General features: G+C 43.7%; 3 protein-coding genes across 8 annotated transcripts; 1 reads left to right on the top strand and 2 right to left on the bottom strand.

Moving 5' to 3' along the window:
- Positions 1-46,424: 46,424 nt before the first annotated feature.
- Positions 46,425-99,573, top strand: WDCP (WD repeat and coiled coil containing). 5 transcript variants are annotated; one of them, XM_077488865.1, is made up of 5 exons: positions 46,425-46,542; positions 62,808-62,868; positions 68,114-70,028; positions 85,712-85,826; positions 94,374-99,573. In XM_077488865.1, the coding sequence occupies exons 3-5, from the start codon at positions 68,133-68,135 to the stop codon at positions 94,532-94,534; spliced, it is 2,172 nt and encodes a 723-aa protein (XP_077344991.1). In that variant the 5' UTR covers positions 46,425-46,542; positions 62,808-62,868; positions 68,114-68,132; the 3' UTR covers positions 94,535-99,573. The 5 variants fall into 5 exon arrangements, with proteins under 5 accessions (XP_077344991.1, XP_077344992.1, XP_077344994.1 ...); XM_077488866.1 differs by lacking the exon at positions 46,425-46,542 and adding an exon at positions 47,848-47,971; XM_077488868.1 differs by lacking the exon at positions 46,425-46,542 and adding an exon at positions 47,852-47,949.
- A 20,602-nt stretch (positions 99,574-120,175) lies between these two features.
- Positions 120,176-211,059, bottom strand: MFSD2B (MFSD2 lysolipid transporter B, sphingolipid). Its single transcript, XM_077488863.1, has 14 exons — positions 210,929-211,059; positions 188,302-188,424; positions 176,750-176,874; positions 162,745-162,868; positions 158,734-158,812; positions 153,826-154,013; positions 152,261-152,351; positions 152,038-152,159; positions 150,334-150,420; positions 147,047-147,127; positions 130,163-130,272; positions 125,476-125,619; positions 122,060-122,236; positions 120,176-120,526 (listed from the first exon to the last, which is right to left on the bottom strand). The coding sequence occupies exons 1-14, from the start codon at positions 211,010-211,012 to the stop codon at positions 120,490-120,492; spliced, it is 1,572 nt and encodes a 523-aa protein (XP_077344989.1). The 5' UTR covers positions 211,013-211,059; the 3' UTR covers positions 120,176-120,489.
- Positions 211,060-236,153: 25,094 nt separating this feature from the next.
- On the bottom strand, positions 236,154-276,010 carry UBXN2A (UBX domain protein 2A). 2 transcript variants are annotated; one of them, XM_077488861.1, is made up of 7 exons: positions 275,909-276,010; positions 264,829-264,889; positions 260,647-260,755; positions 251,629-251,738; positions 249,707-249,844; positions 246,856-247,014; positions 236,154-239,254 (listed from the first exon to the last, which is right to left on the bottom strand). In XM_077488861.1, exons 2-7 carry the CDS (start codon positions 264,870-264,872, stop codon positions 239,065-239,067), a joined length of 750 nt encoding a protein of 249 aa, XP_077344987.1. In that variant the 5' UTR covers positions 264,873-264,889; positions 275,909-276,010; the 3' UTR covers positions 236,154-239,064. The 2 variants fall into 2 exon arrangements, with proteins under 2 accessions (XP_077344987.1, XP_077344988.1); XM_077488862.1 differs by lacking the exon at positions 275,909-276,010 and adding an exon at positions 272,037-272,060.
- Between the last annotated feature and the right edge of the window lie 12,348 nt (positions 276,011-288,358).

Here is a 288,358-nt window from a genome sequence, read left to right as displayed (position 1 = left end):
TAGGTCCCCTTTAAAGTTCAGCCTTGGCACTATTTATTCCACAGGAGCTCAGTTTAACTTTATATTGTTGCTTTGACAATGAAAGGAGCTCTATGGGAAAAAAAAAAGAAGTTGCAGAATACGACATTTGATGAGGCACCATCTGTAAGCCAGTTTTAGCCAAGTACACCCACAAAAGATGTACCAGGACATGTAACACATGGGTGCCCAGATAGTACCATGTAAGGAGCCACATTTCATAGGCTGGAGAAAAAAAGCTGAAAACATCTCTGGCACAGACTAAAAGACGATTTACCATCAAGGGGAAAAAGTAGTTTTGCTGCCTGTGTCTGATCATTTTTATGTGGCCGCCTCAGTTGCTATAGTGAAGATACATCTCTGCTTAAATTCCTTATTTGAAAGCAGAACTAATGCAAAAAATTATACAAAGAAGTAGCTGCTTCACCCCAAAAAATGATTAGCAAATATTTAACCACTTTGTGTTTGGGGCAATGTTTAAAAAATTTCATACACATGTTAAAATCAGCATTTCTTGCTAGAAACACTACTTATGACCCCCAAAAATTATCTGAAAGCAGAGGCCCTGGAGAATAAAATGGTGGCAGTTGCAATTTTTTTATGTCACACAATATTTGCACAGCTATTTATCAAACGCATAATTGCTGAATAAAATACACTCAAATTTTAGTGCACAAAAACACAATATAAAACCCATTTTATTTTGGTAAAATATAAAAGATAAGGTTGTATTACATAAACAGATACCAAACATGTCAATAATCAAAATGAGTGTGCCTGTAAAGCCCCATACATACTATCAGTTTTTCTGCTGAGTTTTCCTTCAGATTTACCAAAACCATATAATATGAGGTCAAACCTTAGGAGTTTCAATTTGTGTGCAATGAGGCAGGCCCTTATACTACATGGTTTTGGTAAACCTGAAGGAAAAACTTAGCAGAAAAACTCATAGTGTGTATGGGGCTTTACATGGTAATAAACGATGGTACCTAAAATGTATACAGTTTATCAGTATAGAGTTATAGTTTAAAAAAGGTATGCAAACTCCAATGTTACTATACCAACCGTTACAAATTATGATAGCTCATCGCCTATTTACTGTATATATGTGAAAAACATATTGCTTGACAAGAAACCAATGTGAAATTCCACCTTAAAAATAAATAAACTACACAGGTTGGCCAAAAATATATCAACAAAAAAATAAAATAAAAGTGAAAAGTAAAAAAAAAAAAATTAACATAAAAAGTCCACTCCAACTTATGTGAATTTATTTATGAATTTTTGGCCAACCCATGCAGTTTATTTATTTTCAACATGAAATTTCACATTGGTTTCTTGTCAAACAATATGTTTTCACATTTATAAATAGGTGATGATATATTACAATTTGTAACTGTTGTTATAGTAACATAGGTGTTTGTGCACTATTTAAAAAATATTATTTTAACTAATTGTATCCAGAGTATTGAGCACAGCGTTTTCCTATTGCGCCTAGTGCATAAAAATATTGGTGCCTCATTTTAGAGTAAACCGTGAATTATGGCTGTAGAATTATTGCTCTCATTCACTTTTTTTTTTCATTTAACTAACAAGCCCTCTATGTGATAGCATGGGCAGGTGACAGGCACTCTTTATGGAGAAATCAGGGGTCTATTAGACCACCAATGTCTCTCCTACCCTCCACTGCAGCTAATCATTCATAGATTGTGCTGGATTAGCTCGCAGCTTGCCTGCCTACAGTAACCAGTAACTCACAACTGAAAATGGATGCACTTGCACCTTCTGGGTTCATTAATCACAGAGGAGATAGGGGAACAGATGTTCCTCGATCTCCTCCTTCTCTCACTGCCTAGAAAGTTTGCCTCTCCCTGGGAGAGCCATGAGCTTGTTTTTCTTTTTTTTGTATAATTTTTATTTTCATTTTCAAGTCAACAGATTAACATCACAATAAGCTAACATTAATGGGTTAATGGGGAATATAGGGGAAGGGAAAGGGAGGGTAGTTGGGGAGGGGGACAAAGGGAGAGGTGTACATTCAACATGGTCCGAGTGCAGACGGGCAACCGTGTCAACCGGGAGGCATTTCTACTCATTGTGCCCAGACGGACACCCCTCCTGTCCCAGACATTCGGTCTATATGGGCAGGCCTCCCCTCTGAACTGGAAGGGGGTGGGGTGTTCTTCAACCATGAGTTCAGAGTCTTTGTATAAATGTCTCCCTCATTTCAAACAGCATAGGTGAACTCGGAGTACCTGGGTTGGTCTAAAACCTGTTGACCAACCAGGTGGCTCAAAAAGGCGGATACTGGGTATCCTGAAGTTATACTATAGTAAAGAACCAAATAAAACAAAAAAACAAAAAACAAAACAAAACAAAAAAGAATGGTGAAAAGGGAATAGTAGGAGGAAAAGGCTAGGGGAGGAAGAAAGAGGCATATGCAATGGGTCTCACCGAATTCGCCGATGTCTACTCTTAAGTAGAGCCTGCAGTTGTTGACGGAAGGTTCGTCTGGACAAGTCTCCCCAAGGATGGATCTGCTAGAGCAAGAAGTGCAACGTCTAGACTAGATGAGGCCACAATTGTGTCATGTACGTGGGTTCTCCATGCTGCCCATGTAAGCTCAAATTTTTCACGGGTGTCTCGACAGGTGGCTAACCAACTCTCTGCCTCCATGATCTCCCCCACCTTCCTCAACCAGTCCTGCTCGCTTGGGATCTGCAAGCTTTTCCAGTGTATTGGTTTTAGACATTTTGCTGTATTGAGGAGGTGGGGGAGAGCACTGCTTTTATATCGAGATAGGGGCATGGGAGGGATGTGGAGCAGAAAGTGTTTCGGTAGGGCCGGGATATCTATACCCAGGCTGTCTGAGATGTGTTTTCGAACCATAGTCCAAAATGGTGTTAACACAGGGCACTCCCACCAGATGTGAAGGAATGTACCTTTCATTCCACACCCCCTCCAGCACCTGTCGGAAGTGGTGGGGAAAATTCTAGCCAGGGTGGTGGGCACCCTGTACCATCTCGATAGGATTTTGTAATTGTTTTCTTGGGTCTTAGAGTCTATTGAGCTTGAGTGAGTCCGGTGGTACAGGTGATGGAGCTGGTCCTCTGTGAATTTGTGTTGGAGGTCTTTTTCCCACTCTTTAACATAGAGGGGTTTGGGGCTGGGTGTAGCTGTCTCTAGCAATCCGTATAGTGCCGAGATCATGTGGGGCAATGGGTCTGTGGTTGCCCACATACTTTCAAATTCTGTCAATGTGGTTCTGATTTGTGTTTGCCTGTGGCATTTGGTTATGAAGGACTCTAGTTGGCGGTGTCTCCAGAAGTCAAAGGGGAAGCTACCATATCGTTCCTGCAGGATGGAGAGCGACGTCGCCGAGCCCCTCTCTACAAATCTCCCCAGGCTAACAATCCCATCTCTTGTCCAAGTTCCGAGCGAGGCTATCTGTTCCCCAGGAGGAAACCAAGGGTATCTGCTCAATAGTGCCAGTAGGGATGTTTGTGGTGCCAGAGCTAGGCGTGTGTTCACTCTGTCCCATATTTTCAGGGAGTGAACTGTCAATGGGGAGACTCAGTCGGAGAGCCCCCTGTCTCCAGCGGGGACCCAGGGTGCATAGGATAGGTCTCTGCCTGCCATCGTTTTCTCCAGGGGAACCCACAGCTTAAAGGGCATATGAAACTTCCAGTTTAAAATGCGCTGTAGGGCAATCACTTGGTAATATTGGAGTATGTTGGGTATGCCTAGGCCCCCCTTTAGCTTGGTTCTTTGGAGCGTTGCCATAGTGAGACGTGGCTTCTTGCCACTCCACACAAACATAATAAAGAGGCTACGTAGATTTGCAGGAGAAAAAGGATGCGGAGCAGTATAGTCATTTTTAGGATGTTCGTTCGTCCAACCCAGGTAAAAAGTGTCTTGTCCCATATCAGTATGTCATGAGAGATCCTCTTAAGTAGGGGTATGTAGTTGTGTGCATACAGGGAGTCTGGTCGGTCTGTAAGCTGGATGCCTAAATATTTCATGGAGGGCGTGGCCCATGTGAACAGGAATGATCCTCTCAGAATGTCCGTCATGGTTGGTGGGATGGTTATTGGCAATATTTTAGATTTGGTATAGTTTATCCGAAAATTGGATACCTCTCCATATGGACATGGGGGTCCATTACAAGAAATAGTATGTCATCTGCTCAAGCAGAGAGTTTGTGCTCAAGGGAGCCCGCTCGTACCCCCTTGATGTTTTGATTATCCCTGACCTTCTGCAGTAATGGTTCTAAGACCATCTCAAACAGAAGGGGCGAGAGCGGGCATCCCTGTCTCAGATAGGGAATGGTGAGGAGAGGCCACCATTCACCTTAACCTGGGCAGTGGGGGACACATAAAGGGCGGAAATCCATCGCAGAATGTGTGGGCCCAGACCGGTGCCCTGAAGCAAAGCGCTCAGGAAATCCCAGTCCACACGATCGAATGCCTTCTCCGCATCTGTAGACAGAATTAGGTATGGAGGCATCCGATCGCTTGTACACACCCAGTGGATAAGCTGGAGAGCTCTGTTGGAGTTGTCTCTAGCCTCCCTTCCCATTATAAAGCCTGTCTGATCAGCGTGAATCAATTTAGGTAACAAATGTTTCAGGCGGTTGGCGATAATTTTAGAGAAGATGTTAAGGTCTGTGTTCAGGAGGGATATTGTACGATAACTTTGCGGTTGGGTGGGGTCTTTCCCTTCTTTTGGGAGTACTGTAATGTGTGCCAGCGATGTCTCCTGTGGTAGAGATTCATTGGTGGCCAGGTATCGTATTTTTCAGTTTATTTTACGTTCCAGCAGCTTAGAAAAAAAGCTGTCTTAGCTTAGTCAGGCGTCGGAATTCTTCAGGAGCCGACGTTCTTTTATGTCCAAGCTCCACGCGTTGTAACGCCTGCAGTACCCTCTGGATGTCCCCCCCCCCCTCCTTATTAAGTTTTGCTCCCAGGGCAATAAAGGCATTCCAGACTACTGCTTTGTGGCCTTCCCAGAGACCTCCCCATTGGTGTTTTCTGCGAAATAGTGTGTCAAAGTCTCCTGTACTCCTGTCAACACTCTCAGGTCATCCAACAGGTTCTCGTTCAGTTTCCAGGTCTTCGCTTTGGTCATGGCCTGGGCCAGTGAGAGTGTGAGTGTCACTGGGGCATGGTCTGAAATCGTTATCTGGTCTATGATTGCTCCCAATATTAAGTCAAGGGTGCCTTGGTCCACTAGTAATAGATCAATTCTAGTGTACACCTTGTGCACACTAGAGTAGTAGCTATAGTCCCTTTCAGAAGCATGTAATGCTCTCCAGCAGTCCACCAAGGTATATCTCTGGAGGGACTTCCGGAAGTGTCGCAGAAAAGCGTGGGAGTGTGACGACCTATTCACTGAAGTGTCTAGTGTGGGGTCAGGGCTGACGTTAAAGTCCCCACCCAGAATTAGTCTGCCCTCCCGAAAGTCTGCCAGTTTAGAGAGGACTTGGTCTATCAATGTGAGTTATTGGGTATTAGGGGCGCATACTCTGTCTGTCCCATTATAGTGCCTTTCAGGAACACGTAACGACCTTGGGGGTCTATTTTGTGGTCTAAGGGTTGGAATTGGCAGTTTTTGTGTATAGCTATGGCCGTACCCCTGGATTTAGGTTTTGGAGAATTGCACACGTACCATTGCGAGAATAAGTGGTTGGGCAATTTGGGGAGAGAAGTGTCTGTAAAATGGGTCTCCTGCAAGAAAAACACCTGCGCCCCCAATCTTTTCAATTCTAACCATAGCCTATTTTGTTTGTTAGGGGAGCATATACATTGTATGTTACACTAACTTAATTGTCGCCATGTTGCATCAGAGGGGTTTGTCCAGGCGCCTTTCTCGGTTCTGTAGAGTCCGGTGAGGATAACTTTTGGTTCCTTCTTCCTGGTGAAAGAGATCTAAGTAGATTGGAAGGTACCCGGTGAGGGTGATAGCAGATAAGAACCACCTACAGGCCAAATCAGCAAACAAACAAAAAGATGAGAGAAAATAAAGTGAAAACAGTGAATTGAAATAGAAAACAAAAGTAAAACACAGACCAGACCTAGACAGATAGGTCTGGCCTACTGTATTAAACACACCTACAGGGCGGGCCCCGGGCAAATCCAGAGACCAAAGTCCCTCGGGTACCGGCCTGGTGTCCCACTAGGGACTGTAACCTAATTAGGTGAGGCCTAAATGGGGTACGTGGGCAACCACAAAAGGGACGTGGGACCCGGTGCCCCATCCAGTCCATTAGATCATATATCAGGGTAATGAGAGCGATAACAGATGCCCATTAAGGGAGCAAAACAGCACACCCAAAAGTGTAACAAGTGTTCCATACTAGCGGGTAGAAAAGGGATGAACCAAACACAGGCCAGTTCTGCAAGGGCTGCAATTTCCAGCATCTTCCATGGTGTGAGACAATGATCATGGTGATGTAGTCAGGAGGGTACGCGACCAGTCTCCGAGGTCATAATAAGGAAGGAGGAAGTTAAAGTTAAAGCCCCTCTCAGGAACATCAGGAAGGAATCCCAGTGATGTGGTCAGTCTCCAGATATGGAAGGATCAGGGGAAGAAACTCCGGTTTGCCGCTTGCGGCCACGGTATCTTCACTTGCCAGATGCAGGGATCCATGGTTGAGGCATTTGGGGAATCGAAATGTTCAGGAGATTGCGCCAGTCTGGAAAGTCCACCAGTTCGAGCTCCAGGGTGTGCAGGAAATGGGGAAGATCATCTTTAGGGCGTAGTACAGCCCATTGGCCATTTTTGGATGCCTGGAGGCTGAACGGAAAGCCACAGCGGTATGTAAGACCAGCTGCCTGAATCACCGGCAGTAGAGGACGCAGGGCCCTGCACTGCATAAGATTTCCTCTGGAGAGGTCTTGGTAGAAAGACAGGTGGGCTCCATAAAAATCAAAGATCGGTCTGTTGCGCATTTTTTGCATAATGCGTTCTTTGAGTGAGTACTTGTGGAGCTTGCAAATAACATCTCTGGGCCTCTCAGGGTCATACAATGGGGGTCTAATTCGCCCTGTGAGCCCAGTCTATTTCAATAAGGGCTGAGGTTGGGAGGTTTAGGATGTCCTGAAACACCCCCTGCAGCATGAGGATAATGTCTTTAGGCCCAGTGGCTTCTGGTAGGCTGCAAATACGGATGTTCTCCCACCTGCTGTGATTCTCCATGTTGTCCAATTGGCAAAGAAGAGCCTCTATTTGCTGGTCATGGGCAAAGAACTGGTCTCTGAGCATGTAAATAGCAGGCACAGATTCATCAAATTTCTGCTCCAGAGTCTCAAGTATATGGCCCAGCCTGGTTGTGTCTGTTTTCAGCTGCTCTATGTCTTGTTTAAAGGCCCTTTCTATCCAGCTAGTAAAGCGCTCTAAATCCTCTTTAGTGGGGAGAGGCCACAGGTGTTGTCTAATGTCCCTGTCCTCTGCCTGGTCAGCTATCTCAGAGCCCCGGCGCTATCTTGGATTTCCCCTTCTCTTTCTGCTGGTGAGGGGTGTCCAGAAGGAATGATTCCAGCAATCCCTGGTGGGTTTGGTATGGTCTTTTAGGTTGCGAGGGTGTCCGCCGACGCTGTGACATACCCTGGGCAAAAAGCGGGGGACAATCGCCCCTGTAGCTGCTGATTAGGCTGCGGCCCGGACGGAGCTAAGGCACGGCACGGCCTTACTCCTCCATAGCCAGACCATGCCCCCCCATGAGCTTGTTTTAACCACTTCCACTCCGGGACATTTTAGCATGCCTAAGGATGTGAAATGGTTTAAGAGACACTGGGGGAAATTGACTAAAACTGGTGCACACATAGTCTGGTACAGCTGTACATAGTAACCAATCAGCTTCCAATTTTAGCTTGTTCAATTAGGCTTTGACAATAAAACCTGGTAGCCGATGGTTACGATGCACAGCTGCACCAGATTCTGTGTGCACCAGTTTTACATTTCTTGTACAGTAACTTGAGTTTAGGAGCTTTTGGCATTTTTATTTTGGCCAAAGCTCCTAAACTCAAAGCCATAAAAGCCTATAGACTGTGCACTATGCAAGTGCAGTTGCTCCAGAGCTTAGTAAATGAGGAAAAGCTTCACTTTGCAAAGAATACCCAGTCACGTTCAAGGAAAATGTTAAAAAACAGCATTTTTGCTAACACGTGATGGAAGTGAACAGCGCGTCTGCTTATTTACTAAGCTGTGAAGCAACTGCAGTCTATTTGCCTTTAGTAAATCAAACCCTATGCCACAATGTGCACATAGGGGGCGATTTACTAAAACTGGGGCACTCAGAATCTGGTGCAGTTGTGCATTGTAGCCAATCAGCTTCTAACTTCAGCTTGTTCAATTAAGCTTTCACAATAAAACCTGGAAGCTGATTGGTATATATGCAGGGCTACACCAGATTTTGCACCATGCAGTTTTATTAAATAACCCGCATAGGGTTATAAAAATGCAACTTGTCCTACTTTTTTTCAGTGCACGTCAATGCAGAATTCGTTTCACAGGGCTTCTAACTATTCCCTTTTCTACCTAAAATTAAAAAAAGTTTGGCCATACATTAGGTTACATTATTATATTGTGAAGCTTAAAGAGGAAGTAAACCCTGATGTGTTTTACTTCCTCTTTGTTCCATGCAAAGTAAAAGCATAATGAGCTAGTATGCATCGCATACTAGCCCATTATCGGTCAAGACACTATAGAAACACCACGATCTTGAACTTTCTTCTGTGTGCATCAGCCGATGACGTTGACTCAAGCGTATATGGTAAATATCTCCTAAACTGTACAGGTTTAGGAGATGTTTCCAGTACCTACACTACAGGTAAGCCTTAGTATAGGCTTACCTGTAGGTAAAAGTGGTGTATAAGGGTTTACAACCACTTTACTTTTCCAGGATTTCTCTCGCATATTTTATGCTATTAAGTATTCCCAGATAGGCACGTCTTACAATGTAACATTTCAAGGTTCTACTTATAAAAAGGCAACATTTTAATGCTCTAATTCACACTTCAAAGAGCAAATTAAGCTCACCGGGGTGCACGGTACAGAAGGCAGAACTGGAACGAATAATTTCGTAGAATGGCACAGCTTGTAAGAACACGGAACCGTTGTCCTCTTTCTTCTACGAGAAAAATTATCGCCTTTTTTGCAAACGTTGATAATTAAATGCATTAAAGCATGAGCAGAGTTACCATGACACTGTTCTATGAGAAATCAGCCTAGAAGAAAGTATACTTTTATTGAAGCATTCAAATTAAATTATAGTTGTACAATTTCCATCTGCATAACCCTCTTTTCAGCTTATTGTCCTCTCGGTCATTATCATATTCCAGGCAATGTCCTACTTCCATGATCTGGAGCTTCTATTATAGCAGGAAATAATATTTCCCAAGAGTCCCTTTTTAAACAATACCTATCACTTTAAGGAGGACCCCCTTGTAACCTTAGTGTGCATGACTACATCCATGACATCTCACAATATATACAGCAATGGTATATATACAAAAATAAAAATAAAATCTTTCTCTGATCATTAACCACTACAATACCAGGCACTTTCGCCCCCTTCCTACCCAGACCAATTTTCAGCTTTTAGAGCTCTTGCACTTTTAATGACAATTGCGCGTTCATGCTGCACTTTACCCAAATTAAATTATTATCATTTTGTTCGCACAAATAGAGCTTTCATTTGGTGGTATTTATTTACGACTCCGTTTTTTTATTTTTTGCGATATAAGCAGGCCCGGACTGGGACAAAAAATAGGCCCGGGCATTTTGGATTGAGCAGCCCATGACATTGTAACCGGCCCCTTCCCCACTCTCCACTCTGACAAATCCCCTGAGAGAGGGGAGGGGGGAACCCAGCAAAGGTGTGGGGGGGGCCGGGGGGGGGGGTGAGGTGGGACCAGGAAAGAGCATGGGGGTATGGAGAGCACAGGGAAGAATCTTGAGAACATGGGGTGGGGCAAGAGCACAGGGAGGAAGAGAAGAGCACAAGGGGCAGCAGAGAGCATGGGGGGAGGTGGAGAGCACAGCAAGGGTGGTGGAGAGCACGGGGGGCGGTGGAGAGCATGGGGAGAGGTGGAGAGTGCAGGGAGGGCGGCGGAGAGCATGGGGGGAGGTGGAGAGCGCAGGGGGGGGGGGCGGTGGAGAGCATGGGGGGAGGTGGAGAGTGCAGGGAGGGCGGTGGAGAGCATGGGGGGAGGTGGAGAGCGCAGGGAGGCAGCAAAGAGCATAGGGGGAGATGGAGGGCACAGGGAGGGTGGTGGAGAGCATGGGGGGATGTGGCGAGCAGAGGGAGGGTGGCAGAGGGCATTGGGTAGGTGGAGAGCACAGGAAGGGTGGTGGAGAACATAGGGAGGGGGCGGTGGAGCGCACTGGGGGGGTGGCAGAGGGCATGGGGGAGGTGGATTGCACTGGGGTGGTGGCTGAGGGCATGGTCGAGGTGGATTGCCACGGGGGGGGGGGGGGGGTGGCAGAGAGTATGGGGGAGGTAGAGCAAACTGGGGGGTGGCAGATGGCATGGGGGAGGTGGATTGCACTGGGTGGGTGGCAGAGGGCATGGGGAGGTGGAGCACATTGGGGGGGTGGCAGAGAGCATGGGTGAGGTGGATTGCACGGGGGGTGGCAGAGGGCATGGGTGAGGTGGATTGCACTGGGGCGGTGGCCGAGAGCATGGGGGAGGTGGAGCGCACTGAGGGGGGTGGCAGAGGGCATGGGGAGGTGGATCGCACTGGGGGGGTGGCAGAGGGCATGGGTGAAGTGGATTGCACTGGGGGGGTGGCAGAGAGCATGGGGGAGGTGGAGCGCACTGGGGTGGTGGCAGAGGGCATGGCGGTTGTGGAGCGCACTTGAGGGGTGGCAGAGCGCATGGGTAAGGTGGATTGCACTGGGGGGGTGTGGCAGAGGGCATGGGGGAGGTGGATCGCACTGGGGGGGTGGCAACGGGCATGGTTGAGGTGGATTGCACTGGGGGGGGGGGGGTGGCAGAGAGCACGAGAAGGCAAAGAGTATGGGTGGTGTAGAGAGCCCGGGGGGGCAGCAGTAATAAGCAGGAAAGGAGGAGGGGTGGGGGCGGCTGCGTATAGAACAATCATTCTCTTCATCTTCCTCCTGAAGTCTCCTGCTTCTCCTCTACCTCTCACAGGCATTCTGATACTGCAGGAGGAAGATGGAGAGAATCATTGTTCTATATGCAGCCGCCCCCCACCGCTCCTCCTATCCAGGTTATAAGGGGGTGAGCGTAGAGCACGGCGCGGAACTCACGTTTTCTGTTATCCGGTGTTCTGCCAGGACTCAGCAGCAGGTATCTGCTTTGGCTCCTCCCCCTTCACAGTCATCATATACAAGAGATGACCAGAGACTGCGGATCTAATACAGGAGATGACCAGAGACTGCGGATCTAATACAGGAGATGACCAGAGACTGCGGATCTAATACAGGAGATGACCAGAGACTGTGGATATAATACAGGAGATGACCAGAGACTGCGGATCTAATACAGGAGATGACCAGAGACTGCGGATCTAATACAGGAGATGACCAGAGACTGCGGATCTAATACAGGAGATGACCAGAGACTGCAGATCTAATACAGGAGATGACCAGAGACTGCGGATCTAATACAGGAGATGACCAGAGACTGCGGATCTAATACAGGAGATGACCAGAGACTGCGGATCTAATACAGGAGATGACCAGAGACTGTGGATCTAATACAGGAGATGACCAGAGACTGCGGATCTAATACAGGAGATTACCAGAGACTGCGGATCTAATACAGGAGATGACCAGAGACTGCGGATTTAATACAGGAGATGACCAAAGACTGCGGATCTAATACAGGAGATGACCAGAGACTGCGGATCTAATACAGGAGATGACCAGAGACTGCGGATCTAATACAGGAGATGACCAGAGACTGCGGATCTAATACAGGAGATGACCAGAGACTGCGGATCTAATACAGGAGATGACCAGAGACTGCGGATCTAATACAGGAGATGACCAGAGACTGCAGATCTAATACAGGAGATGACCAGAGACTGCGGATCTAATACAGGGGATGACCAGAGACTGCAAATCTAATACAAGAGATGACCAGAGACTGCGGATCTATTACAGGAGATGACAAGAGACTGCAGATTTAATACAGGAGATGACCAGAGACTGCGGATCTATTACAGGAGATGACCAGAGACTGCGGATTTAATACAGGAGATGACCAGAGACTGCGGATTTAATACAGGAGATGACCAGAGACTGCGGATTTAATACAAGAGATGACCAGAGAGTGCGGATCTATTACAGGAGATGACCAGAGACTGCGGATCTAATACAGGAGATGACCGGAGACTGCGGATCTAATACAAGAGATGACCGGAGACTGCGGATCTAATACAGGAGATGACCAGAGACTGCGGATCTAATACAGGAGATGACTAGAGACTGCGGATCTAATACAGGAGATGACCAGAGACTGTGGATCTAATACAGGAGATGACCAGAGACTGCGGATCTAATACAGGGGATGACCAGAGACTGCGGATCTAATACAGGAGATGACCAGAGACTGCGGATCTAATACAGGAGATGACCAGAGACTGCGGATCTAATACAGGAGATGACCAGAGACTGCGGATCTAATACAGGAGATGACCAGAGACTGCGGATCTATTACAGGAGATGACCAGAGACTGCGGATCTAATACAGGAGATGACCAGAGACTGCGGATCTAATACAGGAGATGACCAGAGACTGCGGATCTATTACAGGAGATGACCAGAGACTACGGATCTAATACAGGAGATGACCAGAGACTGCGGATCTAATACAGGAGATGACCAGAGACTGCGGATCTAATACAGGGGATGACCAGAGACTGCGGATCTAATACAGGAGATGACCAGAGACTGCGGATCTAATACAGGAAATGACCAGAGACTGCGGATCTAATACAGGAGATGACCAGAGACTGCGGATCTATTACAGGAGATGACCAGAGACTGCGGATCTAATACAGAAGATGACCAGAGACTGCGGATATAATACAAGAGATGACCAGAGACTGCGGATCTATTACAAGAGATGACCAGAGACTGCGGATCTATTACAGGAGATGACCAGAGACTGCGGATCTATTACAGGAGATGACCAGAGACTGCGGATCTAATACAGGGGATGACCAGAGAGTGCGGATCTAAAACAGGGGATGACCAGAGACTGCAAATCTAATACAAGAGATGACCAGAGACTGCGGATCTATTACAGGAGATGACCAGAGACTGCAGATTTAATACAGGAGATGACCAGAGACTGCGGATCTATTACAGGAGATGACCAGAGACTGCGGATTTAATACAGGAGATGACCAGAGACTGCGGATTTAATACAGGAGATGACCAGAGACTGCGGATCTAATACAAGAGATGACCGGAGACTGCGGATCTAATACAAGAGATGACCGGAGACTGCGGATCTAATACAGGAGAGGACCAGTGTGAAAGGGATCTCTAAGAGAGACTGACCACTTTTATTTTTTATTAAGATCAGTTTTAGGCTGGGTTCGCACTGCTGCGGCTACGAGAACCGGATGTGATTCGCACCGCACTGCAGTACAAATCACATGCGATCTCTGTGCGATGCGAGTTCAGCCATACAGATAGTATGGCTGAATTCGCATCGCACCCGCCCCAAACTCGCACAGGACCCTTTTTTTGGTCCGCAGCAGAATCGGATCGCATGGGTGTTCACACCATGCGATCCGATTCCTGTCCGAGTTTGCGGATCGCACTGCGATATGCGAACTGATCTGTGGGTGTCATTAACGTTTCACTGACACTCCCAGCAGTTCGCATAGGGCAGTGTGAACTGCCGCTGGGAGGCATGCGATGCGGGAACCCGCCGCGGATTTGCGGCGTTCCCGCATCACTGCAGTGTGAACCCAGCCTAAAGCATTGCCAGGCATGGAAAAAAAACACGATCAGCCAAGATACAAAAAACACATTGGCAGGCATGATAAAAAAAAAAAAAAAAAAACATTGGCAGGCATGAAAAAAAAAAACACATTGGCACAGGCATGATAAAAAAAAAACACATTGGCACAGGCATGATAAAAAAAAAAAAAAAACACATTATGAGCAAAGATGCATAAAAAAATATACATATGAGGCAGGCAATAGTGTCACTTACCTTTCTAGTTGCAGGTCCTTTTACGACACAGTTGAGGTTTCCTTTGAGTTTAAGCAGATGAGGTCTCCTCCAACTCCTCCCCCTTCGGTCACATGACCTCTTCTTCATTTCCTCCTAAGGTGAAAGGCTGGCCGGATGGCCGCGGAGGTGGCAGAGGAGATGGCTGTGGTGAGCGGCGCTGGCACAAGGAGCAGTCCAGCCCGCAGCCCAGCCCAGCCCGCGACTCAGTCTCTCTCTGGCAGAAATAAATGCGGCCGTCTCCGCGGAGTCGGCCGCGGAGCCGGCCGCGGAGCTTATGGCAGATTGGCAGGACCAGCTTCGGAGTGACATGCGGCCCGGCGGTCCGCGGCCCACCGGGCAAATGCCCGGTCTGCCCTATGGCCAGTCCAGGCCTGGATATAAGCGAAAAAAGAGCAGAAATTTGGAAAAAACTTTTTTTTCTTCTTTCTATTTTAAAAGAAATCCAATAAAATCAAATTGTGTCATAAATTTAAGCCAAAATGTATTCTGCTGCATGTTTTTGGTAAAAAAAAATTCAGTTGAGTCTATAATAATTGGATCATGTAATCACGGACAGATGTATGCAAATGATCAGGTACAGATGTGCACAGGTGATCACGGACATATGTGTGCAGATAATAATAGAGTTTAACCATTTCAGCCCCAGAAGGATTTACCCCCTTCCTGACCAGAGAACTTTTTGCAATATGGCACTGCCTCACTTTAACTGACAATTGTGCGGTCGTGCAATTTTGCACCCAAACTAAATTGGAGCTTTCTTTTGGTGGTATTTGATCACCTCTGTGGTTTTTATTTTTTGCGCTATAAACAAAAAAAGGAGTGACAATTTTGAGAAAAAAAGCAATATTTTTTACTTTTTGCTATAATAAATATCTCCCAAAAATATATAAAAAAACTAATTTCTTTCTCAGTTTAGGCCAATATGTATTCTTCTACATATTTTTGGTAAAATAAAATCACGATAAGCATATATTGATTGGTTTGCGCAAAAGTTATAGCGTCTTCAAAATAGGGCATAGTTTTTTGCCATTTTTGTTATAAATGTTTTTTTTATTAGGAATGGCTGCAATCTGCGATTTTTATCGTGACTGTTATATTATGGTGGACACATTGGACACTTTTGACACTATTTTGGGAAGGTTGTCATTTATACAGCGATCTGTGCTATAAAAATGCACTGATTACTGTGTAAATGTTACTGGCAGGGAAGGGGTTAAACACTAGGGGTGATCAAGGGGTTAAGTGTGTCCTAGGAAGTGATTCTAACTGTTGGGGTGATGGGCTAAAACTCACATGACAGAGATCACTGCTTCCAATGACAGGGAGCAGTGATCTCTGTCATGTCACAAGGCAGAATGGGGAAATGCCTTGTTTACATAGGCACTTCCCCGTTCTGCGGCTCCGTGACACGATCGCCAGGAGACCGACGGACATCTTTTACTATAAACTCGGCACAACATACCGTATATAACATGCAATAACTAAACCTAACTGTGGCTACCCCATATTAGCTGCACAGGTGAAGCCTCTTTGGGAAAAGTCCATACTTAGAAATGCTTGAATGGAGAGATTCATGTTCCTGGGGTATTCCGGTAAATCGGTCTTCCACAGGTCCCAGCAAGTCTCAGCACGTATCTCTAGTTTGGTGTGCCCCCTGAGTCCCAGACCTTTTCCCTTTTTATAGAAAGCCTGCGGGCACATCAGGAAAGGTGGCAAAACATTAAACCCTTTCCCCTGACCTGGGCAGCTGCGTGCTAACTAAATATGCAGTAGGCTACATGCCTACAAACTTTCATAAATCATACAATATACAACAACCAGTTAGAATGGGGTTTTCTCTATTAGCAAGGCTGGCAGTGATATATTAACTGGAATGGTAAAATCGTTAATTCAGTCTAATTACCATTAAATGCTAAGGCTTGCTTGTGTTTTGTGGGTGTAAATAATGATCAGCATGTTCAGAATGTCTTTTAATTCAGCTTGATGTAGCAATGATTCGCAAGACTCATACTGCCCTCTATCATCACAATCGGTTATTTATTGTAGAAATTCATAAACTAAACACGAGGCTTCATGGTTACGGCTGTACAGCGCGCCTAGCCGCCGACTCCATGACATTCCCAGGAAGCGCTGCATACAGCTGCCCAATGAGATGTTTTATAAGAGTTGGCTGCACACTATCAGCGTTAGGAGCAGTGGCAGCTCGTGGTGTTTTTTTTTTTGGGGGTGGCAAACAACCCCCTGGGCCACTGGTGGAGCAGCACTAGCACAACTGACCTAAACCCCACCCTCACCCCCCCACGGCATGGCACTAACACCCCCAACAAAGCCCTCCACCCACTATGCAGCATGGTACTAACACCCCCCAGCAAACCCCACCCCTCCGCCATGCAGCATGGTACTAACACCCCCAGCAAACCCCACCACCCGGCATGCAGCACGGTACTGAAATGGATATTTTGATGATAGGCAACTCCTATCCTCATATTGATTAGTGGTTCCAAATTAATAACTACTGCAGTAGGGAACAGACACAAAAGATACGCTCAGCATCTTTCCAAATAACCGTTCTCCTTTATTATGACGCATGTGAAGGTTTTTATACACATGATTATGTAGGTATCACATTAATATTACAATTGTACATTTATGGTAACAAGGGGCGTTACATAGGCAGGCTTATTCTAATCAGAACTCGAAAGAATGCAAAACATGTACTGAAAACATTGTTAGTGCCGTGTGCACAGTGAGTGCATTGTGCAATACATATGAAATGGAATACAATTATATACAGAACCTACAAATTTCCATTACAGTCTCCTCTCTTTTGATCAATATTTTGATCACTAACCATACCTGCTATCACCTTTAACCTGGAACCTCCACACGCTTAGGTGGAGGTAGTCCTGGCCAAAGAGGCAAAAACTCCATTGTGGAGAAAATAATAGCTGAGCAGCTTTTTTCATTACAAAATTACTTTTCACTGTGAAAAACAAATGATTGATAAGACATATTTACAGAGTACTGGCTGTACAGTCCTGTGGCCAGAATGGCCTTCTAGCTTAATTGCTGGTATGCTGACTTATCAGCATATGTAAACACAGACAATTCTACATAAAATGGAAGAGGTACAAAAGACAAATATGACTTCAACATGGCTAAACTACTTTTCAAATATATGTATCCCTTACAATTAAAGTAATTGAATCAAAAAATACCCTAGACTGTTATCGCAAGAGGGAAACAAATCAAACACAGAGATTTCTTTAATTTAGACATTTTTTTACTGTCTGGTGTGGATCCAGGTGACTTTCCCTTCAAGTTTTGCAAAACTGTACATGAAATAGACACTGTACTGAGTCTCCAAACATTTCCTTATATATAAATGTCTCTTAACAATCCACATGTCACCTGGCTTTAGTTTTAGATCCTTCCAAACTTTTAGGATCTGGAATTGGGGAGAAAACACATAAATGAGTTTGTCAAAAACCTTAAAAGATCAGCAACATTCTCTGTGAGATCCGAATGGAGGACTTCAGCTGGTGAGACAAAATATAAGCAAGTGAGTAACACACTCCCAAACCAAATCCCATAGGGAGAGAGTCCAATATCCCCCGACGGGCTTGATAAAATATAATAAAACATTCAGGCAAAAGTTTTCTAGTTTCTTACTCTTCTTTGTCCGCTACATTGTAGACAGCAGGGGGTGTAAAAATAAAACTTCTAGTAAGGACTCTCCTATAAAAATGATTTCCTCTGTTACTCTCTGTAGATTCTGCACTCTGTACTTACAAACTACTTCTAATAACACTTTTTTTACTGTGGCGTTTGCAGTAGCATTTGCCACTGGACATCCAGAAAACATGTCCATACAAACAAAATACATACTCGTAAGATCCTGACTTGGGCATCTGGATATATCTTTTTGTTATCTCTGGAAGGGATGTTCAGCTTTTGGTAACACCTTTGGTAACAGGTAAAACAAGAAGTGGTATGTTATAAAAACAACTGTGGAGAACCCTGCCTCTATCCCACGCTCATTTACTAAGGCAGCCATAACTACTTGTGACTGATGACACGGTCCATGTGTCAAGCTGAAGGGAAAAGAGTGTCTGGCAGACATAAATGATCACCTTTTCCAAAGCCCTGTTTCGTAAGAAGTTGCCTGCTGTGGACCACTTGTGCTTCTCGTTCTGGGGTCCTTAAAGTTGAATTATTAATCCCAGCTATACTGGGCCAGAACTCGGGTGGAATCTGTGAGTTGCACAGACCCAGCAAGTGTCCGGGGCTGTAAATGTAGCATCCTTAGAGTCGCCTGGTCTGCTTCCATATGTGAGTTTTAATGTTAGTATGGCTACCTCAGCAAGAACCTGGAAGGCTGAAAACAGCCGATCAAATTAACTTGGCATGCTTGATTGGTTTACCTGCCGAAGTAAAAACAAACTTCTGGCCCTTCAAATGGAACCAAAAGCTCTCTATATCTTGACTATCTATATAAATATATACTCTTTTTATAGCTCACAGGCTTTTCTAAAACATGGAGCTCTGCTTCTTGAGCTGGGGAAAAAGGATCCAATGACTCTGAATACAGGGAATCCTTCTGGGTGATAAACTTCATCCTTGGTATAAAACCGGGAATAACACTACAAAAAAGTAAATACTCGGGTCTTCAGGGAGTGTGTCCTGCACTGGGCTCACAGCACCTGATTCCCATGCCATCAATTTTAACGCATATGCTTTTTCTTTGTCTCCAGCCTCCTCCAATAGAGGCAATAAGGTGGCTGGATTCAAATGTACTCATTTTTCATTGTTAGATTTGTACATAAACACACAAAACAAATTCATATTTTGAACCTTTCATTAGACAAACACTTAGCTATTAGGGATGAGCCGAACACCCCCCGGTTCGGTTCGCACCAGAACTTGCGAACGACCCCCGCGTTCGGTACGAACGTTAGAACCCCATTGAAGTCTATGGGACTCGAACGTTCGAATTGGAAAGTGCTAATTTTAACGGCTAATATGCAAGATAGTGTCCTAAAAAGGGTTTGGGGACCTGCCTCCTGCCTCAGGGGACATGGGTCACTGCAAAAAAAAAGTTTTAAAAACTGCCGTTTTGGCGGGAGCACTGATTTTAATGACGATTAAAGTGAAAAAAAAAGTGAAATATTCATTTAAATATGGTGCCTGGGGGGTGTCTGTAGTATGCCTGTGAAGTGCCACGTGTTTCCCGTGTTTAGAACAGTCCCTGCACAAAATGACATTAAACGGAAATAACACCATTTAAAACTGCTTGCGGTTTTAATGTTATATCTGGTTCCTGCAATATGGTTGAAAATCATTCAGAAACATGGCATGGGTAGCCCTCCCTGCCCATTACCAGCCTATTTGGGTCTTGTATGCATATTAAGGGGAACCCCGTACCCATATTAAAAAAAGGAAATGCGTGTGGCCCCCAGGCCCTATATACTCAGAACAGCAGTATACAGGCGGTGCAAACAAGACAGGGACTGTGTAGGTTTGTTGTGTTAAGTTGAATCTGTTTGTCATTTTCAACCGGTACATTTTTAAAGTGTAGCTCCAGTCAAAAAAACTATCTTTAAGCTTTTTGGAAAACATAGGGAAGGGTTATCACCCCTGTATAATTAGTTTTGTCGTCCATCTTTTTTCATCTCACTTGCTGCTGTCTCCTTGCGTTTGCAAGTAGGAGATGTTTGTAAGTTGGATGTTTGAAAGTAGGGGCCTGCCCTATATTATAGCGGTATGTACTGGGTACAGAGCACGCAGACAGCACGCACTATCTCCTAACACTACTGACTGCAAGCTCTATTATTAACCACTTGTTAGCCCAATGTTTGCATAAAGTGAAAGATGAAGTTATGCTGAGTAAATAGATATCAAACATGTCACTCTTCAAAATTGCACATGCCCGTGGAATGGCGCCAAACGTCGCTACTTAAAAAATCCCCATAGGCGACGCTTTAATTTTTTTTTTACTGGTTACATGTTTTGAGTTGCAGAGGAGGTCTAGGACTAGAATTATTGCTCTCGCTCTAACATTCTCGGCGATACCTCACATGTGTGGCACATGCGAGCACATGGGGACATGGGCGCTTTAATTTTTATTTTATTTTTTTATTGTTCATTTTACTTTATTTATTTTAGTTTGACATTTTTTTCCCCAAAAATATATTTTTGATCACTTTTATTCCTATTACAAGAAATGTAAACATCCCTTGTAATAGGAATATGGGGTGACAGGTCCTCTTTACAGTGAAATCTGGGGGGTCAATATGACTCCACATCTCACCTCTAGGCTGGGAAGCCTGAAATAAAAAATAAAAAAAAGATTCTGGCTTTGATCGTACTGGCGAGTTGGTAGAAGCACCGGAGGGCGGTGAGGGGTGGGGGGCGTCTATGGCTGGGTATTTCAGGGTATCACCGAGTATGGCTGGGTATCTCTGAGTATGGCTGGGTATGGCAATTTATGGCAGGGTATTACAGAGTATTGGCGGGGTATTGGCGGGGTACTACAGAGTAATAGCAGGGTACTGCAGAGTATTGGGGGGTACTACAGAGTAATGGCAGGGTACTGCAGAGTATTGGGGGTACTGCAGAGTAATGGCGGGTACTGCAGAGTAATGGCGGGTACTGCAGAGTATTGGGGGGTACTGCAGAGTAATGGGGGTTACTGCAGAGTAATGGGGGGTACTGCAGAGTAATGGCAGGGTACTGCACTGCAGAGTAATGGCAGGGTACTGCAGAGTATTGGGGGTACTGCAGAGTAATGGCGGGTACTGCAGAGTAATGGCAGGGTACTGCAGAGTATGCACTGGTATTGCAGAGTATTGGCAGGGAATTGAGGGGTTAAATTCGGTGAGCAGCGATGTGGGCACTGCAGATGCAGCCCACATCGCTGCTGACACCGATCTCTTTCCCCTCCGCTGTACCGATCGGTACAGAGAGGGGAGGGAGGAACAGGCGTCATAACATGACGCCGGTTTGTTTCCAAGTGATCACTCCGTCATTTGACGGAGCAATCACGTGGTAAACGGCCGCTATGAGCGGCCGTTTACCGTGATCCGTGATGCGACCCGGCGGTCACGGATGCTCTCGAGTGCGCACACCTCGGGGCACGCGAGAGCAGAATTCTGGGAGGCCGTTAATTAACGGCCTCTCAGAGTTAAACAACCCCCCTGAAGCCGTTAATCGGCAATGGGCAGTTGTTAAGTGGTTAAAGCTAGATCACTAGCTATATAGGTGAGGTGAATATAGTGGTGTATACTGCAGTCAGGGCACAGACAACAACCACTACACAGCAGCAAGATAGGAAATCAGCCAAAAACGATTGGTGTGTACTGTGTTGAAGGTACACAGAACACCCACTGCTTCAGATGCTAAGTAACACACTACACGAGGCCGCCTCAAAGGCGGCCTTATATAGTGTGGGGCGTGCACTACACAGCCTGAGCTATGATTGGCCACAGGCAGGATGCCTGTGGCCAATCATGGCTCTCCCCACTGCCGGCGCTGCGATTGGCCAAGCATGCGGGGTCACAGTGCATGCTTGGCCAATCATGGGGCAGCAATGCACTGCGCCACCGCAGTGCATTGTGGTCCGCGCGCGCGTCACTCGAATTTTGACGCGAACGGCCCAAACGTTCGGAATTCGCCGAACGGCCGAACAGCCAACCACTCGAACACGAAGCTCATCCCTATTAGCTATATATTTGCTGTGCAGAATGTCGGACTATTAAAAATTAAATATTCAACCAAAATAATATCTGTAACTTTGTCCAATAGCAACTTTCCATAAAGTTACAGCTCTGATATATCGTGGTGAACCCTTCATTACTGGGTCCAGCTTGCATAAATATAACAATGGCTTGTTTTCTATCATGCTGTTTGTGTAAGAACTCCAGTTTCATGTTTCAAAAAGACAACTTTTTCCTGGCAATATAATAAATAAGAATACCCTGCGGTCATGCAGAGATGTCCATAAATCCAAAATATTCTTCTACTTATACCCACTGCACTTACAAGGAAAAGGGGCACATCATTTCACAATCCACACATTCTTCTTTGGATTTCAAAAATAAAAATACATAAAAACAAAAGGACCAACAATATGTATGACGGACCAGAAAGCACTTGGCCATCAAAAACTATAAACCAACTGGCTGCAGGCAGCAGCTATCCTAACAGGGTGTGTGGACTTGATGTGATGGGTCTGTTATATTTACCGTATATACTCGAGTATAAGCCGAGATTTTCAGCCTCTTTTTTGAGGCTGAAAGTGCCCCCCTCGGCTTATACTCGAGTCATCGCTGTCTGCCCGCTCGATCAGCGTGTCGAGCAGACAGACAGCGGCCATTCTATTCAAAAGCCGCGCCTCCGGCTCCGCCTTCGCCTGTGATAGGCGGAACACTGAATTTCCCAGCAGCCTGTGTTCCGCCTATCACGGACATCGTATCATCCTCGTACTACGGACGAGGATGATACGACGTCTGTGATAGGCGGAACACAGGCTGCTGGGAAATTCAGTGTTCCGCCTATCACAGGCGAAGGCGGCGGCGCAGCTTTTGAACTTTACAATGGCCGCCGACGAAGAGGGCACGGGACGGAGGCAAGGCAAGGCACGGCACGGCACGGGACGGGACGGGGGCAAGGCAAGGCACGACACGGGACGGATGCAAGGAGGCAAGGCACGGCACGGGACGGAGGCAAGGAGGCAAGGCACGGGACGGAGGCTCGGGACAAAGGTAGGCTGGACACACACACACACACACACACACACACACACACACACACACACACACACACACATGGATGGAGACACACACAGGGATGGATGGATGGATGGATGGAGACACACACACACAGGGATGGATGGATGGATGGATGGAGACACACACACACAGGGATGGATGGATGGATGGATGGAGACACACACACACAGGGATGGATGGATGGATGGACACACACACACACAGGGATGGATGGACGGACACACAGGGATGGACGGACACACAGGGATGGACGGACACACAGGGATGGACGGACACACAGGGATGGACGGACACACACACAGGGATGGACAGGCATGTCTCACCCTCGGCTTATACACGAGTCAATAAGTTTGCCAGTTTTTTTGGGGGTAAATTGGGGGCCTCGGCTTATATTCGGGTCGGCCTATACTCGAGTATATACGGTAAATGTTATTATTATGCCGCGTACACACGAGCGGACTTTTCAACATCCAAAGTCCGAAGGACCGAGTCCGTCAGACTATCCGATCGTGTGTGGGCTGCAACGGACTTTTGATTCACCAAAGTCTGACGGACTTTAGAATATGGAACATGCTTCAAATTTTCCCGAAGGAACTCCGCCGGACCCGGTCCCCTTCGAAAACTCCGCTCGTGTGTATGCTACTCCGACGAACTAAAACCGACGCTAGGGCAGCTATTGGCTACTGGCTATGAACTTCCTTATTCGAGTCGGGTCGTACGTCATCACGTTCGAATCCGTCGGAGTTTAGTGTGATTGTGTGTGGCCAAGTCCGTTCGGCCGAAAAGTCTGTCAGAACTCCGTCGGAATTCCAGCAGAACTCTGACGGAACTCCTTTGGAAGTCTGTCGGACTTAAGTCCGCTCGTGTGTACGGGGCATTACTCTCACATCATGGACCGCACATTAAGTTATTATCAGACTTTAAGATTTCATTTCTGTAGAAAAACTTCCTTATGTATCCCATCCATCTTGGCTTTGTTAAACATTATTGCAGCTGTATTCAAATTAACAACCTCATCTTAATCTTTTTTTTTTCTTTCCACTCAATAAATGTAAAATTACAAAATTGTTATCTTAATCTAAACTAATTCCATTTTTACCAATTTCCCCATTAACCTGGATTTCTTTTCCAACCAAAGGTTGTCTAAACCAGTTTCAATATATCTATATGTATTAATAAAATTGTTAAACTCATATTAGAAATTAATACTCATATGATAATTTCAATATCACACACTAATATATATGCACAGATAAATGTCCTTAAAGGGGGACATATTACTTAATTTTACTCAATTTCTCTCTCTTTTTTTTTTAAATGCACTGTTTCCACTATCAAAAGATATTCAATTAGTGTAAGACATGGTTAAATGTAACCTCGATTTTACCATGTTTGGAAAACAGATTCAAAAATAATTGTGATCACATTGTTTATCATTAGATTCGTTAACCCGGCACATTTTGTTATAAATGTTTTGTCTAAAAAACTGAAATTGGCATGGTGTCCTTGCAGCTTATCACCAACTCTCATCCCAGCTACATTCTTTGAGGAGAGCACAAAGGGGGGGCCACATCTGCATACATGACACAAGCGAGCGAACTAAAGGTTCCAGCATTCACAAACATACTCAAATATATCTCTAAAATTGCTTACATTATTCCCATTTGTACACAACACATGCACATCATTCTCTCACTTTCTTTTAACGCTTTTTTAATACTTCCTTGCTTAAACTTCTGCTTTCTTTATTTTGTTCTGATATCCTTTGCATCCAATGTATTGTAATTCCATACTTCACATACTGTACCTTCTATGATCAGACGGGTAGCTATAGTGCTCATCCCATCTTCCCTCTCTGACAACATATAAAGGATTCTGTTTTAACTCTCATTACTGTTTCTTGACTTTACTAGTTGTAGTGCCTGACCCCAAATTCATCCCACAACTTAACATACAAAAAGTCCCTTTCTGTCTAATGTTAATGTCACTCTTGATCCATCCTGCTCACATAAATAGCCGTTTCTCTAGCTGTATACTCTGCATGATTCTTTGTCCCTGTGGACTTTGGTGGTAACCCAGTTACCCTTTGTGGATCCCTGTCCACTTTAACCATTAATCTAGGGGCTCAGTATAGGCGGAACCGCACCTTCGGTTCATATATAGCGCTTCTCTTGCGCTGGGCATTTTTGAGGGTCTCTTACCCGTCATTCCCTTACTTAATTTAATGCCCATAATGACTGGCCAGTCTTCTCTACGTGTGCCTATACCCTCTTGCCTCTAAACTACTTTATCTAGCAGATGTACTACATTATACATGTAAACAGCACTATTCTTCCCTTTCTCTATAACACTCTGATGGACAGTAGACAGTGACAACATAACATATAACCACTAATCAATACAGTTCGATTAAGGGGAGTAAAATAGGTACCCTTTGTCCCGAAAATGCCTTACCGATCAAGGAAGTCTGATAACTCAAAATGTAAGCAAAAGGCTTACCTCAGCCGGCTGATTATCAGAAATTCCCGGATCGTCTCAAGCTCCTCGTTTCGGATACTCAGGGTCACCTGATAACCCCTGCTGGGCTGGCTTCGCCACCTGAAATGGATATTTTGATGATAGGCAACTCCTATCCTCATATTGATTAGTGGTTCCAAATTAATAACTACTGCAGTAGGGAACAGACACAAAAGATACGCTTAGCATCTTTCCAAATAACCGTTCTCCTTTATTATGACGCATGTGAAGGTTTTTATACACATGATTACGTAGGTATCACATTAATATTACAATTGTACATTTATGGTAACAAGGGGCGTTACATAGGCAGGCTAATTCTAATTAGGACTTGAAAGAATGCAAAACATGTACTGAAAACATTATTAGTGCCGTGTGCACAGTGAGTGCATTGTGCAATACATATGAAATAGAATACAATTATATACAGAACCTACAAATTTCCATTACAGTACTAACATCCCCAGCAAAGCCCCCCACCCGCCATGCAGCATGGTACTAACACCCCCAGCAAAGACCCCCACCCACCACACAGCATTGTACTAACACCCCCAACAAAGCCCCCACCCGCTACGCAGCATGGTACTAACACCCCCAGCAAACTTCACACCCGACACGCAGCATGGTACTAACACCCAGGGCCGTTTTTAAGGCAGGGCAAAAGGGGCAGCTGCCCTGGGCCCTGTCATTGTTGTGGGGCCCAAAGCAGCTGCCTCATACTTGCCAACTATCCCAGTTTAAATTCCCTTGCCCCTTGAAGTTTTAGTCCCGTTCTGTGTCCTGATGTCTCAGTATAAAGTGCTGCTACTAATGCTGCCCAGCTCTGCCCTATTGTTTTGTACAAATTACTCACCTACAGACACTGTGTTTACATGTTAATAACCGGCAATCATATGTAAATAGCGGCGACACTCATATGTAAATAGCTGCATCCGGTGGCATAGATATGTGAATAAAGGCGGCATTCATATGTATATCATGCCCCCTACAGTGAGGAGATGATGTGCTGTAACCTTTAGCAACCAATCAGTGAGCAGTATTACTGTACAGTAATCTCTAGCAACCAAGAAAAAAGCAGAAATCATGTGCTGTAACCTCTAGCAACTAATCAGCAAGCCTTTATGTGTGCTGTAACCTCTAGGAACCAGTCAGTGAGCGGTAATGATATGTAACCTCTGGCAACCAAACGCAGTCGCTGCCTGATCTGATACAGTAAACAGATTTTAAGTCTAGCTGCTATTTATTGTATGTCTCAGAGCAGGTGGAGAGCGAAATTGTTTGGGGGGGCCCCAAGAAAACGTTTGCCCAGGGTCCAATCAATATTAAAGACGGCCCTGCTAACACCCCCAGCAAACCCCACCCCCCACCACACAGCACGGTACTAACACCCCCAACAAACCTCATACCTGACACGCAGCACAGCACTAACACCCCAACCAAAGCCCACCCCCCGCCATGCAGCACGGTACTAACACCCCCAGCAAACCCCACCCCTGCCATGAAGCCTGGCACTAACACCCCCAGCAAAGACCCCCCCCCCCACCCACTATGCAGCACGATACTAATACCCATAGCAAACCCCACACTCCGCCATGCAGCACGGTACTAACACCGCCAGCAAAGCCCCCCCCACCCACTATGCAGCACGGTACTAACATCCACAGCAAACCCCACCCCCCACCACACAGCATGGTACTAACACCCCCAACAAATCTCATACCCGACACGCAGCACAGCACTAACACCCCAAGCAAAGCCCACCACGCAGCACGGTATTAACACCCCCAACAAACCCCACCCCCGCCATGAAGCCTGGCACTAACACCCCCAGCAAAGACCCCGCACTCACTATGCAGCACAGTACTAACACCCCCAGCAAACCCCACCCCTGCCATGAAGCCTGGCACTAACACCCCCAGCAACGACCCCCACCCACTATGCAGCACGGTACTAACACCCCCAGTAAACCCCACACTCCGCCATGCAGCACGGTACTAACAGCCCCAGCAAAGCCTACCCCCCTCCACACATTACGGTACTAACACCCCCAGCAAACCCCACCCCCCCGCCATGCAGCACGACACCCCCAGCAAAGCCCCCCCCCACCCACTACGCAGCACAGTACTAACACCCCCAGCAAAGTCCCCCCACCCACTACGCAGCACGGTAATGACACCCCCAGCAAAGCCCCCCACCCACTATGCAGCACGGTACTAATACCCCCAACAAACCCCACTCTCCGCTATGCAGCATGACACTAACACTCCCAGCAAACCCCACTCCCCGACCATGCAGCACGGTACTAACACCCCCAGCAAAGCCCCCCACCCGCTACGCAGCATGGTACTAACACCCCCAGCAAACCCCACCCCTCGATACACAGCACGGTACTAACACCCCCAGGAAAATCCCACCTCCGCTACGCAGCACGGTACTAACACCCCCAGCAAACCCCACCCCAGCCACGCAGCACGGTACTAACTCCCCCAGCAACCCCCACCCCCGCCACGCAGCACAGTACTAACACCCCCAGCAAAGCCCCCCCACCCACTAGACAGCACGGTACTAACACCCCCAGCAAACCCCATCCCCCGCCATGCAGCATGGCACTATCACCCCCAACAAAGCCCCCCCAACCACTACGCAGCACGGTACTAATACCCCCAGCAAACCCCACTCTCCGCCATGCAGCACAGTACTAACACCCCCAGCTAACCCCCCCCCCCGCCATGCAGCACGGTACTAACACCCCCACCAAAGCCCCCACTCGCTACGCAGCACGGTACTAACACCCCCCAGCAAAACCCACCCGCTGTCTGAAAGCTGCTCTGGTGTCCTCTCCTGGAGCAGCTTCCGTGGTGTGTGTCTCCTCTCTGCTCCTCCCGGCTCTAGACGTCCAATAGGATCACCTAATGTTCTGACCAGTCAAGAAACAGGTTTCATATCTGCTTCCCGATTGGCCGGGAGGAGGATCAGCATTGCAACAGCGAATATTCATTCGCTGTTGCAACACACCTGGGTGGGATGGAAGCACATCCTCTGCGACCCGAGTCCACCCTATTGTGAAGCCTATTAGAAACTCTGGCTCTAATCTGGTGCTTAAGAAAAAAAAAAACTCTTCCGCTGCAATTCATGCAGTCGGTGCCCTGAAAGGGGCCAGATGCATGAATAGAAGGCAGTGTTAATTTCGTAGACTAAAATGACTAAAACATTTTAGTCGACTAAATGAATATTATTTTAGTCGACTATAATACGACTAAAACAACTGAGATGACTAAAATACGTCTAAAACTAAAATACCATTTTAGTCAAAAGACTAAGACTAAAACTAAATTGAAATTTGACTTCAAAATGAACACTGGTCTGTAGTGCATGTTCATACCTCAATGCAATAATAAATAACATATGACATTTTTCACCCAGCATATAATTCACTCCGGTATATAATGAGTTTGGAAATTGTAGAGAAATGTTAACTAATGCATTACAATTTAATTACACTTATTAGATTTTAGATGACTAAAATTTTACAGGAGATTTAGTTGACTAAAAAAGACTAAAACTAAAACAATTGCAGAAGACTAAAATGGTACTAAAACTAAAATGCCATTTTAGTCCTAAGCCCTTGTACACACGGTCGGACATTCCGACAACAAAATCCATCAGATTTTGTCAGACGGATTTTGTCCGAAACTTGTGTTGCATACACACGGTTGGACAAAGTTGTCGGAAAATTCAATCGTACGTAACGTGACGGCGTTATTTCGTTACGACGGGACTACGTTCAGGCTAGTAGCCAATAGCTTTGGTCTAGGAATTTTATCTGAGCATGCGTGGCACTTTGTCCGATCGGAATTCTCTACAAACAATCGGACAAAGTCGGATGGAATTTCTACACACAAACGGAAACAGTCCGATGGAGCCCACACACAGTCGGATTAACCGACAACACAGTCCGATCGGACATTTTCCGTCGGAATGTCCGACCGTGTGTACAAGGGCTAAGTCTAAAACTAAATCGAAATTTGCTGCCAAAATGAACACTGATAGGAGGTGGCCATGGCGGCTGGTTTCCATTTCTGCTCCTAACATTTGTGTTTGTTGCGTATATATCCCCATGTTCATGTTGCTATATACTATCAATGTATAATAAATTTTGAATATTTTTTTTAACATCAAACTGTTTGTGGCCCGGTCTCAAGTCCCAATCTGAGAAATTCATGTTTTGACTCTCTGGGAGGCTGTGCATGGCGGCAGGTCCTGGGAATGCCATTATGTAGGCTCCACACACTGTGCAGCCCCTGTATGGCCATGTGCATGAAGACATACAATAATGTATATTGTATACCCATCACTGCTTGCAAATGCAAATCTGTGTATGGCTGCTCATAACTGATATTTAAAGTGGAAGTTCAACCTAAACTTTCTTCTCAGTCTTGTGGAGAAGGGTTAGAACTTCTGTAAGGTTTTTATTGCAAATATTTCCTCCTAGTCTAAATACACAAGATAGACATGTGCAGAACTAAAAATGTAAGAATTCTATTAGTTTATTTGAATATTCTATTATATGCTATTCTTTTCTATTCTATTCAAATTCAAATTTATTCTATTCAAAATACGAATTTCAGAAAATTGTTATAATGTTATATTGTTTTTTTTTTCTATTCTATTCTGTTCTATTATTTTATATTCTATTCTTTTCTATTCTAATTCAAATTTATTCTATTTGAAATGCGAATCCCAAAAGATGGTTATATTCTGTTGTATTCTATTCTATTGTTTTGTTTTTATTCTATTCTATTATTTTATTTTCTATTCTAATTTATTTTTTTCTATTCTAATTTAAATTTATTCTATTCAAATTTCAAGGGAAGGTTATATTATTTATATTCTATTCTATTATTTTATTTTTTCTATTCTATTTGAATTCAAATTTATTCTATTTGAAAATTAAATTTCAGAAGATGATTATGTTCTTTTTATTTTATCCCTTTATTTTCTATTCTGTTCTGTTTTCCTCTATTATATTATATTCTTTTATTTTCTATTCTTTTATCTTCTATTCTTTTATTTTCTATTCTTTTCTATTCTATTTTATTATTTTATTTTCTATTCCTTTATTTCCTATTCTATCCCTTTATTTTCAAATCCATTCCTTTATTTTCTATTCTATTATTTTATTTTCTATTCTAATTTATTTTTTTCTATTATATTCTAATTTAAATTTATTCTATTAAAATTTCAAAAGAAGGATATATTCTTTATATTCTATTCTATACTTTATTTTATTATTTTCTATTCTATTTGAATTCAAATTTATTCTATTTGAAAATTTCATTTCAGAAGATGGTTATGTTCTCTTTATTTTATTCTATTCTTTTATTTTCTATTCTATTATTTTCTATACTATTATTTTATGTTCTATTGTATTCTTTTCTATTCTATTATTTTCTATTCTAATCCTGTATTTTCTATTCTATCCCTTTATTTTGTATTCTGTTCTGTTTTCTCTATTATATTATATTCTTTTGTTTTTCTATTATATTCTTTTCTATGTTATTATATTTTTTTCTGCTATATTCCTTTATTTTCTATTCTGCTCTGTTGTTCTCTATTATAGTCTATTCTTTTATTTTCTGTTCTTTTATTTTATTTTCTTCTCTTTTATTTTCTATTCTATTCTTTTCTATTCTGTTATTTTTCTATTCTATTCCTTTATTTTATATTCTATCCCTTTATTTTATATTCTGTTCTGTTTTTCTCTATTATGTTATATTCTATTATTTTCTATTCCTTTCTTTTCTATTCTATTCTATTCTTTTATTTTCTATTCCGTTATTTCCTATTCTATCCCTTTATTTTCTATTCTGTTTTGCTCTATTATATTTTATTCTTTTATTTTATATTCTATTATATGTTTTTCTATTCTATTCTATCTATCTTTATTTTATATTATATTTTATTTTCTTCTGAAATTCAAATTCAATTCGAAAACTATTTGAATGTTGTCCGAAATTTTCTTTTTGTTATTTAGGATTCGTTTAAATTTGTTACTATTGTAATTTGGAAATTTAGATACATCCAAATTTCTGAATAACAAAAAATTAACTCGACTTTCAATTTGGAACGAAATGAACCACACATGTCTAACACAGGACAAAGGTAATAGGAATCACCACAAAGTGAACGGGAATTCTACTTTTAAGAGGTGTCAACAGAAAATTTTTCCAGTGATATAAGTCTTCTTTGGTGGAGCTCCACCGTCAGTTTGATTGCCGTTCCTCTGTAGCTGTAGCTGTGTATCAGGAGCCATTGTTGGCACTCCTTATACAGCCCCAGCCAACACAGTGGCAGTGGAGCCCTCTTGATTACACTGGGAGAGCCACTCTGTATCACTGGGCTTTCCGTTTGACAGCCCAAAGTGTAGAAGACGTTAAATTCAATGCAGAGTCAAGAGAGGAGCCAGGTAGCCGTAGGGAACAATGTATAAATTACACTGGCGGGGAAGGGGTTAACACTAGAGGCAGCCAAGGGGTTAACTTTGTTCCCTGGGTGTGTTCTTACTGTGTGGGGGATGGGCTTACTAGGACAACACAGAGATCACTGTTCCTGATCACTAGGAACAGCAGATCTCAATCCCCTGTCCCCTGTCAGAACGGGGATCTGTCTTGTTTACATAGGCAGATCCCCATTCTGCCTCTGTGTACTATGATCGCGCACGCCCACTGTATCTCATGCACAGGTACGTCCGAATGCTCAACTGAGACACCTTGACGCAGTATATATATGCGGAAGGCGGTCGGCAAGTGGTTAAAGTATATGTAAACCCTTACAGTGCCTTGAAAAAGTATTCATACCCCTTGAGATTTTCCACATTTTGTCACATTACAACCAAAAATGTAAATGTATTTTATTGGGATTTTATGTGATAGACCAACACAAAGTGGCACATAACTGTGAAGTGGAAGGAAAATGATAAATGGTTTTCAAAATTGTTTACACATAAATATGTGAAAAGTGCGGAGTGCATTTGTATTCAGACCCCTTTACTCTGATACCCCTAACTAAAATCTAGTGGAACCAATTGCCTTCAGAAGTCACCTAATTAGTAAATAGAGTCCATCTGTGTGTAATTTAATCTCAGTCTTCTGCTCTGCACCTTTACAACAGGTGCCCCCATCAGCATCCCCCTATACATCAGGTGTCCCAATCAGAGTCCCCCTTTACATCAGATGTCCCAATCAGATTCCCCGTTTACATCAGGTGTCTCCATCAGAGTCCTCCTTTACATCAGACATCAGTACATCTGATGTAAAGGAGACGCCTGATGTCAACGGGGACTCTGATGGGGACATCTGATGTAGGGGGGGATGCTGATGGGGGAACCTGTTGTAAATGGGAACTCTGGTTGGGACACCTGATGTAAAGGGGGCAGGGCACCTGCTGTAAAGGGGGACTCTGATTGAGATACATGATGTAAAGGTGGACTCTGATTGGGACACCTGATTTATAGGGGGATGCTGATGGGGGCACCTGTTGTAAAGGGGTCTCTGATTTGAACACCTGATGTAAAGGGGCACTTGCTGTAAAGGGGGACTCTGATTGGAATACATGATGTAAAGGGGGACTCTGATGAGGCCACCTGATGTATAGGGGGATGCTGATGGGGACACATGTTGTAAAGGGGGACTCTGATTGGAACACCTGAATTAAAAGGGGGCACCTGCTGTAAAGGGGGACTCTCGTTAGGACATCTGATGTAAAATGGGGCTCTGATAAGCTTATGTTTAGTGTTTTTTTTATTTTACTTGAAATGTAGATGTGATTGGCCTACTGTGACGGGCACAGTGAGGCTGCATATAATGGGCACAGTGAGGCTGCATATGATGGGCACAGTGAGGCTGCATATAATGGGCACAGTTTTACCCAGCAGTAACGATATATAATCACCTGATAAATGGCTATTTACAGTCCTGCATTACTGACAGTTTAATTTTTTAGTTTGTTTTCAGTGGAGGTGGGACCAGTGGCAGACCGCTTTGTCCTTTCAGAGGACGCTATGGGGCTGATTTACTAAAACTGGAGAGTTCAAAATCTGGTGCTGCTCTTCATTAAATTCGATCAGCTTCCATTTTTTCCAAAGCTTAACTGAAAAAGCTGAAGTTAGAAGCTGATTGGCTACCATGCACAGCTGCACCAGATTTTGTACTCTCCAGTTTTGGTAAATCAACCCCTTTGCATTCATTGAGAAAATGTAAAGCATTTTCTAAATGGCACCTGTCCAAACGGCCAACCTCCTGTGTTCAGAAAACAGCAGGGCAGCTGCTCAGCATGGAATCCAGATCAAGTGGAGATCCCTGGCATAGCATTGTTTCCTTCAGTGATTTACATTTTCCTGTGGCATCAGCCAGGTATGGTAGTATATATACAGTGTTGTGGAAATTTTTATTGAATTATGTTGTCAGATGTTCCCCAGTGTCAGTTTTGCCCTAATATGCTCATGTGAGGGTATTCGCACATATAGCCGTTGGTAGAAGACCATCGACTGCGGAAACCTTCTTGTGGACACGGCAGATCTATTTGCTCTTTTAAGGATGTTTGTTTATGCCTCACCAAGGGACTGGCCACTCCATGGCGACTGCATCTAAACTCCTAAGTACGCAGATCTGCGTACATGGGAACCATAGCATAACCATACAAAATCATGGCCCACTGAGCCATGATAGAGTATGGCTCGCGTCACTGGTAACAGTGGAAGTGTGCACACGATCGTGTTCAGAGCCATGTAAGTAATGAGCAAATTGTGAGTCCTTTGTGTCTCACAGGGGACTTGCTGCATGGCCCTGAACACAAGCGTCTGTACACGTCACTACTCTATTTCTATCTTAATATATACATGTGTGTGATTGGTTCTTTTGAAACAAGTGTCTGATTTTCTTGGCCCGCCATAAATGAAGCCAACAGATCTTCCTAATTCAGCGGACCTCGAGGGGGAATGATGATCTAGGACCAGACCAGCAAAGGCCGGCCTATGGTAAGACAACCATACTTCAAGTTTTTTTGAACATTTTTGCTGTTCTGTGTTTGAGATCTTGATTCTCTGTCCGCTGTATGAGGTAAGATCTGCCAGGCAAAGAACCTTATGTTTTTTTTGTCGCTTTCTGCATAATGACGGGACTTTTATTGTAGGTTATATTTTTGTCATTGTAAGTAGGTTTATTAATTGGGTAAGCACTTATATTTAAATCCTCTATCGGTCCCATTTAATACAAACCTAAAGTGAATGCTGTGTGTGACTGAGCAGGCTGTGTAACTGTATGCTGTGTAATATGTATATGAGAGATATGGATAAATTATGATTTTTACCTTTGTATGGGACCAAGACACATGTCCCCATAAGTGTAAAAATATGTTTGAGTAAAGGGTTTGTTTTTAAGTCGCTCTTGAAAATGCCTGTCGCATATTCAAGCAGCCATACATTGTTGGGACATCACTTACAATAGGAGCTGGTTCTTGAATGGGCTACACCCTGTGGATGGTCTCAGGTTTCTGGTGGAAGCTGATGCCAGTGTTAAGTATATGATTTTTCTTTGGGAACAAGAGTGTATATTTGAGCCGTGTTATTTTGGGTTTTATGTAATGTTCTTGGTTGTAGGGATGGCCTTGCGGTTCGCCCCGTGGTCGGTTTGTGGCGAATTTTGCGTGTTCGCGATTCACCAAACCGGCGGACTTCTGGCGCTGTTCGCGCGGGGACATATGCATTTACATTGTCAAAGAACTTTGACCCATGATGACACATCCATCATGGGGTACAGGACAGCCAATTGAGATATTTCAGCACATGGACAATTGGACATTCCCCCTACCTTATAAATAGACCTGATCTGGCGGGCATTTTACATTCTGTCTTTTGTCAGTGTAGGGAGAGGTTGCAATGTGGAGCAGGGACAGACTGTAGTGACACAAATCACTAGCTATTAGGTCCACAAAAGTCCTTTTAAGGACTGGTATAGGTGTACAGTATATAGGGTTCTGGTGCACTGCTGCTTACTGCTGTGCTGCTGATTGCTGAGTGCACTGCTGACCAATTCTGCAGCTGTCTTTTGTCAGTGTAGGGACAGGACGCTGTGTGGAGCAGGGACAGTCAGTTTAATCACTACTACTAGCTATTACTCTTAGGTCCACAAAGGCAAAGGACTGGTATAGGTGTACAGTATATAGGGTTGTACACGTATAATATACTTTCTTTCAAATATAGAAAGCCTATTATACTTGACTGCTGAGCTGAGTACTGACCAATTCTGCAGCTGTCTTTAATCTGTGTAGGGACTGAGGGACAGTCTGCAAATCACTAGCTACTAGGTCCACAAAGGTCCTTTTAAGGACTGGTATAGGTGTACAGTATATAGGGTTGTAGACGTATAATATACTTTCTTTCAAATATAGAAAGCCCATTATTCTTGACTGCTGAGCTGAGTGCTGACCGATTCTGCAGCTGTCTTTTATCAGTGTAGGGACTGAGGGACAGTCTGCAAATCACTAGCTACTAGGTCCACAAAGGTCCTTTTAAGGACTGGTATGGGTGTACTATTTGGTGTGCAGTATATAGGGGTGTAATACAGGTATAAAATACTTGCACATATAGAAAGCATAGTATAGTGCATTTCCACTGTGCAGCATTGTGACTGCTGAGCGGTTCTGCAGCGATACTAGAAAGAGTGACAAACGCAATTTAAAAAAAAGTATTATAATTGGTGTGATAGACCAGTGGCCCCCAAAAACGACAGATTGAAGCAGGGTGTTATATACCTTCTTCCACATACATACTGCACTTCTCTAGAGACTTTTGTCACAGGGTAATTTAAGAAATGACAGGCAGAGGAAGAGGCAGGCCCTTCCGCAGGGGTGGTAGGGGTAGGGCAGGATCAAAGACTTGAGCCAAAGTGGCAATTTGCAGAAGGTGCGTGCGATTATGTCAAAGGACGCACCAGACTTGGTTGAGTGGATCACTCAGCCTTACTCTTCTGTACCCTCCTCATCCTCTCGATCTGCACCCTCTTCACTCTCTGCTGTGTACACCCCCAACGACACTACCACCAACACCACCACCACCATATACCTTCCGCTTGAGTCACAGGAATTATTTTCCGATCCATCAAGACATTTCCGATTCGCAGCCATTCTTGGCATTGGATCAGGAAGAGGAGGTAGCAACAACCGCCACTCAGAGAAGTGAGAAGGAGAAGCAGGCGGAACTTACATTGCACAGGAGGGACAAAGCAGACTGCTAATGTATCAGGAGCGAGGCATCAACCATGTACGGTCACATCTGGTGCGCCAAAGATGCTGGCACATGGCTCCGCAGTGTGGGCTTTTTTTAACGTGTCTGCTGCAGACATTAGTGTTGCCATCTGCTATCTTTGCAGTCAATGCATAAGTCGCAGTAAGCCCAACACTCACCTAGGGACGACCGCCTTAAGAAGGCACATGAGCTGCCATCACCGAGCCCAGTGGGAGCAACGGAACCCACAAAGCCACAATCCAGGCTCTCACCGTCCAGCCTCGTCTTCTACTTCTCCTTCTCCTCACAATTGTCCTCCACTCCACCTTCCATCATGCCGTCCTCACGTTTTTATGCAAAAAGGCAGGCTTCCATGGGCCAAATGTTCGAGCGTAAAAAAATGATGACACCGGATAACCCTCTTGCCCAATGGTTGACGGCAGGCTTGTCAGAACTGATAGCCCGCCAACTACTGCCATATAAACTGGTGGACTCGGAGGCCTTTTGAAAATTTGTGGCCATTGGAACACCACAATGGAAGGTCCCAGGAAGGAAGTATTTCTCACAGAAGGGCATCCCAGAGCTATATGGCCATGTTCAGCAGCAAGTGAATGTATCTCTGGCACACAGTGTCGGTGCCAAGATACATCTGACCACAGACACGTGGTCTAACAAACACGGGCAGGAAGGGTATATAACTTTTATTGCCCACTGGGTGAACCTTCTGACGGACGTCAAGCTTGTAACCTGTGGCACCCATGTAGATTTGGTTTTACCGCCACAGATTGCATGCAGGCCTGCCTCTTCTTTTCCTCCTCCTACTGCATCCTCCTCCCTCTCCTCCTCGGCTGACTCCTCCTTTTCCACTGCTAGCATCTCTTCCGCTGCGCCGCCCAAGATCCCCAGAACCTATTCGACATGCCAGGTGAGACGTTGCCATGCTGTGCTGCGTCTGTTGTGCCTAGAAGCCAAGAGCCACACTGGCCCTGCACTCCTTTTGTTCACAGGCAGATCAGTAGCTAACACCGCTCAATTTGATAGTTGGTAAAGTGGTGTGTGACAACGGTGCCAATCTGCTTAGCGCATTGAAACAGGGCAAAATTACACACGTGCCATGCATGGCACACTTCTTAAACTTGGTCGTGCAACAATTCGTTGTCCAATACCCTGGGGTCCAGGACATCTTGCGGCAGGCAAGGAAAATCTCGGCCCATTTCAGAAGATCTTACATGGTCATGGCTCGCCTTGCTGACATTCAGCGGCGACACAATCTACCGGTCAGACGTCTTATTTTCGATTGCCCGACGTGATGGAACTCAACCTTCTATATGCTTGATAGGCTGCTCCAGCAGAAACGTGCAGTTAACGACTACCGGTACGAACTCTGTGGCAGAACAGGTTCTGGGAGCTTGTTTTTTTCTCACCACGGCAGTGGCTGCTAATGCGCGACGCATGCAGACTTCTGCGGCCATTTGATGAGATCACCAAACTGGTCAGTCGCAGCCATGGCTCCATCAGTGACATCATACCTCATGCCTTCTTTATGGAGCGTGCATTGTGTCGTGTCATTGATCAAGCCATGGAGGAGCAGGAGCAGGAAGATGAGGAAGTCGCAATGCTGGATGAATTCCCAGGGGGAGCTACTCTGAGACAAGTCAACAACAGGAGTCTGAAGAGGATGGTGCCGGGGCGGATGAGGAGAAGCAAGAAGAGCATGCTTTAAACCTTTCTGGGATCCCTGTTGTTGTGTGTGGATGGGGAGAGGAGAACGAGGAGGATGACATTATCCTTGATGATGAGCAGAAGCCAGGCCACCACACTGCTTCCAGTTTAGTGCAAATGGGGGCCTTCATGCTCCAGTGTTTTAACAGGGGTGCCCGTATAAAAAGCATAAAGGTCAAGGACCAGTACTGGGAGGCAACGTACTTAGACCCCCGGTACAAACACAAAATGGCGGAAATGTTACCACTGTCACAGAGGGCTGTCAGAATGGAGCACTTCCAGGCCTTGCTTCGAGAAATGCTGCATTCTGCTTTTGTGTGCGCTGGCAGAGGAGGAATTCCCACTCCCAGAGAAAGAGTTGCGGTTACCAATCCAACAGCACCTGCAAGAAGAGGGCGGTTTGAAGATGTGTTGGTGACTTCTGATATGAGGTCATTCTTTCAGCCGACCCATCGACAGGTCTCATCCGGATCCAGCATCAGGGAACGCCTAGACCGACAGGTGTCCGGCTACATCGGGTTAAGGGCCGATGTGGATGCTCTGAGGAGTGATGAACCCCTGGACTACTGCGTGGGCAGGCTTGACCTCTGGCCAGAGCTTGCCCAATTTGCAATGGAACTGTTGGCTTGCCCCTCGTCCAGTGTCCTGTCCGAAAGGACGTTCAGCACAGCAGGGGGGATCGTGACCGATAAACGCACTTGCCTAGCTCACGACAGTGTTGACTACCTCACATTTATAAAAATGAATGAGGCATGGATCTCGGAGGAATTCAACACATGTGACCAATAGACCATGTATATGCATAACTCTATAAACGATTTATTTAATCGAGCACACAGACTTTTTTTCTACCTTTGGCTCACTTCCTTGTATGAAAAAAGGACACCGTACACCCATACCCTCCTGTTTGAAGAGGTTGAGCGGTGTCATATTTTTGGGTCCCGCAGCGAGTTGCTGGTATCAGTGCTGCTGTCAGTGCTCTCTATTTCGGTGCTGGTGTCAGTGCTCTCTCTCTATCTCGGTGCTGGTGTGGTCTCAGTGCTCTCTATCTCTCTGCTGTTGTCAGTGCTCTCTATCTCTCTGCTGTTGTCAGTGCTCTCTATCTCGGTGCTGGTGTCAGTGCTCTCTATCTCAGTGCTGGTGTCAGTGCTCTCTCTCTATCTCAGTGCTGGTGTGGTGTTAGTGCTCTCTATCTTAGTGCTGGTGTGATGACAGTGTTCTCTATCACGGTGCTGATGTGGTGTCAGTGCTCTCTATCACGGTGCTGGTGTGGGGTCAGTGCTCTCTATCACGGTGCTGGTGTGGGGTCAGTGCTCTCTATCACGGTGCTGGTGTGGTGTCAGTGCTCTCTATCACGGTGCTGGTGTGGTGTCAGTGCTCTCTATCACGGGGCTGGTGTGGTGTCAGTGCTCTCTATCATGGTGCTGGTGTGGTGTCAGTGCTCTCTATCTCGGTGCTGGTGTCAGTGCTCTCTATCTTGTTCTGGTGTCAGTGCTCTCTATCTCGGTGCTGGTGTCAGTGCTCTCTATCACGGTGCTGGTGTCAGTGCTCTCTATCGCGGTGTTGGTGTCAGTGCTCAGTCTCTATCGCGGTGCTGGTTTCAGACAGTGAGGGAGATAGCAGCGGAGAAGCCAATCAGCAGGCAGTGCCAGCACCATTGCTGAGGATCAGCACTGGACTGGCACCTCCAGACCACCTCAGTGGAGCCCTGCATAGGTGGGGGTAAGGGCTGGGCAGAGGGAGGGGCTCAAGCACAGGTTGGCACACTGGGACACTGGCACAGGACTGCGCTGCCCTGACCGTGGCACTGATCATCTCCTGCATCCCCTTCATAGCCTGGCCTGACCTTGCCTTTCCTCCATGGCCTTAATGCGCTCCTGAATTGTTAAAAATTTCACAGATAAAAAAAGAAGGCTTGTCGTTGGCGATCCCAGATTCACTTAATACTTTTGTTATGTCAGTGTCCATGTTGTGGGACTATGTGTGCACAGCTAGTAGTATTTTTTGGCTGAAAATATGACCTGTAGGTTTTTAAGGTTCGCCTGCCATTAAAGTCAATGGGGTCCGCCGCAAACTGTGTGGTTCGCAAACTTTTGGCCGCGTTCCCGGTTCGCGTTACGTCCCGTCGGAAGTTCATCCATCACTAGTTGGTTGGCCAAGGCCCTGGGGGGCTGCTGATTTTTTTCATTACCTTTTGCCAGATTGTTATGCTCCCAATCCCCCATGCAATTACATAACACTAAACAGTCAAGATTCCGGATTTTATAATTCTTTATTCGAGGTATAAATCAGTGGGCTGTTCAATAGGGTATATGAGATGCCCCACCTGACCCCATTTTCAGGTCAAAAGGGTATTAATCAGTAGCTGTGGCTTTGTTAACTTAGTCCCTTATAGCGATCCTTTCCTGGTTCTAATTCTCTCTTAGGTAGCACTCCCAATATAGACAGATAAACATTACTCCGAATAATGCTGTGGGTATTGACCTCACAGGCCACACTGCCTATTTCCATGGCTTGTGTTGTCAAACTTCCCTCAATCCTGGAAAGTGCCTGATACTGTGGTCATTGGATACACAGTATGAAGTTCCTGAAGTTCCTACTGGGTTTGCACTCCCGTTGCTCTCTCCCAATCAACAGTCCATGTTCTACTCGCAGAATGTCGATTCCCCAGTCTCCTTCCTCCACTTAGCTCCTACTTCCTCCACCTCCTCCTCCCACGCTGTCCGGCACATCCCCGCATGAGACATCTGGTATTCCTCCAGCGCTACATGCTGACCTCTCCTCCAGGGGCCAGATTTTCGTTTGTTGCAACTTCCATTTCCCTACCTCAAAGAAGAGTGGTCTGACTTCTTTACAAAGACAGATCGCCATTTTGTCTCTCCTCTGAACAATTGCTGGTGGCCAGCAGCCATCGTGGCCGCCGGACCCACTGATTGGCTCCCGCTGTGTCCAATCATAGCGGGAGCGTGGCTCCGGCAGCAAGCACACGTGCCTCAGAGCCGACAACATCGATGACATACAGGTACGTGATTTTGCGCTTAAGGGCCGCCCTGTCACAGTAAATGTATGTGGGGTGGTCCTTAATTGGTTAAGAAAGAAAAGAACTGGGGTGGCAGGATCACCAGGTATTAAACAGCTAACAAACAAAGACAACTAGCTTAATTTACCAGAGAGTGCCTATAAACACAGACAAAAATCTGAAATATCATATTTTAGGACAAACAAGAATTTTAATTCTACAGTAGGTAGTTGCATTAAAGGCTGCATTACTTACCTGACTCCTTATTCCAGGAGACTCTGACACTCTCCATCTCTCTCGAAATTCTGTTCTATGGGCAGAGCTATGGCATCATCATGTACAGTGCAGGGCTATTAACACTGTACTATATGAGGTGGAGGCAAGAGTGCAACTACACTCATAAGCAAATTACAAGGGTAGCAGTGGCAGGCTAGTTGCACGAATCAAGAGAGCCTGCTGGAGGGGAGAGTCAGGTAAGCTTTCCAGTGAAAGGGCCACATAGTATATTTCACAAATATTCGCCAGCCAAAAAAAATCTTTTTTTTTTTTAATAAATGACCCTCCTTTACATCTGGGTCACTATTATTGTCCCAACAGGGTCCCTCTTAAACCCCATACACACTATCAGATTTTCTGCTGATTTTTGTCTTCAGATTTTCCAAAACCATATAATATGAGGTCAAACCTTAGGAGTTTCAATGTGTATGCAATCAGGCAGGCCCTTCTACTACATGGTTTTGGCAAATCTGAGGACAAAAAGCAGCAGAAAATCTGATAGTGTGTATGGGGCTTTACACAAAAGCCCCCCCCCCCCCTTACATCAGGGTCCCCATCAGAGCCCCCTTTATGTAGCACCCTTTTAGTGTTGAGCAGGCTGATAGGTAAATTTAGCTCCACTGTATTCAGAGGAGCGAACGGTTGATTAATTAGGGCTGCTCTGTGTTTCACAGGCTGCTGATCTGTTGTTTCTCCCTGTCTTCTAGAGCAGTGTTTCTCAACTGATGGGGTAAACAGTTCAATCTCTGTATTTGTGGACAATACTAACCTAATCAGGGCAATAACTTCTCCGCAGGATGTGGAAACCTTGCAAAAAGATCTGAACAAATTAATGGGGTGGTCAACTACATGGCAAATGAGGTTCAATGTAGAGAAATGTAAAATACATTTGGGTGGCAAAAAATATGAATGCAATTTATACACTAGGGGGAGAACCTCTGCGGGAATCTAAGATGGAAAGGGACCTGGGGGTCCTAGTAGATGATAGGATCAGCAATGGCATGCAATGCCAAGCTGCTGCTAACAAATCAAACAGAATACTGGCATGCATTAAAAAGGGGATCAACTCCAGAGATAAAACGATAATTATCCCCCTCTACAAGACTCTGAATTCTCCCACTCTACAAGACTCTGGTCCGGCCGCACCTGGAGTATGCTGTCCAGTTCTGGGCAGCAGTCTTCAGGAAGGATGTACTGGAAATGGAGTGAGTACAAAGAAATGCAACAAAGCTAATAAAGGGTCTGGAAGATATTAGTTATGAGGAAAAGTTGTGAGCACTGAACTTATAATCTCTGGAGAAGAGACACTTGAGAGGGAATATGATTTCAATATACAAATACCGTACTGGTGACCCCACAATAGGGAAAAAAAAATTTGCAGAGAGGAGTTCAACAAGACTCGTGTAATAAAATAAAAGAGGTTTAACCTTAAACAACGTAGAGGGTTCTTTACTGTAAGAGCGGCAAGGATGTGGAATTCCCTTCCACAGGCGGTGATCTCAATGGTGAGCATCGATAGTTTCAAGAAACTATTAGATAAGCACCTGAATGACCGCAACATACAGGGATATACAATGTAATACTGACATATAATCACACACATAGGTTGGACTTGATGGACTTGTGTCTTTGTTCAACCTCACCTACTATGTAACTCCAGCCCTCAAGGCGCCTCAACAGGTCATGTTTTCAGGATTTCCCTCGGATAAAACTGCTGTGGTGATTACTAAAGGCAGTGAAACTGATCAAACGACCTGTGCAAAATAATGGAAATCCTGAAAACATGACCTGTTGGTGCGCCTTGAGGACTGGAGTTGAGAAATACTGTTCTAGAGGATTCTAGAACCGTAGTGGGAGGAAGAAATTGGCATGCAGCTTGAATATTTATGATACTCCAGTCAATATCTGGGGAGGTGTGCCCAATAGGAGGTGAGGAAGCCTATAAATAGTCTGATCCTGCTCACACACGACCGTTTTTTTTCATCAGAATAAACTTTAACGTTTTTTCCTGCTGAAATGGACTTTCCTACACATGATTACAACAAATTCTGATCGTTTAGAACACGGTAATGTACAACACGTATGACGGGTCTAGAAAAAGGAAGTTCAATAGCCAGTAGCCAATAGCTGCCCTTGCATCATTTTTGGTCTGTCGGAACAACTTACAGACGAATAGTTCTCCCGATAGGAATTGATTCAGTCGGAAAGATTTAAAACATGTTCCATTTCTAGGTCCGTCAGAATTTAAAAAAAAAAAAGTCTGCGGAAGCCCACACACGATCGAAATATCCAATAAAATTATTCCGTCAGACTTTTTTCAGGCCATGGGGCCTGAGCAGCAAGGAGCAGTGTTCCAGGGTCCAGCCCTGCAGGAGGAGTCCCCTGTGCAAGGACTCTGACCCTGGTGCAGGACCTTATAAAAGGCCTTTCAGAAGACACAGAGGTCACAGCCAGGCTTAGCTTGGGGACCTATTCACAAGTTCAAATCCAGGCATCAAGCTGGGTCTGGAGAATCTCACTGGAGAGAGAGAAAGGATGAGGTTGATGGAAAAGAGTCCAGATGTCCTATGGTGCTGTGAATCCACACCTCCCTCACTAAAAAGAGGCTGGAGGATATTGGCTGGAGGCAACCAATGATCCTGTGGCTATGTGAGTAGAAGACTCTAATACTAAAGAGTAGTGACAGTGTGTAACTTTTGGACTCTGGAAGGAGTACAGGTCACCATCATCATAGAGATTCTGTGAGACGTTCCGTGTTTTGTACAGTGCAGCCAGAAAGGAGGAGTCCTCAAGTTGTTCAGTTATCCAGCTTTCTGGGGTATCCCATATTCCCTCTCCCTATCCAAGTTCATTGTTCCCAATAAAACCGCAAAAAGAAACCCCTAGGCTGTACTTTGGAGCAAGTGGAAGAGTGCAGGAAATGCTGTGTGCTCTAAGGTGGAAATAGGACCAAAATGAACCAGCAGCTCTTTAGGAAGTGTGCTATACTTGCATCAGGGTCCCCCATCAGAGTCCCCCCTTACATCAGGGTCCCCATCAGAGTCCCCCCTTAGTTCAGAGTCCCCATTCCATCAGGGTCTCCATCAGAGTTCCTCTTACAATAGGGTCCCCATCAGAGTCCCCCCTTACATCGGGAACCCTTTAGAGTCTCCCCTTACATCAGGGTCCCCATCAGAGTCTCCCCTTACATCAGGATCCACATCAGAGTCTCCCCTTACATCGGGAACCCTTTAGAGTCTCCCCTTACATCAGGAACCCATCAGAGTCTCCCCTTACACCAGGGTACACATCAGAGTCTCCCCCTTACACCAGGGTACACATCAGAGTCTCCCCCTTACACCAGGGTACACATCAGAGTCTCCCCTTACACCAGGGTACACATCAGAGTCCCCCTTACACCAGGGTACACATCAGAGTCCTCCCTACACCAGGGTACACATCAGAATCTCCCTATACATCAGAGTTCCCCCTTATATCAGGGTTTCCATTAGAGACCCACTTATATTAGATCAAAGAAGAGACTCTGCTGACCTAACATCTCGGTCTGTGCACATTGAGGGTATGTCACTGGCCCTATCCATTGGCCTGATAAAATCTTGTAAACGAGCCAGATTTGGCCCATGACTCTGAGCCATAGTTTGGACCAGGGCTTTTTTTCAGCGGGAACGTGGGGGAACTCCAGCACTGAATGTATGTAATGGCAAGGAGTGCTGGGTTGTGCTACAGTGTCTATTGATGCTGGTGGATCTATTGTTGCTGGAGGGGATCTATTTCTGCAGAAGGGTTGATTGCTGCTGGGGAGGTCCATTGTTGCTGGTGGGGGATCTATTGTTGCTGTGGTGGGTCTTATGTTGCTGTGGGGGGTCAGTTATCGCTGGGAGGGATCTACTGTTATGGGAGCAGTCTATTATAGCTAGCTTCATAGAGGGTCTATTGTTGCTGGGGGTATTTTGTTGTAGATGGTCCATTGTTGCTGGGGGGATGGGGGATCTATTGTTGCTGTTGGGTCTATTGCGGTTGGCTGTGGGGGGTCTATTTTACTACTTTTCTTGTTATCAATAACAAATTTCATACAAATTACATAGTACTACAAATATTACTTGGTTCTGTATTCTCTAAAAGGGGCAGTGCTGGGAGGTGGGAACTCCTCCAAAAGGGGGAGTTCCCGCACCCCTGGTTTGGACATTTGATTTAACAAGCTTTTAGCCCTTGCTGCACCCAGGGTTGGGCTTTCAGGCAATCTTTCTCAACCAGGGTTCTGTGGTTTTATTGCAATTCCAATTCATAATTATCTTATTTATTTTAACAGGGTACTAATTTCAATCATAATCGTTATCTCATTACATCTGCTCTACAATTGCATTGCTTCATATTGTAACATATAATGATGGAAACAATATTAATAAACAAATACTACAGCAGATAAAAAAAAAACATTGTAGACTATTATAAAATTGTAACATTTATTACAAAATAGCACCCCAAGCACTCTTATGCGATACTGTTCACTTGTTCGCTGTGCTCCCGTGTCATTAAAGCTGATTGAAGACAGCCCCTGTTGCTAAGAGGCAGACAGGAGGACGCTGCTGTACGGAAAATGAGTGGGCGAGGAAATGGGTAGCCAATCGGGAGGCAGTGTGCGGCCAGTGACGTCGGCGCCCGGGAAGGAATTGTACGGACGGTGGAGGTGTACACAGTGGTAGGTGAGATGGGGTTATGGTGGGGCCTGGTGTGTAGCGGTGGGAGTCCGCGTGACCGTGTGCTGTTTCCGGGAGCTGTAGACGTTTTTCAGAGAACAGCGGGCTCGTTCCGTCTGTGTCTGTTCTGTACTGAGAGGGTAGAAACCTGGCTATACATTCACCGTCCAATCTCCAACTATTAAACGCTTATTGATGGCATAGCACTGTTATAGTATATAGCCTAGCTGTATCATTTATATTATATTTTATATACAGGCAGGTGTTACTGTATATAGGCTACTATTATGATTTTATATATACACTGTATAAAGGTCAGTAGTATAATATGACCGGGGGTGACGTTGGAGAGGGTCAGAGAGCGTGACTCTTGTATTATATCTGTAGTCTCTGGCCATATCTTGCATTGTATAAACAGAAAAGTCAGTGCTACACCACATACACCATATAGATAGCAGAGCTCCTAGGTGCTCGATCCACAGTTACTGGCTGAGTAAAGTAATGTACAAAAAATGATCCGCACTCCGGTTGTTCTTAAAATTTCTTAATTTTATTGAATAGCCACAGTGAACAAACGCAGATAAAGTCAATTGACGTGTTTCAGCCTATAAGGCCTTAGTCATAACCATGAACAGGCCTCGCCTTGGTCAGCCAAAGAAGCTGAGTGCACGTGCTCAGCATCATATCCAGAAGTTGTTTTTGGGAAATAGATGTATGAGTGCTGCCAGCATTGCTGCAGAGGTTGAAGGGGGGGGGGGGGGGGGGGGGGGGGGTTCAGCCTGTCAGTGCTCTGCTTTAGTATGTCAAAGTACATGTTGGCATTTATGGTTCGCTCAATGAACTGTAGCTCCCCAGTGTCATTCATGCAGCCCCAGACCATGACACTCCCACCATCATGCTTGACTGTAGGACAGACACCCTTGTCTTTGTACTCCCCACCTGGTTGCCATCACACACACACACTCTTGACACCATCTGAACCAAATAAGCTTATCTTGGTCTCGTCGGACCACAGGGCATGGTTCCAGTAATCCATGTCCTTAGTCTGCTTGTCTTCAGCAAACTGTTTGCGAGCTTTCTTGTGCATCGTCTTTAGAAGAGGCTTCCTTCTGGGACGACAGCCATGCAGACCAATTTGATGCAGTGTATGGTCTGAGCACTGACAAGCTGACCATCCACCCCTTCAACCTCTGCAGCAATGCTGGCAGCACTCATACATCTATTTCCCAAAGCAGGGTGGATTTGATTTAAATCGAGTCAATTTAAAACACTATTAAAAAGGCTCATAATTTTTAAAGACCAATTGTCATTTCTGTCCTGCAACAGATCCTCTTCTGACCCGCTGTTAACTCACAACAGTCCCATTCACTTTAATAGGATGGTTGGTGATGCGACAGGGAAACAACAAGGTGAGGGATGTTGCAGCAGCATGTGAGTGGATGCCCACTAACAGGCACTGCCATGATGGATCTGAAATGACAGGTGCTCTTTTAATGTAAGGACTTATTCTTGTTGGTAGTTGGAATCTTTTTAATATTTGCAAACAAAATGAAGGCCTCCTATTTAGAATAATAGGCTGTCAGGTTAGTAAAATAGCCATATCAGAACTGATTCAATCATACAGTTTGTAGTGTACATAGATTTGCAAAACAATAGGATAAAAGAATACTTCTGAATTTTGTTTTATCTTGTGTAAAAGAAGGGGGTACTAATGCGCAAACCACAAGGGGAAAAAATATTAAGCCTAACAGAGTAGCTGCCAACGTAAGATGTTCTCACACTAGACAGAAAAGATAGTAATAGCAGGTAATGTGGCGCTTACGAAAAAAACAAATAATTGTGGTGCTTCATAAATATAATCTTAAATTCACCAAAAGCACCTAGTAAAGAAAATTATTTGGAAATTCCATAGCGATAGATCCAAATAATTAATGTCATTGGAAATAAAAAAATAAAAAAAAAAAATTATATATATATATATATATATATATATATATATATATATATATATATATATATATATATATAATATAAAATCTCAAATGATTATCAAACCAATGCTATAACAATAAATGAAAAAAAATGTGCAAAACAGCACTCAGCAATCTAATCGATGTTCAATGGTGTCTTTACAAGGTATAATGACTAAGTTCACATATGCAAATAGATTCAATCCTGTAATAAGTCCAAACCGTGGAGATAGGATCAACAATATGTGAATAACCAACATGCATCAGTGGCATAAACGTGTGTAAAAATAGAAAAAGGGAAAGGTCTGGTGTCCCCAGTAACCCACCTCCATCCCTGTATATAATAAAACGCGAAGGGTTTGCTCCGGGACTTTAAATGAATTGGGTACCGTTTCCGTCAGTAAACAAAACAGTAGTAAATGCAGTATATGATTTATTCAAGTAACATTGTTTACATGTATAGATAGCACCAACAATTGTCAATTTAAAAAAAAAAGATGCATAAACAAGGAATTTTGATATATTGATGTAATGGCAGTCATAGTACACGGGCATCATACTACCCGACGCGTTTTGCGAGATCCAGCTCGTTCTTCAATGGTGAATGTGTGTAACAATGTGCCTTGAATGGAAAAGTATATATTTGGCAATATGGTACAGTATTAATTATAAAGGCACGGGGTAGGAGGGGCTAAGTGTCCCCATACTGAGCTTGGCCATGGCTACAGGTGTGCGGCTCCAAGATGGCGGCAGCAGGTGCCTCAACAGGGAGCTGAGGGGCGGAGTCAGATGAGACCCCGTCAGGGGCCAAACGGAGAGCTGCCATGGATATAGTGATGTGAACACTAAATCACTATAGCCATGCCATGCCTGCTCTCCATTTGGCCCCTGGCGAGGTCCCATCTGCTGCCGCCATCTTGGAGCTGCACACCTGTAGCCATGGCCAAGCTCAGTTGTGAGTATGGGGACCCTTAACCCCTCCTACCCTGTGCCTTTATAATTAATACTGTGCCATATTGCCAAATCTATACTTTTTCAATTTAGGCACATTGTTGTTACACACATCCACCCCTGAAGAGCGAGCTGGATCTCGCAAAATGCATTGAGTAGTATGATGCCCGTGTACTATGACTGCCATTACATCAATGTATCAATATTCCTTGTTTATGTATCCTTCTTTTATTTTTTTTATTTTTTTTTTAATTGGCAATTGTTGGCATCTATACATGTAAACAATGTTACTTTTTAATCCATTTATTGCATTTACTACTGTTTTGTTTACTGACGGAAACGTTACCCACTTAATTTAAAGTCCCAGGGCAAACGCTTCGTTTTATTACATGTAAAAAGTAATGTGCAAACAATAGTAAATATGAAGCACCACAATTTTTGTTTTTTAGTAAGCACCACATTACCTGCTTTTAGTATTTGTTTTATCTCATGGTTACTGTGAAATTGTGTTAATGCATCAATGCAGTGCATGTTATCTCAGCTTGCATTCATTGAATGAGTTTACCAAAATTGAAAATATTACAGAATATACAGCCTCATGCTACATAACTAAGCTCCATTGCATGCTAAATAAACTAAATGAATAATGTATCTTAAATAGAAAACTATCTTTTGATAGATTTTTACCCCAAAAGCATTTTATTAACCACTTAACAACCGCCCATTGCCGATTAACGGCTTCAGGGCGGTTGTTTAACTCTGAGAGGCCGTTAATTAACGGCCTCCCAGAATTCTGCTCTCGCGCGCCCCCTGAGGCGCGCACACGAGAGCATCCGTGACCGCTGGGTCCAGTGGACCCGGCGCATCACGAATCACGGTAAACGCCCGCTCATCGCGGCCGTTTACCACGTGATCGCTCCGTCAAATGACGGAGTGATCACTTGTAAACAAACCGGCGTCATGTTATGACGCCGGTTCCTCCCTCCCCCTCTCTGTACCGATCGGTACAGCGGAGGGGGAAGAGATCGGTGTCAGCAGCGATGTGGGCTGCATCTGCAGTGCCCACATCGCTGCTCACCGAAAATTAACCCCTCAATACCCTGCCAACACTCTGCAATGCCCTGCCAACACTCTGCAATGCCCTGCCAACACTCTGCAATGCCCTGCCAACACTCTGCAATGCTCTGCAACGCCATACTCTGAGATACCCAGCCATACTCTGAGATACCCAGCCATAGTCGGTGATACCCTGCAATACCCAGCCATAGACATTTACCCCCCCCCCTCCCGCCGCCCTCCGGTGCTTCTACCGAATCGCTAATACGATCAAAGCCAGAATCTTTTTTTTTTTTTTTTTTTTTTCAGGCTTCCCAGCTTAGAGGTGAGATGCGGGGTCTTATTGACCCCACATCTCACTGTAAAGAGGACCTGTCATGCCATATTCCTATTACAAGGGATGTTTACATTCCTTGTAATAGGAATAAAAGTGATCAAAAAAATTATTTTTGGGGAAAAAAATGTCAAACTAAAATAAATAAAGTAAAATGAACAATAAAAAAATATGTTTTTTTTTAAAGCGCCCATGTCCCCATGTGCTCGCATGCAGAAGCGAACGCATACGTAAGTCCCGCCCACATATGAAAACGGTGTTCAAACCACACATGTGAGGTATCGCTGCGAACGTTAGAGCGAGAGCAATAATTCTAGCCCTAGACCTCCTCTGTAACTCAAAACATTTAACCACTAAAAAAAAATTTAATCGTCGCCTATGGGGATTTTTAAGTAGCGACGTTTGGCGCCATTCCACGAGCGTGTGCAATTTTGAAGAGTGACATATTAGGTATCTATTTACTCAGCGTAACTTCATCTTTCACAGTATGCAAAAATTGGGCTAACTTTACTGTGTGTTTTTTTTTTTTTTAAGCACAAAACAGTTTTTTTTCCAAAAAAAAGCATTCGAAAAATTACTGCGCAAATACCGTGCGAGATAAAAAGTTGCAAAGACCACCATTGTATTCTCCAGGGTGTTTGCTAAAAAAACATATATAATGTTTTGGAGTTCTATGTAATTTTCTAGCAAATAAATGATGATTTTTACATGTAGGAGAGAAATGTCAGAATTGTCCTGGGTGCTCCAGAACACCTGATGGCCCTCCCTGCATGTTGGACCTCTGTATGTGGCCACACTGTGTAAAAGTCTCACACATGTGGTATCGCCATACTCGGGAGTAATAGCAGAATGTGTTTTGGGGTGTAATTTGTGGTATGCATATGCTGTGTGAGAAATAAACTGATAATATGACAATTTTGTGAAAAAAAAAAAAAAAAGTAAAAAAAATCTTGATTTTGCAAAGAATTGTGGGAAAAAATGACAACTTCAAAAAACTCATCATGCCTCTTACTAAATACCTTGGAATGTCTTCTTTCCAAAAAGGGGTCATTTGGGGGGTATTTGTACTTTTCTGGCATGTTAGGGTCTCAAGAATTGAAATAGGCCGTCAGTACTTCAGGTGTGATCAATTTTCAGATATTGGCACCATAGCTTGTGGACTCTATAATTTTCACAAAGACCAAATAATATCCACCAATTTGTACTTATTTTTACCAAAGATATGTAGTAGTATAAATTTTGTCCTGCTAAATTTTCTAACAGAAACAAAGAAAAATTCATTTTTTTACAGAATTTTCGGTATTTTTTCTTTTATAGCACAAAAAATAAAAAACCGAGCGGTGATTAAATACCACCAAAAGAAAGCTCTATTTGTGTGAAAAAAAGGACAAAAATTTCATATAGGTCCAGTGTTGCATGACTGAGTAATTGTCATTCAAAATGCGAGAGCACCGAAAGCTGAAAATTGGTCTGGTTATTAAGGGTGTTTAAGTGCCCAGTGGTCAAGTGGTTAAAATAAATTTTGATAATAAAAAAAAAAATACAACTTAAAAAAATAAATCAGTGATTTTATATCCATCTTGTCCCACAGACAACATCTGAATATGACGCTGAGCACGTGCCCTCAACTTCTTTGGTCGACCATGACGAGGCCTGTTCTGAGTGGAACCTGTCCTGTTAATCCGCTGTATGGTCTTGGCCACCATGCTGCAGCTCAGTTTCAGGGTCTTGGTGATCTTATAGCCTAGGCCAGGGATATGCAATTAGTGGACCTCCAGCTGTTGCAAAACTACAAGTCCCATCATGCCTCTGGGTCTCATGCTTGTGGCTGTCAGAGTCTCGCTATGCCTCATGGGACTTGTAGTTCTGCAACAGCTGGAGGTCCGCTAATTGCATATCCCTCGCCTAGGCCATTTTTATGTAGAGCAACAATTCTTTTTTTCAGATCCTCAGTTATTTGCCATGAGGTGCCATGTTAAACTTCCACTGACCAATATGAGAGAGTGAGAGCGATAACACCAAATTTAACACACCTGCTCCCCATTCACACCTGAGACCTTGTAACACTGTCACATGACACCAGGGAGGGAGAATGGCTAATTGGGCCCAATTTGGAATTTTTTTCACTTAGGGGTGTACTCACTTTTGTTGCCAGCGGTTTAGACATGAATGGCTGTGTGTTGAGTAATTTTGAGGGGACAGCAAATTTGCACTGTTATACAAGCTGTACACTCACTACTTTACATTGTAGCAAAGTGTCATTTCTTCAGTGTTGTCACATGAAAAAATATAATAAAATCTTTATAAAAATGTGAGGGGTGTACTCTAGAGCTGAAACAACTAATTGCTTACTATTTCCATAATAGATTAATCGGCCAGTAACTTTAATGAGTTTAAAAAAATTGGTGCTTCTTTTTTTGGTTCAATATACTTCAATGGAGAAGCTGCAGAAACGCATGTAATGCGTTTTTGCAGCAAAATCACGTGCGCAAAAATCAAAACGCACAGCAAAAAGCACTGCAGAAACAGATTAAAGGAAATCTGCATAGGTGTGTACTGAGCCCTATGCTGGCCACATGGATCAATTTTCAGACAAAAAAATCTTTACATTCGCTGAATGAAAGAATGTTTGAAATTTTCACTTGTTTTTAATATTCTGTTAAATTAGCAGCACCTTCTTAAATCGACAGGACTAATCTGTGTATCGCATACTGTAGCCAGTCTGTGGGAGCCAGAATTTATTGTTGGTTGGTAGGGGATCAGATACTTATTTTACTCACTGAACTGCACCTTCATTTATAATATTTGTATTGTGTTTTTTTTTTTCGGGATTTTTGATTAACATTCTGTCATTTTAAAATACACCTATGATAACAATTATAGACCCTTCATTTCTTTGTAAGTGGGCAAACTTGCAAAATCTGCAGGGGATCAAATAATTGTGAATGAACGAAGAGGCTGCTCATCAGCCCCCTTGTAATCCATTCAGGACTACAAACCATCAGCCACAATGGCTGATGGTAGTTTTAGTTAGTGCATTCACAGGAAGCTGTGAATGATTGACACAGTTGTGTGGGCAGAGCGCCACGCAGCCATGTTATTTTCAAAAAGGCACAGCGGACGCAGGGACAAGATCCCCTGCTCGCTGAGAGGGGGGAGAGGCTGCAGCTACTGGAACATGTTGCCTTTTCCACCATAAATACGGGTGGAACACGTAATCTGTTCCAAAAGGTGAACATATCTTTTAACCAGTTGCCGACCGCCGCACGCCGATGTACGTCGGTGCAATGGCACGGGCAGGCATAAGGGCTTACATGTACGTCCCTTGCCTCCCGCGGGTCGGGGGCCCGATCGGGCCCCCGCCCGGTGCCTGCGGCGGTCGGTATTCGTTCGGGAGCGATCCCGGACGAGGGGACGGCCATTCATTCATGGCCACCCCCTCGCGATCGCTCCCGACGAATGAAAATGCTCGGTGACATCACTTCCTCTCCTGTAATGTAAACACAGGAGAGGAAATGATGTAATCTCTCCTCGTGTCGGTCTTTTTCGTTCCGGCACGGAGGAGAGAGGATCGGTAAGTTGCACCCAACACTACACTTACAGTAGAACACGCCAGGCACACTTTTCACCCCCCTGATCACCCCCAATCACCCCCCAATCACCCCTGCCCCCCCCAGTCACAGTGACACCAAGTGCATTTTTTTTTTTTTTTCTTTTTTTTTTTTTTTTTTTTGCATTGGTGTCATTTGTGACTGTAATAACTGTTAGGGCAGTTAGGGCTAGCCCCCTTTAGCTCTAGGGTGCCCCCCTAACCCCCCCCAATAAAGGTTTAACCCCGTGATCACCCCCCGTCACCAGTGTCACTAATAAGCGATTTTTTTCTGATCGCTGTATTAGTGTCACAGGTGACCCTAGATAGGCAGGTAAGTATTTGGGTTCGCCGCAGCTTTTTATAGCGTCAGGGACCCCCATATACTACCGCATAGCCCCCTGATTGCCCCCCAGTTAACCCTTTCACCAGTGATCACCATATAACTGTTACAGGTGACGCTGGTTGGTTAGTTATTTTTTTTTTGTTTCAGGGCACCCGCCATTTATTACCTAATAAAGGTTTAACCCCCTGATCACCCGGCGGGTGATATAAGTTTTTTAGGGTCAGATAAGGCCTGCGTCGCCCCAGCGTCAGGTTAGTGCCAGTACCGCTAACACCCACGCGCAAAGCATACACCTCCCTTAGTAATATAGTATCTGATCAGATATATATTATCGTTGCCAGCATTTTAGGTTTCCCAAAACGCATTGTTAGCGGGATCAGCCCAGATACCCGCTAGCACCTGCGTTTAGCCCCTACGCCAAGCCCAGCCCAGCCCACCCAAGTGCAGTATCGATCGATCACTGTCACTTACAAAACACAACACACATAACTGCAGCGTTCGCAGAGTCAGGCTTGATCCCTGCGATCGCTAACAGTTTTTTTTGTAGCGTTTTGAAACAGTCGCTGACAGGCTAGGTGCTTTTTTACCTGTGAGTCTCACTAGTGTACCCCTAAATTTAGAGCCCAAAATGGCAAAGCGAAGGTACACTAGTGATGAGGCCTACACGTTTCTGAGCATGACAGATAGTGAAGAGGACGTCACTCATCTGTCAGATTCAGGCTCAGAATACAAACCTGTAGAGGACAGCGGCTCCATGACAGATGGCTCTGACGACGGAGATGAGGCCGCTGCTAAGAACAGGTGTGCCCAATCCCGTATGTATTCTGTTGCTGAGGTGCAGGAACCGCAGGTCACTCGTATGGAGCAGAGACGTACTAGAGCCGCTCAGCCTTCTGGTGAACTGGCAAGCACCAGCGGCCTAGTACACCCTGGACCTACATCCAGCACTGCAGTAACACGTGGTGACGTGGCGAGTCCCATAAGTGCAGTTCAAGCTGGCGAGGTGGCAAGCACAAGTAGTGTCCCGCTGCCACCAAGAAAACAAAGACAGGCCCGTCGTACCCATAGTGCCCTTCCTGCAGAATTCGCCAATCCTATTTGGGTGCCCACCACTTCTGCAGAACCCGTACTTCCCCCATTCACTGGCCAACCTGGCATTAACGTGGAAACAGTTGATTTTACGACACTTGACTTTTACTCACTGTTTTTCACCGAAGATCTCTATAGATCTATTGTGGACCAAACCAATTTGTACGCTGCTCAACACATCGCCACTATTCCCCAGTCCGCCCTTGCCAGACAATGGAAACCAGTTACGGTTTCCGAATTTAAAATCTTTCTGGGCCTCTCCCTCAACATGGGCATAACCAAAAAGAGTGAGTTGCGGTCATATTGGTCCATTGACCCAATTCACCATATGCGCGTGTTCTCTGCTTCCATGTCCAGGGCACGATACGAGATGATTTTGCGGTTCATGCACTTCAGCGACAATGAACTCTGTCGTCCTCGTGGAGACCCTGAGTACGATCGGCTCTACAAAATTCGGCCCCTCATAAACCACTTCAACCAACGTTTTGCAGCCTTGTTTACTCCCGATCAAGTTGTCTGCGTTGATGAGTCCCTGATTAAATTTTCTGGTCGCTTGTCATTCAAGCAATACGTCCCCAACAAGCGTTCCAGATACGGGGTCAAGATGTATAAGCTCTGTGACAGGGCCACAGGCTATACACGTAGTTTCATGGTTTATGAGGGAAGAGATAGTCACGTAGAGCCGGAGAACTGCCCTGACTACATAGGAAGCGCTGGCAAGATAGTGTGGGACTTGGTGTCACCCTTATTCGGAAAGGGGTACCACTTGTACGTGGACAATTATTACACAAGCGTGCCACTGTTTAGTCACTTGTTTGATCATCAGATTGGAGCATGTGGCACCGTGCGACCTAATCGCCGGGGCTTTCCCCAGCGGCTTGTAGAGTCCCGTCTTAGGCTGGGGGAGAGAGCCTGCTTGCGCAGTAATAATTTGCTCGCTATGAAGTGGAGGGATAATAAGAATGTTTTCGTTCTTACCTCCCTTCATGCAGACACGACGGTCCAAATTCCTACGGCGACTGGTATTGTGGAGAAACCCCTCTGTGTCCACAAATATAACCTTAACATGGGAGGGGTGGACCTCAATGACCAGTTGTTGGCGCCGTATCTAGTTGCCCGTAAGTCCAGACGCTGGTACAAAAAAGTGTCTGTTTATTTATTCCAATTGGCTATACTGAATGCTTATGTACTACACAAAGCTTCAGGACGGACTGGATCCTTCCTCAAATTCCAGGAGGATATCGTCAGAGCCCTTCTGTATCCAGGCGGTGCTCCACCTCACCTTCCCCTACCAGATGCAGTAAGCCGGCTGCATGAGAGGCATTATTCTTATGTCCTCCCGAGTACCCCTACCCAACGAGCCCCCCAAAGAAAATGTCGTGTCTGCAGAAAGCGCGGATTTAGGCGTGACACCCGTTCTTATTGTCCCCGCTGTCCTGGCCAGCCTGGTCTTTGTCAGGGTGAGTGTTTTGAACGCTACCATGAACTAGTTGAGTATTAGCGTAGGGTACAGCATTGCACAAGCTAGGCACACGTTCACAGGGTCTCCCAAGATGCCATCACATTTTGAGAGACCCAAACCGCTGGAACCGTTACAACAGAAGTGTTAAAGTTACATAAAAAAGTGTTAAAAAAAAAAAAAAAAAAGTAAAAAAACCAAAAAAACCAAAAAAAATATAAAATAAAAAAACCAAAAATAGTTGTCGTTTTATTGTTCTCTCTCTCTCTATTCTCTCTCTATTGTTCTGCTCCTTTGTACTGTATTCTATTCTGCAATGTTTTATTGTTAACCATTTTTTGTTTTCAGGTATGCCATTCAGCTGTAGCGTGGATTTATTTATCTTGACAGCAACAGCGTTTGCTCCCACGATACGTAAAGCCACGACTCCAGCGCTGTCGGAGGTGATTTCACCACCACAGTTAAAAAAGAGCATATATGCCGAAGCATGGGGGCATAAGGGGTGGAGGAGCGATTTTGTTCCTAATGCCACGTACATACAGTCAAAATTCCGACGGAGGGCTTGCCCGTGGAAAAGTTTGAATGTATGTACGCGGCATAACTTTTTTGCGGGAGGATGCCCCCATGCTTCGGCATATATATATTTTAGGCACAGATTGTGTTAAATGTGTTATTTTTTGCGATTTTTTTTTTTGTATTTGCTTTGCAGGTATGGTAAGTCCTACTGTTATACTGTAATGTTACTTTGTTTTATTGTTAACCATCATTTGCTTAGCAGGTACGCCATTCTGCTGCAGAGCGGATTTATTTATCTTGACAGCAACAGCGTTTGCTCCCATGATACATAAAGCCGCGACTCTAGCACTGTCGGGGGTGATTTCACCACCACAGTTAAAAAAGAGCATATATGCCGAAGCATGGGGGCATAAGGGGTGGAGGAGCGATCTGCTCCTACCTTTTGCGGGAGGATGCCCCCATGCTTCGGCATATATAAATGGTGCATGTATGCCCACCATTAGAAAGTGGGTGGATGAAGGGTGGTATCTAATGGTGGGCATACCCACCGATCAATATTTTTTTTTCGTTCAGCCCACAGGCTGCATGAAAAAAAAAATACAATATATGCCCAACCAGTTCCAGCAACATACTGGTATGTTGCGGGACTTTGAGTGCTTATACCAGAATGATGCCTGCAGGTTTAGGTATCATCTTGGTATCATTCTTTTCAGCCAGCGGTCGGCTTTTATGTAAAAGCAATCCTAGCGGCTAATTAGCCTCTAGACTACTTTTACAAGCAGTGGGAGGGAATGTCCCCCCCCCCCCCCGCACCATCTTCCATGGTTTTCTCAGGCTCTCCTGTCCCAACAGGGAACCTGAGAATGCAGCCGGTGGTTCCGCCAGCTGACCATAGAGCTGATCAGAGACCAGAATGGCTCCAATCATCTCTATGGCCTAAGACACCGGAAGCTACGAGCATTTCATGACTTAGATTTTGCGGGATGTAAACAGCGCCATTGGGAAATTGGGAAAGCATTTTATCACACCGATCTTGGTGTGGTCAGATGCTTTGAGGACAGAGGAGAGATCTAGGGTCTGATAGACCCTAATTTTTTTTAAAAAGAGTACCTGTCACTACCTATTGCAATCATAGGGGATATTTACATTCCCTGAGATAACAATAAAAATCATAAAAAAATATATATAAATGAAAGGAACAGTTTAAAAAAAAAAAAAAAAAGCAAAAAAAAAAAAAAAAAAAAAAAAAAAACACCCCTGTCCCCCCCTGCTAAGGCGCAACGCGGAACACAAGCGTTGGTCTGGTGGCATATGTAAACGGCAATTGCACCATGCATGTGAGGTATCACCACGAAGGTCAGATCGAGGGTACTAATTTTAGCAGTAGACCTCCTCCGTAAATCTAAAGTGGTCACCTGTAAAGGCATTTAAAGGCTTTTAAAAATGTACGTAGTTTGTCGCCGCTGCACGTTTCTGCGCAATTTTAAAGCATGTCGTGTTTGGTATCCATGTACTCGGCCTAAGATCATATTTTTTATTTCATCAAACATTTGGGCAATATAGTGATTTTTAGTGCATTAAAATAAAAAAAAGTGTGTTTTTTCCCCAAAAAATGCGTTTGAAAAATCGCTGCGCAAATACCGTGTGAAAAAAAAAAATGAAACACCCACCATTTTAATCGGTAGGGCTTTTGCTTTAAAAAAACACTTCATGTTTGGGGGTTCAAAGTAATTTTCTTGCAAAAAAAATATTTTTTCATGTAAACAAAAAGTGTCAGAAAGGGCTTTTTCTTCAAGTGGTTAGAAGAGTGGGTGATGTGTGACATAAGCTTCTAAATGTTGTGCATAAAATGCCAGGACAGTTCAAAACCCCCCCAAATGACCCCATTTTAGAAAGTAGACACCCCAAGCTATTTGCTGAGAGGCAGGTTGAGTCCATGGAATATTTTATATTTTGACAAAAGTTGTGGAAAAAATACATTATTATTATTTTTTTTTTTTTTTTTGCACAAAGTTGTCATTAAATGATATATTGCTCAAACATGCCATGGTTATATGTAAAATTACACCCCAAAATACATTCTGTTGCTTCTCCTGAGTACGGGGATACCACAAGTGTGAGACCTTTTGGGAGCCTAACCGCGTACGGTACCCCAAAATCCAAGCACCACCTTCAGGATTTCTAAGGGTGTAAATTTTAGATTTCATTCCTCACTGCCTATCACAGTTTCGGAGGCCATGGAATGCCCAGATAGCACAAAATCCCCCCAAGTGACCCCATTTTGGAAAGGAGACACCCCAAGCTATTTGCCGAGAGGTATGGTTAGTATTTTGCAGACCTTCATTTTTGTCACAAAGTTTTGAAAATTGAAAAAAAGAAAAAAAATATACATTATTTTTTTTTTTCTTCATTTTCAAAAACAAATGAGAGCTGCAAAATACTCACCATGCCTCTCGGCAAATAGCTTGGGGTGTCTACTTTCCAAAATGGGGTCATTTTGGGGGGTTTTGTGCTATTTTGGCATTTTATGGCCTTCAGAACTGTGATAGGTAGTGAGGTGTAAAATCAAAAATTTACACCCTTAGAAATCCTGAAGGCGGTTCTTGGTTTTCGGGGCCCCGTACGCGACTAGGCTCCCAAAAAGTCCCACACATGTGGTATCCCCGTACTCAGGAGAAGCAGCAGAATTTATTTTGGGGTGTCATTTCACATATGTCCCTGGCATGTGTGAGCAATATATCATTTAGTGACAACTTTGTGAAAAAAAAATAAAAAAAAATAAAAGTTTGTAATTTTCCCGCAACTTGTGGCAAAATATAAAATATTCCATGGACTCAACATGCCTCTCAGCAAATAGCTTGGGGTGTCTACTTTCTAAAATGGGGTCATTTGTGGGGGTTTTGTGCCATCTTGGCATTTTATGGCCTTCAAAACTGTAATAGGTAGTGAGGCGTGAAATCAAAGATTTACGCCCTTAGAAAGCCTGAAGGCGGTTCTTGGCTTTCGGGGCCCCGTACGCACCTAGGCTCCCAAAAAATCCCACACATGTGGTATCCCTGTGCTCAGGAGAAGCAGCAGAATTTATTTTGGGGTGTCATTTTACATATGCCCATGGCATGCGTGAGCAATATATCATTTAGTGACAACTTTGTGAAAAAAAAAAAAAAAAAAAAAAAAGTTTGTAATTTTCCCGCAACTTGCGGCAAAATATAAAATATTCCATGGACTCAACATGCCTCTCAGCAAATAGCTTGGGGTGTCTACTTTCTAAAATGGGGTCATTTGTGGGGGTTTTGTGCCATCTTGGCATTTTATGGCCTTCAAAACTGTAATAGGTAGTGAGGCGTGAAATCAAAGATTTACGCCCTTAGAAAGCCTGAAGGCGGTTCTTGGCTTTTGGGGCCCCGTACGCAGCTAGGCTCCCAAAAAGTCCCACATATGTGGTATCCCCGTACTCAGGAGAAGCAGCAGAATTTATTTTGGGGTGTCATTTCACATATGCCCATGGCATGCGTGAGCAATATATCATTTAGTGACAACTTTGTGAAAAATTTATAAAGTTTGTCATTTTCCCGCAACTTGTGGCAAAATATAAAATATTCCATGGACTCAACATGCCTCTCAGCAAATAGCTTGGGGTGTCTACTTTCTAAAATGGGGTCATTTGTGGGGGTTTTGTGCCATCTTGGCATTTTATGGCCTTCAAAACTGTGATAGGTAGTGAGGAGTAAAATTACATATGTATGCCCTTAGAAATCCTGAAGGTGGTGCTTGGCTTTCGGGGCCCCGTACGCGGCTAGGCTTCCAAAAAGTCGACCACATGTGGTATCCCCGTACTCAGGAGAAGCAGCAGAATGTATTTTGGGGTACAATTCCACATATAACCATGGCATGTGTGAGCAATATATCATTTAGTGACAACTTTGTGTAAAAAAAAAAAAAAATTTTTTTTTTTGTCATTATTCAATCGCTTGCGGCAAAAAAATAAAATATTCAATGGGCTCAACATGCCTCTTATCAATTTCCTTAGGGTGTCTACTTTCCAAAATGGGGTCATTTGGGGGGGTTTTGTACTGCCCTGCCATTTTAGCACCTCAAGAAATGAGATAGGCAGTCATAAAATAAAAGCTGCGTAAATTCCAGAAAATGTACCTTAGTTTGTAGATGTGACAACTTTTGCGCAAACCAATAAATATACAATTATTGACTTTTTTTTTACCAAAGACATGTGGCTGAATACATTTTGGCCTAAATGTATGACTAAAATTGAGTTTATTGGATTTTTCTAATAACAAAAAGTAGAAAATATCATTTTTTTTCAAAATTTGCGGTCTTTTTACGTTTATATCGCAAAAAATAAAAATCGCAGAATCAGTCAAATACCTTTAAAAGAAAGCTCTATTTGTGGGAAGAAAAGGACGCAAATTTCGTTTGGGTACAACATTGCATGACCGCGCAATTACCAGTTAAAGCAGCGCAGTGCCAAAGTGTAAAAAGACCTCTGGTCATTTACCAGCAAAATGGTCCGGTCTGAAAGTGGTTAAACCCTCCCCTCAGTTACTAGCTTTTTCATACCACTCACCATTCCCTTTTAGCTCTCACAAGCAAGACCTCCTAACCCTCTTTTCTTGAATTGCGTTGTAACTGAATTATATTGTAAAGGGCTTAGCAAACCGTTGGTGCTATAAAAACCCTGTATTATAATAATAATACTAATAATTTGTTGCCACTAATCGTTACAAGGGCATACGTGTTTTCTTATTTTATGTTTATTTTGTGTTTGTTTGTTTTTTCATGGATTGTACAGTATATACTGTGGTGTTCACATCCCCTCCCTTTCATGATAGGAAAATCCCCAGATGGCTTAATAGGCTTAGTGCATCCTCCTTGTGAAGTGATGCTAATGCAGACGGACTTATCTCCTGCCATGATAACAGGCCTGCCTCTCTCTCCACAGGTGGCAACGTGCACAGAGGAGGGTTTACCTGAAGGTATCACCAGTCTGCGCCCTGTATTAGGCAAGTCAATGAATTCTTTCATTTCCATTTATGTCATTTTCTTTTGCTGAGCTAGTTCACCAACATCTTTATAGCAAGTGGAGAAGCTACACAGGGCACAAGGCTAGTCTTGCTTTGTTAGTTACGTTGCATCCTCTCGTTACTGTGTGACATGATGTGCTGCTTCATAACTTTATTTTAGGCCCCTTCACCTGCATTCTGACTTTCTTTTTAGAAGCTGTTATATTGACGATGTTTATAACTATTTAAAGTGATGCCCCATATTTTGTTTAAAGGAATAAAATAAAAAAAGTCCAATTCCAGGTTAACTATATTTGCTGCAAGGATTTAAAACATTATGATGGGTAATTGCCACTTTCTGTCCTTGAAATATTGATTTAAGGCCTTGCCAACACTCTTATCAAATTGACTAAGTTTACTTGACTAACTTAATTATTGGCTTATTTAAAAATCAAATAAATGGTGTTGCGCTACCTGAACTAAATAAAATTAAAGTGCCTTATGCTTTATGTAAATAGTGACAGTGTTATTAAGTGATAATAGATAATGGTAGATGGTGTTGCACTACCTGAAACCGTTAGGCTAAACTATACTAAATTAAAATTAAAGTGCCTTGTGCTTATGTGAAAGATAGTAGTGTTAATGAGTAACCCACTCCCAAGAGCAGTGTCTCCTTCTATTGAGTGATAATTGTTCCTTTTGGGTAAATATATATGATAGAAAAAATATAAGAACTCCAATGTTGTACAATTAAATATTATGCACAATTAAAAATATGAGAATAATCCAAAACTGTGAAGTATCTCCAACAGATTAATCCTTGAATAATCAATGAAATAGAATATCCAATCTGTTACAAATCATAAACCAAAAGTGTCATGTGCTTTAAATATTCAAATGAATATCTCCAAGATAAAAACTCATAAAATATTTTTCCTTATATTAAAACGTGCAACACACAATGCATGCTTAAACAAGAAAGCTATGTAATAAAGTCTTTGGTGAAATAAAATAAAATACAGTGACCAGTGGCTATTTTTCAGTGATCTTCTTAATAAGAAAAATGCAATAATAGAGTCTATATGTGAACTGAAATGGATAAAGTGACCAGTGGCTTATTCAGTGCTTCTCAAAAACAGCAACCGTGTTTTGTGATTCCTGTATCTCCAGTGTTCACGACACACTAGGTAGAGTGGCCCCTTACCTTACTGCTGTAAGGTAAACAGCAAACCAAACAAACGACAGGGTCCAGGGGTTATGCCCTAATTCCTGGTAGATGGGTACTGGCCCCCTCGGCTGGGATTTTTTCACCTCAGATAATTTCCATATGGATCTTAAGCCTCAATATCATCCACAAGGGTCTTCCCTCATGTCTTCAGACTAAACTCTAAATCGTTTAGGAAATTATCTGAGGTGAAAAAATCCCAGCCGAGGGGGCCAGTACCCATCTACCAGGAATTAGGGCATAACCCCTGGACCCTGTCGTTTGTTTGGTTTGCTGTTTACCTTACAGCAGTAAGGTAAGGGGCCACTCTACCTGGTGTGCCGTGAACACTGGAGATACAGGAATCACAAAACACGGTTGCTGTTTTTGAGAAGCACTGAATAAGCCACTGGTCACTTTATCCATTTCAGTTCACATATAGACTCTATTATTGTATTTTTCTTATTAAGAAGATCACTGAAAAATAGCCACTGGTCACCGTATGTTATTTAATTTCACCAAAGACTTTATTACATAGCTTTCTTGTTTAAGCATGCATTGTGTGTTGCACGTTTTAATATAAGGAAAAATATTTTATGAGTTTTTATCTTGAAGATATTCATTTGAATATTTAAAGCACATGACACTTTTGGTTTATGATTTGTAACAGATTGGATATTCTATTTCATTGATTATTCAAGGATTAATCTGTTGGAGATACTTCACAGTTTTGGATTATTCTCATATTTTTAATTGTGCATAATATTTAATTGTACAACATTGGAGTTCTTATATTTTTTCTATCACATATATTTACCCAAAAGGAACAATTATCACTCAATAGAAGGAGACACTGCTCTTGGGAGTGGGTTACTCATTAACACTACTATCTTTCACATAAGCACAAGGCACTTTAATTTAGTATAGTTTAGCCTAACGGTTTCAGGTAGTGCAACACCATCTACCATTATCTATTATCACTTAATAACACTGTCACTATTTACATAAGCATAAGGCACTTTAATTGTATTTAGTTCAGGTAGCGCAACACCATTTATTTGATTTTTAAATATACTATCTGGGGGTTAGGGTTTATACCTCTGCCGGTGGTTTGCTGCAACCTACCCTTACAAATAGCTTAGGCCCTTGGTGATAGCGTGGGGATACTCTAATCTACTAATTATTGGCTTAGTTCAGCTTTTTTAATATAATTAACACTGCAGTAAATGGGCCCACTAGGTTGAAAATACACTATGCAGTTTGGCCATAGTAATACTGTGCCTATCTATTTAAAGAAGTTGTAAAGGCAGAAGGTTTTTTTTTTTATTTTTTATTTTTTTGTATCTTAATGCATTAAGATAAAAAAAAAAAAAAAAAAAAACCTTTTTGTGTGTAGCAGCCACCCCAGCACCCCCTTAATTACTTACCTGAGCCCCATCTCTCTCCAAATATGTCCATGAATATCTAAGCTTTCCGGGACACTTCTTCTGATTGGCTCAGCCACAGCAGCAACATCATTGGCTCCCGTGGCTGTCAATCAAAGTCTGTCAGCCATTCAGGGAAGAGAGGGGCGGGGCCGGGTTAGGGCTCCATGTCTGAATGGATACAGAGCTGTGACTCAGCTCCAGGCCCCCATAGGAAGCTGCTGACTGTGGGGGCACTCAATGGGAGGGAGTGACCAGGAGCAGCAAAGAGGGACCCGAGAAGAGGAGGATCTGGGCTGCTTAGTGAAAAACGAACTGCATAGAGCAGGTAAGTATAACATGTTTGTAAAAGTTTTGTTTAAAAAAAATAAAATAACAATCACTTTAAACTGTCCGAAAAGCACTATCTATATTGCACTAACCAAATCCAATGTGCGTTTTCATAGTTGTATGGAAGGTTTCTTATTTGCTACTATGAGCACCATGGAAGTTGTTGCTTCAGATGCTTTGTTAAATCTGTAGTGGGAGCGATGGTAACGATGAGGAACGAGATCGCTTTTTAATAAAACCAGTTGGGCTTATGCAAGAATCTGAATATTCAATCTTTAGCCTGGGTTCACACATATGCGATGCAGTAGCCAGCCCGATTCCAGTGCCAATTTCGACATGGCAAGGAAGGTTCCTGCACCTTTTTCATGCAAATCCAATGCGAGTCCAGCCATACAACTGCATTATGTATCTGCATAGGCATTGCATACGATCGGCACAGCAATGTGGTGTGATGTCTGTGTTCGTAATAGTGTGAACCCAGGCTTAATTATAATAAATGTGGAAGCCCACCTTTTTTAAAGCCCCACTCTAGGCTGTCTTTAAATTTTGTTAATTTAAGTAGTTGGGTACTCCTTAACTCCCCACACTGTTAGAATGTGTGTGCAGGTCCTCCGTCATCCTCTTACAACAGAAGACTGTTGGCATGGAATAAAGTAAGTATTTGTACCTAACTCAGTGTTTCTCAATTCCCGTAATTCAAGGTGCACCAACAGGTAATGTTTTTAGCCTTCCATTATTTTGCACAGGTGATTTGATCAGTTTCACTGTCTTAGTAATTACCACAGCCATTTCATCTGAGGGAAGTCCTAAAAACATGACCTGTTGGGGACTGGAATTGAGAAACGCTGCCTTAACCCCTAGCCATACAAGCATTTAACCCCTCTCACTGAGGAATGCCCACTGCATAGGCAAATGTAACAGCCTAGAGTGGGGTGTTTTAAAGGTTTACACTTGCATACGCCTCCATGCAGTTCGGTTTACTTGGTCTGAGAATTAATTTCCACCCTAGAAGTTTGAAGTAAGGTGACATCTAGAGTATGATGTTTGCTACTGTGCCAACTACCTGAACTTATGATGATGACAAACTAGGGTTGAGTTGCTAATACTGCAGAGTGCAATATAAGAACGTCGGCTTGTTCCATAAAGCTTAAAAAGGAAGCTTCTATGCAGAGCTGCACCAGTTTTTGCACTCTCCAGCCTTTAGATAATCAACCCCACTGTGCTTCCTGAATGTGTGAAACAGCATAATATAACAGAGCCCTGTAGTTGAGAACAATGCATGCAAAAATGCGGCTCTAGGTTTCATTCTTAAAGCTTTTGTTAACCTTAAAAAACAAAAAAATCCTGTTCCCTTTAAAGCATGTTATACAGCACAGCGCTTGTTTAATTTGGCCCCCTGTAACATGCCTGGCTATGCCCTCCCCTCTTTATACTAACCCCGTTGTATAATGGCTGCTGAGCCCTGACACCGTGGTCGGTTTACATGCCTCCATCGTACACAGCCCTGCTCTTTCTCTTGTGTCCTCTCCCCCTTCCCTCTCTGCCTGTCTGCTTGTGTCAGTGCCCGCCCCCTCCGCTCCTGCTGCTTTCATATTTTGATATTTAAAAGCTCCCATCCACTCTATATTATAACAATAAGTGCCCCTATGTCTGTGTTCTATAATAAATATGCTTATCTGTACTGATAACACAGCTGATCACATGACTCTTCGGCTCGCTCTCCCTGACTGATGTCATTGGCAGTGCTCGGCCCTGTCCACTGGATCTGTCAGCCGGGCAGAGGAGAGAGGAGGCACCTGAGCGCAGGAAGGCACTGGGTTATTGGTACAGACGAGCATATTTATTATACAACACAAGCAAATTTATTAACACAGGCACAGGGGAACTTATTGTTTATAATACAGAGGGGATGGGAGCATTTTATAGAAGTGGCTTAACAACCACTTTAAGGTTACGTATGAGCAGTGTGTATTATCCAAATGGTCTAGGCAGCTTGCAGTCCTCATGGGGTCATCTCGCCTTTGACTTTTTTAGGGTTGTCTGGTGCAGCTCTGTATAGAAACCAGTCAGCTTCTAGGTTTTATTGTCAAAGCTTAACTGAACAAGCTGAAGTTAAAAGCCGATTGTCTACCATGCATAGTTGCACTAGATTTTGCACTCTTCACTTTCAATAAATTAACCCCTTTAAAGAGTAATCAATTAAAGACATGCTGGCTAAACAGTTTGTTTAAAAGTTGAAAATTCTATAAAGTATACTCATCCATTGATATTTTGTTTACATCCACAGATGTCCTATGTAAAGAAGTATGGAGTTAGGAAAGGGTAAGCTTCTGAGAAGTGGCCTCAATGCACTGTACCAAGCCATCCACCCAGTACATGGCTTGGCTTGGACAGATGGCAAGCAAGTCATCCTAACAGCCTTACATCTACAAAATGAGGACCCAAAGTTTGGAAGTTCTGTTGTCATTGGCCAGTTTGAGCATGTGCATGGCCTGTACTGGGGTCCAGCTCACACTACTGACATTCCAGCTCTGTTAGCCGTCCAGCACAAGAAACACGTCACTGTTTGGCAGCTGTATTATAACAATACGGAAAAGAACAAGCTGGTGGTTTCCCAGACCTGTGAAGTTGGGGATCCCCTCCCTGTGCTTCCACAAGGCTGTATATGGCATCCAAGTAAAGACATTTTGGTTATATTAACCAAGAGAGATGTCTCGGTCTTATATTCTGTACGCACTGACAATACAAGTGTTAAAGCTGACATCAAGAGCACTGGAGTTGTGCACTGTGCATGCTGGACTAAAGATGGAAGCCGTTTAGTTGTTGCCGTTAGCAGCGCTCTTCATTCCTACATATGGGACAGCAAACACAAATTGCTTAACCCTTGTACTTTTTGCCCCATCTTCGATGTTGGTGGGTACATTTGTGCTATTGAATCAACTGTCGATTCCCAGGTTGCAGTAGCCACGGAGCTTCCTCTAGATAGGATATGTGCGTTAAATGCTGGTATTGCATTTGATGTACCAGCTGCTGCTGAAATTTCCTTTTCTGCTCAGCCTGGCCTTCTGCTCATGGATGAAGAGTTTTCTCTAGATGTTGGACGGAAGTCAACAGACTCTGGGACCTCTCTGTCCTTAGATTCCCCAGTCACTTCTCCAGGAACTGTTGATCTAACTCATATATTGGTCAACCATTCGAAATCTGAACTGAGTCCACTTCTTAACCTCAAACACAAGGACTACATAACGGGCAGTGGGCAGGACTCCTCTCACCTTATCCTTGTGAACTTTGAGAAGAAAGTGACTTCCACACGGAAAGTAAGCATCCCAGGAATTCTGGTTCCAGACATCTTGGCCTTTGATCCTGGAGCTCATATCGTAGCTGTTGCGTCCAACACATGTAGCCATGTCCTTGTGTATTCATTAACTTCAACAAATATGCCTAACATACAGCAGATTCAGTTGGAGAAGAACGAGCGCCCAAAGGGCTTGTATTTCCTAACGGATAAAATGTTGCTGGTGTTAGTAGGAAGGCAGAAAACTTGTGACCCGGCTTTTCTGCCCTCTTCAAGTTCTGACAAGTACATCATCCGCTTAATGGTGAAGGAGGTAATGTTTGAAGAAGATTCATCCACATCATCAGCAGCAGATATAGCAAGTGCCCATTCTAGCTACAACTCTTCTGTACTCTTACATGGCAAGAAGAAGTATGGGAATAGCTTTTATAAGGAGGAGCAGCCTCCAGCATGCCGGGAGCTGTTGATTCCAGGAGGTACTACTGGGCGCCAAGGCTTTAGTAAAAAGCAACTGATAGAGGAGATTCGCAGTTATAATTATGACCAAAGTCCAACTTCAAGCGCTAGTGACTTTGAGGATAAAAAGAACTCTTTGACTGTGCACAACTTGGACACAGAGCCGAAAAATCGGTCTGTGATCCTGGGCTTGGAAGCGCATCGGAAACCTTCAAGCCAACCAACTTCACCAAAAATGGAGCGCAGGACAAACCATCATCCACCCAACACCACCCCATTGTCCGATCAAGACATTCTGTACATGTCCCGTAATCTAGAACGCTTGTGCAGCAATGTTTCCAACCTACAGCAGCGCCTGTCAGATCTTACAGAGTTTGCGCAGAATGGAAAAAAATCCTTTTTCTCATATCCATCCTCTAAAGACGCTCCATTTGTCACCATAATATGCCAGGTAATTCTATAATGTGATCACTGTTCAGTATGTGAAACAGATTGCTTGAATGTGTGAGTTACTTTTATCCAATGAATGGATTAGTTGTTGGTGGAAAGTGAGGAAGCAGGATTAAAAGGTCAAGGATTGTAACAACTAGACTCCAGTAGGGAACCACATAAATCCTAAATAGTGTAAGGTGTTTTACAGACTCTACAGTTGAAAGAGAATAGAATTGAAAAGCACACTTTAGTCAGACATATACATTTGGCTACCTTTACATACAGTAGTACATGGTACTATTTTGGTTTCAGGAATTTGGTCTTATTTTATTAAAGATGAATTCCTGAATTCCAGGTATGGTCTATTTGCTCAGAATGCAGCAGGCCAGCTGCTCCGCACAGGACACGGAAACAAGTGGAGATCACTGGAGTAGTGTGTCTATTTAAGTCAGGGCTTGACAAATCCCTGTGGCCAGGTCACCATGGCGACTAGAAATTGGATCCTGGCGCCTAAGCTTTGTGTTAGTCTATTCATTGTTGCAAGTCCAGGCAGGTAGCTTTTTTTTTATTTTTTATTTTTTTCTGCCGCACAGTTTCTTCCACACATGGGTAACGTGCCCCAGCACCCTCCCCTCCCTGCATGTCTCATTGAAGAGAACCTTAGTCCCCTATTTGTGATGTAAAAAAAAAAAAAAAAACTTTTTTTAATTGTAAAAAATCTAAATTTACACCCAAGCCCAAAAAATCCCCAAAAATATTTTGAGACCCCCCACTCCCACAAGTACGCATCTGTGGTGTACCTACACATGAAAACATCTATTATGATGCACATGCTACATATAGCCATGCACGCACAATTTTTTTTTAGCTGGCCCCTGGAGTCAAAGCAAATTTCTCAAGCCCTGATTTAAGTGATAACCAGCTCCCATGGGCATCAGATAGATATAGTATAAACATAGTTACATTGGTCCAAGCTGGACATAAGCTGTGGGCATCCGACTGTGAAGTCGCAAGCTGTCCCTGCCAGTTGCCCACAGTTGAGGTGGCGGGGACTGAAGATGGAGGGAAGGGATGGCTTGGGTGAGCACATCGCTGGATCCTGGAACAGGAGAGTGTGTGTTTATTATAAGTCAGCAGCTACACTGACTTAAATAAACACAGAAATGACTGGAGCTCCACTTTAACCTGACTGAGCTGTGTGGTAGGCAGTACTTTCAATGTGAAGAGGAGATTAAGAACTGACTTCAAACTATCAAGAATAGAATTCAGAATGAATCCTAGAAAGTCATATTTCCAGAAAAAGTAATGGATGCCTAGAACAGACTTCCAGCAGAGGGAGTGAGTCACTGAACAGTGAATTTTAAAGGATAAGTTCACCTTTTGGAACATGTTACACCCATGTTAAGGGTGGAAAGTGTCAATTTCCAGCTTCTGCTCCCTTTCAAACCCGATTGCCCCCTCCCTGCACAGACTTTCACTTTTTAAAAACAGCGTGGGCCCCACCCACACATCTGTGTCATTCATTTACCGATTCCTGTGCATGAATAAACTACAAGAACTGTTTGTCACCCCCGGCAGACAGCCTGTAGTTCTCAATTGGCTGCAGGAGCGCTGATGAGCACTCTCATAGTCCACTGACATGCCCTCAGTCTTTCAAATAGAAAGTCCATACAGAGGTACAGCCTGAAAGCCAGAGGACATGTCTGCAGGAGCTTCCATATTACACCCGTGACCTACTGATCCCAGGTGCCATGCTTTCCAGGATCCTGCAGGGAAAAAAAAAATGCATGCACTTTTTTTCTGCAAAAATCTGTGCATTTATTATTTTATTCTGTGAAGGTGAACTTGGCCTTTAATACCAGTCGTACACGCATGTGGCAGTACGATAGCTGGCTGTAATGCATACAGCTATTGCCACTGGTGTATGCTGAGACCACACTCGCTGGATGCCCCAGCACTGTGACTGTGCTGTCACAAGGGCTTCCAGTCACTGTTTTATAAACAGGAGCCATCTGCGGTAGGAACTTTTATAGGGCCGGCTCATAGATCTATATTTGGAAATAAAGGATTACAAAGGGTGGGCTTGATGGACTACCTGGTCTTTTGTTGCTGTCGATCTTCTATGTTTCTAGCGATGTTTAGGTTTCAGGATTGGATAAAAAGGAATGGAAATCCCTTTGGCAGATTAAACAGACACCTTATTTGAATTTCATCTGTGTATTGGTTTGCCTGAAGTTCAACTTTAGGCCTCATTCATGTGGGTGTAACTATTTCACAATGTAAAACTTGGAATCCTGCTGGGAGCGAGATCCTGTGTTTTGTAGCTGTCTGTACACATGTAACATTTACATGTGTTCAGTGGTAGCGCTTACATCGGCCCTATTGGCCACCAGCAGCAAACAGTATCAGCAATGTATAGTCAACACCTTCACCGCTGCTTACAGACATTGTAAAGGCCCCTGCTGCCTAGCATTCTTGGTTGCTAGCATGCAGGCCGTCTGTCATCTAGCATTCTAGTTTACTAGGACACAGGTGGCCAACAAGGCCTAGCATTCCTGGTTGGTAGGATGCAGGCAGCCTTTGCCATCTAGCATGCTTGGTTGTTCGAACACAGACCCCGTCACCTAGTTTTCTTGGTTGCTAAGGCACCGTCATCCCTTGTTGCTTAAATAGGAAGTAAACTCTCCCACTCTGATGCTTCTTTTCATTTAGTCCATTATAAGTAATTATCTGACTATAGCCACTGTAATCCAGCCCAAATCACATATTACTTACTGTTTAAAGAAACTTTAAAAAACTTGTTTCCAGGGGTTAGGCAGCACCATCTTAAGTATTGTTTTCTGAGTCCACAGTGGAGTTTATTTCCGCCCTTACATTGAGCACTTCCTGTACTGTCAACCAAGCCTCCTTCTCAATCCAATGTTTCTATGGCAACCCTGCTTCCCTGTTCATAGATTACTTGTTTATTTCATAGTATTTACTTGTGCCAATACTTACTTGTTTCTTGTGTCTAATGTTTGCCTTTGTCAGACTTATCAGCTTCAGCTGAAAAGACTGCAGTAATGGCCAAGTTTAGACTGTATGTGAGGTCACATGGTGTGTAGGAGGAAGCTCTGAATGATTCTGAAGTCTAGGAAGTCCTGATAACAGATAAGCACATAGTGTGCCGTAAATCATGGGAGATCTGGGCATGCTCAGTGACTTCATTCTACAGAACAACAAGGATTACAACAATACTAAGCAAGTAAGGAGATATCTACAAGCAGTGTTCATTAGGGGTTTTTTATGCTGATTTACATGGGCCAAAGTTGTGGGGGAGGGTTTACAACCACTTTAAAGTGTTACTAAACTCAAACCAGTAAAATCAGTCTGTATATGCAGTAAAACATGCTTGTTATACTTGCTGTGGAGCCTAAGGGGTTAATTCTGCACTTTGTGTAAAAAGGCTGTTTGAGCCTGTCTTCTCTGATCCTCCCCTTCTTCTACAGTCCCCAAACCATCTCCTGATAGTACAGAGGTTAGGGGACAAGCTGCACATGCTCAGTTTGGTGTGTATTGCTAGAGAGTTTTTTTTTTTTTTTTTTATTGGGAGGGTGCATGTGATTAGCACAGCGCCAATCCACACTGTCCAGACAGAGGGTCAGGGGTCCTGCATTCTCATAGGACAGTCATAAGAGAATGAAAACTCCTCCTACGAGCTTTAACTAGACACTAATAGAAGTCATAAGATATAGTGCTAATGGGAAAGGTGTTTTGCAGTTTGTATTTTCTAAAATACTTGTATTCCCATGTTCTGTGTACTGTGGGAGACCAGATAGTGAATGCAGGGTTCTGGATTTAGTAACCCTTCAGTCTACTGGATTTCTACTGCCTGCATTCTAGGGTACTATGATGCCGATGATCCCCCCCCCCCCCAACTTCCTAGGTGGTAGTTGACCATTATTGCAACCAGTAGGCTGCATTAATGCTGTACGCTTGTATGCATGTAAACATTACACAAATGTTTACATGCGCACAGCATAAATAAAGCTAACGATTATGGCCTCATACACAGCTGTGTTCTAACTGTTATTTGTTTTTCCATTAGTCACATCGTACAAAAGTTTAAAAGAAGCACATATAATGTTTAACTGGGCACTTAAACCTCCTTCATATCCAGACTAATGTACCCAAATGAAATTTTTAGAATTTTTTTTCCCCCAAATAGAGATTTATTTTGGTGGTATTTGATCACCTGTGTGATTTATATTTATATATATATATATATATATATAATATATATATTTGTTTTAAAATTTTATAACGGGTAATTTTTGTCTGTCATTGATGTACGCTGATGAGGCAGCACTGATGGGTGGCAGTGGTGGGCACTGATCGGTTACACTGATAGGCAGCACTTCTAGGTGGCACTGATTGACATCACTTGTGGGCATCGATAGGTGGCACTTGTAGGCACTGTTGGACTCTATAAATGAGGCCCCTTACTCGGATCGGTGATCACCCAAGTCTCATTGACTTGGTGATCGCAGAGCGCTACGCACTCGCCCTGTAGGGCGCGCACAGGGGAGGCCGTCATATGACGGCCTCCCGGGAATTCACATCCGCGCGGTGGCCGTCATTCGGTCATAGCGCGGATGTCAGGTGGTTAATATAGTGTTTGTTTCTTTTTTTTGACCAACTACGAAGACAACTTATATTTTTGCCAATGGATTGCAGCTGCTGATCATTGTATTCTGACAGCAGAGAGTCCTTGCTGCTAGACTACAATTGGGTTGATTTAGCAAAACTGGAGAGTGCAAAATCTGGTGCAGCTCTCTATAGAAACCAATCGGCTTTTATCAAAGCGTAGTTGAACAAGCTGAAGTTAGAAGCTGATTGGCTACCATGTACAGCTGCACCAAATCAGTTTTAGTAAATCAACCTCAGTCTCAGTGGGATGGATTTCTCTATACACCTCGCTTGTGTGGATGGAGAAATCCATCCTGTTTTTTTTTTTTTCATTCAAGGTTGTGATTAAGACCTTTTTCATAGATGGTTCCCCTTCATCAGGACCAGCAGAGAAAGGGTTTCAAGACATCCATGCAACTCCATTGATCTCAATATAGTTGGTCAGTAATAAAACAAATACAAAAAATTAACAAAATGAAAAAATATATGCATACCCCGTCCACATATCACATACAGTGCCTTGAAAAAGTATTCATATCCCTTTAAAGTTTCCACATTTTGTCATGTTACAACAAAAAATGTAAATGTATTTATTGTGATTTTATAGACCAACACAAAGTGGCACATAATTGTGAAGTGGAAGGAAAATGATAAATGGTTTTCAACATTTTGTTTACCAATAAATATGTGAAAAGTGTGGGGTGCATTTGTATTCGGGCCCCCCTGAGTCAATACTTTGTAGAACCACCTTTCACTGCAATTACAGCAACAAGTCTTTTGGGGATGTCTCTGGATGACCAGTTTTGCATATCTAAAGTGACATTTTTGCCCTTTTTTCTTTGGAAAATAGCTCAAGCTCTGTCAGGTCTGGACTTTGACTGGGCCATTCTAACACATGAATATTCTTTGATCTACACCATTCCATTGTAGCTCTGGCTGTATGTTCAGGGTCGTTGTCCTGCTGCATCCATCGCCCCATCAACTCTGACCAGCTTCCCTGTCCCTGCTGAAGAAAAGAATCCCGTCAACATGATGCTGCCACCACCATGTTTCACGGTGGGGATGGTGTGTTCAGGGTGATGTGCAGTGTTAGTTTTCCACCACACATAGCGTTTTGCTTTTAGGCCAAAAAGTTCAATTCTGGTTTCATCTGACCAGAGCACCTTCTTCCACGTTTTTTTGTGTCCTCCACAGGGCTTTTCCCAAACTACAAACAGGACTTCTTATGGCTTTCTTCTTGTCACTCTTCCATAAAGGCCAGATTTGTGGAGTGCACGACTAATATTTGTCCTGTGGACAGATTCTCCCACCTGAGCTGTGCAGCTCCTCCAGAGTTACCATGGGCCTCTTGGCTCCTTCTCTGACGAATGCTCTCCTTGCCCACCCTGATGATGGATTGAACAGTGCTCCGTGAGATGTTCAAAGCTTGGGATATTTTTTTTTACAACCTAACCCTGCTTTAAACCTCTCCACAACTTTATCCCTGACTTGTCGGGTGTGTTCCTTGTTTGTTCACTAAGGTTCTTTTAATAAATCTCGGGGGCTACACAGAACAGCTGTATTTATACTGAGATTAATTTACACACAGATGGACTCTATTTAATAATTAGGTGACTTCTGAAGGCAATTGGTTCCACTAGATTTTAGTTAGGGGTATCAAAATAAAGGGGGGCTGAATACAAATGCACGCCACACTTTTCAGATATTTATTTGTAAAAAATTATTGAAAACCATCTATCATTTTCCTTCCACTTCCCAATTATGTGCCACTTTGTGTTGGTCTATCACGTAAAATACATTTAAGTTTTTGGTTGTAACATGACAAAATGTGGAAAATTTCAAGGGGTATGAATACTTTTTCAAGGCACTGTAACAGGTCATCTGTACTCCACTACTAACAAACACTCTGCAAGTACTTATGGCATCATATGATTACATTAATTTAAAGCTACACTCCTCTCCACAGGTGAATAGCTAGTGGGTCCTGATGAAGTGAAGCTATCAACGAACAGTGTTGACTGTGATCTGTGAAATGGGACAGTCAGAATAATGCAAATATAGAAGTGGTGCTTGTAGTTGGTCACAAACAAGAAACGCTGTATTGAGCATTATATGTGATGTGTTTAGTTTAGTTTTTATTTTGTTTTTTTGTTTTTGTATAATGTAACTAATGCCCCATACACACAGTCAAATTTTCCGATGGAAAATGTGCGATCGGATCATTTTTTATCGGAAAATCCGACTGTGTGTGGGCTCCATCTGACTTTTTCCGTCTGATTTTCCGACGCACAAAGTTTGAGAGCAGGATCTAAAATTATCCAATCGCATAAATTCCAATCGTGTGTAGACAATTCCGACGGACAAAGTGCCAAGCATGCTCAGAGAGACGATTGGCTACTGGCCCGTTTATAGTTCAGACGTATGTGTTTGACGTCCCCTCGTTCAGAACGATCAGATTTTCTGACAACTTTGTGCGAACCTGTGTATGCAACACAAGTTTCGGCCCAAAATCCGTCGGGAAAAACCTGACAGATTTTTTTGGTTGGAATGTCCGACCGTGTGTATGGGGCATAATACATTTGTAAGTTGTGTATGTATGTTGTAAGTTGTATGTACCTTTTTAGATTTGGTTCTATATTCCTGGATGCCTTTCTAGAAAGTTCAATTTTTTGTTGTGTTTTTTTTTTTTGTAGTCATTTGTTGGTTTGGGATGAAGGTACTCTTCCTCCTTCATTCCTCTCTCTTTTGAATGCCTTCATATTCGTTGCAAGAGTTAGCCCAGGTTCAAACTGAGCTGTGGCAATGAAGCCTTGTGAGTTCAGCTAAATTTGCATGATTTCACTCCCGCATGTCACGATTTCGGCCGCGATTTCAGAGACATCTGTACAGGTTTCAAAGCCCGAAATCACAAAAAGTAGTACAGAAACTACTTTTTGAAATCGGCGCAGCACCGCAGATGTGGCGTTGCACCAATTAGGACAGTGCCATTGACGTCAATTGCTGCCAATTTGACATGTCAAAATGCTCCAGTGCGAACCAGGGCTTAAGGGCTATTTGTTTGTAATAGGGCCGTTGTTCAAAGATCCAAGTCTAACAGTCCATGTTCTCTTTGGGACAAATAGAATCCTAGACATAAATGCTGATGACATACATTTTATACCCATATATGATCCCACCAGAGCCTGACTTCTTGGGAAACCATTAGATTAGAGACTTGCATGACCAACTTTCACCTGAACGTGAACATATGGCCAGGGATGGCTTTTAGCTTATAAAAAAAAAAATCCATACCAATCACGATTGTGGCCAAGCAAATAAAATCAGCTGTACTAGATGATGATGTTTTGTCTCTAAATAACGTTTGTTACCTGATCTGGGAGGTGCAGACATGGTTCAAAAGAGGTTACAGCTGATTCAGGAGGAGATGCTCCAAGATTAAAACCTAACAAGATTAGCTGAGGCTGCTGTGTTACTACCATTGCATGTTCACTGGAAAACACACAGGTTCAAAATTGCTTTAGTAGAGGACCTGTGATGAATTTTACCTACATGATACCCTGCAATACAAAACATATTTCATCCCTGGGATGTATCAAAATGACCCTGGATATGGAAGGGGTGAGGCTTGCCAAGCAATCAGCATGGTTAGATAAATGACAACTTAAGCTGTAAGCACATAACATCTACCTTCATTTGTCCCTTCAGCTTCACTCAAAGCAAAAGAGCATCATTCTGATAGTGCCTCTGGGTAGATTAGATTGCATGTGGGTTGGAGACAGGGGTCATTCTTGTCTTTCACTACCAAAAAGTGGAGAAACAGTGGACAGCCTTCCAAATGGGAGTGGAGAGACAAATGTGAAGGTAAGTGATATGTCCTAATAGCTTATGGCTAGGCAAATATCAGCCACCAAGGTTACTATGGCAGACATTCTGCTTCCAAAGTCCTCAATTTCCCATCGGCCCCTATCCTCTGCATCATGTGACTTGTTTTAAAATTTCTGTAACAGAATGCAGGAGAAGATGAGGCCAAGCAGTGCAGACTACTGCTAAGGCTACTGTCAGGAATGGGGTGATAAGAACGTTGTATGTGGAAGATTGGGGGGGGGGTCAGAACTATATATACTGTATGTGTAGTTCTGAGAACTTCGTATATGTCAGATTAAACCCAGATTGTGTCTCACTTCAGTATTTGAGTTTCTAACCAGGAACAAGCATGCAGCAAATAATCATAAATTCTTTTTATTATATTCAGTGCCTTAGAATCTATTGACTAGAAAGCATCAGAGTAACAGGCAACTAGCACTTTAATGCGGTTTTATAGTGGTGTGTTTTTTTTTTTTTTTTTTTTTTTTTTTTTTTACTTTTACCTACAGGTAAGCCTATAATAAGGCTTACCTGTAGGTAAAAAAAATATCTCCTAAACCTGTATGGCCTGTGGAACATTACCATAACAAACCGTTTCGCCCAGTTACATCACCTTGGGCGCATTGTTTCCATATTGACCTATGATAATGGTTATCCCAAGTGACATTTCTGTGTAACATTGAGGGTCCTAAGCGCTTTTAGTGATACGTTCTTTTTGTGTTGTTTGTTCTACCTTCCAAGTGGTTTATCTCTAGCAGCTGTGGATCATTTTTGGGTTTAACTGTTTACTTTATTTCATCTGCATTTCTGTTGGCGAAAGATTTCTTTAGAGGTTTTATTATCTTTTCTTTATCGTACATCACGGGACAAAGAGCAACCATAATATTGATTATATGGGTTATACGCCACCTGCTGGTCGATGGACACTGGCAGATAGTCAAACAGGAAGTCTACCCCTATATAACCCCTCCTACACAGGAAGGACCTCCATATTTATTTATTTTTTGCCAGTGTCTGTAAGGTGGAATGGTCACTGATGTGATACATGTGCTCTTGGAGCATACTTGGAGGTCTGAACGGTTCAATTTAGAATCTTGGCCTTCATTTGGATCCATTCAAAAAAGCGGTCGGCTAAAATGGATGGTACCTGATCCTCATTGGAAGTAGAGAAGATTCTTTGAGGTTTGCCTCTAATGCGGCCTTATGGCGCTGGACCCTGCGTAATTGAATCCTGTGCAGTGTTTGTTCTGATCAAGGTGCTTTCCTGCAGGGTGCTATATGGGTCCGGGGGAGGGGACACAGTCCTTGAAGGTCTTCTATGACAAAGCTCATCGTGATGGGTGAAGATTGGACTCCTGTTGTGTTCAGAGTCCTGCAGAAGGAATGGTACGTCTGAATTTTTTCAGTTTGTCCTTTCTAAAAAAATAAAAAGAGAGATCTGGCTACAGTTCATGCTCTGTTTGAGAGTATCTCAGACCATAAGATTTTAGAGCAGGTGGTTCGCTACTTCCTTAGTCTGGTCAGTCTTCTCCTTGCATTGGGTCTTGGTGCAAAATTTATGGGCTCATTATTGTAAAACAATTAAATGGTAGCAGCTTCAAAACTGAATAGGGACATGAGGTCTATCTTAAGATCTCAATCCACTGGGCGTCCTTTTCATTTAGGCTTGGTCTGTTCATTGATGACCTCTCTGCAAGAGGTGGCCCATAATCGCCAGGAAACGCACAGCTTCATGAGCCGGGTTGTTTCCAGCCTCATCAAAGATATCTGTAATTGCAGGGGAAAGTCATCTGTTTTTTCTTTTTTGTGACCATCCTTCGGGCTGGCCACAGCTTCTGAGGTTCACAAAGCTCCTAGCTCTGGTGCTAGACTTGCTAAAGATGTGTCAATCTCAGTATACCTCAATAACCTTTGATCAGGAAACAGTTGCTCCAGATTTTCCTTCGATACATTTTGCAGTATCTAGGTCAAAGCACATTCCTTATGTACGGTCCTACTACAGTTCTTGGTAGAGTATCATTTTCTTTGTCTGGAACTTGAAGATCAAGGCATTGGATTGCTGAAGGGCTCTGGTCCCGGGGTGTTGCACAGATAAAGATTGGTGGTTGATGGTTCAAATTCTTCCTTTCAGGCATTGGAAGATAATAACCACTGATGCCAGTTTCTCCATTTGGTTTGTGGGTGGCTACAGTTCAGTAGACTATACAGGAGAGTATACTGCCCATAAATATCTTGGAGCTTTTGGCCAGTACTCCTTGCTCAGGATTATGGTACAAACCAGTTTTAGGTTCTATCTGGAAAAGCCTCTGCAGGGGCATATATAGCAACCACCAGGGCGGCACCAGGAGTCATGCAGCTCAGGAAGGTGAACCACATTCTGTCTGGGACAGCACAAGTGCTGTCTCTATTTTCAGTGCATATTCCAGGTTATAGGATAGTGGCAGGGGGAACTCTGCGGGTGAATCTACTAGATTCCAAGTTCTACAACAAGTTGTGTCTGGGATGAGGATCCCACTGGCAATAGGGCTAGATGCCCTGGTAACACCTTAGGGACCAGTTCTCCCTTATTTGACGCTTTCCCTCTGTTTCGACTTCTGCCACATCTTTTGCAAAGAATCCAGAAGGGGATAACACTGATAATGTTAGCCGAATTACCCCAGGAGGGCTTGGTACACTGATATAACGAGGGTCGCTCCTGGGAAACTCCCAGTCCAATAGGACCTAATGGTCTTGAGTCCTGTATCTCAACACTGTTGAGCCCCTGGAAGCCAGCTTCGGGGAACTTCAATTACAACACTTGGAATTTATTTTTTTTCTCCTGGGGTGAAGCCAGGAAGTGGCACCCGCATAAATATGTGAGTGGGAGATTTTCTTTCTTTATCCAGTCGGAAGGGGAAAGGAGATTGGCCTTAAGTAGTGTAAACGGTCAGGGTTTGTCCCTATACCAGTGATGGCGAACCTTGGCACCCCAGATGTTTTGGAACTACATTTCCCATGATGCTCAAGTACCCTTTAGAGTGCATGAGCATCATGGGAAATGTAGTTCCTAAACATCTGGGGTGCCAAGGTTCGCCATCACTGCCCTATACCTTCTTTCTTCTTCTTTCTTCATTCATACATGTAACGTAGACAGTCTCGCCTGTTAGGCCATTCTTGTTTATCGTGGAAGGTGACTTCTTTAGATGCTGTCACTTCACTAAGTCGAGTGTTGGTGGCTCTTTCATGCAAGGAGCTGTTTTTGGTATTGTATCATATTAAGCTGATGTGCCCTCATACATTTTTTGCCTAGTATGAGCCAAGAGAATGTCTTGCCTTCTTTTCGGATACTCAGTTGGCAGGAGTTGCATCACTGCATACTCTGGAGATAGTTCTGGTGGTCAGAATTACTTGATTTGTCGGTACAGTTCAGGAATCCTGGTTTGTGCTGCCAGTAGAGCCCAGGATGGGCAGGAGGCATCCAAGTTAACTATTTTCATTGGATTTGCCAGTTAATTATTCGAGCCTATGGCTTGAAAGGGGCAAGGTCCTGCACCTTTTTTTTTGGTAAAAGCGCTCGCGACCAGGTGTGTGGGGGCATCTTGGGCCATCAGGTGTCAGTGGCTCAGGATTTAAGGCCATTAAATTAGGTCTTTTGGTCATACATTCACAGAATTTTACCAGATGGATGTCAAAGCCACGGAGGATACTGCTTGGCCACAGTATGTTTGTGCAGCAGAAGGAGTCCTCCTCGGGTGGCAGTTTCTGTGATTTTGTTTTGCAGCAGTCTCAAATGAAACTCTGCATAGGGAACTGCTTCAAATGAAGCCACCATCTTCCCCAGCAGCCTCATACAAAGGCGAATAGAAGGACCCTTCTTTGCCCTGACTACCTGAATCAGTTCTTTTATGGCACTGATTTTTGCCTGGGGTCTAATTCTTGAGCCTGACGGAGGAGACCGTCATGACTGCCTGGAGGCACTGGGGAAAGAGCCCACTTAAAAGAGGGATGTTTGCCCCTTTTCTTAACTGGCAAAAGGGTGCTTTTCCCCACTAGAGATCTTTTGGATATAACTGTCCAAATCCTCCCCGAACAGCCTAGCACCACGAAAGGGAAACCTAGCCAGGAGCTTCTTGCATGGGGATTCGGCTGACCAATTTTTCCAACCATAAGATTCTATGCATATGCACCAACCCAAGCGTAAGGCGAGAGGTCTGGATGATAGACACCTAGGACACTGGCGAAAAAACGGCTTACCTGTAAAATCTTTTTTTCTTTTGAGGTACATCACGGGACACAAAGGTCCCTCCACTCTTCTAATACACTTATATTGCTTTGCTACAAAACTGAGGTACTTCCAGTAAGGGGAGGGGTTGTATAGGGGGTTGAACTTCCTGTCTAAGGTGTGCCAGTGTCCAGTTACCTAGCTATACCCTATATAACCCATCAGTGATTACTGAGACTCTGTGTCCCATGATTTACCTCCAAAAGAAAAGGATTTTACAGGTAAGCTGTTATAAAAATCCTATTTTTTTTTTTTTTTTTTAAGTAGCAGATGTATTTGATTTCTTTTTTGGAAAATAAAGATATAATTTAGGCCCCTTTCACACTGGGGCGTTTTTCAGGAGCTACAGCGCTAAAAATAGCGCCTGAAAAAATCTGGCCCCTTTCACTCCAGTGTGAAAGCCGGAGGCTACATTGTAATATATAATGAAATAGTTCACCTTACTATAGTGCAGAATCAATGGGAGCCCTGAACTTGTCACTTGCCACCATCGTCTGCATCCAGATGCAGCGTCACTTGCCACCAGATGCAGGGTGTCACTTGCCGCCGTCGCCAGCCATCAGATGCAACATGTCAATTGCTTCTGTCACCTGCCACCAGCTGTAGCTTGCCATCCATAACCTGCCATCAGATGCAGCGTGCCACTTGCCACCAGTAGCACACCACCAGATGCTCGTATAGAGACCTGGCTGTGTGTGGGCAGTCAGGCGCCTATGCCTCCTTCCAGTTCCCCCTTCAATCTGTGCTCAAGGAGACTTCTATTGTGCCTTTGTTTACAGCAGCACCAGAGCAGGCCGGCCTTGTGGTGCCTTTCCTCAACGCGATCCGACACACCAGAGCCCCGGGATAGTGAACGCCCCAGCCGCTGGCTGCCTCGTGGCTACTCAATATCCCCCTTCGGCCACCAAATGGCTCATTGCCAAGCAGTCGCCATGATGCCCACCTCCCTGTTGCATTGCGGTCCGGTTTCTGACAGGCCACAAACTGGTACTGGCCCGCATCCCAGGGTTTGGGGACCCCTGTACTAAAAGGTCTGCATTAATAATATGCAGTGCTGTGATGTTTTGCTGACTGTAGTGCCTTGTGGCAAGCAGTCATGTTCACTAGTGTAAATTGGATGTGGCTGATTGGTGGGAAAAAACTACGATGAGTTCAGCCACTCCTGGGCTTGTTCTAATGAATGAGAACCAAATTGTTTGAACTACAGTTTGCCACATATTATTTCACTACTTGCAGAAGTTAAAAGGATCTTTTCCATGCAAAGGAAAATATGTGGAGGTACCTGTAACTATCTGGGCCTGGTAAACTAGAGGTACTTTTCTGTACTGTACCAGTAATGACAACAGAACCCAGGATAGGATAGCATCCAGGTTTTCCACCTATCTGAGAAAGAAGGATGCAGAAATCAGAAGTTCACTGATGCGTTTCATATTGTATGCCGTTCTGTAGTCATAGCAACTGCTAGTTAACCTGCAGCCTAGCATTATAGGGACTGATGTTAAGAAATATGATGCAAGATTACAGCTGTCATTCTGCTTTTGGAACAATAACATCTGCAATGTGTGAAGACAAAAAATGTACCGCTAAAAAGTGAATGTACTCAAAAACCAAAAAACGAATTCTTAGTGAGTATAAACAACCCGTGCTAAAGAAAGAAGGGAAGTTTTTTGCACTTATTAGAAGATAAGTGTAAACAACATAATAGGCACAGTGTGATAACTAGTGCAGTGTAAATACAACAGTGCATGAATAATATAATGACAGTGGGGTCACATAACGTAAATCCTGAAAGATAGACTATTATCAGTTCATCATTCTATGCGCGAGTCCCCATATATAGAACAACAGTGGCCAATCTTCTCATATAAACCTTAGACCAAGGCAGCAAGGACCCCAACGACCGCAATCTGTTTGTCTGTAGTAATATCTGCAAAACTCTATAGATGGTAGGTACTCTTACCAGAAATGTTGAACCCGTATGCCCTACGACAGTGGGTCTAAAGTGCTTGTAATCCCGAAGGATTATATTCCAACTTCTAATGGAATGAATCATGGTGTAAAATCCTCCTATGGGCATCCTTGGTCCCGGATAGAGATGAGTGAAGGCTTTTTTTTTTTTTTTTCATTTTGGATAGATAAAAAGAGGGTTCTAACACCTGTCAGGGATTTGTTTGCCATCTGTATCCCACTGGGGAGATTTCCCTTCACTTCCTGTCCCATAGCCAAAACAGGAAGTGAGAGGAAATCCCTTGGGGACCCCCAGGTCTCCAGATCTAGTGTCCCCCATTGGAAGATTTCCCCGCTATTACTTTTCTGGGACAACCTGCAATTTGGTATTTACTCATTTGCAATGAGGATGGTAAATGGGACCCATTGAGAGGGTGAATATCCCTAACGGGTACAGACAGCAATACATAAACTGACGGGTGTTCAGATCCCTAGTTCTAATCTAGTTTTCCCTTTTTAGTTAATCTTTAAAGTGGCACTTCACTCAAAATGTTTTTCCTTTTTTGTAGAGTGTGGAACAGTTAAAACTTTTATTGTCTGTGGCCCTGTTTGCAGATGATCACCTTCCGTCCTGGTTTCTCTTGTTATCCAAACTTTTATTTATGTCACCAGAACAGAAGTAGAGGAGACCTCTTAAAATTGGGACACTTGTTACCATGTCAGCTGTCAAAGTTGGTATTTTCCCTGACTTTGGGAAGATTTTCTCCTATGTTGTGTATTTTTCTAAATGGCCTCTAAAGTGTACCTGTCTATGTATGTATAATATATTCTAGGCCAGAGTTGCAGGGAAACATCATTCAGACATGAAGCAAAATGACTTTGAAAATGCATGATTATCAGTATATTAGCAGTGATGTCATTAAAATGTACATTTGTTTGTTTTACTTTTATCATGGCTGCAGAGGTACCACATGGACAGCTCACCGGTGAAGAAATGTGTTCTGTTGTGTGACAACAAACTGCGTCTGCACGTTATCCAGGAGCTCTTCTGCCTCCCACTTATAGAGATGCAGATGGGTAAGTTGTGTAATGTTTCTTTACAAGTGTTTGTTTCTCCATTACATGCACATTCCTGTCCTTTAGGCTGGGTTCACACTTAGGTGAATTTGGATGTGCGATTCATTCGCATGACAGGAGACTGTGACTGGCTCTCAATGGATCCAGTTCACACATCTTCAGGGTAGCTGCGGAGTGGATTGTACAAGGGTCCTGTGCATCTTTGGCTCCGTTTTCAGGTCTGGATTTGGGCTAGATTCGTCCCTAAAATGGAGAACAGGGATGCACCAGACCCCTGCTGTGAGCCACATCCAAATTAAGTGTGAACGCAGCCTTAAAGATTGCAAGGCCATTTCGTGGGTGAATAGGCACTGTTAGTTATTATATAGCACATTGTACTAAATACATTAATGAGATAAACCATCATATTTCCATGAAAAGAGATGAGTGACACTCTATTAAAATTAGCTGTACTAAGGTCTCAATTTCTGGCTTGGCCATCATGGCTACTTCAGGAGGAAAACATATATGATAGCTAACCGCAGACTCCAAAGGACTGTAGAACCTGTATTATGTCATATCTGTTGCCACCTTAAAGTTGACATCCAGGAAATCGGCAACTTTGTAAAAATGGAAGGGATGCTGATTTAAGTCCAAGGAGGTGCCTGCCACCTCCTGGGCTTATCCCTATTATTTATATCTGACAGGTTTATTGTTCTACAGCATCATAGCTCCTGGACCTCCGATGCTGGTCTCAGCCCATTCTAATGTGGAGTTAGTGCAGCTGCTTTACTCCCCTCCTCTTCCCCTCACCCTCTTGCCCAATTGCAGGAGCCTTTGCATTGTGTGAACACATTCACAAAATCCAAAGGCTTCTGTGAGTGAGCAGCAGAAGGGAGGAGCTGTGCCGCTCTCCTCTCTCGCAGACTTGAGTGTGGACCTGTGGAGTATAAATAATAAAAGGTAAGCCCACAATGTGGCTGACAGCTATAAGGACTTAACTCATGATGTACCTGCACTTTTGTCAAACTTGCTGAATTTTGTCTTTAAAGGCCAAATCCACCTTTTTATACTATGTTGTTACAGCCATATTTAAAATGTTACATGGTGCGGTGGCAAGGCAGGTGGGCCTTAAAGCCCACAGGTCACACATATGCATCCATGTTGGATGAAGTTTCTGTGCTGAAAGAGCTTTTACTGTGCACTCCCAGAACAGTGACCTAGCTGTCACTGAGAACTTGTGGTCTCTAGTTATAATAGGAAGCTGGACGGACGGACTACATATCATGTGACCACTATGACAATCAGTGGTCACATGATTAGGAAGGTTTCGCCATCTTCTCCCAGAAAACCCAGTTAAAGGGCTGCAGCAGGAATGCGTTAAAGCAAGCTTTTTCCATTCCCTGATGTGTGTGTAAAAAAAAAAAAAATGGTGATATTTTCCTAGTCTGCACCATCAGCCATTTCAAACGTAATCCTCCTTTCTCTATCTCATGTAGACTAAGAGCACCAAAAGGTGCTATTACTGATGCACAAATGTGGACTTCACAAAAATGATTCAAGTCAGAGCCTCCAATAATGAGATAGGTGAGCAGCACAGTAATGACCTTACCGTATATCTTTCCTAATCTCCAGAGACTAACTGTCAGAGGCAGCAGCCTTAAATCTCACAATGCAGATATACAGCTGTGAGGCCATAGGCATGGGAGTGTCTAGGTCTGCCTTTCTCAACATTTTTAACACAGAGGAACCCTTGAAAAAACTTTCTGGTCTCAGGGAAACCCTGCTAAAAATGACTATATCTGCAACTCTTAATACATTAGTATGATGGTCAATGGGAATAATACTCATTACACTTGTGGTCATTGGGAGAAATTACCCCTTTACAGATAGCTAAAAAGATAAATGGTGTCAGTGGGAAGTTATCTAAGAGGCAGGAATTGCTTAAGGAACCCCTAGCAACCTTTGGAGGAACCTGAAGGTTCCTTGGAACCCTGGTTGAGAAACCCCGGTCTAGGTACACTCTCACACCAGGAAGCCCACTGCTGTTTTTCAGAAGAAATTCCGGACAAAGGGTATAAATTTCAGGATACTACTTGGACCTCAAGTCGAACAATTTGCTGTTATAGGGAGCATTCAGAAATGTTATTTGAGAGTGTAGTGATCTAATTAGTTTCATAAGAATAAGATTGCTGATCAGGTGACTGTCAACAACAACATGGAGCTGGGTGTCAGGTCTTTTTGAGAACATTTATCCAAAGTGTATCCTGAGATTGGCAAATTGTCCATGAGTATTGGCACCGTCTTCTGACATAGAAATCCCATGGATAGTGGACGCCTGTACACTGTTGTGGTTATGACTAAAACCAGCTATGCACACATCAAATTCCTACTGAATCAGCCAAAATTCTTGTGTGGTTGGCCCTGTCGGCAACACTCAGATTGACAAAAGATGATGTATAAATCAACTCTTGTCGAAGGAACCAGGTAGAAAAATGCTGGCTGAACAGTACTTGCAACCAATTAGGCGCAGGGGCTGTTCAAGTATTTTAACAGTAGTGGAGGATTTGGCAATCTGTTTGAATTTCTTCATTCAGCCAACAGGTTGATAAAAAAAATGCGCATGAGTGCAATGAGCTTGTATGTGAGTGTTTTTGAGTGGCGCCAGGCTGTATCAGAATATCAGAAGTAAGAGCCCTAAAGATGTCCATAGACACTTAACTATGGTTGGAGGATCTGCCTGTTTTAATATGAATGATTATATAATGATAGGGATGTCCATGAATACATTGACATCAGCATACACAGGCAGAAGATCTAGGGTAAGAGAATAATTTTGTATATGGTGGGGTGTTTTAGTCCATTAAACTATAGGATCAGCACCTCCTAGAGCTGGTATTCCAGCTGTTTCTAGATGCTGGAATGGTAAACCGTGTAATCTTTTCTTTATATACCTCTTGGGTCTCTGTGGCATCACCCAGTAGTCCTTTTCTTTCTGTTGAGTTTTTAATTTTACATAATCTATTGGGCAAAGCAACGGGAGGAGCGAGAAGACCAAAGATCCCATTTCAAGTTGTGTGAAACTAGAACCAGATAGATCTTGCTGTTTAAGTCCCCAAGTGATACAAGAAGTCAGAGGGTGACCTGTAACCAAAGTACCACTTTTTGGTGGACTGCCCCTTGGCAAAAAGGCTGTGTGCAAAGACGCTTCAAGATTTTAGGAAACAAGTGTGTGTGTGTGTTATACAAAAGGTTGGATGGTGTGCACACATTTAACTGCTGTTTTAATATCTATAGAGTTTAACACAAACTCAAAATGTATCTGGATAACAAGCTTCAATTCTGCATAGAATAGTGAGATTGAGAATGGCACCTGATCCTTCTTTATTAGTCATACATCCAATAATATATCTGGGAATGCTAATCAATAAGCCACTAAAGGAAACGTATACCAAGACAAATAAGTTCACTGCCATTGCCAGAAATACAGGTTGCCGTCGTGTCATGTTGATCCAGTGACTTCAGTATTTTGACTCCCTGCCTCAGAATAAGTACACAGATCAAAGTTTCAGATGTAGGTCAGCAATAGTCCTAAACCTAAGTCCCTTTTACAGGTTAATTTTAGTCTGAGCAGTTACAGATGGTTAGAGTTAGCGGTGAGCGTGTTGTTGAACAGCCTTCCTTCGTTTTTACTACATTCATATGTATTCTAAACAAATTGGACACTACTCATGCGAGCAGCTATGAAGCCGTCCATGTACAAACTGTCACTGGGACACCTGCTGTGGCGTTCTGTGGCTGCCACTTCGTCTCACAGCAGATGTCTGTCTGATAGGCAGGATACAAAACATTACAATGTCATTTTTAAATGATTTGGCCTATTTGCATGTTTTCTGAGCATTTGTCAAGTATTCAGAACATTTCTCAGATACTCTGAAATCTTTACTACCTGCTTACCAAACGTGCTTTAGGCATTTGATAAAAAATTGAATTCACCATCTATAAATACTCTGCTTAAATGTGCAATTTAATCCAAAATGCCACTTTCAATCTGTAAGGCTTGGCGACTTCAATGACTTGCTGACAACTTTTCTTAGTCGTACCTTACGGGACCCAGGATTGTATTCTGGAACATTGAGTACACTGTCACCTGCAGAAGGTTGGGAACTGGCAAAGCAACGCAGAAAGGACAGCCCTATATACTGTATACCCTCCTACTACCAGTATGCCTCAGGTTTTTTTGTTTGTTTTTTTGTCTCTTTTTGGGACACATTTTGCCCCAGAAAAAGGACAAAAAAAACAAAACATCTGGGGAAACCATTCATTCATGTGGCTAAACAGTGGGGTTTGTTTTTGTTTTTTTCAGGCCTTTTTTAGTCTACTGAAAAGCAAAAGCCTAAAACTCTGTTCAACTTTTAGACCTGCACCCATAAATTTGCTTAGTCCAGAATCTAGTTCTCCTCTCATTTTAGGGGCAACCCCACTTGTTAGAGTGTAGGGGGGGGTGTTGTCTGCCTTTGTGGCCGTTTGCCTTTGTCAAACTTACCAAGATCTCTGATAGTTTGGCAGACCTTCACATTGCTCTAGAACAGCTCCTCTTTTAAGATTTCAAAGCCACTGTCCCCAAAGTGAACACATTTCAAGTTTTCTATTCCAACCTGTTTGTTGTCCCCATTATAAAAATTATCAAAAGATTTCTTTCTCCTTGCACAAAGAAAATTCTGCATGTAGTCCATCTGATCTGTTATTACTTCCCTGCATCTGGAAGAGCTTCTGGCTTCTGTGGAAATGAAGAATGCCCACTTGCATATTCCTGTCTTTCTATTGCATCTATGCTATGGGCCAATCATTGCCAATTGGTGCCCTTCCCTTTGGCTTGTCCACTGCACTTTGGTCTTACCAAGGTGCTAGCCTAATGATGTCCTTCCTCAAGGCTGTTGCATATGCCCTTTTTCACTCCAGACCATTGCAATTCAACTTTGCCAGTGTGGGACAAGCAAGCTCAGTCTCAGACTCATCCCATACACCACCCGACCAGCAGGACCAGGCTTGCCCTGGAAGGGTTTTGGACTGTTCTCACTGAATATATTAGCCTATCAAGCTGGGGAGGAATTCTGTACACCCTCTCAGTTCAAGGGACTTGGTCATTGGAGGAAACTCATCTTTCAATCCATATTCTGGTACTTAAAAGTAGAAGCTCCACTTGTTTGTTTGCTTCCTCCCTACCTCCGTTGTCACATTTGGCACTTTTCTGGGGGAGGGGGAACGGGTACCTCCGTTGCTGGGCCAGTTTGAAAGAACAGCGCGCTTCACCCATGCACAGTAGGGAACCGGCGGTTTCCCTTACCACAAATGGCAGCAACACCCGAGAGCCAATCTGAAAATTGGGTGGGGTGCCGACATCATGGGATCCCTAGACATGATTGTCCTAATATTAAAAGTCAATAGCTACAGTATTTGTAGCTGCTGACTTAACATTTTTTGATGGGGGTGAGGGGCTGGACCTCCTTTAGGAAGATTCTGTTATCCCTTCAACTCTGGACCTCTTGTCTACAAGGTTGTCCAACAAGGGTTTAGTTGGACAATGCCATAACAGTAGCTTACATTATCCAAAAAGAACTAGACATCTTGTGGTTCATTCCGCAGCAGAGCTGATTCTGGCTTAGACTGAAGATCATCCACAACTCAGCCTTATGTGCCATGCACAGCCCAACTGTGGATAATTTGTAAACAGACTTCCTCAGTTATCAATGTCTGGACTCCAAATAATGGTCTCTTCATCTCAAGGTGTTTCATGCCCTGTGTTGTAGGTGGGAGACGCCAAATGTGGACTTTCTGAATTCCAGATTTGACAGCAAACAAGGCAGAATTGTGTCCATATCATGGCAATTTTCGTGGCTCTGAACTAGCCCAGGACTACATGGTACTCTGAACTCGTCAGGCTCACTGGCCTCATGGCATGGCAGCCCAGGTCCTGTGGGACAAGGTCCTGTCATATTCAGCCATACCTATGTGCATAGGCCTGCACACGGGGTGTGCCTGGGCACACCATAATCCCCCCTGTGCCAGGCAGGGCTTTTTTTACTGGGTTTGCTAATTGACAGCTGGCCACATTTCCCAATGCTGCCTCTATAGTTCAGCACGTGATCTCATGTTGTAGGCAGCAGAGTTATACAGCTGCACTCCGCCTGCCCTCCAGCGCCTCTTCTGCTGTCTTAGGATAGGAGGTAAGTGGCACCTAGTGGGGAGAATGTGCCATGCTCTGATGTAAGGGGGGCACTGTGTCATGCTCTGATGTCAGGGGGGGGGGGGGGGGGCGGCGGCACTGTGTCATGCTCTGATGTCGGGGGGGGGGGGCACTGTGTCATGCTCTGATGTCGGGGGGGGCACTGTGTCATGCTCTGATGTCGGGGGGGCACTATTGTGCCATGCCATGAGGTCGGGGGGGCACTATTGTGCCATGCTCTGATGTCGGGGGGCACTGTGCTATTCTCTGTCAGGGGCACTGTGCCATGCTCTGATGGCAGGGGGAACTCTGCCATGCTTTGATGTAAGGGGTCACACTGACCTCTGCGGGAAATCTGGTACTAACTGATGCTGGCTGGCAGGGTCACGAACTGACACTGTTGTCGCTAGTGACAATACTACAGTGGTCAGTGATAATACTGTACACTGTACTCATGACACTGGCTGGGAAAGGGTTAACACCAAGGAGTTAACTGTGTGTCTAACAATGTGAAAAAGCACGCTGCTTTTACCTGCTAATCTGGCTGTTTTTTCTGTTTTGTTTTTTTCTCCCTGCATTTCAGGGAGAAAGGGCCAGATCACTATTCCTATTGTACACAGAGTTCTGTGCGTTTGTGTGCAATTTATATTTTTAATTTTTTTTTTTTACTCAATTGGATACATCCAGTATGTTCCTCAGTCTGGTCTATATCAGCGTTTGGCCTTGACTACTATAATGGTTCAAATTTCGGCCTTAGCAAATCTTTTTCAGTGACCAATTGCTTTGCAAACCCTAGTAAAAGCCTAGGGTTTTGCACACATTGGGGGTTATTTACTAAAGGCAAATCCACTTTTCACTACAAGTGCAATTGAAATTGTACTGAAAGTGCACTCAACATATTTTGCAAATAAATATCTGAAAAGTGTGGCGTGCATTTGTATTCAGCCCCCCTGAGTCATTACTTTTGCAGAACCACCTTTCGCTGCAATTATAGCTGTAAGTCTTTTTGGGTACGTCTCTATCAGCTTTGAAGAGTAGCAGTAGAGAATAGAAACTGGAATGTTTTCCCATTCTTCTTTGCAAAATGGCTCAAGCTGTCAGATTGGATGGAGAGCATCCATGAAGAACAGTTTTCTTGCCACAGATTCTCAAGGTCCGGACTTTGACTGGGCCATTCTAACACATGAATATGCTTTGATCTAAACCATTTCATTGTAGCTCTGGCTGTATGTTTAGGGTCGTGGTCCTGCTGGAAGATTAACCTCCACCCCAGTGTCAAGTCTTTTGCAGACTCTTAACTGATTTTTTTTCTAAGATTGCCCTGTATTTGGCTCCATACCTCTTCCCATCTACTCTGACCAGCTTCCCTGTCCCTCCTGAAGAAAAGCATTCCCACAACATTATGCTGCCACCACCATGTTTTACGGTGGGGATGTTCAGGGTGATGTGCAGTGTTCGTTTTCAGCCACACTTGGCTTTTTTCTTTTAGGCAGAAAGTTAAATTTTGGTCTCATCTGACCAGAGCACCTTCTTCCACATGTTTGCTGTGTCCCCCACATGGCTTCTCGCAAACTGCAAATGGGACTTCTTATGGCTTTTTTTCAACAATGGCTTTCTTCTTGCCACTCTTCCATAAAGGCCAGATTTGTGGAGTGCACGATTAATAGTTGTCCTGTGGACAGATTCTCCCACCTAAGCTGTGGATCTCTGAAGCTCCTCCAGAGTTACCACAGGCCTCTTGGCTGCTTCTCTGATTAATGATCTCCTTGCCCGGCCTCTCAGTTTAGGTGGATGGCCATGTCTTGGTAAGTTTGCAGCTGTGTAATACTTTTTCCATTTTCAGATGATGATGGCTTGACCAGTGCTCCTAGGATGTTGAAGGCTTGGAATAGTTATTTATAACCTAACCCCACTTTAAACTTCTCCACAGCTTTATCCCTGACCTGTCCGGTGTGTTCCTTGGCCTTCATGATGCGGTTTGTTATCTAAGGTTCTCTAACAAACCCCTGAGGGCTTCACATTACAGCTGTATTTATACTGAGACTAAATTATACACAGGTGGACTCTATTTACTAATAGTAATATGACAAAATGTGGAAAATTTTGAGAGGTAGGAATAGAATACTTTTTCAATGCACTGTATAAGAAAAGACCTAATATGTCTCTCAGGGATCCCAGTAATAAGTGGCAAGAGAGCACAGATTGCTCAATATAACCTGTGGGCGGGGGCTATCAGATAACACTATTACTTTGCCCTGCATGGGCAATGTGACAGTCTCCTTGAATGTCTCAAACTGTAATGAATCGTTTTATTTTAACAATCTCCTATTATGTGTTTTCAGGTTCCTCTTTTTGGATCACTCTAACAGCTGACAGCGAAGGTTTCATCCCTCTAACATTTTCAGCTAATCAGGAGCTGTACATCAGAGATGCCCGGAGCTACCCACTCTCTTTAAGTGGAGATGGTGGCAAACATGCAGAGCCCCCAAGCAGTATCACTTAACGTGTGCTGTCTCCTTCCAGACTGCCTGCTCAGGACTGTAGGCACCCAGCTCTACAGGAATATATCAATGTCTATTAAACAGACTGCTCTGCTACAGAGCCGACTCTATACAAGGACTCATTTGTTACCTCCGGTGCTGCTGGCATGTTTCTTCCAGGGTTTAGTGCAATACACGTTCTGAATCAAATGGGCTTTAAGCCTGAAAACCACTCCAGTTTTGAACATTTCAGTATGTGGAGATTTCCACTGAGCAAAGAACAGTTCTGCTTGAATTTGCTCTTATCATAGTAAACTCTGAGTGTTTGTGAAGTGGTGATTCATTGTACAGTATTTAGATATTGAACTTCTGGTTAACATGCATGAAGAATGTATTGCATGTTATTGCACTGATTGTATTTTTTTACGTTTCTGCTAGGTAACTGCCATGTGAAAACTGGGTCTGCTTCAATGTCCCTGTTGTATTCAGGCTAAGGAAGTGGTCATCCTGATGGCTTAAAGTGCACCTGTCATATAGTAGTAAACATGATGCTTTAAGGGAGCAGGGCAGTGCATGCTGCACTTGGATCTTCCAAGGTTTTAGTGTATATTTGAAGGATGGAGTTTAAAGCTGGCTTCTATTGCAGTCGTCCTATTAACAAAACTAAGCCATGCCACCCCCCCCAGAATAAACATTGCACTGTTACACTAACTGACATGGCTGGTAGCTTTCATGATTTCTCTCTGCAGATTTTCTTTGATCTGCAGGCATAGTTCCTTCTTCTAAATGATTAACTTCTGTAACTCCTTCCTGCCCTTTCTGTTGTGACATCCATGCTTTCTTTTCTTTAGCGTAAATGTGAATATATACAGTATACCCATATTTAATGTGGCTAAAAGTATATGGACACTCCTCCAAATCATTGAGCTTGGGTGTTTCCAATGAAAGACATATAAAGACATTTTGGACTAGTGTGCGCTTCCAGCCTTGTGGCAACAGTTTGCCGAAAGCTCTTTGGTGTTCCTGCATGACTGTACACAGAGCCTGGTACATAACATGATTTGATGGGTTTGGTTTGGAGGAATTTGAGTTACCAGCACATAGCCCGGACCTCAACCCTATTGGAAACTTTTTTGGGATGAATTGAAACACTGACTATTGAGCCCCGTACACACGAGAGGACTTATGTCCGACAGACTTCCGAAGGAGTTCTGCCGGAGTTCTGCCGGAGTTCCGACAGAGTTCTGACAGACTTTTCGACTGAGCGGACTTGGCCACACACAATCACGCCAAACTCCGACGGATTCGAACGTGATGACGTACGACTGGACTCGAATAAGGAAGTTCATAGCCAGTAGCCAATAGCTGCCCTAGCGTCGGTTTTAGTCCGTCGGAATAGCCTACACACGAGCAAATTTTTCGGAGGGACCGGGTCCGGCGGAGTTCCGTCGGAAAAATTTGAAGCATGTTCCATTTTCTAAAGTCCGTCAGGCTTTTGCGAATCAAAAGTCCGTTGCAGCCCACACACGATCGAATAGTCTGACGGAATCATTCCGTCGGACTTTGGATGTTGAAAAGTCCGCTCGTGTGTACGCGGCATTAGTCCGGTTGTCGCATTCAATTTCCTGACCTCACAAGGCTGATTTGAACTCAAATTCCCACGGACACACTCCAAGATCTTATGGAATGCCTTTTCAGAAGAATGGTGGCTTCTGTAGCCACGAAGGAGAGGCCAACTCCATTTTAATGCACATGATTTTTGATTTTGGAATGTTATCCAGCAAGCTCATATAGTTTTAATGATCAGATCTCCACAAACTTTTGGCCTTTTAGTGTATGTTTGTATATGTAGTCATTTGCACTCAGGGCTGCTGATATTTCGACTTTGGGAAATCTTGTCCGCATATAATTCCGGGCTGCCAGATTATAATTTGACGAACTTGGGGTTCTAAAAAGATGAGTGTAACTTTGTGAACTTCACTTTGCTCCCTAAGTCCATAGATCTTCATGTGCAATCTTTGCACCATAAGCAGCCAGTATTAATCATTGGCTCCATAGTAGTTGATCATCAATTTGCTGATGAATGGTGCACTGAGAGCAGAAGTATAGTGGACGCAGATGTTGACATGTAAAGTTTTCTGGTATGAGGGATTGGAGGCAAGTGTTAGACCCAAAATTACACTAACCTCACCCCCAGCTAAAGACCTTTACAAACTGAAGTTGTTACCAGTGCTGCATACACGCTCCACGTTTCACACTGAGCCAGATACTTGGGTTGCTCTTAGAAGAGGCCTATTTTAAGGCTAGATTCACATTTGTGAGCTGCAGTAATGCGCAATACTGTAGCACTGAAAAAAAAGTAGTACAGTAACTGCTTTTTGAAATGGGTGCAGCGTCACACCGATTAGGATAGTGCCATGTCAAATGGCACCAGTGTGAACAAGGGCTTCAGGCAGGTAGATATCTGATTCTTAAATTGCTATCCTGATTGCTCGATAGCCATACAAGGGTGGCATTGGTGGATGTATGTGGTATTGGTACATTGCCTGTTATATCCAAAGGGCACGGGTGTGAAATGATGGTCTATTCAAAAAATGTGGGTGTGAAAAGAGGATTTATCTAAAAGGTGTGGGTGTGAAATGATGACCAATGTTGATCGGACACTTAATAATAATCATAATTTAATAATCGGACACTTACCTGAGTCCAGCGATGTTGGCACTGCAGCTGATGTTTCCATCAGCAGTCGGGTGCATGCCGCCTCCATTGCGAGTAAGGGAACCCAGCAGTGTAGCCTTTCAACTTCACGCCGGGAACCCTACTGCGCATGCGCTCCTCCTACTGGCCCGGCGACAGGGGAGGAGGAGGGAGCCCCAGCCGTGACCTCAATATCCGTGGCTGAGGCTCCCAGAAGTGGGGAAAGCATACCTGAACGACAGGAATGCTGTCCCCCTTCCCCTCCGAAAGGTAACAAATGTGGCATTGGAGGGGGGGAGGAGTACAATGAGCAGAAGTTCCACTTTTGGATGGAACTTCACTTTAAAGCAGCTGTGCAAAGTAAAGGAAAACCTAAAAACATGGCTTGTTGGGGGGGTACTTGAGGAGTGAGGTTGAGAACCACTGAACTAGGCTACCCTGACCGTGGCCACGGGAAAATGTAAAAACGCAAACTGTTTTGCGTTTTCACACGGCCCGAGGACAAAACCTTCCTATCCTGAGTGCGATTCTTCACATATCTAAAGTGAGACGCGTATCTAAAGCTGGCCATACACCATAACATTTGTGTAATCTCCTGTAGCTTTAAAGTGATATTAAAGGGAAGTTGTTGTTGTTTTTTTTTTTTTTTGTTTTTTACCACTTCAGCCCCAAAAGGATTCGCCCTCTTAATGACCAGGCCATTTTTCACGATACAGCACTGGATTACTTTAGCTGACAATTGTGTGGTCATGTGACATTGTACCCAAATAAGTTGTGTTCTTTTTTTTTTTCCCCCACATATAGAGCTTTCTTTAGGTGGTATTTGATCACCCCTGCGTTTTTTTTTGTTTGTTTTTTTTGTTTGTTTTTTTTTTGTTTGTTTTTGGTGCTATAAACAAAAACATTTTTTCAAAAACCACTAAAAAGGTTTTTTAAATCGCCATGCAGCTTGCCTGCATTGCATGGGATTGTGAGCTCCTAAGGCTGTGCCCCATTAGTGATCCTGCCACTAGGGACTGCTTGCCATCAATTGGATAGCTAAGGACCTGTGCCTATGGGCTTTGGGCTTAAATCCATTTGTGATGCTTCTAAAATCATTCCGAATTGGACTGGTTTATTTCACCTTCTTCTGACTTCTATCAAGCAGATAGACCTGTATGGAAAAGCAAAACCTGTCTGATGAAAACAAAAAAACATTGACACAGGCCCTACAGAGACCATTTACCTGTTTCTATATTGCCACTTCATCTGTAGAATCCTTCAAGAAGGGAGCAGTGACAGAGCAACACCTCGCTGGTTAGTCCGGTGAAGGAGCGACACTTTGCTGGTTAGGCCGGTGAAGAAGTGAGGCATTGCTGGTTAGGCCGGTGAAGAAGTGAGGCATCGCTGGTTAGGCCGGGTAAGGAGCACGGCCTTGCTGGTTAGGTCAGTGAAGGAGTGACGCCTCGCTGGTTAGGCCGGTGAAGGAGCGACACCTCACTGGTTAGGCTGGGTAAGGAGCGACACCTCGCTGGTTAGACCGGGTTAGGAGCGAGGCATCTCTGGTTATGCCTGTGAAGGAGCGTAGCCTCGCTGGCTAGGCCGGTGAAGGAGCAAGGTGTCACTGTTTAGGCCGGGTAAGGAGCGAGGCATCGCTGGTTAGGGCTGTCAAGGAGCGACACCTTGCTGGTTAGGCTAGTGAAGGAGAGACGCCTCGCTGGTTAGGCAAATGAAGGAGCAACACCGTAGTAGCAGGAATACTCTTAATGATCCTGTTGTGTTGTAACTACAGTACTGACATTATGGCTTGCAAGACATGGCTCCACCATGATGCCAGAGGGGCTCACGTGATCGCTACAGGCATCTGGCTGTGGTTACCCGTTTCTACTGCTCAGTTAACAGGCTGGAGCCCGTGATTCATTTGCAGAATAAGAGCAATGGGAAATGCTGGTTTCTTTTTGTGTCGGAGGAAAAAACTGGCAAAAGTATACTAGGCCTCATAAATTAATAGTTTGTCCTCATGTTTGTAGCCAATCAGAGCCTTCCTTTTTAACATATTTTTTTTTTTTTTGCACTGGATAAATGACAGCTTGTGGTTTGATTGCTGCCAGCAACACCAACACTTTACTCGGAAACTTTTGATATCTGAGGACCAGTGTGTGACACTTGATTGTTACTGCTGCTATTGTTGCTATGTGTAAATGTATTGACAGTGGGAATGCAGCTGAATGTATTAGTCGTATGCTAATCTTATTGACTGTTTACATTTCTTGTTTTTGGGGTCAATTATCACTCCGGACACTTGACCTCTATTATACCAGAATGTAATGATTGTAGCAACTGACTATAAGATTGTTTAATAAAGATGACCCAGATATAACCTAAACACCACCTGTAAATGTGTGATTTATTTATTTTCAGGGGTTACTATTAAAACCCAACCCATGCTTCCAACCTCCTGGCAAGCTGCATGTTTTATTTTTATTTTTTCTCTATAGTTGTCTTATTTAGATGTCTTCAGATCTTCTTACAGTGGGTGTCCCTTGGTGTATTAAATGGCAGTGCTGACATCTGTGCCTCTCTCTGCATCATTTGAATGTGGTGAGTGCAGGGAGCAGTGTTGATGCCCCCTGCAGGAGGTGGGCCCATGACTCCCTACACTCTTATGATGTCCTCTCTCTTACATGGTTAGGAATGCTAGGTTCCAATCCCTGCAGAAGGCTGAGGACATCTAATGGTGAAAATGAATTACTGCAAGTGACAGTGGCAAAGAAGAAGTGAGTATTACATCGCCAATAGTTGGCATTTAACCACTTCGTATCCAGGCCAATTCTGACATTTCTCTCCTACATGTAAAATTCATAATTTTTTTGCTAGAAAATTACGTAGAACCCCCAAACATTATATATGTTTTTTTAGCAAAGACCCTAGAGAATACAATGGCGGTTGTTGCAACTTTTTATCTCGCACGGTATTTGCGCAGCAATTTTTCGAACGTGTTTTTTTCAGAAAAAAAAAAAGTTTCATTCTTAAAAAAAAATAAAAAAAACAGTAAAGTTAGCCCAATTTTTTTGCATAATGTGATAGATGAAGATACGCCGAGTAAATAGATACCCAACATGTCACGCTTCAAAATTGCAAGCGTTTGTGGAATGGCGCCAAACTTTGGTATTTAAAAATCCCCATAGGCGACGCTTTAAAATTTTTTACTGGTTACATGTTTTGCGTTACAGAGGAGGTCTAGTGCTAGAATTATTCCTCTCGCTCTAACGTTCGCAGCGATACCTCACGTGTGGTTTGCACACTGTTTTCATATGTGGGCGGGACTTACGTATGCGTTCGCTTCTGTGTACGAGCTCACGGGGACAGGGGCGCTTTCATTTTTTTTTTTTTTTTTTTTATTGTTAATTTTACTTTTATTTTTTTAGTTTGACACTTTTAAATTTTTTTTTTTTTTTTTTTATTACTTTTATTCCTATTACAAGGAATGTAAACATCCCTTGTAATAGAAATATGGCGTGATCGGGCCTATTTACAGTAAGATATGAGGTCAATAAGACTCCATATCTCACCTCTGCGCCGTTATTTTGAATGCAGAGGCCGGGCGTGACGTCATAACATCGCGCCCGACCTCCGAATGGTATTATCCGGGGGCTGGTGGATCCTGTGACCGACTCACCGATGGAGGCAGTAGAAGCACCGGAGAGCGGGGGGGGGGGGGGGGGCGGAGAGTCGTGATTGGAATTCCGGCCAGAAAAAGACAGATGCAAGCTTTTCATCGGAAAATGCGACCGTATGTATGGTCCATCGGAATTTAGCTGACCGAATTCCCGCCAGTCAAAAATTGATAGCATGTTCTCAATTCTCCCAAAGGAAAAACTTTCTATTGGAAATTCCAATCATGTGTATGCAATTCCGACATGCCAAAAATCGCACATGCTCAAATTCAACTACAAGACAGACGCTTTTGGTTACCGGCTATTGAACTTCCTTTTCATAGTCCCGTTGTACGTCACCACGTTATAAACTAACTCAGAATTTGGTGTGACCGTGTGTAGGCAAGACAGCTTGAGCGGAGTTCCATCGGGAAGACCATCAGGGCTTTTTCCGATGAGAATTCCGATCGAGTGTACGCGGCATAAGTGTCACATTCCTCTGCTATCAGCATGAATCACTTCTTTCCTGACACCAGTAGAAAAATGGTGACGGGAGGGATCTCCGGCTGACTGACAGCCTCAACTCTGTTCCTGTGTGCTGTGTGAAGGGGGTGTGTCCCATCCCTCCAATCAGCTCTTAGAGCTCTCCTCATTGAGTTCTGCAGAGTGTAATTTCAGCTCTCTGCCCCCTTTTTTCCTGAACTTTTAGACCAGCTTTAAAATGCAGCACTTTGAATGGATGATTTGCTCCATCTCTGTGTATCTCCCTGAGGCCAGTCACTTCATCGGGCATATGTAAGGGTTTGCAACCACTTTAAAGTGGTTGTTAACCCTTACATATTTCCAGTGAAGTGACTGGCCTCAGGAGATACGCAGAGATAAAATGCATCCTCCTACATAAGTTTTTACCTGTCTGTCTACATCTATCTTTGCCCTACATCCACTCAGTGCAGAATTTTAAAGCTGGTTTGAGAGTTGAGGTTACACACTCCAGAGCTTGGTGAAGAGAGCTGAGTGGAGGGAAAGGACACACCCCTCTTCGCACAGGAACAGAGATGAGGCTGTCAATCAGCTGGAGGTCCTCATGCCTATAGTAGAGGAAGAAAGCGGCAGACAGAAATGACACTTAGTGCTGTGAATTGAGACAAGTACACATTATATAGGCATATGGTTTATTCATATTTCATGTCTAAGGTTTATAACCACTTTAAAATGTGACTGGTTGGTGGCTTGGCCAGGATGTGAAGCTGGGAAGATGCGTTTCACAGAGGCTCCTGACATCCTGCAGCATTATCCTGTATTTAGGAAGCTACCTGCCACCATCCTGTTCAGCAAACCACTGCATTCTACCTGGGGATCTCCTGTGTTGCCCATGCAAGGGAAGAAGTCAGCCGGGAAGAAACAGAATGCTGGGGCATTGCAAATGCACTGGTCCTCCCTGCCAGTCGCAGGCCGGGTGGCCATCTTGCCACCTTGTGCACTGTGCCAATCTACTGTAGCTGTGCAGACAGGAGCGGGGGGATCATAGAGCCAAAGCCTGATGCTAGCCCAGGGCCATCTCCCGCTGCAGATGTGTCAGAGGATCCGGCAAGTAAAGCCTCGCTCATGACCAGAATTGACACTTTAGCCCTGGAATGTGGTCTCATGAGGCAGGACCGGGACAAAGTTTGTGGTCACCTGGGCAGTGCTGGGACCCGCATATCTGATGTGGTGGATACTGCTGCTAGCCATAATAGAACCCTCACAGATTTGCAGTGTCAAGTAAAGATCCTGATGGCGCAGTCTGACGATGCAGAAAATAGGCAAAATAATGTGCAGATAGTGGAGTTGCCTGAGGGCACAGAGGGAGATAATCCTGCCACCTTTACAGAATCTCTCCTCAAGCAAGTACTGAACCTGCACAGGGTCTTGCCTGCCTATCAAGTGGAAAGGGCGCATAGAGTCCCGACTGGTGCTAGAATCCCTGGCGCTCCTGCTCGCTCGTTCATTGTTCGATTCCTTAATTTTCAGGACAGAGATTTCATCCTGGCTGAGGCACGGAGACAACAAACCATGACAACGTGGTGCTGCACTTTTTCTCGGATTTGTCACCGGCACTACAGAAGCACAGGAGATCTTTTGTGGAGGTGAGAGAGAAGCTGCGGGAAAAGGACCTTCAATACAGTATGTTGTATCCCAGCAAGATGAGAGTCCAATATAATGGGTCCACTCAATACTTTGAAACACCTGTCACGGGCATGCACTGGCTGGAGTCCCTTCCTTTATTCTGGGCATGGTGAATTCCCACAAAATGGATGCCAGTGCAGTTTCCTTAGGTTTAATGAGCTCTACCCCCGATGAATAATCACTATTGACCACCTCCTTACTCTGGGGACACCTGCATTGTTGTTTATTTATTTTCCCTTTTTTAGTTGGTGCCACGTACCTATTTTGAGCAATAGCTCTGTTTTATTCCAAGTTTTGGGCGATAAAGCTTCTCTGACACTGTTAACTGGTTACTGTTTGTTGGTCAGGAAGCAAGGATGTTTTTTCCTCAAGGGTCTGTTCCTTTTAGTTTTTGGTTTCAAAGTGCAATTTTTTTCTTATGCCACTTGGTGGGGCTCAGGTCTCAGTCTTCTTTGCCTGTGCTGCTGTCACTGAACCTCATGACTTCCTTGATCTATCTCACTGCTTTGTCATGTTGAACTACCCCTTCATTACAATATGACCAATAACTTGCACATTATCTCCTGGAATGTCAGGGGATTAAACTCAAAGTTTAAAAGATCCACAGTTCTACAATATTTAAAGACCCAAAATCCACACATGGTGCTGCTGCAGGAGACCCACCTTATGGGAAATAGGATTTTATCTTTGAGAAGAAACTAAATTCAACGTGCTTTCCACTCCACCTTTTCTACTTATGCTAGGGGGGTCTCTATTCTTCTGCACAAAAACCTACATTGTTCTGTAAGCCAAGTATTCTCTGATCCTGCTGGGAGATCCGTAGCTGTGGTTCTTGAAATAGATTCCTTGAAATTTGCATTGGTCAATGTATATGTGCCGCCTTTTCAGGCTGCGGTGCTGTACTCCATAATTGACGACAAGCTTGCTTCCCTTTTGCCTCTCAAAGTTCTTATTATGGGGGATTTTAATAGCATACATGACTATTAACTGGACACATCTAACCCATCCAGGGCACATAATCCTGATCTTGCAGTCTGGGCAGAGGCAGCTGAGCTTAGTAAATTATGGAGATGGAAACATCTGGCTATTCGGCAGTATTCATACTTGTCTCATGTATTCCATTCCTCTTCCAGACTAGATATGGTCTTTGCTAACCCTGACCTTCTGTCCTGGGTATCTGATGATAATATCTAGCTGGGGGAATCTCAGACCATACCCCGTTGCAGGTCACTTTGAGTCTACCTTCCTCTGTGGGTACCCGTTCCTGGCAGTTGCAACCAGGCTGGGTGGTGGAGCCCACGGTGGAACGAGAACGACACAATTCACCACCCTTTGGCCAGCTAATATAGACTCCTCCGATGGTGTGGGATCCTTTTAAGGTGGTCATTAATGGTGAATATATTTCAGCCATAAAGCCAGCCAGACTGTCGCAAAACAGTGACACTCAGTTGCAAGATGTGGAACTCACTTGTGCCACAGAACATGCGACTGCTCCTACTCCTGAGACTTTGCGGTCACTCTAGCAGGCGAGAAGGGATTTAAACCTCCATTATTGCAACCAAACTCAATGTAGGGCTCGTAAGCAGGCTGAAACCCTATTTGATGATGGAGATAAGAATGGAAAAATGTTAGCAATTTTGACTGCTAATACCTATATGCCAACTGCAGTGCCCTGTGTATATGGTGCGGATGGTGTTTTGAGATCCTTTGGCAGAGGTAGTGCTTCAGACCTTTTGACTTTTATAAGTCACTCTATTCACCCATACCTCCATATGATAACACGGTATTGTTTGATTTTATGGAGGGGTTGAATCTGGCTGTCCTACCTGATGAAGCTAGGTTATTGCTAGATACACCTTTCACTGGGGAGGAGGTTGCTTCCACTATTGGCTCCTTTCCCAAAAGAAAGTCCCCTGGCCCTGACAGGCTTCCTGTAGAATGGTGCCAGTACTATGCGGAGCAATTGTTGCCGCATTTGCGAACCTTTATATAATGAATGTCTTAGTACAAATTCCTTTCCCCCGTCCTTCCATGAGGCCAATGTAGTGCTTTTCGCTAAACTGGACAAAGATACTCTTCTATGTGCTTCTTATAGACCCATTGTAATCTAATGCATATGGACTTAAAAATTCTTACTAAAATGCTAGCTTCCAGACTCACTAAAGTACTCCATTATTTAGTTTCCCCTGACCAGACCGGCTTCATGACCCATAAGGCCACTGATGTAAATCTCTGGAGAGTATTTACCCATGTTGAATTGCATCCAGAAGGCCCAGACAAATGAGTGTTGGTTTTCCTAGATTTGGAAAAGGTACTAATTAGATTCAGTTGATTGGCGATACATGTAGGCAGTTTTACAACACATGGGCTTTGCTAAGGTTTCTTTTTACACTGGGTCAAGTTATTATATTGTAGCGCACTACTCCCTTGGAAGCTTCTGGGTGTGTTCATACCTTTCTGTTAACTTGCTCCGCTGTTCCACCCCTGCACGAATTCCATAAACAGCAGACAGTCCATGATAACTTTAGAAAAATGTTATTACTTGCTTGAAGGATGTTACATAGCGGTTAGAGAATATGAGTTGCCTCTAACACTCTGGTTCCTATTTCTGTCCCCATGTCCTTTCCTGTAGTGAACTGACCAATGCCCCTCTGAAAGACATTGCAGTTTGTGGATGTTAAAAGCCACAGGCCTCACCTGCCTATCTTGACTCCTGCAATCCTCCCAGCGTCCGTTCAGGAATGTGTCCTTGACGGACAAGCACTGCTGGGTTGCACTCCCTTTGCTCTCTCCCATCGACGGTCCATGATTGCCACAGAAGGTCGATCCCTGTTTACTCTGTCCTCTTTTCAGTTACTTCTTCCTCCGCATGGTTGGGTACATCCCATGCTGGGATGCCCAGTCCACCTCTCCGGACTACATTGTGGCTGCTAGGACCATCCAGCACTGAGGTCTCTGAACCCTCAGGCCTTCAAGCCCACACCTGCTATCCAGCACTGGGGTCTCTGAACCCCCAGGCCTTCAAGCCTGCTCCATGTTCGCTACATCTTTCCTCCTTCCCTGCTTCCGACTCCTCCCATCTCTCTGGAAGCATGTGACCCCCAGCTTATATGCGAGTCCTGCCCCTGCCAATGCAATTTATTGATTGTTCCAGGGCTCTCCATACAAGCTGCCTGCACCCCAGTCCCAAGTCTGGGCAAGCATGTATGCCAAGCTGACTTTGCCCCCGCCTCTTCAGAGGGTGTCTAGGGTCAAGTATTTGGAACTCACCATTACTACGTAACATGAGAACGTGACACCTGTTATATCAATTTTTAAGCAAAAAATTGGTGCCTGGCGGGAACTTGCCTCTCTCCTTGATGGGAAGAGTGAACTTACTCAAAATGAAACTGTTGCCATTATTACTGTTTACAGTACATTGAGAAACTCTCCTGTATGGATCCCCAAATCTGTCTTTTAAATTCATGGTTTGGTATCTGAATTCTTATGGCAAGGTAGAGTAGCTAGATTGAAACTTGGGGTGTTAGAACAGCCATAGAAGGAGGGGGAAATGACCGTGCCTAATTTTTACAAATATTTTCTGGCAGGACAGTTGGTGATGGTTAATAGGTGGCTTACTGGTCCGTATGATGACCCTGAAGTTGCTCTAGAGACGGCGGTGGTGGGTTCTTAGGAAGCACTGGCCCATTTCACCTTTCACTGTAACTGATTATATATCACCTTTGTTTGAAGTTATCCTCTCTGTCCTATTAGCGGCTATGATATGCATCTCATTATCTTTGAAGGAGGGGGGGGGTACACAGTCCTTCTGTGCTAAATGTAGGGTGGGTTTCTTATCTCATATCCCCTAGTTAGAGCGAGTGTTTTTTATTTTATTTTTTTCACATCCTTATATTTTGGTTAAGTATGAAATGAGGGATTGAGGGATTGGTGTAGGTTGAGTTGACAAGCTTCGCAGGCAATATTCATACTGGTGTCTTAATGTAATACACTTTTTTGGTGTGTATAACTTTTCTTTATTTTTGGGATGGCTCACCGTACTGTGGTGTGCGCTCCTTACTGTTTGTATATCATATGTGTTTTTTTCAAAATCAATAAAAAATATTTTCCAAAAAATAAAAAAAAAGGTGTGACTGGTTTGAAAGCAGCATGCTCCAACTGACTCACAACTTCTCTATTGTGCTTGATGTAACTACTCTATTTATAAGCTCCCTAGTAAAAGGTGAAATTTACGCACACATGTAAATGAAACGGAATAGTGGTTTATCCCCCATTCCTTCTATCCACATTATCAATTAGAGTCAAACCGTCTGAAAGAAAACCACTTCTGACTTGCTGCCTTTTTAGGCAACCCATAGTGCTGTAGAAGTCCTTTGTCAAGACTACATCTGGTATTTTTCATGTAGATGTAAATGCAATCTTTTAGGCCTCATAATAGGTTTTAACCACTTCAGGACCGCCGTATTGCCATTGTACGTCAACACAATGGCACAGGCAGGCACAATCACGTAGATGTACGTGCCTGCCTTCCAGCGGGTGGGGGGTCCGATCGGACCCCCTCCCGCTGGATACGGCGGTCCGGTTCACTCCAGGAGCGCTCCGTGATGAGGGGATGGCCGTTGGTTTTCGGCCACCCCCTCTGGATCGCTCCTGGCCAATGAGAAGCTTCCTCCCACTGTGTATTGTTTACACAGGAAGGAGGAAGTGATGTCATTGTCCTCGGGGCGGTCTTTTTGACCGGACTACGAGGAGAAGACTAATAGTAAGTGTGCACCAACACTACACTGACATGTAGGTACACACAGGCACACAAACCCCCCCCGATCCCCCCCCCCCGATCGCCCCCCGATCCCCCCCCTCCCCCCCCCAGTCACAGTGTCACTGATTGCATTGATCATTTCTTTACTGATCAATGCATTCAGTGTCAGTTGTGACAGTAAAAACTGTCAGGACAGTTAGTGTTAGGTCCAGGGTAGCCCACTATCACCCCCCAATAAAGATTTAACCCCCTGATTGCCCCTAGAGTTAACCCTTTCACCCCCTTTTGCCAGTGTCACTAAGCGATCATTTTTCTGATCGCTGCATGTGTCGCTAGGTAGCTAGTTATTTTTTTAGGTTCACCGCCAGGTTTTTATATCGCTAGGTACCCCGATATACTACCCAATAATGGTTTTAACCCCCTGATTGCCGCTAGTTAACCCTTTCACCCCGTTTTGCCAGTGTCACTAAGCGATCGTTTTTCTGATCGCTGCATTAGTGTCGCTAGGTAGCTAGTTATTTTTTTAGGTTCACCGCCAGGTTTTTATAGCGCTAGGTACCCCGATATACTACCCAATAATGGTTTTAACCCCCTGATTGCCGCTAGTTAACCCTTTCACCCCCTTTTGCCAGTGTCACTAAGCGATCATTTTTCTGATCGCTGCATCAGTGTCGCTAGTGTCGCTAGGTAGCTAGTTATTTTTTTTAGGTTCACCGCCAGGTTTTTATAGCGCTAGGTACCCCGATATACTACCCAATAATGGTTTTAACCCCCTGATTGCTGCTAGTTAACCCTTTCACCCCCTTTCACCAGCGATCACAGTATAAGTGTCACTGGTGACGCTGGTTAGCCAGTTAGTTATTTAGGTTCCCCGTCAGGTTTTTATATAGCGCCAGGGACCCCCATATACTACCTAATAAAAATTTGAACCCCCTGATTGCCCCTAGTTAACCCTTTCACCACTGATCACCGTATAAGTGTTACGGGTGACTCTGGTTAGTTTGTTTTTTATAGCATCAGGGCACCCACCATTTATTACCCAATAAAGGTTTAACCCCCCTGATCACCCGGCGGGTGATATCAATTAGGTTTTAGGGTCAGGGTCTGCGTCGCCCCAGGCAGCGCTAGGTTAGTGCCAGTACCGCTAACACCCACACGCAAAGCATACACCTCCCGTAGTGCTATAGAATCTGAACAGATCAATATCTGATCTGATCAGATCTATACTAGCGTCCCCAGCAGTTTAGGGTTCCAAAAAAACGCATTGTTAGCGGGATCAGCCCAGATACCTGCTAGCACCTGCGTTTTGCCCCTCTGCCCAGCCCACCCAAGTGCAGTATCGATCGATCACTGTCACTTACAAAACACTAAACACATAACTGCAGCGATCGCAGAGTCAGGCCTGATCCCTGCCATCGCTAACAGGTTTTTTGGTAGCATTTTATATTCAAATCCGGAAGGCAGTGCTTGGTTTTCGGGGTCCCGTACGTGGCCAGGCTCCCAAAAAGTCCCCCACATGTGGTATCCCCGTACTCGGGAGAAGCAGCAGAATTTATTTTGGGGTGTAATTTGACTTCTGCCCATAGCATGTGTGAGCAATATATCATTTAGTGACAACTTTGTGCAAAAAAAAAAAGTGGACTCAACATGCCTCTCAGTAAATAGCTTGGGGTGTCTACTTTCCAAAATGGGGTCATTTGGGGGGGTTTTGTGCTATTTTTTGGCATTTTATGGCCTTCGAAACTGTGATAGGTAGTGAGGAGTTAAATCAAAAATTTGCACCCTTAGAAATCCTGAAGGTGGTGATTGGTTTTCGGGGTGCCGTGCGCGACTAGACTCCCAAAAAGTCCCACACATGTGGTATCCCCGTACTCAGGAGAAGCAGCAGAATGTATTTTGGGGTGTCATTTCACATATGCCCATAGCATGTGTGAGCAATATATCATTTAGTGACAACTTGGTGCAAAAAAAAAAAAGTTTGTAATATTCCCGCAACTTGTGGCAAAATATAAAATATTCCATGGACTCAACATGCCTCTCAGTAAATAGCTTGGGGTGTCTACTTTCCAAAATGGGGTCATTTTGGGGGGTTTTGTGCTATTTTGGCATTTTATGGCCTTCGAAACTGTGATAGGTAGTGAGGAGTTAAATCAAAAATTTGCACCCTTAGAAATCCTGAAGGTGGTGATTGGTTTTCGGGGTGCCGTGCGCGACTAGACTCCCAAAAAGTCCCACACATGTGGTATCCCCATACTCGGGAGAAGTAGCGGAATATATTTTGGGGTGCAATTCCACATATAACCATGGCATGTGTGAGCAATATATCATTTTAGTGACAACTTTTTGTAAAAAAATTTTTTTTTTTTTTTTTTGTCATTATTCAATCCCTGAGGACAAAAAAAATAAATATTCAATGGGCTCAACATACCCATCAGCAATTTCCTTGGGGTGTCTACTTTCCAAAATGGGGTCATTTGGGGGGGATTTGTACTGCCCTGCCATTTTAGCACCTCAAGAAATGAGATCGGCAGTCATAAATTAAAAGCTGTGTAAATTCCAGAAAATGTACTCTAGTTTGTAGACGCTATAACTTTTGCGCAAACCAAAAAATATACGCTTATTGACATTTTTTTTACTAAAGACATGTGGCTGAATAAATTTTGCCCTCAATGTATGACTAAAATTTAGTTTATTCGATTTTTCTTATAACAAAAAGAAGAAAATATCTTTTTTTTTCAAAATTTTCGCTCTTTTTCCATTTATATCGCAAAAAAAAAAAATCGCAGAGGCAATCAAATACCATCAAAAGAAAGCTCTATTTGTGGGAAGAAAAGGACGCAAATTTCGTTTGGGTGCAATATTGCATGACCGCGCAATTACCAGTTAAAGCAGCGCAGTGCGAAATTGCAAAAAGACCTCTGGTCCTTAAGGTGTTTATTGGTCCGGAGCTGAAGTGGTTAATGTAGTAATGCAATTTTAAGTTATTTTCAATATTTTAAAATAATACCTGGTAATCCTGCCATAATGCATGCATTTACACTTGAGCTGAGCATGAGCATCTGGTCGTTTTACAGGCTTCTTTCTTGAGCGTTTGTACAGGTGTTTTGAGCTTTATTATTTTATTTTTTATTTTTTAAAACCAATGGAAAGCTAGTTGCTTGGGGGGAAAAATAGTTTTTCCAGCCATTCCCATTAAAGCCTATTGGGGCCAAAAATGTTTGACGCTTGTATTTTAAAAGAAGCTTGTGTGCTCATTGGTGAATTTTTTAAGGGATAGGCTCCAGGGCTGTCGTCTTGATGCTGGCTAGACTCACTAGTGAGTCATTAATCAGAAACAAGCATTCAACTTTTTGGACTTAGACTGCCTGCTTGTTGTCTGTAAGTGACTCATTAGGTAGCAAAGCCACGGTCAAGAAGGCAGCTATGGAGTTTGCACCTTTAAAAAAAATCATTTATGGCAGCTTCATATACATATATATATATATATATATATATATATATATACACATTGGAGGGGGTTGGGGGGTGGAGAGATTGGGGCTATGGAGGGAGATGTGTGCAGAGGTGGGGGATGGGAGAAAGTGGTGCAGAGGTCAGAGCCAAGGAGGGGGTATAAATGAGATGTGGACAGTCTGAAAGAGCTGCACACTCCTAAACCCTGAACTCTGTATGCAGCACACTCCTGAACCCTGCACTCTGTATACAGTGCACCCCTAAACTCTGTGCGTAGCGCACCCCTGCGCTCTGTACATAGCTGTTCCTTGAACTCCACATTCCTGGTATTTTTTGCCCCTTTAAGATCCTCCCACTGTTGTAACTTGGCCACACCCATCATTTAATGTAGGTCAGTGGGGTGCTTGAGTTCTTGCATCTACTCTCTGAGGAAAAAAAAAAACCCTGGATAAATTTATATAGTCTTAAAAATACAGCCGGCACTTTAAGGGCAACCATCGTGCTGACGTGGCCCACAATGAAATTGAGTTTGAGTTTGACACCCCTGCACTAGAGGAACCCCAAGATCATTTTCAGGTCTCTGGAAACTCTTACTAAAACCAGTCTATTGGGTTCAATGAGAGAAATTGACCTTACATTGGTAGTAAGTAGGAAGAATCCTGCAATTATCCAGGTACCGTCAAATTGGAGGTCAAACAGCCACAGTAACTTCTGGAGGAACCCTGGTTGAGAATGGCTGCTCTAGAAATATTTACAAATAGGAAGAAACACATCCAAAGATCTTTATTATAATTTATTTGCAGCAAAAAGATTTAAGTGGTAAAAGTTTACAAATAAGCATTAATTTATGAGCATGTCTGGTCGGTTACAAAGACCATAAGATAAATATTTCTCATGAGCATTATATTACAATAAAGCTTTGTATGCTTCTCTTAAAAGGGATTTGATGGGCTGAATGCACAAGTTTCTGATCGTGTAATGCCTGGTAGACACGGTTGGACATTCCGACCACAAAATCCGTCGGATTTTTTCAGACGGATTTTGGCCGAACTTGTCTTGCATACACATGGTCACACAAAGTTGGCAGAAAAAACGATCATTTGGAACGAGATGACGTACAAAACATACAACGGGACTACGTAGAGGCCAATAGCTTTAGTCTCCAAATTTTTTTGAGCATGCGTGGCACTTTGTGCATCGGAATTCTCTACACACGTTGTTAGAAAATTTTAGATTCAGCTCTCCAACTTTTTCCGTCAGAAATTCTGACAGAAAAAGTCTGATGGTGCCCATACACGGTTGGATTTTCCAACAACATAGTCCGATCGGACTATTTCCGTCGAAATTTTCGACTGTGTGTATGGGGCATTAGACTCAGTATAATGCCAGTGAGTATGTAGGATTCTGGGCATTAATAGAATATTTTTCATCTGGTTGTAAAAAGACAGCAAAACAGTGCAGTTTGTTGATTTACATTCAAAGAGAAAGAGACACAGAATGGACATGCTGCATGTAACCAGATTCCACTCTACCTCACACTCTTGGGTATACCTGAAGAGTGCATTGTCTCTCTGAAGTCTCCTTATACATCACTTAAAAAAAATATATATATATATATATATATATATATATATATATATATATATATATATATAATTTTTTTTTTTTTTTTTTTTACAAATATAAAAAAATGGTTTCTTTGGTGAGGTAAAACCCAGCTCCGGGCATAGCAATGTTTTTTTTTTTTTCAGAAGCTCACTGTAAACTCCCTTGAGAGCTCTTGATATGTACCACAAGAGGGTGCACTTTCTGCTTGCATTGGAATGGTGTCTATGACCAACCCCAGTTCTGGTGTTGTGCTTCTGCTGGATAGTCCTCATCGTGCTGCACTTTGTGAGTGGCAGAGCAGAGTCAGGGAGGTGGAGGCACAATACTGGAACTGAGGTTAATGAATACGCAGTGTCCTAATGTAGCTGGAAGAATGGCCCCTCATTGTACATATCAACAGCTCTCAATGGAGCTTAGAGAGCTCCTGAAAAAAATTACAGTTTTTATGCCTTAAATCGGAATTAAAACTGCGATGCATGGCACCTACTGTACTGATTGTCATATTTTTGTGCTGTGATTTGAAAGATTGTGAGAAACAGCCCAGGGAAGTTTTTGTTTTTATTTCTATTTCTATACTAGTTAGGGTTTTTTCTTTTAAATGACCCTTTATTTGTTTTTGTTTTGTCTTTTGTACTGTTTTTTTGTTCTTTTTGGAAAACTCAGACATATATTTTAACAAATAAAGAATTGTAACTAAAGACAAAAATGCTTACCTCTGTTCCAATAGTTCAATGCCCGTGAGGTCCTCCACCGGGATCATCTTCTCTCTAGTTTCTTTCGGGTGCCGTTGCTAGGCCGCCTTGATTGGTCAGCACAGAATGACATCGCTTCTGCGCATGCCAAGGAGTACAGTTATCTGAAACGCAAGCACTGTTCCAGAATGTAAATTGAACTGTGCAGCTTTTTAAAGCGGTTCTGCACCTAAAATAAAAATATTAAAAGCCAGCAGCTACTAATATTGCAGCTGCTGACTTTTAATAAAATCACACTTACCTGTCCCAGGGTCCCGCGATGTCGGCGGCAGATGACGAGTGATCGCTCGTCTTGCTGCTGCCCCCGCCGCCATCCTCTGTCAGGGAATCGGGAAGTGAAGCATTACAGCTTCACTGCCCTGTTCCCTACTGCGCATGCGCGAGTCGCGCTGCGCGTCATTTATGGTCCCCCGCTGTGTCTCTGTGAACTGTGTGTTTCCCAGAACACAACGGGGGGGGGGGGCGGAGCGTCTGCAGGGGTCTGCGGCGGTCTTGCCGCAAGTGGGTGCAGTTACCTGGATTATCCAGGTAACTGCACCCCCCCTCCCCCCTGAAAGGTGCCGATTGTGGCACCGGAGGTGGGGAGGGATCAGATTAGCGGAACTTCCCCTTTAGGGTGAAGAACCCCTTTAAGTTTTAGAATGGAGAAGAGCTAGATAAGACATATCAGGAGAGACTGCAGAAACTTAATATGTTCAGTCTTGAGGAAAGGGAGGATATGATTGAAACCTCTGAATACATGAAGGGGGTGAATAACATTTAGGAGAGCAGTAATTTTAGCATGAAGCTAAGATCAAGAACATGGGGACATGATCTCAAACTAGCAGGTTAAAGTTCATAACTAATCTTAGAAAGTATTATTATGAAACCCCCAGGAGAATCATTCTCCAGGGGCTTCATGTGGGTCCATGATTTTCTTTCCTTCCGCTCCTTCCCATCCTGGGAAGCCATTCAAGAGACGCATAAGACCCTAGCCAGGGTACACTTTCGCTGTTTTCAACTATAACGCTGGATTGTTGCCCTGCGCGGCACGTCCACCTGCCCCTATCAAATAATTTTCTTTGAACATGCATGCCAGCATGCCCCGGGGGCCCCTGTCCTATGCATTTAAACGGACGCCCATCATCAGCATCCCTATCCTACATGTCTCAATGGGAACGGGACCTCCAATCCCCAAAAGATCTAGACTGGAGTAAGGCTTTTAAAACCCGTTGCAAAATGTTTTTTAATACAAATACGCTTGAAGCCACGTATAAAGTTGTTTTCAGGTGGTACTGGGTCCCTGCCCGAGTAACCCTTGCTTACCTCAGGAGTACTGACAGATGCTTTTGTACCTGTGGAGGGGGATGTCCTGCATACCTGGTGGTCCTGCCCGAGACGGGCGGGGTTCTGGTTCAAGTGAAAGGAGGAGGACGAATCGAATGGAAACAGCTGGACACTGAGGGACTACATGTACTTAACCCTGTTGGGGTACAAGGATCTGGGGAGTGGGGACCCGAGTGGGCGAGCACGGAAGTCACTGGATTATCTTGATCAAGCACTAAGGTCACCTTTAACCTGATTCGTTATTTATTTTGATTCACTTTATAGTTCCTGAGAACTGACACACATTGACTGTGCACATTATTTATATATATATATTCTTAGAAAAGTTTTTGTGGTACAAATATTGTTGGTTTTTGTACATTTTTTTTGCACATGTTTTTGCACTTTTGCGCACTTCGCACTTTATGAACTTTGGAGAACAGTTTTTTTTGCACAAAATTTTTTTTTATTGATACATGGACTAATGATGGGTGATGCTCCTCTTTTCTCTCACATGGAGATATATAGTGTGGAATAGTTGCGTGATAGAGAAGCATCTTGATTGAGTACCTCACATTTATTTATTTATTTATTTATTTATTTTTATATATATATATATATATATATATATATATATATATAGTCTGATTTATATATATCTTTTCTTTTGATATTCATATTTACAATTATTTTTTATAATAATTTTTCATTCGTTCAATTCATCTCGATATCCTGTAATTGCCTTATACAATAGCATTGGGAGTGTGCATGTAGAGGAAGGTGTGCCCAATTTGCCTACTTACAGTGCCTTGCAAAAGTATTCGGCCCCCTTGAACTTTTCAAACTTTTGCCACATTTCAGGCTTTAAACATAAAGATATAAAATTTAAATTTTTTGTGAAGAATCACCAACAAGTGGGACACAATTGTGAAGTGGAACGAAATCTATTGGATATTTTAAACTTTTTTAGCAAATAAAAAACTGAAAAGTGGTGTGTGCAAAATTATTCAGCCCTTTTACTTTCAGTGCAGCAAACTCACTCCAGAAGTTCAGCGAGGATCTCTGAATGATCCAATGTTGTCCTAAATGACTGATGGTGATAAAGAGAATCCACCTGTGTGTAATCAAGTCTCTGTATAAATGCACCTACTCTGTGATAGTCTCAGGGTTCTGTTGAAAGCGCAGAGAGCATCATGAAGACCAAGGAACACACCAGGCAGGTCTGTAATACTGTTGTGGAGAAGTTTAAAGCCAGATTTTGATACAAAAAGATTTCCCAAGCTTTAAACATCCCAAGGAGCACTGTGCAAGCGATCATTTTGAAATGGAAGGAGTATCGGACCACTGCAAATCTACCAAGACCTGGCCGTCCCTCTAAACTTTCAGCTCAGACAAGGAGAAGACTGATCAGAGATGCAGCCAAGAGGCCCATGGTCACTCTGGATGAACTGCAGAGAACTACAGCTGAGGTAGGAGAGTCTGTCCATAGGACAACAATCAGTCGTACACTGCACAAATCTGGCCTTTATGGAAGAGTGGCAAGAAGAAAGCCATTTCTCAAAGATATCCATAAAAAGTCTCGTCTAAAGTTTGCCACAAGCCACCTGGAAGACACACCAAACATGTGGAAGAAGGTGCTCTGGTCAGATGAAACCAAAATCGAACTTTTTGCCCACAATGCAAAACTATATGTTTGGCGTAAAAGCAACACAGCTCATCACCCTCAACACACCATCCCCACTGTCAAACATGGTGGTGGCAGCATCATGGTTTGGGCCTGCTTTTCTTCAGCAGGGACAGGGAAGATGGTTAAAATTGAGGGGAAGATGGATGCAGCCAAATACAGGACCATTCTGGATGAAAACCTGTTGGAGTCTACAAAAGACCTGAAACTGGGACGGAGATTTATCTTCCAACAAGACAATGATCCCAAACATACAGAAAAATCTACAAAGGAATGGTTCACAAATAAACGTATCCAGGTGTTAGAATGGCCAAGTCAAAGTCCAGACCTGAATCCAATCGAGAATCTGTGGAAAGAGCTGAAAACTGCTGTTCACAAACGCTCTCCATCCAACCTCACTGAGCTCGAGCTGTTTTGCAAGGATAAATGGGCAAGAATTTCAGTCTCTCGATGTGCAAAACTGATAGAGACATACCCCAAGCGACTTGCAGATGTAATCGCAGCAAAAGGTGGCTCTACAAAGTATTAACGCAAGGGGGCCGAATAATTTTGCACGCCCCACTTTTCATTTTTTTATTAGTTAAAAAAGTTTCAAAAATCCAATAGATTTTGTTCCACTTCACAATTGTGTCCCACTTGTTGGTGATTCTTCACAGAAAATAAAAATTTTATATCTTTATGTTTGAAGCCTGAAATGTGGCAAAAGATTGAAAAGTTCAAGGGGGCCGAATACTTTCGCAAGGCACTGTAGATTGTATGGTGTGTACTATTATAGGGTAGCGCTTTATGTATACAATCTGATAGCCTTACTGGACATTATAGCCTTAATATAATATATGTAGCATGTTCTCGGCACTAGAGGAGACACCGAGGAATTTTGTCTTTCTTTTGCCTACAGGGTCTCTTCCTCTGATGGTAGAGAGGTTTTCGGAGACCCCTTTAATACTGTTTTAGTCCATATAATTTGGGATAGCGCCCCGGGCCCTGTATTTTCTCTTAAAAATCTTTATGCTTGTTTTTGATTTCTTACGTTGTGTCATAAAACCAATAAATACATTGAAACAGAAAGTATTGTTTTACCAAAAGAGTAGTGAAGCAAGTGAATTTAAACATACAGTTGTGCTCATAAGTTTACATACCCTGGCAGAATTTATGATTTCTTGGCCATTTTTCAGAGAATTTGAATGATAACACAAAAAAGTTTATTTTACTTATGGTTAGTGTTTGGCTGAAGCCATTTATTATCAATCAACTGTGTTTACTTTTTTTTTTTTTTTTTTATCATAATGGCAACAGAAACTACCCAAATAACCCTGATCAAAAGTTTACATAACACCGTTTTTAATGCCGTGTATTATCTTTTAAGATGGTAAAGCTGCCCATTCCTCTTGAAAAAAATCCTCCAGTAAATCCTTGGGCTGTCTTGCATGAACTGCACGTTTTGAGATCTCCCCAGAGGGGATCAATGATATTGAGGTCAGGAGACTGAGATGGCCACTCCAGAACCTTCACTTTATTCTGCTGTAGCCAATGACAGGTCGACTTGGCCTTGTGTTTTGGATCATTGTCATGTTGGAATGTCCAAGTACATCCCATGCGCAGCTTCCTGGCTGATGAATGCAAATGTTCCTCCAGTATTTTTTGATAACATACTGCATTCATCTTGCCAACAATTTTGACCAAATTTCCTGTGTCTTTGTAGCTCTCACATCTCCAAAAGTGATCCAATGCCATACCTTTCATCATAAGCCTTGTTGACGCCTCTCCAAATGTAGCGTTTATGGGTGTGGCTGAAAAGATCAATTTTGGTCACATCGCTCCAAATGACTTTGTGCCAGAAGGTTTGAGGCTTGTCTCTGTGCTGTTCGGCATATTGTAAGTGGGATACTTTGTGGCAGTGGTGTAGTAATGGCTTTCTTCTGGTGACTCGACCATGCAGCCCATCTTTCTTCAAGTGCCTCCTTATTGTGCATCTTGAAACGGCCACACCACATGGTTTTTCGAGAGTCCTGTATTGTACCTGAAGTTATTTGTGGGTTTTTCTTTGCATCCCGGACAATTTTCCTGGAAGTTGTGGCTGAAGTTTTAGTTGGTCTACCTGACCGTGGTTTGGTTTCAACACAACCCCTCATTTTCTACTTCTTGATTACAGTTTTAACACTGCTTATTGGCATTCTCAATTCCTTGGATATCTTTTTATATCCCTTTCATGTTTTATACAGTTCGACTACCTTTTCCCACAGATCTTTTGACAATTCTTTTGCTTTCCCCATGACTCAGAATCCAGAAACGTCAGTGCAGCACTGGATGAAAGATGCAAGGGTCTGTCAGGAGTCCAGAAACTTTTATACACACACACACTAATTACAAGCAAACAGATCACAGGTGAGAATGGTTACCTTTTTAATATCCATTCAAACCCCTTTGTGTCAACTTGTGTGCATGTTATCAGGCCAAAATCACCAGGGTATGTCAACTTATGATCACGGTCATTTGGGTAGTTTCTGTTGAGTTAACACAGTTGATTGATAATAATAAATGGCTTCAGCTAAACAATAACCATGAAAGAAAGAAATGTTTTTTTTTATTCATATTTTCTGGAAAATGGCCAAGAAATCATAAATTCTGCCAGGGTATTTAAACCTATGCGCACAACTGTACTTAGGACAAATCTAGATTTTATACTCTAGACCAGTGTTCTCCAGACTGGATGTGGCCCTTTACTTGCCTTTAACTAGCCCTTGGGGTACTCCACTTCCCACTGCTGCAAAAAAAATATATATTCCTCCCACTGACACTAACAGGGCATCATTGCTGTTATTAACTTCAACAACGGGGCACTATTCATCCCACTGACAACAACGACGGGGCACTATTCCTGCCACCGACACCAAAGATGGGGCACTATTCCTGCCACCGACACCAAAGATGGGGCACTATTCCTGCCACTGACACCAATAATGGGGCACTATTCATCCCACTGACACCAATGATGGGGCACTATTCCTCCCACTGATATCAATGATGGGGCACTATTTGTCCCACTGACACCAACGATGGGGCACTATGCAGCCCACCTACAGCAACGATGGGGCACTATTCCTCCCATGAACACCAACGATGGGGCACTACTCTTCTAATGGACACCCATGAAAATTCCAACTACTAGTGGCAACAGTCCGGCCCCTCTAAAGTCTGAAGGATGGGAGTTTAATAAAAATGAAAATCTTCTCTTTCTATTATTTGTTCGTACACACACACACACTGTATCATATAAATATATATAAAAAAAATTTGGGGGGGGGGGATTTATTTGTATTGTTCATGTTTTTCTTCTTGTCTAATGCCTCACTTTCTGTCCTAGTGAAACATTGTCACCCGGATGTGAGGGCAAATGGGTGTTCAGGTCTTCCTCTACTGTACTTGAAAGCAAGTAAAGCTTTAATTGCTGTCTGTGTCCCCCTGGAGATTTTACCTTCATTTACTGACACATCACTGGGGCAGAAAGTGAAGGGAAATTTCCCCAAGGGAGCCACAGAAAATAGTAAAAACTGACCAGGGTTCTAACCCTTCACCACTTTAACCTAAAACTAAGAACAAAAACGTTTTGGCTGGAGATGCACTTTAATGAAAACAATTCTAATCCTGAAGGGAGCGATTGGGCTGCAACACAAGACAGTTCTTCTTTTACATAAGTTCATTCTTGGCACAGTGATTAGAAGGCAATTTTTCGGGCATTGGCTGGTGTTCACACTTTCTGCAGTGGATGTGACTGTTCCACGCTCCTCAGTCTGACCATGTCTCCAAACTGCTGGATAACCAGGATCTCAGTGATTGGTTGGTTTGGCAGATGGTGGCACGTGTACTGCAGATTCGTCCTTTCTTCTTATAGACATTTATGTAGAACAGAACAGCCAGCTCAGATGACTATAAGAGTGGATCTCCGGGTCCGTAACCTGAATGACATAAACATGTTACTATAGTTTGACTTGAATTTTGTTTGGTGAAAACTAGAGATGCTTTTTGTTATTGGGGGTCAGACTGAATCTGTCCGTATGATAGATCGGCCAAAGAGTGATTGCAGTTTGTTTTACTGGCCTGCAGAAGGTTTGGTGTTTTGGTGATCCCTTTTCTGTGCTATCTTATGTCATTAAAGATACAAGTTTTCACGACCCATTAAAAGAAATTAAATATAACCAATGAGAAAATACTAATATTCATACTGATGCACTGAGTAGTATTGACTATTGTAAAGGGTCAGGCTATACAGATAGTAATCAAGACTTTACAGATAGTCAAGGCTTAGGAGTGTTATTGATGGTTATATTTCAGTGGTCCCGAAGCCTGAAGGAACCTAACTGCTCCCGAAAGTTTGCATCTTTCTTAACCTAAATCTGAACTCCAGCCTTCCCTTTTAGTCTTGTACTGTTGTACATCCACCTAACAGCACTAGGGTCATTGGTTTGAATCCCAACCACAGTACTACATGCCTGGGGTCTGCATTGGGTTTCCTCCCACACTCTAAAGACATGCTGGTAGATTAATTGGCTCCTGTCTATATTTGCCCTAGTATGTGTATAATGGAATGTAAGTTAGAGACCTTAGATTGTATGCTCCTTGAGGGCAGGGACTGATGTGAATGTACAATATATATGTAAAGTGCTGTATAAATTGACATACTATATAATGGGACTACCTGCATGGGGATGCACTGAACACCTACACCTGTGCATTTCCATGTGAGTAAACACAGCCCTGGCATGGGTGTACACTATAGTACACCCTGTGGGAACAAGGCCTAAATATATTCATGCAGACTTATACAGTTTGTGAAAAATAATAGCATTCATTGATTAGATTTAAAGGATAAGTTCACCTTTCTAAACATGTTACACAAGTATTTAGGATGTAAAATGTTCAGCAACCTCTCTGCCGATCTCTTCCTGTGACAAAGGGCAGGGGATCGTCTCCCGGCACCCGCTGTCACAATTTGAAAAGAGTGTGGCTGTACAGTGCTTCCCCCACACAGCCGCGTCATTCATTTACAAAGTTCTGTTAATGAATGAATGAACTACAAGTCCCATCTTCCAGTGCGGCAGATGGCTTGTAGTTTTAATGAGCTGGTGAGAGCTTGTAGATCATCGACCCTTCTTGCTCTCCAGTAACTGCCTGTCCATACAGGAGGTGTGGGCATTTAGCTGTACGGAGAGTCTGCAGGAGCCTGACCTTGTATGATCTGATTGCGGGTACAATGCTCTGCTCTCCTAAGAAAATAAATAAATGCACTTTTTTTAACCTGCAAAAAAATGTGTATTTATTTTTTTTGTTAAGTTTACATTAAAAATATCTGTTAAGTGAAAAGCGAGAATGAAGTACTATTTATTTAATTATTACTAAGCCTCCTTATCTCCTTCTCTAACACTTTGCAAGGAAAATATGTTGAACGTTAGATTCTGCCCTTGTGATTTCTACGTCTCCCCCCCAATTACCTCATTACATCAAGGGCAAGCTCTGTCTCCTTTCTTGTGTCTTCTGTGATTGGGTAGAAGATCAGAATGAATAAACCAAGAACGATAAGCACAGCTGGGACTGCACTAATCAGGAGCTGGAGTGTGAGGACCACACGGTAGGGCTGCTTGCATGCCGCACTGCTGTATCCAGCAAATCTTTCATATGCAAAAACAAGAAAAGCAAAAATAAGAATGTGTGAGAGCTTTACTAAAATGGAGCAAGACAAGAGTGCAACCATTGTAGTCACAAAGTATGTGGAGTTTTCTAAGAGAGAAGCCAAACACTATCTACTTCTATCATCTATTCTGATGATGTATATGTCAGTCAACATGCCTGTGAAGGTTCTCAATTATCCAGGTAATGGTATATCCAGTAGCATTTGTTCACATTCACCTGAACTTATTCTGTAATGTTGAAAATGTTTTGTAGCTTCTTCAAGTCACTTCTGGAGACTAGACTTGAGGAGGAGGCTTGAATAAGCTATGAAATGTGTTACCGTTACCTCACCTGCTCACTGTATCCGTCTCAGGGGTCCGATTGTAGAGTAAATTAAAGAATGTTAGCTCCGACACTTAGTCCTTTGTCCAAAGATTTATTTGAGATAAACATAAAGTTTTGCAATAGAGGGTTAAGGGGAGTTCAGGTACCTTGTAATTGCGGGTTAGAGGTATTTCTTTGATCCAGAGGACAAACAGCTGCCACAGACTGGATCCAGCAATCACCGGATAGGCCTCTCTCACTGACCTAGCAGCCGGTGGGATGCTCAAACAAAGTCTCTGCCACGGACTTGGCAATTTAAATGAAATCATTGTACAATCCCCTGCCAAAGGAAAGCACAACCAGCAACTTGATAGGAGATTAAAGAATTGTCACACAGTACCAGTTTCCTTCAGCCGATCCGGCAATACTGTGTGATAGGTGACCCGAGATGCGTCCTCCAACTAAGTCTCCAGGCTCTTCCAGAGATACCAGCCTTGTTGCTTGGTCCTCTCCTGGAAAAGTCCTCCCCTGGATCCTCCAGTCACTTGGCTTCTCCCCGCAGGCAAGACAGCACAGGACCATCCCTGGATCGGTAGGCCCCAAGACTTTTGGGCCTACCCTTTCAGTTACAAAGCCTCAGGCCAGCCGGCCCGAGACACAGGAACAGGCAGCACACCCCCCAAAGCAGGAGGGCCACAAGGTCAGTGATAACGAACCCCGGAAAAGAGACCCTCAAAAATGGTGTCAGTACCTTAAGTACCCCCACCCAGAATGGACAGTGGGTGAACCACCCCCACTGGGCTATTTCCGAGTAAAAGGGGTATTCAATGCGTTCAGCCTGTTGCATTTCCAACACTTACCGGTGGTGACAGTGACACCTACGGCCAAGTGGGAACTAGCACAACACAGCTGAACTGGTACAGAAACCAGAACTTTGAAATAATTAACCTGATAGATATTATATATATATATATATATATATATATGTAGACATGTAATTGATCCAGCAGCTCCGACAATGGAGGAAATCTATATAGTTACATAGCTAACTATAGTTAGTCTGGTTTAAAAAATACACAAGTCCTATCAATAAAAGGGGGGAAAAACACAGCTGATCCAGAGCAAGGCAAAAAAAACTCCAGCAGAGCATGATCCAATTTGCTCCAGCAGGGGGAGAAAATCATTCCTGATCCCCCAAGAGGCAGTTGAACATAGCCTGGATCAACTTTACCTATAAATGTTAGAATCCATTATATTATGTACATTTAGGGAAGAATCCAGGCTTTTTTTTTTTTTTAAAGCAATCTACTAAGTTGGACAGAACCAGCTTTCGAGGAAGTCTATTCCACATTGAAATGATATATTAACCTAATGAAGAAAAAAATTGCAAAAAATAGAAAAAGGGCTCTGCCAGAATCCAGGCTTGAGGAAGAGGGCTATCTTTGAAATGTTTTGCCCTGCTCTCAGGACCTTTTCCTCTACACAGCTTGTAGCCCTTTTCCTTATTGGTGCACCCAGAATAGGAACGTGCTGCTGTTTTCCAGATCCGTACAGCGGGTCCTGTTCTACAGAAGTGAAAGCCATATCCACAGCTTCCCCAGTCTAGCCACTGGCTTCCCCATGAGTTGCCATCTCGTTTTTATCTAATAAATCTTTTATTGCACAAGATCTGTGCACTCTTTCTCTTCTTTATCGCTACTTCACTTGAATGTGACTACCTACTATTCGATATGTCAGTCAACTCTAATAGCAGTAATTCCGAGTCTAGCTCGGGTTAGGAATTTACTAGCAGGAGCGGTAACCCTGAGCCAGACTTGGGATTGCATCACTGAATGCAGGGGAGGACACAGGGAGAGTTACTTACCTTGTCCCCTGGATCCAGCGATGTCCTCCGCGCTGTGTGATCGAGCTGTCCTCCGCTCGATTCACAGTGACAAATGCCGCCGAGCTCTGTTCCCTGCGACGTTACGGCGCACAGGAGCGGAGAACGGCGGCAAATTCAAAAAAGACACAAAACACACACAGAACTGTAATCTTACAGATTACAGTACTGTATTCAAAAATACACACCCCCTTTGTCCCTAGTGGTCTGTGCAATGCCCTGCATGCACTTTTATATTATAAATACTGTTTTTTCTGCCTGAAATTTGGAGATTGTCCATAGCAACCAAAAAGTGTCCCTTTTTCAGTGTTTTAGGTTTGATTACATTATTGAATAATTTTTATTATTCTTCATTATATTATAAACTTTATCATACCCGGGATGTCTACTAGACTCTGGTTTGAAGAGATTTAAGAGCGTTATTCCTAAGAATTACAGGACTACAAAATAAAAGCCAGATTTCCGTGCAAAATAATTGTACTGCTTTCAGCACCTAATTCCAGACTGAATCATACCGCCAGGGAGGTTAAGGCCTATGTCAAGCTTTGGGCATGTGTTGATGGCATCAGTTTGATATCAGTTGAAGAAGTTTCTGAGATCTTTCAGATTATATTGACAGGTGTACATGATGTGCAATTGACAACCTTCTTGCCTAAATTTGACTTTCTTCAAGGGGTTCTACATTATTATAGACTTGTATGGGAATGCAAAACCTGCTTAAAGCTATTAAAACCCACCAACACCTGTCCTTACTCTTTGAGTATCTATGATATAATCTATAAAAAGTGTGGGTAGATTTTTTTTTTTTTTTACCTCGATAGACTGTCTTTTCTGCCATAACAGGATAGGAAAGATGAGAGCAGTAAGTCATTTATGGGACAGGTGTCTGCGAATGGGGTCAGCCAAGCTTATAATCCATAAAAAAAAGTATTTAATAACACAGCGGTGATGTCTTGGGTGCCCCAGCTCACCTGTATCATATATCACGTCGGATTTAAATGACCGCAATACTGTATAACAATCAGCACTTACTGCAGGCTCAGTGTAGAGATTCCTAAAGCGATCCCAGCGGACAGCTTGGTGAAGAAGACGAATGAAGAGTAGAATATGGCCTCCAGTCCCTTGGCTTGAGGATTCATTAAACGGAAATTATCCACCACATCGGGAAGCATGGACCTCAGGAGATTCAACACAAAAGATAAAGATTTATCACAGAGGAGGAGAAGAAATCATGTTTGCAGCAAGACATGAATGTGTTGGGTTTTACAGTCTATGTGTTTACTGCTCTGACTTTAATGTAAAATGCCAATATGTATGGAGTGTCACCGGACAGGCGCTCCTTACTCTGCCATTGTCACAGCTTGTGACCTTAACCTCACACCCTTCCAGATAAGCTTGGCCTTTTACCACAATGTCACAGCTCCACATAGACACTCTATAAAAACATGTTAGTCCGCCCAAAAGGCATATACCAGTTATAAATGGAATCTGGTCACCATGCAGATTCTCGTTATAAGATATCCCGGACATAATTCTTAAGGCCTGTACACACGATCGGACTTTTTGACAACAAACATGCAAATTAGCTGTTTTGGAGCAACATCCGACCGTGTGTACGCTCCATCGGACAGACTTTTTCCTCGGACTTTTGTTAGCTGTGCGAACGGACAAACTTTTTGACAACATAAGTCCGATGGAGCAAAGTCCGATCGTGTGTACGCAAAAGCATCGGACTTTTGTACAAGGTACAAACACGCATGCTCAGAATCAATGCAAAAGATCAGACAACAATACAGAAGTTGACCAAAGGTGGCGCTGGAGTAATTGAACGTCCTCTTTTGAAGTGTCATCAGTACGTTGAAACGTCACTATGTTCGTGTTTGTTGCCTAAAAAGTCCGTATCGTGTGTAAGCAATACAAACTTGTGGACTACGCCCTTTGTACAAAAGTCCACGGGAAAGTTTGTACAAAGTCTGATCGTGTGTATGAGGCTTTAGATCGATTCCCTTCCACTGCTCTTGCAGTGTTTCCACTCATTCTGTTGCATCTCTATCGTGTTTCCCCAGAAATAAGCCTGGGCCTTATATTCATTTTGGCAACAAAAGACACAGTAGGGCTAATTTTAGGGGTAGGTCTTACCAGGCAATGTGCTGTCTTCTCTCCCCTTCTCTCTCCTTGCCTGACAGGAATCCCCAGTGTGAACTGAGTTAAAATGCTTGTAAAATCCTATAATCCACTCTATTACTGTAGTATGTAATGTACAATGTGTTTCTGTAATATAGTTGTGCCAAATACCTTCGTTATAGCGCCTCTCTGCACTTCTGTGACCCGCCAGCTCTCATCTCCGCAATTATATTACAGAAACACACACATTGTACATTATATACTAGTGTAATAGAGTGGATTATTTTACAAGCATTTTAAACTAGGGCTTATTTTCGGGGCAGGGCTTATATTGCCGCCCTTCTGGAAAATAATGCTAGGTCTTATTTTCAGGGTAGGTTTTATTTTCAGGGGAAACACCGTAATAATTACGGATGAGCAAATCTGTCTGTTTCGATTTGCAGAGGGTTCAGTGAATCCTGTTTGAAATTCAGTGAACTTAGTGGCAAATCCCACTGAATATCCTGTTTGAAAATTCTGTCCATTTTTAAGGCCAATAGCTATTGTCAAAAAAATGGCATGTGAGACTGGGCACTGCCATAGGGGACATGAATTGCTGACACAAAAAATAAATCGCAGCAGGGAGAGGGTCCTTTTCATGTGGCTTTAAAGGTGACATGAAAAATACTCACAATCCTTTAAATTACAGGTTTGGAGATTTACATTGTATTATGGAACGGTAAAATTTTCAGGGATAGTCTCAGGGACAGCGTACTCTGGTAGCAAATATTTGGCTGTGCAGTTTATATTTTTTCTTATACAAATAGCTTAGCTTTCATAGAGCAGCAGCACCCCAATCTGGTTCATTTCAGCTTTAGAAAAAATATTTCTTAGGTAGTACTAGCAGTGCTGCATGTAGTACTAAGCTTTTTTTTTGACTGGCAGAAGTAATGCCACGTACACACGGCTGGAATTTCCGATGGAAATAGTCCAATGGGAGCTTTTCATCTGATTTTCCGACCGTGTGTATGCCCATCGGTGTTTTTCTGACGGTCTTTAGATTGAGAGCCTGTTCTTAATTTTTCCGGCAGCAAACCTTTATATTGGATTTTTCGATCGTGTGTATGCAATTCCGACACGCAAAATTCCGACACATGCTCGGAAACAATTTGACGCATGCTCGGAAGTATTAAAGTTCCCTTTTGTAGTGCCGTTGAACGTGTTGTATGAGGCGATGTTATTGACCATCGGAATTTGGTGTGACCATGTGTAGGCAAGACAGTTTGAGCAAAATTCTGTCAGAATTCCGACGGGAAAACCATCAGAGCTTTTCCCGACAAGAATTCCGATTGTGTGTACAGTCGCAACAGATCCAACAGCCACATGAAGGTGTCTTCTTAAAAATTCAAGTTAACCACTTCTGGACCACCCCATAGCAGATAGGCTGCTACAGTGCGGCCTTCTACGCAAAATAACACACACACACACACATATATATATATATATATATATATATATATATACACACACTCACGTGTGTGATTCTGCACTTCTACCTAGGTGGCGCGTGTGCGCCGTTGGCGGCCCACTTCTGGTGTGATTACTCAGTAGTAGCCAATCTGCGGGTGCTGGGCACTGGATGCCCACCAGCACCCGCCGATCGTAGGGCAGAGACACAGAACAAAGCTCTGCCTATGTAAACAAGGTAGAGCTTCCTTCTGACGGGAGGGAGGAGTGATGGATATTGAATTTTGAATAAAATCCATCACTTCCCTTAGTGAAAGCACTTGACACAGTAAACAAAAACACTGGCTAGCCACACAGACCACCCTAGATGTTTAACCCCTTCCCAGCCAGTGTCATTAGTACAGTGACAGTGCATATTTTTAGCACTGATCACTGCATTAGTGTCACTCGTTCCTATAAAATGTCAAAAGTGTCCGATTGTCCGCTGCAATATCGCAATCTGGCTGATTACTAATATAAAAATAAATTCATTAAAATTCCGGTATATATCCCATGTTTCTACACGCTATAACTTTTGGGCAAACCAATCAATATACGCTTCTTGGAATTTATTTTACCAAAAACGTAGAAGAATACATATTGGCCTAAATTTATGAAGAAATTAGATTTTTTCGATTTTGTTATGGGATATGTTTCATAGGAGAAAGCAAAAATATATATATTTTTTTCACAATTGTCAAATCTTTTGTTAAAAAAAATAAAGCACAAAGATGATCAAATGCCACCAAAAGAAAGCTCTATTTGTGAGAAATAAAGGACATTAATTTTATTTGGGTAGAGCGTTGCATGACCGCACAATTGTCAGTTAAAATATCGCAAAAAATGGCCTGGTTATAAAGGGGGGTAAATCTTCGGCAGGTCAAGGGGTTAAGGTGTTAAGGCATAGCTTATAAATAGGCTAGTAGCACAATAAGGCACCATACAAAACAGTATACAGTAGTACACTAGCTCTTCCTTCAGAGAATTGTCAGCTCTTTCAACAAGACTCTAAAACACAATGAAAAATGGCTGCCATGAGCCCACATAGTATGAGCCCTAACACATACAGAAGCCCCCATCATTGGCATTTCTAAGCTGGCTGCACATTCAAAATTGCTGAAGATACCTTTTCTTCAGCTTTTAATTAGCAGTCTTGTGATATTTTAATCTCTGATCTCTTGGTCTCAGTTGGGCTAGGTCAATAGGTAGGCAGAAGCTGCAGTTGGTTGTCACCTCACTGCCCACTTATAGACTAAGATTTCCAGACTTTCCACTCCCCCCCCCCACACTCCATATTCATGCTGCCCATCCAAATGCTGTCAATAAAGCACTGCTGGGTTGCTGAGTATGCACTGCAGGACAGAGGTGACAACACTGGAACTTTTATGGTACACTGCTTTAGCATAGCTTCCAGTAGCTCCAGAGCAGGAACTAGGGGTGACAACACTATCATTGCTTTGAGAGCTGGAGTTTAGTGTTGTCACCTTCTAACAAAAAGTCAGATGACAAGATCAACAAACAATAAATTATAACATGCAAACACATCATTTAAAACCTGGTGCTCTGTAGGTTTATCATAAAATATAATACTGTTGCAAAATGTTTTTTTATACACAGTAGTGCAATTTTGTTCATCTTTGGATCTATTTTAATATATATGCATTAAACAGCCAAAACACATTTCTGTTCGATGTTTAGAGGTCTTTTTTGGGGCTCGTTCACAATTACTTTGGTCTCTGAAGAGTGATACTCATTCAGATCGCTCTTCAGAGAGCATTTGACAGGTAGTTAGGAGGTACCTCCTTACAACCTGCTTTAACCCCTTGAACCCTGCAGTTGCAGGGCACTTGCAGAGTCCCATCCACTTAAAGTAATGGGATGTGTAATTCTTGGTGTGAAGCAAAGCATTGCAGCCGTGGCATGTGTACATCCCCGGTAACTGCCTCTGCAGATAAAAGGGGAGCAGTTTGGGGGGCAGTAAAAATACCGTTCAGACGCTAGTGGTGACAAGCACCTAATGTATCCCTTCCACGGCTCCTGTCTTCAGTGTATATGGGTTTTCTGGACATATGAAGATGGCTGTTACTAACAAACTACAAGTGACACTCACCATGGCAGGAGTAAAGATGCAGCAATGCTAAATCCAGATGACACAGCGACAAAATAAGCCACAATGAGATTAGGTATAGTGACCAGCATGATGGCAAATGGAATCATCCACTGTAAAGAAAGAGGTATTTTATAAGCAAGTGATACTGTCCCCATCCATCAATGCGCCATATTATAATATTAGTAAAAATCAACTTGCAGCACCCTGGAATATAAGTAATTACTACAAGAGCATCCCTCTATGGCAGTGATTCTCAACCAGGGTTCCTCCAAAGGTTGCTAGGGGTTCCTTCAGCATTGGGAAATGTCTGCATCTCAGATAAGTTCCCACTGACACCATTGATCTTTTTAGCTATCTGTAAGGAGATTATTCTTCTCAATGACCACAAGTGTAAGGACCATTCTTCCCACTGACCATCACACTATTGTATCATGAGTTGTAGACGTCTAATTTTTAGCAGGGGTTCCCCGAGACCGGAGAACTATTTCACGGGTTCCTCTGTGTTGAAAAGGTTGAGAAAGACTGCTCTATGGATATCATAGCTCCATCCAGCCATCTGTCTCATCACAGTTTCCACTCTGCCCCACTAGGGGGAGCAACACTATATAGAAAGAAGATCACTCACTGCATGGAGCCAGAAACACCAGAAGGGGTCAGATATAGTGTAGTATTTAACTAACTTCACAAGCATAATAAAATTAATAAAAATGCATCTAGACGCTCATTAATGTCAAAAACTGTAGTGCCCTTACTCCAATAGCTGCCAACTCCGAGACCGGAAATGGCGGCGTAACATCAGCTCGGCGTCCCGCTCAGACGCGTTTCGTGCCAACACACATCTTCAGGGGATGTGATGCTGTGTTGTTTGACATGTGCTGTTAGCTGCTTTGCCAGCTACGTGAGCTGGTGAGTGTGGGTATTATCTTCAATCACAAGTGGTGATTTCTTTTCTCTCTGGATGGTGGAATTACACTTGGATAGTGGAAACTTCTAAAGGACTGTGGTTACTTACCTGCTTTTGCGTGACTGCTGTTTGTCACTCTCACCTCATAATAACTCTTTGATAATCTTTTAGTAATTAATTAAATACCAGGGCCCAGCAAGTTGATTTTTACTGTGTTTCTGGGGTTTGTATACCTACCTATTTTTAGCTGCTGCCTCGTATTACTATTCCTAGCACTGACTAGTCCATACACAGTTACAATATTATAACGTCATTATACAGTTCTTGTTCTGGTACACTAAAGTAGAATGATAGTCTCCCATTAAGAAAAAATGTTCTGTAGTGTTAAATTATGAGTGCATTTACAGTTTTCCTTTTCTTAGTTCTCCAAAATTCTATGTATACCTGTAAGTCCTGGCAGTGAAGTCCTACTAATGCAGATTCCTGTGATGGGGTGGCAATGATGCTGCACTGCTCCTGAATTCAGAGCAGAGTTGTCACTCTCAGTAGGTTGTGCTGGCTTGCATGACAGTCTAAAGAGAGGATGGTGCAGGGGGCAACATTTGGGACTTGTTCAGACTTTCAGATCTACTTTCATACGTAGATGTATGTAAGTTTCTTATAAAACCATATGTACTGTATGTAACTAATCTCACATTTTCCTCTACTAAAACTTCTAATTAATTAAATATCACTTTTTTGTCATCTGAACCTTTAAATCATCTATAACTCAGGTTACAATGAACACATTGGATGCTCTAGATCAGTAGTTCCTAACCAGGTCCATATGGGGCCCCCTTGGCAAGGAGAGCATTAATCAGAGAAGCAGCCAAGAGGCCCATGGTAACTCTGGAGGAGCTGCAGAGATCCACAGCTCAGGTGGAAAAAATCTGTCCACAGGACAGATATTACTCATGTACTCCACAAATCTGGCCTTTATAGAAGGGTGGCAAGAAGAAATCCATAAGAAGTCCCATTTGCAGTTTGCAAGAAGCAATGTGCGGGACACAGCAAATATGTGGAAGAAGGTGCTCTGGTCAGATGAGTCCAAAATTTAACTTTTTGACCTAAAAGCAAAACACTATGTGTGGTGAAAAACTAACACTACACATCACCCTGAGCACCCCATGTTGTGGGGACGCTTTTCTTCAGCAGGGACAGGAAAGCTGGTTAGAGTTGATGGGAAGATGGATGGAGCCAAATACAGGGCAATCTTATGCCGCGTACACACAATCAGATTGTCCGGCGTACTTAGTCCGCCCGAAACGCATTTCAGTGGACAATTCGATCGTGTGTGGGCTTCAGTGGACTTTTCCAGCGTGAAGTCCGGCGGACTAAGAAAGTATTTTTGCACTCCAATCTTCCCGTCGGACTTGGGTTTCAGCGGACAATACGTTCGTCAGTATGCTAGTACGGTGGACTAAGAATGACGCATGCTCAGAAGCTAGTACGAAAAGGAAGCTATTGGCTACTGGCTATTGAACTTCCTTTTTCTAGTCCCGTCGTACGTGCTGTACGTCATTGCGCAAGCGAACGTCGGACTTTCTGTGTGTCTGTGTGTGGCCAAGTCCGTTCGGTAGAAAGTCCGCCGGATTGTATGTCGGATTGTATGTCGGACTAAGTACGCCAGACAATTCGATCGTGTGTACGCGGCATTAGAAGAAAACCTGTTAGAGTCTGCAAAAGAGACTGGGGCAGAGGCTCAACATCCAGCAGGACAATGACCCTAAACATACAGCCAGAGCTACAATGGAATGGTTTAGATCAGGGTTTCTCAACCAGGGTTTTGTGGAACCCTTGGGTTCCTCTAGAGGTTGCTGGGGGTTCCCTGAGCAATGGTCAATTTATGCCTCTCAGGTAAGTTCTCAAGGACACCATTGATCTTTTTAGTTATCTGTAAGGGGGTAATTCTTCCCAATAACCACAAGTGTAAGGCCGCGTACACACGGGTGGACTGTCTGCCCAACTTAGTCCGCTGAACAGTGTTTCAGCGGACAATCCGCTCGTGTGTGGGCTTCAGCGGACTTTTTCAGCGGACAGTCTGACGAACAAAGTCTTACGGAATTTCCGTAAGACAGTCCGTTCAAACTTGGTTTTGTCCGTCCAAACTTGGTTTCAGCGGACAGTCCGCTCGTGTGTAGGCAAGTTGGACGGACTAAGTATGGCGCATGCTCAGAAAGGGTTTACACGGCCGAAGGTTGCATTGCAGTGTATAGGACGTCGTTTTTCTAGTCCCGTCGTACGTGCTGTACACGTCATCACGCACGCTTTCAGCGGACTGTCTGCTCATCGTGTGTGGTCAAGTCCGTTCATGCTAATTTTGAACGGACTGTCTGTCGGATTGTCTGCCGAACTTAGTTGGGCAGACAATCCGCCCGTGTATGCGGCCTAAGAAGCATTTTTCTCACTGACCATCACACTAATGTATGATGAGTTGTAGATTTTCCATTTTTAGCAGGGGTTCCCCAGGACCGGAGAATTATTTCCAGGGTTCCTCTGGGTTGAAAAGGTTGAGAAAGGCTGGTTTAGATCAAAGCATATTCATGTGTTAGAATGGCCCAGTCACAGTCCAGACCTAAATCCAGCATGTTTCTTGGCAAGACTTGAAAATTGCTGTTCACATACGCTCTCCATCCAATCTGACAGAGCTTGAGCTATTTTGCAAAGAAGAATGGGCAAAAATGTCACTCTGTAGTTGTGCAAAGCTGGTAAAGACAACGCCGAAAAGATTTGTAGCTCTAATTGCAGTGAAAGGTGGTTCTACAAAGTATTGACTCAGGGGGACTGAATACAAATGCACGCCACATTTTTCACATATTTATTTGTAAAAAAAAAATTAAATATATTTATTATTTTCCTTCCACTTTACAGTTATGTGACACTTTATGTTGGTTTATCACATAAAATCCCAATAAAACGGAAAATTCCTATCAAAATACTTACCGTAATTTTCCTTTCCTGATGGACTCCATGGCAGCAACGTGTGGGTTAAGTCCCGCCTCCACTACCCTATAGGACACTACTCCCATAAATCTTTGCTCCCTGCCCATGGCCGTGTTCGATAACTAGCCTACTCCAGCCATTTTGGGAGGGAACTCCTGCTGCCATGGAGTCCATCAGGAAAGGAAAATTACGGTAAGTATTTTGATAGGAATTTTCCGTTTTCCTGACAGACTCCATGGCAGCAACGTGTGGGAAATAACTCGCCAAACACACTCGGGTGGGCAAAAAATGCTGAACAAAAATGTATTTAACACTGTCCACCGACAGCACCTTTAAGCCAAAATCAACAGAAGATAAACTGGCAGGTTCAACACAATAGTGAGCCATAAATGTATGAATGGATGACCAAGAGGCAGCCCTGCAGATAACCTCAGGAGCCACATGACGTGAAGCTGCCCAAGAAGTAGAGAGACTTCTCGTGGAATGCGCCGTAACCGCCTCAGGAGGAGCCAAGCCCTTCTCATTATAAGCCCACTGGATCGCCTGAACCACCCACGTGGAGATGGATCTGACCAAAGCCCTAAGGCCTTTGCTTTTACCATGAAAAAGAACAAAAAGATAATCTGATTGCCGGAAAGAAGCTGTCGCCTCCAGGTATCGTTTCAAGATAACTCCCATGTCAAGAGAATGAAGATCCTGATTCCCAGCCGAATGAAAGGTAGGAAGGGTAATGTCCTGATTTTCGTGAAAGACTGAGGTAACCTTTGGGTTCGAACCCAGCATTGGCACTAGGACCACTCTGTCAGGGAAGAATGTGAGGAAAGGTTCCTTTGACCCTAAAGACTGAATCTCAGAGACTCTTTTTGCTGAGGATATGGCCACCAAAAAAGATGTCATTAGGGACAATTCTTTGACTGAAAGTGTTCTGTCCAGATGAGAGAAGAAGTCGAGAACTAGCGGTAAATCCCACTTGGGGAACCTAGGCTTCCTCTGTGGTCTAAGTCTAATCGCTCCTTTAAAAAATTGCTGAACCAAAGGATGTTTAGCCCAGGATACTCCAGAAAAGGCCGAGATTGCCGAGACTTGCACACGAAGAGCGCTGACAGACAGGGGAATGTCTAGTCCGGACTGTAAGAAACCGAGAACATCCTGAACCGTCAAATCACCACTGGAGCAAGACCTGGAAGACAAGTGACTTGTGAATCTAGACCAAATCCTCTCATATACCTGGTTGGTACTTTTCCTCCTTGCACTCATGAGAGTAGGAATGGCCTCCTTTGGGCAACCCAGAGCCTCTAACCTTCCCCTCTCAAAAACCAGACCCTCAGACATAGATGGGCTGGACAGGGATGGAGCTTCGAGCCCTGGGATAGAAGATCGGGTCTGAGAGGTAAGGGAATCGGATCTCTGACACTGAGGAGCATTAGAAGCGGAAACCATGGCCTGTTGGGCCAATAAGGTATTACAGCTATCACCTCTACTGCTTCTGTTTTGAGTCTCCACAGGAACTGTAGAATAATAGGAGTTGGAGGAAAGGCGTAAGCTTTGTTGAACCACCATCGATCCGTCAGCGCATCCACTCCGTAGGCCTGAGGATCCCGAAACCTGGAATAATACCTCGCCAGTTTCTTGTTGCAAGGGGAAGCAAATAGGTCGACCTCTGGGGAGAACCACAACGTTAGAATCCACCTGAAAACTTCTTCGTGAAGGGACCATTCGTTGTTGTCCAGATTGACCCGAGACAGAAAATCCGCTTGGACGTTCTGCGTTCCTGGAACATAAGTTGCTGTAATGTTGACCAGGTTCTTCTGAGCCCAAGACATGATTGGCTCTACCTCCTGAAGAAGGAACAGACTCTGAGTACCTCCTTGTCTCCTTATATATGCCACTGCTGTAGTGTTGTCTAGTCTGAGTAGGACCGAGGTTCCTAAGACCAGATGACGAAAGGCTAGGAGCGCCTGGAAGGCTGCCCTTAACTCTAGAATATTCGACACCATCCTCCTGGAAGGAAAGTCCCAGGTGCCCTGTGCTACTTCCGTCAAACAGTGGGCGCCCCAGCCCCTGTTGCTGGCATCCGAAGTTATTGTCACCCATGAGATGGGGAGAATGGAATGGCAATTGAATAGGTTCTCCTTCCGAAGCCACCAGAGCAGAGAGATTCTCATTGAAGATGTGATCCGGATAGGTTGCATCTTGTTGCCCAGCCATTGGTGAAGAAACCCCTTTTGGAACGGTCTCATCTTCCATTGGGCCCACTTCACCATTGGAATCGTGGCCACCATGGTGCCAATAATCCTCAGGCACTGAAGAGCCGGAAGATGGGAGGCTGAGAGGGCCGGACAAATTCTGTCTCGAATTACCACTACTTTCTCTTCGGGTAAAGAGATGGTACCCCTCATTGTGTTGAAGAGTGCGCCTAGGAACACCAGAGACTGGGAGGGAATTAACTGACTCTTTTCTAGATTCAGGATCCAACCAAACTCCTGAAGAGTGGAGATAACCTGACCCTTGTGCAGTAACAGACGGTCTCTGTCCTGGGCCAGCAGCAGAAGATCGTCCAAATAGTGGTAAAGACGAATTCCCTTGGTTCTCAATAGAGCCACTACGGCCAACAACACCTTTGAGAACACTCGGGGGGACGTTGAAAGTCCAAACGGGAGACACACGAACTGGAGATGTAGTTTTCCTACTGAAAACCGCAGAAACTGCTGAAAATCTTCTGCCACAGGGACATGAAAGTAAGCGTCCTTTAGGTCTATTGAAATCATCCAGTCTCCTGACTGGACTGACTGTTGTATTGTAGACAAGGTTTCCATCTTGAACCTTTCCTTCTTGATAAAACGATTCAGATGTGTAAGGTCTATAACTGGTCTCCAAGAACCGTTTTTCTTCTGGACCATAAAAAGAGGGGAATAAATTCCTCTCCCTCGTTGATCGTCTGGCACGGGTACGGCAGCGCCTTGAGCCAATAAAGATTTCACGTAGGCCAACAAGATCTGCCTTTTTTCTTCTGTGGCTGGAAATGAAGTGGGAACATACTTTAGTCTTGGGGACCTGCAGAAGGTCCAAGAATGGCCTGAAGAGACCGTTCTGACGGTCCAGAGGTCCTGGATTGAGGCCGCCCAGACATGCCGAAAATGTAGAAGACGAGCCCCCACCTGGCCTATCTGAGCGGGCCCAATCTCAAAAAGATTTGGTTGGTTCCCTCTCTCCTGACGCACTGCTCTTGGCGGATTTCTTGAAGGATGACTGCCTTGATTTCCATGATCTGGAATATTCCCGACCTGGTTTATAGCTACGGGCCTCCCTGGCCTGCTCTTGATACTGCTTTTTGGGAAAAAATCTCCTCTGGCTTTTTAAGCGTCTATCCTGGGGAAGAAACCCCGACTTACCACCAGTGGCCCGGGTTATGGCATTGTCCAATTTATTCCCAAAGAGAGAAGAACCCTCGAAGGGGATACGACACCACACCTGTTTAGATGCTGGATCAGCCAGCCAGGGACGGAGCCAAAGGGCCCGTTTGGCGGTTACAGCTGAAAGCATGACCCGGGACACTAGGCGGATGATGTCAATCGAAGCCTCCCCCAGAAAAGCCGAAGCAAGCCGCAACTCCTGGATAGGAGAGTTTTTAGCGACTTCATCCGAAATGTTTCTGAGAGTATCATCCACACCGTCCGTCCAGACTTCCATGGCTTTGGACATTGCCGCTAAAGCCAATGCTGGCTTGCATGCCATACCAGCAGTGAGGTAGACTCTCTTTAAATCGGAATCAATCCGCCTATCTAAGGCATCCTTGAATGAAACTGTATCCTCCAATGGAAGGGTCACATGTTTTACCAATCTCATCACCGCTGCATCCACGAGTGGAGCGGATTCCAGATACTTGACCTCATCCTCCTTAAAGGGATATAACCTTAGGACTTTTGAGAGCATACTATTCTTTTTCTCAACTTTACTCCATTCATCCGTGATGACCTCACCAAGTTCAGGCAGGAATGGAAAGTTAAGACGCTCCCTTTTAAGTTGCTTGAAATACTTCCTTTGTTTGGAAGGATTAGCCACCTCATCTTCCCAGTTCAAAGCCTCTCTGATGGCCTTCACCAAGGGAGAAAGTAAGGCAAAGTCAAACCCCACACAGGGGCTATCTTCCTCAGATTCACTGTCTGAAGCAGCAGCTGAATGGTGGCTTGTTAAAGAGGACTCCCAGAGCTCTTGAGCATGCGAATCCCTGACTGGTGACTGAGGTGATTCTGACTGAGGCACAGGGGTCTGATTGGCCCCGATCCCCTTGAGGGATTCTTTCACCACTTTTTCCACAAGGGATCTTAGTTGCTGGTCCGTACCCCTTCTCTCACTAGAGGCTTTGGAAAAGCAGAGGTCACACAGGGATTTCCCAATAGGAACTTGCGATCTGCATCCCCAGCAAGTACTAATAACAGAGTGGCTGGAATGAGCCCTGGAGGAGCGAGATCGATCCTCGCTACGGCGCCCAGATCTTGAGGGTGAGCCGTGATGTTTAGACTTAGAATATGAGTGCCGGTGGTAAGACTTAGAAGAATCACTTCCTCTGTGCGTTGAGCTGCGTTGCTGTGCTGATCTAGATGGGCTAAGACAGAGATAGAAGAGACATACAGATAAGGAAAGATAACACACTGACTAATACCGGACCACTCCCCCCCCCCTTACTTCCTCCCCAGACAGTACCTATTATGAGAGGGCTGGCCACATACCGGCGGAGGTGAGTCCATATCTCTAGGGGTTTCCATAAATGCTGCAAAGACATATAAGTAAGGCTGAGGGCATCAAACACACACACGCCCACCCCCTTCTTCCCAGAAGGCCACCTACCTCCACAGCAGAAAACCTGGACAAGGGGAAGTTACGAAATAACCTGCAAGCATTCCCAAAGCTTGCAGGCTATTTTCTAAGTTTAAATAAGGCGCCTAAATGACGTCATCACCGCGCCCTGTGTACCGCTACAGCGCATGCGCGAATAGCGTCATCCCGCCGCCACCGCGCCCGCGCGAACCAAGCCTCGATCCTGTGCCGTACTCGCGCATGCGCAGAACGAACGTACCGACGAAGACCCGGAAGTGAGCGCCGGTCTGGAACGCAGGCTAATCCGACCGTCATGCCTATACCCACATACACAGACACAGAAAACGAACGGAAAATGAAGGAGAAACGGCAAAAAACAAACACAAACTGCTGCCATGGAAAAGAGGAACAATCTTACCGCTCCCACACGATCGTCTCCAGGCCGAAGGTAAGCACAATACATAACGGACTTCTCAGGGCAAAATAGGTCACCTGCTATTTAGCTGGGCTATCCGACCAAATGCGCAGCCTACCTGCCAGTGGCTAGGTTTCTGGCTTCCTCCAGCGCTTATATCCAATGCCCACTCCATACCCCGCTAGTAGCTAGGGCTTAGCGGAGTCATGCGACAATTCCATCCAGTCGCAATTCGGCCAAACCAACAATGGAACCGTGTGGGAGCAATCTTCAGGTAGAAAGACCATAACGTCTGGTCCTACGGAGGAGGACAAAAAAAGAACACGGCCATGGGCAGGGAGCAAAGATTTATGGGAGTAGTGTCCTATAGGGTAGTGGAGGCGGGACTTAACCCACACGTTGCTGCCATGGAGTCTGTCAGGAAAATACATTTACGTTTCTGGTTGTAACATGACAGAATGTGGAAAATTTCAAGGGGTATGAATACTTTTTCAAGGCACTGTAGATGTCCTCAGCTAGCATCATTTAATCTACTTCAACTGGGCCTAGGTTGTCCTGGACCCACCCCAGCCTGTGACTAGACAATGAAAGGAGTAGCAGCATAATGATGAACTCATCTCTCGGTCACTCTGCTTTCTCCTCTTACCAGCATGCTTCTTGTCAGCACATTAACTAAATTGGCTCCTTGTGCTGTTTCTTCCTCTGCACTGCTGTACAAGGACTGCTAATACCAGGTCAAAATCAGGTACCTACACTGCTTGTATTTAAAAAAAATAAATGTAATAATGATTACAGAGCTATAATAATCTGTGTCTTTTATATCTGCCTGGATTTCAGCTTATAATGTGCAGTACCATTGACATAAAGAACAGAGGTGATCATCACACAAAGGGACTTGCACCTGCCCACCAAGCCTAGGGCTCACATTAATTTTATTAAATTAAATTAAACTATGGTAATACTAAAATACTGTACGTAATTCTGTATGCAAATGGAATTACTAAAATTATTATAAATAAAAACATAAATTATTTTTACAAAACAGGTGGAAATCTTTTTTTTTTTTTTATTGGTATTGGGGTGTGATCAAGAGTGGTCCTAGGAGAAAAATATGGTTGGGAAATATAAATACCTTGAAAAATACTTTTCTAGATGGCATCACTTGTTCTGTCCTATGTTAATTGTAAATTCTGTCTTTACATCGATTTTCTGCCATCTAGAGGTCATTAATGATTATGGCAGGCTTTAGTTCATCCAAAAGATGCCTATATAGTTACTTGTGTTAAAGTAGTATTAAAGTCTTGTTTTTTTAATTACCAAACATTTTATACTTACCTGCACTTTGCAGTGGTTTTGCACAGAGCAGCCCGGATCCTCCTCATCTCAGGTCCCACAGCAGCTCTCCTGGCCCCACCCTCCTGCCAGTTGCCCCCACAGAAAGCAGCTTGCTGTGGGGGCACCCAAGCAGGCTCGCTCCCAAGATATGGCTCTGTGTGTCCATTCACACATGGAGCCGTGGCTTGGCCCCACCCCCTCCGTCTCCTGATTGGCTTACTAGCTGTGATTGACGCTCCTGCTGCTGCCAAAACCAATTGGGAGTCCGAGTCCCAAGGCTCTCGTGGACATCACTGGATCGAGAGGGGACTCAGGTAAGTATTGGGAAGACCTGGGGAGGCTGCTGCACACAGAAGGTTTTTTACCTTTATGCATATAATACAACCACTTTAAAGTCTAAGTTCATCTTTGGAACATGTTACACCCAACCCATATTCCAGCTCATCCCCTGTTCATACCCCTCGTCACTACCACTGTGACAGTGGGTGGTAGATTTTCTACCCACACCCACTGTCACATTTTAAAAATGGCACAGCTGTGCAGCGCTCTGCCCGCATAGCCATTTCATTTATTCACAGCAGTTTGTGAATGAATAAACTACAAGTCCCATCTTTCACGTCCCAGACGGCTTGTAATTGTCAATGAACTAGGAGGATGCCGAGAAGCACTCTCCTAGTTCATTAAGGCCGCGTACACACGCGCGGACTGTTCGCCCAACCTTGTTCGGCAAACAGTTTGTCAAACAGTCCGCTCAAAATTTGCATGAGCGGACTTGCCCACACACGAGCGGACTGTTTGACGAACAAGGTTGGGCAAACAGTTCGCTCAACTTTTGAAATGAACGGACTCGCCCACGTAAGGAGGAGGCAAATCCGCCCATTTCGAGCGCGTGCACAGGTAGGCGGGGCCCGCGAAGGAGACGTCGCGGGCTCCGCCGCCTGGAATGGGCTTAAAGGGGAACCCCAACGCCGAAAAAAATCGGCGTGGGGGTTCCCCCCAAGTCCACACCAGACCCTTGTCCGAGCACGCTACCCGGCCGGCCAGGAAAGGGGGGCGAGCGAGCGCGCCCCCCCTCCTGAGCCGTACCAGGCCGCGTGCCCTCAACATGGGGGGGTGCCTTGGGGAAGGGGGGGGCCGCGCGGCCCCCCACCCCAAAGCACCTTGTCCCCATGTTGATGAGGACAAGGGCCTCTTCCCGACAACCCTGGCCGTTGGTTGTCGGGGTCTGCGGGCGGGGGGCTTATCGGAATCCGGGAGCCCCCTTTAAGAAGGGGGCCCCCGGATACCGGCCCCCCACCCTATGTGAATGAGTATGGGGTACAATGTACCCCTACCTATTCACCTGTGAAATAAAGTACAAATAAAAACACAACACAGGGGGAAAAAATATTTTATTGCACAGCCGGGGGTCTTCCGTCTTCGGGGGTCTTCTCGCCGGACTCCTCCGCTATGTGTGTGTAGCTCTTTTGCCAGCGGAGGAGTCCGGCTTTCTTCCTCCCCGCCGCCGGCCTCTTCTCCCGACTTCGGGGGTCTTGTCCCCCTCTTCGGTTCTTCTGCCGGGCCACCGCGCCTGGTCCGGTGGCCCGGTCTTCTGTCGCCGTCTTCCGTTCTTCTGTCGCCGCCTTCGGTTCTTCTGCCGGGCCACCGCGCCTTCTTGTAGCTCTTTTACAGGCGGTGGCCCGGTCTTCTGTCGCCGTCGCCGCCTTCCGTTCGTGTTCTTCTTCTTGTTCTTCTTGTTCTTCTCCAGGCGATGTTGACACGTCGCTCCCTCCGGCCGGAATGCCAGAGCCGCCCTGCGCTGTGACTTATATAGTGACAATGGGGCGGGGTCACATGGTATATGTCACATGGGTTGATGTCACATGGTGACCCCGCCCCCTTACGATGTCATAGTCCCCATGTGACATCAACCCATGTGACCAACCCATGTGACATATACCATGTGACCCCGCCCCATTGTCACTATATAAGTGACCGCACAGCGCGTCCCCGGCATTCCGGCCGGAGAGCTCGTCGAGTCAACATCTCCAGGAGAAGAACAAGAAGAACAAGAAGAAGAACACGAACGGAAGGCGGCGACGGCGACAGAAGACCGGGCCACCGCCTGTAAAAGAGCTACAAGAAGGCGCGGTGGCCCGGCAGAAGAACCGAAGGCGGCGACAGAAGAACGGAAGACGGCGACAGAAGACCGGGCCACCGGACCAGGCGCGGTGGCCCGGCAGAAGAACCGAAGAGGGGGACAAGACCCCCGAAGTCGGGAGAAGAGGCCGGCGGCGGGGAGGAAGAAAGCCGGACTCCTCCGCTGGCAAAAGAGCTACACACACATAGCGGAGGAGTCCGGCGAGAAGACCCCCGAAGACGGAAGACCCCCCGGAGCTGTGCAATAAAATATTTTTTCCCTGTGTTGTGTTTTTTTTTGTACTTTATTTCACAGGTGAATGGGTAGGGGTACATTGTACCCCATACTCATTCACATAGGGTGGGGGGCCGGTATCCGGGGGCCCCCTTCTTAAAGGGGGCTCCCGGATTCCGATAAGCCCCCCGCCCGCAGACCCCGACAACCAACGGCCAGGGTTGTCGGGAAGAGGCCCTTGTCCTCATCAACATGGGGACAAGGTGCTTTGGGGTGGGGGGGCCGCGCGGCCCCCCCCTTCCCCAAGGCACCCCCCATGTTGAGGGCACGCGGCCTGGTACGGCTCAGGAGGGGGGGCGCGCTCGCTCGCCCCCCTTTCCTGGCCGGCCGGGTAGCGTGCTCGGACAAGGGTCTGGTGTGGACTTTGGGGGAACCCCCACGCCGATTTTTTTCGGCGTTGGGGTTCCCCTTTAAGCCCATTCCAGGCGGCGGAGCCCGCGACGTCTCCTTCGCGGGCCCCGCCTACCTGTACACGCGCTCGAAATGGGCGGACTTTTCGAGCGGGAACAGTCCGCTCATTTCGAAAGTACAGCGGACAAGCCCACACACGGGCGGACTGTTCGCTCAAACACAGTTTCAGCGGACAGTTTTTTCGGAATTTCCGAAAGACTTTGTCCGTCCAACTGTCCGCTGAAACTGTCCGCTGAAAGCCCACACACGAGCGGACTGTCCGCCCAAACACTGTTCAGCGGACAAGGTTGGGCGAACAGTCCGCCCGTGTGTACGCGGCCTAACACTTCCTAAAGCTTTCTAACAGAAAATCAGTGAAGGTACAGGCAGAAAGCAATAGGCAGTGTCTGCAGGAGCTTGACATTGCACATACAATCCACTGATTTTTTTTCTGCAAAAATACAAACATTTTTGCCTGAAAGAGACACTAAACTCTGGTTTAAAAAAAAATCTTTTCAAGCATGTATTCATAACTAAAAAAAAGTCCCTTCTATTGCTCTCAGCCTCCTCCAAATTCCTTTACACCCCTTTCACACTGGAGGTGTTTTTCAGGTGCTACAGCACTAAAAATAGCGCCTGAAAAAAACCTCAGCTGCAAGCCCAGTGTGAAAGCGCGAGTGCTTTCACAGTGGGGTACTGCGCTGGCAGGGTGTCAAAAAAGTCCTGCCAGCAGCTTCTTTGCAGTGCTCCTCCACCCCTCCTTCCCATTAAAAAAAATGGGTGTAGCGCTGCTATACCGCTAGAAAAGCGCTGCTGCAGCAGCGTTTTGCGGGCGGATTTAACCTCTTTTCGGCCAAATAGCGCCGCTAAATGATGATAAAGTGGTGCTAAAAATAGCACCGCTTTACCGCTGGCACCTGGGTCAGCTCAGTGTGAAAGGGATCTTATTTGTCTGCTGCGATCTGACTTTCTGTTAGGGGGTTCAGTCTCTGTGGTCTGACCCTCTCATTCTTGCTCCCAAGATGAACTATGGACAATGGGATTCATAGTGTGCATAGAGAAGTATACAGTGCCTTGAAAAAGTATTCATACCCCTTGATTTGTTACAACCAAAAACTTACATGTATTTTATTGGGATTTTTTTTTTTTGATAGACCAACACAAAGTGGCACATAATTGTAAAGTGGAAGGAAAATGATAAATGGTTTTCAAAATTGTTTTAAATATCTGACAAGTGTGGAGTGCATTTGTATTCAGCTCCCTTTACTCCAATACCCCCAACTAAAATGTAGTGGAACCAAATGCCTTCAGAAGTCATCTAACTAGTAACTAGAGTCCACCTGTGTATAATTTAATCTCAGGTTTGTTAGAGAACATTAGTGAACAAACAGCATCATGAAGGCCAAGGAACACACCAGACAGGTCAGAGATAAAGTTGTGGAGAAGTTTAAAGCAGGGTTAAGTTATAAAAAAAATTTCCAAGCTTTAAACATCTTACAGAGCACTGTTCAATCCATCACCTGAAAATGAAAAGAGTATGGCACAACTGCAAACATACCAAGACATGCCGTCCACCTAATCTGGCAGGTCGGACAAGGAGAGCATTAATCGGAGAAGCAGCCAAGAGGCCCATGGTAACTCTGGAGGAGCTGCAGAGATCCACAGCTCAGGTGAGAGAATCTGTCCACAGGACAAATATTAGTTGTTCACTCCACAAATCTGGCCTTTATGGAAAGAGTGGCAAGAAGAAAGCCATTGTTGAAAGAAAGCCATAAGAAGTCCAATTTGCAGTTTGCGAGAAGCCATGTGGGGACACAGCAAACATGTGGAAGAAGGTGCTCTGGACAGATGAGACCAAAATTGAACTTTTTGAACACACCATCTCCACCGTGAAACATGGTGGTGGCAGCATCATGTTGTGGGAATGTTTTTCTTCAGCAGGAACAGGGAAGCTGGTCAGAGTTGGTGGGAAGATGGATGGAGTCAAATACAGGGCAACCTTAGAAGAAAATCTGTTTCTGTGAAAGACTTGAGACTGGGGTGGAGGTTCACCTTCCAGCAGTAAAATGACCCTAAACATACAGCCAGAGCTACAATGGAATGGTTTAGACCGAAGCATATTCATGTATTGGAATGGCCCAATCAAAGTCCAGACCTAAATTTAATTGAGAATCTGTGACAAGACTTGAAAATTCCTGTTTACAGACACTCTCCAGCCAATCTGACAGAGCTTGAGCTATTTTGCAAAGAAGAATAGGCAAAAAATTTACTCTCTAGCTGTGCAAAGCTGGTAGAGACAGCCCCAAAAAGACTTGCAGCTGTAATTGCTGCGAAAGGTGGTTCTACAAAGTATTGACTCAGTTTCTGTAAAAAAAAAATTTGAAAACCATTTATCATTTCCTTCCACTTTGTGTTGGTCTATTACTTAAAATCCCAATAAAATACATTTAAGTTTTGGTTGTAACATGAAAAAATTTGGAACATTTCAAGGGGTTATGAATACTTTTTCAAGGCACTGTACATGACTGCAAGTATGTACACTGCTCATGACAAAAAAAATGAAGTTTGGTAGAAAAAGAGAGGTTTGGGAGTTCACTGGGAGGCAGAAATACACAATAAGAGACAATTTCATGAAAAAAAAAAAAAAAGATTACAAGGCCATTAAGTAGTAGATGTATATGGATTATTTTTGGAGAATAGTGATATTGTTTAGTGTCAGTTTAAGCAGTTTAATGCGCTTTGCTTTCCTTCTCTTCAAGCTGAATTCCAGGCAGGCAGCTAAACACAACTAAAATACATGTGCTAAATTCTTTTACCTGTAAGATGATTTGACATTCCGGTTGGCCATTCTGGCGATTCATATATCTTCTTTGCCACACTGTTAATGATGCTGATTCATTGTCCAATGAGCAGGCTGGAGGTGGATAGGTAATATATGAAGCTGCACTGCCATATCTGGGATCCTTAGGAATTATATGAACTTGGGAAATGCAGCACATAGCATGCCATGCCAAATGATTGATGTGACCAAAATATTGGTGTCTACTTACTAACAGTGACAATCTGACAAGCCATTGGATCTGCATGACAGCCAAGAAAATAGCATTTTTCCCACTGTGTAATTATCAAGCACACATTTATGTTTTGAGCCAACAAGTAGCTATGAAGAGTCACATACACAAGAGTAATACTAGTGACGTGGTCCATCTTCAGAATAATATGTCACAATGGTCAAAGCAGTGCTTAGATCTCTGGTGCTGGGGGCCAACAGGTTCCTCTGGCTACCATGATAATGGTTAGCATTAACTGGTCATCTGATCACAGATAACACTGTTTCATTTTCCATATGGTATCACAAGTCATCATTGCAGCATATATCACCTGGCCCATCTCACTAACTGTTCTTTGGGGAGCCAGTAATAGTTTTGCTTTTCAACCATAAAAACCACCCAAATGTCCACCTTTCATGTCCCCTCTCACCATACTGCCTTCATATTTCAGTGTTTCTGAATGAAGTTCGAAATGATTTAACAAAACATTCACTTATAAACCCTAATTCTAACCCTAAAATATACCAAATATGCACAGAATACACAAGCACCAAATTAAGACTCGCTCGGAACTTACTGAAATTCCAAAAGCTGCTTTTTTCTTGCCAAATCGTTGAAGAAACCATTGCCAAAAGGGGATGCTCACTACAGCGGAGATCTGCAGAGAATGAAAGGTTATCATATACTAAACATGAAGATAACAAGGGCCAGTGTGCCAGAATTGTCCCTACTGACTGTCCCTGTATTATGTAAACTTTGTATATTTCCTACAGGACTTAAATTAAATGGTTTTGATCTCGTTGAGCATGTTCAGATAGTGAGACCTATGTATTTAACAGATAGCAATACACTGGCAGACCAATCTTGTTCTTGTTTTTTGTGTAGGCTCAGATGGCCATTGTGGGACCAGCTCTCTGGGCACCATGCCTGATACACTTAGCAGCTTTTTTCCTGGTGAATCTCTAGGAGGTAGGTTGCTGGGTCTCTTCTCATCTCTCTTCAACTGCTCACCTTGGGACTGGCATGCGGAATGCATTAGCTATAGCCAATTACACACATACTAGGCACAGTTTACACAGGAGTCAAGTAAACACATACAAACTCCAAGCAGAAAGTGTCCTTGCCAAGATCCGAACCAATGACCCCAGTGCTGCAAAGCATAAGTGTTAGCCACCAAGCCTCCACAGTCAGGTTCTACATACACTAAGTATTGGGGTGCCTGCCTTTACATGCACATGAAGTTTAATGGCATCTCAGTCTAAAGCCTCGTACACACAATGGGATTTTCCAGAGATAAAACCTCAGACTTTTGTCCAAAGGTGTGTGGATTTTGTCTTGCATACAAATGGCAAGGAATTTTCGGCCAACAAACACAAACGTAGTGACGTACTACTTGGTTTTTCAGCTCTTTAGCGCCACCCTGTGGGCTCCTTAGAATACATACTACAGGACTATAAAGAGGCCAGTAGCCAATAGCTTTCGTCTCGTAATTTATTCCGAGCACGCGTGGCACTTTGTCCGTTGGAATTGTCTACACACAATCGGAATTTATACGATCTGATTTTGTGGTTGGAAAATTTTAGATCCAGCTCTCAAACTTTGTGTGATGGAAAAAGTCAGATGGAGCCCACATACGATCGGATTTTTTGACAACACGATTTGATCACACATTTTCCGTCGGAAAGTCCGACTGTGTGTACAGGGCAAAAGACTGGGATGCCATTAAAGTCCATGCGCGTGTAAAGGCAGGTGTCCTAATACTTTTGGTAACATAGAGTAGGTACAAGGCTTGCAAAGTAAACTAAAGCTGTATTTTACATGTTGTTACCCAATTAAAAGATTTACATCTACTCACAGGAGACTATGTAATATGGGACCTAAAAACCGGTCTGAATTGTAAAACAAGTCACACAAGCAGTGACATCACTTGCGGTTTAACAAATAGTGAGGAATCTGATTTAAACAGAATGGATGTATACATTTCAGAAACATCTGTCAATTTACAAAAAAAAGTAATTATTGTGCTATAGATAGAGTTCTTCCTACCATGACACAAGGTGAGAATTTTGCAGCAGGTGGTATCATCTGGGGACGTGAAATAAGATTCTCATCGCTTTTCCTGCCACCTGTCTCTGGATCAGCACATTATTTCCCCAGAGTCTACACGGGCAGGTGTGTCAGGGCCAGGACTATTGGTGGGGGTAAGAAACTGGCACCTTGCATTGTCTATATAACACATCCTTCTTGGGAATATATACAGCATTCCCTTCTGAGAAGGAGAAAACAAGCTGTACGGGATCATGTAGAAAAAACATCAAGGGATCCCCTCTTCCATACTCCATATGTACCTGATGTGCTTTACTTTAAAGGGTCCCTGTCCCTTTGCAGGATACATTTTATTTAAAATCAGTTATAAATTATATTTTCCAAGAGATAGATAGATAGATAGATAGATAGATAGATAGATAGATAGATAGATAGGTAGATAGATAGATAGATAGATAGATAGATAGATAGATAGATAGATAGATAGATAGATAGATAGATAGATAGATAGATAGGTAGATAGATAGATAGATAGATAGATAGATAGATAGATAGATAGATAGATAGATAGATAGATAGATAGATAGAGCGATAGAGCGATAGATAGTTAGTGGTGTACCTAACATATTTTGAACCCAGGGTGAATCACCCATTCCAAACCATTCAATAAAATAATTTAATTTCATCAAAATTACTAAACTATGCAGAGATACTGAATTTAGCATATCAACCTGACTGATGTTCAAGATGCTACATGGTTATCAACATAAAAATTTAAATAGATGGGGGGGGGGGGGGGTGTTTGGGCGCACCGAAGAAAAAAAATGCATTGGGTTGATTTACTAAAACTGGAGAGTGCAAAATCTGGTGCAGCTGTGCTTCAATTAGGCCCCTTTTGCACGGGCACCTCCATGTAGCGAATTCCTCTTGCCCAGCGGGTATCGCTCGGATGACAGGTCAGTGTCCACTCAGCTATGCAGAGCGTACACTGACACAGTCCCACTTCTCCTCTATGGGGAAATTGGATGGAAACTAACTGCCTGTCCGCTTCCATCCGATCCACCGGCTGGATGGAAAATAGGACCATCATCCATCTGTTTCTTGTGGGCATGATCAGATGGCGATGGGTGTCAGTGGACACAGCCGCCACTTTATAGAGGAGTCTGTAGGGTTCAATCAGGTCCGCCTGAAAAAAAAACCGACAGGCGGACCTGATTGGAAAGCCCACATGTAAGGGGCCTTAAGCTTTGACAACAAAAACTGGAAGCGGATTGGTTTCTATGCAGAGCTGCAGCAGATTTTGCATGCTCCAGTTTTAGTAAATTAACCCCATTGTGCATTGTCTGCCAAGCACCTGGAAGCATGGCCAACATGGGTGTTGTGGCATATTGCTTGTAGTGTGGGAGTAAAATGAGACCCAGCATTGGTGTTACTGGCACAAAAACAGTACCGGGAAAAGTAACCATAATAATCCCCCTTCATTGGTGGTCAGTGGTGGTAACATTAACCCCACAGTATTGGTGCTCAGAGCCAGGCTGTAAAAATAATGAGGCAGAAATAGCAAGTCAAATTAGTCATGAAACTAAACAGTATTAAACAAATCATGCTCACTTCAGACATCTTCAAAATGGTGTGTCAGTTATGGAGGCACTACTCAAGATGATCATGCGAGCACCCCTTGAATTGCAATACCCAGTGTGGGCCACACCCCATAGGTATGCCATAGATAGATAGATAGATAGATAGATAGATAGATAGATAGATAGATAGATAGATAGATAGATAGATAGATAGATAGAATTCTGTTCCCTTACTCACCAGGATGGTCAGTACCAGATTCTGGAAGTGTTTTCGCAGGTTCTCTGCAGCATGTGTGCAAAAAAGGACAAAATTGCTCTGCTGAAGCTGATAAATTTAAAAACAGAATACACATTGAGAAATCCCTGTATCTAGACAGTCTTTCTCCTTTACAGGGGAAACGTCATGGCCTAATTATTAAAAATCAAAGATTTCCATAGACATGGCATTCTGAATATATTAGTGAAAACGTACACTCAATAAACACGCACGCTGATATAGCAGACAATGCATGTCCCTGCACTGCGTGGACACTCCCTGGGCTGTAGAGCAGACATGATTTGCTTCAAAAATCCAGCTTGGTTTTGGTAATGGAGAGAGTAACTGAAGCTTACACCATAAGATAAATGTCTCATAGTTTGAAGACTATCTCATAAAGGTTTTGTGATATTGTTGTACAAAGCTTTAAGGCTTTTGGGTGTAAAATGGGTGGACCTGTAGGGCTAGGGCCTTTTTACAGCATTGTGGGTTTCTTCTATGTATCCACCTCTTTAATGTTTGTCTCCATGTTGTGTCCCTATCAGTGCCTATATCAGTCACCAAGGCCGACCTGCCTTATTAATGATGCCCAGATTATGTTTCCCTCTCTCTCTTAACCCCCTTCCTTTTGTTTCTTATGTACTGACATTGTTTAACGATTCAAGCATGGCAAAGATTGTTTGCCTCTGCTGTTTACAGAAAAACCAGATTCTATAAAAACGATTGAAACAAAATCCAGCTTGATCAATCAGTCCTTACCTTAAAAGTGGATGTAAACTCTCGCATATACCCAGCCTCAGATGATACACAGGGATGAAACAAATCTCCCTACATATGTTTTACATGTTTATCTGCTGTCTTCAACTTTATATATTCTTTAGAAAGTTCAGATCCTGTTAGGATATTTTCTCTTGCTGGTTAGCACTGCAGTGAAGTCTGGGCATACAGCCAAGACAGCTGATTGCAGGAAAGGCACACATCCCCTTTCCTCATAGGTAGAGACTTTTAGAACTGTTTCTTTAATAGTTCATCACTCTGCTAGAGCAGAGTACAGAGCAGGAGAAAGCTACAGGACATAGTGCTTTGAAGAGAGATAATAAAACACTGCAGATATATGTGCCCAGCTCAAATTTAATGAATCAGGCTTACATCCACTGTAAGGTCAGCCTGCCAGGAGGTGTGCTGTACCCCTTACAAAGAAGGAGTGCCTGAAGCCCCCCCCCCCCCCACCCCCACCCCTGAAATGCATTAGATTTCTTTTTATTATTATTATATAAAATGCTGTTTCAGACTTTCTAAATATTGGTGTGGTACTCCTTCTGCTTTCTGTATATGATAACCACTTTCATAAACCTACAAGATGGTAGTAAGTTCCTCTCAAGTCACTACATATTTCCATTTTGCTCCTGGCTTAGTAAATCTTCCCTGCATGGTATATTTATTTGTCACTGCGCAGTGCAGGGTTGGATTTACTAAACCAGATCTATTCATCAGTGGTTATAACCAGCCAAAAGAAGAGAGGTAGGTCACAGAAGAGATTTCCAATGCATATGCTGGAACTTTTTATTAGGACTTCAGATGTAAATAGGATTTTACATTGCTGGTGCCCCCATCACATTGCGTCCAATGCTCCACCCTTTCTCAGCCTGTTCTATCCCTACCAGGATGCCACAAAACAGCCATTACCTGAACACCAGCTGAAATAAGCAGGAAGGAAAATGTCAGGAAAAGGTACGGACCATGCTGCATCGACTGTCTGAAACCGCTACAAAAAGGCATAATCATGCCAGGCTGGAATGCATAGGGATCTGTAAAATACACATCACCTGATTATAACCTGAAATAGCTGGTGGTCATTATAAAAGCTGGGGTAGAATTATTTGAAATAATAAAAAAAAAAAATAGTTACCATCTTTCTCTTTGATCCCCAGAAAGAGTACCGCAGTGCAGAACAAATAGATACAGCCAATGGCTCCCGCAGCAATCATGTAGACGTTCCTCTAGACAAAAATATCACAAAACGTCAGGATGGAAATCAGAGAACGAATATGAAGTTTTTGTTGGTTGCCACTTTGTATGAGCTGTAACAATGCTGCACATGGCAGGTTCCTCCCTGGTCACATACTGTCCTAAATCTTATGCCACCTACACACGACCGGACTTTTCGACAGACTTTGCAGCTGAGGTCCGCCGGACTTTCAAATGAACGGACTTGGCCACACGCGATCACTCCAAAAGTCAGACGGATTCGAACGTGATGACATAGAATAAGGAAGTTCATAGCCAGTAGCCAATAGCTGCCCTAGCGTCGGTTTTAGTCCGTCGGACTAGCACACAGACGAACGGATTGTCTGCTAAAAGCCGAGTCCGGCGGACAAATTTGAAGCCAGTCCTATTTCTAGGTCCGCCGGACTTTTGGGAAGAAAAAGTCTGCTGGAGCCCACACACGATTGAATTGTCCGACGGACTCTGGTCCACCGAACCAAGTCCGCCGGAAAGTCTGATCGTGTGTACACGGCATTAGTACTGCTAGATGCACCGTCCAGCCCCATCCAGCTGCATCAGCTGTCAGTCTCTCATAGACTTTTTACAGGCTACTTGCAAGGGGCTGGACAGTGCACCTGTTCCATTCGCCAGCACCTAAATCCCAGAGTTTCGTGCACTGTGGATAAATGCCCAGTGTGCATGGAGCCTTAGAAATCAGATCTTTGCAGATGAGGGTAGACATGTATTTTTATGGGGCAGGGCCTTCTAGTACATGTAACTATATGGCTATTTTTTTTACCAAAACCCACAGGAACATGAGAGGCCTGGGAGGAATCAGTAGGTCTTGGTCTTGTTCCCTGTATTGACCCTCACTGTGGCTTCCTGTGCATGTAAAACCAGTACAAGTATAAAGGGCAACAGGTATGACCAGAACAGAATGACATAGACAGCAACAAAAATAAAATTGTATCTCCTCACCACTAACTTTTTTGTGTGTGTCTGTGTTACTATTGGAGAGATTTCCCATCACTCCCCATTCCCCTGATCCCTGGGGGGAATTAGCTGAAACCAGACCACTCTCTACTCTGTGACTCAACCAACCATCGGAACACAGTCCTGGCATTGTTCAACGGTGAACATTAAGGGAAGCAGACTGCGTTGAGCTGTTGGCACCCAACCACCCATATGTAACACCCTGTTACATGCTTATATGTAAGAAAAGGTATGGTCCTTTCATCTGCACAGAAGGGCAGTTGTAGGTAACCTGAAATTGTAAAAAAACTCCTTACTAACCCTCAATTTAAACATTTAAACACCTGGAAAGTGCCTATTTACATACCTCTTCCTGCCAATGTTTCATGGAACCAGAAAACCCTCAAAAGTAGGAGGGTCACTCTCCCCAGCCTGCTTTGAAGATCAGTTTGGTAGGACATTTCTGACAGATGATACAACTAAAAAAACAAATCAATCAAATTATTCTAGACTTACAGCATGAATCTGGTAGTCTGGTGTCCCCGGGATGAAAAATGTGATGTTCTCCATAGAGTCCGTGTCATTCACGGTGAAGTTCATGGTACCATTAATTACATTGCAGTGATGGGCAGTGTGAGCGCTGGCAACGATCTGCCCCTGCAGAGCCGCTCCAATGAGAGTTCCAAGTACCTCCACCGTCATCCCTACAAGGCAAAACATTATCTGACCACATCATCCATGGTTTTCAGGGAAATAAATGATTTGTCATAAGAATAAATTATGAATAATGTTATGATGTGTAAATATATATACACACTTTTTTTTTTAGTAAATGTAAATAGCTCTATGAAAGAATCTTTCAAGAGCTACTTATCTGAGCATTTCATTGATGACCCCATGAGCTGGAAGATAATATACACCAACACCCTTTTCTAGTCCGCATTCTAAATCGTAACATAAAGAATGGCCAGCTTAGCATAAAACTACTTCTTTATCTTTTTTTTCATCCCAGTTTCCGCTTGCTTCTTTTTCATTTTTTCTTTATTGTTTCTTTATTGCTCTCCTTTTCTATACTGCCCTTTTTTGTATTTAGGCCGAAGTTCTACTTTGAGGAGACTGTACCACATTGCCCTGAACAGTTATTGTCTCTTGCTAGCCCCCATTCAGACCCACTTATACTCACCTTTTTTCCAGGTATAGGGTAACTTGCATTCCCAAGATACAGTGCCCAGGCCTAAATGACCAACCTCCAGGCCTCTACATTGTCACACATGATAGGGGATAAGATCAACAACTCTTTATAAGTTTTGACTCCCAGCTCCGACACAGGAATGGTGCGGTGAAGGAGTGCAAGGAAGTATACTGAGTGTTAGATGTGAGCTAGCAAGAGAATATGGAATTTTTCCATAAATGTGCAAAATGTGCATCTCTTTAAGTTTTAAGGAATATAAATACTTATGTGGTGGATTGTTAGCCATGTACTACACTTGCCAGATGTATTTTTGTTACCTTGCAATAACTTACTATGCTCCTACCGTACCTAACCCATTGATTTAATATTGCATGCCAACGCAAGTATAAGAAAGCCATACTTGCTCCAGTAGCACACTCTTTATTGCAAGTTGAGGTACAAATAGTTGGGCTCCTCTGTAGGTAGAAGAGCATTGGTTAAATAGTTTTTTGACTGTGCAGTGCTGCAATGGCTGTGGCTCTGTTACCTCCCCGTGGCTTCTAGAACTCTCTGGGTAGTTCTGAAAATTAGAGGAGTGGAGTGGAGGAATAGAGGTTGCATTTTTTTTGGAGTTCCCACCAATCCCTTAGAAGGTGAGGCTAAGTAGGCAGGGGAATAACCCATAAATACTTACGGGTCTGGCAGTCTTCGGTCCAGTTGTCTGGAGGGGACCACTGTGCTGGGGGGCTGTGTCCCTGGGCAGGAGGAAGGCCAGGAGAAACAGAGAGAGAGGAAGGAGAGAAGGAGCAGCTGGAATCCTTACACCCTTTACTAGTCTTAGCTAGGCTTAAATCAAGTCCAGGCCTGTACAGCAGTGTGCCTCTACAGCAGCCACTTGGATTCCAGGATTCACTTAAAGGGACTCAGTGGGTAACTTCCACTTCTACCTACCCAAACCTGTATAGAGAGGATAGTAAGGCTGCAATACTGCAACAAGTCTAGGTCAAGGGGACAGCTGAGTGCCAGCTCAAAGCAGCCAAAAACAGCCCAATTTCTGTAGCTTGGGACAGCAGTAGCCAGGTGCTTTGGTATTCCTGTAAGGACCTGCATCTTCAGTTTTGGAACTTTACATATTGCAAGTTTAGCTGCACCATCACTCCCAATTCTGGGTATCAGTTGCAACCCATCATCCCTATCCAGGCTATTCCCTAAATAAACAAAAACAAAACAAAACCCCTAGACTTTTTATTGAGGACCCCGCCTCGGTGTCTCTGCCAAACTTTGCTTTCTGACCTCCAAATCCTTCCAGCAGACCGATCGCTAATATCAACCCTTTACCCCAAACATCGTATACAGACAAGAGGCTAAAGTTAAAACCAAAAAAATAACTGTTTATTGAACAGTAATACAGGTTTTTATACACTTCAAAAATAGGGGAAGTCACCACATGAACAATAAAAACAAATATTACACATTAGGGTAAATATCCCACAATTGTTAGGTAACGAGGTAGTATTAACACCAGAATAATCACATCTCCAGGAGGATTAGCAAACAGACAGAAACAATAGGTTACTCAATTAACAATGGAAATTCACACCTAGGAGGCACACAGTGGGGAAATTACACAATGGAAAGACACTTAACAGTAAAAACATAAGTTTACATACCCTGGCAGGATTTATGGTTTCTTAGCCAGTTTTCAGAGAATATGAATGATAACACAAAAACTTTTCTTTAAATCATGGTTAGTGTTTTTTGCTAAAGCCATTTATTATCAGTCAACTGTGATTACTCTTTTTAAATCATAATGAGACATCAGAAACTACCCAAATGACCCTGATCAAAAGTTTACATACCCCAGTTCTTAATACAGTGTATTGACCCCCTTTAACATCAATGACAGCTTGTGGTCTTTATGGTATTTGTGGATGACGCTTTTTATCTTCTCATATGATAAAGCTACCCATTCCGCTTGGTAAAAAGCCTCCAGTTCCTGTAAATTCTTGGGCTGTCTTGCATGAACTGCACGTTTGAGATCTACCCAGAACAGGGCAGTGTGTCCCTCAGACTTCCTCCTCTTCCTGTGTCGATGCACACAGAGAGGAGGGGGAGATGGCTTCGGTCTGCTCCGTGAGACAGGGAGATAGTCAGCGAGGGAGAGACTCAGATGAGTGTAGGGGGTACAGACTGTGCAGTGTTAGCGGTGCCGCTGCCCACAAGTGTCACCCCTCCAGGTGTCGCCCGCACCCGCCGCTCCCCCTAACAACGCCACTGATTCTATACCCCAACAAAACACAGAGGCCCCAAATCTTTATCCAGGCCCCCTAGTTCTTAGACATGTTTCAGGAAGACATGGACTTGATACCAAAATAAAACTACTCCAAAGGTCCCCCAGACACACACCTCCCAAAGAATAGAGCCCCCTCAAATGCCATGGCCCATGGTCAGTAGGCAAGAGGCTACCTGGCAGTCCCCTCTAAAAGCCCCTATCCCGGTTGGGTCTGTCACATTAAGCCCGTGAAGAAAGCGTGGAAAATTCCTGTTGCCTGGCTGTGTGGGGGAAATACCCAAAAATCCAGCGGCTCTTATGGGAGTAATGCCCCGTACACACAATCGGACTATCCGGTGGACTTTCCGAACGAGCGGACTTGCCCACACACGAACTGACTTTTGGAGGAGGTCCACCGGACTTTCCAAATTAATGGACTTGCCCACACATGGACTAAAGTCTGTTAATTTTGAACGTGACTTTAGGTACGACGGGACTAGCGAAGGAAGTCAATGTCGCCACTTTCATTGGTGAGATTGACACCTTGCGAGCCCCGTTGCCTGGTATGGGTTTTAAGGGTAACCCCAACGCCAAAAAACGGCGTGGGGTCCCCCCAAAGCCCATACCAGACCCTTATCCAAGCACACAGCCCGGCCGGTCAGAAAAGGGGTGGGGATGAGCGAGCGCCCCCCTCCTGAACCATACAAGGCTGCATGCCCTCAACATGGGGGGTGGGTGCTTTGGAGCCCCCCCACCTCAAAGCACCCCTTCTGCCTATATAAGTCGCTGCACAACATGTCTCCGGCATTACAGCGGGAGAGAGCGTTGTGTCAACATCAGAAGAAGAGAAGAAGAAGAAGACGGCAATGACGACGGCGAGAAGGCCCCCGAAGTCGGAAGAAGGCCCCCGGAGCTGCCTAATAAACTACTTTAAAAACCTGTGTTGTGTATTTTTTTATTGACACTTTTTCCCCCCAGGTGAATGGGTAGGGGTACGATGTACCCCATACTCATTCACATAGGGTGGGGGGCCGGGATATGGGGGCTCCCTTATTAAAAGGGGCTCCCGGATTCCGATAAGCCTCCCCGCCTCTAGACCCCAAAAACCAACGTCTAGGGTTGTCGGGAAGAGGCCCTTGTCCTCATCAACAAAGCACCCCCCCCATGTTGAGGGCATGCGGCCTGGTACGGTTCAGGGGGGGCACTCGCTCATCCCCTCCCCCTTTCCTGACCGGCTGGCTGTGTGCTCGGATAAGGGTCTGGTATGGACTTTAGGGGGACCCCCACGCCGTTTTTCGGCGTAGGGGTTACCCTTAAATCCCATACCAGGTGATGGGGCTCGCAAGGTGTCAATCTCGCCGAAGAAAGCGGCGACATTGACTTCCTTCACTAGTCCCATCGTACCTGAAGTCACGTTGAAAATGAATGGACTTTAGTCCGTGTGTGAGCAAGTCTATTCATTTGGAAAGTCCGGCGAACTAGCACACAGATGAGCGGATTGTCCACCGGAAAGCCAAGTCCGTGGGAAGAAAAAGTCCACCGGAGCCCACACACGGTCGAATTGTCGACTCTGGCCCGCTGGATAGTCCGATCGTGTGTACGCGGCATAAGTAATACATTCCTTTTTTTTCGACCCAGTGCACCACAAAATACGTGGGTTGTGGGGCTCTGCACTGGAAATTTGTTGTCACCTAGTGTACTTGTGTGTTAGGGTGCCACTCTAAACACAGGGCTGTGCATTATGGTAATTCACAGTAAAATGTGTGTTTTACCACATATTACTGCAAAACAATATAATGAAGCCAGTCTTAAAGGTCAGCTGCCCCTTAGACTGATACCTCAGTGAGTTCCGTGTCGGAACGAACAACCGATTAAGTATTTACATGTAAGAAAAAAATGTATTGGTTGCTGTGGTCAACACAGAGTCCATGTTTTAGACAATTTTATACTGTACAGGAGACCCAGTATAACCTGTACTTACTGTACGCAGTGGCTGAATCTCTCTCTGATTGCTTTGCACTAAGAAACATGGTCAGGGTGGTGTATGGGACATGGTAGATCTAAAGGACACAAAAAAAAATGATTAGATAGAGTATGAAGTAAAGTAGTATTAAGATTCTAATCGGGATCCAAAGCTAATCCAAACCAAATTCCACAATTAAAATTCAGTCAAACTTTTTGAAGTTTGATCACATTGGTGATTGTGAAATTTGGTACTCACCCACAATGCCCTGTGCACCTTTGACTCTGGTCAGCAGCCTGACAGCTGCCAGTAAGCTTTCCCTACAGATCAGTAACACCTAAAACTATCTTTATTTGTTTGGCTTTCCATCCAATAAAGTACGTTTTCCTTTTAGATTTTGACACGTGTCAAGCACTAGTAGTCCTTTTTTAAATGGAAAAAGTGTCAGACCCAAAATATGTTTTTCTTTTTTGGCAGACATTTGCTTGAAGCACCAACTGGCCTAAATCCAATCAGAAGCCCCAAGGAAGTGACTTAGAAAAATAAAAAATATATATTAATTAATGAATTATAAAAAAAAAAAACAGAACTACAGCCCTCAGGTGTGGCAATGTACAATTTGGCCAGTAGCACCACTGATTGACACCAGGTTGACAGCAGCACTAACAGGCCTAAGTGCAAGTCGCAGGAAGCTGTTTTGCCTAAAAATTTGAGCTACAGCCCTCAGGTAAGGGGAGGGGGTTGGCTACAAATTAACCAGTGGCACCACAGTTTGAAGGCAACATATTTTTCACCTTCTAAGCCAAACACATCAAAATGCAAATGTTGTTTATGCTGTCCCTAAAGAACTGTGGTGGTTACAGATTTAAGGGCTTATTTATACATTGATCGCACTCTCAAGAGCGATCTGCAGTGGATCGCATTTCAGCAGGCAATTGGCAGGCAGTGAGGAGGCTATATCTCACCTCTTTACTACCTGTTTTAACTCCTAAAAGTCTGCACGACCGCATGGTTGCATTGTGGCCCCATTCAGTTGAATGGGTCACGTTCAGGGGCAGTGGCAGCTCGTCCATGCAGGGCACAGAGGCGCCACCCGCCTAAACCATGCACCCGGCCCCTAATCTACATGCAGGGTTCCAGACGCATGGATTCCAATAGGGTTTTTTTTTTTTAAGCACGTGTTTAGAGTCTAAGGCTTCAATTGGCTTCAAAAAAGGGTGGGCTCAGGGCGCAGCACACTCTGCCCAAAGCCCATCCAGTTGTGTAACAATAGCAAATTTGTATTAGTTGCTGTCTTCCTAATTCTCCTCCCGGCCAGTCAGGAAGGTGGTCCTGAAACCCCGTTGGCCAGGGAGTCTCAGGACCCACTTCCTGTTCAGCTGGGAGGAGAAGCATTGCAGTCCTAGTGCTCTCTGTACCTTTGCTGGAAGAGGGGGTTCTCCGCGATCTGCCTCTGCAGCTCCACAGTCTGTCCAGGAACCAGGACGGGGAAGTGGATGTGATCCCAGTGTGATCGGCAGCCCCTCTGTCCAAGGCGGTGAAGGAAGGAGGTGAGATGGAGACCAGAATCTTCTCTGGGAAACGTCTCCTCTGCACTGCTTTCAGATCTGTTTGGCCCCACCTCTTCTTTCCCCCTGCTTCCTAAGGTAAGGATGGCTTGTTGTTGATCACCGCCTTCCTGTCCGTCTCCTTCAGGGGGGGAGTGGGGGGTGGTTTGGGGGTGGCGTTAGTTTACCGACCCCTCCAAAATATTGAGCACCAGCTGCCACTGTTCAGGGGCCAGTTTCTTACAGGGGTATAATTCTTGCTGCTGCAAAGTATTGCAGCCACAGCAAGTATGCAACCCCATCTGGCTGCCTATGCAGCTTAAGGGGCCAGTAAAATCAACTCAGCCACCTTATTTTCCCACCCCCCCAACTGTAAGTGTAAACTTTGCCTAGGTCGTACCCTTAACTTGTAATTGAAAACATTTGGGTATTTTCTATGTTGCCCTCAAAGCTGTATGAAGAGGCCCTCCAACCCTTGTCCCGCTGTACCATTTCTTAATTATTTTCTTCATTAGCAAAGGTCCCTTACAGCTTTGGAGGGTGGGGGGATTCCCATGCCATTTGGGTGGCTCTAGCTTGTCAAAAGTAACATTCAAATATGGTCCCTTACTGACTTTGGTACAAATCAAATTTTAAATTCAAATTTGTTTAATTTTTTTTTTCTTTTATTCAAAAAATTGGCTTTGAATAGAATTTAGGCATATTCACTCATCACTAGAAGTAAAAGGCATCACTATCAGGGAAGGTGAAGATCAGTGTCTAATTAAAGGGTCATCTACAAAAATTCAGCCATCACTTTACATGGATCCAATGATTGACAAAGATTGAAGAGCTGTAGAGTCCAGTGAGCCAGTGAGGACTATTTAGTCAGTAAAGAATCGTTCTTGTATCTCCAATAAACCATATTCTTCCTTTCATTGTTACAATGAACTATGTAGGAATGAAGAAGACGGGCAACAAGATCTAAACTAATGTTCCTGCATACAATTTGATAAATAAACATTAAAGTATAACAAAAAGCAACAATTTTTGATTTGTTTTAGATAGAGTGGAGGGGAATTAGAACACTTGTCATTTAATATTACTGTCTGTGCCTCTGTAAGGGAGATTCACCCTCTTTATTTGTCCTGTTTACCAATGTCACTGAAAGTGAAAGAAAAATCTTTCAATGGGGACACTAGTTCTGGTGACCCGGGGCTCCCCAAGAAATTCCCTTAAATAGGTTGTAAACACTTTAAAAAAAATAAAACTGTAAGACAAAGGCATAATGAGCTAGTATGCATCACATACTAGCTCATTATGAAAATACTTACTTTAGAAGGAAGCCTTTCAGTGGCACACGCACACCGCTGAGATGGCTGACATTTTCCCTGGAGTTTCTTCCGGGGTTCGCAGGCTCCAGCGCTGTGAGCGGCCAAAGCCGCAATTAAGTCACTACCGCACATGCGCACAGGAGCCGCCGTTCATGGCACAGGGCTCAGAAGGAATGGCACCCATGGCCGCTCCTTCAGAGCGCATTCGCCACTGGCTACATGTAATGTAAATATCTCCTAAACGGCACATGTTTAGGAGATATTTACACTACCTATAGGTAAGCCTTACTATAGGCTTACCTATAGGTAAATGTCAGCAGAGGAAGTTTACTTCCTCTTCAAATTTACAGGGATTTCCTCTTACTTCCTGTATTAGCTTTTGGATAGGAAGTGAAGGGAAATCTCCCCAATGGGACAAAGATGGCAAAAATAAAACTTACAGGGGTTATAACCCTCCTTTACCAAAAAAATAAAGATTTTTCCTATACAGTAATAAATTGAAAAAAAAGAGAGTATCCCCAAGTGGACTTTAAAGGCATTTATATCTATTCAGAAAAGATTTAGACATATTTAGAAATATTTAGAAATTAGAATTAGAAATGGAAAAATTGATTTATCTAACAAAATATACTAAAAACATATTAATAAATACAATAAGTAAATTGTTATGGAATGTGTACAAATCTGTATGAAAAACACCAAATGGATTACAGCACACGGTACAGTGTGATCCTTTACCCGGAATTTATCTGAAGGATCACACTGTACCGTGTGCTGTAATCCTTTTGGTGTTTTTCATACAGATTTGTACACATTCCATAACAATTTATTTATTGTCTTAATATGTTTTTAGTATATTTTGTTAAATAAATAAATTTTTTACATTTCTAAATAAGTCTAAATATTTTATGAATAGATATAAATGTCTTTAAAGTCCACTTGGGGATAGTCTCTTTTTCAGTTTATTACTGATAATGATGTGGTATTATATCTATGAGAAATCAGTCACTGACCGCTATCTTTCATTACCTATACAGTAGTTCTACTTTAAACCTGCAGCCAAGCTGCATACTCCAAAACACAGATGACCAGACTTGTTAATGTAGAGAAAACTGAATAGACTGATCTAAGTATATGACCGGATAAGCCGTCACTATGATGTCACTCACCGTGCTGAGGGCCTGAAATGAACAAAAGAAGATTAAATACCACAGGACTCTTCCGGTCACAAATGGCGGGACGAACCACAAGAAGAAATAGGACACGACCAGGAACGGCATACTCCCCAGCATCCTGAAACATAGACATCCGAGATTATTAGATCTCCAGCAAATCCAGAAATAAACAATCCCTTTCAAGTATACGATGTACACTGCAAGGATTTTAGAGCTGAACCCCCAAGCAAATATTACAGCAGTATTAAATCCAAAAATAACTTACACGGTACAGTGCTAAAAAAAAAACTTTTTCACAAATGCAAAAGCATTAATATATAATACTTTCCAGGCACAAAATTTATATAAATTATAATATATTATAATATGAAGAAAGAAAGGAAGAATAAAGTCCACCAAGAGAGTCCTTGAAAATATTAACTTGAAAATGCTCAGGGAATCATGTGTGGAAGAGAAAGTCCCATCACCTTCAATCGATAACACTGCCTCTTACCATAACAATTTGACCCTCCCACAGGATTGGGTAAATAACACATTTTAAGTTCTCACTTAGCGTTTCTTTAGATTTCTTTATTTTGTACTTAACCACTAGATGGCACTGCTTCCAGGTGCCGTTTTTTTTTTAGCTATTTGCTAATAGCTATTTTTTAAAATATGGGCTGTATGTTTTTTTGTTTACAAACGATTTTTATTTGGTACATAGGGGAAGTATACAGAGAGTAAGCATAGATATAACATAATAAATGCAATGTATGTCAAGTTAAGCATAAAAAATCACCATAGATACAAAATTCGTACAAAATTCAGTGCATATATATTGCAATAGTTTGTGATTTAATTTGGCATAGTGTTGGGCTAGAGCCGCAACAGTGCAGTAAGTCTTGGACAGTCATGTATAGGAGACAAAATTTCAGGGGGGATTAAAAAAGGAGGTAGAATGGTTAAACCAGGGATCCCATTTCTTACTATATAAATGTGTGGTATTCTGTGTGATATGGAATATCTTTTCCATCAGATTGATGTTGTTAATTCTGTTTTTAAGATGATCCAAGGGGATGGAATGGGATTTCCAATGGAAAGCAATTAGCCAATGAATTGTGACACATATTGTATGAATCAATCTCATATTGTAGGTGGAAAGAGAGGGGATAGGGGCATATAGGAGACAATTCTGTAAGGCTAGTTTTATATTATTATTTGAGATCACTGAGGCAAAATTCTCTAACTGTTTCCATATATATGTGATTTTGAAACAGTCCCAGAAGATGTGTGAGAATGAGCCTGGGGAGTTACAGCCTCTGAAGCATGTACGAGGTGTTGTGGGGTATATTGAATGTAATTTGACTGGGGTATAGTACCATCTGGTAAATAATTTTAGTGCGGTCTCTTTGACTGTGATTGATCTCGTGCATTTGTGTAAATTGCTAATACAAATGTCCCAATCGTGAGATGAGAGCAAGAGATTTATTTCCTGTTCCCATTTGATCATGTATGGGAGTTTGGTTATTTCAGTGTGATTGAGAAGCTTAAGATATATTTCTGAAATCAGACCGGATTTTCTTGGTGCTTTAAGACAGATATTTTCAAAAAACGAGGGGGGAGGGGGATTTGTTGTTTGGAAATACGTATTGAAGAAATGTCTAATCTGCAAGTATCCACAAAATTCTGTATTTAGAATCTGATGTTTCAATTTAAGAGATGCAAATGAGGAGAAATTGTTGTTTTCTATAAAATTCGTAAGGGAGGTCAGATTATGGTTGATCCACCATGACAAGTCCACCACATCATTGTTGTTCTGTGGGAATCTTGGATCTCCTACAAAGGAGGCATGGGGTGGAGATCTAGAAATAAGATTTAATTTTTTATTGTGTAATTTCCATAATTGGAGTGTGAGACTATTTGGTTGAGAGCATCAATAGTGTTTATTGGGACTTTGTTGCCCCAGGGAATGCCAGAGATAGATAGTGGTTTGATAGACTTGTTCAAATCTGACCCATGGTATTTTAGAGTTGTAAATATGCCATTGGGCCATTTGAGCCCATCTTGCAGACAGATAGTATAACCAAAAGTCCGGGAGGCCTAATCCTCCATTTCTCTGTGGTTTGTTTAATACCAGTCTGGGTAAGCGTGGGTGAGAGTCTAGCCATACATATTTATTAATAATTGTCTGAAATCTTGAGATCATTATTTTATTTAGTCTGATTGGTTGTGCTCTAAATAGATATAAAATTTTTGGTAGAATGGTCATTTTAACTGCTGTGATTCTGCGTAAGAATGAAATTTTAAATGATTTCCACATTTCGAGGGTTGATCTTAATTTATTAATTAAAGGTATATAATTTTTGGAATATAAATCATTGATGTTAGGGGTAAGGAAGATGCCCAGGTAGGGGAGTGATTCTAATAACCAGGAAAAATCAAATGTAGAGCGTAGGGTATCTAATTGAGATGATGGGATAATAATCGGCATACCTACAGATTTAGAAACGTTTACTGTCAGCCCTGATAAAGACGCAAAGGTGTTTAGTGTTTGTAACAGGTTCGGTAGGGCGATATTTGGTTGTGTAAGGAAGAGGATCATGTCGTCTGCGTACATACTTAATTTATATGTGTTGTTGTTTGCAGTATAGCCTTTAAGGTCAGGGTTTAGTAGAATAGCTGTTGCTAAGGGTTCTATCGCTAAAGCGAAAAGTAATGGGGAGAGGGGGCAGCCTTGTCGAGTGCCTCTTCCGATATTGAAGAAATCTGAATTACAACCTGGTAGTCTTATTCTGGTAGATGGGTTATGGTATAGTGCATGGAATGCATGTGTAAGGGCCGTATGTTTTATGTGTTATTTACCATTTGATTTAAGGAATTCTTTAGGAGCCCTCCTCAAACTTTTGACCCCAAAGTGCACATTTTATGGGATTAACTTTGCTTTGGTTATATTGCCCCTTTTGGTTCTTGTGAGATATTTCCTGCAATAGGATGCTCCTTCTGGTCCCTGCAGCACATTTGCCTCTGCCAGGAGAGAGGTTTTTTCCTGGTCTTTCAAATGCAGTCACTGGGTGGGCCCTGTCCTGTCCTATGTCCTATGTAATGCATAATGCCGGATTATTAATGACGAAATACGTAGGATGTAATACCCAGATGTAGGTTGGAAACATCAGTGGTATTTATGACATGCTGGTTTTATCTATGTGTAGTGGCGGCTCCTGAAGAGCACGCACAATATGTGTTTTTTCAAAGTTAAACTTTGCCTAAACGGCAGTTTGGTTTAGGTATAATTGTCTAAATTGGACTTCAGCATCAGTCTGACTGGACTGTGAGATGTTCAGCCTGGCCACAGGGGGTGCTATCTCTTGTGGCAGGCATGGAACTATGGTCTGGTCAGGTGTTTAAGTTACTCTCTCTCTGAGCCAGGTCAGTGGGAGTGGTGCTCTCGCTGTCTCCTCTGGGAGAGGGTATTTAAGATGCAGACGTCACGTGGTTCAGGGTTCCGGTCCAGTATGATGTGCTGACTTCATGGTCCTGGTCCTCCTGACCAGGCCCCAGGAAGGCTATGGCCTGGGGTGCAGATCCACCCAACTTTAATGCCTCGGGGCTGGCTAGCCCTAGGCAAGGAAACTAAAGGAGGATTCTGAGGTGGTTGGGTGCCGTCTCCGGTTCGGGCGAGACCCAGTGTACTGCAAGCATTCCAGGGGAGGACTATTTAGAAGAACACCACGTACGGGTTGGTTTTCTTAACAAGAGCCTGGAAGGGCTGAAGTAATCAAGAGAATCCGGTCTTGTGGATATCACCAAGCAGGCTGAAAGATCCAGGTATCCTACAAGTGTTTCAAGCTTAGTTTCCCTACGTGTTCTACAACAACGTCTGTGACAGAGACATTATTTTGTACGTTCTACAACAACGTCTGTGGCAGAGACTTGTTCCTGAGTAAGCACCTTGTTGGCTGCTAGGCCTTGTGATAGAGGGACTGTCCAACCTGAGTGATCATCCAGCTGCGAATGGCTATTCTCTGGGTGCAGTCAAAGTAAAGGTTTTTTTACTTTGACACTAAGAGTACCTGAACTTCCTTTCCAACCCTCTGATCCCAAGTTGAAAGACTGTTCAATTGACTGAGTTTTGCAAATAAAATCCATTCAAGTGAATCTGTTGTCAGTCTCGAGTTACTGGGCTATTTACCACGGGACATCCCCTGGGTGTGCCACAAGGAGAACAGAAGGTAACGGTAATCCCAAAAATAACCAGCAGCTCCTTTAGTGCTACATATGTAATACATAATGCCAGATTATTAATGACGAAATACGTAGGGTGGAGTCACAACGTATGACATCATTGCGCACCAGGATTTAGGTTGGAAACATCAGTGGTATTTATGACATGCTGGTTTTATCTTTGCGAGTGTTTTACTGCTATTAATTAATAGTGTTATGGATTTTCCTACACTATGAGAAGCTTCCTTTTGTTTTGTTTTTTAATCATCTTGGGGGTGCTTTGATCTTTACATTGGATGGGATTGTGATTCTGAGAGAGTGGTGTTGTGGGAAGAAGCTAGCTGGTCATCTACACCAGAGGATCCCTTTGCTAAATGAGGATTTAACCACTTAAGGACCGGAAGGATTTACCCCTTAATGACCAGACCATTTTTTGCAATACGGCACTGCGTCGCTTTAACTGACAATTGCGCGGTCATGCAATGCTGTACCCAAAGAAAATTGTCATCCAAAAAAAATATTTAAAAAAATGTATTCCTCAGTTTAGGCCAATATGTATTCTTCTACATATTTTTGGTATAAAAAAAAAAATTGCAATAAACGTATATTGATTGGTTTGTGCAAAAGTTATAGTGTCTACAAAATAGGGGATAGATTTATGGCATTTTTATTCTTTATTTTTTTTTACTAGTAATGGAGGCGATCTGTGATTTTTAGCGGGACTGCGACATTGCAGCAGACAGATCGGATAAAAAAGTGAAGAACTGTGAATACTTTCTGGATGCACAGTATACAAAAAAGTTTTGGCTTTCATTTCTATTTTAAACTGAATAGGTTGTTTTACAAGGCGATTGTTTACAATCACTTTAACCACTTCAGCCCGGAAGGTTTTACCCCCTTCCTGACCAGAGCACTTTTTACAATTTGGCACTTTGTTGTTTTAACTGGTAATTGCGCGGTCATGCAGTGCTGAACCCAAACAAAATTTGCGTCCTTTTTCCCCACAAATAGAGCTTTCTTTTGGTGCTATTTGATCACCTCTGTGGTTTTTATTTTTTGCGCTATAAACAAAAAAAGAGCGATCATTTTGAAAAAAAATTAAAATATTTTTTTTCTTTTTGCTACAATAAATATCCCCCAAATTAAAAAAAAAAAAAAAAAACTAATTTCCTCATCAGTTTAGGCCAAAATATATTCTTCTACATATTTTTGGTAAAAAAATAAATAAAAATCGTAATAAGCATATATTAATTGGTTTACTAGCAATGGCGGTGATCTGCAATTTGTAGCTGTACTGCAACATTGCGACAGATCGGACACAGGGCTGGATTAATATAGGGGCTATTGGAGCTGCAGCTCCAGGCCCCTTTCTCAAGATAGGCTCATTTGCCCACTTCGAGGAGTCACAGAGACCCCACATTTGGGGAGTAGGTAGCTAAAGACACACTCCAGCACTGGTTAAAATGTGGGGCTGCTATCATCTATGGTTCCTGAGATACAGGGCTGTTTGTGCAGCCTGTCAGAAGCTACATACAGAGCGGCAGTATAAATACAAGCTGGAACACTCTGCAGCAGACGGAGAGGATGACCTCACAGTGCTTATAATAATTATTTGTATATTACTTATGATAATTAACCCCTTGTCACCCAGGCCCATTCTGAGACTTCTCTCCTACATGTAAAAATCATCATTTTTTTATGCTAGAAAATTACTCAGAACCCTCAAGCATTATATATTGTTTTAGGAGACACCCTATGGAATGAAATGGGGGTCTTTGCAACTTTTTATGTTACACGATATTTGCGCAGCAATTTTTAAAACTTTTTTTTTTTCATTCATTAAAAAAACACTAAAGTTAGCACGATTTTTTGTTGTGTACTAAGCGATGCTTTACATTTTTTTACAGGTTACATGTTTAGAGTTACAGAGGAGGTCTACTGCTAGAATTATTGCTCTCGCTCTAACGATCGTGGCATATGTAACCTTTGTGTATCTGGCTCTGATACTAACCAGTGCCTACCCAGGGACTGACTAGTATCTCTCCCCAGCCTGTCCCCACACACCCTCTCACCTGCTGACCTGTGAATGGGGTAATCACTCCCGCAGTGTTATTGTGTTCTGCCAGTGAATACAATGATTAGTGTTGCTAACTATAGCTGGCAGCACTGATTGTTTTGGGGAAAACCTGACAGGCTGGTTGTACTCAAGTTGGTTAATAGGTTGACTTGTGTAAAACCAGCTAGCCCATACATAGATCAACTATGGCTGGTCTCTGCTTAATTGGTGTAATTTCAATCCATGTATGGCCTGCTTAACCACTACATGGTCCCTAAACATCCTTCCACAAACCTTTACATTTTTTCTTCCCAGATTACTTCATCCTCCTCTCCTATACATAGTGCCCGCTGTCATACTCTCCACACTTCTCTCCTATACATAGTGCCCACTGTCATACTCTCCACACTTCTCTCCTGTACATACTGCTCACTGTCATACCCTCCACACTTCTCTCCTATACATAATGCCTGCTGTCATATCCTACACACTTCTCTCCTGTACATAGTGCCCACTGTCATACACGTCTCTCCTGTACATAGTGCCCACTGTTGTACCCTCCACACTCCTCTCCTATACATAGTGCCCACCGTCATACCCTCCACACTCCTCTCCTGTACATACTACTCACTGTCATACCCTCCATACTCCTCTCCTATACATAGTGCCCACTGTCATACCTCCAACACTTCTCTCCCATGCATAGTGCCCACTGTCCTACCCTCCACACTCCTCTCCTGTACATACTACTCACTGTCATACCCTCCATACTCCTCTCCTATACATAGTGCCTACTGTCATACCCTCCACACTCCTCTCCTGTACATACTACTCACTGTCATACCCTCCATACTCCTCTCCTATACATAGTGCCCACTGTCATACCCTCCACACTTCTCTCCTATACATAGTGCCCACTGTCATACCCTCCACACTTCTCTCCTATACATAGTGCCCACTGTCATACCCTCCACACTCCTCTCCTGTACATACTACTCACTGTCATACCCTCCATACTCCTCTCCTATACATAGTGCCCACCGTCATACCCTCCCTCCACCCTCTGCACTCCTGTACATATTGCCCACTGTAATACCCTCCACACTTTTCTCTTATACATAGTGCCCAATGTCATACCCTCTACACTCCTCTGCTGTGCATACTGCCCACTGTCATACCCTTCACACTCCTCTCCTGTACATAGTGCCTTCTGCCATACCCTCTGCACTCCTCTCATGTACATAGTGCCCACTGTTAGACCCTCCACATTCCTCTCCCTCACCTGCACATACTTCCCACTTTTATACCATCCATACTCTTCCCCTATGCCTCTTACCCACAAAAACTGTTCTTTAAAATTATACTGAATATCCTCAATATTACCAGCTCTAGAATGGGAACACTTTTGTTAGTTCAACTAAAGGAAATCTCACAGTCCTCATATTTGTTCTGCCCCATTATTAGTACTTATTTAATTTTGTAATTACTATTGTGATGTATAGAGGAACATGGGGATGTCAGCTACTCTAAATACAGCACTTGTAAAAAAAGAAGCATCCCTGAAAATATTTTTTAAATGTTGACAACTATGTACTTAGGCACTGCCAAAGGGCCACAGGGTCAGTAGGGGGCCCCATGAGAGGCTCCTGTGATATTAAAGCGGTAGTAAAATTTTCTAACATTACTACTTTTTAGAGGCCCTGGGGTAGGTTATGCCATAATGTACAAGTATGCACAGCATATTAGCACATTAGGGTACACTTACCCCAGTGCCCTCCAGTGCTGTTCTGTGATCAATCCGGCGGGGCCCGGGCACTTCCATCTTCACCCGGTCTTCCTTCTGGGTTCTGTGCCTTCGGTCACTTGCCTTGGCCAGGCTGCGTTGATGTCATTCCCACGCATGCTCATGCGTATCCTCTTTCTCTCATTCCCCCCTTTCTCTCTCATCCTCCCTCCCTTACCCCTCACACCACTTTTATCCCCTTTCTCTCTCTCTCTCTCTCTCTCTTTTTCTCTCCCTCATCCTCCCTCTCTCTCTTTAATTTAATTTGTTATAACAAAAAATAGTTTGCATTTTTATTTATTTATTGTTTATTAAAGGCCCCACCAAAATCCTCAGCACCAGGCCCATGATGTTCTTAATCTGGCCCTGATCGGACACCTCTGACACATTTTTGGGACCACTGACATTTATACAGTGATCAGAGCTATAAAAATGCACTGATTACTGTGTAAATGTCACTGGTAGGGTAGGGGTTAACACTAGGGGGCGATCAAGGGGTTAAATGTGTGTTCCCTCTCTGTGTTCTAACTGTATGGGGATAGGACTGAGTAGGAGAGGAGACATATCGCTGTTCCTACTTACTAGGAACACACAACGTCTCCTCTGACAGCACAGGGATTTGTGTGTTTACACACACAAATCCTCGTGCTAGCGCTCGTGCATGCGAACGCGCGTGGCCAGCGGCAATCACGACCTCACACGTCGGGTCCCCCGTCGTGCAGCAGGCACGCGTGCCCTCTGGCGACTCTTAAAGGAAACCCCGTATGGGTACAGGGTTTCACGCAGGGCTGCCATTCTGCCCCCGTAAATAGACGTGAGACGGTCAGGAACCAGTTAAAGCCAAACTCCAGCTAAGACCTTATAAGCCGTTCCAGCAAACAGTTATTTCCTTTTGGGGGTAAGGATTTTACATAAATAAAAGCTGACCATTATAAGCACCCCTGTCAGTGCTAAATGGTTCGTCTCAACCCTCTGACATTTCTGCTGGACAGCTTGGTTTGTTAAAGAACATTAAAAAAGTACCAGACTTACTAGCAAGATCACGAGGCAAAAATAAAGAGAAAAATAAATAAAATGAATGCAACCACCACATCTAAGAATTGGTAAGCTGCAATAGATTACATTTTTGCCTCAAAAAACTTAGCCACGCTCTTGAATTTCTGTGGTGTAAGACTAAATCACAGCAAGATTTCAGCCAATATAAATCTGCCCTCCAAAAATACTATTCCTGCCTCTACACTGCCAAACAGACTTACTTTATCACTCTCATTAACACCCTCTCACGCAGTCCTCGTCAACTCTTTTCTACCTTTACTACTCTATATCGTCCTCCATTACCTCCACCCACTAACTTACTCACTGCCCAGGAGATTGCTGATCACTTCAAAATAAGATCTCGACTCTACAGATGTCTCCCTCACTTTACAATCCTCGTCGTCCTGCACAATCAATACTTCCCTCTTTTAACCCAGCTAGTCACTAAACTCTTTCTAACGCCCACCTAACCTCCTGGCCACTAGACCCTGTTCCTTCTCAAATACTATGGTCACCATCTGACTCTATCCTACAGTCTTTAACTCATATCTTCAACCTCTCATGCTACTGGCATCTTCCTCAACCCTCTAAAACATGCGCTAGTCACTCCCATACCAAAAAAGGCCTCACCAGACCCCACCAATCTTAACAACCTAAGACCCATCTCTTTACTCCCTTTTGCCTCCAATCTCCTTGAACGTTTAGTCTACAACCAACTGTGCGACCACCCCATTGAGAATAACCCTCTTGATCCCCTTCAGTCTGGATTTCGCCCCCCGGCACTCCACAGAAACTGCCCTCCTAAAACTCAAACGACTTACTAACAGCCAAAACCAACGGTCATTATTCCGTACTCTTGGACCTCGCTGCCTTTGATACAGTTGACTACCCCCTCCTCCTCAAAAAAATAAATTTGCTTGGTCTCCATGGCTGCACTCTGTTGGTTCAAATCTTGCTCCCCTCATTGCACCTTTTTTGACACAACTCCACTTCCTCCTCTCCAACTCCTTATCGTTGGGGGTCCCCCACGGTTCTGTCCTTGGACCTCTACTATTTTCGATCTACACATCCTCCCTGGGTCAGCTGATAGCCTCCAATGGCTTCCACTACCATTTATATGCTGATGACACCCAAATCTATCTCTCTGCCCCTCAGCTCACCCCATCAATCTCCTCACGCATCATTGATTTACTAACAGACATATCAGTCTGGATGTCAAACCACCCCTGACTTCTCTGTCAAGATCAATGGCACATCTATCAGTCCGTCCCCACATGCTAGGGGTAACCTTAGACCTGTCCTTTCAGGCCCACATACAAGCCCTGTCCAAATCATGCCGCCTTAGCCTCCGCAACATTTCCAGAATACGCTCCTTTTTAACTAATGACACCACCAAGCTTCTAATTCACTCCCTGGTAATCTCTCGCCTCGACTACTGCAACTCCCTCCTCATTGGATTACCTTCACATAGACTATCCCCCCTTCAGTCCATAATGAACGCCACTGCAAGACTCATTCACCTTACCAACCATTCAGTGTCCTCCACCCCTCTCTACCAATCCCTCCACTGGCTTCCCCTCACCCAACAAATACAATTCAAAGTACTAATAATAATTTACAAAGCCATCCATAACTTCCTCCACCTACATCACTAACCTAGTCCCAAAATACCAACCAAGTCGCTCTTGTCGGTTCTCCCTCCTGCTCTCTAGCTCTCTTGTCACCTCCTCCCATGCTCGCCTCCAGGATTTCTCCAGAGCTTCTCCCATCTTTTGGAACTCCCTACCCCTATCTGTCCGACTGTCCCCTAATCTATCCATCTTTAGATGATCCCTGAAAACCCTTCCCTTTAAAGAAGCTTATCCTGCTTCTAACTAACACTGTTTTACTTCCTCCATCAGCTCATCCCCCCAACAGCTATTACCTTTTGTATCAATTGACCCTCCGTTCTTAAACTGTAAGCTCTAATGAGCAGGGCCCTCTGATTACTCTTGTACCAAATTGTAATGTAACTGTAACGTCTGCCTTTATTTTGTTAAGCGCTGTGCAAACTGTTGGCGCTATATAAAGCCTGTATAATAATAAATAATACATGTTGTGTGTGTTTAGCACCTCTTTAATGAATACAGAGAAGCATTAATGTATGTCTTTTCTACAAGCCAGCCTGGAGCTCGCCTTTAACTTCCTGACCCGGGATAAGGCAGTCAAGAGGTGAATTTAACCCTTCCTCGCACTACCAAAGCTAAGAAAAGTTTTGAGCTTTTAGGAACAGATGAGTGACAATATTACAATTTTTTTTTTAAATCCTGATTATTTTGCAAAGAATGAACTGCAAAACGAATCCTCTCCAAAGGACAAAGGGACAATGCAGGTCAACAGTTCGTTGGAACAATGAGGAACCTTTGAGTGAGGTTCTGTGATGCTCTGTGGCATAATGGGCTGTGCAGGGAGGAGGGTGTTTACATGGCCTGAAAGTGCAGCGATAATGAAAACAGCCCGTTCTAGCAGTGTCTGCCTAAGCTCAGTGTTCTGACCTCCCCAGCTGCCAGCAAGGAAGTTGCATAAGACGTATCCACTAAGAATAGAGTAATGTGCAAAGCTTAGTATCCACTAATAGACCAATTAATCAACCAACCAATCATAAATCATTCCTCATTTGGCTGCCTTAAGTAAATTGATGAACTACAACATTCTGCATACAACTGTTTCTTTTGGGACTACCTAGGTCAACAGTCAGAAATGAATATGTTCAATTTACACTTGGCAGAACACATCCTTATCTATTGAAAGGCCCTCGATTTTGATCAAGTCAAGTGGACCCTAGCACCTTGTTCTGTTGTTCCCAGAAAGGGCATTGTTTAACAAGGCTGCTGTACCTCCCAGAAGCTACATGAAAGCCTTGCTGACTAATTATCTTGCATTCAACTAAAGTGGACATGCACTACTCACAACTACTCTTTCTCCCTCTCCTTTTCAAAAAAATTGCAAAACAAAAGTTTAATTTTTTTTCTATAAATACCTCTTTTCTACCCACTTCCAAATTTCTGCCTAGGTAAGAATGATGTGGCCCCCCAGGCTTCTTTGGCCTCCTGGGATACTCATGTCACCCATCCCAGGAGGCTTTGGGTGAGAATCAAATGGACATGCACTGCTGCATAGAGCCGTCTGTATCTTCTTGGTTCTTGTAGTCTACTGATGACAGGCCTGCACATCATCAGGGGCTGGCATTCACCTCATAAGGGGCAGGCTGCAAAACCCAGGAAGAGACACGCCTTCCCAACAGTGCAGGACTGGGTGAGTACAGGGAAGCGGTGGACCATTACAGGATCATTTTTGATTCGCTGGGTGTTTGAGTGTGCTTATTGAGCATAACCCAGCAAACCATATATTAGGGGAGTGGAAAATGAACAAAACAGAGTGTGAAGCTTATTTTTAAATACTCAGATTGAAGGGAAAGTAAAGTATATATTTACTAAGCATATATGAAACAATGCTGGGACCAGATCTTCTGGCAATCAAGGTGAAGATGTCAAAGTGCACCCCTACCAAGCTGCAGCTTGCACGTCTGTACATATAATGTCTGAGTTCGAACAGGGTTCAGAGTTTCCAACCTTAGAAATATCACCTTTTGGTTTCTAAAAAAACTGATCAGGATGGAGGGGATGTTGTAACCCTGTCACTATACAAAAGTTGCTTAGCAAACATAAACCTGTAAAAGAAGGTTGTAAATACCCAGCTTTCCCACTGTCTGCAGCACTAACACCTCTCCAATTGCCTTGTGAAATTGGCCTCTGAACTCTGTTGGGAATCCAACACTTCCAACTGTGCTGATCTCCTGGGTCCTTCACAGCTCCCACTGGTTTCTGCTGTTGACCTCAATGTAATTGCAATAGACAGCAGTGACAAGGAGGTCAGCAACAGCAACCAGTGAGTGCCATGGGGGAGTCAGGAGAGAGACATTCCCGGAACTGTTGGTTTCTCAGAAGACTTCCGGAGACAATTTCACAAAATCATGATTGACAAGGATTTGCATCGCTGGATGGTGTCACTAGTTGTATGAACATGAGCGGCCACTAAAATCCAAACAACCAGCCTGGGCAGGAAGCTGTCATGCTTAGTAGTGGTAGTAATACCACTGCTAAATGTTTCACTACCCACTGCAGCTGGAGATTTGGCTTGGCCAAACACCCATTTAGTTTGTCAGTTCACCAAACCTCCGAACAAGAAAACTGGGAGCTCATCCCCCCTCATGACTAAATCATGCAGTGACTTTGTCCCTCTACAAAAATTACCCAACAAAGGTATACCTGTAATTAAAGATAGCAAATATTAATCTTTCCCACTCTCTGTGCTGCCGAATCCATGACAGTTGAATGGGCCTGGTGGGGACAAGTCGTGAGTGTCAGAATGCTGGTGGCTGCCAGCTCCCCCACAACCAGGGTCCCTAAGCAGGAAGTTGCCACATTTAGTAACAATAGAATTACCCCTGCTAAATGCATCACTTCCTGCTGCAGCCAGAGGTTTGGCTTAGCCGAAAACCTATTTAGTTTAGGTTGCACATTGTACCTCCCAGTCAACCCAAGTCTACATATTAGTGGTTACATAGTTACATAGTTAGTCTGGTTGAAAAAACACACAAGTCCATCTAGTTCAACCAATAAAAAGAAAAGGAAAAAAAATCATACAATCCTATATACACAATCCTTTACCCATAGCTGATCCAGAGGAAGGCAAAACATGCCAGCAAAGCATGAACCGATTTTCTACAGCAGGGGGAAAAAATCCTTCCCGATCCTCTGAGAGGCAATCGGATATTCCATGGATCAACTTTACCAATAAATGTTTGTACCCAGTTATATTATGTGTATATAGTAAAATTGTAAATACAGGTTTAGCAATGTCTGAAGGCAAGGTTCATCCCTTACCATGGCATCAATCGGCCAATTCTTGTCCATCTACTTTTATTAATGCAATATCCGGCAATGGGGTCTGTGATTCCACCCCAGATTTTCCCAATGCAGAGAACCAGGGAGGCTTCAAAAGGCGTAATCTGTAAAACAAACAGGAATTAACTGTGTAACGAAAAGAAAAGTAACCTATTGGAGTGTATCTCTTAACCAATATGGCTATAGTGGACTGATAGCTGAGTCATCTGCTCTGCCTGCCTGCAACCATGGTAGACCAAGGAGGACACCAACATGGTCAAGACTTGAAGGGGCCTTTCCACAGACTGTCCACCAATGTAAAGGGGTTTTCATTAGGGGGTCTTTTCGGTGACCACCAGAATTAAAAGGGACTTTTATAAGGAGGGCATTATCACTGACCATTAATTTGAAAGGGGTAAAATTAGAGGTGTCACCAGCACCGACCAGTAAGGAGAATAAACACAGGCATCATATGGGAAGGGGAGAGAGGTTCCAAAACCGCAAATAGTGCAGTTTTGTTTATTGAGTAAGAACAAATTTGAAAAAAACATAGATAATGCACTCACAGGCCGTGTACACACGGGCGGACTGTTCGTCCAACTTTGTCCGCTGAACAGTGTTTCAGCGGAGAGTCCGCTCGTGTGTGGGCTTCAGCGGACAGTTTCAGCGGACAGTCTGACGAACAAAGTTTTTCGGAATTTCCGTAAGACTGTCCGCTGAAACTTGGTTTGAGCGGACAGTCCGCTCATGTGTAGGCTTGTTCGTCAAACTAAGTTCCGTGCATGCTCAGAAAGGATTTACACGCCGAAGGTTGCATTGCAGTGTATAGGACTTAGAATCTCTCGTCCCGTCATACGTGCCCTTCACGTCATCGCGCACGTTTTCAGCGGACTGTTCGTTCGTCGTGTGTGGTCAAGTCCGTTCATGCTAATTTTGAACGGACTGTTTGTCAAACTGTTTGACGAACCTAGTTGGGCGGACAGTCCGCCCGTGTGTACGCGGCCACAGAGTGTCCAGAAAGACAGGCATGTAAGAAGTGCTGGGTGTCAGCTTGAAGGATTCAGGTTTGTGCAGTGGCCGCCATGAAGCAGCCTCCTCTGGCAAGATGCTGGGAACCTCTCGGTGACAGAAGCTATCAGAGCAGGCATTATATGAGCTGCTATCATTATTAGTAAAGGAGACAGTCATTGGGGGGGGGGGGGGGGGGGGTAACATGCTGGTGATGCAGAGTATGCGAGCAGAACAGATATAAAACACTGAATGGAGGGGCTTTAATATAACTAATAAAAGGGCACCCTTATAATGGAAGAAATAATAGACAAACTTATATGTAGACATGGCACATAAGTCGTTTTGGGAATGCACGACAGCCTAATGGAACCCCACTCTCCCCCTATGGTGTTTATGGCAGGTTTTGTACACCTGTATTCTGTTCACTTCTACACATCCTATTCCAAGAACATTTGGTACGACCTCCCAAGGTGTTTACAACCCTAACTATAAAAACCAAATAGGTACACATTGGTTGCCACCTGTAGTAAACCATGTGAATGAGTGTAAAAGTTCTGTAAATAAAAAGTTTTCTTGTCATTTCAAAAGGCTTATCAATATTTATTGTCAGCCTGCTGCCTACTTTTCATTTGTGTACATGGCTTGTATAGACACCATAAAATAAAGTAAACCCACACACATTTTTTTCAATCTCCCAAAAGCTACATAACACAGACACAATCAGGTGAACAAACAAACCAGCTTGTGTAAAGCTACACTCCAATCAGGATTTGGATTTGCTTTTAATCGATGCTGACCCGAAGGACGCAGCATAACTGACATTCATTTTCTGCAGCTGGCTGCCTAACCACATTCCTGGGGATGTTGGATTTCAACTTCTGAATGTCTTTAAATTTAAACCTGAAAAGAATACATGTCAAGTATTTCCAATTCTCCAGTTTGTGTACCGATAAGGCCTTATGCACTGGACGCAGACTCTTCTAGAAGCCTTTCCTCCTGGCAGCAGCGTTTTGGCAGAAAAAAATCCTGACGCAAAAAACTTGTAAAAATATCTAAAGCTTTTACAAGCTTTTAGGTGCGTTTACAGGTGTCAGGAGCTTCGGTGTTAATTCATTTTACTAGCAAGAATAATAATTTATTCTGGCAATTGAAATGAATTAACACTCAAGTGCTAACCGCGGCTAGCGTTTAGGTGTTTTTAGCAGCGCCAATCGTTTTTTCTGCCAAAACTCTTCTGCTCCTGGATGCACTGGTAATGTTTTTCTTTTTCCAGCCTCTAAAAGCCTGCTATATGCCTACCCCAGATAGCAAGCAATTGTGCTGAAAGTTTGAAAATGACTTGCTAAGCTATTGCTAGACTTGCCAGGCCTCACAAGTTTGTAGCACAATTGCAGCAACTCCACATTGCATGACTCCAGATTAATTTTCTTTGCAAACTATCTGCAAGTCTGCTGCAAGTTCTGGTTCAGTTATGTTGTGCAATAGTCATCCCACCACAGGGGTCACTGTGGCTGAATCTTCATGCTGTAAACTTGCAGAGCTCTTGCTGTAGACTCACCACTTCAACATTTCTCTTGCTTGAGACTTGTCACGCAAATTTTCTACACATTGGAAAAGTGTCAAGTAGAACTTGTTCTTCAAGTGCTCTGCAAGTGTACAACTTGCCAGTGAAAATGTGCAGCAAGTTAACAGACTTACAATTCAACACTGCCACACATTTGTGGCAACTTATTCTTGCTATCTGGGATGTATGCATGGACACATAGTAGACATGGGCGCCGTCAATAAATTTGTTTCATTCTGTTCCGTTCCGGTTCGTATTAGAATTAATTCGTACTTCGTATTTCGTGTCTGAAAATCAATTTCAATTTGTTCGAAATATGAATTGTCGTTAGGTTCGCTAACTTGTACGAACGTTCTTTACAATGAATTTCAAGGAAAAAATATATACCTCAATATGACAATATGTCCAAATTTCGTTACTACGGAAACAACATGTGACTTGGTTGACCAATCAGTGGTTTTCTTCTGCTGCTAGGCCTACAGGGCAGGTCCGATCATGTGACTTCCCTTTGTGGGTTAGTTAGTGTAGTGGAGCAGATCACACAATTATTTGTCTGTGCATCTGAGCGAATATCTTTGCAATCCTTAGTTTTTTTTATCTGTTGTAGTTTCCGAGTGTATCATCTCTTAGTGTTTAGTTTCTGGTTTTATTCGTTTTTTTGGTTGGTTTTGAGAGATCTTTTTTTTTTTTTTTTCTCATTTCTTCTTTCATTTAGTTAATATTTTGTTATTTTCTGTTGGTATAATATTTTTTTTGTACATTTGGTAATTTTGGTGTTAGTTTGCTGCAATCAAAATCATATATTTTTTTTTTGTCTACATTTTTCTAACTTTTCAAGGAAAAATGAGCAACAAACAAGGCCAAAAAAGCAGTAAGAGTGCTGCTGGGAGAGGGAGAGCTATGAGCCGTGTACATGAGCAGCAGGTGGGACGTTCTGTCTCTGCGCCCTCTGAGCTCAGCTCACCTCCCATAAAGCTGAGGCGAATGGGAGTGAAGACTGCTGGTGGTAAAGAGCCTGGCAAACAGCAGACATTTGCATGTCGCCAGCTGTTCCAGGATTTACCTCCTAGAATCAGCAGCACAATTCATAGCAAAAGTGGCGCTACCACCTCTGCTACTGCTGCTGGTAGCATGCTGCCCATTGGTACCTTTTATGGAAGAGGGCAGGCCAAAGGGGTTCCCAGTGCACATACATTTGTGCAGCCAAAGCTGGAGATCCTGGCCATGCAGCAGGAAACATGTCAGGAGGCCGAGGCTCATGATGATGTCACCACCACCATTGCTGCCAGTGCCATCACCACCAGCACTACAGGGAGCTTGGCAGTGGTCAGCAAGGAGACAGAGTTTACTGCTTCTAATGATCACTGTTCCCTTGGCAACGTGAAAGAGGTGGAAGCAGGCTTTCCTGACATTGTTGTAGACAAATTTAATTTCTAGCCCTCTACCCATTTTGGCACCACCGACAGCCCAGAAAGTATCTCCCCTCAGTCCCCACTACTTTTTTCTCCTGAAAAGACCCCTGCCCAAGTGCTTTCTAAGCCTCCAGCATCAGAATGGGCCAATGCAACCATTAGACCTCAATCCATCACAGAACCCAAAATACCTGAGATTTTCAGGTCTCTTCCTCCTGCTCCTGCCGAACCTCAGAAAGAGAGTGTGACCACTGCAGTGGAAGGGATTCCATCAGGCAGTGTCCGAGGTGGTGGCTGCCGTTCCAGCATTTGGCAGCATTTTAAAAGAATTGGTGTCGGTCAGAAGGCCAAATGCAATCACTGTGGCAGGGAGGTCATAGGGCATCTCAGTAATAGTGGCATGAACCAGCACATGCGTGCGCACCACCATGCAGTGCTGTTAGGGGAGAAAAGTATTATGGCCACTCCTCCAAACACCAAAATGGGAACCAATAGTGGCACCGTCACAGCCACCATGAGTGCCAGCACCACCAGCCAGTATAAGGCAGAAAAGAATGCTGTTACCATCCCGCATCCAATCCATACCAGCCAGGCCACCCTGGAAGATTTTGGTGGCTTTCAGAGTAAGGGTATGTTTCGGGCGTAGGTGCATAAAATAACATGCCTGATTGGCCAGCTCATTGCAGTTGGAGGAGCACCTTTCAACATGGTGGAAGGTGAGCCCTTCAAGCAATTTATGCAGGCTGTTGCACCACAGTACCGTGTGCCATCATGTAAGACCTTCAGCCAAACTGTGGTGCCAGCCTTATACAGGTCTTGTGTCGGGCGCTCAAGGAGGAGATTGGAAGGGCAGGTGGACAGGCAGTGCACCTGACCACTGACCTGTGAAGTGCGTTTAGTGCCCAGCATGCCTTCCTATCCCTGACAGCACATTGGTGGCAGGCCAAGGTGTCCCATGATGTAGTTCAAACATCTGGATCCTCGTCAGCAGTTGACAAACATGGGCACTGTTCCTTCCTCCTGCACGCTGAGGTGCTTGATGAAAAGCACACAGCGCAAAACATCCTGCAAGCCCTGCAGGAAATGTTGTTGCAGTGGTTTGGACAGGCAGACAGCAACTACCATATTGGCTATGTTGTCACTGATGGAGGCAGCAACATGGTCAAGGCTGTAAGGGATGGCAGCTTTGTGGGTGTGCGCTGCTCAGCCCACCTTCTCCACCAGGTGGTAACTGACAGTTTTCGGTTGCTGGAGACCATTTCTGGCGGCGATGGAAGGCTGTCCAAAGTGGTGGACTCTTGTCGGAAGATGGCTGGCCACTTCCATAGGAGTGTGAGGGACAGCCACCTCCTCAGGGTGGAACAGAGGAAGGCAGGCCTTCCAGAACACTGCCTAAAACAGGATGTGGGGACTAGGTGGAATTCAACCCTAGCAATGCTGGAATGCATCCTTGAGCAGCAGAAGGCTCTCCATGCCATGGCCTGTGATCATAACATTGGCATAGAGCAGTGTTTCTCAATTCCAGTCCTCATGGCCCAGTAACAGGTCACGTTTTCAGGATTTCCCTCAGATGAAACAGCTGGGGTAATTACTAAGGCAGTGAAACTGATAAAATCACCTGTGCAAAATAATGGAAAGCCTGAAAACATGACCTGTTAGTGGGCTATGAGGACTGGAATTGAGAAACACTGGCATAGAGAGACCTTTAGGCAGGGAGGACTGGGCCATAATTGGGCAGATTGTGGCAGTCCTCAAACCTTTCCTCTCTGTCACAGAACACCTAAGCCGCGAGGATGCCAGCATTGGTCATGAGCTCCCACTCTTCAACCACCTTCAGAGCAAATTGGAGCAGTTCAAGTCGGCTGAGGAACCTTTGCCTGGTGGTGGCCCTCAACCTGATGTGTTGGCTCTGCTAAACACATTTCTGATGGAGTTGGCAAGGCGCACGCAGGAGTTGACCGCCTCTTGCCCAAAACTGATGCTGGCTGCCATGTGTGACCCTCGCATCAAGGGCAAAATGGCTGTGCAGTGTAGTGCTCTGACAACATGGCGGGACAGACTAATCGACAGGGTGCATCAGAGGGAAAGGCAGATGGTAAGGCTGGGAGAAGAGGAAGAGGAGGAAGAAGATATTGAAGACCCCCTCTCCCATGCATCATCTAGTGAAGTGAGCAGAGCTCCTGCCAGCGGAGCATCTTCTGTCTTGGCTGAGGCACTTGACACCCTAATGGAAACCTCCAGCATAGTGCACCCCAAGAAACCCATATCAGCAAAGGAGGTTGTCATGTCCTATTTGTCAGCCCCATCAGTGCACCCCACCACAGATCCAATGTTTTTTTGGCAGGAGAAGAGCGAGGAGTGGCCTGCCCTCGCAGATATTGCCAAGGAGCTACTATTCTGCCCTCCGACAAGTGTCCAGAGTGAGCGGGTGTTTTCTGTGACGGAAAACATCCTGTCACCCCAAAGATCCCAGCTGTCCCCCCAGCTAATGGAGCAGTTAGCATTTTTGAAAATCAATTTGCCAAAGCTGGGGTACTCCTCCCTCACTCTGAACATTCCTTTAACTGACTGTCTGCAGCAGAGATGGCCATTTGGTCTTAGTAGTTGGTCCCTGTCCCTCCACACAATCCCTCCCCTCGCTTTTCATCTACCCCTATTTGATTGTGACATCATCTGGGATGGACGAGAAGAGAGGAGGTTCCACCAGGAAGGAGCGGAGAGAGAACTTATTACACACGCTTCCTGCGCTACTCTGCATGCTGGCTGGTAAACGCTGTGCCCTGATGTTCCCCAATGTGCCCTGATGTTCCCCAACGTGCCCCAATGTGCTCCAATATGCCCTGATGTGCCCCAATGTGCCCTGATGTTCCCCGATGTGTCCCAATGTGCTCCAATATGCCCTGATGTGCCCCGATGTGCCCCAATGTGCTCCAATGTGCCCTGATGTTCCCCAATGTGTCCCAATGTGCTCCAATATGCCCTGATGTGCCCCAATGTATCCTGATGTGCTCCAATGTGCCCTGATGTGCCCCCACCATTCTTCTCATTTACACATATGACTGCTAGAACAAATAAAAAGACATTTAGGGAAATTGATCAAAATTGGAGCGAACAGAATCTGGAGCAGTTGCCCATGGCAACCAATTAGCTTCTCTTCAGTTCGTTCCGTTAAGATTTGAAAATGAAAGAGAGAAGCGGATTGTCTGCCATGTACCACTGGTCCAGTTTTCGCCTGCTCCAGTTTCGATAGATCACCCCACACTGTTTGGGGTCACCGTGGATGTGCGGAGAGCACATGCTTGGTAACACCAAACAATTTCCAGTGACCCCGTATAGTGCGGGGGATCAAAACTGGAGCAGCTGTGCATGGCAGCCATGTGCTCATTATGAGGGGCTCCCACCATCCCTGTGCTGTGCTGACTTCCTCCTGGGGCTGTACCCCTGCTGTGCTCAGTATGTCAGCACAGCACAGGAATGGTGGAAACCCCTCATAATGAGCACAGCAGAGGTACATCCCCAGGAGGAAGTCAGCATAGCACAGGGATGGTGGGAGCCCCTCATGCGACGACAACTGACCCGAAATTCGTAAACAAAAGTTCGTATTGCGTACAAAATTCGGACGCATGGAAATTCGTATTTTGGATTCTCCCGAACGTACGAATTTAGGGAAATTCGTACGAATTTGAGATTCGTACGGAACAAAACGCACATGTCTAACACATAGGCTAACATGCAGGGGAGTTTACAGGCAGGGAAAAAAATGCCTGCCTCTCCTAGAAGCAGCTGCAAAAAAGTCCAGTGTGCATGAGACCATAATGTACAATCAGATTGTAACGTGTGTGGCTAGCTAGAACACAGGTACGGTTGGCAGCTAGAACTGAACTCCAAGCAGATACAAAGACCACCATTTAATACTGCTATGTATTCATAATCATTAATATGGTTACATGTATTTAAATATAGCTGGTATAAGTAAATGGATCCTGTCCTTATATTAGCTTAAATAACTGGGCAGATGCTGTTCCAGGTTGATCCACACTTGCCTGCTGAAAAACTGAGTGCAAATCCAGCTTGTCACTGCCAAATGGCTGAAATTAACCACTTGCCGACTGCCCGCCGTCTTTACACATCGGTAATTTTAAGAGGAATATCGTTGTTATGGCAGCAGCTACCCGCCATAACCCTGGTATCCTCTGCTTCAGCGGGCGGTCAGGTTTCAGATAAAAGTGGTCTCTGTGGTGGATTTGCCGCAAGATCACTTTTATCTGTGGCAGGAGAGGGGCCCCCCGCGCTCCGGAGCCGTCGGTAATGGCGGAGGCGATTGGATCCTTCTTGGTCTGTGGTATGGACCTGAGGGGATGATGGCCCTTGCTCGGCTCCATACCATTGCAGGGCGGAAGTGACGTCAAAGTGTCACTTCCACCCATATCTCTTAAAAGGCAATTTATTTATTTTTTTTTCAAACAACATTTTTTTTTATTGCATATTAGTGTAAATATGAGATCTGAGGACTTTTTGACCCCAGCTCTCATATTTAAGAGGTCCTGCCATGCTTTTTTTCTATTACAGGGGATGTTTACATTCCTTGTAATAGGAATAAAAGTGACACATTTTTTTTTTAAAGAACAGTATAAAAAAATAGAATAAAAAGTAAAATAAATAAGGAAAACATTTTTTTAATGTGCCCTGTCCCACCGAGCGCACGTGCAGAAGTGAACGCATGTGTGAGCAGCGCCTGCATATGAAAATGGTGTTCAAACCACACATTTGAGGTATCACCGCGATCATTGTGCATCTTTGGCTCAGTGTCCTTGGCTGAAACGGGGAACAGGGATGCACAGCGCTCCTGTGCGATCCGCAGCGTGCTATAGTGTGAACCCAGGCAAAAGCTCCATTCACATCTGAGCGTATCGATTTAATGGTATTTTCCGGCCTTTTTTTTTTTAAGCTTTTTTGCAGCTTTTTACAAGAGTTTTATAACCATATTACAAGCTTTTTACAGCTTCATGTGTTTTTGTTTAGCCAATAGAAAGCACTAGGGGAAGGAGCTGGAGGGATAATTAGGGGCGGAGCAGAAAACTCTCGTAAAACGCTCAGGTCTGGTGTTTTCTATTGAAGTCTTTGGGGCCAAAAACGCCTGTAATCTGTCAGAAAGAAGCTCAAGTACTTTTTTGAGCGACATGCATTTTGATTCAGGTGATAGAACACTCAGATGTGAACAGGGGCCATTGAAATGAATGGGATGAAAATCGCTCAGGTGTGCAATCATCCAATTATTTAGTATCCTTAATCACTTAAGGACCGGAAGGATTTACCCCGCTTCCTGACCAGGCCATTTTTTAGCGATATGGCACTGTGTTACTTCAGCTGACAACTGCATGGTTGTGCGATGCTGTACCCAAATACAATTTATGTCCTTTTTTTCCCACAAATAGAGCTTTCTTTTGGTGGTATTTGATCACCCCTGTGTTTTGTTTTGTTTTGTTTTTGCTATAAAGAAAAAAAGACCGTAAATTTTGAAAAAAAAAACAATATTTTTTATTTTCTGCTAAAAAACATTGCCAATATTTTTTAAAAAAAGAAATCGAATTTCTTCATCAATTTAGGCCAATTTATATTCTGCTACATATTTTTTGGTTAAAAACAAAAACAAAACAATAAGCGTATATTGATTGGTTTGCCAAAAGTTATAGCATATACAAAATAGGGAATAGATTTATGGCATTTTTATTTATTTATTTTTACTAGTAATGGCAGTGATCAGTGTTTTTTAGTGGAACTGTGACATTGTGGCGGATAGATTGGAAACCTGACATTTCTGACACTTTTTTTTGGGAACCAGTGACATTATTACCATGATTGGTGCTACAAATAGGCACTGACATTGTACTAATGGCTATGAGTAAGCGCTAGTCAGCGTGAAACGCGTCAGCGATTTTGTTTTATATTTTTCCCTTTGCTGCTGCTATTTGTGTGATGTGAGGTTTTTCATTTTGAAGAAATAAAGGCACTTTTTACTTTTCATCTGATTCGGAGTGTGGCTGTCCAGAGTTTGTTCATCCTTCATCTACAATTGTACTAATGGCACTGGCAAAACTAATGCACATGTCTACTGTCTACTGTCTACGGCTCCCCTCACTTCGTGGTCTCACGGGAGAAATGAGCCATAGGTTCCTGCTGCCGTCAGTCATACTCCTGTGAGGAGGGAGCAGGGGGCGTGGCTTAGGAGTGCGCATGCATGGGTACCTGCTTACCACCTGGGTTGTTAATAGGGCACCACAGAAAATTCAGTAGTACTGGTACGGGACTTCCAAAAGAGCAGAAGAGGGTGCTATCTGTGCAATATCATTGCACAGAGCAGTTAAGTATAACCTGTGTGGATCTGTCAGGCATGCATGTGTGGATCCCACGGCATGCTGAACAAAACTATAAATCTTTTGGCAGGTAAAACTGCTCACCCACTCTATTCGTATTTAATTGTGTGATTATCTGTTTCAGCGTAGTATTCTTTTTTAGTGTTAAAAAAATATATTTTTATGATACTGCAGATACTTTCTGAAAACCTATTTAATTTTGTGAGTCGGGTTTTTGTGGCAAAACTCTCATGCCTAAGATCAGTGCCAGGACAAGGTCTTATAGCGCCCAGGGCAAACATACCAAACTGCGTCCCCTCCCCCCCATGAGCATTATGTGTCAGCAAAAATCCCCCCCCCCAAAAAAAAATTACACATTTGAGCACTAATCTGCATGCTTATATCCCCTAAGCATAAATTTATCCTCCTCCCACTACAAATCTGCCCCCCCCCCCCGTTGAAATCCCCACTGCCAGCACAAATTCTCTTTCTTTCACCAAATCTGCAACCCCCCTCCCCCAAAACACCCATCCTAATACAAATCCTCTACCCCCAAATGTCCCTTACAAGCACAAATCCTCTCCCCCCACTTCTATTCCTCCCTCCTAGCACAAATTCACCCCCAAGTTTCCCCTCCTATCACAAATCTTCCTCAATCATCCCTACTAGCACAAATCCCCCCCCCCCCCCCAAAAAAAAAGAAAATATGTCTCTTCCTAGCACAATTTCCCCTCCCCTTATACCATATCATATCATCTAGCACAAAACCCCCCAAATCCTCCTTCCTAGCACAAATCCTCTTCCCCCACCCCCCCCCCCCTCCCAACACAAATCCCCCAAATCATTATTCCTAGAACCCCCTCCTAATTTCCCCTTCTATTCTTATACTCTGCCACCCTCCAACTTCCCCCTCCCAACACAAATCCCCCACCTCACATGATACAACAGTGCCCAGGGCAGCCATCCCTTCTGCCCACCCCTGTCCCAGCCCTGCCCAAGATAATAGAGCCAAGAAATCTGAAACCATTGTACCATCTATAGCAACCAATTCGTTGTAATTTTTCTTCATAAGTGAACATTTGATAATACAATAACCAAGAAGCAATTATGGAGATGGCAGATAGATCAGGATGCTTCAGGCAAAAGTTCACTGTTAATTTGACATTTCAAAATTCAATATAAAACTTAAAGCATGCCAGAAACACCACTTACCTGTGCTACATCCAACAGGTAGATCTGCAGGAAGAAAGCAGACGCACTCCCTGCTACTTGATTAGGAGCTCCTCCTATAGCGTAGCAGCACTTGCGGAACACAGACAGTTTCTGTTGTCTCAACTGCAAGAATAAAGGAAAGAAACCCCTGAAGAGAGTTCTGTGTGGACATTGACCTTAAAGAGAAACTATAATGTTTTTTGCAGATTTATTTTGTCAAGACAAAATTAAAAAATAAAATAGCAAATCCCTGAATTACATTCACATTTCCTTCTGTTTTATACATTGAAACTTGCTGCAAGTACAGAAAAAATAATGATGTGTCAGAAATATAGTGTGCTCTTCCCTTCCTCTTTGACATGCTTTGAATTCTCAAGCATGTGGTGTCAGCCCTGCCTACCTCATTTTAAATATATTACAAAGAATACATACCTCTCCTTATCACCCCCCCCCCCCCCCTGCCCATTTCCATCACCCTGTGTACAGGCTGAGAAGTTTATGAGCTCATAAAATTTCTTATAAAATAAACAGGTATTTTTTGCACTTATGAAACAGATATAGCAAAACAATGTCAGTGGAATCTTTAGGAGCCCAAAAGGGCGCAAATAGTGGACACAAGTTCATTGTAAGGATTTACATACACGTGAAGTTAATTTTTTAGTTGATGAAGTGATATGTAATATAATTTGTCTTATTTTTAGAAAATAATTTTATTCTGATAGTGGGTGTTTCACTGTGGACCTATTGTAGGTCACAAAATCCATACCACCACATCAAATGTTCACTACAACTGATTCTCCACGGTCATCATCATATTCCATATATATATGGTCTAATAAATGAATTACAACATGGTAATCTGTGGAAAACAATTCTCATTGGTCGACGCGTTTCCCATAACTGCTTCATCAGGACGAAAGAGGAAAAGTTGCAGTGGTATGTGGATAGATAAATATATCATTTAGCATTCCATGTACGAAAATATTTGCACATTTTAATTCAATATATATATGGTCCGCACCTCTGAAATACCGATGTAACTCACGCGCAGAAGCCTCTCTGGGCGGGCATCGAGACACTGAGGAGTGAACCAAAAGGTAAAGCCAACCACAGTAGTCTATACAAGCCAAAATTAAATTTGAGACATATTTTAGGAACGACAACTATATGAAGGTTCCATGTTGATGGGGACAAGGGCCTCTTTCCGAAAACCCTAGGCGGTGGTTGTGGGCGTCCGCGGGCAGGGGGCTTATCGGAATCTGAAAGTCCCCTTTAACAAAGGGGCCACTAGATCCCGCCCCCTCCTCCTATGTGAATGAGTATGAAGTACTTTGTACCACTACCCATTTACCCAAAAAAAGAAGTGTAGTATTACTAAAAACAAAGAGACGGTTTTTGCCAAGTCCTTTATTAATTCAAGAATGTCCCCAGTCATAGCTCCAAAGTGTCTTCTTCCTCCGGTCTTCCCTCCCCACTGTCTTCTTCCTCTGGTCTTCTCTCCCCACTGTCTTCTTCCTCGGGTCTTCTCCGCCCGCTGTCTTCTTCCTCCAGTCTTCCCTCCCCACTGTCTTCTTCCTCTGGTCTTCTCTCCCCCGCTGTCTTCTTCCTTCAGTCTTCTCCCCCCGCTGTCTTCTTTTCTTCCTCTAGTCTTCTCCTCCACTGTCTTCTTCTTCCCCCAGTCTTCTCCCCCTACTGTCTTCTTTCTCCAGTCTTCTCCCCCCACTGACTTCTTCCTCCGGTCTTCTCTCCTCCGCTGTCTTCTTCCTTCAGTCTTCTCCCCCCGCTGTCTTCTTTTCTTCCTCTAGTCTTCTCCTCCACTGTCTTCTTCTTCCCCGGTCTTCTCCCCCTACTGTCTTCTTTCTCCAGTCTTCTCCCCCCACTGTCTTCTTCCTCCGGTCTTCTCCCCCCCGCTGTCTTCTTCCTTCAGTCTTCTCCCCCCGCTGTCTTCTTTTCTTCCTCTAGTCTTCTCCACTGTCTTCTTCTTCCCCCGGTCTTCTACCCCTACTGTCTTCTTTCTCCAGTCTTCTCCCCCCCTGCTGTCTTCTTTCTCCAGTCTTCTCCCCCCTGCCATCTTCTTTCTCCAGTCTTCACTCCCCGCTGTCTTCTTTCTCCAATCTTCACTCCCCACAGTCTTCTTTCTACAGTCTTCACTCCCCACAGTCTTCTTTCTCCAGTCTTCTCCCCCCGCTGTCTTCTTTCTTCAGTCTTCTCCCCCCGCTGTCTACTTTCTACAATCTTCTCAACCCACTGTCTTCTTCCCCTGGTCCTCTCCCCCGCTGTCTCCTCCATTCACCGAATTCTTCTTCTTCATCCTCCTCCGCCATCAACCCACTCAAAATAAAAAAAACTATGCTGCTCTGAGGCTGGCTCCCACGGTTATGTAAGGTGACTGCCAGTTCCTTTATAGCTATGGAGCATGGCCATCTGGTGACGTCATGTGGAAACCCCACCCCCTTGTGATGTCACTGCCCAGGGCATGATGGGGCAGTGATTTCACAAGAGGCGGGGTTTATGCATGATGTCACCGGATGGCCAAGCCCCAGCTATATGTGAACTGGCAGACACCATCGCTGACATATCTGCGGGAGCCAGCCTCGGAGCAGTATCGTTTTTTAATTTTGAGCAGGTTGGTGGTGGTGGAGGAAGAAGAAGAAAAAGAAATTGGCAAAGAGAGAAGACAGCGGTTGAGAAGGCCAGAGGAAGAAGACAGCGGGTGGAGAAGACCGGAGGAAAAAGACAGCGGGTGGAGAAGACCAGAGGAAGAAGACAGCATCGGAGGAAGAAGACAGTGGGTGGAGAAGACCGGAGGAAAAAGACAGCATCAGAGGAAAAAGACACTTTAGAGCTACGACGGGGGACATTCTTCTTTTTTTGAGTGAATAGGTAGGGGTACAATGTACAAATGCACCCAGCCCTCCCATGTTGCGGGTATGTGACCTGGTATGGTTAAGGGGGGCTCGTCCTCCCGCTTTCCTGTCCTGCTGGGCTGCGTGCTCGGATAAGGGTCTGGTATTTTGGGCAGACCCCACGCTGTTTTATTTTATTCTTTTGGCGTTGGGTTCCCCTCAAATCCATACCAGACCGAAGGATCTGATATGATCTTGGGGGGGGACCCCACGCCATTTCTTTTTTCAATTTTGGCATGGGGTTTCCCCTCAAAATACATACCAGACTCAAAGGGACAAATTTCTTTTTTAAACAGCGTGGGGTTCCCCTTTAAGATCCTCAGATCACAAGTCAGTCACATGCCACACATCATATCAGTTAAGATGATGATCCCGACTTCCATTCAAATCAATTAAAATCATGACCAAGTCGGTCCAAAGTAGTACAGAAAAAAAAAAGCCAGACCGACACAAGTCGGACAAGTTAAGATGGCTCTCATAGAGGGCCATTGATTTTGACATGTCATGCGACATGTTGGATCAGTGTGAACCAGCCCAAAGCCCAGGAACCATATAAAGCCCACTGCAACCTTGAAAAAACACCAAAAATAACCAAAATGTCATCTTCCACATCATTGGCTCCAAAGCATTTCACCAAAATTTTGATGAAATTACAAATCATTTGAAATGCTCGGTTCAATTTTTTTCTAATTTTAGGTTATCAGTGTTTTCCCCATCCACATCTCTTTCTCTTCATAATTGTAGAGGTAAAATATCAGCCACACATGGATTGCGTTGTTTTCAGTGACATAGCTGACTCATAGATTTGCATTGTATGAAGTAGCAGTTAGCCCCCATTCACATTCTCATTTTTTGGTGTATTGACTTTTTCAATGGGATCACCATTAAGACGAACATAACACATGTTTTTTTCTGCATGCACTTATTGAAATTAAAGCGGTAATAAACCCAAAATCAATGTAATATATTGCAGCTTACTAATCCTTTGATGTGGTGGCTGCATTTGTTTAAGTTTTTAGGCTTGTTTCCCTCTGTTTTCACCTGGTGATCTGGCCAGCAATACACCTCCTGTATTGGAGTGCCCCCGCTCTGGATGAAGGAACAACAGAGACACCTTTAGACAGCAGCAGTGTTATGCCGCGTACACACGATCACACATTCCGACAAGAAAATCCATGGGATTTTTTGCAACAGATGTTGGCTCAAACTTGTCTTGCATACACAAGGTCACCCAATGTTGTCAGAAATTCTGAACGTCAAGAATGCGGTAACGTACGACGAGCCGAGAAAATTGAAGTCCAATAGCAAGTGCGGCTCTTCTACTTGATTCTGAGCATGCGTGAAACTTTGTGTGTCAGAATTGTGTACACACAATTGGAATTTCCGACAATGGATTTTGTTGTTGGAAAATTTGAGATCCAGATCTCCAATTTTGTGTGTCGGAAATTCTGATGGAAAATGTCTGATGGAGCCTACACACGGTTGGAATTACCAACAAGCTCCCATCGAACATTTTCTATTTGAAAATCCGACCGTGTGTACAAGGCATTAGTATGGGGAGAGGGAGTGTTATGCCACGTACACACGACCGGACTTTTCGACGGACTAGGTCCGACGGTCTTCCCGACGGACTTTCGGTGGACTTCCGACGGACTTTCCAAACGAACACACTTGGCCACACACAATCACACCAAAGTCCGACGGATTTGAACGTGATGACGTACGACCGGACTAGAATAAGGAAGTTCATAGCCAGTAGCCAATAGCTGTCCTCGTGTCGGTTTTCGTCCATCGGACTAGCATACAGATGAACAGATTTTTCGACCGGACTCGAGTCAGTCAGAAAAATCTGAAACGTTCTAAATCTAAAGTCTGCCAGATTTTTCGACAGCAAAGGTCCGATGAAGCCCACACACGATCGAATTGTCCATCGGATTCGTTCTGTCTGACCTTTGCTGTCGAAAAGTCTGGCAGTGTGTACGCGGCATTAGATGCTCTAGCAGAATTGGAGACACTAACAAATTGAAGCCAGACTCCAGCTAGCACTTAATAAGCTTTTTTTTTAGATAAAGGTTTTAAAAAAATAGCAAAAGCTGACCATTGTAAGCACCCGTCAGTGGTAAATGCTTTGGTTCAGCCCTCTAACTGCTACGTCTGCACAACAGCTTGTTCTGTTGAAAAACAACAGACTTACCAGATCACCAAGTGAAAATAAAAGAAAGAAAGCTTATAAAAGAAGACTAATGCAGACATCACATCTAAGGCAAGCCATACACCATTCAAATCTTGGTAGGAATTTTTGTTTGGGCAGGTTGAATGTACCAAGTTGATTGATCAATCAAGTTGGGTACAACCAGCATGTTGGATTTTACCTGTGATTATCTCTAGCGGCTGCTATAGCCACTAGCAATAATCACTGTCTTCTCCCAACGGTTTCCCCCACCAGGAGAAGACAATGGCCCGGCAGGAGGGATCCGGCATAAACACTGTCTGTGTTGATGGGGGAATCAAGAACATTTCTTTCCTGTAACCTGTTGTTGCAGGAAAGAAAATTTGCTCTATGTATGGTAGGCCTAAGAAAATCTAAAAAATGTTTTTGGGTTTAATACCGATTGAATAGGACTAAATCAGCGGTTACATACGGTTGTGGGATGGATGAGCAACCCTGGACTTAGACAGATGCATCCAGGCTGGGGCTTAACACAGCTTTATGAAATGGCGTTTGTTAGAAGTGCCTGCAGAGACCCTGAGTGACTGGCAACCTTTTCTAGTTCCAGGTTCATTTTCAGTCATACACAAGAAATAGAAGCAGGAAATTGCAACATTGTACTTTTGAAGCATTGGATACATGTATCACATATTTTTAGCATCATTTCTTTCTTAGATACAAAATCTAACATTATGATTCTACATGGACACAGCAGGCCATTCGTGAGAGGAATTTTACTCTAAAGCCGCGTACACACGATCGGATTTTCCGACGGGAAATGTGCAATTGTCATCGGATTTTCCATGGACAAATGTTGGATGGCAGGTTTTAACATTTTGCGTGGACAAATGTCTGTTGTAGTATTTTCCCGAGCGTGTGTACACAAGTCCGTCAGACAAAAGTCCAAAGTACAAACACGCATGCTCAGAAGCAAGAATGAGCCAGAAGCAGTCGGTCTTGTAAACTAGCATTCGTAATGGAGAATTAACATTTGTGACGTGGCAAATTATGAAATCTCGAAATGCAGCGCACATTCTCTTCTTCTTTAATGGGATAATAATGAAGCTGCTTTGCTGGTGAAACTGATGGAGTTATTGCAAAATTTCAAAGGCTTTTTTTTCTAGTGATATCAAGAATAATATTATTATGCTTTTTTTTTTTTTTTTTTTTTTTGGGGGGGCAAGTTACCACAACACCATTATCCCATAGTTTTTAAGATCAAAGATACAACTATGTTGGTCCCTTGTCAATTTTACATTGTATTTTTTTTTTTAATGTAACTGCCTACTCCCAAACTGTCATTTGAAGTAAAACACATAGCCAAGTATTATTCTCCACAATTTTTTTATTGTGCATTAAAAAAAGGAAACAAATAAAATTAGACATGCTATCCACCAATAGAACTTATCCAAAAAGTGCATTCTATGCATTCAAAAATACAGAAAATATAACAAATCAAATCATTATTATTCAGCCAAAAAATAAAATAAAAGTCTCATGCATGTGTCCTGCTTCTTAATATAGGGGCTCAACAATGGCAAGAGTTGATGAAAGCAGGGGTCCGTCATCCAGAGATAATTCCAAAAATCATCTGGATTATTCTCCTGGAGCTCTCGCAGCAAAGGCATATGACATAATTGGTCACGATTAATAAAGCAACCAATTTTTGGTCCAAGAAATCCTCCTCCTCCTGTTCCTGGACTAGACTTGGGTCAAAGTAATAACTCCAAGGCCAATAATAAATAACACATTATCTCCTCCAATTGCGCAACATTTCTGGTTGATGAGAGGCCATTCAGAAATTAACTGAAAAGCACGAAATGAAAACCACAAACACTCAACACTCACCAAACGTCTACTAACAAGAAATTAGCAGAAGGAACCCAAAGGGTGGCGCTAAAGAGCTAGAAAAGCCAACAATTCCTTGCCATTTGTATCCAAGACAAAATCCAGGCACACGCACAGCGCCTAGAGGCGATTCAGTTCGCATTGTGCGCTATACAAGTATTTCATTCATTCATTCATTCACGCCTTCGGACAAAATTCAGAGGTTTTGTCTGTGGAAAATCCATGTTATACAGTGTCAGGGCCTGGACCTCTGCTGTCTGACAGTAGCTCTTCTCGCTAAGCCACCTGGAATGCTGGACAGCTCCCTGCCTGATTGCATAGACTAGTGTTTCTCAACCTTTTTTCAGTAAAGGCGCCCTATAAAAATTATGGACAATCTCGAGGCACCCCATTCTAAAATGTAAAAACTATTCTAATATAGTTTTAAATATTGCAGCAACATCCACAAGTCCAAGTAAGACACCCAACGTTAGAGGTGATTTATTCTTCCAAAGCAAATACACTTTTGCAAACTGGCACTGACTAGTACAGTGCTTTGAAAAAGTATTCATACCCCTTGAAATTTTCCGCATTTTGTCATGTTACAACCAAAAAGGTAAATTTTATTGTGATTTTATGTGATAGAACAACACAAAGGGGCACATAATTGTGGAAGGCAAATGATAAATGGTTTTCAATTTTTTTTTTACAAATAAATATGTGAAAAGTGTGGCATGTATTCAGCCCCTTTACTCTGATACCCCTAACTAAAATCTGGTGGAACCAATCGCCTTCAGAAATCACCTAATTAGTTAATAGAGTTCACCTGTGTGTAATTTAATCTCAATATATATACAACTGTTCTGTGAAGACCTCAGAGGTTTGTTGGAGAACCTTAGTGAACAAATAGCATCATGAAGGCCAAGGAACACACCAGACAGGTCAGGAATAAAATTGTGCAAAAGTTTAAAGCAGGGTTAGGTTATAAAAAAATCTCCCAAGCTTTGAACATCTCACAGAGCGCTGTTCAATCCATCATCCGAAAATGGAAAGAATATGGCACAACTGCAAACCTAACAGGCTGGGCAAGGAGAGCAATAATCAGAGAAGCAGCCAAGGGGCCCATGGTAACTCTGAAGGAGCTGCAGAAATCCAAAGTTCAGGTGGGAGAATCTGTCCACAGGACAACTATCAGCCGTGCACTCCACAAATCTGGTCTATATGGAAGAGTGGTAAGAAGAAAGCCATTGTTGAAGAAAGCCATAAGAAGCCATGTGGGGGACACAGCAAACATGTGGAACCAAATAAACTTGTCTAACAGACACTTATAAGTTAGCATTAGGGGCCACAGATACCAGGGTGCCGTGGCGTGGCTCTGTGGCTTACGCCTTTTCAAATGCGTGCAGACTAAACCCCTGCTTTTAACACATACTGTTATGCTGCGTACACACGGTCAGATTTTCCAACAGAAAATGTTTGATGGGAGCTTTTTGATGGAAATTCTGACCATGTATAGGCTCCATCGGACATTTTCCATCGGAATTTCTGACACACAAAATTTGAGATCTGGATCTCAAAGGTATTGGCTTTGCACCACGTCTCACCAAGACCAAAGTTCAGTTCTGTGTATTGAAAGGCAACTTTGCCATTATTTCCAACTGCCGACAGCCATAGAGAAAACTTAGCCTACTTTACATGCTGTTATCTTCACATACCAAAAATAAAAAACCTTTACAAGGCATGTCTTGCTTTTATGCTGATGTAGCGCCCCTACCATTTTGGTAGATGCTTAGTGGTGCTTTTGATAGTGTAGGATGTAGGAATAGGTAAATTTAACCAGGGTCATGTCTTTTTGCTGGGCCTGGTTGTGGATTTGGGGTTGGGAGTGTCAGAGTAGAAGGGGTTGTGGCCGCCTACACTTGGGCTCAGGGATACCTCCTCTGCTTGGGAGTGGACTCTGCTGGCAAGAGAGGATGGGTGATCTGGGTGGCAGGAAACCCCATTAATTTTTGTGGTCTGGAAGGAGGTCTCTCATAAAAGGGGGGTCACATGTTCTCGGGAGATTTTTCAGGAAGGGGCTCGAGGTCCAGAGGTTTCCGGACCGGAGGCCCAGGGGTTCAGAGATCCGAAGGATAGCTGGATAGCTGGAGGTGACTCTAGGGAGGCCGAGGTCGGGTCCCCTGGAGTGGAAGAAGAATACTGGGAACAACCTTCTGTGAGTAGAACATGGACTGTTGTTGGGAGAGTGCAAAGGGAGTGCCAACCCAGTGGAGCTATTCAGAAATGTATGCTGTGTATCAAAGGACCACAGTATGAAACACTTCTTGGGGGTTAGTGAAGGAGGTTGGACACTACAAGTCACTGAAATAGGCGGTGAGGCCTAGGACTTTGAGTTTCAACTTCCACAGCATTATTCAGAGTGATGCTCAGCTGCCCATAGTGAGAGTGTGCTACAGAAATCAAATAAGGATCGCTGACAGGAGAATCTAATCCACAAAGCTACGGCTATGATTAGACATTTCCCTTTTCATTGCAAATATGGCATTTAACAGGGTATCTCATATCCTTCATTTTACTGCCCTACAGTGTGTCCCAAATAAAGCAATTTAAAAAGTTCAGAGTGTGAAGTGCTACTTGTATGGAATCACATGGGAGGATTAGGATCGGAGCCGGCTGGCATAAGGTAAATGAACAAAATCAGCAGCCCCCAAGGGGGTAGTGCGCTACACTTCATTACTGAATATAAAAAAAAATAATTTGCAAACTTCAGACATGATTATTATTATTATACAGGTTTTATATAGCGCCAACTGTTTGCTCAGCGCTTTACGACATGATGAACTTAAATAGGTATAGTCTGCAAAAATATGCTAAAGGATAACTTAAAGGCAACACTTTTGTTTTAAGCCCCATACACACTATCAGATTTTCTGCTGATGTTTGTCTTCAGATTTACCAAAACCATATAATAATACGAGGTCAAACCTTAGGAGTTTCAATGTGTATGCAATCAGGCAGGCCCTTATACTACATGGTTTTGGTAAATCTGAAGACAAAAATCAGCAGAAATTCTGATCATGTGTATGGGGCTTTAGAGATAGTGGAGAGGAGTTATAAGCCCTGTCAGGTATTTATTTCTGTCTGTGGCTCCGTTAGATGTGCAAAGGTAGATTCACCCTCTCTATTTACCATTATCACTGAGAGTGAAAGTTAAAGTGTCACTAAACCCACATCATAAATAACTATCAATAAATGTTCATACTGACTCACTATGAGATTTGTTTTCTGTATTCTGCTAAAGACCTGGTTGTTGCTGCTGCTCTCTATCCCTACCTTCTGTTCAGGTCCCCAATTCAGCTAGGGATTTTTCAGCTGTGGTGGCAACTCTGTACATGCTCAGTTTTCAGTCAGTTTCTATGCTGAGCATTTCCTCCCTATCACATCTGAGCAGCCCATGTGACTATAGAGTCACACATGTGGGCTTATATATTTACAGTGGTAACTGACGGCCCACTCCCTCCCTCCTTCTCCATGCCCACTAACCAGCTAAACACAATAGGGGCAGGATATTACATGAAGATTCATGGAGGCTTTACCTCCCTCTTATTCTAAGACACAGGCTGGAGGGGCATGACACAGCTTGACAGCCTGTGACTGGAAGAAATCCGATCCCACACCATGTTACTGTATTTCCACAAAATAATAAACATGTGATTTCAAATATATATTTCTATCGGTATTCCAAATGCTGTTTTTTTTCTTTTGCACACGTGACCAGCATCAGAGGACTAGATGATCCTACTGCTTATGTTTCCCTGCAGACAGGCTTGGGAAGAGCTGGGTTATGTGACAGCCATATAACGATTCTGTCGGTCGGTCTTGTACTTATCCCATCTAGGTTGCAGGGGAGGGTTGTGGCTCCTGTGTCCTCAACCACCTCCTCTCTTCTCTCCTCCTGTGGCTCTGGTGTCTTCCAGCACATTGGAGCTGTGGCTCCTCCTCTCTGTCTCCTTCTGCGGCTCCAGTGTCCTCCAGCACGGCGTGATGGCGGGCAGCGGCTCCGGTGTCCTCTACCTCTCCTCGTCCTAGGTGTCCAATAGGATCACCTGACGTTTTGGATAACTGGGAAATGTGTCTGAAAACCCGCTTGCTAATGGACAGGGAGGAGATTAAGTTTGAAAATAGTGAATATCCATTCGCTATTGACACACAACCCTGTGGGTTCGGGGCGCAGTGCTCTGTGCCCTGAGCACACCCTTTTTTTAAGCCTATTGGAGCCTTAGGCTCTATTCATGTGGTTTAAACCCCCCCCCCCCATTGAAATCCATAGTCTGGTGCCCTGTATGTAGATCAGGGTGGCGGATGCATGAATAGGGGGCACAGCGCCAGTGCGTCCCTAATGGATGGGCCACTACTAAGCATCACTGGTGTCATTGGGAGAAGTTGTACCCTATCATTGATGTCACTGGGAGGAATTTTGCCCCTTCATTGGGGTCGGGGGGAGGGGGGGGTATGCATCAGTGGATGAAATAGTGCCTTAGGGGCCTGATAAATTTGAGCAAAGGGCAGCAGTTTGGAGATCACTGCTTTAATCCATTAAAGCTCACTTTAGCTCCTGTTTGGAAATGTTATATACAGATCTTAATAGAAGTGCTGATTGTCACTTTAAGCAAGCTGCTAGCAGGCTTCCGCAGGTTTTTAACAAGATTCAAGTAGTGCTAAAGCCTGCTAGAAACCTCTTTAAAGTGGCAGTCAGCACTTCCATTAATATTTGTATTCAGCATTCACAAACTGAAGTTGAATGATACTTTAGAAGCTTCACCAAAGCTTTCTGAAGCTCTGCAAGTTCTTTGAAAAAGCTTGCTGCTCACACTGCTCTTATACAAGCTGAAGCCCGTATAATACATGCCGTTGTCACCAGAACAGGTATGACCATTGAAAGATTTATACTAACATTTCAGATTTTCTATTATCCTGGTAACAGTGGACAACGAGAGGAATAGAGATAATCGATGTCCCAGCGGGGACACAGACAGCAATAAAAATCTATCAGGTTCTCTGTCTTCTCTTTCCAAAACCAAAGAAAAAAGTTTTGGCTGGAGATACTTTTATGACACATGTGGCCTCATACTTCATATGTGGTTTTCTATAAACTGTTGGTGCAGCTGGAAATTGTCCTGTGTAGTGCTCATACAGTTTATCGGTCGTCCCCATGAAGATCTAAGTGGTTAAATAACAGAAATAGACAAGCAGGATCCTTCAGTGTGCCAGGCTGCAGCTGTCAGATAAGAGAAGAGCTGGAGTTATCGGCAGCAGTGCATTTCCCAGAATCCTCGGCTGTGGGTCTTACTAAGCAAACTCACATCCGTCCTGCACACTTTCCATCCACCACTCTGAAATGTTACACTGTCAACAAAACTGTGCAAGTTGTCATTTTCCTGAAATGCTAAACAAGGGGCATTACAAAGCCTGGCACCATATAAGGGGTATGAACCTGGAAAGTGACAGGACCGCTGTCAGGGAGCAAAATGGCAATGACCTACCCACTGAGCTACCTACAGTATGTCATTTATTTTCAAAATTCCTCTTTTTATATTAACAGTCAACTATGCTTTCTGCAAATGCACAATGCGCTTGCAGTTCAATTATTTGTTAATGTCACCCCAAATGCAGGCAGCAGTCATGCATTTTGCCATGTGTTTTCCGTGTGACAAAACGTGGAAAAAAAACACAGAAATGCGCAATGCAAAATGCATTTGGCTCATGTCCAAATTTGGTGCATGAGCTTCTTTAGCTTGTTTTTGAGTAGATGAATGCCCATTCAAATGAATAGTGCCGCTCCAAAACAGATAGATAAAAAGTGCATTTCATATGCAACTATATAGATCAGACCAAAATGAGGGACAAATGAGGAGGAATGAGGGACAGAGGGACTTTGTTCCAAATCAGGGACCGTCCCTCGAAATCAGGGACAGTTAGGAGCTATGCATCTGGCAGAATGGAGAATCGCCTTGTTTACAGTTCTCCGTTCTGCCTCTGCTCACCACGATCGTGGGTCACCTGCGGGCATCAAGTCCGCGGGCACGCTCCCGCTATCCTCCATGCACGGACCAACGTACAGGTACGTTGGTTCGCACAGGAGAGCCGACCTGCCGCAGTATATCTGCATGAGCTGGTCGTCTAATGGTTAAGGGCATTTTTCCAGCACTAAGCCTTTCATCCAATTTCTAAATTACTGCATTTGTAAATTTCAAAAGCCAATATAAAGGAATAGTAGTGGTAAAAAAAAAACACTTGTGGGTTTAACAAATCTTGTTTTGTTTTTTCTAAAATTCTCCTTTAAGGGGGTGTGTCCTATGCCTGCATACTTTTGCTGATAGGTGTCCCTCATTCCCATCTCAAAAAGTTGGGAGGTATGCAGATGACATGACAGAGATCTTCTATTCCCAGTGATCTCTGTCATGTTGTAGTGAGCCCATCCTCCATACAGTTAGAACACGCTGAGGGAACGCACTTAACCCCTTGATTACCCCCTAGTGTTAACCCCTTCCCTGCCAGTGTCATTTTTACATTGATCAGTGCATTTTTATAGCACTGATCAATGTTATAATGTCACTGGTCCCCAAAAAGTGTAATTTTAGGTTTAGATTTGTCCGCCGCAATGTCGCAATATCGCCACCATTACCAGTAAAAACAATGAAAAATAACTAAAAGTCCCTAAATCTATCCCGTAGTTTGTAGACGCTTGCACAAACCGATCAGTTTTTTCCTCTTTTGCAATTTTCTTTAACAAAAATATGTAGAAGAATATATATCAGCTGATGAATACTTTTTTTTGGATATATATTATAGCAAAAATTTTTAAAAAATTGTCATTTATTTTTTTTGAATATGTATTATTGCAGAAATGTAAAAAAAAAATGTTGTTTATTTTTTTGTTTATAGCCCAAAAAAAAACAAAAAACTGCAGAGGTGATCACATACCACCAAAAGAAAGCTCTATTTGTGGGTAAAAAGGGTCAATTTTGTTTTGGAACAGCGTCGCACGACAATTTTCAGCTAAAGCGACGCAGTGCCGTATCGCAAAAAATGGCCTGGTCATTAAAGTGGTTGTAAACACTTACAGACCACTTTGACCTACAGGTAAACTTAGATTGCGGCTTACCTGTAGGTCCAAGAAATATCTCCTAATCCCCCTACTCCTCCCATCAGGGTTTACTTCCTATTTAAGGGGGCAAATCCTTCCGGGGCAGAAGTGGTTAAAAAAATGCACCAAAATTGCAGCACGGCGGCATCATTCAAGTTTAAACGGGGCCTTAGGGCTCATTCAGACGTGCAGTTAGGAGATAGTGAAAGCAGTTGGTTGAGCTGCAGTTTTACCACCACCCACCTGAACATGGTGTGGCTGTGTTGCTCTGCATGGCAAATGTTTAACAGCGATGTCACATTTGGCAACCTATTCAAGTGAGTGGGGCTGCACCACAACCACCCTGCCACTGCACACAATGCCTGCGGTTGCAGTGCAGTGGGTCTGCATTTTCTGAGCTAAAACAGGCCTCCTCATCACCTGTAAAAGCAATGCAGTGAGGTCTGCAAATCACTTTTTAGAGGGTCAGCAAGGGCTGGCACGTGTATGAATGAGTCCTTATTTATATTTTTTGTGAACTATACCTACTACTATCACCTACTAGCAGAACTGTTCTGATCTCAGTGTACAGCCTGCAAACAATGTTGTCTCCATTTTTGGATCTGGGGGGGGGGGGGGGGGGGGCTACCAACATTCACTTAAGCCATTTATGGCTCTCTTTTCAGCTCATGGGTTGAATGAAAGAAAATCAATGGATTTCATTCTCTTATCCTGGATGGAGGAATCTCCACCACTACCGGTATGGTATTCAACACTTGGGGCCCCTGCAGCTGCCTGTATACAATAACACTGCCAAACAGTGACTGCATCTGATAGGATGGTACATCTGGCAGGATGCAGTCAGGGCCGGTTCACACCATGCCCGTGCATAAATCGCACAAGAACATGCATTTCAGACCGCATGCAAAACACACATCATTTGCAGCGGGTGTCAATAGAAAGTTAAGGAAGACCCCAAAGCAGGTTGCAAATGCAGTGCATTTGCCCACACCTGTCCGCACCGCATCGCATTGTACTTTTGTACTAGGCAATCCAGTTACAGTGCATTTTAAAGAGTGCGTGCACTACTTAAGGTGCAGTGTGATTTTAGTCCATTCAAAAGCATGTTCCCGTGCGCAGTGTCGGGACATGGCCAACTAGAGCCCAGGGCGAACATGCCAAACTGCGCCCCCCCCCCCATGATGTATGAGCATTATGTAACAGCAAAAATCCCCCCCAACCCCAAAAATCGAGCGATAATTGGCATGCTTAGCTCAAATCCTCTAAATCCACACATGCTCCCAACATAATTCCCCTCCCCCCCACAAAAATTCCTCTTCCTAGAATAAACCCTCTACCCCTCAAATTTCCCCTCTGAGCACTAACCCCCCCCCCCCCCCCCCCCCGCCCCTTCCCCACACTCCCAGCATGAATTACCCTTATCCAAATTTCCCCTCTTAGCACGAATTCCCCCCAATCATCCCTAATATTACAAATCCCTCTCCCCAAAAAAGTCCCCTCCTAGCACAAATCACCCTCCCATATTACCTTTTCTAGCAAAAAAAAACTCCCAAATCCCCCATCCTAGCACAAATCCTCTATCCTCTTCCCCATCTCCCCTCTCCACACAAATCCCCCCTAAATCACCACTCCTAGCACACCTCTACAGACTTCCCCTCCTAGAACGATTTTTATCTCCTGTTGCCCCCCCCCCCCAAATTCCCCCTCCCAACACAAATCCCCCTCCCCCAATCTCCTGAACCTAACATGATACCACAGTGCCCAGGGCAGCCGTCCCTCCTGCCCACCCCTTGTCCCAGCCCTGCCTGTGCGATTCATGTGCAGGCATGTTGTGAACTGGCCCTCAGTGTTCAGACGATAATTTTACACACAGTCCAGTAAATTTTTAAATCAACACTTGTGGAGCCGAGAGGTGCTTGCTAGGCCACCCATGGCTGGAATTTCAGCAGATTCACCAGGAATTAGCAGAAATTTGAGTCATCTATGACCTGCTTTAGCCAGACATCCAGAATTTGCTCGAGCCTACCTTGTTTTAAAGCTGAGCTCCAGGCTGACTGCCAATTAAACAGATCTAATAATTATAAGGGTTTGTTTCCTTATATGTACAGGCCCAAAGAATTGTATTTCTGTCCATCCAGTCTTGTGATTTACACAGCTCTGGCACACAGTGCAGCCCTGTCAGGCAGGACAGTAAAACGTATACAGTATTTCTCTGTTACATTTAAGTAACACTTACATTCATGACCCTCCCCAACCTGGCTATCAGGGACACTGTTTGGAATCATTAATGCAGATCAATACTGACAGACAGATGAGTCAACTACAGTCAATGTGAGGGGTGTACTCACTTTTGTGAGATACTGTATATACTAGATATATCTACTTCTATCCAAATTTGTATACAATATACAGAAACTTTTGCATTGTTTTTGCATACTTTCCCATATCACCTAATAGAAGGAAAGCTATAGCCAGGTAACCAGAATTTTCAGCAGATCCACAATGGTTGCCTCCATTCTCTTAGGAAAGAATTTCTATAGGTTAGTATGGATTATTCACCTAAAGACAGCACTACAATGTATATTTACTGTATAGTTCCTTTATGGCAACACACAATGTTTCAACTTTGCTAACTGAGCACTGGAGAAACCTAAAGACAATGTACATGCAGAATACAGTCAATAAATGAAGATGATGTACAGCTATATAGACAGTGATAAAATATAGATGTATCAATATATAGACAGTAATAAAGTATAGGTGCATCAATATATAAACATTAATAAAATATAGTTGTATTGATATATAAACAAGGTTAAAATACAGATGTATCAATATATAGACAGTGATAAAATATAGCTGTACCAATATATAGACAGTGATACAATATAGGTGTAATAATAGATAGAAAGGCATAAAATATAGTTATATTAATATATAGACATCAATAAAATATACAATAACAATATACAATAAAACCTTGGATTGCAAGCATGATTCGCTCCTGGAAAGCACTTGTATATCAAAGCAAATTTCCCCATAGGAAACAATGGAAACTCAAATGATTCGTTTCACAACCATTTATTCATAAGTCCTTCAGTTTATAGTCCATATAAAAAGATTATAGCAATGTGATAGGTTGTGTAGATATAAAATGTCCATCCACACTTGGCAGCCTCCACAAGCGGATTAGAAGAAAAATCCAGTAGGAGCTACAGAGTATAAAAGAGAGGAGAGGCGCCTCTAAGTGTAGCAATATGGTTACATTTAATGAAGGTGCGACATTTAGCCACTCACATGGTTGATGATTAAAATAGGGACATCGAAGTATGCAGGCATCCGGGGTAAAGCTGTCCCCATATACCATCCCCCGCAGCACCGGCTCTCACCTCTGTCCGTCTGCAATTGTGACCGGGAAGACTACCCTGCAGTAGAGTGTTCTAAAAGCGATGGCTTGAACCGCTCATGAAGCACAGCGTGGAAGGGATGACATAGATGTCGGTGACGAGAATTGCCTATGTGGACAGCTTTACCCTGGATGCCTGCATATTTAGATGTGCCAGTTTTAATCATCAACTATGTGACTTGCTAAATGTTGTACCTTCATTGAATGTAACCATATTGCTACACTTAAAAATTTTGCTTGTTTTATAAATGTTCTCAAACCAAGTTACTCTCAAACCAAGGTTTTACTGTAGATGTATTAACCGATTGCTGACCTCGCTATAGCCGAATGACAGCTACAGCGCGGCGTGCTAACTCTGAGAGGGCGTACATCGGCGTCCTCCCTGAATCCCACTCCCCTGGGGCGCACACCCGGGAATGCCTGTGACCACTGGGTCCTCAAGCTGATAGCAGCCGTTTACCACGTGATCGCTCCGTCAAATGCTGGAGCGATCACTTGTAAACAAACTTGCGTCATATCCGGTTCCTCTCTGCCCTCTCTGTACAGATCTGTACAGCGCGAGGGGAGAGGGGAGAGATCAGTGGCAGCAACACTGTGGGTGGTATGTGTAGTACCCACAGCGCTGATATGTGCTCATTCCAGCCCACCCATCCATACTCAGCATACCCATCCATACTCCGCCTACTCAGCCATCCATCCATACTCAGCCATCCATACTCGGCATACTCATCCATCCATCCATACTCTGCATACCCATCCATACTCAACATACTCATCCATCCATGCTCAGCCATCCATACTCAGCCATCCATACTTCGCATTCTCAGCCATCCATACTCAGCATACTCATCCATCCACGCTCAGCCATCCATACTCAACATACCCATCCCTACTCAGCATACTCATCCATCCATCCATGCTCAGCCATCCATACTCAGCATACTCAGCCATCCATACTCAGCATACTCATCCATCCATCCATGCTCAGCCATCCATACTCAGCATACTCATCCATGCTCAGCATACCCATCCATACTCAGCATACCCATCCATACTCAGCATACTCATCCATCCATCCAAACATGCTCAGCCATCCATACTCAGCATATTCAGCAATCCATACTCGGCATACTCAGCCATCTATCCATGCTCAGCCATCCATACTCAGCATACTCATCCAGCCATCCATGCTCAGCCATCCATACTCAGCATACCCATCCATACTCAGCATACTCATCCATCCATCCATACTCAGCATACCCATCCATACTCAGCATACTCATCCATCCATCCATGCTCAGCCATCCATACTCATCCATCCTCAGCCATCCATACTCATCCATCCATCCATGCTCAACCATCCATACTCATCCATCCATCCATGCTCAGCATACTCATCCATCCATCCATGCTCAGCCATCCATACTCAGCATAAGCATCCATCCATGCTTAGCCATCCATACTCAGCATACTCATCCATTCATCCATGCTCAGCCATCCATCCACCCTCAGCAATACTCATCCATCCATGCTCAGCCATCCCATCCATACCCAACCATACCCAGCAATACCCAGTAATTCTCGGCCATACTCAGTCATACCCAGCCATCCCATCTATACCCAGCAATCCTCAGCTGTACCCAGCCATACTCAGCCGTACCCAGTCATCCCATCTATACCCAGCCATACTCAACTGTACCCACCCGTACTCAGCCATACTCATTCATGCTTAGTCATCCCATCCATACTCAGCCATCCCCATCCACGGCTCATTCATGCCACATCAGTTCTCATCCATACCACTACAGTGCCTCACAAAAGTGTAATAGGTAGTCAAATTAGATTTGAACCTTATGCCCCTAGAACACCTGACGGGGTGCTCCCTGCATGTTGGGCCTCTCTATATGGCCATGCTGTGGGAAAATCTCACACATGTGGTATCACCGTACTCAGGAGGAGTAGGAGAATCTATTTTGGGGTATAATTTTTGGAATGTACATGCTATGAGTTAAAAATATTGTGTAAATGGACAACGTTGTGTAAAAAAGAAAAATGTGTTTTAATTTTCTTTATACATTTTCCAAAAACTTGTAAAAAAAAAATCATCCATACCACTACAGTGCCTCACAAAATTGTAATAGGTAGTCAAATTAGATTTGAACCTTATGCCCCTAGAACACCTGACGGGGTGCTCCCTGCATGTTGGGCCTCTCTATATGGCCATGCTGTGGGAAAATCTCACACATGTGGTATCACCGTACTCAGGAGGAGTAGGAGAATCTATTTTGGGGTGTAATTTTTGGAATGTACATGCTATGTGTTAGAAATATTGTGTAAATGGACAACGTTGTGTAAAAAAGAAAAATGTGTTTTAATTTTCTTTATACATTTTCCAAAAACTTGTAGAAAAAAAATCATCCATACCACTACAGTGCCTCACAAAAGTGTAATAGGTAGTCAAATTAGATTTGAACCTTATGCCCTGTGAGGGGTTAGCTCGGCAGCGGGTGTGTGTGACCCCCCTGGATGGGTTCACAACACAAAATCAGGCACAGCAGACAGCGTTGTAAGTGGAAAAAACAAAAGGTGCGGTTTATTCATGCTACATGCTACATGCAGTAAAAAATGCAGTAAAAAATATAACAGCCAAAACAAAAGAAAAACATGAAAATAAATCCTGGTCAGCTTGACCTCTAATTACACACTTAGTTTCCCTGTCTAACAACTGAGTGCAGCCTTGTGCTGCACCAGTCCCTGTCTCTGTTGTAGAGGTTTGCCACACAGGCGTTAACTCACCGCACAGAACAGGTGTCACACTCCCCAGTCTATACACACAAAACTGGTTCCAGGATGGAGCATCTCCCTAAGCATGCTGGGGTTTTTTGTAGAGGTCTTAATGAGCCCACTTACTTCAGCTGGGCTCATTAACTCTTCCCCTCTAGTTGTACAAGTCTGCATAAAGCCTGAATCTAGGGCACACATATTTCCCATCCTGGATACAACCAGGTGACTTTACCTGCGTGCTGCCACAGCCCCTAGAACACCTGACGGGGTGCTCCCTGCATGTTGGGCCTCTCTATATGGCCATGCTGTGGGAAAATCTCACACATGTGGTATCACCGTACTCAGGAGGAGTAGGAGAATCTATTTTGGGGTGTAATTTTTGGAATGTACATGCTATGTGTTAGAAATATTGTGTAAATGGACAACGTAGTGTAAAAAAGAAAAATGTGTTTTAATTTTTTTTATACATTTTCCCAAAACTTGTAGAAAAAAAATGACATGTTCAAAAGACTCATTATGCCTCATAGATTATACATTGGGTTGTTTTCTTTCCAAAATTGGGTCATTTTTGGGGCGTTTCCATTGTCCTGGTTCTCCAGGGCCTTCAAAATTGCAAGAGGTAGTCAAGAAATTATACGTGTAATTTATGCTCCTAGAACGCCTGATGGCGCTCCCTGCATGTTGGGCCTCTGTATGTGGCCACGCTATGTAAAAGTCTCACACTTGTGGTATCACCATACTCAGGAGGAGTATTAGAATGTGTTTTGGGGTGTAATTTGTGGTATGCATATGCTGTGTGTGGGAAATAACCTGCTAATATAACAATTTTGTAAAAACAAATCTTCATTTTGTAAAGAATTGTGGGAGAAATTGCAACTTCAAAAAACTCACCATGCCTCTTACTAAATACATTGGAATGTCTATTTTCCAAAAAGGCATTAGTTGGGGGGTATTTGTACTTTCCTGGCTTATTAGGGGTTTATTAGGGTCTCAAGAAATGAGATTGAGCATCAGGTGTGATACATTTTCAGAGAGTGGAAGAAAAATGCATTTTTTTACAGAATTTTCAGTGTTTTTTTTCTTTTATAGCGCAGAAAAAAATAAAAAAAACAGCGGTAATTAAATACCACCAAAAGAAAGCTATATTTGTGTGAAAAAGGACAAAAATTTCATATAGGTACAGTGTTGCATGACTGAGTAATTGTCAAAATGTGAGAGCACCGAAAGCTGAAAATTGGTCTGGTTAGGAGAGGGGTTTAAGTGCCCAGTGGGTAAGTAGCTAATATATAGAAAGGGATACAAATATAAATGAATTAATTTATAGACAGAGATAAAATATAAATGTTTTAATATATAGACAGGGATAAAATATAGCTATATCAATATATAGAGAGTGATAAAATATAGCTGTACCAATATAGACAGTGATAAAATATAGATGTATCAATATATAAACAGAGATAAAATATAAATGTATCAATACATAGACAGTGATACAACATAGGTGTAACAATAGGTAGAAAGGAATAAAATATAGTTATATTAATATAAAATATAGATGTAACGATATATAGACAGTGACAAAATATTGACGTATTAATATATAAACATGGATAAAATATAAATTTATCAATATATAGACAGTGATACAGTATAGGTGTAATAATAGATAGAAAGGAATAAAATATAATTATACTAATATATAGACATTGATAAAATATAGATGTATCAATATATAAACAGGGATACAATATAGATGTATTAATATATAGAAAGGGATACAAATATAGATTAATGAATATATAGACAGAGATAAAATATAGATGTTTTAATATATAAACAGGGATACAATATAGATGTATAAATATATAAACAAGGTTAAAATATGGATATATTACTATATAGACAGAGATAAAATATAGATGAATTAATATAAAGAAAGGGATAAAATATAGATGAATTAATATAGACAGAAATAAAATATTTATGAATTAATATATAGAAAGGGTAAAATATAGATGAATTAATATATAGACAGAAATAAAATATAGATTTTTTAATATAGAGAAAGGGATAAAATAGATGTGTTAAAATATATAGACAATGATATAAAATAGATGCACAAACAGTACATTTCATTTTTCCACAGTTTATGTGTCCATTAGGTCGGTATGAGTTTTCTTATGGCAGATGTGTCTGTGCACAGTGCTGTATACAATGCTGGACATGACATCTATACAATGTATGTGTGTACCTGGAATGCTGAGTGTATATTCTAATGCCATGTACTGTATAAGAAAACTACCTGCAGACACCATGAGATCGCCCCTGGTACACCTGGCACTCACCTGGCGCTGTGATGATTGGTTGCTGCCCCTCTTGCAGTTGGCTGTCAGTGAGCTGAGCCGGGGCTCCAGCGCTCCCTCTTCCATGTCAGTGCCACTGTGTGCTGTGTGCAGCCAGCGCTGGGTGCAGCCACTAGAGGGCGGGCAGTAGTTGTCAGCACTGCTTCCCATACAGTGAGGGAAAATAGTATTTGATCCCCTGCTGATTTTGTACATTTACCCACTGACAAAGAAATCATCAGTCTATAATTGTAATGGTAGGTTTATTATAACAGTGAGAGACATTATACCAACAAAAATATCCAGAAAAACACATTTTAAAAAAAGTTATAAACTCAGCTGATTTGCATTTTAATGAGTAAAATAAGTATTTGACCCCCTATCAATCAAAGAAATGAATTAGCATGGGCTACTCCATGTAAATTACCATGCAACACCTGTGGTGGAGTAGATTCTTGTACAAACTTAAATTGTTTATGTAATCATGCTATGGCAACCTTTGATTGGTTGTAAATGAAACAAACCTTATCTATTTTTATAATAAACTTTATTGTATTTTTATTTATCTGCTTCTAATTACTGGGTATCGAGATAGTCCTATAATCACCACAGGTGTTGCATGGTAATTTACATGGAGTAGCCCATGCTAACCCATTTATTTGTATTAACATAATCAGGATGATGATACCGACCCCTACCCTCATTTTTTAATACTATTTGAGGCATTACATTTTACCCCTATCAATCAGCAAGATTTCTGGCTCCCAGGTGTCTTCTATACAGGTAACCAGCTGAGATTAGGAGCACTCTCTTCAAGGGAGTGCTCCTAATCTCAGCTTGTTACCTGTATAAAACACACCTGTCCACAGAAGCAATCAATCAGATTCCAATCTCTCCACCATGTCCAAGACCAAAGAGCTGTCCAAGGATGTCAGAGACAAGATTATAGACCTACACAAGGCTGGAATGGGCTACAAGAACATCGCCAAGCAGCTTGGTGAGAGGGTGACAACAGTTGGTGTGATTATTCGCAAATGGAAGAAACACAAAATAACTGTCAATCTCCCTCGGTCTGGGGCTCCGTGCAAGATCTCATCTTGTGGAGTTTTAATGATCATGAGAACGGTGAGGAATCAGCCCAGAACTACACAGGAGAATCTTGTCAATGATTTCAAAGCAGCTGGGACCATAGTCACCAAGAAAACAATTGGTAACACACTACATCTTGAAGGACTGAAATGCTGCAGCACGTGCAAGGTCTCCCTGCTCAAGAAAGCAAATGTACAGGCCCATTTGAAGTTTGCTAATGAACATCTGAATGATTTAATGGAGAACTGGGTGAAAGTGTTGTGGTCAGATGAGACCAAAATCGAGCTCTTTTGGCATCAACTCAACTCACCATGTTTGGAGGAGGAGGAGGAATGCTGCTTATGACCCCAAGAACACCAGGGACACCCCGTTTATTAAGGGTGCATGGACGCTGCCCCATCTATACACATATGGTTAATGTCTAGATTTATGCATAGCATGAATTTATCCATGGCCACACCCTATTCATGCATCCGGCCCCTTGAACGCATGAATTACATTGGTTGGGGTGTTTTTCTATTTTTAAGCACCTGATTAGAGCCATAGGCTATCTCTAATAGGCTTCAAAATAGGGTGGACTCGGAGCGCAGAGCTTTGTGCTTGGAGCCCACCCAGGTGTGTTTAGAAAAGCAAAATAATATTCACTTTTCTAATACTGAATTGCCTCTCCACCAATCATGAGACGTGGGTCTGATACCCATTTCCCGATTGCCTGAAAGGTCAGGCGATCCTTTTGGATGCCTAGGAGGAGGAGGAAGGGGATGCATGGCAGAAGGCGCTGTGATCCACACCACAGGAGGAGGAAGAAAGCAGTCAGACAAGCTGCTGCCCACTTCCTAGATGGGGTAAGTGCAGGGCTTTGATATCCCGGCTGTCCTCCGGGGGGAAGCTGCTGACCAACCAAGGGGGGTGACCGTTTGCCGCCCCACCCAAAAAAAAAACACCAGCCGCAACTGATCCCCACCATCACACATGGAGGTGGAAACATTATGCTTTGGGGGTGTTTGTTCTGCTAAGGGGACAGGGCAACTTCACTGCATCAAAGAGACGATGGACGGGGCCATGTACCGTCAAATCTTAGGTGAGAACGTCCTTCCCCGAGCCAGCATTGAAAATGGGTTGTGGATGGGTATTCCCGCATGACAATGACCCAAAACACACGGCCAAGGCAACAAAGTGGTGGCTCAAGAAGATGAACATTAAGGTCCTGGAGTGGCCTAGCCAGTCTCCAGACCTTTAATCGCATAGAAAATATGTGGAGGGAGCTGAAGGTTCGAGTTACCAAACGTCAGCCTCAAAACCTTAAAGGGCAAGTTCACCTGTACAGAAAAATCTGTAAAGTGAACTTACACAGGACCCCCCCACCCCCCTGAGGCAAAAAATGCTTTTTTTTCCCTCACTGTAGCTGTGTATGGACAGTGTGGATAACCATGTTTTCTTCTTTGGGGAGACTGGTGAATTAACTATTTACAGAACTATGGGATCACTTCTGATAAGAGGCAGGTGGTAGAAGTTCTAGAAAAATATCTATAGCAATCATGCACAATTTGGTGGTCAGATTACTGCCCAGTAAGTGATATCCCTTTTGTCTTCCTAATAATACAAGGCAAGATTGCTAGATGGAGATCTGTAGGTTCTACTAAAATAAATATTGGGACTGTTTCTTCATCAATAAATTATTTTATTAAGCGTAAAAAGGTTTTATATATTAGAAAAAAAAAAACTCTGCTTAACCACTTCAGCCCCAGAAGGATTTACCCCCCTTCCTGACCAGAGCACTTTTTTGCGATACGGCACTGCGTCGATTTAACTAACAATTGCGCGGTCGTGCAACAAAAAAATCAAGGTCCTTTTTTACCCACAAATAGAGCTTTCTTTTGGTGGTATTTGATCACCTCTGCGGGTTTTATTTTTTTACGCTATGAACAAAAAAAGAGAGCAACAATTTAGAAAATAAAAGCAATATTTTTTACTTTCCTCTGCGGGTTTTATTTTTTACGCTATAAACAAAAAAAGAGAGCAACAATTTAGAAAAAAAGCAATATTTTTTACTTTTTCTATAATAAATATCCCCAAAAAATATATAAAAAACTCAATTTCTTTCTCAGTTTAGGCCAATATGCATTCTTCTACATATTTTTGGTAAAAAAAAAATTGCAATAAGCGTATATTGATTGGATTGCGCAAAAGTTATAGCGTCTACAAAATAGGGGATAGATTTATGGCATTTTTATTAATAATTTTTTTTAAAATTAGTAATGGCGGCGATCTGCGATTTTTATCATGACTGCGATATGGCGGACACATCGGACACTTTTGACACTATTTTGGGACCATTGTCATTTATACAGTGATCATTGCTATAAAAATGTCCTGATTACTGTGTAAATGACACTGGCAGGGAAGGGGTTAAACACTAGTTGGCGATCAAGGGGGTTAAGTGTGACCTAGGGAGTGATTCTAACTGTGGGGGGATTGTCCCACTAGAACATGACAGAGGTCACTGCTCCCGATTGCAGGGAGCAGTAGATATCTATCATGTTGCTAGGCAGAACAGGGAAATGTCTTGTTTACAAAGGCCCTGTTCTGCCGCTCCATGGCACGATCACGGGCCCCCCGGTGGACATAGAGTCTGTGGAACTCGCGGGCACGGTCACAGAGTTCATGGCAGGCGGGGCGTACGCCCACAATGCCGCGATTTAAAGGGGATGTACCATTTGCCCAGCTGTGCCATTGTGCCGACGTATATCATCACACGCTAGTCGACATGTGGTTAACCACTTCAATACAGGGCCCTTCCTTCCCAGCCCAATTTTCAGCTTTCATCGCTCTAGCGCTTTCAGTGACAATTGCGCGGTCATGCTACACTGTACCCAAATTAAATTTTTATCATTTTGTTCGCACAAATAGAGCTTTATTTTGGTGGTATTTATTCACGACTCCGTTTTTTATTTTTTGCGATATAAGCGCAAAAATGCGGAAATTTGGAAAAAAAACAATATTTTCTTTTTTCTATTTTAAAAGAAATCCAATAAAATCAAATTTTGTCATAAATTTAAGCCAAAATGTATTCTGCTACATGTTTTTGGTAAAAAAAATTCCGTTAAGTGTATAATAATTGGTTTGTGTGATCACGGACATATGTACGCAAATGATCATGTACATATGTGTGCAGGTGATCACGTATATATGTGTGCAGATAATCATTGGAACATGTGATTTTAGTGGGACATATGTGGGGGACATGTTTTTATTATTAGGGACATGTGTTTTTATTATTTGGGGACATGTATGTTTTGGGGACATGTATGTTTTGGGGACATATGTGGGGACTGTGTTTGTACTGTGTGGTGTGTTGTGTATTAGACTGGTGATCAGTGAGTAAAAAGCTGTAAAAAACAGCTCATACTCACTGATCATCAGACGGCTGCAGCGATCTGCTCTCCTCTCCTCAGCGATGACTTCTGTGTGAGGAGAGGAGGAGCCGATTGCCTAGCAACCGGCTGTTTGTTTACATCACATGACGACCGTGATTGGACACGGCCGTCATGTGATCAGGAGGGCCAATCAGAGAGCCCTCCTGCCGATCTGAGATGCGCCGTGTCCGGGTGACACGGGCGCATCGGGATCGCGCCGCTGCGCGGGCATGCGCGCGCGCGATCCCGCTCCTTCTGATGGACGTTCCTGAACGTCCTATCAGAAGTAGACGGCTCCCACCCGGCCGTATATGTGCATTGGCCGGGTGGGAAGTGGTTAATATACGTTAAAAGCATAATTTTCTAGTAATGTATAAGATTCTCCCTCTCTACCACCCTACTTCTTCTCCCTTAGGCCTCATGCACACAGATGGCTAGAGACTGTAATGTCCTCTGGGCATTAAATCCAGGGTGCCACGTTCAGCCACCCATACAAGTAAATAGCTGTATATGGTCATTTTTGTGTAAACAATGATGGTGCCGCTTTCATATTTTGGAAAATATGCTGTATACGCATTCACAGGTAAACGTCGTTACAAACCATCAGCATTGACTGAAGTATGACCCCATATACAGTAGAGTCATTTACTGAGTCATTTACGTGTGTGGGTGAACACATGCAGCAGGAAACGATACATATTTGCCAGCACACCAAGGATCCTCAATCACCATTCAAAGGTTTTTATTGCAGAAAGATCACATTGCAAAGACAAGCGCAACATTTCAGAGCTACGCAGGACCCCTTTGTCAGGCATGTGATGGGGTCATACATGGCTACGAAATGTTGCACTTGTCTTTGTAATGTGATCTTTCTGCAATAAAAACCTTTGGACGGCGATTGAGGATCCTTGGTGTGCTGGCATGGCAAACATGTACACTTTCTGCTGCTGCTCGTGTGATGTTTCCAGCAGTGGCGGCTGGTGGCTACTATTTTTGGGGGGGGGGGCGGCACAACCAACAACAACTACCCCAGTTGCGCAGATCACGGAGACACGGATACACGGCCACTGGCGATCACCCGCAGCATTCTCCACCAGACACTGACACATCCAACAGGCAGCAGCGATCACCCCACAGCGATTACCCCACAGCACCTTCCCCCCCGCCAATCAGGTGCTTCCTGATTGACAGGGGGTTGAATGTGGCAGAATAGCGAATATTCATTCGCTAGTGTCACACAACAGGATGGGATCAGGGTGCACTCTCTGCGCCTGAGCCAACCCTATTTTGAAGCCTATTAGAGCCTCTGGTTCTAATCAGGTGCTTCAAAATACACCCCCCCCCCATCCCAGCAGGGAGGAGGAGAAGCACAGCAGCGCCACCTGGTCTTGAAAAGCATGGCCAGACAGGAGAAGACAGCCACTATTTTTTGTAGTATTCTAGTACAGCCTCAACAGTTAAAGAGGGATTCCACCTAAGAAAAAAATATTAAAAGCCAGCAGCTATAAATACTACAGCTGCTGACTTTTAATAAATGGACACTCACCTGTCCCGGGTTCACCTGTCCCGGGTTCCAGCGATGCCGGCAGCTTCACTTCCCGGTTCCCTACTGCGCATGCGCGAGTCGCGCAGCGCAATAGGAATTGTCCGCGCTGTCACTGGGACCCGTGTGTGTCCCAGCAGACAGCGCGGCAGGACAGGAAATGACATAGACTCCCATGGGAGTCTATGCCCGGAAGTGGGTGTAAATACCTGTCTTTGACAGGTATCTCCACCCCCCTCCCCCCTGTAAGGTGCCAATTGTGACACCGGAGGGGGGGAGGGTTCCGATCAGCGGAAGTTCCACTTTAGGGTGGAACCCCGCTTTAACTGTCTTTAAAGACGTGTTTTGCCTAGGGAAAAAAAAATTAAAAGTCAGCAGCTACAAATACCGTAGATGCTGACTTTTAATATATGGACACTTACCTGTCCAGAGAGCACACAATGTTGGCATGGATCAGCTGTCGAGTTCTGCCGCCGCCATCTCCTCTAAGGGAACCCGGCAGAGAAGCCTTTTGCAGCATCTCAAAGTATATCTCAACATGGTTGAGAAACCCTCTGCATTTGACGGGATCGCAAGACATACCTCTTATAGAGGTAATACTCGAGGTGGGTGCCTGCACAGGGACAGCACCAGGGACAGCCTGCAACACAGTTTGTACCGGAGCAGCCAAAGTAGGAGATTCCAGGTGAGCCGTGTGACTCAGAAGCGTTTGTAATGCCATGGCAAACTGATCCATATGGTGATCCTGCTCATTGAATCTGGAAAAAATATTACCAACAATTGGATTGTCTGCATCTTCTGAATTCATGGCCTTCGTCTACTGTCAGCAACCATGAATCAGACTGAGGTAGAAGTACAGTTAAATCTCACTTGTTTAATAATAATAAAAAAAGTTAAACAGAGTAAACGTAGTCAAAACATAGCCAGAATTCAGGAACCGGAACGGATAGTCAAGACAAGCCAAAATGTCAGGGAGCCAGAGATGAGCGTAGTAGAACAGCAAGCAGGATCTGGAGCCAGGCAAGTCTTTAACAGGAACACAGGAGAGCGCCTCTAGAGATGTGACCAAGGCAAAGATCATCTGGGCTGGACGGCTTAAGTAGGCAGGACTGACGAGCAGGATATCATTAACAGATGAGTCATTGTGGAGAGATAGGAGCTGGCAATTAGCCGACAGCTGAGGGGCCAACTCAGAAAAGGAAGGGCTGAGCCCAGCCCTGACACTCTGCAGCTCCTCCAGAGTTACCATGGTTCTCTGATTAATGCTCTCCTTGTCCGGCATGTCAGTTTAGGTGGACGGCCGTGTCTTGGTAGGTTTTCAGTTGTGCCATACTTTTTCCATTTCGGATGATGGATTGGACAGTGCTCCGTGAGATGTTCAAAGCTTGGGAATTTTTTTTATGACCAAACCCTGCTTAAAACTTCTCCCCAACTTTATCCATGACCTGTCTGGTGTGTTCCTTGGCCTTCACGATGCTGTTTGTTCACTAATGCTGCGTACACATGATCGGAATTTTGAACGTAAAAAAGCTATGATGGTTTTTCCGACGGGATTCCGCTCAAGCATGTCTTGCATATACACGGTCACACCAAATTCCAACCGCCAAGAACGTCGTGACGTACAACACATACGACGGGACTATAAAGAGGAATTTCTATAACCAGTGCGCCACTTGGGCTCCTTCTGCTAATCTCGTGTTAGTAGAAGTTTGGTGAGAGACAATTTGCACTTTTCAGACTTGTGCTTTTCAGATCGTTTTACTGCTGTTCAGTTTGTGCTTGTGGGTTTGTATCTGGTTTTCAGTGCGTGTAGTAAGTTCATATCTGTTTTTCAGTGCGTTCTTGTCTGCTCGTTTCTGATTTTCAGCTCGCTCTTCACAGGCCTTGCTGTTCTTCAGTGCATTCTGTTAGTTTGTTCTGACCAGCCGACCATTTTGAAGCCATGTTGCGGTTATGTACTCGTCGTAGAGTTCGTTCTTTGCGGGAGCTTGGTGTTGGGGTTCTTACTTTGACCCAAGCCCAGTCCATGAACAGGGTGGGGAGGAGTTCATGGACAAGGAATTGGTTGCTCCAGCTTCACCAATTCTCTCATATGCCTTTGCTGCGTGAGATCCAGAAGAACAACCCTGATGATTTCAGGAATTTTCTCCCGATGACGGACCCCGTTTTTCACCATCTGTTGGCTTTGCTGACCCCTCAGTCGGCACGTTGTGGTACTTGGCGACAGGGAGAAGTCTGCAGGACCTCAAGTTCTTGACAGGCATCTCCCCCCAGGTTCTGGGGATCATTATTCCAGAGATCTGTTCTGCCATCATTCAGGTCCTGGAGAAGGACTATATTAGGGTAAGTTTTATCCTTTAACATCACATTCTATGTATTTAATGTTTGCTAATGTATTGTATTTCTTTCATCATTCCGTAATTACCATGATTGTATTATGCTGTGAATGTCCTCTTTATCCTCATGCATGCTGTAATCTTTTAATGCTCCTTTTTTTTCCTTTGTGCATATTTGCCTTCCCTAACCTCCCCAGCATGCTATCCTTGGCCCATACACACCTATAGCCTAGTCACTTAACAATGTATTTTGTCAGCTCCATTGTAGTGCTTTACCTTAAACACCCCCTACAATGTGTACAAATGTTATTGTTGTCCTCAAATTCATTCATGAGTGCCAGAGGATTTTTTGGGGTCCCAAACTCATTTAGAACCCCCCCCTAAAATGTTTCCAATGGGCCATCAGAGGGGGTAAGGAATCTGATAAGTGGACCTTATATTTTTGTCTTTAAATAATCCTTAAAATTAATGTTATAGTGATGTTGGCCAAGAATGTTTGTGTCTAATCTGCTTGCAATGTTATGTGCACAAGTACTATTTTTTTTTTGTTTCTATTTTGACTCCACAGTTTCCTTCAACGCCACAGGAATGACAGACTGTGGTCTTGTCAGGTCACCTTGAGGCGAGGTGACAGGTGCACACCGTAGGGATCTGGAGTGCACCGCAAGGTTGTGGACCCTACGGCTGACTGCTGCAGACGGGGGACAGATCCCACTGGGGATGGAGCGTGAGATTCCCTGGGGCGCGGAGTCTAAGAGCCAGCAGGTGTTCACCAGAGCCTCCAGTGGTGAGGATGGACTTGGCTGCAACTGGCTCCAGGTCGCGACCCCCAGGGTCCCCCAGCTCACACCCACAGTAGGCAACAGGAGGATAGGGATGGTGAGGGACAAAGCCAAGGTCGGGGCCACAAGCAGACAAGGATAGTCAGGTACACGCCAAAAGGTCAGGGTCACAAGCAAGCAGGGATAGTCAAGACACGCCAAAGTCGGTAACGGAAACCAGTAGCAGAGCACACGGCAGGAAACAGGAAGCTAATACACAATGGATACACAATGGTTGATCAGCACTGAGGCCTGCAGTGCACAGGTTAATATAGGGCTCCCTGATAGGGCTTGGGGTGGAGCCATGCTTAGAGGAGAGGTTATAAAAAACCCCAGGTGGAAGTGGCTGGCTTCTTAGTCTGAAGACATGGGGGAAGGTAAGCAAACACAGGAAGATCACTGCATAACCATGACAGTACCCTCCCTCTTACGAGGCCTCCCCCTCCCCCGCCTGGGTCCAGGCTTAAAGGGAAACTCCAGATGGAACCTCCTAAACAGACAGGGAGCAAAGACCTCAGATGCAGTGATCCAAGACCTCTCCTCAGGACCCAACCCTTTCCAAAGTATGAGGTATTGAAGAATGCCTTTACGGAGCCGGGAATCCAAAACTTGACTAACCTCGTATTTTAGATTATCCTCAGAAACCAAAGCAGAGGTAGGGAGAGGACGAGAGGACTTGAGGACTAAAGGCTTTTTAGGAATGGGTAAGGGCATGAGAAGATCAGGAGTCTGAGCAGGGACCCCCACACCCTTAAAGTTGAGTTGGGCATCCATAACAGGACCACCAGACTGGGCAGAGGTCAGTGGATCCCTGAGGTCAGGTTGGTTAGAGGGTGACATGTCGCAAGAGTCAAGCTGGATAGCTGAAACACAAACAGAACCCTGAGAAAAAGATCGAAAACCCCTCCTGGCCGAATGAGGTATTCTATCCAAAGGATGGATTGAGCCTCTTAAATGGGTTTGAACGGACATAGTAGTAGTAGGGTGAGGCTGGGTCACAAAAGGTCCTGAACAAGAAGCAGGAAGCTCATTGGGCATGGGCTGGACTGGCATAAGTGGTGTGGAGGCCGACTGAATAGTATTGTCAGATGTAGCGACCATCTCAATCGCATCACAAGGCATAGCGACTCTGGAACTTGCAGACAAGTTAGCCTGGCTGTGCGTCCAAGGGAGATTAGGGACAGGCAGAGGTAATTGGTTATGCGAACTGGAGTGAATGATCGACTCAGGTTCATAGGTGGGCTCCTCATCCAGAGTACCACATGACCCAGAGAGTGCACCAGTCCGACTATTGCAGGACGCGTCCCAGAGATCGCCATATACAGCAGGAAAAGCAGAAGATACTGGGATGGTGGTAACGGGAAGTCTCTCCTTTGGGGTACCCTTGAGTAGGCAGGAAGAGGAACAGGAGGAACCCCAAGCCAGGATCTGTCCAGCAGACCAGTCAACGTGTGGAGAATGGAGCCGAAACCAAGGAAGACCTAATATGATAGGAGATGAAGCCTTAGGTAAGACAAGGAAGGATATCCACTCCTGGTGGAGTGTCCCTACTGACATCTTAACAGGAATAGTCTGGAAGCGGATAGGACCCCCTGGGAGAACCGTGCCATCAATCGCCAAGACCACCAATGGTGTTGTAAGGGGCAAAAGGATAAGTCTCATGGAGGATGCAGTTTCCCAATCCATGAAATTGGCAGCGGCTCCGGAATCCAGATGTGCTGAGACCGAACGAGAGGAAGCACCGACATGAAGCAACACAGAAAGGAGAAGACGTGAAGGTGATATTTCAGGGTCTAATACTCCACCTTCCAGATGTATTAGCCCTGAGCGTTTTTCCGGACGAAGAGAACAAGTGTCACGGAAATGACCTTTGGCCCCACAATAGAGGCATAGCCCCAGAGTTCTGCGCCTAGCGCGTTCTTCGGGAGATAACTTAGTCCAGCCCAACTGCATAGGTTCCTCGGTAGGCAGGGGGTGCTCCTCGGATCGAGGAGAAGGGACTGGGGACTCAGGCTGCCTAAAGAATGGGGAGTGCTGGCGTCTTTTTTCCAGGGCCCTCTCCTGAAAGCGAATATCGATCTGGTTACACAAGGTGATGACACTGTCCAGATCAACAGGAAGGGATCTTCCTGCTAATTCATCGTTCACTCTATCAGAGAGGCCATGTAAAAAGGTTGCAACTAGGGCCTCATTATTCCAGCTCAATTCAGCTGAGAGGATACGGAACTGAAGAGCATACTGTCCCACAGACGCGGACTCTTGGCGGAGACGTAAAAGAGCGCTAGCCGCTGAGGAGACACGACCCGGTTCCTCGAAGATATTCCGAAAAAGTTTCAAGAAAGCAGACAGGCTAGAAACCACTGGATCATTCAGTTCCCACAGAGGGGCGGCCCAGGCTAACGCCTCGCCGGACAGGAGGGATATGATATATGCGACTTTTGCCCGATCGGACAGGAAGTTTTGGGGCTGAAGTTCAAAATGAATTGTGCACTGGCTAAGGAACCCCCTGCAAGCCTTGGAGTCCCCAGAGAAACGGACCGGAGCTGGTAGTTGTAATGAATTTGTGGCTGCGACTGATGCGATAGGTGCAGTGGCAGATAGCGGTTGAGGTTGTTGAACCGGGGGTCCTAATGAGGCCTGAACCTGTTTAAAACGGGACGCCAAATCCTGAAGGAATTGCATCACCTGGGTCTGATGCGATTCTTGGGTCTCAAGTCGCCGAACTAAGCTCCTCAATGGATCATCTGCAGGAAGCGGCACGTCAGCTGGGTCCATGGCTGATCAAACTGTCAGGTCACCTTGAGGCGAGGTGACAGGTGCACACCGTAGGGATCCGGAGTGCACCGCAAGGTTGTGGACCCTACGGCTGACTGCTGCAGACGGGGGACAGATCCCACTGGGGATAGAGCATGAGATTCCCTGGGGCGCGGAGTCTAAGAGCCAGCAGGTGTTCACCAGAGCCTCCAGTGGTGAGGATGGACTTGGCTGCAACTGGCTCCAGGTCGCGACCCCCAGGGTCCCCCAGCTCACACCCACAGTAGGCAACAGGAGGATAGGGATGGTGAGGGACAAAGCCAAGGTCGGGGCCACAAGCAGACAAGGATAGTCGGGTACACGCCAAAAGGTCAGGGTCACAGGCAAGCAGGGATAGTCAAGACACGCCAAAGTCGGTAACGGAAACCAGTAGCAGAGCACACGGCAGGAAGCAGGAAGCTAATACACAATGGTTGATCAGCACTGAGGCCTGCAGTGCACAGGTTAATATAGGGCTCCCTGATAGGGCTTGGGGTGGAGCCATGCTTAGAAGAGAGGTTATAAAAAACCCCAGGTGGAAGTGGCTGGCTTCTTAGTCTGAAGACATGGGGGAAGGTAAGCAAACACAGGAAGATCACTGCATAACCATGACAGGTCTCCCATTTTGCCCAGCGGTGGGACTTTCCTAACTGCAGAGGGACAATCGATGGGAAACATGTCCACATTGTCCCACCACCCCACTCAAGGGGCATACTATTTTAACTATAACGGATTTCATAGTATTGTGTTAATGGCGGTGGTGTCAGCGGCATATGAGTTTTTATATGTGGACGTGGGGAAGAATGGCCGGATGTCAGAAGGTGGAATCTCTTGATCTTACCTTCATCAGATGGGGTGATCACATCCCTGTAAAAAAACTAATTTAGAAGATGCACACAAATTGAGAGTCTAACTGGGGATTTCCCTCCTGATCCCATGCCTAATCTCAACATGTGCTAGTTCCCATCATGGGGGATCAATGGACGTGTTTTGGGGGAGCAACCACTTCCTCTCTCCAACTAGACTTGGGAGGAAGGGGTTGCACCCCCAAAACGCATACATTGAAATCCCCTGATGGCAGATAGCACATGTTGACACACTAAAAAAAATATATATATATATATATATATATATATATATATATATATATATAAGATTACACGCTTAGGATAGTATGAACTGCTGCCTCCCTACAATAAGATAGGTGAAATCCAAACAATTATAAAAAAGGAAAAAGGGGGTTGGCGTTGTTCTGTGTAAAACAAATGTGTATATAAAGCAGGGGGTGCAAGAACCCTGCTTGTAGTGAGTGCATTGAAGGGTTAATAACATCCAAAAAAGAGGAAGTTATAGTTGTGTATAAAGTGACATGTGCTGATACTTCCAAAAAACGGTTGTAAACATCAAAAATGTATATAAAGTGACATGTGCTACCAAAAACAAAAACAACTTGTGCTAATGAGAAACCAAACCAGCAAGTGCTAATAAAACACATCAACTGGTGCTAATGAGAATATGAGCTGTCACTTATGATACTGTATAAAGTGACATGTGCTGCCAAATACTTGCATAAGAATTGTAAACATCAAAAATTAGTGTAAAGTGACTTGTGCTATCAGAAAAAACACAGAAACTCGTGCTATTGAAAATATTAGCTAGAAAACTGACAATAAATAAAACGTGATATATACTAACATGGCATATCACATTAATAAATGTGCAGTTCATTACTAGGGACTGTGCTCCCATGTGACTGAGCCCTTATGAATAAAATATTAAAAATGGTGAAAAGGAACAAGTTTTGTTCAGGATTTGTCCGTTATATAAAGGCAGTAATTCAGGCTCCAGAGGACAGCCAGGAGAGGGATAGTAGATATTATTTGGTCTCCAAAGCTAGTGGTCTAATAGATTGCTGCAGTAAGTTATAAGAAAAACATCTTTTCCTGCTGCCTTTACTTTCCCTCTTCCTGTTATTTCCTTTCTTTATGTTTCTTCCTATTCTCTTTTGTCTCATGAAGTACGGGTATCTTACGCCATTCAGTGTTCGCTATAATCTTTGCGGCCAATTAGCTATGCTGCCAAACCTGGTTTATGATCCTGAACAGATCTGTACTGGTAGATAATTGTCTTCCTGGACTTGACTTGTGGCACTTGTTAACCCGCAATTTGTATCCCACTGCCTTATTTTTGTTTGATTCAATGCCGAGTCTGTACTTTTTCTCTGTACTGTTATTACTTTTCAATAAACATTTCTTGAATGTAAAAAAAAAAAATAAAAAAAAAAAAAAAAAAAAGAAAAACATCTGGTCCAGGTGAAACCATTATGAACGCTTCAAAATGAATGCATGGTGAGGAAATCTTACCAATCTCCCATATTGGGGTAAACCAATAGCTCCAAGGAAAGCGCAACCATTTCCTTTTTTACATAGTGTCCATTTTCCTAAGGACAGACACTGCCTGGTGTAGCTCAAAACAATGTCTTGTCCTTTGGATTTGGCCCACAATCGGTCTCCTGAAATAAGGATCTTCGGAGTAGAGTAAGGATAGTAAAAAGGCCTGCTCCATCAACCGACTAAGATACTGCAGGCAAAATACCTTACTGACCTCTGTAGCAACAAGCAATGTGGAGTTATCCATTCTCAATGTTCACAATAAAAGTACTAAAGTTATTTAAAGTATAACTGAGAGAAAAAAACTTTTTTCTTTTTAATTTTGAAAAGAAAGGATTAGGAATACACAACAGTCAGATTTATTTTTTTATTGATTTCTGTATCTATTCTAGGAAGATTCAACCTCTCTATTTAACCTGGTGACCACAGTCACAGGAAGTGAAAATGAGAAAATATACCCAAAATCTTAGGAAACCTCCCAATAAGGCCACTTGTTATGAAGACATCTAAAAGGGACTTGCCTCTCATTCTTTGTTGTGTATACTGCACGTGAAGAAAAATCTCTTCGATAGGAACACAGATCGCACAGAAAGGTGACAGAAATTGTAATCCTCCTCTCTCTGAAGGGTTTTGACTTTAGATATACTTATAGCAGTATGCAACCCAAAAGAAAACATTATATCGCCGCTTACCAATTCTTAGATGTGAATTCATTAGTTTTCTTTCTCAAGCTTTTACTTTTACTTGGTGAGATCTAGCCACTAAGTCTGTTGCTTTTCAACAGAACAAGTGTTCCAGCAGATGCAGTGGTTAGAGGGCTCAGAAAAACAATTTACCACTGACAGGGGTGATAACAATGGTTGTTTTTTTTTTTAACCTTTATCCCAAAAGGAAAAGAAAAACCATTGTGGTAACCGCTGGAAGTGTTAGCTGGAGTTTGGCTTTAATTTGTTAGTATAGCAAAATCTGCTTGTTCATGCAGTGCATCTGGAAAGTATTCATAGCGCTTCACTTTTTCCACATTTATTTATGTAACAGCCTTATTCAAAAATGGATTAAATTTATTATTTTCCTAAAAGTTCTACAAACAATACCCCATAATGACAACGTGAAAGAAGTTTGTTTGAAATCTTTGCAAATTTACTAAAAAATAAAATCCCATGTACATAAGTATTCACACCCTCTGCTCAATACTTTGTTGAAGCAACTTTGGCACCAGATACAGCCTCAAGTCTTTTTGAGTATGATGCTACAAGCTTGGCACACCTATTTTTGAACAGTTTCTCCCATTCTTATTTGCAGCACCCCTTAAGCTGCATCAGGTTGGATGGAGAAAGTCGGTGCACAGCCATTTTCAAATCTCTCCTGAGATGTTCAATTGGGTTCAAATATGGGCTCTGGCTGGGCCACTCAAGGACATTCACAGAGCTGTCCCGTAGCCACTCCTTTGTTATCTAGGCTGTGTGCTTAGGGTCGTTAACCTGTTGGAAGATGGACCTTCGCCCCAGAGTGCTCTGGAGCAGGTTTTTATCAAGAATTACGTGCTTAGGATAGTCATCAAGAATGTCTCTACATTGCTGCATTCATCTTTCCCTCAATCCTGACTAGTCTCCTAGTTCCTGTCGCTGAAAAACATCCCCACAGCATGATGCAGCCACCACAGTGCTTTACTGTAGGGATGGTACTGACCAGGTGATGAGCAGTGCCTGTTTTGCCCGACCCGATGCTTGCCATTCAGGCCATAGTTCAATATTTGTTTCAAACTAGAGAATTCTGTTTCGCATGGTCTGAGAGTCCTTCAGGTGCCTTTTGGCAAACTCCAGGTGGGCAGTCATGTGCCTTTTACTGAGGAGTGGCTTCTATCTGGTCACTCTACCATATATGCCTGATTGGTGGATTGCTGCAGAGATGGTTGTTCTTTTGGAAGGTTCTCCTCTCTCCACAGAGAAACGCTGGAGCTCTCAGAGTGACCATCGGGTTCTTGGTCACCTCCCTGACGAAGGCCCTTCTCCCCCGATCGCTCAGTTTGGGCAGGCTGCTCGCTCTAGGAAAAGTCCTAGTGGTTCCAAACTTGCTCCATTTATGGATGATGGAGGCCACTGTGCTCATTGGGACCTTCAATGCTGCAAAAACATTTCTGTACCATTCCCCAGATCTGTGCCTCGATACAATCCTGTCTCGGAGGTCTACAGACAATTCCTTGGACTTCATGGCTTGGTTTGTACTCAGACATGCACTGTTAACTGTGAGACCTTATATAGACAGGTGTGTGTGAGACTTTCCAAATCATGGCCAATCAATTGAATTGGTGGACTCCACTCAAGTTGTAGAAACATCTCAAGGATGATCAGTGGAAAGAGGATGCACCTGAGCTCAATTTTGAGCATCATGGCAAAGGCTGGGAATACTAATCTACATGGGATTCTATTTTTATATATACATTTATAAAGATTTCAAACTTCTTTCACTTTGTCATTATGGGGTATTGTTTGTAGAATTTTGAGAAAAATAATAAATTTATTGCATTTTGGAATAAGGCTGTACCATAACAATACGTGTAAAAAGTGATGCAGTGTAAAGGTCTGAGAAATGAGGGGCATGAGTGTTTACTGGGCACTAATTAATGAGTGGCACTGATCGCATCTAACCCATTACATAAGTAATTATTTGCGATTAAACCCTCTGACTGGGCCTAGGAAATAATTTGGAATTAATTCAGGGTCCCCAGCTCTGGCTGTACAGATGCTAAACACTGCAAAGCACCATTTGTGTATTTACCCAAAGCATAGAATGGCATAGAAAAGAGTCCTGAGGAAGGTGCCCAACTTACACACAGACCCTGTGCATTCAGAAATCGCCCCTGCCCCAGTGGAAGATTTTCCCTTACCACCTGTTCCAATGACTGCGGTAAAATTTTGGATCGCTCCTACTTTCTGTCCTCATGACAACTGCCGCCAAGGTTGTATATGGACTAAAAACTACAGAAAATTGTCTATAAAAGGCACACAGGTAGGCCAACTAAAAATAATTAAGTATATTTATTAATGTAGAAGTTAAATTAGAGACAAATTATTCCATATCAATACATGTAAAAAAACTCTGTATTGTGTACCCCACATATACACTCTGACACCACTTAATCAAGTAAAAAGAATACAGTAATATGTCCAGACGGGCGATAATTGCAATTTCCATAGTATCCAGTTAAAGATGTATTTATAGGATGCTGTGGGTCAGGGTGTGGATCTGAGCACAACTTATTCGCTCGACATGTTGTGCGTAGGGATACACTTCTTCAGGAGTATAAAATTCTATTGAGTATATATAGAGAGGTATAGCAAATGAATATATAGTATAATAACATTGTATACACATCTTAAAATAATAAACAAAAAAAAAATAATGTAAATATAAATATAGAAAATTGCTACCGATAGGGTCAGTTGGCCATAAGTCGGTCCCACTAAAAACGAATGGGCCACCTGAAGTCAGGAAGCAAAGCCCCTCAGTTGGGATGTATATGTGTAAAACTGTATATTGAAAACGACATGTAACAGTTGTTAATATTAGAATCAGATTACCAAGTAGAGTTAGAATTCACTAAGTGTACGCAGGAGAACTGAGCAAATAATGACGTAAGTTTTAGAGCACAGAAGAAGATAAATGGTGTTCACAATTTAGATAGTTAGTATAAATATACATGACATCAGAACCATTGGTGAATAACAAATACTGATAGGTCATAAATAGGGGTTAATAACTATTGCTCAAAGGTGTCTTCCAATACATGGATGCTCAGCAATCTACAGTGTGAGAAGTAATTGCTTATATCAAAAGGTAAGAATAAAAAACTGTTATGATGCTAGAAAGCAAGCACAAAAGTAGGGGAAAAAAGCCAGAGAGCTTACAATATAATCATCAGATGCACAAATAGTAGTGTAGTGTATTGCTGGTAAGCAAAGTTGTACGGGTATGTCCAAGGAGAAATAAGCGCTAGCACAAGATCAGAGATGCACAGGTACTGGTAATAAAGACCAGCATATGTGTGTTTAGAAGGCCTGTTTAGATATTGTAGGGAAACTGGCTATAGGCTCATAGATGCTATCACCTACAATTTAAGGCAAATAAAGTAATGCCAGGCAAGCATCCTATTCAATATAGAAGTTAGATAAGAAGTGAGGAAAAGTAGATAAAGAATTGTATGAAGTTGTTACCTAAATGGTCTAAAATCAACTGTAAAGGCTTTTAATGCATCGCCTTTGGATAATACATTTTACAACATTTGTCGCCGTTGCATGGGCGTGCACAATTTTAAAGCATGACATGTTTTGTATCTATTTACTCAACGTAACACTATCTTTATTTATCTATATTTTCCCCAAAAATTTGGGGTTTTTTTGCATTAGAATTCAAAAAAGTATAATTTCTCCCAAAAAATGCATTTGAAAAACCGCTGCGCAAATACCATGAAACATTAAAAAAAATGCAAAAAAACACCATTTCATTCTCTAGGGCCTCCGGTTTTAAAAAAAATATATAACATTTGAAGGTTCTAACTAATTTTCTAGCAAAAAATACAGATTTTTACACGTAAACAAAAGGGTCAGAAAAAAGTCTGGGGTTCAAGTGGTTAAAGGAGAAGTACAGCTAAAGCTCATTTGGCTACACTTCTGCTGTAGATCGCAAGAGTGCAGTTCATTCAGCTCTCCTCCTTTTCTTTCCACTGTGACCTTTACCCTGGTGAACATTTACACCCCCCTGTTTTCAGTAGAGGTACTTTCCAAATTGTCACTTCAGCTGCTGACCAGACCTCCTGGCCCCCTACTTTATGTAGGTGACTTTAATACGATTATAGATCCAGCAGTGGACCGCTTGGGAGGTGGGGGTAGGCCCTTTCCCTCTTTTCTAGACTGGGTATAAGTTTATGGCCTTACAGAGGTATGGCGTTGGAAACATCTAGACGTGCGCCAATATTCCTGCCACTCGGACTCTTTCCACACCATGTCTAGAATAGATATGGCATTAACTACGTTGGATACCCTCCCTGTTGTCTCTGCCGTTTCATATATACCCAGGGGAGTTTTGGATCATGCCCCTCTCTCTGTGAACCTCCTCCTTCCAGGTTCGGGCCCTGCTATTTGGCGCCTGAATTCCTACTGGCTGGAGGACGAGGTGGCGCAGGGAGAATGCAGGACAGACATTGCTGGCTATTGGAGGGACAACCTAGGAACAGTGAACCTTTCCACAGAATGGGAAGCATTTAAGACTATTCTGAGGGGCACCTTCATGTCCATCACAGATGTCTTACGCAAAAATAATCGGCAGCTTACTGAGGAACCTGAAACTATCATGGTGCGCGCGTGAATCTGCTTATGCCTCTAACCCTGCCTCTGCCACAAGAAAGGCATGGTTACAGAGCCGCAGGGAGTATGAACTCCATCTGCTAGATCTTACACAAAAACATATGTTACATGCTACCCAGAAATCATTTGAACATGGTAACAAAGCCGGACGTCTCTTGGCACATCTGATTAGACCCGACCGCTCTCCCATTTCCATCCCCCCTATCCTTACTACGCAAGGCCCCATCAATGACAACCCAGGGGATATCGTGGACTCCTTTTTATGCTTCTACAAAGATCTGTATACCTCCAGGGCGCACTATACTGAATCCCAATTGAATGACTACCTAGCTGACATAGCTCTCCCATCCTTATCTACTGAGGGGCGAGCTATGTTGGAGGCACCTCTCGGTTGAGGAGCATGCGGTGGGCATTTTGCACATAAAACTCCTGGTTTGGATGGCTTCCCGCCCGAGTGGTATTGTCAGGGAACTCACTGTGTGAATGGCCGTCCCCGTATAGCAGCAGCTTATTTTCGTTCCAAGGGCCATGTGCGGTGTCCCCGTGAGAGGCGAACGAGTTCCGTAACGAACGGACGCACGCACACGCCAACACGAACACGTGGGCGCACTCGCGTGCCAAACCGAACGTGTGTACGCACTCACGACCACGTCCACCAATCCTGGCACATGTCACCATATATAAACAGGGTCCTGACCTGATACCAGTGCTGGATCGTCTTTAGCTCGTTCCTGAGATACCTGATCGCTGTTGTACCCGTTACCTTGTTCCTGATTACCTGGATCTCCTCTGCTTACTACTTACCTGGATTTATTATACTGACCTCAGCTTGGACTCTCTTCTTCAGCTTGCTTCCTGACTTTGTACCTCGCTGCCAGCACATTGGCAGTCCGTGAGGATCCAGTGTCTTCGACACTCAATCTTCAACCTGCAGGCACCTGCACCCTTTCGCTGCCTCAGCACTCCCTGTCCTCACTTCCAGGGGTGTTGAGACCGGAACCGTGCAAGAGGCCACCCCCAGCATTTGGACTCCGCTGTAAGGTACGTGGCAGGTATACACACATTTAAAGACCTCCTGTGCCCCTTTCTTTTAAGGACCTATAAGGCCCCTGGATGTAGGGGTTCTTCCCGAACAATGCGGGAGGCCCTGATCATACTTCTATTAAAACCACGTAAAGACCCACTTATATGCGAATCTTACTGCCCGATTTCTCTTATTAATGTGGACGTTATGATTCTGGACAAAGTGTTAGCAAATCATTTAAACACTATAGTCCCGACCCTGGTCAATAGCGACCAGGGGGGCTTTATACCTGGTAGGTTCACTAGGATGAATATCCGCAGACTGTTCCACAACCTACAGTACCCACTTGACTGTCCCCCCACTTATGCCATAGTGTCCTTTGATACCTGTAAGGCATTTGATAGCGTGGAATGGTCGTATCTCTTTAGGGTGCTGCAGCTGTATGGCTTTGGCCCCCATGTAATAGCATGGATAAAACTCCTCTACACCTCCCCAGTGGCCCATGTTAGGGTCAATTCCTCTGTCATCGACCCCTTCCCAATCACTAGCGGTATAAGGCGTGGGGTGTCCGTTGTCACTACTCTTGTTCGCCCTGGCCATGGAACCGCTTGCAGTACGCATCTGTCCCTATTGCCACCATAGAGGAACACATTTCACTTTATGCAGATGACACCTTGGTGTATCTGGCTGATACCAATGAGTTACTTCATGCACCATTGTCAGAGATTATCACTTTCAGGGACTATTCTGGCTTCCGGGTGAATTGGGACAAGTCTAGCCTTTTCCCCTTGGACATGGCCGTGACCCCCCCAGATTCCAAACTACAGGTGGTGTCCTCTTTTAGGTACCTTGGAGTTCTGGTACATTGGCAATAATTTAGACCCACTGTTGGTCCGCCTTCAGGAACAAACCAAACACTGGATGGATTTGCCTCTGGACCTTATGGGTAGGGCCAATGTCCTAAAAATGATCTACCTGCCAAGACTGCTCTATATCCTGGCTAACTCCCCTTGTAAAATCCTCAAATCTATTTTCAAACATATACTCAATTTGTACTATTTTCCTGTGGAAGGGTGGACCCCCCCCCGGGTGGCACTTGAAAGGCTAAGGTTGACAATGCATCTGACGGGCTTGGCGTTTCCCAACTTCTTCTTATATTATTTAGCATCCCAATTAGTGCACATTCACAATTGGCTATGTCCCACTTCGGCCAATGCCTGCCTCTCCACGGAGGGAGCCATCACATCTTCCCTGGCAACCCTTCATAAGGCCTGGTCCTCTGTAAATAACCGCTTTGCTGGCCACTTCCCTCTCATTATTTCGCTACATTGTCACAAAGCTATCCAGGCACACCTGGCTGAAGTCCCCAATAAGCCCCTGTGGTTTAACCCCAATCTGCAGGAATTGTATTCCCTACCTGATCCCACTCGCTGGTACTCCAAAGGGGTTAAATATTTATGTCACCTGTACAATGCTCAGGGCTTTAAAACTTTCTCTCAGCTACTCCTAGTCTTCGACCAGCCACGATCATACATATTCTATCAGCTTAGGCACGCTATCCACACCCAGTTTGGCTCCCTGAATGACCAAAGTGACCTGCCTCCACTAGAGAGGCTGCTAAGATATCCAGATTCCACTAAATGTGTCTCTACCTACTACGCAGCCCTGATGACTGACTTTAACCTCCCTAGTGGTATGATTATGTCAGGAATTTTGTACCAAAAGCGGTACAATTTTTTGCATGGAAATTTTGTTGTTATGTATCATAGGCCTGCAATTCTTAGTAATTACTTAAACCTGACCAAACAAGACTCTAGTAGACATCCCAGATGCGATAAAGTTTAAAACACAAAATCATGAATTATAATCTAATAAATAATATAATTTTATTCAATAATATAATTTGTCAAACAAAGAAAATTCAATAAACATCCTGAGTGTGATCAATTTTGAAACAAGGTACAGCACACAGTCCAACATCTCAATCCGGACAATGGAACCTGCTTTCTTTTCGGACTTTCTTTCCATTGCTATCTCTCTTGGAACAGCAAACCACACACATCCAGGTAGGTGCTGCCTTTTTTTGTGGTTGGCGGTATGTAGTCCATAGTGATGACCTGTTAGGCGTTCTGGGTTGGCAACCTCAACAGCACGTCGTCCAGGTCTGTTCATAGCTACTGATAGCATCTGGTGTTTGACAAAAATCTGCACAGCCACCTTCCAGATAAAATCAGCATGAACAAGAGGCTTGTCATTCTTTGCTCTGTATAGAATATATGAATTCCAAAGGCATTGTTCCAGAAAATGCCGGAAAATCTTTTTATATTTTTTTGCTGTTTGCGCATAGCCGGATAAAATGTCATTGCCTGATCGGCTCGGTCAACCCCTCCCATAGTGCAATTATAGTCTATCACGACTTGCGGCTTCAGCACATCTTTCCCACCTTTTGTGTGGACCATGGCAGTGGAGTTATTGTGCAGTGCTCATGAGACACACGTCCTTGTCTCGCCATCGCATTGCCATCATCTTATCCTTCTGCCAGGCAACAATTTCTCCATTCGTTTTTTCTTGGCAAACAGATGGCATGTCACGTCAGTTAGGCCTAACGGTACCATAGGCATCAGTCTTGTTTTTTAGCAAAACCTCAAACAGTTCCGGAGATGTGTAGAAATTATAGAAGTGGAAATACTTCATGATGAGGGAAAACCGGTATTCGGACATCATGGTGCCAAAAACTGAGTGGCCAGTAATTTTTTAGTGGTCCAGTACCATTTCTGGAGCGGTTTCCCCACCACCCCCTGAAGAATGATGAGTCCCAGAAACTGCGAGATGTCCTCTATGGTCACCGGTTCCCACTTTCTGCTTCGGGCAAACCTGGCATGCAGCGTAGCGCATTGCTGCTCTTGGTAGCTATTTGTCTCTGACAATTTTTTCAATTACCTCCTCAGTGAGGAATAATTGCATGTATGCCAGAGGGTTGTCACGCTCGACATCTACCTTCATCCCAGGTGATCCAGTGAAGGGGAATCTCGCCGGCGCTACCTGGTCCGTATCGCAGTCAATAGGGCACCAAGTGCGCACATCTCTGAGGTCAGGTGCAGGATCATCACTGCTGTCACTTGCCAGATCCGTGTCAGACGACAAATCTCCCCACGACTCACTAGCACTCAGTTCTGCAAGCAACTCAGTGTCGCTGCCGCTGTCACTCAGCTGGTCCCACTGTGGTTTTGTAGCGAAGCTGCGCTTTTTTGATGCCATGTTAAATATATTTTATTGGAGGCAAAGGGCACTGTACAGTTATCAGTCAGATAAAGAGATGATACAGTGCAATCCTCTCAGATTACAGCGTATCACCTCTTTTTATGCGTTTGTCTTATTTTTTTACTTTTTGAAATTCCCGCCCAGTTCCGCTCCCATGCGCTGCTGCTGCTCGCAGGGAACGGAACCAGGAAGTGAGATGCCAGTGATCTCGCTGGCGATCACAGGTGAGGACAGTGGAGAACATCGCTGGAGCGCCAGGAGAAGGTAAGATCTCCGCTGGCAGCTCTGCAATGTTACCCTGAGCGTGACTTGGGGTTACCGCTCCTGGCAGAGAAAATCAACCCCGAGTCAGGCTCGGGGATAACGCCAGGGAGGTTAACCCCAGGTTCCACAGGGCTCAGGTAAAGTGGGCCTTTATGGACATCTTCCTTGTAGACTAGGACTGGTTGGAATTTAGTGACACATACAAAACCCTCTGTTATTGCTTCACGGGACCGTACCATACAGGTAAAAATTTTCCATCAATCCCAACTCACCCCAGTCAGGTTGCACAGGATGGGTCTATTGCCCTCGGCTAGCTGTTTTCGCGGCTGTGGCCAACGTTCTGCAGTGCTTTCCTTTCATCAGCCTCGGGCCTCCCAAACATTGTCCACCCCAAGAATTGCCTATTAGGAATTTTTGGTGACCTGCACATACCGTTGCATACCAAGAGACTGCTCTGCATACTTTATTTCTATGTCAGAAAAGCTATTCTGCTGTCCTGGAAGGGTGCACAGACCTCTCTGAAGTCCCTCTGGTTAAAACTCATTAATGATTCTATCCCATTATACAAACTTACCTTTGAACTCTGGAAACAGAATAAAACATTCCACAAAATCTGGGGTAGATGGTTAACAAGTCCATTGACCTTCCCCCCGCACTGAGTGTATCCCCCCTTGCTGACTGCTGATGGGCCAAGCCACAAAGATCTCCAGTGCGCAGATTTACTCGCACCTTTTTACTTCTGTGCCTACTCTATAACTGTTGTAATGATATCTGTTTGCATATATGAGCATATTGCCTAATGCTGTATACCAATGTATGACCAAGTTGGTGATTGTTGTGTGTTTTTTTTTTCTCTCCATATGTATGTTGGTTTGTCTTAAACCCAATAAAAATATCTTAAAAAAAAAATGCAATAAAAAGCCACAAGTAGCCTAAAACATTTAATTTATAAAAGCAAAATCTAAGAATTGTCATTGCTAACACACACACAGAAATCTTTTCAAAACAGCATGCCGATTAATATGTAGATTCGTATGACCCCCCTCTTCTAGGATGGGTTGTCAGCAGGGGAAGAGCAAGACAATACATGTATATTGCTGCTGGCCCCTTTGTCCTATGAGCTGCAGACTAGGACCTGCAAAAAAGATGCATGATTATTTCCCTTCTGACCAATACAAAATTCCCTGAAGGACATATGAGGCTTTGGGTTGCAAATACGTGATTTGATAATGATAGGACAGGATAATGCCTGCCGTAGGGCTATAACTGCAGATCTATGTTTCAACAGAGTAAAACAGTTTGATAAAAAGAGCATTTTAGGAATATGGCCTATGACATCATTTAAACTAGGGTCTTCCCTGAGGCACCTGTCCCTGCATGGAGGTCACTATATCCAAGTAGATTTATACCCTGTGTTTTCAGAACTTCAGGGCTGTTCCTGCAGTGAAGTGATGCTGCTAGCAATAAAAGAAATGTCTCTCTCTGCAACATCCAGCCTTGATATATACAGAAATCAAAAGTTCTAGTACTCTCAGAACACACTGATGGCAAGAGGCAGTATATAGGGATGTGTTTATTGCCCGAGAGTTCAATCACATTGTTGCAGTGTGTTAATGCACATGCATCAGCATGCATTGCTTTAGGGCAGCCTGTTAATTTTAAAGAGTCTGTCTAAGGCACCAGAACTCACCACAAACAGCGCATGTTCTACACGATTGTAATTCCTAATTGTAATTCCCTACAAATTGTTGCAAGGTGCTTCTCTACCAGCAGGTCTCACGCTTAAAGCGGTTCTGCACCTAAAATAAAAATATTAAAAGCCAGCAGCTACTAATATTGCAGCTGCTGACTTAATAAAATCACACTTACCTGTCCCAGGGTCCCGCGATGTCGGCGGCAGATGACAAGCGATCGCTTGTCTCGCTGCTGCCCCCGCCGCCATCCTCTGTCAGGGAATCGGGAAGTGAAGCATTACAGCTTCACTGCCCGGTTCCCTACTGCGCATGCGCGAGTCGCGCTGCGCGTCACTTATGGTCCCCCGCTGTGTCTCTGGGAACTGTTTCCCAGAACACAACGGGGGGGGGGGGGGAGCGTCTGCGGGGGTCTGCCGCGGTCTTGCCAGAAGTGGGTGCAGTTACCTGGATTATCCAGGTAACTGCACCCCCCCCTCCCCCCTGAAAGGTGGCGATTGTGGCACCGGAGGGGGGGAGGGATCAGATTAGCGGAACTTCCCCTTTAGGGTGAAGAACCGCTTTAAGGTGCTGGAGAATGTAACTAAGCCCCATTTTACACCGGAGGGACTTGTGCATACTAGGACATTATGACACTTCCCTTAAAATTAAGCCTTACAGCAGTGCACCACTGCCAAGGCTTTCATCTTCACCTGGTCTTCCTTCTGGGTTTGCAAGCTCTGGTTGATTAAATGGCTGAGCAGCGATGAGGTCACTCCCCAGCATCTGCACAGGAGCCACAATTGCAGCACATCGCTCAGAAGAGACAGCATACAGAGTATACAGAGTGCAGTGCAGATGTGCTGTCACTGGCTGCAGAAATACCAAATACCTCCTAAACGTTGCACATTTAGGAGATATTCCTTGTACCTACTGGTAAGCTTTATTATAATCTTACCTGTAGGTACAAGTCACCAAGCAGTGTTTACTAAGACTTTAAAGCTGTTGATTGGCTACTAGCGTGAAAATCAGGCTCCTGATCACTGCATTTCTTTTTCCCAACTCTGTATTCATTGTCCTTTTATGAAACGGTTTTATTCAACTGCTGAAACCAACAAATTCTGAAAGTTGTTGATCCCAAATCAAGAACTGCCAGCATTCATCTTTTAGATTTTTAACAAGAGTTCAAACCCTTCCACTTGCTTACAGACACAACTGTTAACGGACATAAGGCTCTTGCACACAGCCGTATATGAGGTGTACACCGCACAGAGCAAAATGTGTATTTTTGTTGTTGTGGCCTTTTGGTAGCTGCTGAGTATTTTTGTCCATACATATGCACTACAAATCCACCGTATTCGCCTAAGTGCACGTGATCTCCAGCATCTGCATTTACATGGGTGAATATTTTTCAAAACATTTACAGATGCATACCCATGTACTGCATTTTTTGTAATGTGTGTCTATGGACAAAAATAGACTGCAGCTGTGGCTCTCCCAGGGACCACAATCGCATTTTATGCGGCCATGTGCAAGAGCCCTTACATGCCGATAACATTACCTGAGTAAAGGGCAGTTTAAAATCCTACCCCTAAAATCACTTGAGCTGAAAATGATGGCTTACTATGTATAGCACATCCTGCCATGAATACCGATTCAGTTCTATGAGTAACTCAATGGACTTGAGGGTTGTTGTAAATTAAGGAACAGTCTCCCTTTAAAAAAAAAAAAGGAAGAACTTCTCTGCAGAACAGATCGTAAATTTATCTTTAAGCCACAAATGTAAAGTCTGCAGACCATTTTTTTTTAAAATGCACATGCACAGGCCTGGCATATGTTAGGAAGCACCTGAGGAGCTTTGAGCCACTGAAGAAGATGCATTCTTCGTGATAATGGAGACGTGCTAGAGCACCCCCTGTACCCATAAGGTACAGAATCTCACTGTAAAGCAGTATACAAAGGGTGACAGTCTTGCAAGCATCCATCTTTAAACACATGCACCCAAAAAAATATGTAAAAAAGCATCCAAAACAAGCTGCCAAACAGGTGGATAAGTCCAGTCTATTCACAGTGCTTCTCAGATCTTTGATAAAAAAAGAGGGAAAGAAAACGAAGTGCTAAATCTTCAGCCTCTGCGGTTTATAGCACCGATTTCTGATGGATTATGGACTAAGAGTCCCTGAAGGGTTCTGTGGTTTTCTGCAGTCTTTGGACCAGAACAGCATTGTTGAGGTGGGCTTCCTGGATGGTGATGGTCTCATCCAAGATGTCACACAGAGGGAAAGAGGTGGCCAATTTGAAGGGCAGCTTCTCAGACTTACAAGGCATGCTCTCCAGGAATTGCCGCACATCACTGATCCTGTAGGAGATAAAATTAAAACTTTATAACAAAACAGGCCTTAAAATTTGCATATCTAGTCCAAACTTGTTTTTATTACATCCTTAAGCAGGCAATAAATTTATCAAAAGCCAGCTGGTTCAGCAGGGACTGACCAAAGTTCGATCCATGTATGTGGAAAGTGGATCTGCACAACAAGCCTTCTGTACAGCCATTCCATCAGTGCTGCCAGTTATAGCTGGCAGCTCTGATTAGTGTGTTCTTATGGTGTGAGAATACAATACTGTGTCCCCCGTCAGAATACAAATGCTCAGCAGAGGATTCCCCCATCCACCTCAAAGGTGTGGATGAGGGAAGCGAGTCAAATTTGTTTTGTTCAACTTGCTGGTTGAAAGAAAAAAACTGAAACATCTATGGGTTGATTTACTCTAGTGTCCATTACAGAGATTTCCCTTTATGTTCCTATATTGTCATTAGACAGAAGCTCTCCATAGATAGAAACAAGAGTATTTTACTGCAGTGAAAAAGGGTAGAATCTCTGCCAAGTTTTGACAGCTGTTACTGCACCCATTGTTAAGTTTCCTTTATTTCCTTAGTGGTCACTGAGACAGGAAGTAGGGGGGAAATCTCAACATATGCACCCAGGCATTAAAACAGAGGTCCCAATACAAAAAAAGAAAAAAGTGTTAACAACAAATTTTTCCCTTTTTCTCATCCTACAGGGCTCCCTCATAGTGTTCTCTTCCTTTAATAATATTGCAGATCACTTTCTGAAACTTAATCCATTTATCAACTGTAATGAAATTTACAATGAAAAAACAAAAAAACTAAAAATGAATAACTACATCCTACACCAACTGAAATTAAACACCAATGCATTTTTAAGACCCCTGCAGAACAAGTCAGGCACATGTACTGGCTACATACAAACAGTCTGGGTCGCCCTTTGTTGGGTAGACAAAAGGATTCGCACATTGGAAAGTTACATAAAAGTCCTCTATTGTCCTTTGCCATGGTAGAGATAAGTGCAGATCTGTGGGTCATGTGTTGGCAGGTTTACAAATCCACGGCTGATCAAATGAGTTATAATTCTGAGCTCCCGAGATTTACAATGCACTCAACCTGCTGCAAACGAGGAGAAATTGCATCAACAGTTTCAAGTGGATCACTTTTTTTTTTTCTAAAATAACAAACATGTTATACTTACCTGCTCTGTGCAGTGGTTTATGTTTTTTCTTCTGGGGTCCCCTGCAGGCAATCTTGGCTACTCCGCTTTGTGCGACCCCATAACTCACATTTTCACTAGTATACTGTAACTGCTACTGTACAAGCACGATAGATTCAAGGAGGGAGGGGTGAGTGTTAGTGCGACTACTGGGCAACATTTAAAAAGACTTCACCAGTTCAATACCAGCATGTTTCTAAAGTTAAAAAAATAAAAATATGAGGCAAAAATTAGATCATCATTGGGTGTATCCCTTTAAATTCTATGTATGTCTTCACAGGAGTCCCTTGAGCTTCCATTGCGGTGCTAAAAATCCAGCTTGGTGCATTTTGGTCAGAAAACAAAAAAACAAAAAATAAAAAACACACACACAAAAAAAAAAAAAACACCTCCGAGTTCAAATGCATTGAAAACGCATGAAAAAACGCATCATTGGAGCACCCGTGTAACTTTTTGATGCGGTTTTTGAGTCTCATGACCTATGAAAAACACACCATAAGCATAGTGATCATGATTAAAAAAATAAATAAATAAAAAAAAAAAAATCGCCCCAAAATCCCTGTAAAATTGAGGCAAAATCGCAGCAAATACGTGGTGCATTTTCGGTGCCATTATCGGCACCTTTTCTTATTGCCATTCTGCCAATAACACCATTTTCAGGCAAAATGTTTCAGCGCCTGAAATTTCTCTGCATCTCTAGTCATTTTGGCTGTGTTGCTATGGCCATTTGTATAGTGACTTTATTGCAATAATATAGAGTTAGGCTTAGGAAGAGCATATATTTACAGAGGCTCCCCCCCCCCCCCCCCCATTGATATGTAAATAAACCTGTTGAATAGGTTTTGGAGCTGAGACAGGAAGTTGTCGGCAGGATGTGATGTAAGCAGGAGTTAGGGGGAGGAGATTTAGCTTTTGAAAGAGACATTTGTTTGGAAAAGAGATGTGTTTGGAAGGACGATGGAGTAACACATGGCTGCCGGATAACTTTGGAGACATTTTAAGTTGGACTGAGCAAGGAACCATACATCTTAAACCCTAAGTTGAGTAACGGTTTAGTTTACTCATTGCGTACATATTGTACATGCTTATATTTGTAGGCATATTTTTGTAAGCGATGAGTTGTGTTGTCTTGTGCATCCTACAGTTGTATGTGCAGTTTTTCCTGTTTAGTAAAGTACTGATACACTACAGAAGTCTAAGCTTCATTGCTTTTACCGCAAGAACTTTAATAGATAGATGCAAAGCATAACATTGGGGGCTCATCCGGGATCTGTGCTATAATTCAATTGATGCAGACCTGTTTTCTGCGGTGTATTTTGTTGCTTGTGCTGGGGGAAGATGCTGCGTACATTCTTTAGGAAGAATAAGGCTGCAAAGGTTTCTGGTGTCCAGGAGGACTTGAAGGTGTGCACCCTTCCTATCTGGGCCAGAAATAGTCAGTGGATGTCTGTTGTAAAGGAGCTGGCTGGATATGCTTCTCCTTTGAACAGAGCTTGGGATGGAGCCTCTGATCTTTCCTTGGATTTTACTCACAGCGTGGGAGGGCACGCTGTGACGTCACCACGTGTTACGAGAGGAGGACGGGCTCTCGTTTTGCTGGCCGGCTTGTTTTTAAATGCGAAAATCTTTGGTTTTTATGTAAGTGCATTTCTATTATAATTAAAAGAGCATTGAAGTTTTTTACACTATGGGAGGCTTCTTTTCTTTTTACATTATGAACGTGAAATTGGGGTAGTAATGAGAATGTGGAGCGGCTTCAGTATATGGATCGTTCGTTCCTGAGAGACAAGGTGTTTGGTGAAGGCGAGGAGCTGTCAGTGGCTTGGAATTCTAAACGCTCCTTGTGCTTTTACCATCTGGTAAGCGCACTTTTTTGTCGGTAGTTGGGCACAATAGTGATAAGGAAGTGTGGAATCACTGTGGTGCGATTGTTTTCCTTCCTTGAACAACATAAACTTTCCATGGACTTTTTCTTATAGTTGTTTGGTTTATTGATTTGTATTATTTGGCGTAGCTCTTTTTCTTTATTTTTGATCTATGTTTATGTGTGTGTATCCCACAGTGGAGCAGCAGCCTCATATCCTGTGAACATTCATTTGTAAAAATGTTTTGATTATTTGTATTTATTTTAAGATTAATTTCTTGGATGTTTATTTGAAAAATATTTTTTCTTGCTTGATAAGTAGAAAAAATCTTTTTTTTGGGGTCTCAGCACGGTTTATTTTCTTTTAGGAGGTATGTTGCAGACTCTCTAGAATTATTAGTAGAACCACCGGGTATCATACACTATTAGATATGTCAGGTGTCGAATAAGGATCTCCCCTTGGCTGAATATTTGAATATGTTCCAACGGGTCCAGGTCTGAAGATATGTCACATGTTTGTCTGCTGCTGTCAGAATCAAATCTTCCATTTTATTTATTTCTTCAACTTTTCTCAGCCACAATGCCACCGTAGGTGGGTTTTGCTGTTTCCACAAGAGGGGAATGCAGGCCTTGGCTGCGTTCACCAAGTGTCGCAGTATAGATTTTTTATAGGTTTTGATCGATATGGTAGAGACATGTAGCAGGAAGAAGGCAGGATCTTCAGGGATCACGAGCTCCGTGAAATCCTGAGATATAGTGCGTACAGAGTTCCAAAATGTTAACAGCTTGGGGCAGGCCCAAAAAATATGGAGAATTGTCCCCGTATCCGTGCCACATTGCCAGCACCGATCTGAGGTCTCCGGGAACATGGCACGGAGTCTGCTGGGAGTTAAGTACCATCTCATCAAAACCTTATAATTTGTTTCCTGTGTCTTTGTGCAAATGGAAGATTTGAGAGACAGATGGATCATCTTTTGTGTCTGCTCTGCATCAAAAGTACGTTGGAGATCTACGCCCCATTTCTCTATGCAAGTCAGTTCAGGTTGGACTGGGGGGGTATTGAGAAGGGTATATGCCCCGGAGAGGGTCCGAGTCAGTGGCTCCCTGCCCGAGCAGTAATCCTCAAATGTAGTGAGGGGTCTACAGTATTGTTGCGGTCCATGTAAGGAGTGGAGGTAGTGATGCAATTGTGCCGCCGGCCAAAATGACATGCGAAAGGGACCTGCAGAGTCTGTCAGTTCTGTAATGGATGGCCATCTATGTCCTATGACAAAATTGGATGCGGCGGAAGTATCAGACTCCCGTAGGGTCTGGAAGTGTATGGACGTCATGCCCGGGGGGAATTTAGGGTTGCCTAGAATTGGCGTTAGGGGTGAGGTCGTGGACGTCTGATGTACACTCAACACTGCCTGCCTACTATTAAAGGGTGTGATTTTAAGGATTGCGGCAAATCTTCCCAACACCATAGTGCTCTATTTAAAGGAATAGGGGATTGTTCCTGCTCGATCTAAGCCCACAGTTTTAGATTACCATGGGACTGCCAGTCAATGACCCTTCCCAGATCTACTGCTAGGTAGTATCTCCTCATATCTGGGATTGCGAGCCCTCCGTATTGTTTTGGTAACGTTAATTGTGATCGCGGGATACAGGTTTTCTTGCCGGCCCAGACAAAGCGCATAAAGTGCCTGGACCCGCTGAAAAAATACCGTCGGTATGTTGACCGGCAGCACTTGGAATAAGTAGAGATATTTTGTGAGGATGCACATCTTTAACAAGTTGCACCTCCCAAACCAGGAGTGCAAGTTCGTTTGCCATTTGCTCAATAAAATCTTAGTTTCCGTGAGCAAAGGGGGGAAATTTAATTCGTAGATGTGGGATAGATCAGTTGATAGTTTTGTGCCCAAATAGGTTAACGCTGTTGACGTCCACTTAAAGTGGAAGTTTGCTCGGAGCGTCTGTATCGTGTTAGACGGGATGGCTATACCCATTGCTTCCAACTTCAGGAAGTTAATCTTCAAGTTAGATAGGCGTCCAAATATCTCAAATTGTTTAAGCAGATTAGGGAGAGATACCGCCGGATTTAATAGAGAGAAGAGGAAGTCATCTGCGTATGCGGAGATCTTATGTTGTGTCTTCCCGACCCGTATACCTTGGATATCCTGGTTAAGTCTAATAGTCGCCAGAAAGGGCTCAAGGGAAAGGGCGAAGAACAGGGGGGATAAGGGGCAGCCCTGTCTTGTGCCATTCCTAATCGGGAAGGGGTCGGAGAGCACTCCATTTGCCTTCACCTGCGCAGTTGGGCTCGAGTATATGTTAGTTACTCTGTTGATCATCACCTCCCCTAGGCCTATATGTCTAAGGACGGAGAACATAAATTCCCAATTTACTCTATTGTGCGCCTTTTCTGCTTCGGTGTTCAAGAAAACGCAGGAGATGTCTCCGGAGCTTACTACGTGTATTAGGTTCAGGACCTTAGATGTGCTGTCCCTGGCTTCCCTCGTGGGAACAAATCCCACTTGGTCTAGGTGGACCACATTCTGAATATGTCGGGATAGACGGGTAGCCAAGATCTTTGTGTAGATTTTCAGGTCTGTATTTAACAGCGATATCGGCCTGTAGCTGCTACAGGCGGTCGGATCCTTTCCTTCCTTATGTATCACAGTTATATGGGCCATAAGGGTCTCGCTAGCTTGAGGTGTCCCTGCGTCTATGGCATGAAATAATTTAAGTAAACGGGGGCCTATGATTGGGAATAGCGTCTTATAATACTGAAGAGTAAGCCCGTCTGGGCCTGGTGCTTTCCCTGGTTTCATGGCACTCAAGGCTGTCTGTATTTCCAGAAGAGTAATCGGGGTTTCCAGCTCAGCACAGTGGTCCGGGGAGAGCGACTTCATGCGAGAATCGTTGATGTAAGTCGCCATGTCTGCCGGCGTGGCAGAGGGGTTCGGTAGATTATAAAGTCGCGCATAGAAATCTCTGAATTCCTGTGCGATCTGTATAGGTAGAGTTGAAGGTTGTCCGTCATTATTAATCACCTTGGGGATGTAGGAGGAAAGTCTGTGTTCCCTAACTTGCTTCGCCAATAGCTTCCCACATTAGTTCCCTGACTCGTAACTCACTCTGCGGCAGAATTGCAATGCCGCTTTGGTTTTATACGTAAGCAGGTCCGTGACCTGTCATCTTACTGTCGCCAACTCTAATTCCGAGTCACGAGAGGGGCCATGCTTATGTGCGGATTCCAAAGACGCTAGTTTTTGTAATAGTTGGGTAAGCTGTCGTCTTTCCCTTTTTATCCTGTATGTGCAGTTTTTCCTGTTTAGTAAAGCATTGATACAGTACAGAAGTCCAAGCTTCCTTGGTTTTACCGGAAGAACTTTAATAGATGGACACAAAGCGTAACAGAGGCATGCGCCATCGGTCTTAAAAAAAATGATATATATCACTTGGGGACAGTCTTGCATGGATAAGTAATTGGCACAGTAAAAAGACCACGGCACTGAAAACTGATCAGGTAATGAAGGGGCATATACAGACTGGCACTCAAGAATTAAGACTATCGCTTTAAAGATTGCTAATACGTATGAAATGGAAGCCTCCAAAAAAGGTGTACAAATTTGCAAGCAGCATTCAATGTCCTCTGTTTCATTCCAATTGCTGGGCTATCTGATTGGGCAAACTTTACCCTTCCTCTCCTTGCAACTGGCCAATGGGATAATCCATCATAGTGATGGGCCAATATGATTATGTGGAGGAGGAGATTAGCAGCAATCACCGATACTACACAGAAGTCTTGACACTTTGACCACAATAGCCCAGCATTCAGGTGAATCCTAGACTACTGAAAGCTGTTGCATGGATGAGAAGACACATTTACATGCCTTCAAGTTTTACCTCCCAGCAGCTTTGAGTGGCGCAGTCTCTTTAAGGCGAATTGTTGCAGCACACATGCCGTTATTGGCTCCGCCTGAACATCTGATCACCAAGCATTTTCCTCCTGTTTTTACTGCCTCAATAACTGATCCCCCGGCCTCTATAAAAATCAAATATTGCTACCTGAATTATTTTTACATTTCTTATGAAGGACGTACAAGTCTTTTATTGTTTTAATTAAAGCTCTGCCATGTTTTTTATATCTCCAACCTGCAGGTGATCATTATATCATAGATTACAAAACAATCACATAATTATGAACCACTTTGATGGGTCCCTGATCCTTTGTGTGGATCAGGGCTGTCAGTGACCGCTTAGTCTGACAGATAGCAGTTGTGCACAGTGCCAGCTGCTAGCCAACAAAGGGAGGAAGCAGATAATGCCATGTAGGGAGAGTCAATCTACAAACGGCTAGCAATAGTTAGGCAAAGTTTGAAAAAGGTTGGATGAGATTTAATTGTATAATTCTATAATTTGCTTCCAATTTTTAGTTGTGAAGGCAACGTATCCCTAAACTACCAGGGTAGTTCATCTTTAAAATTATGTTCTTTTACCCATATGCAAAACAGCCTTTGCTTTGTAATCTTGGGTAGCAAGGTTTACCTGTGTGAGGTGTTAAACTTTTGCACAATTCTCTTCCCATTTGTCAGCCAAATCTTAAGGTTTGTAGAAGGCTCCAGATCATTCAGCTCCACAGCAGGAAAGCTCTGCTCTGCATCTTCCATTCCATTCACTGCTTTGTTAATAATGGTTGGTGTGGCACTGAGAGGAAAAAAAAAAAAAAAACCTTTAAATATATATTTATATTAAAAAAGAAAAAAAATATTAAACACATTTTAGTCAGGATAAAATTATCAAACTCTGTAAGTTATCATATATAAACCTGCTCCTAGCCGAGTAAAATAATATTTACAAGTCACTAGAGTCCAACAAGGCCCTCCTCACTGCCATAATTTTGCCAGAATTATTCAGATTCTGCAGTAGGAAGCCATTAATTATTGTGATTTTAGTGAATATAACTGTACCTTAGTAATTTCCCTTAAGATTAATAAAGTAGTCTGAATCTCTCATCTTGATTTTCACAGATTGTGCCTTGGTGATGCGCTGCTGAATCTTGCGAAAGATCTCGCTATCCAAAATACGGTTTACTGGTTGCCATGGTGAGTTGAAAAGGCAGAAGGTTTTTTTTATCTTAATGCATTCTATGCATTAAGATAAAAAACCTTTTGTGTGTAGCAGCCCCCCCCCCCCCCCCCCCCAATTACCTACCTGAGCTCCTTCTTTCTCCAGGAATGTCCACAATCCCCTCAGCCATCCAGTACACTCCATTTGATCGGCTAAGACAGAGCAGCAGCGCTATTGGATCCCGCAGCTATCAGTCAGTCAGCCAATCGGGGGGAGAAGGGGCGGGCCAGGTCGGGGCTCCATGTCTGAATGGATACACAGAGCTCTGACTCGGCTTGGGTGACAACCTGTAACAAGCTGCTGCCTTAGGGGCACTTAAAAGAGGGAGAGACTAGGAGCAGCAAAGAGGGACCCGAGAAGAGAAGGATCTTTGCTGCTCTGTGCAAAACCAACTACACAGAGGAGGTAAGTATAACATGTTTGTTATTTTTTTTTCTTTACAATCATTTTAAGAGATTTTAAGTACTGGCAGTTGTGCAGACTTCTGGGATGTGCAGCGTGTATCCCAGGAGGCTGCAAGTGTGGTTCATGGGAAAGTAGGTTACATGTCTCACTCATCTAGGCAAAAAATATAATTATTAACCCCTTAGAGCCGGCACCTGCCAGCCCTTTAATGGGTTTAGAATGCCAGGAGCGTATGATCATGTGAACGTCATGATTGGCGGTCACATGATCGGAAAGCTCCTGATCGCAAGTGGCAATCAGGAGCCGTTAGCCACCGGTAACTGCACACTTTCAGCACAGCTCTATTGGTGCTATTGCGTGCAAATATGCGGCCACTCAGCGCCAGGGCCTGCCCGCCGTCCTCGGGTACAAGTGCTTGTGCCAGGATCATGGCTGCCTGCCGTCCTCAGATAGAAGTCCTTGTGGTGGGATCATGGCTGCGGCTGCAGCCATGATCCCAGTACTGAAATTTTTAGCTGGGCTTTAATGTAGATGGCTCCCGAGGAAGATACCTCATATCCCTGTATCAACACATGTTGGGAAGGGTACAGGACGGTGCAGGAGATAGCTGGTCTGTCTCAAGGCGGAGGGGCATACGATCAATGTTTTAGGCTTGCTGTAGAATGATGCACTGAAACACCTGTACAATGTGAGTACCCTGGAAAGGGATCATTGTTTAATAAAATGGTAAAAATGGCACTGTCCAGCCTTTCTATATATTTTGTATGTATGTAGAGACATCACTATTGGGCAGCCCAGGATTCCACAGTATTCACAGAACCCAGAGGTGGTTCACAAGCATGTTTTGACTGAACTTAATTGTGAGGTCCCACGCTCTAAGGTGAGAGGAGTCACATGGGGGGGGGGGGGTTACCAGTGTAATAACATGTTTGGATCACCATGACAACATTTAATTATGTTTGAAATGGACTTTACGATTTAAACATGTTGCACTGATTTATGAAATTAATTATCAGTGCAGTATATTCACGCACTATAGCACTTTATTTCACCAGTGTCACTTTATTTATGCGTTTACACATTTGGATTATTTTCTTATGTTTGAGATGGAGTTGATAATGTAATCATGGTGCTTTGATGCACAAGATTTATCATTTATATGCACTTTATCTCACTATTGTCAATAAATAGATTTTCTTATATTTTATTTTTTTTAGTTTAATTTATATTCATTTTGTTCACTGTACTTAGATAGCGCAGCATTTACATATACTGTCTAGGCAGGAGCTTATGGGATGTGATCAGTGCTAGCGTCTGTACACATAGAAGTTTAAGTTATTTCAGGATTGGTAGCTTGCAAGGTTTCCTTAAATTTTTTTAATGTAGAAGTGATTTGAGCAGTTTAACAGCCACCTGGTCACTTCTACAGGGAGTCTCGATCCCAAAATAGACATTTTGGTTCTAAATACACGGCAAAAGGTTGTTTGAGCACCAAAAAAAAAACAAAAAAAAACAAAAAAAAAACAAAAAAAAAACAAACACACACCCTCCAGACAGATCTTGCTTCCATAGACTAAAGAAAACCTACATCTGAAAGTACAGCTGCAGTATATTATTTAGGAAACATGACTGTCAATAAGGAAAAACTAAATTAAAAAAAGCACCACACTACCAAGTGTGTGTGTCTCAGTGTTGGTGAGTGGACAAGCTGCTTTAATCTGAAGATGCTCTCTAACTCCATAACCAGTCATTGAGAAACAAAACAGATTCTTGTGTGACCCAGAGAGAACCCTATTAGTGAAAGCACAAAAGAAGGTCCCCTTGAAGTCATTGTATGCAATATCATCTGCAAAAAAAATCTTACCTTCCCAGTCTATAACCCTTTCCAGAGAATGGATCCACTTGCTTCTTCTTTAATGAATATTCTTCACTCTTTCTATCTTCCACGTTTACAGCCACCTCTTCTTTCTCTGATGTCCTCTGTAGCTCTGATGGGAGCTCCCTGAACAATGACATAATTCTTCAATACTAAATACACATCACTTTTTCAATACTACTTATATACTGCTTTATGTCATGTACAAGGATAGCTGGAAAATACACAAGTCTGTCTCATCCAGGGTTCTTTTAGGGGTTGTGAAGGGTTCCGTGAACAAAATAAGTATTTTCTGTCTCTGATGAGTAATCACCAATGCCAATGATATTTTAGCACCTTTCTAGAAGACATTTTCCCACCAATTTTAGGTCATTCTTCCCCCTTTAACTACTCATGTAAAGGTGCCTTTCTTCCTACTGACCACCAACAAAAGCAGCATTTTTCCAATGACCATAAGTGTAAGAGGGCCTTTCTCCCAACTGACCACCCTGGACTGTGGAAGGTGGCCAACAATTAAATGACCCACTGTCCACTAATGTAAGGGGGATTAATGCTCACAGACCACCAATGTAAGGTGGCATTTGTCCATTCACCATCAATGTAAGAAGGTATTTCTCTACTGAGTACCAATGTGAGAAAACACTCAAAAGTTTCATTGTCTGCATTTCTTTCCTGGCCATGATTATTTTTTCAATTAGATTTTTATGACTGAAAATAATTTAGCTGTACAGAGTAGGGATGGGCATCAAATACCTTCAAAGTATGCCACGTTACTGATTCTTTTATTTATTCTTATATGTCAACTTACTGGTTACGTTAATGTACCCTGAGCTGTAGATAAAGTAAATATTAGCAGGAGCCCCAGAGACATGAAGGGCATTTCAATGGCTCTTCTGTATTAATAGGGTTGAGAAAGGCTGCAATATACAATATAGTTTTCACAAGCTGCTTAGGTGAGCGAAAAATAAATAAATAAAAATTACAGATGACTAAATGTATAAGGACTTCACAGAGATCTATGCATTGCCTTCTTGTCATTTTCAATTGTTACAAGAAAAGAATATACATTCATACTGGACTTCAGGGTCTTGCATTTCTTTGGTATAACTTGTGAATGGGCAGATCATAGATTACACTTCTGCTAGATGATTCTTCTAATTATTAGTCTGGTCTGTCGCAGATAAAAACATGTGGCTTTACCAGGAGTGAAGTGGCTGGTAAGTCCGGTCTGGATCTAACAAAGTCAATTACAGTGACCTATGATTCTCATAATTCTCTAATCCGCTATGGCAATGATCCATAAACAAAAAAAAAATTACAGGTATGTATATAGCAACAATAATTTACACACGCTTTACATAGTGTACATTCACATCAGTCCCTGCCCTCAAGGAGCTTTTAATCTAAATTGGACTGGAGGTGCTTTTGTCTGTTTACCGAGTTCTATAAGGAAAATATTAGGATGTGGTCTGTCCAGTCAAGTAGCCAGGAAGTCCATTATAGTGGTGGCAAACTGCTGTGTGTTTTTTTTTAAACCTGCAAGGCAAAGCCATACTAGCACATTATGTGAAACTTACCTTCCCGGTTCGCGGATATCAGCTGTGTGAGTGGCCAGAGCTGCGATGACATCACTCCTGTGCATGCGCACAGGTGCCGCCATGTATGGCACAGGACTCTCAAGGAATGTCCCCGGATGGCCGCTCCTTCAAAGTGCATGCGCTGGTGACGTAACCGGCAGATTTTACAGAAAATAGCTCCTAAACTGTGCACATTTAGGAGATATTTATAGTACCTATAGGTAAGCCTTATCTACTGGTACAAATTATGCATGGGAGTTTACTCCCACTTTAATGAGAAAAGTAATGTGCTTATCATGATGACAACAGAAAACTACAAACTACACCTCTTACCCTTTCCTGACGGAGTCCATGAACTGACGATTTGCAGCATCTGCATAATCCCTGAGTTCACCATCGTTGATTGTAAAACCATTTTTCCACATTCGGATAACAACTTCTGCCTGCAAGGAAAAGTAAAGTAAAACCTTCATGTTAACATTACAACAACCCACAGACAACAGTATGGAGATATGTACCAAAAAACAGACGTCCTACAAATACAACATGTCCCATCTCTGTTCAAGCTAAACTGTAAGCAAACAACTGAACACACAGCTAAAATACATACCGTATTTATTGGCGTATAACACGCACCCCAAGTTTAGGAGGGAATTTTAAGAGAAAAAAAAAAAAAAACTTACATTTAAATGCCCATCAATGCAGCCTTATCAGTGTCCATCATTGCACCCTTGTCAGTGTCATTTGCAGCCTTGTCCATCATTGCACACTTGTCAGTGTCATATGCAGCTTTGTCATGCAGCCTTGTCAGTGTCATTTGCAACCTTGTCCATTATTTGCAGCCTTGTCAGTTTTTTTTGCAGCTTTGCCTTTTAAAAATGGCGCCGCCGAGATACAGAGCTGGATGTCCTGTGTATTTCGGCGGCACTTGGTAGTTCTTGGCGGCTTTCGGCCACCGAGAACGGCCGAAAGTTGCAGAGAAGGGCCGAAAGCCGTCCAGAGGCTCACAATGGCGGGGATTGGTGTATAACACACACCCGCGATTTTCCCGTGATTTTAAGGGGGAAAATGCTGGATGGTGTCTATGAAAGCGCCGTGCTGGACGGTGTCAGAGCCAATACAAGGTTCCCTAACCCTCAAGTGATTAGGGTTCAGGCCAGAGAACTCTATCCTGGAATGGAGTACCATGCTCCCCCATACCTGGAAGTAGCAGGCATTTGTGGCAGTACTAAATGAAGTACGGGGGGGAACGAGGTGAATGTGAGTAAAAGTAGTTTGGGTGGTTGGCTTTAATTACTGCATGTCCAGAGCAATTTTAATTTTTTTACACACACACACCTTTTTTTTTTTATAAATGTCTTTAACCACTTCAATATTGGGCACTTTCACCTACTTCCTGCCCAGGCAAGCTTTCAGCGCTGTCACACAATTGTCATTCAAAGTGTGGTCATGTAACTCTGTACCCATATGAAATTTTTATACTTTTTTTTTTTGAGACAGATGGAGCTTTCTTTTGGTGGTATTTAATCACTGCTGGTTTTGTATTTTTTGCTAAACAAAACAAACAAAAAAAAAAAGCTTTTCTTCGTTTTCACCTTCACTGATGTGTGCTGATGAGGCGGCACTAATGGGCACTGATAGGAAGCACTGATGGGTATTGTTTAGCTGTGTAAATATCCCGTCACATTTGCCTGTTACCGTCTCTCCTCTCCTTACACTGTGACAGCGTAAGGAAAGGAATGCTAATATCCGGCAAGTTTGTTAACCTGTGATCAGCTGTGATTGGACACAGCTCATCACATGTTAAAGAGCTGCTGTGATTGGCTCTTTACGCCAATCACAGAGCGTACCAGATGCGCACCCCAGGGGGCCTGCAGGGGGCGCATGGTTCTGGAGGGACATGCTGTAGCCGTCTTCCGGCTATAGCTCGGGCACAAAATGGTTAACCCCCCACACAATTATATATTTTCTGAAAGTAGGAACCCTGTAAAATAAAAAGATGGCAGTTGCAATTTTTGTATGTCACATAAAACATTTGCACAAATATTATCAAATCCAAATTTGCAGGAAAAAATACACTAAAATGAATTTTACTGCACACAAATAATAAAATATTCAGTTTTTAAGTAAAATATAAAAGATGGAGGTGCTTAGAGTAAATAGATACCAAACATGCCAAGCCTTAAAACTGTGAAATGGAAAAAGGCTACAGTACCCAAAAACGTCTATAGGCAATGGTTTAAAAGCCTTTACAGGTCATCAGCTTAAAAGGTAACCTTGAATAATGGCCCTAGAATTATTGCTTTCACGCTGACATTTGCTGTGATACACAATCACAGCTACATGTACTTGCATGTGTGTGTGTGTGAGCAAGGTGACAGGTTGCTTGGTATTTTTAATTGTATTATAATTTACATTTTTAAATTTATTTTTATAACTCTCCTGAAACTCAAGTGGTTAAAACAAGCTTGTGGCTTGTTTGATCAAGTAGCTCCAAAGCCACCCGGATCATTTTCACTGTCTACATGAGAGTCAGATGAGCCATGATCTTGTTTTAACCACTTAAGGACCTGGCCTCTTTTTCAAAATTTTTTGCTAGAAAATTAATTAGAACCCCCAAGCATTATACATTTTTTTTTTCTAACACCCTAGAGAATAAAAAGGCGGTCATTGCAATACTTTTTGTCACACCGTATTTGCACAGCGGTCTTACAATCGCACTTTTTTTGGAAAAAAAAACACTTTTTTTGAATAAAAAAATAAGACAACAGTAAAGTTAGCCCAATTTTTTTTTTTTTTATATTGTGAATTATTGCTCTCGCCCTAACAATCGCGGCGATACCTCACATGTGTGGTTTGACAGCCAGTTTCATATGCGGTCGCTACCCACATATGCGTTCGCGTCTGCGCGCGAGCTCGCCGGGACGGGGCGCTTTAAAAAAAAAAAAGAATTATTTTATTTATTTTTACGCTGTTTTTAAAAAAAAAATATTTTGGGTCACTTTTATTCCTATTACAAGGAAAGTAAACATCCCTTATAATAGAAAAAAGCATGACAGGTCCTCTTGAGGTCAAAGACCTCAGATCTTATATTTGGACTTAAATGCAATAAAAAAAAAAAAAAAAATTTACAAAATAAAATAAAAAAAGTGTCATTTGAAAAACTGACATTGAAAAAACTGGAGTTAGTACTTACCGGTAACTCCTTTTCCGGTGGTCTTCCAGGACAGCCCTTGAGAGATGGAGCTCCTCCCATCGACACAGGAAACACATTGCCACAGTTCAAAAGGCGGTCCCTCAGGTCCCTGGTCAGTCATTCACCAAGAACCGAAGGATGGAACTGAAAAACATATAAAACCATAACAGGTAATAACATTAGTACATCACTACAATCAAATAAAGGGTGGGATCGTGCTGTCCTGGAAGACCACCGGAAAAGGAGTTACCGGTAAGTACTAACTCCAGTTTTCCCAAGTGTTCTTCCAGGACAGCCCTTGAGAGGATCCCCAAGTACTTACCAGATTAGGGGGGGACCACGGCCTGGAGGACTTTCCTCCCAAAGGCCTGATCCTGACTAGACATTAAGTCCAGTCGGTAATGCCTTGTAAAGGTGGAAAAGCTTGACCATGTGGCTGCTTTACATACCTGCTCCGGGGTGGCACCAGCTCTTTCTGCCCAGGATGCAGACAACGCTCTTGTTGAGTGAGCTTTAACACCCTCAGGAGGATCTCTATTCAAGGCCTTATACCCCTCTGCTATAGCTAGCCTAATCCATCTAGCTATGGTTACTTTTGAAGCTTTCTGTCCCCTACGCTGTCCGGAAAAAAGGACAAAAAGGGAGTCTGAGATTCTGAATGGATTTGTTATTTTAAGATATTCTAGAATACACCTCCTCACATCCAATAAATGAAAACGTTCCTCTTTCTCATTTGCTGCATTTTGACAAAATGAAGGGAGGACAATATCTTGGGACCTATGGAAGCTAGATGCTACCTTTGGTAAGAACCCAGGGTCTGTCTTTAGAATGACTCTGTCTTCTAGGATCTGTAGGAATGGTTCCCTGATGGAAAGTGCTTGGATTTCACTGACCCTACGGGCTGAAGTGATTGCCACCAGGAGAACTGTCTTAAAGGTAATAAGCCTTAGGGAGGCCTCTGAGATAGGCTCAAAGGGTGACCCCAAGAAAGCTTTTAGCACAACTGCTAAATCCCAGGATGGGACTTTTGTGATTCTGACTGGCTTGCGTCTAGCGACTGCCTTACAGAATCTAGCGACAAAAGGATTTTCCTGTAAGCGTTCATCTAGGTATACACTTAAGGCAGCTATCTGTACTTTAATAGTACTTAGGGTTAAACCCTTGTTTACACCTTCCTGTAAAAACTGTAGAATATTAGCCGTATTTATGTCCCGGCCATTCAGCCAGCTATTGAATTTTTTCCAGACTTTTTTGTAAATAGCTCTCGTGACTGGTTTGCGACTCTGTAGTAAGGTCGCAATTACCTCGTCTGACAGGCCCTTACTCCTTAAGATTTCCTCCTCAGTAACCACGCTGACAGCTTCAGTGTGGCGACCTGCGGATGGTAAAGAGGTCCCTGCGACAGGAGGTCCTGTCTGTAGGGAAGTCTTAGAGGCGGACAGTCTGTCAATTGTAGCAACGTTGTGAACCACGGTCTCCTGGGCCAAAAAGGTGCTACTAGAATCAAACAGGTTTTTTCCTTGAGGAATCTTGCTAGGACCCTCGGAATGAGATGAAGAGGGGGAAATGCATACGCCAGACTGAAAGTCCATGGAGTTTGCAAGGCATCTACCGCCAGGGGTTGATCTCCTGGGTTTAGCGAGAAAAAATTGGGAACCTTTGCATTTTTCTTGCTCGCAAAAAGGTCTACCTCTGGTTCTCCCCAGTGAGCTGTTATGAGATTGAATGCCTCTGGGTGTAAGGACCATTCTTGGTTCGAAATCCTCTGTCGACTCAAGAAGTCCGCCTTGTTGTTCAGCTCCCCTTTCAGGTGAACTGCAGAAATGGATTCCAGATTGGTTTCTGCCCACTGGAGAATGCGTCTGGCTACCAACATCAAACGAGGACTTCTGGTTCCTCCTTGTTTGTTTATGTATGCTACAGCCGTCGTATTGTCTGAACGGACTTGTAGATGGTGACCCTGTATTGCGGGGTGGAAAGCTAGAACAGCTCTCAGGATTGCTGTTAGTTCTTTCCAATTGGAAGAGAAACATTTCTCCTCCGGGGTCCACTTGTCCTGGACCCAGCTTGAGCCTAGGTGGGCTCCCCAGCCCCAACTGCTCGCATCCGTTGTTAGTGTTGAAGTGATAGGAAGGACCCAATGAACCCCTTTGTTTAGGTTCTCCCTGTCCTTCCACCACCAGAGGGAGCGTTTTACCCTTGAGGGGATCGATACCTCCTCCTCCAGATCTCTGCCTTTTAATTGTTCTAACAGAAAACCCTGAAGTTCTCTTTGATGGAACCTGGCCCATTGTACGGCTGGAATGGCTGCCGTCATAAGACCTAAGACCGACATTACTTCCCTCACCGTACACTTGGGGCTGCATTGAAGAAAAGATATTCTCTGCCACAGATTCAAAATCTTTTCTTCCGGCAGTATAATTTTCTGATCTACAGACTTGATCCAGTACCCCAGATACAGGATCTCCTGTGTTGGGTTTGTCTTGGATTTCTCCTGACTGACAATCCACCCTAATCGACTCAGACTGAGTTGAGTCAATTCTAGGTCCTGAGAAAGACGACTCTCTGAGTGGGCTGTTAGGAGCAGATCGTCTAGGTAGGGGATAATTGAGACTGATTGAAGCCTCAGAGGAACTAAAGCCTCTCCGAGAACCTTGGTAAAGATTCTCGGAGAGGATGATAGACCGAAGGGAAGTGCTCTGCACTGAAAGTGGTAAACCTTTGTGTCTATCTGCACTGCCATCCGAAGGAATTTCTGGCATTCCTCCCTTATTGGAATGTGCAGATAAGCATCCCTTAGGTCCAGGGTTGCCATAAATGTCTCTTTCTGCAGGAGATTCTTTATGGAATAAATGGACTCCATCCGAAATCTCTTGTAACGGATGGAGCGATTCAGTGGACGGAGGTTCATAATTAGTCTGAATCTCCCTGACGGTTTTCTTACCACAAAGATGTGCGAGTAAAAACCGTCCCCTTGTTCCTGAATAGGGACTGGTGTCAATACTTCTTGATCTACCATTTCCCCTATTAGTAAAGGTAAGGCCCTGGCCTTTTCTGAGTGACTTGGAAGCTTTGTCACCAGAAACTTGGAAGGAGGGTTGCTGTGAAATTCCAGCGCATGACCCCTTTTTATTATGTTTAAGACAAACTCGTTCGAGGTTGTCTCTTCCCATTGAGGAAGAAATTTGCTTAATCTTCCTCCCACAGGAACCCTGACGTCACTGGGGTTTGGGATCCTGATTGGGGCGGCTAAACAGTATGCCCCCTTTTCCTTTCCCTTTATGTCCCGACCAATGTTTTTTGGGGGTTGAACTCTTCTCTGATTTAGAGGGTTCCTTAAAGGGACGAAAAATTTTTCTTTGAAAATTTTTCTTTTTTGCAGGAAAGGTTTTCTTTTTGTCCGCCGTCCTTTCTAAGGCGGAGTCTAATTCAGGCCCGAAGACTAAGTCTCCTGTAAAAGGGACGCTGCACAGGCGGGTTTTAGACGCCGTGTCTCCCCCCCAGGTTTTCATCCATACTGACCTCCTTGCTGCCACTGAAAGTGCTGCAGATTTAGCCGTAAATTTAACGGAGTCCGTGGAGGCGTCAGAGATGAAACTGGTGGCCTTAAAAAGCATAGGGAAAGATTTCAAAAGCTCCCCCCTAGGAGTGCCTGCCTTTAAGTGTTCTTGTAGTTGCGATAACCAGAACTCCAGGTTTCTAGCTACACAGGAAGTGGCTAGAGCTGGTTTTAAGCCTGCCATAGAGGCATCCCAGGCCCTCTTTAAGACGATGTCTGTTCTCCTGTCCATGGGATCTTTCAGGTGGCCCATATCCTCAAAGGCCAGATCAGCCTGCTTTGAGATTTTGGACAGAGGGGCGTCTAGTTTTGGATTTTTATTCCAGACCGCCTCTGGGCTCTCATCAAAAGGGAACCTTCTCTTAAGGGATTTAGGAAAGAAAACCTTCTTGTCTGGTTCAGACCACTCCTTAAGGACAAGGTCAGAAAGCACCTTATGTATAGGAAAAACCCTTGCTTTCTTTTTCCCCAGAGCCTCATACATTTGATCATGTCTGGATAACTGAGTTTCTTCCTCCTCAATTTCCAGCGTATCATAGATAGCCCCCATTAGCTCATCTACTTCCTCGAGAGATAATCTATATTTTGAGGCTTTAGATGCTGCTTGATCCTCTTCCTGACCCGAGTCAGTGTCAGAGGATTCGGGGCTAATCAACGTGGGGCTAGGCTCCCTGACCATACGGGGCTCCCCTGAGCTGGGTGTTGTAAGGCATGGTGAGGATGAGATTATAGTTGTTTTACTCGTGGAGGCAGCTGCAGCTGATCCCACGTCAGTGATTAACTCCCGGAGGGACTTAAAGGTCGACGCCATTTCCTCTTTAAAGGAGCCCAAAAACTTTGCTAAAGGGGAATCTGCCTCAGATTTAAGCAAGCTTGCAATGCATTGCTTGCATAGGGCTTTGTTAGAGCCAGAGGACAACCTATTCCCACAATTAGGACACTTTTTGCGGCCTGTCTTGTCTTCCCTTGGCATCTCTTTAGCCTGAAAATAAGAAGACAAAGGATTTCTTAGCGTCAGAACCATGTCCCTCTTAGAATCACCACTAACAAACAACCTCACTGTGAGTAAACCGCCACCGTGGGGTACTACAGGGCCCAGCCTACAAACACCACCACTCCACCAGAGTAATAGCATGCCCAGCAGCCTACCTGGGTTTTGCTGGTGCCTGTCTCCGCCGGAGTATCCTGGGGAATAGCCTCCATGGTCCCCCTCTGACGCTCCGAATCCCGCCGCTAATCCGGTATAGCTGGACGCTGGTCGGGCTTTACAGGCACAGCGCTGGCTCTCCCTCTCCTCCTTGTACCCTTAGAGACCCGGAACCGGAAGTCTCGGCACGCAGTGATGACGCGGTTCCGCCGGAAGTGAACGCTCGGCGTCTCCGACCCCCTGCAACGAGGAGGGAAGATGGAAGGTTCCACTCACCACTCCTGGGGGAAACCGGCGTCATTCTGCCCCTGGCCACCTCGGCACTGGAAGGAGGAGGGTAACGGGTCTGCTCCGGTTCAGCTGGACGGTACCCGAGCCAAAGAAAAAAAGGTATGGACCCAAACTGCAGCCATAAACCAGGACCCGGTCCCTTAGGCTTGCAGGTTCTCAGGCAGCCCCTGAGAGGGGCCTCCAGGTTCCTGGCAACATGTTCCTCCGACGGAGGAAACACAAATGACTGACCAGGGACCTGAGGGACCGCCTTTTGAACTGTGGCAATGTGTTTCCTGTGTCGATGGGAGGAGCTCCATCTCTCAAGGGCTGTCCTGGAAGAACACTTGGGAAAATGTGCCTTTAAGATGTATGGATGGAAGTGACGTTTTGACGTCGCTTCCGCCCTGCTATGGTATGGAGACAGGTGGGGGCCATCTTGCCCTCACTCATCTCCATACCAAGGAAGTGACAGGATCCGATCGCCTCTGCCTCCGTTGACGGCTCCGGTAAGGGTGGCACCTCTCCCTGCACCGATAACAGTGATCTTGCGGCGAATCCGCCGCAGAGATCACCATTATCGTTTATTGAACCGCCGCCTGAAGAGATGGATACCTCAGTTGTGGCAGCAGCTGCTGCCGTTACCGGAATATCCTGCTTCAAAAAAGTGACATCCATCGTCGTGCGGTGGTCGTTAAGTGGTTAACAACTTTCAGGACATTTATGAACAGCCTGTAGACAGTTTAAAGAGGTTCTGAACTGGCAAAGTGAAAAAGTCTATTTAAAGGGATCTTAAAGTGATACTAGAGGCATAATTGTTTTTTTAAATGAAAAAAAAAAAGTAATATTTACCTGCTCTGTGCAACAATACTGCACAGCAAGGTTGCTTTCCTCCTCTTCTATTAGTCTCCTGCCAATGCTGTCAGCTTATCCCTCCTCTGGGTGTCCCCTGCCACAAGCTGGGTGCTAAGGAGGCACCCGTGTGTGCGTGCTCCCAAGCCGAGCTGTGTGTGTCCATAGACCACACAAGAACACAGACCACCAGATGTATTCATCTACAAGCCTGGAAATAACCAAGGCAAACCCCACCAATGTAACTGAAAGTTTGAAAATACAACACCAAGCTTGATGCACCCGACAAAGACAGAGGAGCACTTCAATCATTCTTACACGAATTACCTCATCTTCTGGAGAAGCATTAAGAACGCCAGCGTCTTTCGCTTCTTCAAATAAGCTGTTTACAAACGAGTCACACCTTTTCCGCTCACCTCCCCTACTCCTGGAAGCTCTGAAATAAAAAGAATATTTTAAAATGTATCCATTTTAGCTCTCATATCTGTATAACCATATGGACCAGTATTTCTGCTATGGGCCTTGTTAGTGCTCAACATGCTACAGTAATATATTTATTGTTTGAGGGACAACCTAGGCTTTCTTTTGGCAAGATTACCTTGCAAAAATTATTTTATTTGAAATGAAATGTATAGATAAAAACATTTCAAGGAATAAAAAAATAAAAAAAAAATAAAAAGTTTCTTTTTTGACCAGTGTTATTTTTAAAAATAGTTTTACTATAAATAAAAAGTATGCATTTTATTCTATGATTTAAATGTCAATGAACTCCCCAATGTGTACACCGAGTGCAGGTAAATGGACGTGTGTTGATATGCTGTTTAAAATGCCTTGCGCCTGAATACTTTTTTTCCCCTTAATCTTCAGTAAAGTTTATTTTTAAAGGAATCTTCAACAGACTATTTACCTGTTGCAGTGCGTTTACACAGACTGCATTGAAGGAAAAAAAAAGTACGGCCTTTTTTTCAGCATAGTGCAATGAACTAGTGATAATTGCTCCATTGTGTCAGCAGTCAGTCTAACGTAATGTAAATAAAGTTAGCAATAAGTGTTAACATTTTAATGGTGTATTTCTATGCTTAGTGTGCCAATATATACCGTATGTCAGAAGTCAAGTAATGAAATGTGTTTTTATTGCTGTCCCGAGTGCCTGAGAAGACTTGCCTTACTTCCTATAATAGATACAAGTGATCATCTGGACATAGAGGGAGGAAAAAAAAAAAATTAAAAAAAAAAAAAAAAAAAAAAACACACCTCTAATGAGGATACAGTCTACAAGGAAAAAAAAAAAATTGTAGGCGAAAAATAAAAGCAGTAAACACTTGCAGTGGAAGGAGAGTATCACTGCAAAAGCAAGTTCAGTTTTAAAAAAAATAAGAGCCAGGTTTTTTCAATTCCTTTATTAGTAAAATAGCTCTGAGTCACCGTCTCTCCCAGTGCCCTCGTCTTCTGCCACCACCGTTTTCTTCCCAATGTCATTGTCTTCTTCCTCCTCCTCGCGTTATCACCGTTTTCTGCTTATTCCTTGCCAGTTACCCGCTAAAAAAAAAAAAAGTTGGTCTTGTCGCAAAGCTGTGTTCCTCTGTTGTCATGTTCCCTGCTGTCTGGCGGCTCTTATATAGGCATCCAATGACGTGGCCCGGAGAGCCCGCCCCTTGTGATGTCACATGTCAGAAGGGACGGGCTCTCCGGGCGACCTCACTGGATGGCCATGCCCCATGCCTATATAAGAGGCGCCGGGGAACAAAACAGAGGAACAAAGTTTTGCAACAAGACCATGTTCAATTTCTTTTGGGTAACCAGCCATGGCAAGGAAGAAGATGGCGGCGACGACGCGGGGAGGAGACAGAAGATGACAGGATGGGGAGAAAAGGGGTGGCGGAAGAAGACGAGGGCACCGGAAGAGACGACATCGGGCGAGATGGCGGCTCAGAGCTATTTTACTAATAAAGGAATTGAAAAAAACTGGCTGGTTTTTTTTTTTTTTTCACTGCTTTTTTGGTAACTGGGTAGGGGTACGATTTACCCAATACACATTCACATAGGGTGGGGGGGCACCTTTGTTAAAGGGGGCTTCCAGATTCCAATAATCCCCCCCCCCCCGCCCACAGACCCAGACAACCCCCGGGCAAGGGTTGTCGGGAAGAGGCCCTCCTGCCCCAAAGCACCCCCCCGCCCATGTATCCTGGTATGGTTTAGGAGGGGGGTGTGCTCACTCGTCCCCTCCCTTTCCTGACCTGCCGAGTGGCATGGAACTGGGGGGAACCCCACGCTGTTTTTTTCGTGAATTTGTTTATGCTGGCAAAAAATTTTTTCTCAATTCAGCTTTCAGCGGGAAACCCTGCTGACAGCTGACTCATTGGTTTCTAAGGACGCAGTGGCCAGCCTTCCAGCCCCCCTTTTTAGAAACCAGCTTTATACAGTGTGTTTTACAGTGTGTTTAAAGAGAGGGGGGGAAAAAAAAAAAGCAAAATGCATGAAAAGTGTATGCAAAAATGCACGCCGATTTAAAAATGCAAAATGCACTGAAAAAGTTCCTAAAAAAATGCATCAAACACAGCCGCATAGATGTGAACCTAGACTTAAGATCCAGGCAGCTACATACTATAATTGAATCAGATGATTTTTCCAGCAGGCCATTTTTTGGTTTCTTGCAGAGTTATCCAACACTTCTGCGTGTGTCAGATAGTATATTTCCTGCTGGGCACTAAGAAGCTGACAGCTACATCACAGGACCTAGAAGCGGACAAGCTATGGATACATTTGGAGTGGAGAATGGCAGGAGTGCTGCTCTCTCTGCAAAAGAACAAAGAATGGACTCACCACCCAACTAAAGTGGTTTTAAAAAGGCAGAAGGTTTTTTTTCTATGCATTAAAGGGTAAGTTCACCTTCACAGAAAAATGGACTTACACAGGACCCCCTCCTCAACCCCCAACCCTGGTTCCACTGACCTGGATCTCGGGAATCACCTGTTCTAACACATCGTATAGCCGCCTCACCGGTCTGGGGCTTAGAAATTCCCTTGGCTTAATCTTCTAAACGTACCTCGTCAGGAGGTACGTTTAGGAGAAAATTCTAATTGGTCGGTGCTGTCACATGTCGACCAATCAGAACCCGCATAGCTCATCCTGTCACTGCGAGCGAAAGGAGAGAAAGCAGCAGGAATTTCAAATCCCCTGACTGGAAAAACTGCGATACGCTGTGTCAGAACACACGATTGTCGCTCTTCAGGTTAGCGAGACCGGGTGCGATGGGGACAGGGTCCGGGGTAAGTTCACCTTACAGATTTTCTGTAAAGGTGGACTTACACTTTAAGGTAAAAACCTTCTGGTCCCAGCGCCCCTTATACTTACCTGAGCCCTATCTTGATCCAGTGATGTGCATGAGAGCAGTGTCTCTCTCTACTTATTGGTCACACAGCAGCGGAAGCCATTGGCTCCTGCTAGTGTCAATCACAGCCAGTGAGCCGTGGCCGAGTCATACTGTGTGTGTAGAGACTTGCTATTGGGCGCACTCGGCGGGAGGAGGAGCCAAGATCACCAGCGTGGAAACCAAAAAGAAGATAATCAGGGCTGCTCCCTGCAAAACCATTGTACAGAGTAGGTAATTTGTTTGTTTTTTAATACCTTTACAATCACTTAAAGCTGAAGTAAACCCTCCTATCTTTTTCAGCTAAGGAAGCTGCTATCTTGGCCTCTTTTTCATCTTCAACTGCCATGATGCTGCACATGTATTCAGTTATGACACCAGCCATTAGATGGTTTGACAGTTTGGTTGAGAGCAAATCCAATGTGACCCTTAGCGTAACTCTTTTTTTAAACTGTTAAATCAATGGGTTTACTTCCGCTTTAAGGAGTAAGTATTCAACCTCTGCTATGACAAGGGACATATGCCCGGAATGATTTTGGAGAATTAAAAGTATCAATTAAAAAGGTAACAATTAAGATCTGCCAAGGATACTTTAAAGTGGATGTAAACCCTCACATATACCTAGTGAAGAAGTGAACAGCCTCAGATTATACACAGGGATGAAACAAATCCTCCTACATAAGTTTTACTTATATATCTGCTGTTTTCAGCTTGCTATATTCTTTAGAAAGTGCATATTTGTGGAATTTTCTCTCTTTCTGTTCAGCAATGAGAGTTTATTCTGGACATACACTGTGTGACAGCTGATTGTCAGGAAAGGAAGAAAGGAATGTGCAGAGCTGTGCTGTGAATAGACCAGCTCTCTGCTAATCTATTTATAGCACCCACCCCGACACAAATTTCCAGTTGCTTTTATCCCATGTCAGAGAACTTGTCAGAAGTTATCATGCTAATAACAAAACAACAGAGCAACAGAAAGACATGGGACTTAGGGCTTTGAAGAGAGATAAGAAAACACTACAGATATATGTGCCCAGCTCAAATTTCATGAATCAAGTTTACATCCACTTTAATATACCATAAATTCAAAATGTAGTAAATAGGCTAAAGACATGAAATAAACACAACATTTACAGTACCTGTCTTGAGGTTTCATTTTGTCTGTGTTGTTGGCTTCCCTCATCTTTGTATCACGTTATCCTGGTATATGGAAGACAAAAATAAATATCATCATATTCCAGCCAATGTAACTTAGTATAATTGCAGTCCATTAAATTTACCTGGCGTCCAATACACAAAGGGTCTAATACAAGACATTAAAGTAATTGTAAAGGCTAAACATTTTTTACCTTAATGCATTCTCTACTTACCTGAGCCTGATCCAGCGCTGCTCCCTCTCCTCACAGGACCCAAAGCCACTGGCTCATGATGCTGCCAACCAAACAAGGGGGGGGGGGGGGGGTTGTGGTGTCATGGGGGCAGACACAAAAGAGGAAGCGAGCGCTGTTCATCTCTCCACTTGTAAGGAACGTTATGCAGAGACTGTGAGTATAAAATGGCAGACTACTCTTGGCTGCAAATCATACTCCCCTTTCCACTCTGGGATGTGTTTTAAAAGTTCACACACACACACACACACACACACACACACACACACACACACAAGCTTTCATCACAATTGAAATCAACGATTCAAATTTTTTCTGGAGATAATTACTTCTGCACCCCCAATGGTGCTTCAACCCCACAATTAGGTTGCGCAGTTTTTTTTCTTTTCCATCCACAATTAGGTTTGTCCTAATTTCCAACAGAGCAGTGCAGCGCTGAAACAAACCCCCCTATTAGTACTATATAAAGTCTCTTGAGATAAACAACAACATAAAAAGGAAAATGATAGAAAATGAACAGTCTATGATGGTACTGATCGACAATCCTTCACTCTTCTCAGTGGATAGAATGCATACTGATATCCTTAATCACCAGAATTAGGTGCTCCCACCACCAGACAGCCAAACCGCTCACCTTAAACAATGGACACCTGACTGAACAGATAGGTCAAATGGAGCATTCACCACTGCCAGTGATCATATACCAGGATTCAGGTGGATCAAAAAGATGTAACTCAGCTCCTTGGATATCACAGCATTGTCATCAATGATGGCTCAAACTCCCCATATGGGCATTATAAAATAGAAAAACATATATAGTGCAGACCGTATAGATAAAAAAACGAATTTTATTGCCAAAAGACAGGTACTCACATACAGAGCACTAAAACTAGTGCTGGATTATAAGCATGGATGAACGAAGTTCACTTAAACAATGCAGTTAGGTGGTTGCAGTGACATTCCAGGGTCCTCCCGCACGCGTATCGACCTAAACGGGACTTCATACATTTTCTGTATAACCTGCTGGGAACTATCACATCCCTGAACTCAAATTGAATCATTAAGACTAATGTATCTTAAATTTTGCTTTTTAGAAAATAAAAATTTGTTTATTTTTGTATAATTATATTGTCTTTCAATTTTTTGTACTCCTCTGAGGCACAATTAGTCCCACTTTGTTCTATTATTTTTTTTTAACTATATTTACATTGGAATACTGTGTTTTATGCAGATTAAAAATGCACTGGATTGCATTTGGCGTGAACCAGCCCTTAGGAATGTCTCCAGCCAGAAAATAAATAAAAGCAGCTCTGGCTGCAATACTCTCCTTCAATCATGACCATTTCAGTGCCCCTCCTTTGCCACTAGATGGCCTCAGTGTTTCAAGTTGAATGGCACCCAACATCATTCAACTCAGAAGACTAAAAAGTAGGGGCACTCAGGTATTTTCCCATCCTAGTCTGAACCCACCTGAGCTATTTCTTCAGGAAGCGAGGCATGCTCTTCTTGCAGCTGAACTTATACACACCCCTTGTATATCTGCAACTGCAGGACGGAGATGCCTCAGCAGCTCATGTTTGGCAGTGCGCAGAGACAGGAGAGCTCAGGTGGGTTTGGACTAGGATCCCAACATGCTTGAGCTCATCCTGACTAAAAACATAGTCCGATTGGCTTAAAACACACCGCAGACCCTGCAACATGGAAATGCAATGTAGTATATAGCAGTCTTGTGATTATCAGTGTCTGGGTAAAGTCTGTAGGGGGCGTTTTCATCCTCCCATGATTGTCCTATGAGAATGCAGGACCCCTGGCCCTCTGTCTGGACACTGCCAATTGGCACTGTGCTGATCACATGCACTCTCTTAAAAAAAAAAAAAAAAAAAAAAAAAAAAACCCTCTAGCAATATACACCAAATTGAGCATATGCAGCCTGTCCCCTGGCTCTGTAAATATCAGAATGTATTATCGGAGTCAGTGGAAGAAGGAGAGGATCAGAGAAGACAGGATCAAACCGCCTTATACACAGTGCAGAGGATTAACCCCTTCAGTTCCACTTTAAGACAGTTGGACAGATCTTTATAGTATTTTCCAATATCCATAAATGTATTAATTGGATATCATCTAGGATGGCTTTTGTGAAAGCCTATTTCAATTTGCCAATAGAATATATATTAGTCCTTTAAAGTCTATTTTAAATCAGCTAAATACATTCTAGGTGCATTCATACAAAATTGCACCCAAAATCCTGCAGTTCATTTTCTTTCTAAAGCAACCTCAGTGAGTAGGAAAGCCAATCTACTGCCGGAAACTGCACTGGGATCCTAGCTCTAGTGTTCCTTGAGCAGCGTGCAGTAACAGCTTGTTTCCTGCATAGTCCTGATACAAAAGCTGCCTGACAAAGCCAGCAGCATAGGATCACGAGAGCTTCTCCTCTTTATCATGTAACCAACCACTGACACCAATGATTATGTAAGCTGCCTGTAAGGCCTCATGTACACTGGACATTTTACAGCTGCCGTTTTTGCCTCAGGTATTTTATTCTGCAACCAGCAAACTCCCCAGCATGTTATCCTGTGTCCAAGCACACAAGCTGTTTTTGGCTGGGACGTTTTCTGTCTGAGAAAAAAAAAAGACCCAAAACTAGTGGGTTTGAAGAAGGGTTTTTCAGCTGTAAAAACTCTCTAACTCTAAAAGGAATAAAAACACTGAAAAGCACAGCTATTCAGTATTTATCAGCATTTTTAAACCATAAAGCTTATGTGGGAGTATTGTTGTGCTAAAAAGTAAAAAAATGTTACAGCTAAAAAAAAATGCTTCTGCACAAATGCAAAACTCATTCTACAGCGAACACTACAGGCATCTTTATAACCTCCAGTATGCACAAGGCCTAAGAGCCGGTTCACACAGCGGGCGATGCGAGGCGACACGACTCGCCTCGCCTCGCAAGTCGCCCCCGTTCTGTACAATGGAACCGTTCTGAGAGGAGCGACTCGAGTCGCTCCGACTCAGAAAAAAGGTTCCTGTACTACTTTTGGGCGACCTCGGGGCGACTTGCATTGACTTCTATACAGAAGTCATCTGCAAGTTGCCGCTGAGGTCGCGGCAGGTCGCGGCGAGGCAAGTCGGAGTCGCCTCGTCTCGCCTGCAGTGTGAACCGGCCCTAAGGGTGACCCTTCCGATTCACCACCCAACCTAAGGAGCGTTCCTCCCACCCACTCACCACCCAACCTAAGGAGCGTTCCTCCCACCCACTCACCACCCAACGTAAAGAGCGTTCCTCCCACCCACTCACCACCCAACCTAAGGAGCGTTCCTCCCACTCACTCACCACCCAACGTAAGGAGCGTTCCTCCCACTCACCACCCAACGTAAGGAGCGTTCCTCCCACTCACCACCCAACGTAAGGAGCGTTCCTCCCACTCACCACCCAACGCGAGGAGCGTTCCTCCCACTCACCACCCAACGCGAGGAGCGTTCCTCCCACTCACCACCCAACGCGAGGAGCGTTCTTCCCACTCACCACCCAACGCGAGGAGCATTCTTCCCACTCACCACCAATGCGAGGAGCATTCTTCCCACTCACCACCCAACGTAAGGAGCGTTCTTCCCACTCACCACCCAACGCGAGGAGCATTCTTCCCACTCACCACCAATGCGAGGAGCATTCTTCCCACTCACCACCAATGCGAGGAGCATTCTTCCCACTCACCACCAATGCGAGGAGCATTCTTTCCACTGATCCCCAAATGTGAGGAGTATTCTTCCCCCTCACCACCAACGTAAGGGGCATTGTTCACACTCCCCACCAACGCAAGGAGTATTCTTCCCACTCACCACCAACGCAAGGAGTATTCTTCCCACTCACCACCAACGCAAGGAGTATTCTTCCCACTCACCACCAACGTAAAGGACATTCTTCCCACTGACCCCCAATGGAGAGGGCATTCCTCCCACTAACCCCCAATGTAAATAACTTTCTTCCCAACGATCAACAACCTAAGGCACATTCTTCCCATCACCAATGTGAGGAGCATTCTTCCTATTGACCACCAATGTAACAGGACATTCTTTTTTTTACGGACCAGCAAGGCAAAGAGACTGTTTTTCCACTGATTACCAGTGTAGTGTATCTAATATGTGGTGAGCTGTAGATATTAGTATTAATAATGTTAGCAGGCCAAGGGGTTCCTCAAAACCTGAATAAAATTTCAAGTTTCCTCCATGGAGAAAAGGGTGAGAAAGGCTGGTCGAATGGCATTGGATATACTTACCCTGAAAGAGTTACAAAGCTTCCAGATGGCAAAGTTAATCATATGACAATTCAGTGTAGGTGACAGACTGGAAGAAAATGCTGATTGAGGACATGAGTCACCCAGATTACAGCAAGATCCAGTGACAGCACATCTATATATACACATACAGAGGAACAAACACAGGTAGCACGCGGATTTCAGTATCCTACTACAAGACTCTGCAATACAAACTCACACTTCTCGTATACCTGCTAATTATTGTGTTCAGAATATGATGTCATTTCTATTCCCTAGATGATGTACATTTTCTGTATAGCAGAGGAATACTGATCATCCCCGCCAGCAGTCGTTCTGTCCGAAATCTGTGGAAGAAAACGTCTTCCTAAAATTCCCCAAATCTATAACTGCTACCAAATAAGGATGGATGTTCTCTTTACTATGGACCGATTCCAATGTACATTCCAATAACAACAACAAAATGCTAAAATCTCTGCCATTTAACACCAGATGGGAAAACAAAATAAAAATCCTTGCACAGACAATTTAAGCTGAATTCCAGCCTTTCCTTCAGTCTTGCACATTTGTACAGGCTCCTCTCCTCTACTAAAACTTCCTACTCTGATTTTATGGCACACTGTGAGCTTCTTGCAGTGTGTATTAGAAGCTGCAGATGGAGTCTGCCTCCTTTCTTGGCTGGGGGACATCCAGCATCATCTAGTACTTTCCTCCTCAGTTTTACTGTCCCGCTCGTTTCATATATTGTATTTTAGTTCTTTGAATCAAGGAGGCTTAGCATCATATGTAGGCCATAGCTTCTGTTTTTTAGGAAGCTCTCTACAGCACCAGACATGATCTGTCTGCATTGCATAGAGAAGCACAGATGCCCAAGGAGGATGTCACTGGGGCTATAATAATGTGGGTAATGAAAACAGAAAAGTTTTTAACACCTTCCTGCCCACGGGGTTCCATTGTTTTGACTGGATGTCATATAATGTCCTTTAGAACAAGCTGCTCGTGCACACGCCCCCGGTAAAGAGCCGATTGATCAGCTGTGCCCAAGTACAGCTGATCACAGTTTAAATAGGAAGTGACGGTTATCAGTATACCTATCCCTGCACTGACAGAGTAGGAGTAGAGGAGAGCCAATAAGTGGCTCTCCTGACACAGGGGATCTGCACTGATAATCAGTGCATTGATTATGAGTGCAGTCCCATCAGCGATGCCCACCTTTGCCACCTATAAGTATAGATCAATCCTGCATGCATATCAGTGCCATCTATCAGCACACATTGGTGAAGGAGAAAAAATTACTTTGTTTCTGTTATGAAATTGTGTTTAAAAAAAAAAATAAAGCTAAAAAAATGTTTTGTTTGGGTACAGAAACTTGACCAGTCATTGCTGAATGGGCCTAATTATAATCCATGTATGGCCAGCTTAACAGGCAAAATGAATAAAGAGAGGGAACCTTAAAATTCCTATCAGACAATTGAATTTGTCCGTGACCCCACGGGGATAATTTCTTTCCCTTTATGTAAGAAGTTCTAACCTGCGTTTCTAAAAAATATGTTTTTGTGGCCCTGTTGGCTATATTTCCAGCTTCCTGTCCTGATATGATTTGAGAGTAAATTTCCCCCACGGGAGCAAACACAATTATACGCTGACAGGGGTTCTTACCCTTCTCTGCTTTATCCAAAACTTTCTAAACAATGGACAGTTTACTGCCCTTCAAATTTTAGGCTACTTTCACACCGGGGCGGTGAGAAAGTGCTGCTAGTTTTAGCTGCGCTTTCAGCTGCTAGCGAGGTGCTTTTAACCCTTGCAAGTGGCCGAAGGTTTTAATACCGCCCGTGTAGCGCCACTGCAGAAGGGCTTTGCAGATGCTTTGGCAGTGCTGCCCATTCATTTCAATGGGCAGGGCAGTTTAGGAGCGGTCTTTCACACTAGAGTGTCAGGAGAGTCGCTTTACCAGCGTTAAAATGCCTGTAAAGCACCTCAGTGTAAAGGTGGCTGGGGGGGCGGACTGTAGGCAGTAAGAGTAGACCATGCCTCATGGGTTTATTGGTCAGTGGGAGTAAAAGTTAGAAGCTGTGGTGTCAGGAAGGAGGAGGAATAGTGCCCAATCACTGGCGTCCACAGAAGAAAATAGTGCCCAATCACTGGCGTCCACAGAAGAAAATAGTGCCCAATCACTGGCGTCCACAGAAGAAAATAGTGCCCAATCACTGGCGTCCACAGAAGAAAATAGTGCCCAATCACTGGCGTCCACAGAAGAAAATAGTGCCCAATCACTGGCGTCCACAGAAGAAAATAGTGCCCAATCACTGGCGTCCACAGAAGAAAATAGTGCCCAATCACTGGCGTCCACAGAAGAAAATAGTGCCCAATCATTGGCGTCCACAGAAGAAAATAGTGCCCAATCATTGGCGTCCACAGAAGAAAATAGTGCCCAATCATTGGCGTCCACAGTAGAAATAGTGCCCAATCATTGGCGTCCACAGTAGAAATAGTGCACAATCATTGGCGTCCACAGAAGAAATAGTGCCCCAATGTTGGTGTCAGTGGAAGGAATAGTGCCTCATATAAAGGAGGAACAGTCCCCCAAGGGCTGGATAAAGATAAGCAAAGGGTCACAACTGGCCCACGTGAGACAGTATGGAAACCACAGACTTAGACAAACTGCGTTTCTATTGTCTTCATGCTAAATACCTTTCTCAAGGAGGCTGTCCCTGTAGTTCCATCTTTCAGCCTACTGGCCCTGAGTGCCACCCCACGTCCAAGGACTACAGCCTAGAATTCAAAGGACTAGGTGAGTGCAGACGCTATTGGAATCTCAGGGAAGTCCACATGTAGTGGGTGCAGGGGTGTGTGAGAAGTATACCAGAGGAGGGTCACACACAAGCAAGACCTGGCACCTGTCTTTCTCCGGGTCAATAGATCTGGTAAGTGGTTATCTACACATCTAGAAAGGGTGGAGAAAACTATTTAGTGTTGAAGTAGTAACATACTACATGGTCACCAATGATTAAACACTTGGATATATAATATCAAAATGCATACCTAGCTAAATATTCAAATGTTTGAACTATACAATGTTTCTTTCCTGCTGGCTGCTGTCATTTATAGGAATTTTAGTATTCAGACAAAATAAGACAACATGGAAATCGGAGTGCTGACGTATTTCAAATAACACAAGTGTGAAAAAGGTTAGTGAAGATGATGACTCGAGACAGAGGCTCTCACAAAGTTGGCCGCAATACAAGATAACATTAGCCCGCGTGGAAAGGTATGGCTTCTACAACTATTAAATTGTTCATTTTTTTTACAACTATTATTAAATATATTAATGTTTTTAATTGAGCTTTTTTTTTCCTTCTCCTTTTGAAACGTATAGGATTTGGGTTAAGTTCCTCTTTAACAACAAATTTCTTGGGCAAAGCACTTACAGCTGTGTGTGGCAACCTGCTAGGGTAGAACGATAGAGCACATACCACAACTGTGTCATACATCCTAGCACTGATTCATCAACTTTACCAGAAGAAAGGTGTTATTTACTCATATGCTGTGTCATTAGAGAGCCATCAAAGGATTCCTGGAATTAATCACAAAGCAACCAAACCATTTGTTTACATGTCTGCGAAATAAGCAGTACCATAACAGGGAAGACTAAACCAATTTTTGTATTGTTTTCAATTAATACAAGGCTTTTTTTTTTCTTATTTTACTTTTAATTTTTACACTGTCCCTTTAATTATTATTACTTTTATTCCTTTTACAAGGAATGTAAATATCCCTTGTAATAAAAATAAGCATGACAGGTCCTCTTTATTGAGAGATCTGGGGTCCAAAAGACCACAGGTCTCTCATTTATGGTTAAAAGCAAAAACACATTTTGCATATAACAAAAAAACAAAAAGCACGAGAGGCAGAGGTGAAGTCAGATGTCGCTCCGGTCCTCCAAGGGCATAGAGCCAAGTGGGGGCTATCTTGCCCTATTGGCTTCCTGTCCAATTTCATTCAGTTTTTTTATTACTGCATTTTTCTGCCACCATGTAATGTCTTCAGAGCTCCCAAATCTCTTCTTTTCCCTTCACTTCTGTTTGTATGGAAGGAGCAGTGCATATTAGAGCTGCATGATTAAAATCTTTAAAAAAAAAAAAAAAAATAATTGTGATCTCGATTCCACCCCCCTCATGATCTCTATGCAGAATGTCCCGATTCATTCACGTAACAAATATAGAAAGTTCTCCGCTCATTCAGCTGTCAAAAAATAAAAAAATTAAAAAGGGCAGTCTGCCAAGATTTTTACAACATTGTCAGTGCTGGTAGATAACTATAAATTATGTAACTTTTTGTTCTTAATTCAAAAGAATTAACTTTGTTGTGTAGATGAGGGCAGTTTAACCATTTAACTGCTTGCTGACCAGCCACCGCAGTTTTAACTGCGGCAGGTTGACTCGTCTGGGCGAAACAACGTTACCTTACGTTGCTTCGCCTTTTGGATACTAGGGTCGATGACCTCCGGGCTCCCGCAATCGCTTGTAACAGAGGGAGAACCGGGATCTGTATGTGTAAACACACAAATCCCGGTTCTTTCAGGGGAGAGGAGACAGATTGTGTGTTCCTACTAAGTAGGAACACCAATCTCTCTTTCCTCCCCTAGTCAGTCTCATCCCCCCTACAGTTAGAACACACCCAGGGAACACAGTTAACCCCTTGATCACCTCCTATGTTAACCCCTTCCCTGCCAATGACATTTATAGAGCAATCAGTGCATTTTTATATCACGGATCGCTGTATAATTGTCAATGATCCCAAAAATGTGCCAAAAGTGTCCAATTTGTCCGCCGCAATAAATAAATCGCAGATCAGCGCCATTACTAGTAAAAAAAATGCCATAAATCTATCCCCTATTTTGTAGATGCTATAACTTTTGCACAAATCAATATATGCTTTTTATTGCTTTTTTTTTTTACATATTGGCCTAAACTGAGAAAAAAATCTGTTTGAAAAAAAAAATGTGGTATATTATAGAAAAAAGTAAAATATTGTTTTTTCCCAACCAAAAATTCTTCTTTTTGTTTATAGCGTAATTCAGAGGCGATCAACTACCACCAAAAGAAAGCTCTATTTGTGGGGGGGAATATAAATTTTGTTTAAGCACAACAACGTTGCATGACCGTGCAATTGTCAGTTAAATCGACGCAGTGCCAAATAAAAAATGGCCTGGTCATTGAGCAGCCAAATCTTCCGGGGCTGAAGTGGTTAATGACTAAACCTTTTTCCCCGACACTTGTTTCTTACAAAGTTAAAATCTGTATTTTTTTGCTAGAAAATTAAATAAATTATATATATATTTTTATTAGAGGTTATCCCGATACCAGGATCGATACCGAGCATTTGTATAAATACTCGCAAAAATGCTCCCGATGCCCAATCTGATACCTGGGAGAGATTAATAAAGCGACCTGGCACAACGGCAGTGACGCTCTGTTGACATCGGTGGTTGGACATTCTGATGCCCATCTTGGTACACCCTGCACTCGGCCACAGTAAGCCAGCAGTGGACATCTTGTTACACCCAGCCCATATAGTTTGGGCCATGCCTTTGCTTATGGCATTTCAGTGCTTGCCCATCAGTGCCTATAAGTGACACCTTTCAGTGCCCAATGCCCATAAGTGCCGCTCATCAGTGTCAGACATCTTTCAGTACCATCTATCAGTGCCACCTATCAACGTCATCTGTCAGTGCCCATCAGTGCCACCTAATCTGCATTGTGCTTTAAAAACTGTCACATGACATAAAAAAAATAAAAGGATCGGTATCGGTGAGTACTTGAAAAAAAAAAAAAAAAAAGTGTCGATACTTGTACTCGGTCTTAAAAAAGTGGTATCGTGAGAACCATAATATATATATATATATATATATATATATATATAATGTGATGTATATATAACGACGTTACGCCAAAAAAATTCTGATCTTTATTCTGAGCAAACAAAAAAAAACTAAAAAATTGCAATTCTCATTTTAGCCAGAATGGTGCAGCTCTATGTAGTGCATGTTAGTTGCAGCCATGTAGATAGCTCTATGTACACTACACATCCCATAATAGTCTATAGCACATCTCAGAAGCCAACAAGAGAGGGTGACTACGTTCAACATAGAATGGGACCACAGAGAATGAATGTAGTCACCCTCTAACAGGAAGTCACGTCACAGCAGCAAAAACAGAGGGATTTGGAGGAGCTGAGAGCCATAGAAGGGCCTCTGTGTGGATTAGGAATACAGATTTTAATAGATGACAAACAACTGACTGTGTTTCCTCCTCTGATCATTCTCCCCTCCATACACCGCCAATACACACACACCACTGAAGAAGAAGAAGAATGGACACAAGACTGAGGCCAGGGACTGACAGGTCCTCTCTATGGATGCACACACCCACAACAGACTACAAAGAACCCGAGTAGGGCACATGTGACGTCGCCCAGCCCCCATATAACTCCTCCCTACAATCCCCGGGGACCACCCGGTGCCGCTCACTCCCCTACACAGGCCGTATATCGCCGCCACTCACCATCGTCACCGCCGCTGCTTCCAACACAACCCCATTCTCTTGCCGTCACACTCCCCCCTTATTGCCGGAAGTGACCGCAAACACGGCTGGCGCAACTTCCGGTATGTGACAGGTAGCTCACGCTTGTCCTCGCGAGAGCTTGTGAGGTAGATGCCTGTGCCACCATCTTTATTGTGGGAAAAACTTTCCCTAAATAGGTTTGGTGTTGGAGAACTGGAAAGAAAAATGGGGGTTTTGCTAGTCTATGGTCAATTTGTGGTGGATGGGTTAAATAGCGTGCTATGGAAACATTTTAATGATACATGAGCAGCAGGAGACCACTGATTTCTCCCACTGACCACCAACATTGGGGAGTTCTACTGTCCACCAATGGTGGGGTATTCTTCCACCGTCCACCAATGGTGGGGTATTCTTCCACTGACCACCAACGCTGGGGAGTTCTTCCACTGTCCACCAATGGTGGGAAGTTCTCCCACTGACCACCAATGCTGGGAAGTTCTCCCACTGACCACCAATGCTGGGGGTTCTTCCACTGACCACCAATGCTGGGGTTTTGTTATTCACACTAACCACTTATACTGAGCATTCCTACTCCTACTTTCCACCAATATTAGGGTATTCTTCCTTCCACTGACCATGATCTAGGAGTATTCAATTCTTCTTCCCACTGACCACCATGCCAGTGCATTCTTCCTCCCACTGACCACCATGCTGGGGTATTCCTCAACTGGCCACCAATGTCTAAGTATTCTTCCTCCCATTGACCACCATCCCAGGGTATTCCACCTCCCACCGACCACAATCCTGGGTTATTCTTGCTCCCACTGACCCCCATGCTGAGGTATTCTTCCACTGGCCACCAATTTCAGAACATTCTTCCTCCCATTAACCACCGATACTGGGGTATTCTTCCTTCCACTGACCACTGATGCCAAGGTATTCTTCCCCCACTGACTATAGATGCCGGAGTATTTTTCCTTTCACTAACCACTGATGCTGGGGTATTCCGCCTTCTACTTACCACCATTTCTAGGGTATTCTTCTTCCCACTAAATGCCAATGAGAGGTATTCTTCTTTCCACTTACAACTAATACCGGATATTCTTCCTCCCACTGACTATAGATGTCGGGGTATTTTTTCTTCCACTGACCACCAAAGCTGGGGAGTACTAGCTCACACTGACCACTGATACAGGTGTTTTCCCTCACCCTGACTATTGATGCTAGCGTGTTTTTTTTCTACCAATTGTTACTGATGCAGGGTTTTTTCTTCTCACAAATTAACTAGTGCTGAGGTGTTTTTAATTCCATTTTCCACCAATTCCTGGGTGTTTTTTTCAACCACTTATTACTGATGCTGGGTTTTTCTTAACACAGACTACCAATTATGAGTGGTTACTGGTACTGGGGTGTTTTCATCTCAATGACTACCGGTGCTGGGGTGTTTTTTCATTCAAGGGCTAACCAATGCTAACGTATTCTTCCTCCTACTGTCTATTGATGCTGGGATGTTTTCCCTCCTAATGGCTATCCATGCTGGGGGATTGTGGGGGGGCGGAGGTATTACTAATGCTGGGTTTTTCTTGCAATGAACTACCATAATTAGGTATTTTTCTTACCGCTTCTTACTGATGCCAGATTTTTTCCTACGACAAACCAGCAGGCCTGAGGTATTTTTTCCCTACAGGTTCTGGAGTGTTTTTTCTACCCACTGACTAATGATGCTGGGTTGTTTTTCTTCCCTCTAGCCACCAATGGTGGGGTATTCTTCCTCCTACTCTCCACCAATGCTGGGGTGTTTTTTCTCCCACTAACCACCAATGGTGGGGTACTCTGCCTTCTACTCTTCACTGATGCTGGAGTGTTTTTTCTCCCACTACCCACCAATGGTGGGGTATTCTGCCTAGTACTCTCCACCGATGCTGAGGTGTTTTTTCTCCCACTAACTACCAATGGCGGGGTATTCTGCCTCCTACTCTCCACCGATGCTGAGATGTTTTTTCTCCCACTAGCCACCAATGGTGGGGTATTCTGCCTCCTACTCTCCACCGATGCTGGAGTGTTTTTTCTCACCCTAACCACCAATGGCGGGGTATTTTTCCTCCTACTCTCCACCAATGCTGGAGTGTTTTTTCTCCCACTACTCACCAATGGTGGGTTATTCTGCCCCTTACTCTCCACCAATGCTGGAGTGTTTTTTTCTCCCACTACTCACCAATGGTGGGGTATTCTCCCTCTTACTCTCCACCAATGCTGGGTGTTTTTTTCTCCCACTAACCACCAATGGCGTAGTATTCTGCCTAGTACTCTCCACCGATGCTGAGGTGTTTTTTTCTCCCCCTAGCCACCAATGGTGGGGTATTCTTCCTCCTACTCTCCACCGATGCTGAGATGTTTTTTCTCCCACAAACCACCAATGGTGGTGTATTCTTCCTCCTACTCTCCACCAATGCTGGGGTGTTTTTTCTCCCACTAACCACCAATGGTGGGGTACTCTGCCTTCTACTCTCCACTGATGCTGGAGTGTTTTTTCTCCCACAAACCACCAATGGTGGGGTATTCTGCCTCCTACTCTCCACCGATGCTGGAGTGTTTCTTCTCCCACTAACCACCAATGGTGGGGTATTTTTCCTTCTACTCTCCACCAATGCTGGGGTGTTTTTTCTCCTCCTAACCACCAATGGCGGGGTATTCTGCCTCCTACGCTCCATCAATGCTGGGTTGTTTTTTCTCCCACTAACCACCAATGGTGGGGTATTCTTCCTCCTACTCTCCACCAATGCTGAGGTGTTTTTTATCCCACTAACTACCAATGGTGGGGTATTCTGCCTCCTACTCTCCACCGATGCTGGGGTGTTATTTTTCTCCCACTAGCCACCAATGGTGGGGTATTCTTCCTCCTACTCTCCACCAATGCTGAGGTGTTTTTTCTCCCACTAACCACCAATGGTGGGGTATTCTGCCACCTACTCTCCACCAATGCTGGGGTGTTTTTTCTCCCACTAACCACCAATGGCGGGGTATTCTGCCTCCCACTCTGCACCGATGCTGGGATGTTATTTTTCTCCCACTAACCACCAACGGTGGGGTATTTTTTCTCCTACTCCACCCTTATGTTTGGTTGTTTTTTCTCCCAATGACTATTGATGACGGGTGTTTTTATTCCCACAGGCAATTTAATCTGGAGCTTTTTTCCTATCACTGCTGGCTAAGGCTTTATATTCAATGTTATTCATATACCTGACCCATTTGCTTCATGCATTTTGTATTACATTGCATTCTCTTGACCTCATTACTCTGAAAAATGAACCGTGCATTACATGCTACTGACCAAGATGTTTATTGGCTCTGTTGCTGCTGATTGCTAAGCAGTTTATTCTTTAAGCAGAACCAAACTTTTTTTGCGCTCCCCATAAAATAGCTAGGAAAAAACGTGTATGCATTCATACCTGTAAAACCTTTTTTCATGTAGATATATATAAAAATAACAATTTCGCAGATTTCTCTTCTGTTACTTCTCCTCTAAGCTGATAAAGGTGATTAGGGGGAGAGAAGTAAAGTTGTTTTTTTCCCTAAACAGGAAATAATATCCAATATTATTATTACTTACGCTATTCCTGCTCCTTTCTTTGCAGCCGTATGCTGCGTTCACGTGTGGTCAGATGGTTGGTGGTTTCTAAATGGGATGTTGGAAACTTCCACCTCGATGTCACAAGTAGCAATAATGAATAACAGCAGTTCACGGAGGAGGAACTTCCATAGGAGTGCATTGTAATGTAGGAATCTGAATAATTCGGACTGCTTCTTGCATCCTAAATTGTCCAAACTATAATTACCACTTGTGAGGGTCATTCACATAATAAACATGAGTCAGACGCTGGGACCTTTTATATTGCTTTTGGCATACCTTCCAACTTTTTGAGATGGGAATGAGGGACACCTATCAGCAAAAGTATTCAGGCATATGACTAACACCTTGCCACGCCCCCTTAAAGGAGAATTGTACAAAAAAAGAAGATTGGTTAAACCCAAAAGTCCTTTTTTTACCACTACTATTCCTTTATATTGGGTTTTGGAATTTACAAATGCACCAATTTAGAAATCAGATGAAAGGTTTAGTGCTGAAAAAATCTTTTTTGATAGATAAAAAGTTCATTTTATATACAACTATATAGATTAGACCAAAATGAGGGACAAATGAGGAAGAAAGAGGGACAGAGGGGCATTGCTCCAAATCAGGGACAGTCCCTCGAAATCAGAGACAGCTGGGAGCTATGCTTTTGGCACCACACAAAGTAAAGGTAAAAACATACCGCCAAATCTCAGAACATGGGGGGGGGCAGACTTGTACTGATATCATACCAGAGGGCTAGTACATGTAAAAAGGAAAGGATTGTGGCTGCTCCCAATCAGCCCAGGTGAATAAATGATATAAATCTGCCTCAGCCTACTTGTCTCCACCAGATTTTAGCAGATGATCAAAGCTCGCCACAGCGCCTAGAAGCGATTCAGTTCGCATTGTGCGCTATACAAGTATTTCATTCATTCATTCAGACCACACACCCTTATGCATTTTGTCCTACCTGCTGGGGCTTAGTGATAGGGTCCTCTTTACATGAGCCAGAAACTGTTATTTACCATCTATCCATCCCTACATCACTGCATCATTTTTTTTAAAAACCTGTGAACAGCTAGCAAGCCAGGGCTTCAGGTATTTCTTTTTTTAGCACGGTCTACTCACTGAGATGTTATGGAGGGGGGCTGCTCATATACACAAGGGATTGCTTAGCAACTGCATCTGCTATGTATGGCATGGTCAAAGGGTGCAGACACACTGCAAGTTGTGCTTCAAGATTCCAGCCACACTACAGTGCATGGTCAGAGATTGTGGCTACTATATGGAGCATGGATAAGAATGCAGGAGCATTGCGGGGTGCACTTGGAAAGTGTGGCCACACTGTGTCTGTGCAAGGGACTTTGCTCCGAAACTGCAGACATTGTATTGAGACTGCAAACACACATAAAGGTGTGCTCAGAGGCTGCATACTCACTGCCAGCTGTGTTCAGAGACTGTAAACACACTGCCAGTTGTGTTCAGAGATTGCACCTATACTACAGGGTTGAAAAAAACAGACGTGGTATTGTCAAAGAGTAAGCAATAAAGCTTTAGATTATTTGTGGTTGTAAATCTTAGACATGAAATATGAACAAAGCAAATCCCTCTACAGTGTGTACTTGTCTCAATTAAGAGCACTAATGCCGCATACACACGAGCAGAATGTATGACAGAAAAAGTCAGACAGAAGCTTTTCATTGTATATTCTGATCCTGTGTATGCCCCATCAGACTTTTTACATCGAAAATTCTGACGGACCTAGAAATGGAACATGTTCTAAATATTTCCGACAGAACCAGTTCCTATCGGGGAAAACCTCTCGTCTGTATGCTGTTCCGACAGACCAAAAACTACGCATGTTCTGAAGCGAGTACAAGACTGAAGCTATTGGCTACTGGCTATTGAACTTCCTTTTTCTAGTCCCGTCGTACGTGTTGTACGTCACCGCATTCTTGACGGTCAGACTTTGGTGTGACCGTGTGTACGCAAGACAGCTTGAGCAGAATTCCATCAGAACTCAGTCAGAAAAACCTTCAGAGTTTATTCCGACGTGAAAACCGGTCATGTGTACGGGTCATAAGTGTCTTTTCTATCTGCTGCTTCATTCCTCTGCTTACAGCATAAATCACTTCTAACAAGCTTCCCTGACACCAAGAGAAAAAAGGTGACAGGTGAGGGCACAGTCTGTGATTGACAGACACAGCTCTGTTCCAGTGTGCTGTCAAGGGGTGTGTGTCCTTTTCCTTCAATCAGCTATCAGAGCTCTCCTCACTGTCAGGGCTGGCTTAGCCCTTCCTTCTCTGGGCTGGCTGCTCAGCTGTCGGCTAATTGCCAGCTCTCATCTCTCTCCACAGTTACCCGGCTGTTCCTGATCCTGCTCGTCTGACCTGCCTACTTAGAGCTGTCAAGCTCACTTCATCTCTACCTTAGCCTTGGTCACATCACAAGGACCCATCTCCTGTGTTCCTGTTTAAAGACTGGCTTGCTGACATCCCTTCTGGCTCCTATTCCTGCTTGCTGTTCCTCCACTTGGATCCCTGACTTCTGGCCTGGCTGATTACCCAATCTGGTTATTGAACTCTGGCCTGGCTGACTACTCGACCCGGTTACTGGACTCTGGCTATGCTTTGACTACGCTTACTCTATTTACCTTTTTAGTTTTTATTAATAAACAACTGTGATTTAATTGTACTTCTGTCTCGGTCTGGTTCATGGTTTCTGACACTCACTGAGAGTAACTTCAGCTCTCTACCCACTGCTTTTCAGAGCTCAGAGATCCTGTGTAAATTCTGTACTATAAATGGATGTAGAGGAAAGACGGCTGCAGATAAACAGGCATAACTTATGTAGGAGAATTTGTTTCACCTTTTTGTATCACCTGATGCAAGGCGCATCAGTCGGTATATATAATGGTTTACAACCACTATAAGTCACACCACATGGGTAGTATTTAATACCTTTCTTCCCAGTTCGTTCTTCACTTACTGGTTTAAGTTTTGTTATTGGCTTTGAGGCATACAAACCCTCCATTCATGAGGAGAGTCAGTGGATGAGTAATTATATCCCCTTTTTGTTTGGCGTTTGCCTATTTATATTATGGATTATTGTTAAAAAGTGCAGTTTTACTGCAGATTGTGCTCAGAGACTGCAAATGCAATGCAATGGAAAGTCATATATCGTCAGTCAATTTATTTTTATAGTAAAACAATGACTAATAAATAGTAATGCCAAATAACCACATGTTAAGTTTGAAGGCAATACCTTGGTGCAGTGTTTGGACTGAAAACATCATTGTGTTGGGATCATTATCCTTTCCAAGCATATAATGAAAATTATGTATTATTCAGTTTAAGTGTTACCAAAGCCAATTTATTTTTTTATTTTTTTGTATAGTAGAGAAGGGTTTGCTACCTGTAAGCCCTTGTACACACGCTCGGAGAATCCGTCGGAATGTGTCCTATCGGACCGTGTCGTCGGATAATCCGACTGTGTGTGGTATGCATCGGACTGAGTCCGTCGGAATATCTGTCGGACCCAATTTTCCAACATGTTGGAAATATTTGCCGACCAACTGGGCCGATCGGACATACTCCAATCATGTGTAGAGAATTTTGATCGGACCAAGTGCTGAGATCAAATTCCTACATCAAAGCTATTGGCTACTAGCCTGAATGTAGTCCCATTGTAACGAAATTACGTCATCACGTTCTGAAAGATCAGATTTTTTGCCAACTTTGTCCGACCGTGTGTATGCAACAGTTTCGGACAAGATCCGACAGACAAAATCCGACGGGCAAAATCCGACGGATTTGGTTGTGGAAATCTCCGACCGTGTGTACAGGGGCTTAGAATTGTATTGCTCTCTTTCTCCACTGTGGATAATCACCCTCTTCTTCACAGTGGAGACAGAGACTAAAAAGAGACTGAAAGTTAGAAAAAAATATAAATTATGAGTTGATACAGGAATAAAGAGGACATCTTCCAATGTGGACACTCAATGCTTTATTTTATTACAGTGAGTACAACAATACAATTTTTTCTCTTGTCAATTGAGAGCGATAGCGTTTTTGAACTTGGACATCCAAAAGTAGTTGATCTACTTGGTGAAAAGCCAAGTGGTGGTGAAAAGCACAGCAACGCAGGCTAACAAGACGAACAAGAAAAAGGGAATGCATTCAGCTTCCTGTAAAACTGTACTTTCAAAGCTTACATAAAAGAAGGCTTAAATGTCCACCTGGTAATATTTAAAGACGTATGTGAACAGAAGATCAGGTAGCAGCCTCACAAACCTGGTAAACTGTGGTTTGATGTCAAAATGCCCAGGAAACTCTCAAAGCCCTAGTGGGGGGATCTTTGACAGGATTCTTAAAGGGTATGTAAACCTTAACTATAAACTTTTTTTATTTAGTTACCTGGAAATGGTGGATCTATGAAAAGGGGTGCCCTTGCTGAGCCCATCCAGAATGACAAACGTGGAATTTACTTTTCTCATAGAGGTTGAAAACGAGACATACACCCTTACAGCAAATACCACATCCAATGTAGAGAAATTCCCTTCAGGTGAACTGGCACTTGGCACAAGAACAGTAGGACAATGGTGCCGGGGACAAAGCTGTCCAATTTGTTGTTGAACCTGGATGCTAGAAGATCCATAAACACCTGAGACACAGATCCTGGAAAACCTCCTGGTTTAGAGACCATTATCATGTGTCTAGGTGCTGTCAGTTGGGAAAATCTGCCTCTCAATTTTCCATGTTGAGGATGCACATAGCAGAGAGAACTGGAACAAGTTGTTCCATCAAGTAAAGATGAGCGCAACTTTCCTTGCCACAAGAAGACAGCTTGTTCTTTATGGATGGAAGACATAAGCCAAGCCATGGAGTTGCCCAACTGGATCTGGATTGGGTGACCCGCCAACAGATTGGACAAGTGTTGAAGGGACAACTGGATAGCTAGAGCTACAAGATATTAATTGGGAGAATGTGCATTGTTAGAATGTTTTGGGGAATGTGGTTGTGGGAGTTTGCAATGCTGCATTGCAAAGTAAAATATTTAATTAATGGCTTTATGAAAACCTGTTTTATTTGATAGCATGCTATACCTTGTACTCAATTTAATTGTGTACCTTCCCCATAAAATACTCTGTGCTTATATGTACAGTGTGAGTGAGTTTTTTTTTTTAATAATTTTTTTGTGTGTGCATTTCTTGGAGACTCTTTGATCTTTAAGTTCAACCTTATCTTCTAATTCAGGTAGTGAACTCTTAAAAATATTGAATATATGTTGTCCATTGCTGTGGTATCACCACACCACTTCAGTGGTATGAAATACAGTGTTAACCTTTGTAGCGGGTGAGCTGCCAGTAATGTTCAAACTTATCAATGTAGATACAAGTTCTACCTGTCTTATTTTTGCACTGCCATGCTCCTTTACATTCTCCACATTAATTTTCAATGCTGGCATGGCATTCTCATTCAAGAAATGTTTTGATCTGCGACACAGATATCAGTCCGATATAAAATGTTCAGAACATGCACTGTACAAGCCTATCTTATTTAGCGTTATCTGCTTACAGGTCTTGTCATTGTTGTCACAGTCTAGTGTTATTCTCAAAATGCCAGGCCTGTATGCCCTCTAAAGATTTTGGAAATATGTGTAAAGTGACATTTAATTTGTCCTTTCCTTATCTGCTCTTGCTCCCAGGAATGAAGCAGCTCCAGGCATGTCTCTAAAACAAAAATGAAAAGGTCATGAAGATATTATTCCAGTTCTAAAATATCTAAATGACAGTTGGAAAAAATAAATAACCTGAAAACTATTTTGAATTTTACATGACAGTTCTACAGTCACCTGCGAAGATGTAAATGAAAAATGGGCAATCATTGATATTACTAAAATGTTCAAAACAAACATCACTTTCTAATAAAAAAAAAAAAAAAGTATTTGAAAGAGGAACTAAACCCTCCTATCTTTTTCAACTAAGGAAGCTGCCAGTGCCATCTTATCCTCTTTTTGATCTGAAACTGCCATGGTGTTATACATGTGATCAGACATTTGTCTATACATGTGATCAGACATATGTTTTGACAGTTTGGCATGCCCTGAATGTAACTGTTTTTTGAAACAGTTAAATTGATGGGTTTAGTTCTGCTTTAAACAACCTTTTTTAAAAAAAAGCAAGTACACTTTGGGAAGCATCAGGAGTCTCTTGGATCCCAAATGCCTACTCTGCATTTTTCCCCAGCCAGACTGAGTACAGACTGAACTCAATATGCCATTTTCCCGATGTGGATCTGACAGCCCTGAACCCCAAAATACGCTAAGTGCTTCCGGGTTCATTGCGCCTAGCAGAGATTAGGAAACAGATGTTTCTAATTTCTGCTCTGCTCTTTATTCTGACACACACACGGGGGCTACCATGTTTCTGCACTTTTATGCCCAATACACATGATCAGAAATTCTGCCAGCAAAAGTCGAATGTGAGCTTTTTTTCAGAAATTCTGACTGTGTGTATGCTCCATCAGACTTTTGCTGGCAGAATTCCAGCCAGCAAAAGATTGAGAGCAGGTTCTCTATTTTTCGGTTGGAAGAAGTTCCTATCCGAAAATGCGTTTGTCTGTATGCAATTCGGACACGCAAAAAATCATGCATGCTCGGAAACAATTCGATGCATGCTCAGAAGCATTGAACTTAATTTTTTCGGCTCATCGTAGTGTTGTACGTCACCACGTTCTTGATGGTCGAAAGTTCAGAGAACTTTTGCGTGACCGTGTATATGCATGGCAAGCTTGAGCGGAATTCAGTCAGAAAAACCATCCAGGTTTTTTCTGATGGAATTTATGATCGTGTGTATGGGGCATTAGAAGTAATCAGGTGACTCTACAGTCCAAATGACTTCTATTAAGCCCCATACACATGGATGGGGAAATCCCGCCAGCAAAAGTCCAATGAGAGCTTTTGGTCGTATATTCTGACCGTGTGTATGCTCCATCTGACTTTTGCTGGCGGAATTCCCACCAGCAAAAGAATGAGAACAAGTCATCGATTTTTTGGTCGGAAAAAGTTCAGATCGAAATTTGTAGCAATTCCGATGCAAAAAATTCCTACGCATGCTTGGAAACAATTCGACGCATGCTTGGAAGCATTGAACTTAACTTTCTCGGCTTGTCGTAGTGTTGTACTTCACCGCCTTCTTGATGGTCGAAAGTTCAGAGAACTTTTGTGTGACCGTGTGTATGCAAGCCAAGCTTGAGCGGAATTCCATTGGAAAAACCATCCAAGATTTTTCCGATGGAAATTCCGCTTGTTTGTACATTATAGCCCACAATCAACTCTGCAGGATTGAGACAAACCTAGTGCAGTTGCAGCTTTTTTTTACACCCTGATACTGCTGTAATTCCAACAACAACATAGAAAGGTATAAAAAGACCAGCCTTATTTTATTTTCTTCATTGTTATTTATTTTATTTTGTAAGTTTATATTTTTCAACTCCTGCATAAAAATCCTATGGAACAACAGAAAAAAAACACCACCCACCCTTATATAAGCCACAGACATCATAAGGGTAAGTTTATACCACAGCAGGTGCAACAGCACATATGACATTGATGTGCGCTGCAGTGCTTCATTTTTGTTTAGCGTACACCAACACAGCATATCCATCAGTTGAGAATGCATTGACCAATGCAGCCCAATGCATGTGATGTGAACAAGCCCTTAAAGAACTCCCTTATGCATCCGAAGAACACAGTTTTAGAAGATTACCCCCCACCCCCATTATGTAAGCAAATGGATAAGCAGTTAGGAGATGATTAGAGCACATGCTTAGTGCAGGTGGCACTCTGGAGGGGGCAATTTGTCAGAGAAGTGCAGCCCATGGGGCCATCTTTCTAATCTTCTGTATCATGAAAAAATCCATTACACAACAGTCTCTGTATCTAGAACCATCCATTCTCATCTGGGGTGTCTGGTACTCTGGAGCAGTGTTTCTCAACTCCAGTCTTTAAGGCGCCCCAGCAGGTCATGTTTTCAGGATTTCCCTCAGATGAAACAGCTGTGGTAATTACTAAGGCAGTTAAACTGATCAAATCACCTGTGCAAAATAATGGAATGCCTGAAAATATGACCTGTTGGGATGCCTTGAGGCCTGGAGTTGAGAAACCCTGCACTAGAGCTCCTCAAGGAAGGTGGAGCATGATATCTCCGGGCTGAGAAGCAGGGAGGTGAAGCGGCCAAGGGTCACATGACTGCACCTACCAAAGGAGGAGGAAGACCATCAGCAGAGACTCCATACACTGGGCACTGCCATATTGCTCACAGTGTGTATGCTCTATCTGTGACTGAGCCTGTTAACATCACCGACAGTTCTACATGCCCCCCCAATTGTATCCATGCCCGACAACTCCTACTGGCCTCTCAGACTCCTAATCACACTGCACATGCTCCATTAGGACACTCATCCAATGACCCCATTGGCACCACTACATCCGCAAACTCTGCCCCTTATTTGAATAATCTTTTGACCCTTCCGACCTAGCCAAGTACAGGATGGGACTGAACAGAGAGGATAAAGTTGTTTATGGAGCCTGAAAAGGCAGGGAAAATGAAAACGTGAATTCCCGAAATAATTAAAAGAAAGAAGTGATGGTGAGTGAGAATGAAGTTGAAAAATTTGGAAAGAAAAATGACAAAGCCAGCAAGCTGTTATAAAATCATAATCACTAAAATCACGTCAAAAGCTATGTGGCCCACAAACATTATATATTGATAATGAGATAGGAAAATATTCCTCTAAGTATGATCAGATATTTTCCTCACTCCTCGACCTCTCTGA

This window comes from Lithobates pipiens, unplaced genomic scaffold (assembly GCF_037356315.1).
Source record: "Lithobates pipiens isolate NorthernLeopardFrog02 unplaced genomic scaffold, aLitPip1_a1.2 Scaffold_18, whole genome shotgun sequence".
In the NCBI taxonomy this organism is placed as follows: Eukaryota; Metazoa; Chordata; class Amphibia; order Anura; family Ranidae; genus Lithobates; species Lithobates pipiens.
The sequence above is the reverse complement of the archived record's forward strand: the minus strand, read 5'-3'. Positions and strand labels throughout refer to the sequence as shown.

What these genes read in the sequence shown, in the direction of transcription:
- WDCP (XM_077488865.1), top strand. Translation starts at nt 68,133, where the DNA reads ATGGAGTTAGGAAAGGGTAAGCTTCTGAGAAGTGGCCTCAATGCACTG. An exon ending in TTGTCACCATAATATGCCAG is followed by an intron (nt 70,029 to 85,711) that starts GTAATTCTATAA and finishes TCATGGCTGCAG; the next exon opens with AGGTACCACATGGACAGCTC. An exon ending in ACTTATAGAGATGCAGATGG is followed by an intron (nt 85,827 to 94,373) that starts GTAAGTTGTGTA and finishes ATGTGTTTTCAG; the next exon opens with GTTCCTCTTTTTGGATCACT.
- MFSD2B (XM_077488863.1), bottom strand. Translation starts at nt 211,012, where the DNA reads ATGGAAGAGGGAGCGCTGGAGCCCCGGCTCAGCTCACTGACAGCCAAC. An exon ending in ATCTGGTACTGACCATCCTG is followed by an intron (nt 147,128 to 150,333) that starts GTGAGTAAGGGA and finishes CATTCTCTGCAG; the next exon opens with ATCTCCGCTGTAGTGAGCAT. An exon ending in AAGCAGCTTTTGGAATTTCA is followed by an intron (nt 130,273 to 147,046) that starts GTAAGTTCCGAG and finishes CTTTCTTTACAG; the next exon opens with TGGATGATTCCATTTGCCAT.
- UBXN2A (XM_077488861.1), bottom strand. Translation starts at nt 264,872, where the DNA reads ATGAGGGAAGCCAACAACACAGACAAAATGAAACCTCAAGACAG. An exon ending in ATGCTTCTCCAGAAGATGAG is followed by an intron (nt 251,739 to 260,646) that starts GTAATTCGTGTA and finishes TTTTCCTTGCAG; the next exon opens with GCAGAAGTTGTTATCCGAAT. An exon ending in AAGTTTAACACCTCACACAG is followed by an intron (nt 239,255 to 246,855) that starts GTAAACCTTGCT and finishes TATCTCCTACAG; the next exon opens with GATCAGTGATGTGCGGCAAT.